General features: G+C 44.8%; 1 protein-coding gene and 16 long non-coding RNA genes across 17 annotated transcripts; 16 read left to right on the top strand and 1 right to left on the bottom strand.

Moving 5' to 3' along the window:
• Positions 1-54,409: 54,409 nt before the first annotated feature.
• KIF18B (kinesin family member 18B) lies at positions 54,410-113,859 on the bottom strand. The gene is made up of 16 exons (XM_066607908.1): positions 113,797-113,859; positions 111,354-111,705; positions 103,263-103,420; positions 101,669-101,773; positions 96,764-96,874; positions 95,420-95,617; positions 93,914-94,090; positions 92,586-92,660; positions 92,400-92,509; positions 75,134-75,245; positions 66,825-66,910; positions 65,128-65,357; positions 60,693-61,287; positions 58,661-58,759; positions 58,291-58,394; positions 54,410-57,317 (listed from the first exon to the last, which is right to left on the bottom strand). Exons 2-16 carry the CDS (start codon positions 111,673-111,675, stop codon positions 57,190-57,192), a joined length of 2,610 nt encoding a protein of 869 aa, XP_066464005.1. The 5' UTR covers positions 111,676-111,705; positions 113,797-113,859; the 3' UTR covers positions 54,410-57,189.
• A 230-nt stretch (positions 113,860-114,089) lies between these two features.
• Positions 114,090-131,396, top strand: LOC136631517 (uncharacterized). Its single transcript, XR_010793043.1, has 3 exons — positions 114,090-114,160; positions 115,118-115,356; positions 131,376-131,396. It is a non-coding gene; the product is annotated as an uncharacterized lncRNA (long non-coding RNA).
• A 252-nt stretch (positions 131,397-131,648) lies between these two features.
• LOC136631516 (uncharacterized) lies at positions 131,649-133,838 on the top strand. The gene is made up of 3 exons (XR_010793042.1): positions 131,649-131,819; positions 133,524-133,590; positions 133,671-133,838. It is a non-coding gene; the product is annotated as an uncharacterized lncRNA (long non-coding RNA).
• A 2,183-nt stretch (positions 133,839-136,021) lies between these two features.
• On the top strand, positions 136,022-138,188 carry LOC136631514 (uncharacterized). The gene is made up of 3 exons (XR_010793040.1): positions 136,022-136,141; positions 137,875-137,941; positions 138,022-138,188. It is a non-coding gene; the product is annotated as an uncharacterized lncRNA (long non-coding RNA).
• Positions 138,189-138,197: 9 nt separating this feature from the next.
• LOC136631515 (uncharacterized) lies at positions 138,198-146,963 on the top strand. The gene is made up of 3 exons (XR_010793041.1): positions 138,198-138,317; positions 146,751-146,817; positions 146,898-146,963. It is a non-coding gene; the product is annotated as an uncharacterized lncRNA (long non-coding RNA).
• A 123-nt stretch (positions 146,964-147,086) lies between these two features.
• LOC136631512 (uncharacterized) lies at positions 147,087-149,139 on the top strand. Its single transcript, XR_010793038.1, has 3 exons — positions 147,087-147,193; positions 148,926-148,992; positions 149,073-149,139. It is a non-coding gene; the product is annotated as an uncharacterized lncRNA (long non-coding RNA).
• A 179-nt stretch (positions 149,140-149,318) lies between these two features.
• On the top strand, positions 149,319-151,383 carry LOC136631513 (uncharacterized). The gene is made up of 3 exons (XR_010793039.1): positions 149,319-149,368; positions 151,096-151,162; positions 151,243-151,383. It is a non-coding gene; the product is annotated as an uncharacterized lncRNA (long non-coding RNA).
• Positions 151,384-153,593: 2,210 nt separating this feature from the next.
• LOC136631510 (uncharacterized) lies at positions 153,594-155,760 on the top strand. The gene is made up of 3 exons (XR_010793036.1): positions 153,594-153,713; positions 155,447-155,513; positions 155,594-155,760. It is a non-coding gene; the product is annotated as an uncharacterized lncRNA (long non-coding RNA).
• Positions 155,761-155,769: 9 nt separating this feature from the next.
• On the top strand, positions 155,770-164,535 carry LOC136631511 (uncharacterized). Its single transcript, XR_010793037.1, has 3 exons — positions 155,770-155,889; positions 164,323-164,389; positions 164,470-164,535. It is a non-coding gene; the product is annotated as an uncharacterized lncRNA (long non-coding RNA).
• Positions 164,536-164,658: 123 nt separating this feature from the next.
• Positions 164,659-166,711, top strand: LOC136631507 (uncharacterized). Its single transcript, XR_010793034.1, has 3 exons — positions 164,659-164,765; positions 166,498-166,564; positions 166,645-166,711. It is a non-coding gene; the product is annotated as an uncharacterized lncRNA (long non-coding RNA).
• Positions 166,712-166,890: 179 nt separating this feature from the next.
• LOC136631508 (uncharacterized) lies at positions 166,891-168,955 on the top strand. The gene is made up of 3 exons (XR_010793035.1): positions 166,891-166,940; positions 168,668-168,734; positions 168,815-168,955. It is a non-coding gene; the product is annotated as an uncharacterized lncRNA (long non-coding RNA).
• Positions 168,956-169,003: 48 nt separating this feature from the next.
• Positions 169,004-171,466, top strand: LOC136631506 (uncharacterized). Its single transcript, XR_010793033.1, has 3 exons — positions 169,004-169,110; positions 170,838-170,904; positions 171,300-171,466. It is a non-coding gene; the product is annotated as an uncharacterized lncRNA (long non-coding RNA).
• A 9-nt stretch (positions 171,467-171,475) lies between these two features.
• Positions 171,476-173,612, top strand: LOC136631505 (uncharacterized). The gene is made up of 3 exons (XR_010793032.1): positions 171,476-171,595; positions 173,322-173,388; positions 173,469-173,612. It is a non-coding gene; the product is annotated as an uncharacterized lncRNA (long non-coding RNA).
• A 10,865-nt stretch (positions 173,613-184,477) lies between these two features.
• On the top strand, positions 184,478-186,615 carry LOC136631504 (uncharacterized). The gene is made up of 3 exons (XR_010793031.1): positions 184,478-184,597; positions 186,325-186,391; positions 186,472-186,615. It is a non-coding gene; the product is annotated as an uncharacterized lncRNA (long non-coding RNA).
• A 56-nt stretch (positions 186,616-186,671) lies between these two features.
• LOC136631503 (uncharacterized) lies at positions 186,672-188,809 on the top strand. The gene is made up of 3 exons (XR_010793030.1): positions 186,672-186,767; positions 188,495-188,561; positions 188,642-188,809. It is a non-coding gene; the product is annotated as an uncharacterized lncRNA (long non-coding RNA).
• An 8-nt stretch (positions 188,810-188,817) lies between these two features.
• On the top strand, positions 188,818-190,873 carry LOC136631502 (uncharacterized). Its single transcript, XR_010793029.1, has 3 exons — positions 188,818-188,937; positions 190,665-190,731; positions 190,812-190,873. It is a non-coding gene; the product is annotated as an uncharacterized lncRNA (long non-coding RNA).
• Positions 190,874-193,098: 2,225 nt separating this feature from the next.
• Positions 193,099-195,877, top strand: LOC136631501 (uncharacterized). Its single transcript, XR_010793028.1, has 3 exons — positions 193,099-193,277; positions 195,517-195,583; positions 195,664-195,877. It is a non-coding gene; the product is annotated as an uncharacterized lncRNA (long non-coding RNA).
• Positions 195,878-288,358: the final 92,481 nt, after the last annotated feature.

The raw sequence follows: 288,358 nt of genomic DNA, 5'->3' as shown, positions 1-288,358 counted from the left end.
GTAACAACTGCATTAAAATTGGTTTTATTCTCCTTTGATACAACTTCATGCTTTGCTGTTCCAGCTGTAAAGGCTTTGATATTAATCTGTGTTTGGATTTCCATGTTATTGGCTTCTGTGGTAGGAATTACTGGCACATAACATATGTAGATGTGTTTTCTCTAACAGATTTACAAATCCCTTCTCATTATACTTGAGCTGTTACTTGAGCCCTGAATATAACTTGACAAACATATACGATGTCGCCACTGTGATTGTAACGCATCCACTTAATCATAATCTATATAGAAAAGAGATTCACATTTCAAACAACAGTCAGTCCTAACAAGCCATGAAGCCTCAGACTCCAAACACATATGATTCAGAGACACAGCCCCTGTAAACTCGGCTAATCATGCCTTTTATTGGGGTGACTTGGATGAATAGCATGCAATACATGAAGCTACATGTGAGGGCACTTGTTTTGCTAAAGGCAGGCACTATAGTCAGTTAGAGATCATTTTTCCCTGAAGCAAAATTCTTGAATTGTCCTTCAGTTATTAAAATTCTTTTTGGCTATTTTTAATTGTATTTGTTGTATTTGTTTCTGGGAGAGATGGGTACAAACCAATATGGTCACCAAGGATTATTAGTCTTCCTTTATAGACACTGCCTAGTTATGCAGTGATACATTCTTTACTCAAGCAGCTCTCCTGTCACATTGCATATGTCACATTGACCCGGAATATAAAATGCACCACGTCCAGGACGAACGGAGGGCTGTGTTCACACAGGTAGCAGACTGCGGAATGGAGTGAAATATCATACAATCAAAACAAAAGAAGGGAGAGATAACCTCACCCTGACTTCTAAGAAAGAACAGCTGTGCCTAAAAGGGAGGTTATTGCCTCGATAAAGGCGGCCCCACATCTCATGTCTCAGCCACTGACTCTAGCACCTAAAAGAAAGAAAACACAAATGGACAACAAAAGCACCACTTGGCTTTACATCAGAATTAAACAACAAAAACACTACTTAGTTTAGCAGCAGAACTCCATTGAACATGACCTCACTCCACCAAGACTGAGACAATATTCAGCAACAACCACACCCCAAAAGCAGCCTTATATAATGACTGAGTTAATACAATAGAACAGACAAAGTAACGCAAACAACAGCGTAAAATCAGGGTACAACAAAAGAGAACCAAATCAGTGACAAGGGAACCACTTTGGGAATATGGACAAACGATTCAAGTAACACCTAAAGAAGTGACAAACCACATCAACATAAGCATTAACCTGTAGGACGGACTGGAAGAGTGCAGCCAGCCTGTTAATGTGTCAATAGCCCCATGCTTTAACCCCGTCACAGACTACAGGACATGAATGACAGCCTTTTACCTACAGGATCACACTCATACCCACCATTAGTCATGGCAACATGTAAGTGGGGTTTGCAATTTTGGATGCCAAATCCAGGTGGAAATTCTAGTCTATTGAAATTCCCAAAGCAGTTGAGACATCTTGCTTGGACCCCCCAATCTATCAAAGTTTTATGGCATATCCTGCTACCCACCCAACTCACACATGGATATACAAAATGTACATTTCTAGAAATAATTAAATATATTAAATAATTATTTTTAATTACCAGTACAATTCTGTTATAAAGTATTATTCATGCTTTTCTATAGCCCAAAAAATTATACTTGTGCTTTTCTACATTTTTCTGTATGCAAATTAATTCTACCTATCAGAGCCTACCTAAAAACACAGAAATTATGCATTGTAGCCAACTAGACTACAACCTATAAATGTGGTCCTGACGACAAAAAAATAGCTACATGTTTAAAGGGGTTGTGTAGGATTAAAAAAAGGGCTACTTGTTTCTTCATAGAAACAGAACCACTTTGTTCATTGGTATTGTAGATTAACCCCTATTTATGCAACTGGAAATGAGCTCAAATAGCTTACCCAATGGACAAGATTGGTGGCATTTTTTATACCAAGGTCTTCAATGATTTGTCAATATCTCCTTCTCAAGACTAGTGTTGAGCGAACTGAAACAGTCTAACTCAGTTTCTGGGCAGTTTTGCTATAAATTCGGTTTGGCGTGAACGTGAACCTTGGAGAGTTCATTTTGGCCGAACACGCTAAATGTGACTCAGTGGTTAGCAACGTTGCCTTGCAGTGCTGGGATCCTAGTTTCAAATCTGACCAAGAACAACATGTGAATGAAGTTTGAATTTTATGTTTCTTCTTCTCCTCCTCCTCTTGAGTAGGAAGAGGAAAAAGAAAACAGGAAAAGCATAGTGACTTAGAGGTGAGCACTGTTGCCTTGTAATGCTGGGTTCTTAGGTTCAAATCTGACCAAGCACAAAATTTGCATGGAGTTTGTATTTTATGCCCCTTCTTCTTCTCCTTCTCCAGAGGAAGAAGCAGCATAGTGGTTCCATGGTTAACACTCTTGTCAAATCTGACCAAGTAGATGTTATACTTGGTTGGTTTTTAACCTAGGCGGCTAGGACCCCAACACTACGAGGTAATTGTGCTAACCACTGAGCCACATAAAGAAAATCATTTTAATGAACCAACCTAGGACCGGATACTCGCCGAACAGAATTTTTCATAAAGTTTGACCCAAAACAGGGTTCAGCTGTTTCGGCTTACTCAACACTAATCAAGACCTTCAACACTCACATGACAGAAAAATCTCTAACAAGTCTTGTCACACAATCTCTTGGCATTGCAGTTTTCTGCCTACACCCTTCACTTATTAAAACACACCCTGGGGGAATTATACATTGACATAGCTTATCTGATACCCTCGTAAAATCTGTGTTTCCTTGGAATTATTAATCCTTGCTAAACAATTTGTATACATTGTGATTCACTGTGGTCACGAGTTTCCCTCAGAATATGGGATCTGCAACTCTTCTGTTGGTGCACCGCTGAGACCTGTGATTGGCTGCAGCAGTCTGTGAGGGTCTGTATAGACACTGACTCCAGCCTGTAAACAGACTTCGCAGGCAGAACAAGAGATGTAGAACTGGAGCTGCGGACTTCCGGGACAGGTAAGTATCAGTTCTTTTATTGTTTTTACCTATCACCTGCTAGCTTATGCAGAAAACCTATCTGTAAGGCCAATTCTATACCTGTTTTGACTGTAACCATCAAGCTCTGTGCCTGCTGTGTGTCTGCCTCCTGCTTTATCATCTTTGAGTGGCGCTCTGAAATAAGGGTGCAGTCACTGCAGTGCCCAAAACTGACCTTCCTACAATTTGGTCTGTTTATGCAACTTTCAGCAAACTACTTCAATTTACTACATAGGCAATCAGCGCATTACAGCACACCACAATCTGCACTCACACCCTCTTCAGCAAGTTCTGTATTACATGTTGGCACTTCATGAATAAATTATGTCATTAGTAATTAGCTTGTGAATGACATGATAAGCAGTTGTTAAGTGATTTATAGTTAATTGTTTTTACCATTGGTTTTTTTCTACTGCATAACTCATTAATTTTGTTCTGTGCAAATTACATTTTAGCAGACAAAAATTTCATAAACTTTTCCCCCAGAAAGCTTTCCATGCTGTTTATTGTACACAATCTAGAGACATTCATGTACAATAAAATCTCAGCTTTATTGCCAGGAAAATGAATTCATAAAATGCAGTATTTACTTACAGCCACAGATCAATACTACTTACATCAATTAAAAAATATAAAGCATATGCCAAGAAGTCGGTAGAGAAGGACTTTGAGTGCTCAGAGGTTATATAAATCATGAAGTGATGTAATGTTAACTTTAAAGCAATACAGATGAATAATAGTAGCAACACGTAGCTATCTTGTGACAGTCCATCACCTAATGAGATCCCTTTATGCTTTGTCAGTCCATTAAGATCACTCATCAAATCATTAGCACACTTCTCTCCTTATAGTTGCTTAGAATATTGCAGTATAATTTTGTATGCAGCTTTCCACATTGTACTCTATAATAAAACAGTACGATGTAACCTCCCAAGCTCCATCTAGTGGTGGCTGCAGGCAGATAGAACTTTATCATTTAATTCTATGACTATGTAGGGGATTTGGGGTTCTGAATCAGAAAAAAAAGTGCTACCACCGACATACAGATATATTAAGACATTAATCAGCACAGAATAGTAAACCCAAAATCACCTAGTTTTAAATAATGGACCTTCCCAAGGTTAGCATGAATGGAGATAATGATGAACCATCCTAATAAATATACTGTGTTTTTGGTTTACAACAGTCTGGAGTCTGTGTCTCATCCATAAAGAGCCAATAAACAGGAGTCTGTAGTGTGCTGCCACACTCAATGAACTTTCACACATTTGACAAGATCAACATTAAAGGAAGCTTTCAGTTAAATTTAGCAATTATATGAGAACATGTGCAATAGCTGGATGAATATAACAGTACTGTTAATTTTTATACCAGATGCTCCAAAGCCTAAATATCATGGTTGCCTTGCTTTCTGCATGGTATACAAATCACGATTAAAACTATCCAATGGGCAGTTCACGTTCAACAGTTGTCTGGGCTCCCTCCTGTTTTTTGGTGCAAACTAGAGTTGAGCGAACGTACTCTTTCGTGCTTGATGCTCGTTCGAGTATTAGCGTACTAGATGGTGCTCGTTACTCGAACGAGCGTCAAGCCGTGTTCGACCCCGCCCCAGTTTTTGGCTCCTCCTCGCTGTGACATGCCTGTTTTGGCCCCTCCCCTCCGCAGCGCGCATCAATGGCAATTTTTTTGTCTGGCAGGAGAGAGAGAGAGAGAGACAAGAAAGAAAAAAAAGCTCGGGACCCAGCATCCCACATACAAAAATGCTCGAGTCTCCCATTGTAGCCAATGGGGTTCGTTACTCGAGTAGAGCTCTCGAATTTTACGAAAAGCTCGACTAGAATAACGCGGACCTGAGCATTTGGGTGCTCGCTCATCTCTAGTGCAAACACACACCTCCAAGTCTTGATTGATACCTCCACTTGATTGCACTGGAGATGCTATGCTCTTCAAACACTCTGCGCTTGTGCCATAAAGAAGACAGCACATGTATGTGATGCCAGTTATAATGTATACGGTCATGACAGTGTTATTTCACATGTGTTGGATCTTCTAGTGCAGCAAAGATGCAGAATGAAACGAACGGCAACTCTAGCACAAGCAGTTGGAAATGCCAATCTAGACTCAAAAGACAGTATTTACACCAGTGAATGGGGAAGAGAGCCTGACTACTGCTGAACGTAAACTTGCCCATAGGACAGCTTTAGCTGTCACTTGCATACTGTGCAAAAAATGTGTAGCAATCACAATATTTTGTCTTTGGAGCATGTATTATATTAAGAAAATGAAATAGCCGGTATGTTCATCTACCTGTCGCATGTGTTATCATACAATTAGCTTACTGTCCTGGCTTGTCAGTCGCGACAACGTCGTAGCATGGTGGTTTCAACACAGAAAGACTTGTTGCCTTGTTAGGCAGGTAAAGGGTTAATGCACCATGTGTAGAGTCTGCGGGTGTTATCTGCCTTTGCTGCATGGTTGCATGCTGAATTAGTCATGCCTCAGAGTAGGGTGAAGGTGTGGTTTTCTATTCACTCTGCCAGTGTTTCGGGTGCACAGTGGCTATATATTCTCATCCCTCCTGGTGATCAGTGCTGCTTATTTCGTTCCATAGTGGAGAAGTTGGAGTTTGGAGCTCTGCTGTGCTGGGTGCTTTTTCTACTTGCAGATAAGTTGCTGCAGGTTATTTTTCAGTTGTGTTATTGCTTTTCATTTCTGTTTTTGCTTTGTGTGTCGGTTCATCTCTCCAGGGGTTCCTATAGGGACAGCCAGGGCCCAGAAAGAAGACCGTGGGGCTGCCTTTTATCGACGCGATGATTCTGCTTTAGGCAGGGATCCATCACCTCCCTGCTAGCTTAGGGCCAGGCTTCCTTCCCACTCCCTGGAGTGGTGCTACCATCCCGCATAGCCTAATGGCGGCTTTTTCCAACTGTGAGTACGTTCCCTGTTGTCATGCTGAGTGTAGTACTATTGTGTCGCACGGTCTGTACATCTGGGCTATGTATTTCAGTTGTGGTGCACACTGCTTTTTGGTGCATAAGTCTATCTACTAAAGTAGTCGAGAACAACACCCTGTGTCCATGCGTGGTGCTTGTGAGCCGCACAGACATGACACACTGCTAAAATCATCCGCCAGACTTCCCTTAATGGTCAATTATAGAGATGAGCGAGCACACTCGTCTGAGCTTGATGCTCGTTCGAGGATTAGTGTACTCGAGATGTTTGTTACTGGAGATGAACACCACGCGGTACTCGAATTAATTTCAATTCCCTTCCCAGCATGTTTAGCGCCATTTTTTAGCCAATAAACATGCGGGGAAGGAATTACCACTTCCTGCTGTGACATGCCAGCCTTGTACGCGTCTACAGCAGTGAGTGGCTGGGCCGATCCGGTGACCGCCGAGTACTTAAGCTGGTGCCGCCCGCGTCTCGCCTCAGACGCATGCTGGCAGAGGTTAGGGAAAGTGCTGCTGCTGATATAGGGAAAGTGTTAGAATAGGGATCCTCTCTTCAAGAACTCCAACGGTCCTTCTTAGGGCTACTCCTCATTGTGTGCATTACTGTTGTGGCTGGCTGGCAGAGTTCTCATTGCTAAACAGTACGCTAATATTTCCTGGGCCACTTCAGAGTATTTCAGCTATACCATTCTCTGTGTGCAGTGCATTAGGCAGAGTTCTCGTCGCTAAACAGTACGCTAATTTTTCCTGGGCCACTGCAGAGCATTTCAGCTATACCGCTCTCTGTGTGCAGTGCGTTAGGCAGAGTACTCATCCCTAAACAGTACGCTAATATTTCCTGGGCCACTGCAGAGCATTTCAGCTATACCGCTCTTTGTGCGCAGTGTATTAGGCAGAGTTCTCAACGCTAAACAGTATGCTAATTTTTCCTAGGCCACTGCAGAGCATTTCACGATACCCTTATCTTGGTGGGGTTGAGGTAGCCGCAGTTATCAGCACTATCCACTGGCTTTATAGTTTTCTACCCCTGGGCAGAGTGTCTCACAATACCCTTTCCTTGGGTGCAGTGAAGTAGCCGCAGTTATTAGCACTATCCACTGGCTTTAGGGCTCATGTCCACGGGCAAAATGAGATTTAAAATCCGCAGCGGATCTCCCGCGCGCGGATCCGCACCCCATAGGGATGCATTGACCACCCGCGGGTAGATAAATACCCGCGGATCGTCAATAAAAGTGATTTTAAAAAAAATGGAGCATGAAAAAATCTGGACCATGCTCCATTTTCGTGCGGGTCTCCCGCGGGGTCGGCTCCCGCGGGCTTCTATTGAAGCCTATGGAAGCCGTCCGGATCCGCGGGAGACCTAAAATAGGAATTTAAAGCATTTACTCACCCGCAGCGGGCCGTGAAGCTCTGCTCTTCCTCACGGCCGCATCTCCCTTGCTTCGGCTCGGCGGATGTGCCCGGCGCATGCGCGCGGCACGTCGACGACGTGCCGCCGGCGTCAGGAATTCATCCGCCGGCCGAAAATGAAGATCCGGCCGTGAGGAACAGCAGAGCTTCGCCGCCCGCGCCGGATAGGTAAATGCTTTTAAATTCTTATTTTCAGCGCTCATGTCCGCGGGGCAGGAGGGACCCGCTGCAGATTCTACATGGAGAATCTGCAGCGGATCTTATTTTCCCCGTGGACATGAGGCCTTATAGTTTTCTGCCACTCCATACAGCCTCTCTTATCTACAAGTCTCTGTGAGTGGTAAATGACCCCTAGGTATCAGCGCAAGACAGTGGTTTAATTTTTTCCGGTCACAGCATTGAGCCTCTGGTATCTACAAGTTTCTGTGTGTAGTGAATTAGCCACAGTTCTGAGTGCTATACAGTGGGGTAATTTATTTGAGCCCTGCTCTATCTTTAATCCGACATGATGAGGAGTACGGGTAAGGGTCGAGGATGTGGACAGGGACGCGGGCGTCCAAGTAAGGGTGTGGGCACACGCCAAGGTCCTGGGTGGGTTGAATCACAGCCGGCTACTGAGGGATTAGGAGAGCGCCAAGTCTCTAAGCTCCCCAGCTTCATATCACAATTTGCGTAGACCTTTATTACAAGCAGAGCAGTGCGAGCAGGTCCTGTTGTGGATCGCAGATAACGCATCTAGCAATGGATCGAACACCTAGTCTTCTACACAGTCCACTACTGCCAGCCTAGGGACTGCACCTCTGAATTGTCTGGCTGCTCCTCCTTCCTCCCAGCCTCCTCACTCCATGAAAATGACATATTGTGACCAGGCAGACTCCCAGGAACTGTTCTTGGGTCCCTGCCCTGAGTGGGAAAAAACGGTTCCTTTCTCACCTGAGGAGTTTGTCGTGACCGATGCCAAACATTTGGAAAGTTCCCAGAGTCTGGGTGATGAGGTTGGGGACTTCCAGCAACTGTCTCAACAGCTTTTTGTAAATGAGAAAGAGTTGTTTCTCAGTGAGGTCGTTGTAAAGGCAGGAATTCCAAGGGAGGAGCGCACAGAGCATTCGTAGGAAGAGCTGCTGAACGATAAGGTGACTGACCCTACCTGGCTTGCTAAGCCTACTGAAAACAGGGCTTCAGAGGGGGAGGCAAGTGCAGCAGCAGGGCAGGTTGGAAGAGGCAGTGGTGTGGCCAGGGGAAGAGGCAGGGCTAGAGAAAAGAATCCCCCAACTGTTTCCCACAGCACCCCCTCACAGCAAGCCTCCGTGCAGAGGGCTAGGTGTTCAAAGGTGTGGATGTTTTTTAGTGAGAGCACAGAAGACCAACGAACAGTGCCGCACCAAGATCAGCCGGGGAGCCACCACTACCAGCCTCACCACCACCAGCATGCGCAGGCATATGATGGCCAAGCACCCCACAAGGTGGGACAAAAGCCATTCACCGCCTCCGGGTCACACCACTGCCTCTTCCCCTGTGCCCCAACCTGCCACACAGATCCAATCCCCCTCCCAGGACGCAGGCACGAGCACCTACACCCTCACCTCCACAGTCCTCCACTCTATACAGCAATGTCTCTAAGCGCAGCGTTCAGCTGTCGCTAATACAAACGTTGGAGCGAAAGCAAAAATACACCGCCACCCACCCGCATGCACAAGCTTTAAACGTGCACATTGCCAATTCAATCAGCCTGGAGATGCTGCCATAGAGGCTAGTGGAAACTGAGGCTTTCAAAAACATAATGGCGGCGGCGGTCCCGCGCTACTTGGTCCTCAGTTGGCACTATTTTTCCCGGTGTGCAGTCCCTGCCCTACACCAGCACGTCTCCCGCAACATAAACCGTGCCTTCACCAACGTGGTTACTGGGAATGTCCACTTAACGACAGAGACGTGGACAAGTACTGGTGGGCAAGGACACTATATCTCCCTGAGGGCACATTGGGTGAACTTGGTGGGCGCTGGGACCGTGTCAGAGCCTGGGACCGCTCACGTGCTACCCACACCGAGGATAGTGGGTCCTACCTCGGTGCTGGTTTCAGCAGCGTATTATGCCACTTCCTCCAAAGCCCCTCCCCCCTCCTCTTCCACCACCTCCACCTCTTAATTAAGAAGTTTGAGCACGTCGCCAGCAGTTGGTAGTGTGCGGCATGGCAGCACAGCTGTGGGCAAGTGTCAGCAAGCCATGCTGAAACACGGCCCCCGAGCTGTTACAGGGTCTGACGTAGCAGACCGACCTCTGGATTTCGCAGCTGAGCCTCCAACCGGGCATGGTCAAGTGTGTCAACAGCCGTAACCTGGTGGCTGCTCTGCAGCTTGGCAGCCTCACACACGCCGTGCCTGGCCCACGTCTTCAATCTGGTGGTTCAGCGGTTTCTGAAAAACTACCCTCACTTGTCTGACCTGCTTGGCAAGGTGCGCCGCTCTGGACACATTTCCGCAAGACCACCACGGATGCTGCCACCCTCAGGACACTGCAACGTCGGTTTCAGCTGCCAGAGTACAGACTGCTGTGCGATGTGCCCACGCGCTGGAATTCTACACTGCACATGTTGGCCAGGCTTTACAAGTAGCGTAGAGCAATTGTGGAATACCAGCTGCAACATGGACAGTGGAGTGGTAGTCAGCCTCCGCAGTTCTTTACAGAGGAGTGAGCATGGATAACAGACATCTGCCAGGTCCTCGAAAAGTTTGAGGAGTCTACCCAAATGTTAAGCGGCGATGCAGCCATCATTAGCGTTACCATCACACTGCTTTGCCTGCTGAGAAGTTCGCTGCTAAGCATAAAGGCTGACGCTTTGTGGTTAGAACAGGAGACAGGGGATGACAGTATGTCAATTGATAGCCAGACACCCTCACATCTATATCTCAGCGTGTTTTGGAGGAGGAGGAGGAGAAGGGTGAGGAGGAGGAAGAGACTGCTGGCCACAATGCAGAGGGTACCCATGCTGCTTGCCTCTCATCTGTTCATCGTGTATGGGATGAAGAGGAGCAGGAGGATCCTGAAAGTCATCCTCCTAGTGAGGACAGCGATGTGTTGCGTACTGGGACCCTTGCACACATAGCTGATTCATGTTAGGCTGCCTTTCCCGTGACCCTCGCATTAGACACATTCTGGCCAACACGGATTACTGGGTATACACCCTTCTCGACCCACAGTATAAAGAGAACCTTTCGACTCTCATTCCCGAAGAGGAAAGGGGCATGGGAGGGATGCAATACCACAGGGCCCTGGTGGAAAAAGGGATGCTAAAGTTCCCATCTGACAGTGCTAGTGACGCAGTTCAGAGGGCAAACTAGGAGGGGAGGTGCGGGGATCAGGCAGCATGTCCAGTGCAGGCAGGGGAACACTCTCCAAGGCCTTTGCCTGTTTTATGGCTCCCCAGAAAAACTGTGTCACCACACTCCAGTCAAGGCTGAGTCAGAGGGAGCACTGTAAAAAGATGGTGAGGGAGTACATAGCCGATCGTACCACTGTCCTCCACAATCCCTCTGCTCTATACAACTAGCTCCATGTCAAAGCTCAACACGTGGCGCGAACTTGCGCTGTGCTGGCCTGCCCTGCTGCTAGCATCTTGTCAGAGAGGGTGTTTAGTGCAGCTGGGGGGGTGCTTAACGGATAAGCGTACCCGCCTGTCAACTGCCAGCGCCGACATGGTTACACTCATAAAGATGGATTTCCCCAGACTTCTCCACCGGTGGAAAGCAGCAGATCCTAAATGTTCTTTTAGCTGCAACAGGAGAAATATGCATCCTCTATCATCAAAAAGGGGGAGAAGTAGCTTGGTTTATCCCTCTCGGATATTACTCTTCCTCCTCCTCCTCCTCAAACAGCATGTCATCATGCTGAACCGCCAATTTTTCTGCGGGCCAAAAGGCTCTGTTAAAACCAATGTTTTGGGAGGGCTGCCTCCAGGCTCTATTACAAATTAAGCAACAGCGAGCTGTATCTTTAAAAAATGTTTATGGGTTATACCTGCCCTCGGGGTTAAGCGATTTTTCAGGGGTACACTTGTACTCTTGGTACACAAATTTTTCAGGCACTCGCCTATACTCTTAGGCCTCCTTCCCACGAACGGATTTACGCCGCGTAAATTCGCGGCAAAAATCCGCTGCATTGCCCCCTGCTATTAGGTTCTATTGAACCTAATAGCTCAATGCTCACGATGCGGAATTCCACCGCGGAATTTCGCACCGTGAAATCTCCCGTCCTCACCCGCGGCATGCTCTATTTGCCGCGGGTGTACGCGCTGACGGCTTCCATTGCAGTCAATGGAAGCCGTCCGTTCACGCTATCTCCCGCTGTAACACAGCGGAAGATAGCGTGAAAACGCTTTCCCGCCTACCGCCGGCGCATCACGTGACACGGCCGGCCGCGTCATGTGACGCGGTGGGCGTGTCACATGACGCGACGGCGGTGGGCGGGGAAGTGTCTTCACGCTATCTTCCGCTGGTAAGTATGGGGTCTCGGGGGGGCGCCGTGACGGGCTTCACTGCGGAATATTCCGCTGCGGAGCCCGTCACGCTCGTGTGAAGCCGGCCTTAGGCAACTAATTTTTCCCTTCCTTTTCCACGTGAAAAAACAAATTTTTTCAGGGGTTCGCCTATACTCTTGCAACAGAAATGTTTGAGGGGTTTGGCTATACTCTTGCTACAGAAAAGTTTCAGGGGTCTGCCTATATACTTGCTACAGAAAAGTTTCAGGGGTCCGCCTATACACTTGCTACTGAAAGGTTTGAGGGGTTCACCTATACTCTTGCTACAGAAGTGTTTTAGGGGTCCACCTATACACTTACTACTGAAATGTTTGAGGGGTTCGCCTATACTCTTGATACAGAAATGTTTCAGGGGTCTGCCTATACACTTGCTACTGAAAGGTTTGAGGGGTCCGTCTATACTCCTGCTACAGAAATGTTTCAGGGGTCCCCCTATACTCTTGCTACAGAAAGGATTGAGGGGTTCACCTATACTCTTGCTACAGTAAAGTTTCAGGGGTCTGCCTATACTCTTTCTACAGAAATATTTGAGGGGTTCGCCTATACTGTGAGTGCACAAAGGTTTCCCATAGCGGTGTTCAGCTGTCTGGCACAAATACACTGAATGACTTGGGCAGAAGTGTGGGCCGAGGCCGAGGTCCTGGGCAGGGCAAAACTCTGCCATGTTTTAGTACTCTCATTTCTTCACGTGTAATGCTCTCTTTGGGTTTCATGGGTTCACCTATTCTGTGGGTGCACAAAGTTTCCCAGCATGGTGTTCAGCTATCTGACATATACACAGAATGAATTGTGTGGGGACACATGGATTTCCCATTGCTATGTAACTCACGGCACCTTGGTTCACACACGGTAGAGGCTGGGACCGAGCCTGACCCAGGGCCCGCTCACGTACTTCCCACACAGAGTATTGCGGTTCCTACCTCGGTCACGGTTTCTCAGGCTTATTATACCACCTCCTCCTGCTGCTTGGGGTCTGGGGATCAGCGCTGGTCAACATGTATTTGCTCTCGTGTTACCACAGTTATCTGAGACACTGGTTTGGACCAATCAAAAGAAATGTAACTGATTTAATGAGACGTTCACAGCTGTACTAGCATTTGAGTCCACTTTATGCCAGTGATTGCTGAGGGTATGGGCAGAGGCCGAGGTCCTGGGCGGGATGAAGCTCTGCCATGTTGGGGCACTGTAATTTCTTCATGTTTAATACTTTCCTTGGGTTTAAACGGCTTGCCTATGCTGTTGGTGCACAAAGGTTTCCCAGCGCGGTGTTCAGCTGTCTGGCACAAATACACTGAATGAGTTGGGTAGGGTGCAGACGGCTTTCCCATTGTTTTGTTCAGCTATCTGACACATACACAGAATGAATTGTGTGGGGACACATGGATTTCCCATTGCTATGTAACTCACGGCACCTTGGGTCAACCAGGTGGAGGCTGGGACCGAGCCTGACCCTGGGCCACTCACGTGCTTCCCACACAGAGTACTGCAGGTCCTACCTTGGTCACAGTTTCTCGGGCTTATTATGCCACCTCCTCCTCCTGGTTAGGGTCTGGAGATCAGCGCTGGTCGACATGTATTTGCTCTCGTGTTGCCACAGTTATCTGAGACACTGGTTTGGACCAATCAAAAGAAGTGTAACTGAATTAAGGAGACGTTCACAGCAGTACTAGCATCCAAGTCTGTTTTATGCCCACGATTGCTGAGGGTGTGGGCAGAGGCCGATGTCCTTGGGGGAAGGGTGAAACTCTGCCATGTGTGGGCACTCTGATTTCTTAATATTTAATACTGTCCCTGGGTTGCAGGGGTTCGCCTATGCTGTGGGTGCACAAAGATTTCCAATTGCGGTGTTTTAGCTATCTGGCACAAATACACTGAATGACTTGGGTAGGGTGCAGAATGCAGACGGCTTTCCCATTGCGTTGTTCAGCTATCTGACACATACACAGAATGAATCGTGTGGGGACACATGGATTTCCCATTGGGTCACACAAGGTGGAGGCTAGGACCGAGCCTGACCCTGGGCTCGCTCACGTGCTTCCCACACAGAGTCCTACCTGTGGGTCCTACCTCAGTCACGGTTTCTCAGGCTTATTATGCCACCTCCTCCTCCTCCTTGGGGTCTGGGGATCAGCGTTGGTCGGCATGTATTATCTCTCATGTTACAAATTACCACAGTTATCCGAGATACTGGATTGGAGCGTTCACAGGAAGCGTAACTGAGTTAATGAGACCTTCACAGGGTCACTGTATACCTGCGGTGGCTACTTTTGCGACACCTCCTCCTTCAAACCAATCTTTGGTGTTAGTAAGCGCTGCTGCATTGTGGGGATGTGTAGAAGTGCTGGCACCTGAGTCCCCTTTATGCCCATGTTTGCAGCTCCTGAAAATTTTGTGATGGACGTGGCACTGGATTGGAATTCTGATTGTACGTCAATTTATCATCAATTCTTATTAGCATTGTGGACTATCGCCTACTCTTTCAAAGAGGGCCGCTGCCTATCCCTGCCAACCCTCTGCAGTGTGTGTCTCCGGTTCCTCCTCACTGAAGACACACTTATAAATCGACATGAGGGTGGTGTGGCTATAAAGCGTGTGGCATGAGGGTAGCTGAACGCTGCGCAGGGAAAAATGTTGTGTGCGCTGTGGACGCAGGCTCATGCAGGGGGTTGGACAGCAATGCCAGCATGTAACCAAGGAGAAGAGGCAGCGGTGTCAACTGCAGGCGGTGATTGGTCTTGGTTGCACCTAGTGTGGTGTTTAGCTAAGATGTGCCAGCGCATGTGCCTTGTTGCTTATGGTCTGTCCCAAGTAAATTGTTAGGGGGGTGACCGCCAGGCTCTTGCCCCCAATTTGGCTTAATAGTGGGACCTGGGAGCCCCAGATGCACCCATGCATGCTGCCCCTGCCGTTCCTTATCCGTTTCTGTGGTGTTTCTGTGGTGTTTCCATGATTTTCGCACAACCTCCCCCATGCGGAATATCAATCAGCTTGAAAAATGCTCGAGTCCCCCATTGACTTCAATGGGGTTCGTTACTCGAAACGAACTCTCGAGCATTACGAAAAGTTCGACTTGAGTAACGAGCACCTAAGCATTTTGGCACTCGCTCATCTCTAGTCAATTATTTGTATAAAGCCTCTTTTCGTACTTACCTGGTCCCTTTTGTGAGGTGTCCTCCCACAAAGTCAGCGTATACATAAGAAGTGTGACTCTTTTCAGAAGGCTGTGCTTGCGCAGCGGACACCACCCGAACAGGGGACCAGGTGAGAATGAAAAATGGCTGCCCAAACTACACGCCAGCTAAACTCTAAGCACCATAACTTAGTTTATAGTGCTTATAGTTGGTGTCAGGTTCCTTTTAAGGCAATTTGGCCACTATGGGGCAGTTTTGCTGAATAACTGCAAATGTATAAGTGATTTTTATTTTAATATTATAGTATATTGAAAGTGCATTTAGATTGAGGGATTTTCTTGGTAAGGTGGTTAGAGGAAGATATGAGATATTTTTCTCTAAACAAAACACAAATGTTAGCATAATATATGGACAAGTGTGATATTATACAGAAAGGTTTACTGTATGAACCCAAAACTTAGTTTTGCGGTTTCTGCTGATTCCTGTGTTTTGCAAGGTGTCCATAGTTGGATGTATTGTCTTGAATACATGGCCCCGCAACACCTTTCATCAAGGTGAGGTGGGATCAGACAGATGGAGGTCGGGTTCATTTATCTTCACCGGTGTTAAATATCTGTCGGCCCAGGTATAATTTAACATATTACCTACTTTCATTGACGTATTCCTGCATCTATTGGGTTTCATTGGCCAGGGCTAAGGTGACAGCCAAATAGCACAGCCAAGGGCAATTTGAAAAAGCAGTGCTGGTAAAAATAAATTAATAATAATGATGATTTTTCCACTGCCCTAGAAAGGTAAGCCCTAAGAGACCTTGTGTGACCTGTTGTAGAAGTAGGTCTGTTAAAGAATAGACCTTGTGTGCAACAAACCAAGACCATTTCATTAGATAATGGAGCTAACCTTAATGAATGCCACGCCAGTGTGGAGGTGTGCCATCTACATAGTGCCGAGTGCTCAAGGTTATACATTTAACCTGTATGATGCGAATCACAATCCCATAGGATCAGACTGAATAAATCATAGCAATCAAATATTTTTCTTCTCTTAATAAATTCTGATAGGCTGCTATATGTTACACGGATCTGCAAACAGATCTGTAGAAAACTAGAACAGTCGTAAATTGAAGGTTAATCAGGAACAAGATAGCTTCTATAGCAGCCTATGATGATAACTGATGTTGGGCCTCTTTAGTTAAAGAGAAACTGTCAGAACCAGCAGCTCACGGGGTCTCCGTACCCGCACCGCCAGTCCTATCACCCAGGCTGCGGCGCAGGGGAGCCCCAGTCTTTGTGACCTCCCCTGGTCGCTGTAATCCTGGACGCTGGCTCCGGGCGCACGCTCCCATGCTCAAGGAGCCGGCGTCCTAGGTAGCCGGGTTGCTGGGGAAGCGGCAGGTGCCATTCCATGCCGCGTCTCCATTGCCAGGACACCCGGGCGCACTTGCTCTGCACTCGCTGCTTGATGCCTGGGTCTCTGCTCTGCATTTGCTGCTTGATGTCTGGGTCTCTGCACTCGCTGCTTGATGTCTGGGTCTCTGCTCTGGAATCGCTGCTTGATGTCTGGGTCTCTGCTCTGCATTTGCTGCTTGATGTCTGGGTCTCTGCTCTGGAGTTGCTGCTTGATGTCTGGGTATCTGCCTGTCTTTAGCAGGCACTGGGGGCTGTTTCTCCCAGTGCCCTGTGATTGGGTCATGCCGCTGCCACGCTTCCCACCCCAATCAGCTGCGGGGGCAGGAGTTCTGACATCATTTAAACTGCTCAGTTTGCTCCTGAGGTTGCCAGTGTATGTTTGGTCTCCAGCTACACCCCCATTACCTCCTTTTGATTCCCTGTTTTTGACTCGCTTACTTCAGACCTGACCCCTTGTACCGCGTTCTCTCCCGTTGCCGACGCAGATTGCCTGACCTGCCTTTGTGTTTGTGTGTTTACCTGTATTTGTCTGTGAGCCTGACTCCTGCCTCGCTTCCCTAGTGAGCCTAGGGACTGTCGCCTAGTTGTCGCTCTAGGGCCTAGCCTAGGGGGGCAAGTAGGTAGGGACAAGGATTGCGGGTAGTTTCAGGGACTTCCAGTTACCCGGAATCCAGCACCCTGACAGACACTATACCAATGTGAAATTACTGTAAAAGTGAAACAATTAAATTGTTTCCTGTTTCTTAGTCTGGGAAGATGTTAACTGTAGAGGTTAGATTTTAGAGATTTTTTAATAATCTTTATTCTTTTAAAGGGGTTGTCCCGCAAAAGCAAGTGGGGTTCAGCACTTCTGTATGGCCATATAAATGCACTTTGTAATATACATCGTGCATTAAATATTGGCCATACAGAAGTTATATACTTACCCCCTCCGGTGTTGGCGTCCCCGTCTCCATGGCGCCGACTGAAGCCTTCTTCTGCCTGGATTAGACGCGCTTGTGCAGTCTGCCCTCTTCTGTCCCGCTCTGGCGTGCTCGCGCCGCAGAGGTATTCTGCGCATGCGCAGAAGACCTGTGCGGCGCGAGCACGCCGGAGCGGCCCCTTCAGCGCAAGCGCGTCTATTCCAGGCAGAAGAAGGCTTCGGTCGGCGCCATGGAGACGGGGACGCCAACACCGGAGGGGGTAAGTATATAACTTCTGTATGGCCAATATTTAATGCACGATGTATATTACAAAGTGCATTTATATGGCCATACAGAAGTGCTTAACCCCACTTGCTTTCGTGGGACAACCACTTTAAGCTTCATAATTTAGGTTTGACCTGCCTTTATAGTGAATTTCCACCTTTTAACATGTTGTTTTTAAGTCCCAGATTTTCTGCTGATTCATTTCTTATATATCCTTATAGCAATCAGAGCTTTGTTTTGCTACAAATTACATCTATAGCCACAAAGTTTTGTGAGTTTATTGCATATTGTTATACATTAAACTCAATACTAAAACAGTATGCAGTAAACACCCACTAGTGGTGCCTGTAAGCTGTCAGAACGTAATCATTTAAGGGGTTTTCACATCAGTGTTAAAAAAAACTTTCAAAATGTGATGGCCTGCTTCTGGCACCCCCAGCAAACAGCTGATTTTACCAGGGAAGGCTGCAGCCATCCAGTTATTTCTGCCCGCGACCACTGCAGGGAAATTTACTACATGACATTATACAAGGATAGCTCAAGTCTGCCAGAACATGAGCTGATGTAGAGAGCCGCTCTCCATACTGACTCACAAAGAGGGGTCCCAAGTGGGAGATGCCCCTCAACAATCAGCATCCTCCTAGTCGGTACTTGTACATGGGCTGATAGTAACTGAGTGATTACTCAAAAGAGAAGTTATAGGTGACTGTCAGTGTGTAAACATGGGATCCGGCAGGGAAAGTGAGTGAGAAACGTTTGCTTGTCGGAATTGCTTGGTTTTCACCTCACCTAAAAACCAAGTAAATGTTGACCTATGTAAACAGGCAGTCGTTCATCGATGAACAACTGCCTGTTTATTCTGAATGGAGGGAGGTGGCCGAAAGAGATCTGTAATATACTCTGCCTTCATTCAGTAAATCATCATTGACTGAAAGCACAAGAGCAATAAACCTTGGGATGGCTGTCGGGTGCTTAAGCTCCCAACAATCGTCTTATGTAAAAGATGGCCGATAACAGGAAACAATAGTCCACAAGTTGAACAAAGGAACCCCTTTATGCAGCCCTGCTGACGTTTGGACAATTCCTACAAAATTTACCAGCATATGTGAGCCATCAGTAGTAGCTGTTTTACAGTACAGCGCAGTATTCATGTCCCACAAAAGTTGGATAGGGATTAGGGAACTACTCTTTAGGCCACATTCAGATAACTGTGTGCAAGTTGCGCCCAAGATTCTAAAGCGCAATTCACATTGGATAGTACATGACATCGACACCCCATCCATGTGCTGTCTGATTAGCGGAACAGTGCACATTTGCATGTCCTACTGTTGTCCATGAAACGGACCAGAATAGGATATGATGATTTTTTTTTTCACATTGTCGATCAGTCCTTGTGAAAGCTTGCCCACGTGAATACCCTAACAGGCTATAATGGGTCCATGTGCTGTCTTTCAAATACACGGGCAGCAAACGGATGAAAAAAATGGCCATGTGAGTGGGCCCTTAATCTCAAAATGAAGAAATCACTGTTTGTCATTGTATGTAACTTTATAGGCAGCAGCATCGAGACTGGAAATGCTAGGACTCCTAAATCTGTCATCTTGTGCAGTGGAGGGACTAAATTATAATTATTATTATTATGGTGACCTTTTGATCAGTTCTTTTCCCAGTTTATTGTGCTATATATAATGGTATGGAGAGAATTATTAAGTGAAATCCCTCTCTGGTTTCTGTTAATAACTCCACAAGTCATTGTAAAAAGTTGGGGATGAAATATGTAGGTTAAACTCCCAGGTCAGATGGAAGGTTCATAGCGTAGGTAGACTGGTACAGAACCAACAAGTGCTGCTAACACAGTGGAATGATTGTTTTACAGATTAAGGTTAGCTTCATGGTGCATAAATAGTCAATTAAAGGGATACTCAATAATACAAATAGGGGAAAAAACACAGAAGGAAAAAAAACAAATATCTGATACCGTAGATACTAGAGATGAGCGAGCACCAAAATGCTCGGGTGCTCGTTACTCGGGATGAAATTTTCGCGATGCTCGAGGGTTCGTTTCGAGTAACGAACCACATTGAAGTCAATGGGCGACCCGAGCATTTTTGTATATCGCCGATGCTCGCTAAGGTTTCCATTTGTGAAAATCTGGGCAATTCCAGAAAGTGATGGGAACGACACAGCAACGGATAGGGCAGGCAATGGGCTACATGTTGGGCTGCATCTCAAGTTCCCAGGTCCCACTATTAAGCCACAATAGCGGCAAGAGTAGGCCCCCCCCCCCAACAATTTTTACTTCTAAAAAGCCCAGATTAGCAATGCATACCTTAGCTAAGCACCACACTACCTCCAACAAAGCACAATCACTGCCTGCATGACACTCCGCTGCCACTTCTCCTGGGTTACATGCTGCCCCCCACCCCCACCCCGCGCACGACCCAGTGTCCACAGCGCACACCAAAGTGTCCCTGCGCAGCCTTCAGCTGCCCTCATGCCTCACCACCCTCATGTCTATTTATAAGTGCATCTGCCATGAGGAGGAACCGCAGGCACACACTGCAGAGGGTTGGCACAGCTAGGCAGCGACCCTCTTTAAAAGGGGTGGGGCGATAGCCCACAATGCTGTACAGAAGCAATGAGAAATATAATCCTGTGCCACCGCCATCAGGAGCTGCACACGTGGGCATAGCAATGGGGAACCTATGTGCCACACACTATTCATTCTGTCAAGGTGTCTGTATGCCCCAGTCAGACCGCTTTTTTTAATAAATAGTCACAGGCAGCTACAACTCCGCAATGGGAATTCCGTGTGCACCCACAGCATGGGTGGCTCCCTGGAACCCACCGGCTGTACATAAATGTATCCCATTGCAGTGCCCTGGACAGCAGAGCTAACGTCAGATTAAATGCAGGTGGGCTTCGGCACACACTGCATGCCCCAACCTGACCGGGGTTTTTAATTCATAGACACAGGCAGGTACAACTCCCTATTGTGAAGTCCCTGTGGACCGACAGCATGGGTGGGTGCCAGGAAGCCACCGGCGGTACATAAATATATCCCATTGCATTGCCCATCACAGATGAGGTAATGTTATGTTTAATGCAGGTGGGCTTCGGCCCACACTGCATGCCCCAGTCAGACTGTGGTTCTTTATAAGTAGACACAGGCAGGTACAACTCCCTATTGTGAAGTCCGTGTGGACCGACAGCATGGGAGGGTCCCAGGAAGCCACAGGCGGTACATAAATAAATCCCATTGCATTGCCCAGCACAGCTGAGGTAATGTCATGTTTAATGCAGGTGGGCTTCGGCCCACACTGCATGCCCCAGTCAGACTGGGGTTCTTTAGAAGTGGACACATGCAGTTACAACTCCGTGTGGACCGACAGCATGGGTGGCTCCCTGGAACCCACCGGCGGTACATAAATAAATCCCATTGCATTGCCCATCACAGCTGAGGTAATGTCATGTTTAATGCAGGTGGGCTTCGGCCCACACTGCATGCCCCAGACAGACTGGGGTTCTTTAGAAGTGGACACATGCAGTTACAACTCCGTGTGGACCGACAGCATGGGTGGCTCCCTGGAACCCACCGACGGTACATAAATATATCCCATTGCAGTGCCCAGCACAGCTGAGGTAATGTCATGTTTAATGCAGGTGGGCTTCGGCCCACACTGCATGCCCCAGTCAGACTGGGGTTCTTTAGAAGTGGACACATGCAGTTAGAACTCCGTGTGGACCGACAGCATGGGTGGCTCCCTGGAACCCACCGGCGGTACATAAATATATCCCATTGCATTGCCCATCACAGCTGAGGTAATGTCATGTTTAATGCAGGTGGGCTTCGGCCCACACTGCATGCCCCAGTCAGACTGGGGTTCTTTAGAAGTGGACACATGCAGTTATAACTCCGTGTGGACCGACAGCATGGGTGGGTGCCAGGAAGCCACCGGCGGTACATAAATATATCCCATTGCAGTGCCCAGCACAGCTGATGTAACGTCAGCTTTAATGCAGGTGGGCAAAAAAATAATTGGATTACACTGTAGGCGAGGGCCCCAAAAAATTGGTGTACCAACAGTACTAACGTACGTCAGAAAAATTGCCCATGCCCAACCAAGAGGGCAGGTGAAACCCATGAATCGCTTTGGTTAATGTGGCCTAATTTTTAACTAGGCCTGGAGGCAGCCCAGTTAAAATAAAAATTGGTTTAGGTGCAAGTTTCAACGCTTTAATGAGCATTGAAACGTATAAAAATTGTTTGCAAAAATTATATGACAGAGCCTTGTGGGCCTAAGAAAAATTGCCCGTTCGGCGTGATTACGTCAGGTTTCAGGAGGAGGAGCAGGAGGAGGAGGATGAATATTATACACAGATTGATGAAGCTAAAAGGTCCACGTTTTTGATGGTGATAGAGAACAATGCTTCCATCCGCGGGTGCAGCCTACGTATTGTTTAGGTATTGCGGCTGTCCGCTGGTGGAGAAGAGAAGTCTGGGGAAATCCAGGCTTTGTTCATCTTGATGAGTGTAAGCCTGTCGGCACTGTCGGTTGCCAGGCGGGTACGCTTATCTGTGATGATTCCCCCAGCTGCACTAAACACCCTCTCTGACAAGACGCTAGCCGCAGGACAAGCAAGCACCTCCACGGCATACAGCGCGAGTTCAGGCCCACGTGTCCAGCTTCGACACCCAGTAGTTGTAGGGGGCAGAGGCGTCACGGAGGACAGTCGTGCGATCGGCTACGTTCTCCCTCACCATCCTTTTACAGTGCTCCCGCTGACTCAGCCTTGACTGGGGAGCGGTGACACAGTCTTGCTGGGGAGCCAGAAAGCTGTCAAAGGCCTTAGAGAGTGTTCCCCTGCCTGTGCTGTACATGCTGCCTGATCTCCACGCCTTCCCTGCTACCTGGCCCTCGGAAATGCGCCTTTCGGCCACTAGCGCTGTCGTATGGGAATTTTACCATCAGTTTGTCCGCCAGGGTCCTGTGGTATAGCATCAATCTCGAACCCCTTTCCTCTTCGGGTATGAGAGTGGAAAGGTTCTCCTTATACCGTGGGTCGAGCAGTGTGTACACCCAGAAATCCGTAGTGGCCAGAATGCGTGTAACGCGAGGGTCACGAGAAAGGCATCCTAACATGAAGTCAGTCATGTGTGCCAGGGTACCTGTACGCAACACATGGCTGTCCTCACTAGGAAGATCACTTTCAGGATCCTCCTCCTCCTCAGGCCATACACGCTAAAAGGATGACAGGCAAGCAGTATGGGTACCCTCAGCAGTGGGCCAAGCTGTCTCTTCCCCCTCCTCCTCATCCTCCTCATGCTCCTCCTCCTCCTCCTCAACGCGCTGAGATATAGACAGGAGGGTGCTCTGACTATCCAGCGACATACTGTCTTCCCCCGCCTCTGTTTCCGAGCGCAAAGCGTCTGCCTTTATGCTTTGCAGGGAACTTCTCAAGAGGCATAGCAGAGGAATGGTGACGCTAATGATTGCAGCATCGCTGCTCACCATCTGGGTAGACTCCTCAAAGTTTCCAAGGACCTGGCAGATGTCTGCCAACCAGGCCCACTCTTCTGTAAAGAATTGAGGAGGCTGACTCCCACTGCGCCGCCCATGTTGGAGTTGGTATTCCACTATAGCTCTACGCTGCTCATAGAGCCTGGCCAACATGTGGAGCGTAGAGTTCCACCGTGTGGGCACGTCGCACAGCAGTCGGTGCACTGGCAGATGAAACCGATGTTGCAGGGTGCACAGGGTGGCAGCGTCCGTGTGGGACTTGCGGAAATGTGCGCAGAGCCGGCGCACCTTTCCGAGCAGGTCTGACAAGCGTGGGTAGCTTTTCAGAAAGTGCTGAACCACCAAATTAAAGACGTGGGCCAGGCATGGCACGTGCGTGAGGCTGCCGAGCTGCAGAGCCACCACCAGGTTACGGCCGTTGTCACACACGACCATGCCCGGTTGGAGGCTCAGCGGCGCAAGCCAGCGGTCGGTCTGCTCTGTCAGACCCTGCAGCAGTTCGTGGGCCGTGGGCCTCTTCTCTCCTAAGCTGAGAAATTTCAGCACGGCCTGCTGACGCTTGCTCACCGCTGTGCTGCCGTGCCGCGCGACACCGACTGCTGGCGACGTGCTGCTGCTGACACATCTTGATTGCGGGACAGAGGTTGCGTAGGAGGAGGAGGAGGAGGAGGGTGGTTTAGTGGAGGAAGCATACACCGCCGCAGATACCACCACCGAGCTGGGGCCCGCAATTCTGGGGGTGGGTAGGACGTGAGCGGTCCCAGGCTCTGACTCTGTCCCAGCCTCCACTAAATTCACCCAATGTGCCATCAGGGAGATATAGTGGCCCTGCCCACCTGTGCTTGTCCACGTGTCCATTGTTAAGTGGACCTTGGCAGTAACCGCGTTGGTGAGGGCACGTACAATGTTGCGGGAGACGTGGTCGTGCAGGGCTGAGATGGCACATCGGGAAAAGTAGTGGCGACTGGGAACTGAGTAGCGCGGGGCCGCCGCCGCCATCATACCTTTGAAAGCCTCCGTTTCCACAACCCTATACGGCAGCATCTCCAGGCTGATCAATTTGGCTATGTGCACGTTTAACGCTTGAGCGTGCGGGTGCGTGGCGGCGTACTTGCGCTTGCGCTCCAACACTTGCGCCAGCGATGGCTGGACGGTGCGCTGAGAGACATTGGTGGATGGGGCCGAGGACAGCGGAGGTGAGGGTGTGGGTGCAGGCCAGGAGACGGTAGTGCCTGTGTCCTGAGAGGGGGGTTGGATCTCAGTGGCAGGTTGGGGCACAGGGGGAGAGGCAGCGGTGCAAACCGGAGGCGGTGAACGGCCTTCGTCCCACCTTGTGGGGTGCTTAGCCATCATATGTCTGCGCATGCTGGTGGTGGTGGCTCCCCGGGTGATCTTGGCGCGACAAAGGTTGCACACCACTGTTCGTCGGTCGTCTGCACTCTCAGTGAAAAACTGCCAGACCTTTGAGCACCTCGGCCTCTGCAGGGTGGCATGGCGCGCGGGGGCGCTTTGGGAAACAGTTAGTGGATTATTCGGTCTGGCCCTGCCTCTACCCCTGGCCACCGCACTGCCTTTTCCAACCTGCCCTGCTGCTGCACTTGCCTCCCCCTCTGAAGACCTGTCCTCAGTAGGCGTAGCAAACCAGGTGGGGTCAGTCACCTCATCGTCCTGCTGCTCTTCCTCCGAATCCTCTGTGCGCTCCTCCCTCGGACTTACTCCAATTACTACTACCTGAGTGATAGACAACTGTGTCTCATCGTCATTGTCCTCCTCACCCACTGAAAGCTCTTGAGACAGTTGCCGGAAGTCCCCAGCCTCATCCCCCGGACCCCGGGAACTTTCCAAAGGTTGGGCATCGGTCACGACAAACTCCTCCAGTGGGAGAGGATTCGGAACCATTGCTGCCCATTCTGGGCAGGGGCCCGAGAATGGAGTGAGGAGGCTGGGAGGAAGGAGGAGCAGCAGCCAGAGGATTCAGAGTTGCAGCAGTGGACGGCGCAGAATTCTGGATGATCGATAGATTGCTGGATGCACTTTCTGCCATCCACGACAGGACCTCCTCACACTGCTCATTTTCTAATAAAGGTCTACCGCGTGGACCCATTAATTGTGAGATGAATGTGGGGACGCCAGAAACGTGCCTCTCTCCTAATCCCGCAGCAGTCGGCTGCGATACACCTGGATCAGGAGCTCGGCCTGTGCCCACACCCTGACTTGGGCCTCCGCGTCCTCGACCGCGTCCACGTCCTCTAGGCCTACCCCTACCCCTCAGCATGCTGTATTACCAGTAGTGCAGAAACAGAACGCTGTAATTAAATGTGCCGCTTATTGGCCTGTGGTTGGAGGCTGACTTCGCTTACGGAACGCACAGCAGAGGCAGGAAAGAATTTTGCGCAAGCCTGCTGTACCACTTAGCTGGCTGCATATGAATTAGGACAACTACCCCCAGCAGAGACGCAGTACAGTCAGGACGGTCACAGGCAGCCCAAATAGATTTTTTTTCCCAAATTTTTTGGGAAAAGCCCACTGCCTATATAGACTGGATATGTCTTTCACTGTCCCTGCCTCACCACCACTACTGGCCGTGGACTATGTAAAATTACTGCAGACTGTTTCACTCTGGACAGGATGACAGCGGTGATGTAAGAGGCAACGCAGAGCCAGGAAAGAATTTTGCGCAAGCCTGCTGTAACACTTAGCTGGCTGCGTATGAATTAGGACAACTACCCCCAGCAGAGACGCAGTACAGTCAGGACGGTCACAGGCAGCCCAAATAGATTTTTTTTCCCAAATTTTTTTGGAAAAGCCCACTGCCTATATAGACTGGATGTCTTTCACTGTCCCTGCCTCACCCCCACTACTGGCCGTAGACTATGTAAAATTACTGCAGGACGCAATGCTCTGGACGCAATGCTCTGCACAGCCGATATACAAAAAAAAAAAAAAAAATGTGCAACACTACAAAAAGCAGCCTCAACAGTACTGCACACGGTCAGATGTGGCCCTAAGAAGGACCGTTGGGGTTCTTGAAGCCTAAAATCAATCCTAACACTCTCCCTATAGCAGCTCCGGCATCAGCAGCACTTTCCCTGATCTCTGTCAGAATGCATCTGTGGCGAGCCGCGGGAGGGGCCGATTTATATACTCGGGTGACACCTGATCTCGCCAGCCACTCACTGCAGGGGGGTGGTATAGGGCTTGAACGTCGCAGGGGGAAGTTGTAATGCCTTCCCTGTCTTTCTATTGGCCAGAAAAGCGCGCTAACGTCTCAGAGATGAAAGTGAAAGTAACTCGAACATCTCGTGGTGCTCGCCTCTAGTAACGAGCATCTCGAACACGCTAATACTCGAACGAGTATCAAGCTCGGACGAGTACGTTCGCTCATCTCTAGTAGATACATTTACAAGAACCTGTGCAGTAGTATATGGAGTCACTACAGTTCTTTGCTTTGTTCCACAATATAGTTACTCCATACAGCAACATATTGCAGAGCTATTATTATTCCCCAAACTCAATGCTCTGGAATGCGGCTTGCTGCAATTTTTTTCTGTCAGATATACCGCAGGACCAATGGTATTCCTGGATCTGTGTATATCAGCTGATCCTGATTCAGGAAAAATGACCACCATTCACTGTACACAGGCGTAACTATAGAGGATGCGATTGCACCAAGGCCTAGGAGTTATAGGAGGCCCATAAGGCCTCTGTTCTCCATATTGGGAGCCCAGTACTATGTATAAAGCATTATAGTTGGGGGCCCTGTTACAGGTTTGGCATTGGGGCCCAGAAGCTTCAAGTTACGCCTCTGACTGTACACCCATAGCTTAGAATACACTACTTCATGCTATTCGATGCACTTCAAGAAAGCAATCCCATAGGAAAATTTATCAGAGACAAAAGAAATTGCTCTGACATGAGCGATAGAAGAAACTAGAATATGTACAGTAATAAATTAGCAGTAGAAGCAGCTAAAATCAATATAGCAACACAGAGTAGGAGTCTTATACTAAGGAATAGAACTTGTAATAAAACTCAGAAATGAATGTTACATTTCTCTACTCTATATAGTATAGAATTTAATGAGGTTAAGAACATCTTTTTGGAGGGTTTGGCTATGTTAGGACAAGATACAATTTTTATATCCTTATACTATAAAGCAGTAGAGAGCGTATATCCATCTAAAAAAAGCAGGTTTGGTCCATGTTCTGATAAATTAGTAAGAAACAGCCCAACACAACATGTGAGGTTCTGTAATGGGGTGTACCCATGTTTATGATAAGAATTGTAGCATTGTTTGCTTGTTCATTCCTGTATGTTTTAGACTGGGAGGGATCTAGGAACAGGAGCCAGAAATGGTAAGGCACTCTGTTGGATGGCGTCGTTGTGCTAAGAATCATCTTTGTAAAACAGCGCCTTAGGCCTCATGCCCATGACCAGGTCAGATTCCGACGGCGAAATTGACATTTTGGAATTGCCGCGGATCGAACGGCTTCCATTGACTGCAATTTCCTGCAACAAATAGAACATGCTGCGATTATTCCCCGCGAGCAGAAAATCGCAGCTCATTTCCACTCATGGGCATGAAAGAATCTGTTAACATAGCATGCTATGGAAGGACAATGCTGTGGAATTTGCAGCGGGCATCTGGCCACGAATTACGCAGCAAAGATCCATCCGTGTGCATTGGGCCATAGTAAGCTCCTGAGGGGGGGAGGGGGCATTTTGTGTGTTGTGCCAGAGAGGCTGGAACTTGCTTAGCCCTTTGTGTTACAAGTGGACTTTGAACAATACCGGTATCCAGACACTAGGCTGCTATCAGGACATTTTGCCTTAGCTTTAATTACCATCTTGTCACACCTCCTGGACCCAGAGACTCCTTCCACTGTAAGCAGTTTCACCACTTCTGGAAATTGTAAGTTGAGCACATTTTGCCTTTTGCACAAAGGATACACAAACTGTCTGTAAACTGTTGCACATCGTTTTAATAAAACCAATTCTGTTTAAACAATATGTGGAACCAGCAGAAGTTACTATTTACTATGGCTCTGGCCAAGGTGTATGACAGTGGACGGGGATTGGGAGTACCTATGCCTCTTCTTTGGCGTCGGTTGGTCTCAACCCTTTTGTCCCTGCTACCTTAGCAAAACCAACCCTTAGCCCGAGGCCCATATAATGTGACATATACAGGGGATGGACAAAAATATGGAAACACCATACGAAATGCATGTGATTTTAACCATTAGCACTGAGCTGCGCTTTTGACCCCTGCTTGGCTGAGAGCTTTCTTGCCAAATTTGTGTTTACTTCACCTCTTGCCCTGCTCAGAGTGCATTTGGGAGCTAGCTGGTAACAGCAGCTGAGTGGCTCAACCCCTTATCAATGGAAGCTTGTTGCTTGGGCAGATGTTCACTTCTGCCCAGCAGCATCTGTGTCATATTACTGCCACTTAAAATCTGTCTCTACGTGTCTTATTGAAATATGATTTATAATCCCATGTAAAGGCATGCATTTCGTATGGTGTTTTTATATTTTTGTCCACTCCCTGAACATTTGGTAGATCAGTCAGAAGTAGAGTACAGATAGAATTGAATATAGTTGAAAGATCAGAATACATAGGGTTTGTTGGAGTCTGTAACCATGGAGACATATAGATCTGCACAAGAGTTGTATATGCTAAACAATAGATTTTTAACTAAAAACTATTTTAAAAAGGTGCATCATTTTTATTTTAGACTCACTGGAAGCAAACTAGTTAGTTATACATGAGCCATATTATAGAACTTTCCGCAGTAATGGTTCCAGTACAAATACATGTAATAATTCAATGCTGGGATGTAAAATTCCCTCCTGACCATATCCTACCTGAATTTTACACCTACATTCACTGGTAAGGGAAACTTTTTAACACTAGAGAGAAGCAAATTTCCTTTACCTTCTGGCTAAATATGCTGCAATACCTGGGCAGTCATGATTCATTTCATGTCCAGACAACCAGTATAAAGTATGTATGCATTCCACAGAGCCGTTCAATTTATTTATTAGGCAGAGAGGGGCCAAAAAGGGTGCGTGAACAAGCTGAACTAAGTGCGCTGACAGGGTCACCAATATGAGAAATGTGGACAAGGTCTGGAACTGGTTGTTTGCTGAAATTGATTTAAAGTATTTGAATACTTCTATTGAATATAGTCCATTGTTCCCTGTTATCAGCCATTTAGAATTGTAGAAACGCTATTGTTACTCAAAAGAAAGGTCATAAAAATCCCTACCGCCCTGGTTATTATATTAGCTCACATACCGAGAATCTCCAGAGACATTTATATACATGTTTGTGAATGGTATTAGTAGCCGTCTTCTGTAAGATTTCATTTAATATGCTTCCATTAGGTTTCCTTAAAATCAAATCCATTCATTAAGAAAAACACTAAAAAAAAGTTGCAAAGAACGAGTAAAGGCCCATTTGCATGGGATGAACTGTTGGGCAAACGATGCCTGACAGTGGGTCCCAGTGAAGCTCGCTCTTTTGCTGTTACATAGGAGCAAGTATTGCTGCATGGCTCACAGTGTGGCCAGCATAGAGGCATGGCGGCTGGGGAGCGTTCTCCCCCCACCTGACTCTATTCACTGTAAGCAATTAGTCGTTCAGAACTTAACAACTGCTGTTTACATTGCATGGCTAGTCGTTCAGTCTCTGCATGCATTTACACAGGATGGCTATCGTTCAAATAAACTAATTGTAAAAATAAAAAATTTTTAAAAAAAATCAAGCACCTAGAAGTTATCTAAACCTGGATTTGTCGCTGGAGACAAACTGGTTCAACTCTGTAGCAGTCCAGTGTCATCATTCAGGGCACCACTGCAAACAGAGCTGATCGTGGGTGTCAAAGGCAATACATGTAATGGGCACTGTGAGACTAAATGTCCTTCAGTCAAGAGCCTGGAAATGGTTCTGACAGACATACAGGGGCCTCTAATGATGGTTGCACCTGTCTCTGGATGGTGGACAATGACAGTTGGAGCTGCTTGTGTTTGTCGGATGATCAGACGATCCTCTCTACTGGTGGTCTATCAAGAGCATCCTGAGCCCTGTCACGTTGTGTGCCCTCACACATCCACTGGTCCCAATAGCTCCTGACAGTCTGGTCAGAATGGCCCAGGTGGTGGGTAATTTTGTCGATACGACCATCCAGCTTCTCACATTTCAATAATGCATTGATTGCATTAAAGTGACATTTCTAGTGGTCAACAAGCTGTATACAAATGTACGTAAGTAGTCCTGAGAGCCTTTTTATAGGCCAAGGGTAGAGTCACTTTTAGGACCTCAGGTGGCAAGACCGTCCATCTAATCATTTGCATATCCGCCTGAGATGTAACTGCATGCCACATTCTGCAGCAAAATGACGTCTCCTTCTACATGTTTTTTCAACAACGAGTGTCATATGTAAAAATTCAGGGGTGCACTTAGTACCCCAAAACTGAGACATTCAGGATAAAACATTGGGAAGATTTATTAAGACTGGCATTTCAAATACTAGACTTACACTGTCTGCAAGTCTGTTGGGAGTAAAATGCATCAAATTTATTACACATTAGTGCACATCTCTTAACAAATTTGCCCTTTTGCACTGTTCTTTCAGAAAATGAAATTGATGCCGACTATACTATGTGCATGCATAGACTTGTGCTATTTTTTGCATAATTTCATGGCTCAAAATTTAATAAGTTTGTTGGACCATGGTTGGCCCTGCCCTTCGCACTAAACTCTACTTTCTTTTCTTTTTTGCCACTTTTCAATACATCTCTATATAGTGAGCTCAACCTAGTGGTACCTGCAGGGAGAAACGCTGGCCAATCAGAGCAGCATATAGTGTTTTAGACTATCAATGCACTACCAATGCACAGTCTGAATAAGGTAAAGAAATATGTAGGAATCCGGACACGTGAGTTGAATTTTCTTTGCTTTATTTTCGTTTAAGCTTGCATGATCAGGTACATGGTATCACAAGAACGCGTTTCGGCGTAATGCCTTATTTTCGTTTAAGCTTGCATGATCAGGTACATGGTATCACAAGAACACGTTTCGGCGTAATGCCTTGAGGTGAACAAGGCATTACGCCGAAACACGTTCTTGTGATACCATGTACCTGATCATGCAAGCTTAAACGAAAATAAAGCAAAGAAAATTCAACTCACGTGTCCGGATTCCTACATATTTCTTTGCCATTGAACAAGCCACAGGACCGGATGGCTAAACGGACCGGAGGTTGATTTTCTATGCGTGTACAGACCACAAGCTCTTCAGAAGGTGAGATAACTTTTTACTATTCTGAATAAGGTAGTCAGAGAAGCGATGTAACAACTTTAGTCTGTCCCAGGGCCAGAGGGTTGCTTAAAGGAGTTGAGCCAAGTTCTAAAGTTATTCCCCATCAACAGGATAAGGGATAGCTTTATGATCGGTAGGGGTCCAACCACTGGGACCCCCACTGATCCAGAGAATGGGATTCTTGTTTATCCTAGAGTAAGCGTGGCCCCAGTAATAATAGGGTCCCCCATAGTGGCCCCAGCAGTAATAGGGTCCCCCATAGTAGCCCCAGTAGTGACCCCAGTAATAACAGTGACCCCCATAATAAGAGTGGCCCCAGTAATGAGTGACCCCAGTAGTGATAATAACAGTGGCCCCCATAGTGACCGCAGTAGTGACTCTAGTAATTAGACTGACTCCCATAGTGGCCCCAGTAATACAATGACCCCCTTAGTGGACCCAGTAGTGATAGTGACTGCTATAGTGATCCCAGTAGTGATTCCAGTGATCAGAGTGGCTCCAATAATAAGAGTGACCCCCATAGTGATAGGGTCCTCTATTGTAGTCTCAGTAGTGATAGTGACCCCACTGGTAATAGTAACCTCCATAGTGGCCCCAGTAGTAACAGTGACCCCCATAGTGGCCCCCAGTAGTAACAGTGACCCCCACATCAGCTTCAGTAGTAATTGGCCTCTGTCTAGGCCAGCATTCCTACACACAGTCCATTCACCTAGCCTGTAGCTCCTGTCCGGCAGCAGCTGCTCCTGAGCCTGTAACCGCTGGCCTCTCCCCCTCGGCATCCATGCGGCGGGCCACATAAAACGAGGCGGTGGGCCGGGTGTTTAATTTGTGTGATTTGGATCATTTAAAAAGGATTCTGGTATCAGGTTCATACACCCTGAACCACAGGCAAAATTAAACCAGAAGAGGGGAGTCTGTTGCCCCTGTGGATGTTTTATTCTAAAATGCTCCAGAGTTTCAGAATAAATATACTCTGAAGTTTGACTTGGAGCTGAGCTCCGAGTCACAGTGGTAGGCCGTGCTAGCCTCACCCTGCCCGCTGCTTGAAGACTGAGCTCCTCAGAACATCCCATTACTGAAACCTAGCCACCTACTCAACTTTTCTACAAAGATAAGCTCTGAAAAACTACTCAGGCTGCTGCGATAAGATGGTGCCTCTTTAAAAGCAAACTTTTAGCCTCCCTATCCTCTCTGTGTACTCTGTATTACTGCATGGGTCCTATAACAGTTGGATTGTTGGCCTCTGTGGCCTCTACACTTCAGCTCTTATTCTGACAAATGTTTCCCGTTTTGCTCTGTAAAAGATGGACCGATTTTAATCCATATGTATGTCTATGTTGCATCCGTATGAGTTGCACGTGTCTGTTTTGTTTTTCTGTCCATGTGTCATCTGCCCAATTTTTCTTCTAGCATTGCATAGCAGTGATCAGTGAATAACATAGCACACACGGATATCATCCATGTGTGCTTCCTTAGTATTTTTTGTACATTCATTGACTTGAATAGGTAATTGAGATCCTAGAAATTGGACCAAAATGCTCTTTGCACTATTGTTCTTTATTTCATTTTTTCTGTATGTAATGAATCAATCATCCCTACTGGCCTGTGATGAAAATCCATTAAAATGTGCCCCACTTTTCAAACCTCTTGGTCCAAGCAATAACTGTAAGGGTCTCCAGAATGATGGTGTGTGAAAAAATTATCCGCTATAAGAGAGGATAAAATGGAGCAGTTTCTTAATATTTGGACATTCTTGTCAACACACCTGGAAATCCCAGGGTTATGGCCGGGGGCCGGCACACTCCTGATGGGAGGATTCTTTACCGCTATTTTTCCACATGCCTGTTCATCTTGTTAACATGATACAATGTTTCCCATGGAGATATGCTTGGATGTGGTCACCTTTGTCTATTGTACTTTTTTTGTTTTCTTTCTTGGTTTTCCATTGCACCCCATGTGTGGGGATTTCGCTTTTTTTGATAACCTGATGTTCTTGAAACTAAAATGTGCTCCATTTTCCATCTCTTCTCGAAAAGATAGGTGTGGAGGGAAAATCATTAATCACATAAGCCTACTGATCAACACTTAGGACGGGCGCGCACATGCCACATGTACAAGTTGCGCCTGAAACTTTCGGGCACAACTCCCATCAAACACCACATGGATCCTTGTCTGTGTGCGGTCCGATACCTGAATGAATTTACATGTCCTAATTAGAGATGAGCGAGCGTACTCTGAATGAATTTACATGTCCTAATTAGAGATGAGCGAGCGTACTCGGAAAAGCACTACTCGCTCGAGTAATTTGCTTTATCCGAGTATCGCTGTGCTCGGGTCTGAAGATTCGGGTGCTGCTGCGGCTGACAGGTGAGTCGCAGCGGGGAGCAGGGGAGAGCGGGCGGGAGAGAGGGAGAGAAAGATCTTACCTCCGTTCCTCCCCGCTCTCCCATGCAGCTCCCCGCTCCGTGCCGGCACCCGAATCTTCAGACCCGAGCACAGCGATACTCGGATAAGGCAAATTACTCGAGCGAGTAGTGCTTTTCCGAGTACGCTCGCTCATCTCTAGTCCTAATTCTTGTGTCTGTGATACGACAAGAATAGGATATCCAATTAGTTTTTTCACACGGACCATCGGACCGCTTAAAAGAACAGAAGTGTGAATAACCCCGTAGGCTCTAACGGGTCCGTATGCTGTCCGTGAATTAACCTGGATAGCACACGGACCCAAAAACACTAGTGTGCTAAAGGCCTTACTATCATATAATGGACTACATGGTCTCTAGCTGTTTAACATCTTGCTTAGGTATTGAAACAGACAAATGTAAATGCTGTTTGTCCCTCACCTCCAATGCATAAATCCACCCCAAGTACAGATGGTATAGAGATGTTTTAAGTGACTAAGCACCACATCTGGCATCATGTAGACAAGGAAAAGCAGATTTTATTAGAAGCGAAAATGAAACATGCTATTAATTATAGAGCAGGCTTGGCATGCCAGGCCAAAGTAGGTATGAAACTTCTCCTTTTCTGGCAAGTCATAGATGGAAACCAGAGACCCCATACCTGAGCACTCAGAGACATGAATAATACAAAAGCTTTTTAAATAATGAATTCTCTGCCCTGCTCATTAACCAGTGTCTGACTGGAGGAGGCTCAAGAAGTGAGCTATGATTAGCAGGACCCTACAGCCAACTGAGGTCTACAGGTCAACGATTCTCAGCAAGTCCATCACAGCTCTGCCACTCAAGCCTTATCAGGCCAAACACAAGTACGACTCGGTAGCTTCTTAACTACTGAGGAAATAAAGAAAACAAATATTACATGCAGGTGAACCTATTAACCTGTCAGCCTGTCTCTGCAGGTCGCTCGCCTCAAAGATCCGTATATTAAATATTTGTACATCCAGTATCTATTCATCAGTATACAAGCCTGCAGGTGAAGAAAGACAACATTGAGACAAAGTCTGACGCCATTAGAGGAAAGGCATTTTATAATAGGACTGCATGGTGCAAACGTTATACGAAGCTTGAGGGTTGTTAGGTTATCCTGGATAATCCTTTTCATCGTGTGACCTCAGTAGTTACATAACGAGGCTTTGTCGGTCAATGCGGATCAGGTGTATTACTGACGAGGGCGCTACACATGTTCAAGTTTTGTTCACTTTTTTAATGCAGTTTTGGAAAATAAAACCAAGAGTGGATGCAAAAAAAATTAGTATCTGTTAGGGCAGCTTCAGGCGCTTCAGCACAAAGTATTGGCACAGTGAACGAGGTTTGATGAGGTAGATTTGCGCACATATCAATGCATAGTACTGTACTTTTTGCGCACACAGGGCCTGTTCACATGCGTTCACTACTCCTTAGGGCTTATTTAGACGTGCGTATATCAGCTGGGTTTTCACGCCTGGCGATATACGCTGCCCCTGTCTGCAAGGAGAGGGGGCGGGAGCAGTACACTGAGCTCCTGCCCCCTCTCCGTCACTCGCCACTATTAGCAATGGGAGGGGGCGGGACTTAGCTCTGCCCCATCCCTCCTATTGCAAATAGGGTTGCCACCTTTGTCACGAAAAAATACCGGCCATGGTAAAAAGGGGTGTATCAGGGGAGTGGCTTATCACACGATTTTTCCCCTCCTTTATCTCCTGGATCCCGTCCAGCGGCTGTGCACATGTGTGGGATCCAGGCCAGTGGGTTCTCGGAGCAGATGACATTTAGTGCGATTCACACTACTCGCGAGAACACGCTGCAGTCTGCAAACGCTCGCATCACATACAATCTACACATATATAATTATATACATGAGATACCCAGCATGGTCCATATCACTATATACAAGAGATATACCTCCCCGGTATATAGTGATGCTGATGTAACCTGGATATGTCCTGTATGTAATATGTACAGCTGGTATAACATATACCACCTAAACATACAAGAATACATCCAGTACATGGTACATACCTCATACTGCTCCTCCGCTCTCCTCCTCGGGTCCAGACACTGTCACTGCAGCTCCGGCCAGCCATCTAGCCTGATGCCCCACACATCGCACACGCACAGCTCTGCTACATCCATCCTGATCCCCCACACATCGCACACGCACAGCTCTGCTACATCCATCCTGATCCCCCACACATCGCACATGCACAGCTCTGCTACATCCATCCTGATCCCCCACATATCGCACATGCACAGCTCTGCTACATTCATCCTGACCCCCACACATGCACAGCTCTGCTACATTCATCCTGACCCCCACACATCGCACACGCACAGCTCTGCTACATCCATCCTGACCCCCCACACATTGCACACGCACAGCTCTGCTACATTCATCCTAATCCCCACACACACACACAGCTCTGCTACATTCATCCTGACACACGACACACACACCGCTCTACTACACTCAGCCTGACCCCCACACACACACACCGCTCTACTACACTCAGCCTGACCCCCACACACACACACCGCTCTACTACACTCAGCCTGACCCCCACACACACACACCGCTCTACTACACTCAGCCTGACCCCCCCCACACACACACCGCTCTACTACACTCAGCCTGACCCCCCCCCCCCACACACACACCGCTCTACTACACTCAGCCTGACCCCCCCCCACACACACACACCGCTCTACTACACTCAGCCTGACCCCCCCACACACACACCGCTCTACTACACTCAGCCTGACCCCCCCCCCACACACCGCTCTACCACACTCAGCCTGACCCCCCCCCCCCACACACACACACCGCTCTACTACACTCAGCCTGACCCCCCCCCCCTCCCCACACACACACACACACACACACACACACACACAGCTCTACTACACTCAGCCCACCCCCCACACACACACACACACAGCTCTACTACACTCAGCCTGACCCCCACACACACACCGCTCTACTACACTCAGCCTGACCCCCACACACACACCGCTCTACTACACTCAGCCTGACCCCCACACACACACCGCTCTACTACACTCAGCCTGACCCCCACACACACACCGCTCTACTACACTCCGCCTGACCCCCACACACACACCGCTCTACTACACTCCACCTGACCCCCACACACACACCGCTCTACTACACTCCACCTGACCTCCCCCACCCACACACCGCTCTACTACACTCAGCCTGACCCCCCCACACACACACACACACACACACACCGCTCTACTACACTCCACCTGACCTCCCCCACACACACACCGCTCTACTACACTCCGCCTGACCCCCCCCCCCCCACACACACACACCGCTCTACTACACTCAGCCTGACCCCCACACACACACCGCTCTACTACACTCAGCCTGACCCCCCCCCCCCCCCACACACACACACACACCGCTCTACTACACTCAGCCTGACCCCGACACACACACCGCTCTACTACACTCAGCCTGACCCCCACACACACACCGCTCTACTACACTCAGCCTGACCCCCACACACACACCGCTCTACTACACTCAGCCTGACCCCCACACACACACCGCTCTACTACACTCAGCCTGACCCCCACACACACACCGCTCTACTACACTCAGCCTGACCCCCACACACACACCGCTCTACTACACTCAGCCTGACCCCCACACACACACCGCTCTACTACACTCAGCCTGACCCCCACACACACACCGCTCTACTACACTCAGCCTGACCCCCACACACACACCGCTCTACTACACTCAGCCTGACCCCCACACACACACCGCTCTACTACACTCAGCCTGACCCCCACACACACACCGCTCTACTATACTCAGCCTGACCCCCACACACACCGCTCTACTACATTCATCCTGACACACACACACACACACACACACACACACACACACACACACACACACACACACCTCCACTCACTCCATCCATCCCAACACCCACAGCTTCAACACACACACAGAAAACCCTGCAGAGTCTTACATTTACTGAGCCCCCTCCGTGGTCATGTGATCCCTGGCTGCAGGAGATTTCTCACTTCGCGCTCACTGCCCCTCTTCATTGACTTAACATAGCGGACGTTCAGTACTGAACGGCTGCTATTTACACTGAGCGATCAGCTCATTGTCCATCATTTATGCAGCATATACAATGGACGATGAGCTGAATGCTGATCGCTCAGTGTAAATAGCAGCTGTTCAGTACTGAACGGCTGCTGTGTTAAGTCGATGGAGAGGGGCGGGGGAGCGCGAGGGGAGAAATCTCCTACAGCCTCCCCGCCCACCTGCTAACCGCTCTGTGAGTGAGCCAGCACTAGCAGCTCCCATGCAGAAGTATGGGAGCGAGGACACACAGGGACGAATGTCGGGCATTGTTTGCCCAACACTCGCCCCGTCTAAATGGCCCTTTAGGGTGCTATTATACTAGCACTGATACTCGTAACTTACTGGTAATTGCCATGCTGCACCAGGACTTGCCAGCTTACGATGTGGCCAAGAACCATGTAGAAAAAACTGTATACACCATTACCATAAATTACTGCAGTTTCACAGTTTTAATGCGTTACACATATGAAGCAATTAGCAGTAACACAATGTACATTTTCTGTGCGCAGATCTTGGCCACTCTGCAAGAACTGTAACACGACCTAGACATGTAAATATACCCTTTCCCTGTTCTGGGTCTTTGTCTAGGAGCTCTGCAGGACCGACCTGTCTATGTTTTACACATGATGTGGAATGATTTCAATGGGCACAGTGTAATGCCCAATTTCCCCTCTGGTGGCGCTGCAGGAAAATTTACCAGGTTTTCCCATAATGGACATTTATCACCTATCCACAGAATTGGAGATAAATATCTGTTAACTGGTGGCCCCACAGCTGGGACCCTCACTGACTACTAGAATTAGGGAAGTCAGACCCCTGTTTCGCCTCACAGTATGACCATGGAGAGGATGAGTTTAAATGGAGTGGTGGTCTAACATCCACAATGTAGCTCCACTCACTGACTATGGAGCCATCCGAAATAGCTGAGAGTTTCCCTTCTAGACAATACTTAAAAGGGTTATCCAAGCAACGCCCCCTGGGATACACTGCGGTCTGCGTGGAAGCATTGCTCCGTCCCCTAACCTCCCCGGGAGGTTATCATGATATGGAATTACCATGGTGACTCAAGTAACCCTTCCGTATTGTGACTCTATAGGTTAATTTCTATCACTCTGTCAACTAATCAGAGTATTAGATCCATGTTAGTACTCTGCAGGCCCCTGGACTTGTAGTTGGCTTTCCTTAAATTTATTCTTTGAATATGCCAGGTCTCGAGACAGAAATTACTAATTTAAATAAATTCTCCTGCAGTTTCTATAGATGACGTATCCTCAGCAAAAGTCATGAACAGTTGATCTGCTGATCCATCTCTTAGGACCCTAGCTGATCAGTTTGGGCACCCGCTGTCAGAGTCACAACATAGTGTACAGAGCAGAAGGAGATAGTTTTGACCCCAGTCTAGTGGACGGCGCTTGTAATTGCGGGCACAGCTCTCATTAAAATCAATGATCGCTGTTACTGCAATTACCAGTGTCGGGCCGTACAAAGGGGTTGGAGCGATCGGCTTTGTTCCAATGAAATAGGTCATCAACAAAAATTGCCCGGTAAACTCCTATAGATATGGAATCGAGTGAGTGGTCCCTGACTCAGAAGAAGGTGCCATTGAACTGTTGAACTCACTTGACCAATTAGCTGACAGAATATGTTGCTTTATATAAAGTGCACACTTCCTTGTCTCCAACTGATTGGAAGTAGATAGTGTCCAAACTATTAGGCCAGTTTCACAGATGGAAGTATGGGATGTGTGTCCAAGCTTGACCGTGAGATTTACTGACCTGAACTCTCACCATCATAGGAATCTATGAATGCGCTCATAATACACTTTTGTGAAACTAGTCTTACAGCCATTATTGTACCATGCACTTGTCTTACATGCGTAAACATTTTTTCTTGGTAGTGCATGATAAATACTACAATCATAAAATTTACTTCACTATCATTCTACCTCTCAAATCTGATGGACTCTGAGGTAGACACTCTGAACAGAACCTCCAATGCAGATGTGAACACAACCCTTACATGGCATCTCAATGAACATCCCAACAGCAAAAAAAAGTTACATGAGCATGCTAAACCTACTATGGCAAGAGCATTTAGTAGTCAGTGACTTTCCAATCTTTTTCACAGAAAGGGTTTAGTCTATCCCTCTTAAAACATAACTTTTATTGCTAAAAAATATATATAAAAAGAATTTTTTGGATCCTAAAACAGACACAGATATACACAAAAAGATTCAATAGAGCGTGACCTCCGTAATGTCCCGGAAAATGTGAATCAAATCCGGTATCTGGGAAGAGGGTTTTGCGAGTAAAAGCCCCCTTAACGGGTAAGTAGGCCCTATAACCCAGTATCCATACAGTCTTATTGGCTCGGAAACCTTCAGGGGTCACTTTGGAAAGGTCAAGTTCCTAGCCTGTATATACTTATTTATGAGAGACAGCTAACATATGCATAGGTTGCACCTCTGAACCATAGAACTTCTCAGAACCTGATTGAAATTGGTCAGGATCTTTTCCGTTTTTCTTTCTTGCTGATTTTACCACAAGGAACATAGGGACTTGCGTGGCAGTGACCACGGCATCTCCACCATTCCTTTTTTTCTTGGCACATGCATCGATATCTGGGAATTAACCCTTTCCAATCCACTGTCTGATGCCTGAAGACACTATAATTTAAGGCTGTACAGCTCCGATGTTGGAAGATGGCCGTTGGGGTTCTCTTACTGTATATTGCCAGCCTCTCTGCTGTTGGCGCCTATCCAACATGTCATCTCATGCAGTACTGGCTTTAGCCAGCATATAGCGCCGTTGTATAACGGCAGAAAAAGAGTAAGCCCCCTAAGAAAACCAGGATACAAATTGGATTGGAAAGGGTTAATGGTCCCTTCTGTGGTGATACATGTCCAAGATAAGTGGATAATTAGACAGCAACATATATAAGCGGAAACTGTGCACTGTTTTTTGCAGCACAACCTCTTCCCTTGATTAGCTTGTTAGCTGTCTCTCTATAAATAAGTATATACAAGCTAGGAACTTGACCTTTCCAAAGTGACCCCAGAAGGTTTCCCAGCCAATAGAAGACTGTATGGATACTGGGTTATAGGGCCTACTTACCCGTTAAGGGGGCTTTTTCTCGCAAAACCCTCTTCACAGATACCGGATTTGATTCACATTTTCCGGGACATTACGGGGGTCGCGCTCTATTGAATCTTTTTGTGTATATCTGCGTCTGTTTTAGGATCCAAAAAATTCTTTTTAGATATTTTTTAGCAATAAAAGTTATGTTTTAAGAGGGATAGACTAAACCCTTTCTGTGAAAAATATTATTGACAGCTAGGTGTTTACCCTGCTACTGTGAAACCCGTGACTTTCCAATCTGGCTCATAAAGGGGGGCCCTGACTGGTAGATCTCTCTATAACATCCACAACTTCCTTACTTTCTCTTTGTTTTTTTGGTATCTTGGGTCACTGCAATTATTGCACATTATCCATCCCTTACATTAGGGGTCACCAACTGGCATCATAGGGGCTGCAAATTTGCAATATCTGAAGCCACGGTTTTAGACCACTGATTTACATAAGACAAGTAGGCCATTTGCACAAATACTGCCACCACAGGACCCATTCATGGGAGGCATAAGCATTTTGTAGTCCAGGATTTGCAATGTAGGAGGTGTAGTTATGGGACATAGACTGCAAGGTTCTGCTCAATGATAATCTTAGAAACAGCAGGTCCTAATAGGGACGACTAGAAAGGGTATGATGGGTTAATATGAACGTAGAAAAAGAAAAATAGGAATGACATCTTTGATCCAAGTATCCATGGCCTATGTCACCTTGAATATTTGTTCACATATAGTCCATATACAAAAGAGATCACATTTGTGTAGAGATACTGAGAAGTATGCAAGTTATGTGCTATTCGTTTGACACAAAAAATGTTCTTGCTGGTAAAAAAAAATAAAAAAATAAAGCCTTAGGACTAATACCTGTCGTTATGACAAGACGGCAATACATCACTACTACGCAATGAATCAGACGCTCAATAAAAGTGTAGTCATCACTAGGACTCACGCATTCCTAACACCATACTGCATGTGGTATGAAATATTCAGATTTGTTCTGAGGAAGAATTGAATCCCCAGAATAAGATTACAAGGAAAGGGTTTTGTGCAGTCCTGCTGATCCTTTATGGGGATCCTCTGATGATAAAGCTGATGACAGGGTGTCCTGCTGCTGGGATTGCCAGTAACAAGGAGTAAAGTGGGAATCTGGAGCAATTGCACACTTTTATTGCAGAATTGCCACAGGAGAAATGAAGCATTACATAGTTCTTATCAAAATCAGTTAACTTTCCATGTAATGCGTTAACTTGCTGGGTCCTCCAGTGCTAGGGGCGCTATATGCAACCATTCTCCTATCTGGGTAATATTTATGAATCCTGAATGGGGATCCACCTACAAAACATATATTTAGGATGGGGTGGGGGGGCAAGGAGGACTCCCCAGCCATTCTTTTGTTCCACTTGCAAAACGTACAGTATCTTCCTGGTACAGACACACTCATATAGGAGACAGGACCTGATGTCCAGTCTGACGATGCATGTGCTGCCACTTAACAGCATAACCTCGCTTCTTCCCCCTAGCTCTGTCACTCAGCGGACAGTGAACGCTGGAGCCGAGGGAAGGAGGAGCACGGTTATGCTGTAAGAGGCAGCGTCGGACCGGATGTCAAGTCCTGTTTCCTAGGTGAGTGTGTTTGCGTCAGGAAGATGGTATAAGCTCTGAAGTGTGGCCCTATTACTACTGGGGCCACTATGTGAGACACAAATACTATTGGAGGCATTATTACTACTGGAGCCACTGTGGGGATCACTATTACTACTAGTGCCACTATGGGGGTTACAATTACTACTTCAGCCACTAACAGGCTCACTATAACCACTGGGGCCATTAAGGGGAACACTAATACTAATGGGGCCTTTGAAGGGTTCACTATTACTATTGGAGCCACAGTGTGGGATCTATTAGTAATTGTGGCCACACAAGTAGTCCTATTACTAAGTGGGACCACAGAGATATTACTTAGTGTGACCACAGCAGGGGCACTATTACATAGTGGCACCACAGCAGGTATATTCTTACTATAAGGACATGCTGAGAAGTTCATTAGGGGTTGGGGAAGCAGGCTGGTGAGAGTGTGTAGAAGCGAGTTATGGCTGGAAAAAAATCTCAATGGGAGTTTAGACCTCTAGAGAAGAAAACTGAGTATCGACAACTCCAGACAGACACGTCACCTCTGATCACTGGAGCAACTACACTATAATCACTATCCACTGTATAGAGCTGATATTCGAGTGTATTATATGATAACTGTAAATCAGCAATCGGGCTGAGAAACTTGTCTGAAATTGTCCATATAGAGAAAAAAAAAAAAGAGTTACTGGTTTTGGTGCTGTGTTTATGTGCGAGTTTGGCTCTGGTGCTGTATTTATGTTATGAGCTTGGTTCTGTTGCTGTTTTTATTTTAGGAGCTTATATAAATACAGCACAAGATTTAACCTTAGCACATGAATAGGGCACCAGCACCAAGCTCCTAACATACAGTCCCAGAACTAAGTTTATATCATAAATATAGACCCATAACAAAGCTCATAACATAAATACAGCACCAAAACCAATATCATAACAAATACAGCAGCAGAACCAAGCTCATAACATAAATACAGCACCAAAGCTAAACTCACACATAAATACAGCACCAAAACCACTAACTATATTTCTTCTCTATATGGACAGTTTCAGACCCTCCACCAGAGGGCTCTGAAGTGTACAACTTCAGAAGAAAGGCAGCAGTGTCTGCACGGAGCCTAGAATAGGACTTTCTGAATAACAAGAGTTCGAATGTTTTCTGATCCTCTGGTGCTGCAAATAGAAAAACATCTACATTTTTGACAGGTTGAGTTAGGAAGATACCTTATTTCAGTTTCTGGATGATTGTCAGATTGCTTCAAGCAACATTCATTCCTCCCTCATTCTTACTTTGATTATTAACATTCAGAACTGGCACAAGGCCCAGTGCAGTTCCCATTTATGTTCCAGGGATGGAAATCTGTATATTGATGGGAAATGTTGTTACATATTGACATAGTTAGCATGGCTGGAAAAAAAAAAAAAGATACATGTCCGTCACATAAGGTTAAAGTGAAATGAGAGAGAAAAAAAAAAAAAAAGTTTTGCCAGAGCAAGGCAGAAGATCTCATAAAACACGGGTCTATCTGCCCCTAAATGGGTAAAAATCTTACTGAACCCCAAGTGGCGATGAGACTAGTGTTCTGTTGTACAAAATAGGCTTATATGATTTTAAAGTCATAAACTGTTGTTGCTAAAACCAGTTACTGAGGTGACGGGGGCTTCATCTCCAAAGTTCTTAGCCCGCTATAACAAACACTGATCGACATGAATGTCGATCAGTGCTCATTTAGTTTTCTTTCACATGGTCCAAGAATCAGCTTATGGGGATGAACGATCACTACCACGATTGTTCATGCCCGTAGGCCAGCTGTATACACCTCCATCTTCACACGGGGAGATGCACTGCCAATCAGCAAGCAAAAATGCTCACTGAAACTGAACCATCAGCTGATTATTGGTCCTTTTTACATGGCCTGTCAGGTGAAGAAGCATTCAGAGAAACATTCTGGGAGCGATTCATACAAGAATAAAGCAATTAGGAGTAAAACAATGTGGCTCAATAGAGATGTAAAGGAGTTAATAAAACCACTAAAAGAATGGGTTTAAACTACTAAAACAAGAAGGATGCGAAGAAGCACTAACAACCTATAAAAAGGTAAAAAAAATTAAATTATGCAAAAAGCAGATAAAAGATGAAGACAGAGAGACGTATTGCAAAAGGAGAGTAAAACTAACCCTAAACTGCTCTTCAATTATATAAAATAGTAAAAAGATTAAACTGAAAGTGTTGGCCCTTTAATAAATAATGTAGAAGAAATTGTAGAGGGTGATAAAGAGAAAGCAAATTATTAGTTTTCTTCTCCAGTGTATTCACAGAGGAAAATGAAATGTCAGATGAGATGCAAACTGATAAAGTAAACTCTCCACTAAAAGGTCACCAGTGTAACCCAGGACAAAGTGCAGAGCTACCTTAAAAAAAATTTAAAATAGACAAATCACTGTGTCCCAGGGCATACACCCCTGGGTTCCAAGGGAATTAAAAGTTTCATATTAGAAGTCCTATGATTAAACCTTGGGGTACCCCACTTACAGGAAGAGACTGACCCAACTGATAATGAAGGCAATATCACATGTTTTTCTCTGATTCCCCATCGCATCCATGTTATGACTTTTCAGCAGAAGATGGAAAATCGGCTTACACAAACCTCAGCAGTTGTTTGCTATTTAACTGTTGGTCGATTATTTTCCTATTTCAGCTCTCTGTACATTCTGGTAATCCTCTTGCTGCTAGAGGGGTTTACAACACATCGCTTAGCAAGTATAAGCAAATTTGTCCTTACGAGAGTGTAAGGTCTGCAGGGCAATAATTTAGTTCAATTATTGTAGTAGTCCTCACCTTTAAGAAAAGCACACCCAGTGTTCAGGAACTCTAACATTTAGGATGTCTACACCTCGGGGCTTAAGTATGAGATCTGACAGTGGCAGGAAGTATTAGAATTCAGTTTATAAAAACAGCTCAATTTGTAAGTTTGTATGTTACCCTGACACTTACACGGATTGTTTGAAAATGTTGCAAAGTGACCAATATCCCTTAAACACAGTACAGAAACATGCAGTTGCCAGGAATCTCAACATCCAGACCACCACCTATATTACTATATGTTGGACTCACAAAAAAATACTGATTAAAAAAAAAAAAAAAAAAGTAGTAAAAGCAACCTCAAAAACATGTAGCTTCCTCAGCACATGCTTTCCACAGATAAAAAAATGCAGCCAGGTTAACATTTGTTTGGATAAAAAGCAATTATGATTGGGTGTATTCTTCTTTTATGGCGCACATGATGATATACCAGTGGTGGGCAACCTACCACATAATGAGGGCCAGAGTGAGTGGTTTCTGTTTCTTCAGTTCACTATAATAAATAGCGACCAAGCATGTGTGCCTACCACCTAGAACAGAGGAGGCCCCACAGTAAAGATTGAGATACTCCCTCCCATTATAGTACCGGGTTTGAAATCCAAGACAGAGGGGCTTGATATTTATTTCCCCCTTTACACCCAGTCCATGACGGTTGGGTTACGCTTTTGCTGACAATACAGCTTCTCTATGGAGAGGAGTCCTGCACAATTTCTCACCACCCAATGGAACCAACCAAGGTTAGGCCCCCTGTCTCCAAGCGCAACATAGGAGCCCCATGGCCTGTCACAGTTATGTCCACTGCAAACGGTATATGTTGTACACTACGCAGATGAAAGAACAGAGCAAGGGACCCCAGGGGAGCATCAAAGCATCACATGCACTCCCTGGGTTGCAAATTGCCTACCACTGCCCTATATAGTAATGCTTTTTTAATACTGGCAGAGATCTCAGCCTACTGTAGTGAGTGACAATTGACCCACGTGTTGATTGGCACGTTTAATTTATTTTTTTTAATATGGGCCAAGCATTGGTTTATGAGAATGAACAATTGCTAATGTGATCGTTTGTCCCCATAGGCCCGCTGTATATCTCCCTGTTCACATGGGAAGATGTATAACTAAGCAGCAAGCATTTTTATGCTCACATGAACGAGCTGATCAGCCAACGAACAAGCTTTTGCACATTCGTCAGCAGTTTAACCCTTTACATGGCCCAATTCTTTGGCGAACAACTGTTATGAGGAATGCTTGGGCCCAATCAGCCCATATAAAAGTACCATAAGTCATATCTGACCTACCTTGTGGCAAATATTTATTCCAACCAGAATTGTTAAATTCCTTTAGTTTTGTAAAGAGACTACAATACTAACAGTCGCCAGCAGAGGTGAAGCTAAAAGCCCGTGGGCCCTCCCACAACTATCATCTCCATCGATGGGTCTTTTAAGAAGCCCATTGATGCAACACTAGCATGCCAGATTATTGCTACAACCTTAGAAAATTAGGCAGAGGCTAAATATAGGGGGTCCTAATGTAAAATCTGTAACATGGCCCCCCAACAATTCATGTGCTATTTATAATACTGCCCTTTTCTCTTATGATAGAGGGGCCTTTAGGCCTCCTAAGGCTCCAGGGCCCAGTAGCAACTGCTACCTCTGCACCCCTGATCACCAGTCTTAGCAAGGAACATAAAAAAAATAATATATGACTTGCTCATTGAATATTGCTTATTGACTATTCTGCCCCATTGATTATTCTATCTCCTCCATCAATCTTAGCCTTGAAAGAAAAGCTATAAAATAAAAAATCCAGTACAGTAATTGTTGATAGGTGTTATTTAGGAAAACTCCAAACCTCAAGCAAGAGTAATATAATATAATTCTTGTGGTAACGCTACATGTGCAAGATTCCGAGATATTAACTCAGGCAGAACATCCCCCAATAAAGCAATAAGCGAGGGCTGGGAACAAAGACACCGTAAAAACGAGGCCCACGAAACCTCCAAACAATTTGATTTTGTTTTAAAACTTTTTATAGTAAAAAATCACTCACATCTGTTTTGCGTTAAGGAGGAAGGGGCTCGATTTACGGAAAAAGTATAGCAACATGCACCGTCATTTAACAACCCCACACATACCAAGCCTTTTCAGCATGGCTTTGATAAAGCAGAAATCACACTTGTGTTATGAATATGTGGCGGTTCATGAGATAGACAGGTGGTAAGCCAAGAACCCAGATGGCATTATTTTACGTTCATCGTCATCGCCGCAGCATAGGAGGCTATAGCCGAACCAAACCACATGTGGGTCTCTTATGCTCCAGAACAGTTTGATACCTGCAGTCATAAAATCAATTTTCCAACCAGAACATTAGCATTAAATAAAGGGAAATAAGTTACACATTGTTCTGTGACATCTGAAAGGATTTCCATTCCATTTTTTCCATTACCCATGCTTCAGATGAATATCCGTGCAGTCTATAATTAGTGCTGTGTAATAAAACAAAACACATACAAATTGCATATGCGAGAGAAAATACGATACAAATATCTCAATGTTCTTTCTTTATGGTATAACTTGTGCCCATAGGGCCTCATGTATCAAAACCATATTTACCATGCAATAAATGATTGCAGGGTGAAAATAAAACGTACCACAAGTCCCGCACCCTTTAATACTCTCACAATACAGTGTGTTTAGTTTAGAAAGCAAGGGTAGGGAGATGTCATCCATGACCTTCAGGACTCAAAAAGTCATTTATCCAGCAGCAGCCATCTATACCGGACTGCTCCAGACCTTTTAAAGAATCAACCAATCAGAGCTTAGCTTTTATTCACTTAAAGGGCTTTCCAGTTGTAAACTATTGGTGGCCTAATGTGTAGGATAGGCCAATAATAGTAGATCAAGGGGTTTCTTCCGCCAGGACCTCTGCTGATCATGTCCATGTACCAAGCTGATTTTTGCAGAAAGCTCAGCTGAGCCCTGTGTGGCACAGAGTGTTAGGGCAGCAGGAACGCTCTCACTCATGACATGCAGGTTCAATCCCCACATGGTTCAAGTAGCTGGCTCAAGGGTGATTCAGCCTTCCATCTTTCTGAGATTGGTACCCCCAGTTGCTGGGGGGGAAGGCAATGACAACCCCCACAAAAACAGTCTGCCAAAAAAAATGTCATGATGTGCCATCCCCCAAGGAGTCAGGCATGACTTGGTGCTTGCACCAAGGGGGCTTAACCTGGACTGCAGTACCAAGCTTGGTAGGTGAACATTCACTTGGTATTATTAGACTACCTGATGCATATAGTATATTAGTAAGTAGTCCGATTAGTGATTCAGCCATCTTCGTCCAGGACCAGAGGGTTGCTTTAATACGGACACAAAAATGCACCCATATGGTATCATAAAAAAACAAAATGATAACAATAGAACAGATCTAGCTCTTTTGATCTTGATGCTATCCCCTCCATGACTGCTGCATCATGAAAATACCAATTAGCATGCTGTGAGCCACCAAACTTTAGCAAAACAAAAAACGGATGGTTTTCATATTCATATATAAAAATGTTCAAAAAATAATTATGTATCATAGGACCCATACAGGTTTTCTGGTCAGCAGTGTTAAACTAATGGTCTTGATTAGAGATGAGCGAGCATATTCGCTAAGGGCAATTGCTCGATCAAGCATTGCCCTTAGCGAGTACCTGCCCGCTCGGGAGCAAAGATTCGGCTGCTGGCAGGGAGCGGCGGGGGAGGGAGCGGGGAGATCTCTCTCTCTCTCTCTTCCCCCCCGCAACTCACCTGTCACCCGCGCCGGCAGCCGAACCTTTTCTTCCGAGCGGGGAGATACTCGCTAAGGGCAATGCTCGATTGAGCAATTGTCCTTAGCGAGTATGCTCGCTCATCTCTAGTCTTGATGCCTATATGGCTCTCAGACCCCCCTGGATGTAGTGTAGCTCCCGGGATGGTGGTAGCTGTAGATACGGATCAGCACTACAAAATAAAATATGCACTCTGGTGTGTTTTTGTAGGTTATATATCTGTATGTATAGACATTTTCCTCTAAAACGATTGCATATGGTTAAAAGGAGCCCAAGGCAGAGAGGTTTACAGCATTAGCCCTTGGTTCCAAGAACGTGGCTTTCACAATGGGCATGTTGGACACTGCCACACAGATTTTCCACCTTTACCTTAGCAACATACCACACACAGGGTGGTATTTGCAATCAGCACTTCCCATTTATTGAGTTGTCTCCACACTTTTGGACCACCCTGTATAACTGCATGAAAAAAAGGCAGATAATGACTCTACATAGTGATAGTGATTACAGTGCAGTTACCTCCACTGTTCACAGGTGGTGTCTTCTGATTTGTCACACTCTCCCTTTTCCTCTCTAACCAGACTGAGACCGTTACACTGACTTTTCCCAGCCATATCTTGTCTCTGCAGAATCTGACACACTGAAATCCTTGACTCCTTGCTATTCCATCACCCTCTCTTTGTTCTACACATTCCATAGTGCCCCAGATGGAGCTTCCTGTGTGGAGCCCAATTACTTCTTTTATGGGCAAAAACTGTGTGTGGTGCACTATCAGTTATGCTGCCTCCATAATTAATAATGCCCCTTTTTTCTGTCCCCAGAAATAATGACCGCTTTCTGCCCCAATAACTAATTATACCACCCTTACTGCCACCATAAAAAGAAATAATGCCCATTCTCTGGTTCTATCACTGTACTAGTGCCTTGCGTTGCCCCCCATGACAGTAAGGCCTCATGTCCACAGGTGGATCGGATTCCTCAGCGGAATCCGACCCTGCCCACGGCTTAGGACACTGCGGATTCTCTACTTACCTGTCCGGGTCTTCATTTTCTCCCTTGCGGATACGCCGCCGCACATGTGCAGAGGAGATTATATATTTTAATCTGCTTTCCCACGGAATGGAAGCTGTCCATGCAGGATCCTCAGCAAAATAGAGCACGCTGCGATTTGTTTTCTGGAAGGTCCGCAAAACAAATCCGCATGCTTTAATTAAGCAGTGTTGTGGGCCCCCCTTAGCATCAAGTACTGGAGCCAAGTGATAACCCAGTCATGGCTGTAATGGGTGCAGGAATAGCAGGCAGGACCTGGACCTTGGTGTCTGATGATGGCAAGTCCCATCTGGTATCTGAGAACACATCAGTATTATGAGGGCCCATTCACATGGGTGTAAATATACAGCGTATTTGTACAGATGTAACAGTGAATAAAAGCCATTGATTTCTATGGGTATATTCACATGCATATTTACACCGTACTTTAAAGCCAATTAACCATTGAAATCAATGAGGGCATTCTTGTATTACTTTTTTTAAAACGTAAATACGCATGCACAAAAAACTCCAAGCAATACACAGGGAATATGCATATTTCAGTCACATTATTATGCTGCTTATTTACGCAACTGAAATGCGCTTACCCCTGTGTGAATAAGCCCTAAATGATACATGGTGGGTGCAGGGTCCTGTTACATACTTGGCATTGGAACCCAGGGGCTTCTAATTATTATTTCTCTCCTTATATGCAACCTGGCATGAATAGTGGAAGTTAGCTGTGCATACGCAGGAACATTAATGTATCTGAAGATTGCAATCCCCATAAATTCTCCATAATGACACAGGAACAGACAAATATCAGGAAAGGACAGGTTTTCATCTTAGTGGCTTTTGGCCTGCAACTTCATTTATGTTTTGGTACAGAAGATATTAAAATACTTTAATCTACATAAAAAATGTAAACTATGCACAGCGACAGATCACCACGATTCATCTTAGCACCTTGCGTGGTCTGCAGGGAATAGAATGGACAGAAATTGCACTAAATATTGTAAAATACGAACAGCATGTATCCAATCACGCAAGTCACAGGTAAAACACAGCACTCAGGTATACATTGAAGGAACATTTGTAAAAACTATGGCATCTACAAATTCTATTACATATTTACAGGTACAACATAGCACAGGACCAATTAAAGTCCTAGGACATTACACAAAAGGATTTGGAGCAAGTGTAGCATGAGACAATGGTGAACCAATGGTGGGAAGAAGACAATCTAATATACACACATCTCTCGTCAGTCATGTAGACACCAAAACAAACGTCTGTCAGAGTAGTTACACAGGTAAACAATTAGGTTTTTATTTGGTCAGGTCATTGGAGAGAAATGGTTATGACAGCTGCTTACAAGACTCAGAATCGCCTCTAGTTAGCGGCCTGAAGCTATGGCTATTATGGCCTATGGTGGACTAGTAACAGTGGAAAGAACTGCTGCAAGCTGTAACTTTCTAGAAAGAGTAGATTGTCTGTACAGTTTATATGCCAGAACTATATGAATTAGTAATGAGGATACAGCTATACCTCTTGGAAATACAAAAATAAAAAATAAAATTAGCAGGAATTCTAGTATTTTAAGCATTTCTGTTCTTTATAAGGAGGTTCTCTACCCAAATACATTTTTAGTAAAGTGATGAATCCAGTCTGAGGGAAAGATGTGTTGGCTGTCAAGCTGCCACTCTGGTATGGATTTATTGCTAGTCTTTACAATGTTGTTAGCAGCACTTCAGGTTGTTGTTGTCAGAGCGTAAACCACTTACTATTAGTTGCAGCAACATGCCTGCACGTCTCTCTGCTTCTTTCTCACTTGGCTCCAGTCCCCATAGATGAAATTATATACTGCCCATAGAAGTCTATCAGTGAGCTTTTAATCCATTTTATCTATCAAGATGGACCTTATAAAAGGTTTTTCAAAGTGAGTGAACACATTAGGAGGGAGAAAGGGGAGGCGGAAAGAAGCCTCATAAGCAGTGAAAAAACTTTCTCTGATGAGATATATTAAAAACTTTCTCATATTTATCTGCACTATTGATTTATGGAAGGTTTACCAAAAGCACAGCGGTCATTTAGGTCCCCTTGGCTGCAGGCAACCAGAATGTTGTTTTATATGTCTATATAAGTCATTTGGAGCCTGGCATCAGGCACATTGGGCTCCAATCTCTAACAGCCTTTGTGTGTATCAGCAACCTTGTAGTATACTTGCATATTTGTTTTTACCACTAAAGATCAAGGCTGAAGTGGCTGACACCACTTTTGCAATTCATTGCCTATTAGACATTTAGCTTCTCTGGTAACAGGAACATGATTGAATAGCTAGTTATTACATGCAACAGAGGGGCAGGCATTCAGATGTTGCCTTGCAGCTTTTCGGAGAAGGGCTATGCAAGGCAGCATGGAAAGTGTGGGAGAGGAAGTCACAGCTATTTTTTTTTTGCTAAGTCGAATCACCCAATCTGATTTTCGGCTTAAATCACCAAATATTGGCTTTTTGCCTTGAGCAGGAAGGACAGGTGGGTTAGCTTAGCACTGCTTCCTTATAGTACTGCAGTTATAGGTTTGAACCTGGGACCCCACCACTGCAAGGCAGCAATACTAACCACTGGGCCAACATCACCATCTCCACTATTGTTCAAGGAGGCCAAATTAGAGAACCCGATTTTTACTTCTATAGAAGTTGGAATCGGGAGTCCCGATTCACAATTATTATTATTTTTTTTTTTTTAATCGGGTCGGTCACTCCCAACAGGCCAGTACAGTACTGGAAGAATAACTGGGTTAGGACGCAGTCCCCTCCCCACCTGTAAGTGGATTGCAGGTAGTAGAAAAACAGGAATGTCTACTTGGAAAACTGAATTGATAGAGCGCAAACTGGGTACAGATAGCAGCGGCAATGAAGACCTGGGCTACTTTTGAAAATTTTATAAAAACTCAAGTACGCCTTTACGTTGTCCCCTAGCCACAAAACAGGCACAATTATGTTTGATGAGTTGTTTGTTGGAGTTAGCCCTCTGTACAGGAGGGGGGATAAATATCTGATTGGTGGTCACAACCCCACTTATCCCAAGAACAGGGATAACCGATGCTTCATGAAAAAAAAACAAAAAAAAAACGTTTCGGCGCGGGACAACCCCTTTAAACTTGTGTGAGTAGTGCGACTGCTGCATTAATTGTGGGACACTCCATATCCCCGTTCTCGGAATTGGTGGGGATCATAGTCGTCAGGCCACCAGCTACTTAATTTCATGGGACAACCCCTTTAAGGAATTAATCAGCAAAGAATTTTGGACAGAATATACAATATAAAAAAAAAAAAAAATGTACAAAATTATGTTCAAGGATGGATAGTTACTTAAGGATATGGAAAAAAAAGAGAAAGCCCATTATTTAAAAATTATCCTAATAAATAGGTTGACGACTTCTTTAAAAACTTTGTATCAGGTGAACTAGTATTCTCATTTAAAATGGGTTTAAAATGCAAGAATAGATATATAGAGAGTTTATCCTTATTCACTGGGTAGTGCCAACAGTTATCAACAGTAAAAATGCCCGCTATGGAATAAGGTTATTTCTAGAGATGAGCGAGCATACTCGCTAAAGGCAATTACTCGATCGAGCATTGTCCTTACCGAGTACCTGCCCGCTCGAAAGAAAAGGTTCGGCTGCTGGCGGCGGGGAGGAACGGAGGGGAGATCTCTCTACCTCTCTCCCCCCTGCGCACTGCCGCAACTCACCTCTCACCCGCGCCGGCAGCCGAATCTTTTCTTCCGAGCGGGCAGGTACTTGCTAAGGACAATGCTCGATCGAGTAATTGTCCTTAGCGAGTATGCTCGCTCATCTCTAGTTGTCTCCCCACCTTAATAAAATTCATTCGGAATAAAAGTATAAAATTGTAAATAAATAATCGAAATGTAAATCGTTCTATTAAAATACACCAGGTTCATGTTTGAAATCATATGCAAAAATGTAAAAGCCTGCATTTATGAAGAGCTGCTACAGGTAACACCTTTCCTTTTTTGGGCACTAGTTTTCTCTAAGTTACTACTAGGCCGAGCACTTCTAGCACATTGAAGCCCCCAACCACGTTCTGATGTAAAGGATTTTGACACCTTAGTATTAGAGATGAGCGAGCACCCAAATGCTAGAGTCTGCGTTATTCGAGTTGAGCTTTTCGTAAAATTCGAGAGCTTCACTTGAGTAATGAACCCCATTGACTACAATGGGAGACTTGAGCACTTTTGTATGTGGGACGCCGGGTGCCGAGCTTTTTTTCCCTCCCACCCTGCCAGACAAAAAATTTTCCATTGACGCGCGGGGAGGAGCCAAACACTGGGTGGGGTCGAACACGGCTTGATGCTCATTCAAGTAACGAGCACCATCGAGTACGCTAATACTCGAAGGAGCATCAAGCTTGCCAGAGTATGTTCGCTCAACTCTACTTAGTATAACAGGATTGAGTAATGCTTTCCAATAAGGCTTTCTCAGAACTTGGTCCAGGCTTCTCAGAACACTGTGGTAGGCAGGACAGTCACCTTTGCAGCAGTAAAAGACTTATTTTAGCCTGCTTGTCAAGGCAGGCAACCAAATCTGTGCCAGACTGTAGTACTGGGCAAGGACCACACAATAGCTTGCCTCCAACAACTGTCTTTCAGATGGTGTTTTAGGGAGAAATGACCATTTATCTTTAGATTACATATCATAATCATGAACATTTTCTATAAATTAAACCAGAATCATGTGATCAGAGCAGAATGTGTGGTTCAAACATTAGGCTAACACATAGGCGAGTGAGCTATGGGGGCGGGATTAGCCGGACTAAGGTTCACATCCTGTTTTAGGAAGACGACCCCTAGAATCACATTGGTGATTGTCAGGCTATTTTTTGGTCTAGTATTTATAAGCTCTGGTTTACCACATTGGGTGGCTACATGCAGATTTATCCCATTTAGTGGTGCTAAATCCACCTGCACATTTTGTGGCTTTTTAAAAAATCCAAATCTATGGCAGAGATCAGAGGATGAGCCTCAGATCTTTGACTTCTGCCATAGATTATGTAGCAAATTCATGTCCGATTTTGCCTAGTAAATGCTGTGGAATTTCCACATGAAGAATTAGCAGGAATCAAAGCAGCAGCAAAGTGGATGAGATTTATCATCCGCTTGCTGTGGTAAAGGTCTGACACAAAACTAACCTGCAGGGGAGATTTTAAATCTGCAATACATCAATTTACTGTGCAGATTTTCAGCAGAGATTTCATCCCTTGTGAGTGAAATCAACATTTCAGTCCAAAATCTGTGACAAAACACGCACTACTTTGGGGATTTACTGTGGTTTTGTGCCACTGTGTGGCATATCCCTGATGTGATTAAACCACTATACGCCACAACATTTAAAGAGACTCTCCAGGCCCGGACAAACATGACTGCGCCAGCTTCTCTGTATATGGGCCCAGGCTGCTATGAAAATTTCTTCCAGCATTTTTTAGTTAGTATCTACACACAGACTAATTATTCTGATACCTTTGTATTTCTCAGTGACCCCCCCTTACAGTAATAGTTTCCTTATTGCATCCACAAACTAATACCCTCTTTATTTCCACATAGTAAAATTCCACAATCTAATATGTCCCCATAATACTTAGAAGCTATAGTGAACCTCCATTAATAATGTTCCCTTAATGCCCTCCACAAAGCAACAATGTCCTCCCAGTGCCCCACAGTTATAGTGCCCTTTTTTGCACGCCTCACAAAGTAATAGTGCTGCCTTAGTGCTTCTCACAAAGTAATATAGTCCTCATGGAGGATGTGAGCCAAGTGAAAAAGTAAAAACACAGCAGTCACATTTACTAGTGTGGCAAGGGGGGCCTAAAGGCCCCCCTGGCTTCAAGGCCCATACGTAACGGCACTCCCTATAGCTAGATCACTGAAGGCAAGTATGACTTTTTGATCACCAAGCTGGTATATGGTAATCTTCAAACAAAACCTGCTATACTTGGTGGCGGTTGTACTGGCTTTGTGCTGAACTGTAACCTGGCAATACGGCTCTGACCAACTATCCCACTAATGTTGCATACTATTGCACTGTGTGTAAGACACTACAGCTGCTTTGATTAACTAGTGCTGTCCATGTGAGCAATGCTGGCCAATCACATCAGCATGTAGCATCTTAGACTACTGATACATACTAATGTAGTGTGTATCAGGTAGTTAAAGGAGCCGTGTGGCCATCTCTGTTTGTCCAGACCCGGAGGGTCGCTTTAATATCACTTTCTAAATCCAGTTTACACCAAATAAAAATGTTAAAACTCTTCCACAAGTGGTCTGCAATGAACCCATTCCCACTTACAATAGGATTCAGGTTTGGCTGGAAGGTTTACCCATTCAGGAATGTATTGATAGCTCAGCCAACATATGGTGATGAACACCTTCTCTAAGCAATATATGTTGGCGGAATATTTAACAAGAGACACTCCTCTAACCTATGTAAAGTTTCCAAGTGCTTGAAAGTCTGTTCTGCAGAATAAAAGTTCTTACTAGAAGGCAGAGATTAATGGATCATATGAGGTAAGCAATCTTGTGAGCATATGAACAACAAAGTCTTCATGTTCTGGTTGCTGAGAGCTGCATTAATCGAGTCGTTGGCATGCCTCCTAATGACCGTCCAAACGCCACAGTCCCTTTTCCTGTCTTCTTAGGATTTTGTCCCCTTGGGCTGACGGATCTTCTTTCTGTGGGAAGAACTTGGAATTAGAATAGTTGCATATGTAACTAAATAGCGCAGAAGTGAGATCAAATGAGGCAAGGGCCTGAGTGGCAAATTTAGGGTACATTTAGATATACTAATAGTAGTGAGGGAGGTAAAAAAACAAAACACCTTATAATAAATAATATTTTTCTTAAAAATCTACAATAGGTTCAAAATTGTGTGTTTAAAAAGATACATGAGGAAATTATTTCAAGAGTGGCTCACGTGGCCAAATTCGCGGTGTGCCGCCCACGGGAGACACAGGCAGAGCACGCAGCAAGTATGCAATGGTACTAAATAATGTAGTTACCATATAATTGTTAGATAGCAGCTTTACACAGTGATAGTGATTACAGTGCAGGTACCTCCAGTGATAACAGGCGATGTCTCACATTGGTGTTGTACACTTTTTTTGCAGTATGCGAGTCCAGACTTCTATTAAAATATCTTCCAGACATTCTTTTAGTTAGTCTCTGCACACAAACTCATTATTCTGCTACCTGTGGCCTTCTCAGTACCAATGTCCTTATTGCACCCACAAAATAATGCCTCGTTATACTTCTACGTAGTAAAAATTCCCCATTTCGTCCCCTGCAAAGTAATAGGCCCCCTTAGTGCCTAAACGTTATAGTGCCAACCCCCCCCCCCCCCCCCCGACACACACAATGTTCCCTTTCTGCCTTCGTGATAGTGCCCTTTGTGCCCCTCACAAAGTAATAGTGCTGCCCTATTGCCTCTCACTAAGTAATAAAGCCCCCATGAAGGATGTGAGGCAAGTGAAAAAGTAAAAACACAGCAGTCACATTTACTAGTGTGGCAAGGGGGGCCTAAGGCCCCCCTTATGGCTTTGAGGCCCATTTGCAACTGTGCTCCCCCTATAGCTATATCACTGAAGGCAAGCATGACCTTTTGATCACCAAGCTGATATACGATAGTCTTCAAATCAGAAAACAAACCTGCTATAGTTGGCGGCTGTTGTACTGGCCTTCTTGTGCTGAACTGTAACCTGCCAATACGGCTTTGACTGACTGTTCCACTGCCCACACGTGAGGAAGATGTACTGGTGGAGAAAAGACATTGAGGTCAGTGTAAAGTTGAAGACAAGGATGACACAAGTTACTGACACATCCGATAGCATTTGAGGTTTCTGAATTCCCAGTCGAGATAAAAATCACTGTCTATTTACAGGTTGTATTTCTCTACTACAAGAATACTGTACTACTATCCATGGTCATGTATATACGAGAGCCATCATTAATCACCGTTTCAGGCCACCCAAGAATATTGCCAGTGAGCAGATGTAAATGGTTAGCAGACAGTACTCACCTCATCGACCGCCTTCTCCTCTTTTTACTTGAAGCACATGAAGTAGACTTGGGACCCTTTACTGAAAGTCCATTTGTGGTGAACACAGGAATATCGGAGCTGCGGGTGAAAGAGACCCACATTTTTAAACTTTTTTTTTTTTTACAGCGTAAAGTATCAGTTAACCCCTACGTACTGGAGACCTCCAAAATGTGCAGCCCTTGTGAGCACGCAAGAATGTCCAGAGGGCCACAGATCTACAGCACACAACACATAAGGTGGAAGTCAAGTCACAATCTGGTAAACGTCTGATAATCAGGTATCCTCTGGACTGAACAGTTTTTTTTTTGAAAATCCATTGAAATCCATGGGGGGAAAAAAAACGGGAAACATTTAATTCCATTTTAACGCCTTCAAGACCAAACATGTTTATCTGGTACAGGTCACTTTAAGAGAGAACTCTGTAAAAGTTTTACACATCCAAGTAATCCTGACATTGTTTGTTGCCACATATTGTACTTTAGTTAGATGGTAAAAGTAGACTGATACAATTTGCGTATATTTACTAAAAAACACTAGAATTGAGGAAAATTCTTAACAATTGTCTTTTTTTTTTGTTTTCTCAACTGCGCCATGTCAAGAATGTACATATATGTTGTACTAATTTAGCAGATTAGCATTTTGCTGCTTTATCCCGGGAATTGCCGTGCAGAAAGTCCACCCAGTGGGAACCCAGCCTTACAGGCTTCCCCAGTCTGTTTATGGGACGTCACAGGTGCTGCAGCCAATGACAGAGCTCAGTGATTGAGCGCCCGAGACATTACGTACACCAGGTGGGCCTGCAGCCTGTATACAAACAATGGGAGCAGGAACGAGCGGCAGCGTGGGACACGGGGAGCAGATGCCCTTTTGGTATTGTATGGCAGAGGGAGCTGTATTTTTATGTAAAACAAATATCTTGGAAAGCTCCTTTATTTTATAATTTTTTTAATTTATATACATGGCATTGATAATTACATTAGTTGATGTAATAAATTAAAGCAAGATGCGGAAAATCTGCACCAAAGGGGAGTCAAATTCTGCACCAGTGGTGTATGCCGATGTGGATCCGCAGCAGACATCACATTTGAAATGGTGAAATCAGCAGCAAAATTGCATCAAAAATGGTAAACTTAACATTTATATCGGTGCTGCATAGAGCCCAGGCAGCAGCGACGTAAATTTACAGGGGGTAGTCACAAAGTGGTTAATTCTATCAATTTGCTCCAAAAACAGAACAGAGAAGCGAAAGCCTTGACAGAACCCTAATGCAGGTATGAACATGCCCTAATCTAAAGGCACCTTTACACATCCACAGAAGAAAATCACCAAAATAGCTTAGATATTGAAATATTAAAAGGGCCGCTCTTTTATTATCTAGCTACCCCCCAGTACATATGGGCTAGTGTAATTTACTTAGTTATTTCTGTCTGAATCCCCCAGCCTTTTTCCCCTCAGATGGTCATGTGATCCCAGTTCTGATTAGCTCAGATTTACTTGGGGTTATGTATTCACTTTCTAGTCAATGTTTCACTCTGTGTGAGATTTAAAAAAAGTATACAACTGCAACTGCCTGCAGGGGACTGTCATTCTTGTCAGTTACTCATGATGATCACACAGTTATAATAACGGAGATCACAGCTCATCCTCGTGACAGTATACTTATGACTGTAGCTTATTTAGGGCATTATAGTAGGTAACGATAATTAAACTGCAGGCAAAATGGTATAGCCTTAACTAAGGCTGGGCTGATGCATCATGGGATTGATTGAAAGTATAAGAAAAAAAAAATCACTCAGGATGGTGCCTGACAAGCATCAGACAAGTAGGGAAGTGGCTAGAATACACAGAGGAGATTTCCAGAGTGTGACAGGCAATCAGGTGAGGGGGGCAGGCATGAAAAAAAAAAATGTGTTTCCGCTTGAGCGGGCTTTTAATAGTCACAACAACATTAAATGAGATATCCAACCTCTGACCATTACCCAAATATTTTATTTGGTCACCAGTTACCAACCTTTTCACAAAATTGCAGTCAATCACCGGCACACCAACATTTTCAAAGCCAAGAAAATCAGAGGGTCCAAAAACCACGGTTTTGTCCACTTCAGACATGATCCAACCTTCTTCAGATATGTCAAATGTGGTGTTCATGTCTCTGACATTAAGGGATCGTGCACTGGCACTGTTCTGGAGGGCAGACGTTCTCAGAGGTACCCGGGCTTTGGTGACGGTCTGAGAGAGTATGCTTGGCATGGTTTGTGTAATGTGCTTTGGTATAGAGAGAGACTGTTTAGGCTGACTGGCACCAGGGAGGTCAGTGGCTTTCTGAGGAAACCTATTTGCACTTGATCGTAGGTTTGGTCGGCTGGGGATGGAGGATTTTCTTGGTCTTTTGACCTGAACTTCTGGGGTGCTGGGAAGGACTTGGCTGGATTTAGAAGGGGTATCCGCCAGTTGGCTGGATTTAGAAGGGGTATCCGCTAGTCGTCTTCTTTTCAAAGGCACCATTGGGCTATGGAGGGATGGGCTGGTATCTGGAAGAAGCACCCAGCGGTTGCGCTTCACTGGCTGCCTTTTCTTGGGAGGAGATGCCTGGACAAGTGGCTCATCTGAAATATATAAAACACAACATGAAACAAAAAAAAAAAGAAAAAAAAGGAAATATCCAGAATTAAAAAATGGCTACTTTCTTCCAAAAATAGTGCAATACTTTACTTATCCATGGATTGTGTTTGGTAAATTAACTCGGCGCCGCTGAAGTTGATAGAGTTGAACTACAATATCACATAACTGGTGGACAGGTGTGGCACTGTTCTTGGAAGGAAGCAGCAAATGCTTTTCAAATATTAGATAACCCCTTTAACCCCTTAAATGGGCTCTGTCAAAAAAAATAAAATCAATACCTACTTATTCCTTCCTAGGTAAACTCCTTATTGCATCTTTTCCCGGCTGATCTTCTCCAGTCTCCCCCCAGGTCACTTCACCTCCAGCCGGCTGGATCTTCTTAATGTTATGATGTGTCCATTCCTCGCATTCCTTTTCCTGCCGGGCAGTGTACTCAGTCACTAGTTACATAGCGTACACTGCCTAGGAAGAATGCTGATCTACTGCAGCGAGACAGCGCGCATGCATAATCTCTGCAATAGCTCGGTACTCCCTGCTAGGCTGTGAACGTTACGTCACTAGTGACTGCGTACATTGCCCGTCAGGAAGAAGAATGCGAGGAATGGACACTTCGCCACCGGAGGAAGAGGATCTGGCCAGCTTGAGGTGACCTGGGGGACTGCAGGAGTCAGGAGAAGATGCGGTAAGAAGACTGCCTGGAAGTATAGAATTTTTTTTTTTGTAATGACAAAACCCCTTTACACCCGCCCCATATTTGTTTTTTCTCCTCACTTTCAAAAAAATAAATCATAAATTTTTTATTTTTACGTTTATATAAGGACTTGTTTTTTGTGGCACATGTTGTATTTTACAATGGTACAAATTTATTGTACCACAATTTGCCGGAGAACTGAAGAAAACCAAAAACACAATACCGGCATCTTGGGGCCCGCCCGGGTCTTTTTTTCAATGGTATACACGTTGCAGCAAAAATATGATAACTTTATTCTGTGGGATAGTAAGATTATGATGCTATCAGATTTTTAGAGTTTTACTACTTTTAATTTTTTTTCCCCAAAAGATATTTTCTGCTGCCATCTCCCAACAGCCATAATCTTTTATTTTTCAGTCGATATACTTGTGTAGGCTTGTTTTATGCGGGACGTCCTGTAATTTCTACTGGTAGCATTTTGGAGTTCGTGTGAATTTTTTGATTGCCTCTTAATAAAATTTCTTCTTAGAACTGTTGTGACTAGCAATGCACTATTCTGTCATTAGTCTTATTATTTTTCCTGACGACATTCACTGTGTGGATGAATAATACGTTACTTTGAGTTTTATGGAGGCAGCAATACCAAACATGCTTTTTTTTTTATTGTTTTTATCTTTAAAAAAAAAAACAAAAAAAACAAAAAAACCAAACAAACAAACAAAAATATATATAATTTTTTTTCTCCTTTGTTTTCCAATTGCAAAAAAAAAAAAACTAAAAAGAAAAACTTTACTTTTACTCAGTTTTTGAAAAATACGGAAAAGAAGATACCTCACTCTTTAAAAAGTACAAATCAAGGTGACTTCAAGGTGCAGATTCCAATCACTTACTTGTATGAGGGTCCCCTCCAAGTAGACCCCCCAAAAGGATTGCGTAGCCTTGATGTTCGTAGAACCAGGATGTCATCCAGGATTTCAAAGAATTTCCAAATCCAAATTGGAAGGTACAGTATGTTGGAGGGGACTCCAGATCAGGTGGTGAAGTATGTAAATTTATTGGATTAAAAAAAAAAAAAAAAAAAACTTGTACAAAGCAGGAATATAGTACAAGTGTGTTGGGCAACGCGTTTCAGGGTCCTGTCAGCCATTTATTAAGCTTACCGGTAGTATAGAATAACTTTTTTCTTATGTAATCCCCGGACAAGAGTGCAGTACCTTCTTTTCTGTATTTTTCTATTGTTCATCCCGGGAACCAATCTGGTCTTTGGTGATTGGTTCTGCGGCTCTCCACTACGTGGATTTAGAAAGTTTTAGGCCTCATGTCCACGGGGAAAATCGGGCCCGCTACGGATTCTACATGTAGAATCCGTAGCGGGTCCCTCCTGCCCCACGGACATGAGCGCTGAAAATAAGAATAAATGACAATAAACTCACCTCCCATCCGCTCCGTTTCTTCTCTGCGTCGCGGCCGGATCTTCTTTCTTCGGCCGGCGGATGAATTCGTCACGCCGGCGGCACGTCGACGTGCCACGCGCATGCGCCGGGCACATCCGCCGAGCCGAAGCAAGGGAGATGCGGCCGTGAGGAAGAGAAGACCTTTCCGGCCCGCTGCGGGTGAGTAAATGCTTTTAAATTCCTATTTTAGGTCTCCCGCGGATCCGGACGGCTTCCATAGGCTTCAATGGAAGCCCGCGGGAGCCGTCCCCGCGGGAGACCCGCATGAAAATGGAGCATGGTCCAGATTTTTTCATGCTCCATTTTTTTTTAAATCACTTTTATTGACGATCCGCGGGTATTTATCTACCCGCAGGTGGTCAATGCATCCCTATGGGGTGCGGATCCGCGCGCGGGAGAAGAGTTAAAATCCGCTGCGGATTTTAATTCTTATTTTCCCCGTGGACATGAAGCCTTACAAAGGATTGTTTTCACAAGCATTAGAGAATGCCATTTGGATGTAGCGGTTGCCCAGGGGTGATTTATACCATTTGGGGTACACATCTTCAGCGGTTGTTTTTTTTTCGTTTCTCCTACTGTAAAACTGTGCTCAACATTGAACTTCGATAGACTGGTCTTCCGAGCACTGTTCTTACAAAAGATATTTACTTATTTTTACACTTTTTCTTTCTTTTTTTTTTTTTAAAAGTCCCCATAGGGGACCTGAACTTTAATGTAAAATTAGTGGAAATTATTAGTAAATACATAAAAAGCCTGGAGAGCAGCGTCTCAATCCAGTTCCTCAGCTGCAGCTTCTGGCATTTTAGTCTGCTGTAATAAATACAGATGAAGAATTATTTCAAAATACCTTATTGCAAATGTCTGAGTTCATCCCGACCTAAACCTATACGGGCCATAGAGCTTGGTTATGTTCCAGGGGAGGCACAGTGATGGGTTTACAGCTCTCCAGCCATCACTGCAAATGGAGCGCTAAACCTAAAGTCAAACTTTAAATGGGATGAAATGACTGTGAAGAGTGAAGCTGTGGAGTTAACAGTCCTACACCATTCAGCACACACTACTGGAAATCTATGGATACCCTGGGAATAGTTGCAGTTACTTCCCTACATATATCAATCATCTAGAAACTCATTGTATGGATAACCATACATATATATCCATCCATCTCCCTGGTATCCCAACTCCACTTTTCCTCCACACAGAAGCGTAACCTGAAGATTTGGGGCCCCAATGCAAAACCTGTAACAGGGCCCCCCAACTATAATGCTTTATTCATAGTACTGGGCTCCATATATGGAGAAGAGAGGCCCTTATGGGCCCCCTAAGGCCTCATGTCCACGGGAAAAACAAGAATTAAAATCCGCAGCGTTTTTCCCGCACGCGGATCCGCGCCCCATAGGAATGCATTGACCACCCGCGGGTACATAAATACCCGCGGATGGTAATTAAAAAATTTCTGGACCATGAAAAAAAATGGACATGCTCCATTTTAGTGCGGATCACGCTCAATTGATCTCCCGCATGAAAAATAAAAGACAATTACAGTGCATCCGCAGCCCAAATCAGTGTTACAAATCCGCAGCGGATCTGATTTTCCCCGTGGACATGAGGCCTAAGGCTCCTGGGCCCGGGTGCAACCGCATCTCCTATAGTCATGCCCCTGCCTTTACCCAACTCACCCTTCACTGTTGGCAGCTGACAGTCATCTTCTCGGAGGCCCTTACTGCTTTCTTCATCTAAATTGACTTTTTGCTCCTCATCAGTCTGCAGTGTGCCAGCGACTTCCGGATCGCCATGGGTCAACACCTTGAGTGCTTGTAGCTCAGCATCCATTTCTGGGGTCTGCAGGTTGGCTTGTTTCAGCATGGCATACTGCTTGTGCACAACATTCAAGAGGGCAGCGACAAACCTGGAAACACATATGAACTCTGTAAGGCTGCGTTTACATGTTGCATTTCTCAACCAGATTTCCAAAAATACACTGCAGTCAATTAACACAATTGAAAAAAAATGCATGTGGTTTCTATGGTTTTCAGCTGTGTTCTGTTCAATTTTGAAAATAAATAAATTAAAAAAAAAAAGCAAATTAACGCAACTGTATTAACCTCACGCAGCTTTACGATGTGTTTTTTTTCTAATGTGATGCAAGCATCTTAACTGCAATGTGCTAATGTGCAGCCTAAGGCCTTATTCACAAGAACATAAATACGTCCCTATTTAACGGAGTCAAGGGGAAAAAAAACAACAAAAAACTGCGCAACCGTTTCCGGTTGTAGATTTTATACACCACGTTACAAAAGATATACTGGAAGTTCCAGACTTCTATGGAAGCAGAAAAAAAGGGAGTGGGAGGGAAAATACAACAACTGGCTCTATTCCAAGGACTTCTGCCAATCGAGGGACTTTCGTGCTGCAGCGTATTTTTTTACATATACACAGCAGCCGCTCGTGTAAACGGCAAAAAATACGTGACTAGAGATCGGGACTCGACCGTATCAATTCTTCATTCATGCGATTTTACGACGCATATGGCAACCGTAAAAAAAGCATACAGTCATGTGAAAGAGGCCTATAGGTTCTTCGAGACGAGTCTATTCTTGTTTGAATGAGCGAATCACATCACCGCTAGCTCGTTCGCTCTCGTGCAGCCCGTTTACACAGGCAGTCACATTGTTGACTCATTTAAACTAGAACCGTTCAGTCTTTCACATTCGCTGTTTAAGAGAGTGAGAAGAACTAAGCGAGCGCGGTTTACCAAATAAGTGAACGAGCCAACCAGGATTTTTATGCTGCATAAAATGGACCAGTGATAAGTGAACGATCATCGTTGTCCATGTTTAGACCGAACCGTTATCGTTTAACATTTGTTCGGTTTTTTTGAACGATAAATTTAGTTCACAGAGGGGAAAATGGACTAGTCTAGATACAATAGTATCTCTCAGCTGTAGGTTTCCAGACTATTGATGTAAAAATGAAGGTTTCTATTCACTGACAGCAAGCCGATCAAAGGTCGTGAAATGAAACAGCATATATTATACAGTTGCAGTACTCTACATTATACGATGATTAAGCCTTTTACAGCAGTAAATAGAGCATTAGTCTAGATAAATTCATAACTTACTTCTTACAACATAGAAAACCACCGAGTAGTGGCTCAAATTCTGAAGCATTTAATGGTTTGTTAGGGACACCCAAGTTTATACACCTCCCGGTTTACTTGTGTTTTTGCATTTTCATGAATTCCACTGTGCCTATCAAAATAGTGCTAGCGACTTCTGAATAGGATTTTACAAGAATAGCCAAACAAAGTGATCGGGCTGCAGAAAGCATTACTGCTGCATCAAAAAATCTGAAATAATTTTGCCATGCCACTTACTTTCCTGTGCCACGATTGTGGGGGGATAGCAGGATACTACGATTGGTCTCCCCTCTTCCACTTTCAAAGCTGTCAAATCCAGAATCCTGAAAGGACAAAACATGGAAGAGTCATTTATTTTCCTGTTGCTTTTATATAGCGCCAACATACTGCACAGCCCTGTACAGCGATTATCAGCATTCACACCTGTCTCTATCCCCATTTAAAGAGTAACTGCAATTTTTACAACCTTGACATGTCAAAAGTTTTGATTAGTGGGGGCGGGGGATAGGGGTGAGGGTGTGTCTTGCTTCTGAGATCTTCACTAATCGATGAAATAAGGAGACTGTTCTCCATCAACTGTTTCTTGCTGGCTACACTCAACAGCTGAAGATGGAGGCATTGAGGTCTACAGGCATTTTCTATTTGTCCGTCTTCGGCTGACAAGGGGAGCTGACAGGCAGCGAAGACAGCCAAGGGGGCACAGTGCTGCAACCACCCTCCCTCAGTTTCGGAGGTCAGCGGGGGTCTCAGCACTAGGTATTCTAATACTTCTAATGTGTCAAGTTTGGAAAAAGTGCAATTACTCTTTAAACACACACTAAGAAACTGGGGGTACCGGGAAGAAACCCATGCAGACACAGGCAGAGCATAAAAACTGCAGTTGTTGTCCTTGGTGAGATTCAAACTCCAGACCTCCATGCTGCAAGACAATAAGATGCTACCCACTGAATCACTGTACCGGATCATCTTAGTTCCAGCAGTATCAAAATATCTCACGTTTCACACAGTATGCATATTACAGTAGCAAAACAGAACCCAGCACGATTCTACTGAACTGAATGTAGGACAGGTCTGCATGGGAGCTGCATACACACATCTGCCAAGCTACATATCTGCTTGTGAAAATAGACAGTCTCTAATTCAAACTACAAAATGGGCAATTACCAAGGCTGGGGAGTCAGAGTCGGGGAGTCAGAGTCGGGGAGTCAGAGTCGGGGAGTCAGAGTCGGGGAGTCAGAGTCGGGGAGTCAGAGTCGGGGAGTCAGAGTCGGGGAGTCAGAGTCGGGGAGTCAGAGTCGGGGAGTCAGAGTCCCATTTCGGTGAAGTTGGTAGAAATGTACAAGCTCCACTTATAACAATACATATATTTTATAAATAATTTACTGCAGAATTTGTTACATATTTTCTTTCTTAGCAATTTAGGAAGTTCTGAAATGTCCTATACATATATGTTCTAGTCATCTAAGCCCCTACTTACTGAAAGCATTATTAACTAGAATGTAGCTTGATAATTTTATCATAATTGTGATGAAAAGCCGAATGTTACCATTTTAATACAGTAAAAGCACTAACAAATATGAGTCATATATGAAGAAGGCTGGAAAAATTGAGTCGTCAGAGGTTTGGCTTACCATTTCCACAGCCCTGGCAATTACATTGTATATAGGCAACATACACCATGAATTACCAACGGAGAGGGCTTTAAATATAATCAGCAGGTGATGCCCCCCAAAATTTCTACCATAGAGCAAAACCCCTACCAGATTCCTGCTTACTGTCAGATGCCTTAATGTTAGGTAGAGTTCACATATTTATCCACTAATATGGATGAGTGATTTGTAAAATAACTATGAGGCCTGTACATAGCAGCAAGAAGTGAGCGCACACTGAAGGGTTCAATGCATTCCTATGATAAATGTCCTCAGAGAACTGGAGTAATAGGAAACATATTGGTAATGATGCTGGTCGCTGGTACTCTGCATCAGAGAGCGGATACCCAATTAGTCCCAGCTGCATCACAGCTCCAACCATCAAAACATGGAAAGTGCCAAACAACTCTGCTGTGTGTCAGGCGGATTAAATAACACGCAAATCCGAGGTCGTCTGAACATACGCCAATTAACAATTTTATGAGTTATTAATTGCATTCTGTCTTACTTAAAAAGAAGAATTTACATAAGTTTGGGAAATAAAATTGGTGAACATTTTCTTAATAAAAATCCCAGACGCGCCTAATGCATGAGATCAATGTTTACCGCTTTACAGGCGCTATTTAAAGGGATAGTAGAGCAAGGTAATTTGGGGAATAAGGGGCGGGGTGGATTTCTCTTCCTTACGCTTCATTATGGCTCTGCAACAGCTGAGCCCACTCTGGCAGACCTGGCATTACACGGTTGGCCATTCACTTTAATGTTACAGCTGGTGTATATTTAGCAAGACGTACCAACCATTCAAAATCAATTCTCTGACAATGCTTCCTCTAAAAGGGGTGGGATATAATAGGCAAAAGTGAACAGTCAGTTCTGGAAGTTAGTGTTCAAAGCAGAAAAATGGGCAAGTGTAAGGACCTGAGCAATTTTAACAAGGGCCAAATTGTGATGGCAAGATAACTGGGTCAGAGCATCTCCGAAATGGTAGGTCTTGTGGGGAGTTTCCAGTATGCAGTGGTTAGTACCTACCTAAAGTGGTATAAGGAAGGACAAGTGTGAACCAGCAAAGGCGTTATGGGTGCCCAAGGCTCATTGATGCACATGGGAGCAAGGGCTGGTCTGTCTGGTTTAATCCCACAGAAGACCTACTGCAGCTCAAATATCACTGAAAAAGTCAATGCTGGGACTCTTCCAGAGTCTTGGAGAGTCCATGCCTCAAGAGGTCATTAGAGGTTCATTAGACTGTTGTGGATCAGAGAAGTCATCTTCTACCTAAGCAATGCTGGATGACGATATGGCTGCCATTACAGAACCTACATGGGTTGTCACCAAGGTTCCCAGCTACTGAAAGGCTAAACTACCAAATTTCACCCTATAATGCCATCCAATTTCATTTTTTTCAAGGTGTACTGTCAAGCCTCGGGCCTAGATGAAGAATAATTAAATTATTATATTTTTAGGGAAAAAAAGAAAAGGTAGCGCTACACAACAATGCAGACTTACCTACTATTAGTCATTGGAAAGGTGAGTGCTGCCTTTATCCCCCTTGTAATGGCTGCCATTGGGGTTGTACCATTATCTAATTCCACTGCAAGTTACTATAATGCAGAGGACGGTCGACAAGAATATTGACAGGCTTCACACAAGAGGATGACTCAGGAACTCATCTGTATTTTGCATAAGTACAGTATGGCTCCCTCAGCTGAGGATATTCCTGCAGTTAAAAGGAAAGAAATCCTTTCCCAGACTCAACACTTGCAAAGAATCCAGGCATCAGGAACCCAGAGAGTGACCTTGTTCAACCCAGGAAAAAAAAGCCACATATGGTACATATGAGAGGAGGCCTCAAGAACCCGAATTCCTTGAGGAGCTAAAAGCAATCCACAGATGCTAAAGACATCAGGAGAATGTAAACAAATGGCTAAGAGCGTACCTATGATCCCCGACCTGCTGAATTACTTCGACAGCACTCCAAGTTTCATGCAGAGCTATCAAGAGTTTTTTTCTCAAATAGTTTTTGCATCGAGATGCATGATGGTCAGGTAGACATCTACTTCTATTGAGGACTACTAAATATTTTGTCCCTCAACAAAAAGTTTGAGGCCCCCTGTGAATGGATTTAATTTAGATTTCCTTTCTTTTAGGTGGTCACACTGGTAACACCTGTTAACATACAGAAGTCCTGTGAGCTGGTATTAAGAATAGATATGTCCTGTATAAGCAAGAACGTACTTGTTAGACTCCCGTTTGGTTATTTTTGAATTGAGTGTTTCTTGAAGTCCATAGTTCATCACTTAAACCCTTAAAAGGGGTATTCCCATCTCAGAAATACTTTTTCATTGTCTTCAAAATGTCAAAAACAATGCATTCACCTACAAGTTTTCCCATTTCATAAATGCCCTGTTCTCTACACATCCCTTTTTGTCCAGCCTGCTTGTTACAACTCCTTTCCAGAAGCGGCTAGCGCTCGGAAACTTGCTACTTCACCTTTAATCTAATTTCAGGTGGCCATGTTCTCAGGAGCGCATGCTTCTATAGTTAGTTCAACAGGCTGGTAACTATGAAAGCGGCCGAGCGCTTCAGCATAGTGCTCTTCCCATTGATGCCAATACTCGTAGCTTGGGGAATTGTGGAACCAGTGTAGCGTGCTCTGCTACGCCGTTTCCGTAGCTCTTAGGCCTGCTTCATACGGGCGACACAGCATTGCCGTGAGAAAAACACAGCGATATCACAGCGCTGGTCCGTGCGATATCATTGCGTCTTCTCGTGGCAATACCACGACTTTGTAGCATTAGTCACAGCCATTCATCGAGCACTGACTGGGATTGGCTAAGAGTCAGCCAATCACAGCCAGCGCTTCCAGAAGGCTGGGATTTTTCAATCTCCGGCCAGAAGCTGAAGAACAGAAGCAGTGCGGGGACCCGGGGAGAAGCTGCGGCGGCGAGCACTCCTAAGGTGATGTATGTGTTTTTTTTTAAATTTTTTCCCTGCAGCTAGGGCTTCGATTTGGCTTTGACAGTAGGATTTCCTACTGTCAAAGTTGCATCGCACCGTATGAAAATCCTGTGTTCGTGTGATGCAACAGAGAGGAAGGCTCCATTGGGAAACATGGGCTACAAAAACCTTGAGTCGTGGGCATATCGCCGGACCCACAAGGTTTTTGTTTCGGGTTGTTGCATGCTACAAAACATCGTATGTGTGAAGGAACCCATAGGAAAGCATGGACTTCACATACATGCGATTTGTAGCATTGTAGCAACGTGACAAAAATCACGTGACTGTTGCCCGTGTGAAGTAGGTCGTATTCACTTCAATAGGAACTACACAAACAGCACTGCGCTGAAGCCCTTGGCTCTTGCTGACAGGTGATTGGAAACAGAAGGCCAAATTTCCTATCCTGGTCATGAAAAGCCAAGACGAGAACACCCCTTTAAATTTTAATACCGTGTTTCCCCGAAAATAAGACAGTGTCTTATATTAATTTTTGTTCAAAAAGGTTTAACTTTTTTTTTTTTTTTTTTAACACGTATAGCTGCCTGGACACTATTTAAATTGACTTTTTAAATTAACTGTTAGCAGGGCTTAATTTTGGAGAAGGGCTTATATTTCAAGCATCCTCAAAAAGCCTGAAAAATCATTTTGCATCCTCAAAAATTCTGGAAAATCATGTTATGTCTTATTTTCAGGGAAACAGGGTATTATACACATACATACACACAGTGATACAATAACCACACGTCAGTTAGGTTAGGAAGGACTTAAAAGGGAACCTCAACAACTATAATCACTATAAAAGTTAGGGTACTTTAGGGTACTACATCAACTAGTTTAGTTGATGTGGAGTCCGGTGATCCTCTTAATACTCACCCGGTCTCCCGTTCCTGCAGTGTCCCCCGGCAAAGTAAGCATGCGCACAGCCAGTGTGACTTTTCAGAAGACCTGTGAGCGCATTCTCATTCATCTCTATGAGCGTGCGTGAGCAAAGCCTTCTGAAAAGTCATACTCATTGAGCCCACTCTGACTATGCCAGGTGACCCCACAGGTACGGGGACTGGACAAGTATGAAAGAAAAAAAAAAAAAAGAAAAAATTGTTGCCTGGACTCCACATAACTATAAGCACAATACCTTCGCTTATGGTGCTTATACATGGTGACCGGTTCCCTTTAACGATAAAATGCAGTCAAAAAATGACCTTCTGATACAAGCAAGTAGATCACAAATGGTGAAATCTGAATTCAGGTTTTCATTTTAAGTGATAAGCTATGTTTTTTTTCTTTTAGTGTGACAGTGCCAGGAATAAGCAATGAGTTATATCACAATTCTGTAACCTGTCTTACGGAAATATTTAAGCCCCACCGGAGGCCAAGAAGAATCCAGGGAGATTTGGCCAGTCCAAGACAAGCTGCATTACTTTCTGCAGTAGATATTCCAACTGTCATTTAATATGCAGACAGTCTATAACCATTTGTAATACAGCAATTGTTTTTTTAATGTCCGATTATATGAAAAACATTACTTTCTGTCTGAAGCGGTTACTGTGCAGCCGTAGACAGGCGATACGTGGACTGGCACACACCACAAACCAGTGGGATTGTAGTGCCCTATAAATCAGGGAGCCGAGCAGCCCGACAACTCCCACACTCTACATAAATGTATCCACACGTTCACCAGAATTCCTACGTGTCTCACGGCGCTCGCACTGTAATTTGTGTGCAGAGCAAGACTAAAGCCGACATACACAAATAGCACTGACAAGGAGCGGACGCAGCAGCCAAGTCCTTAGCCGGGTCATCGATCTTGTACCTGTACTTCCTATCCTGCCCCATGCCAGAAATAACAGATGAAACAGCAGCGGGGATATTGCTAAACCAGACTTTAGGTAGAGGGTCTGCAAGGTGCAGAAATTAGTTCAAAACTTTCTTCTGTAGGCCAGGGGAAAATAGAACACATGAATTAATTCTGTCGCCACCAATTTACCAGGGGCCTCACAGCATTGCCAGCTTTCTCTGGAGTCTGAAAAAGAACAGTTATGTCCATGAAGGGTTAATGCAGAGCGGCCGCTCTCAGCTCTCCTGCAGGGTCCCCAACGCTTCTTTTTCAGAAGAACAGCGGAAATTTGTAATACACTTCAGAACACTGGTTTGGGGGGCTGCATTGTGGGTGCCAACTTCTTAAACCATTATAGATGGCATTTCACAAGACATCTGTGTAAGGTGTGCTGCATAAAACCTTCATATCATTGTGGTAACTGCAATAGGTGGTATGTTAAAAAGAAAAAAAATATATATATACAAATTTTTGTTTATTGCACCCTGGTGGCCAATCTAGTGAACTACACCAACTGCAATATGTCAACAGACCAATGAGAAGCCGTCAAATTCCCTCTTTCTATAGGACAAATCAAGATGATGGGGGCAAAATGGGAATCTTTTTTTGTCTCTTCTGTAATGTTTGATTGATTTGACATGCAACCCAACCTATTGCAGTTACTACAACGATATACTTTTTAAAGTTTAAAAATGTGTTCTATTATTTACATTTTTAAAACATTTACAAGAGATCACACAGGTTTATGCTGCTTATTGTTTCCAGTATCAAACACTAAATGGATCATCTGATGCAATTTTTTTTGCACATCTCTGTATATGTGCCAATTGCATGGTAACCAACTGCTTGGACTCCTAACAATCCGCTGTAATCTGTACATAAACCCAGCAGCAAGTGCTCTATTCCCTTGCAGCGCCTTCACAGCAAAAATGAAGAATTACATAGTTCTCATTAAATGTATAGCCTGTTTGTGTAATACACGGATATACTGGGTCCTCCAGAGCGCCATTTGTAGCGGTTCTCCATTCTGGAGTCCTGGATTGAGACTTTGAAAAGGAGCTCTCTAAAATCAGATAGGCCCTTTAAGGGCGCAGTGTTTTTCAACACTTGCAAAAAAAATGCCATAAATTTAAAGCACCTTTTGTGTTTTTTCTCTCTAATTTTGTTATATTTGCAGCATGCATTTTATGGCATTTTTCAAGTCCAATTGAGAAGCCTATGGAAAAAAATATCCAGAAAAAAAGGCACCATACTGAGAGCATGTTGCATTTAACCCATACACAGACAGCTGTTGCGAGGTTTTGCGCATCATCAGTGTGCAGTAGGTTTTTGGCTTATCTGGTGAGAGGCCTGTGACGTGGGTCAGAAGGGGTGTCGTGTCTTCTTAAGGAGAGCACCCAAAAAGTGTGTGGAGACACCTAGGGAATGCTGCCATCCAATAGGTGGCACTGAAGAGGTAGTAATTCTATCTTCCTTATTTGCATAAATTACCCAGAGGAGCTTGCATGGCCTTATAAATCTCCTCACTGACCTTTTAGGTGTCCCCACACTCCTTTTGGGTGCTCTCTTTCGGGAGAGACTATGCCATCCCCCTACCCACTCACACCCTATGTGCCTCCACACACTTTTTGGGTGCTCTCCTTTAAGGAGTCACAATACCACTCCTGACCTAAGAGCTGTAGTAACATATCCAATGCATATGGCATGATTTTGGACAACATTTTTATACACAAAGCAACTGGGACACCCAAAATCAACACTTGGAGGCCAAAATTTTCATGGAGTTTAAACAAAATTAAGGCTTGTCTAGTGCTGTATATATTGTAGTCATATTCACCAAGATACTCAGTATATTCCTTATTGATAATATAGCAACCTCATGTTATACAGTTTTATGAACTAAAAATGTAAGTGTGGGTCAGCTGCTAAGCGTAATCATCATCCATCCCCTAAAAGGTCCATGACTATGGTCCCACTGGTCTGGTCAGCATCAGCTGAAGGCACAGATCGTCATCTGCTCACACAACACCCACCTCTACATAATGCAGATACACGGGAAGCCATTTTACCTGATAATCCTTCTTCTTGGAATGTCGCTTGTAATGTAAACGCTGTAAAGACAACTCACTCGAGGATTGCAGTGGCTTCTTAAGACCTTGCTCTGAACTTGATGTATGTAAACTGGGAATTGAAAAAAAAACGACAATAGAAAGTCACAAAATAGATAAAATATGCATCCCAAAGTAAGTCATCTAAAAAAATAAAGCCAAGCACATCTTGAAAACATATGTTTAGAGAGAATAAAATCCATGTACAATACATATACTGATAGGACTGCACTACCATCTACGAGAGCAGTGCATTGGGGGAGATAGCCTTTAATATAAAGAATTGATAACCTACGTACACTTTTACAGCCAAGAAAGGCATCCAGGCCCCTCTTGAACTCATTTAGCCAGTTCGCCATCACCACATTCTCAGGCAGAGAATTTCATAGTCCCACTGCTCTTACAGTAAAGAACCCCCCTTCTATGTCAGTGTAGAAACTTTCTTTCCTCTAGACCAGATGTGCAAAACCTGTGGTCCGTGGCCCATGATACCATTCTGTGCAGTCCGTAGCTACCTCTGTGCCTGCTGACTGCTCACATACTATATATTTTTCATGTCAGAAAGAAGAGGAATGGTTTGTAAATTGTGAGTCTGCCATGTTCTGGCAGAATGGGAATCTCCTGACCCATGTGTGTCATTCCAGAAAGGTGGTCTTGCATGTGTGTGGCCACTTTTACTGTAGTTTATGGGAGTAATGAAACACTTGGTTAGCGCAGCAACTCCTAATCTACAACGGAGAGAGATGCCCAATTGTGAGCAAAAGAGAAGGAGATTCCCACTCTCCCGATAGGCGAGACCCCAGGAAGTGGAGACGGCACCTATCAGATATTTATGGAATATTATTTTGATATGTCCAGGAAATAGATACATGACAGGAGGGATCTCTGTATTAACCCCCGATAGTTTATCTATAGTTCTCTTACTGTGCCCCTCAGCGGTAATTTTTTTACCCAAATAACGTATTTTGATAACCTTTCTGGGTTTTGTAGTTCGCCAGCTCATTTATTACTTTAGTGGCTTTTGAACCCGCTCAAGTTTCAATATGTCCAAAACTGTACACAATATTCCATGTGTGGTTGGACAAGTGGCTCGTAAAAGAGGAAGAACAAAGTTCTCATCTTGTGCACATTTGTCCCATTTGATGCATACCACAATATTATTTACCATGGCAGCAGCTGCCGCCTGACACTGGCTGCTCCAATTAAGTTTATTGTCAATTGAAAATCTCAGTCTTTTACCATGTCACCCAGTTTTACCCCACATCTTTCCATTTAGTGAGTAATCCTGACATGCATTTTCCCTCCCCATATGCAGATGCCCAAATCTATGGTTACAGACTACAAACAAACTACTTGTACCTATTCTACAGTCATATGTTACTCCCTTCCTAGTGTCTTCTCCTCTTGACTCTGACCTCTCCTTTACCCCTCATATCCAATCTCTGGCCCAAACATGCACCTTAGAAATATTGCTAAAATACGTCCGTTCCTCACCACGGACATGCTAAAGACACTCGTGGTCGCCCTCATCCACTCCCGGCTTGACTACTGCAACTCGCTACTCATCAGCCTCCCCCGCATTAGACTCGCTCCACTCCAATCCATACTAAATGCAGCATCAAGGCTCATTTTTCTATCCAGTCGTTACTCCGACTCCTCTGCATTATGCCAGTCGCTGCATTGGCTGCCCATCCACTGCAGAACTAAATTTAAACTCCTCTACCTCACTCACAAAGCTCTGCATGGCGCTGCGCCAGCATACATGGCCTCCCTCCTGTCAGTACGCCACCCAGCCCGCTCACTCCGATCCGCTAACACACTCAGACTAAACACCCCTCTAATACGAACCTCATATGCTCGCCTCCAGGACTTCACCAGAGCAGCACCGATCCTCTGGAACGCTCTACCCCAAGGCATCCGGACAATTCCCAATGCACAAAATTTCAGACGGGCCTTAAAAACGCACCTCTTCAGGGAAGCATACCAAATCTCCTGACCTAGTCCCTCGCCCCTCCCTATGGTGCCCCACCCTGTTTGCCTTCTAATAATTGATCTGCACATGAAATTTCCTATTGCCTGTGTTCCCCAACCCCTGCACCTCCTGTACCACCCCCAACCCATTTGTGTCTAACCCAATGTATCTCACATTGTAATTGTTGTATTGTTTTGCATTTTTCCCATGCCTGAAAGCGCTGCGGAATAAGTTGGTGCTATACAAATAAAGATTATTATTAGATTATTGTTCACTTGCACACAGCTGGAAGTGAATATATAAGTACAGTAAAGCGGCCTTAAGGTACCTTTACACGGGACTGTTGGGTGCAAAAGGGCCCGACAGTCAACCCATCGACTATCACTCGTGCTCACCATATTTCCATAAAGTCTGTCCTCTGTTCAGGACCCCAGTATGAATGCTGACCCATTGGAAACAGCGAGGTTGGGGTAAGACTGCACTGGTGAAAAATTTTACTGTTGCTACGGGTGAAACATGAAGATGCAACTCTATAGCGTTCTGAGTATTTTCTCCTATAAAAGGTGAGGGGAGACATGTCGCCACCTATCAATAACATCCAGGGATGATAAAGAAAAAACTAAGCATCTGTGAAGCGAGATAAGCCCTCTAGGACTTCTCAAAATGTCCATTAAATGGATATAAAGAGATAGACAGGCTAGATGACCCACACGGACTGCTCCTAAACAGGTCACCCCATGTTCTGTCCAGAATTGCGAATCCCGCAAATTCAGTAACTGATGTCATGGAGGCTTATTCCACAGTGAAGTTTCAGCTATGTTAACTTTAAACTGTGGCAGAGTTTTAGCATATTGCCAGACCTATAGATGCAACACCAGCCACAAGGGCATTTGGGGCTTTTCTAGCACAGGCCAAAGGGTATGTCAACTCAGAACCTGGAGTAAATGATGCTCAGCATTAGTTCCTCATTCACCATTCATGATTGCCTATTGGATGGCAGCATTCCTTCAAATCAATGTACGACTTTTTAACAAGTCTGTAAAACAATAATTGGCAATAGGAAGCCAAGCCAGAAAACCATACACAGACAGTCGTTTTGGAGTTTTGCCCATCATCAGTGTGCAGTAGGTTTCTGACTTGGCTGGTGAGAAGCCTGAGACGTGAGTACGGAGAAGTGTGGTCTCTCCTTAAGGAAAGCACCCAGTGTGTGGAGACACCTAGGGAATGAGCGAGTCGGGGGAATTGTTCCATCTTCCTTATTTGTATAAATTACCTAGAGGAGGATGCACGGCCATATAAGTCTCCTTACTTAGCTTTTAGGTGTCTCAACACCCCTTCTGGGTGCTCTCCTTGGGGAGAGACTATGCCATCTCTTGACACACTCACCCCCCATAGGGGTCTCCACACTTTTTGGGTGCTTTCCTCAAGGAGAGACGACACCCCTCTTGACCCATATCCATGAGCGAACATATCTTAGCTGTGTGGACAAACAGGACTGTAAAATATCCGATAGGAAGGCTCCTGCCTGGTCTTTTGGACGCTGTAAAATATATAGTTTAAGCTTGGATCAAGCATTTCCCCAAATAAAGGGGAGTATTAATGAATTGAGTAAATTAAAGAAAGATTTGGGAACTGGTAAACCCTCATGCTGCAAGGGATATAAACACTTTTGCAGGCAGAATTAATAAAATGTAAAAGACAGCGACAGCAATTTAGTTTACATATTTCAGTCATAGAGACCCAGAGGAAGTCCTTGGGATTATGATGCCTGAGTATTTAACCCCTTAATGTCCCACGGCCCAGTGTAAAAGGCAAGGATAGCTGAATGATAGCAAATATTCAGGTAATAATTGCCCCATGTAAAAGGTACCTTGAAGGCCCATCTACACCTAACGATTGTAGCTCGAAATTCGCTCTAACAAACAAATGTGCACGATAAGCGTTACAAACCGCAATTGGTTTCCGATCCTGTGCATGAAAGATCCTTTTTTCCATAGCATGCAATGGAGGGACACCAACTTCGGATTCCGCAGCAAAAATCCGCCTGTGTGCAAGAGGCCTTAAGCAGATATTTTAAGCAATTATTTTTTTTCTTACCAGAACATCCCTTTAAATCTAATTAAAAAATAAATAAATAATATATATATATAAAAAAAATTTTTTTTTTTTCTGTGAACTTCCTTAAAAGTGGAAATTTTTAAAAGTAGAAGGGCCTCTGGTAAATATATATATAAAAAATTTTTATTTATTAATCTCCTCCACAGATGTTTCTAGCCAGTGAAGAGTACACTAGTACTAGTACACTACATAAGAAACGTATGTGAGGGGAACAGGCGAACACCTGAAAAAAAGGTCAGTATTCCCACTCCATGAACTAATTCCAAGAGTAAAAACATCTGGACCCATCTGAAGCATGTACCAATCATTTCATGCTGATACCAAAATCAACAGCTGCACTTTACACTACTACTACTACTACTAGCAGAAAAGCAAAAAAAAAAAAAACACAAAAAACACAAACAGGAATACGAACCACACAGCACTAATATAAAATATAAATTCTTTATTAGGGGTATATTAAAAAACATAAATGGGCTAACACACAAACAGAAAAAAAAATATATAAACCAAAAAAGTCAGTTATTTTTTGGTATATCACTGGCCTCCACTCAAAGACCGGATATGTGTGTGGGGCCAGATAGCAGATCAGTGCTACAGGTAAGTGATAGAAAGAACTTAGTCACTTCCAAAACTGGTAAAGATCATGCAGCATCAAGATTTGGAGGTAAGATGCTCCTCCAACTTGATATTGAGATGCTGCAGTGATCCACCAGAGTGATTGCTGTCTTAGACAGTATCCAACATAGGGACGTGTCAGTATCTCAAACTCTTTGGCATCAATCACTGGCAAAGAGAAAGAGTTTTCCCTATAATAAGGATTTTTCACAGTCGGACACTCATAGTCAGAGTGTTAGAATGAATTGTGCTCGACGCGTTTCCCCACAATGGAAAATTGTGGTTCATCAGGAGCTCAGATGGATTCGACAGGCATTCGTATAGCACTGTTTGTAGTAATGAATTAGCAAACAATTTTTTAAAATGAAGTCAGATGGTACAGATAGTGCAGTGACTTAGAGGCAATCTGTACGATTGCTCAGTATCTCAGATGCATAGAAGCAAAATTGCGTATTCAGGCATCAACTAAAGAAATACACGTGCACTCCCAGCATTAGTATGCAGAGTATGGTCTCTATGCTTGATCTTAGTTGATGGGAGCTTATCAGTAGGAGGTCTGAGAGATATTGGCTCAATATATTATGAAAACTGCAGCCAAAGTATAGGCTCCCTGGGTAACAGAGCTATAAAGCTGAAAATCTGGATGCAGCATCAGCTTGGCAGTTTAAATAATAGCCCAGTGTCATCAGGACTGTCTCGTCTAGATGATATAACGGAGATAAGGGGAGGATGTTAGGTATATAGGAGGTGGTCACCATATGAGTGTGGCCGCCTCTATAACCAAAATAGACTTCAGACCCAGGCTGAAACTATAGGCTTAATTTTAAATAGTATAAAGAGTCTCCCTGCATGCTACCAGATATAGAGCAGCAGCAGGTTTCTCTGATCTACTCCTTCCTACAGAAGATAGCTGTTATGCCTATGCATCAAAAAGTCAAAAAGCACCAAAAATAAATAAATAAATAAAGAGGTAAAGCCTGTGGCTCTGATGGTGAGCCACAGGGGTAATGCAGGAGTGTATGTGTCAGCCTCTCATATACTGATTACTGGACCGCCTTGATGGGAGGAGAGTAATAGGTGAGCCAATCAGCGGCTCACAAAAATAAAGGGGACCCAACTATGCAAATATCCATGCTGCAGCTCTAATCAGAGTGTTTAAGATGAGAATCCACAGTTGCAACATGCTTATCAGCATATTGCCGGCAAGGGGGTTAGATAGACCAGTGCATAGCGGTGTCTGATTGCTCACCGCTATGCCAGATTATTCAGAAATTATGCTAGTAGCTCCTACCAGCATAGGAGGCTACTGCACATGTGTGTGATGTCATCACATGGTCACGTGATCGCCAGAATGGTCACGTGATCGCCAGGAAGGTCCTGGTGGCAACAGAGATGGAATGCAAGCCCTATATGAACCGGAGGGCAACCACAGCGACCTGAGCCAGGATTAAAAATTTAGAGCTGCTGAATAAAGGTGTATTTGCAATGTCTGTACTTTCCTTTATATATTATTGTTTGTAAAGGACAATTATAGATGGTACCCATTATGAAGATGTTCTTTCAGGTAAATATACACATCCAGTAGTATATAATGGTACTCAAATGCAGAATAAATATGATGCCACACAAATAAATGTTTAGATGATCTAATATCAAATATGTACACCATAATAGGAAATACAGGCTGAAGGAGAACATGGAACGGTCTATTCGGAGGAGAACATATTAATAGATCTTATCCGGGGAAAAAAAAAAGCACAAATGCTGTTCGAATTAATCCAGGAAACAATTAAAGCATAGACTTTCATTGAGGCCAAGTGGATTCAGACTGTTCATACGAAAAATCCATGCCGCTTCTTTTTGTAACAGCCGCTGGTCCACATTTCCCCTTCTCCCATGTGTGCGTAACAATTCTATGCCTTGAAATTTTAGCGTATTTGCATCACCATTATGCGTTGACCAAATATGGTCCGCTAAAGGTGTAGATTCTCGTCTTTCTATGTTTCCTATGTGGCCAAGTATCCTGCGCCGGAACTGCTGTATCGTCTTCCCTATGTAGTTTTTTGGGCAGGGGCAGGTGGCCATGTAAATGATATTACGAGTCTTGCAGTTAATAAAGTCTTGGCACTGGAAAGTCTGGTTGGAAACAGCACACGTGAAAGAATTAGCTTTTAGAATGAAGGGGCAAGCGGCACAGGTATGGCATGGAAAAGTGCCCACTGGTCTGTTTTGACCTAACCAGGTCAGTCTGGATTCGTCAGGATGTAAATGACTTTTGACCAGATGATCTTTTAAATTGTGGCCTCGTCTGTAAGTGATGCATGGTTTCATAGGTATGTGATCTCTGATATCCGGATCATTTTTGAGAATGTCCCAATAATGAGATACAATCTCTCGTATCTGCACCGAAGCTGTATCAAAGGTGCCTATCACTCGTGGAGAATGTTCAACAGCCCGTACTCGTGGTGTTAGTAATGGAGTGCGAGGCTGTTGAGATGCATATTGATAGGCTTTCATGACTACGTCCTCAGGGTACCCCCTTGTTGTAAAGCGTTTCATTAGTTTTTTACTTTCTTGGAAGAAGGAAGCTTCATCTGAACAATTGCGGCGTAGACGAAGGAACTGGCCCTTAGGAATACCGCGTTTCAAGGGTGTAGGATGGTAACTCTGCCAGCCCAATAGACTATTGGTAGCAGTCTGCTTCCGGTGCAAAGTTGACGAGATGGTGCCATCCTCGTTCTTAGAGATCCGAAGATCAAGGAAGGGTAATGATGTCGGGTGGATGTCACTAGTGACACGTAGGTTTAAAGTGTTCACATTTAGTGCATCCACGAAGGTCTCCAAGGATGAGGGAGTCCCCTTCCATAGAACGAGGATGTCGTCTATATAGCGTAACCAGAGGATGATATTGTCGGACCAGAGTGGATTATTGTAAATGACCCTTTCCTCCCACCAGCCCAGGTACAGATTAGCATAAGATGGGGCACATGGCGTCCCCATCGCTGTACCCCTGAGCTGGTGGAAGTACTCGGAGTCAAACACAAAATAATTGTGCTTCAAGATGAATTCCAGTAGGTCAACGACACACTGGTTGTGGCTATTGTAATGTGCACCCCTTTGTTGGAGAAAGGAAGACACTGCTGTCAAACCGCCGTCATGAGGGATGGAGCTGTACAATGCTTCGATGTCTAGTGATGCTAAGATGACATCGGGTTCGATTGTAATGCCATCAAGAATACGCAGGACGTCCATCGTATCTCTAACATACGATCTCAATGAGAGAACGTATGGGCGCAAGATCTTATCAATGTAAATGCTAACATTCTGGGTGAGATTGTTTACCCCCGATACGATAGGACGTCCCTTGATAGGGTTAGTACCCTTATGCACCTTTGGCAGTGCATAAAACGTAGCGATGGTTGGAGTTGGAGGGTACATAAAGCAGTATTCATTGGTATCAATATTCCCAGCAGCCAGTTCCCGTTGTAAAAGATCACGCAGTAGGACCAAAAATGAATTTGTTGGGTCATATGAGAGAGTACCATAGGTGGAGGGATCATTCAAAAGTCGGCGGCACATGTCAATATATTGTGATCTATTAAGAATCACAATATTGCCGCCTTTATCAGCTGGCTTTATAATAATCGCAGAATTTTTTTCGAGATTTTTGAGTGCCTTAGTTTCCCCTTGTGTCAGATTGGAATGTGGACCTAAAGAGGTTTTCAAGGTTTTAAGATCGTTTTTTACCAATCTCTCGAAGATGTCTATTTCCGGACTATGCAGTGCCGGGGGATTGTATCTACAGGAAGGTTTAAGGTCCGTAAAAGGACCCATGCCTTCAATTCTCATATTCTCATTCTCGAGATCCTGCAGAATCTGAAGGCCCTGAAGATCTGCCAAATCCAGGCCCATTGCTCTGAGTCGTTCTTTATCTTTGATGGCAAAAAATTTTTTCCATCTTAGTTTGCGGGTGAAGAGGGAGATGTCCTTCGTCCACACGAACGGGTTAAAACGGGTCGTGGGGACGAAGGACAGCCCCCTCTCCAACAGGCCCAGCTCCTGTGATGTAAGATTATAATCAGACAAGTTGACAACTTGCAACTTGTCTTCAATGGGAATTAGGTCCGTCTCAGATATGGGTAACATGTTCGAGTCCGTTCCTGTGCAGTCTCTATGGTCCGGATGAGAGGTTGGGGGAAGAAGCAGAGTAGAGGATGTCAGGGGGGGGGGGGCGGCCCTTCGCGTCTCCCCCTCAAAAAATATTGGGAGATGGGAGGCTCTGCGAAAACCGTTTCCTGCGGTTTTCGACCGCGACCTTTATTGCGAGGTTGGAAACGTGTTTTGAAACTACGTGATGTTGAACGACTAGAAGGAAGTGACTCGCTCTCTGAGAAATCTGAAGAGCTAAATTCAGTTTCAGATCTGCCTACGATGTTGGTATAGGCTCGATTATCCTTGAAGTCAAGGAGATCTCGACTGAACTGTGTATGTTTACGATCTTTAATTTGGATCGTAAATTTTTCAATATTCAGATGTAAAGTTTTTTCTTTTGTTAAATACTCAGGATCTGCGCTAAAAGTTTTCGCTCTTTCTATATGTTCTTCTAGTTTTTTCTGGTTTGTTTCAAGTGTAGATTTTTCTTCATCTAATAAAAGATTGATAAGCCTTAGAGATGTTAGAGTAGATTCATCTTCCCATTTTTTGAGGAATGTAGGATTTTGGAGACGTTTGGGTGGTAAAATCGGGTTTCGTAGGCCCCTGGGGACAATACGATGCTCAATATATTTCTGTAGACCCTGTACCTCCCACCAATTTCTTATATATTCGCGATATGAAAATGTGAGATCTTTGAAACACTTTTCAATGGAATGATTCTGGTATGTGGACCTAAATTCACCCTCCGAAAAGATGCAACTCTATAGCGTTCTGAGTATTTTCTCCTATAAAAGGTGAGGGGAGACATGTCGCCACCTATCAATAACATCCAGGGATGATAAAGAAAAAACTAAGCATCTGTGAAGCGAGATAAGCCCTCTAGGACTTCTCAAAATGTCCATTAAATGGATATAAAGAGATAGACAGGCTAGATGACCCACACGGACTGCTCCTAAACAGGTCACCCCATGTTCTGTCCAGAATTGCGAATCCCGCAAATTCAGTAACTGATGTCATGGAGGCTTATTCCACAGTGAAGTTTCAGCTATGTTAACTTTAAACTGTGGCAGAGTTTTAGCATATTGCCAGACCTATAGATGCAACACCAGCCACAAGGGCATTTGGGGCTTTTCTAGCACAGGCCAAAGGGTATGTCAACTCAGAACCTGGAGTAAATGATGCTCAGCATTAGTTCCTCATTCACCATTCATGATTGCCTATTGGATGGCAGCATTCCTTCAAATCAATGTACGACTTTTTAACAAGTCTGTAAAACAATAATTGGCAATAGGAAGCCAAGCCAGAAAACCATACACAGACAGTCGTTTTGGAGTTTTGCCCATCATCAGTGTGCAGTAGGTTTCTGACTTGGCTGGTGAGAAGCCTGAGACGTGAGTACGGAGAAGTGTGGTCTCTCCTTAAGGAAAGCACCCAGTGTGTGGAGACACCTAGGGAATGAGCGAGTCGGGGGAATTGTTCCATCTTCCTTATTTGTATAAATTACCTAGAGGAGGATGCACGGCCATATAAGTCTCCTTACTTAGCTTTTAGGTGTCTCAACACCCCTTCTGGGTGCTCTCCTTGGGGAGAGACTATGCCATCTCTTGACACACTCACCCCCCATAGGGGTCTCCACACTTTTTGGGTGCTTTCCTCAAGGAGAGACGACACCCCTCTTGACCCATATCCATGAGCGAACATATCTTAGCTGTGTGGACAAACAGGACTGTAAAATATCCGATAGGAAGGCTCCTGCCTGGTCTTTTGGACGCTGTAAAATATATAGTTTAAGCTTGGATCAAGCATTTCCCCAAATAAAGGGGAGTATTAATGAATTGAGTAAATTAAAGAAAGATTTGGGAACTGGTAAACCCTCATGCTGCAAGGGATATAAACACTTTTGCAGGCAGAATTAATAAAATGTAAAAGACAGCGACAGCAATTTAGTTTACATATTTCAGTCATAGAGACCCAGAGGAAGTCCTTGGGATTATGATGCCTGAGTATTTAACCCCTTAATGTCCCACGGCCCAGTGTAAAAGGCAAGGATAGCTGAATGATAGCAAATATTCAGGTAATAATTGCCCCATGTAAAAGGTACCTTGAAGGCCCATCTACACCTAACGATTGTAGCTCGAAATTCGCTCTAACAAACAAATGTGCACGATAAGCGTTACAAACCGCAATTGGTTTCCGATCCTGTGCATGAAAGATCCTTTTTTCCATAGCATGCAATGGAGGGACACCAACTTCGGATTCCGCAGCAAAAATCCGCCTGTGTGCAAGAGGCCTTAAGCAGATATTTTAAGCAATTAAATTTTTTCTTACCAGAACATCCCTTTAAATCTAATTAAAAAATAAATAAATAATATATATATATAAAAAAAATTTTTTTTTTTTCTGTGAACTTCCTTAAAAGTGGAAATTTTTAAAAGTAGAAGGGCCTCTGGTAAATATATATATAAAAAATTTTTATTTATTAATCTCCTCCACAGATGTTTCTAGCCAGTGAAGAGTACACTAGTACTAGTACACTACATAAGAAACGTATGTGAGGGGAACAAGCGAACACCTGAAAAAAAGGTCAGTATTCCCACTCCATGAACTAATTCCAAGAGTAAAAACATCTGGACCCATCTGAAGCATGTACCAATCATTTCATGCTGATACCAAAATCAACAGCTGCACTTTACACTACTACTACTACTACTAGCAGAAAAGCAAAAAAAAAAAAACACAAAAAACACAAACAGGAATACGAACCACACAGCACTAATATATATCAAGTAAAGTTAGTAATCATACACCGTCCATCTCAACAATACAAATAGCAAAAGGTTGACCGACAAACAGCGGAGGGGGCAAGTGATGATATGTTCATCTTGCTACATTATTAGGTAGCTTAACAACTTCCAAATAACAGCATAAACAACTCAATGTGCAGCCTCAGTTATGAAAGAAACTTCAAAAAACCATTACCCCCAGCCAGACACATTTTAAGATGGGCATGAAAGGGGGAGAGCCATATTAGCCAGCTGGGAATCTACTTTCCATGAAATAACTGAAATTAAAAAAGCCAATCTAAAATGATTTTTTATAAAAAGAACAAAGCAAATTGCTAAGCACCCCCTGCTTACACTGATTTTTATTTTATACATTTTTCTCTTTTTTTGTTGTTTTACTTGTTCCAGATTCTATGTTAATGGCCAGAAATAAAAGGGAGAGAACATAACTTAAAGGAGAAATGTTTCCGAAGCCCTGCAGCTGATGCATATGTAACACATTTCAGCTAAATGGTCCCAGATCCCATGAGCAGAACGTTACTGTCATTAACAGGAACAATGGATTGGATAGGAGCGTGGTGTTGAGTACAAACATGTGAGCGGCGGACAAGATAACTAATACTGACAACGCAACTACTGTGGACAGCAGGACATGATGGACTCGGCCGAGAGATATACCTGATGCTGCAACTTCCATAAAGGAGTGTCAGTCATTGTATCTGTGTATTGTTGGATACGCTTTGCTGCGCGCCACACAGACAGGGCCACTTTATGCATGGGTATAAGTCTTGATGATTTTGTAAACTCTGGATGATCCAAAAACCCAATTAGATTCCGACCCTCTACCCCATCAGCTAGGTAATGATCTGTGATTGGCATCTCTTCCCCAGTGAACCAATCCCTGAGATTACGTAACTGTCCCGCTATGTAATACACTTTAAAGATGGAGAACGCCATTCCGGCTTGGTTTTTAGGTCGTTGTAGTGTAGTGAGTTTAAGTTTGGAGCGAGACGGGCCCCAAACAAATCTAATACCAAGAGAGATTAGAGTTTGGAAGAAACTTTCTGGAACTTTAACAAACATATGTTGTAACGAATATAAACATTTAGGTTGGATTACCATCTTAATAAGGTTTACACGACCTGCCACGGATATAGGTAATTTCGACCAGGCCTTTAGTTTCGTTTTTATTAGGTTTTGCAGCGGACGTATAGTTTCAGCTATAGTATTTTTATGGTCTTGCACTATATTAATTCCTAAATACTTGAATTTGGTTACTTCCAATAGACCACAGGCTGACACATCAGAAATTGTGGTCAAGTTTTAGGCTGCATACATTATTGCCGATTTGGACCAGTTTATATAGAGTCCAGAAAAAGAGTTTATTATCTCAAGGGCTTGTGAGAAGGAAGGATCTGGGTTACGGAGGAAAAGAAACATATCATCTGCATATATACCAACTTTGCTCTCTCTACCCCTCCAACTCACTCCCGTAACCGCAGGGGTATTGCGCAAACGGATGGCCAGTGCCTCTATTGCTATTGCAAAGGGCGGGTGACAAAGGACATCCCTGACACGTCCCCCGTGACAATGGAAAGTTTGCCGAAGGTATACTGTTTACTATAACGTTAGCTGTGGGGGACTATATATTTTTATTTTATGCTATAATTTATTGTTACTTTTTTTTTTTTTAAACATCTATGTGCCCCATAACGTCATATAAGAAACATTTTTTTTTTCATCTCTGCATCCATTGGAGCCCAAATTACAAGGGAAAACATCCCTCTAGCATGATAGTAGTCACTTTCAGGGCTGGTCAGGGTCTGCTAGGACCCTGCAGCTCTGACATGCTGGTGATAGCCGGGTCCCATGCAGGAAACGACAGTGCACTGAGCGCTATGTAGTCTGTAAAAGAAGGCAGAAACAGTTAAAAACAGGTTTTTTTTCCAACTGAGAACCCCAGCTCCTCATGCTAGATTGCAGGAGCTTTAATCCCACACTATAAATTTACTATCGGCTGGGATTAAAGCTCAGGACCAAGCATCTTATATTTAGGGCACTTGGCCCTTAATAGGTTGAAGGGGGTTATACTAAGATACACTTATCACAACTGAGACCCCCACAGATCCTGAGTCTAGAGGTCCCATGTTCCCCTTTTCTAGTTACTGTACTGATCTTCTCCCACCCACAGTGACATCAGCTGTTGCTCGATTCATTTCAATGCAGCTAATGGAAATAGCCAAGCGCTTGTATTCTGCCATCTCCTATTGAAAATACATGGAGCGGCCATAGCTTTATTCAAATTCCTTGTCATTGTGAGGGTGCAGTGAGAAGGACAGGGGGGGGGGGGGGGACCCCCATTCTTGGGATTGGTGGAGGTCTCAGCGGTGACTTTAAGTGTATCTTGATACAACCCCTTTAATGGCCATAATTAACACTAACTGCTAGAACAGGTTAAAGGGGCTTTCTGTAGTTATAACTGGTTGAAAAGTTCTGCAACTTTCTAAAACACTTTATGTATCAAATCTTCAGTAACTTGTAGGCCACTAAATGGACAATTCTTGTTCACATCCAGAGGCTGAAGACCTGCAAATGTCATGTGCAGCTAACACAGGGAAAATGCATGTTATAACAGGGCTGACACACAAGCCATGCACCACGCTATACTAGGCTATCCCCCACAGGTACTATTGAACCAAACTAAGATCACTATAGGGTTTTATGATATCCGACCAAACTAAAGGGATAGAGAAATTGTGGTTGTAATATGGAAACTACAATAAGACAGTATTACAACCATCTAAACCTGCCTATAAAGTCAATGGGCCAGACACCGTTACAAGCTACAAACCCTGTGTCCAGTTCAATCCCACAGTCATGAGCCTATATGCCCTTGCATCTACAGATACTAGAAAAGGAGACAGATGGAAGTAGGCAATATAGGATTATGCATAATTATGCACAGCCTTTGCAGTCTGTAAACACGGAGACACATGTTCGCATAGGAATTGCATGCTCTTTTTCTTAGATGCACTTAGCAATAATGAATGCTTGCTCAAGTGTGCCTTTTAATTTTATTTGCTCCATTTTCATATAAAACATTCCATTTTATAAAAAGAACTAGCGTACCCGTCGCACGTTGCTGCGAAGACAGACATACATACATACTTCGTTTTTATATATCTAGATGACGGCAGCAGCGACCACTGAGGTTTTGTAGGCCGCTGCTTCCCCCTTCCAGGCTGAATAAAATAGCCGTTGTGTGAGAATCGCTGGGGGGGGGGGGGGGAGACATTCTTACTGCTGGGAGAATTGCTGGGGGGGGATGGGAGACATTCTGACTGCTGGGATAATCGCTGGGGGGGGGGATGGGAGACATTCTGACTGCTGGGAGAATCGCTGGGGGGGGGGATGGGAGACATTCTGACTGCTGGGAGAATCGCTGGCGGGGGAGCGGAGGCATGACTGCTGGGAGAATCGTTGGGGGGAGGGGGGCATGGTGACTGCCAAGAAAATCTCTGTGGGGGAAGGGGGGCATGATGACTGCCAGGAGAACCGCTGGGGGGGGAGCCATTATGACTGCTGGGGGAACCACTTGGGGGGAGGGGGGCATTATTATTGCTGGCGGACAGCTGGGGGTGGCATTGTGACTGCTGGTGGACCACTGGGGGGGGGGTATTATGACTGCTGGGGGACCGCTGGGGTATGTCACTCTTATTACTAATGGGGGGAGTGTCACTATTATTACTGCTGTGGGATGTCACTATTATCGCTGGGGTGAAGGTGTCACTATTACCGCTTGGGTATGTGTACATGTGGCAGAAATGGGCAGGGCTCTTTCAGAATAGACCGGGTGCAGATTTTGACTGCTTTTTAGATGCGGAAATGCTGCAGAATTTTCCACAGAAATCTCCGCTGAGGACATTCTGCAGTATTTCCGCGTCCAAAAAGCAGTCAGAATCTGCACCCGGTCTATTCTGAAACAGCCTTGTCCTTTTTAGAACGACGGGGGTAAAATCATACGTTGTGATAAGCCCCGCCCCCTGACGTGTTGGCACTTTGCGATACATAAGTGGGTTTTGGGTTGTAGTTTGGGCACTCGGTCCCTAAAAGGTTCGCCATCACTGGCCGAGTACATGTTTGCCCACTTCCAACTCCAATGGAGACTGACTGTAAATGGCTGGCATGCTCTAGTATTTATGGTTTCAAGCTGTACGTGTCATTGCATGCAGTCTATCTATCTATCTATCTATCAGGGTTATTGCATACAGTCTATCTATCTATCTATCTATGACATCAGGAAATGAGAGAATTAGATTTTGTAGGCCGCTGCTTCCCCCTTGCGGGCTGAATAAAATAGCCGTTGGGTGGAACATACAATTTATCCGGCTGCTGTGGCTTCTTAGGAAGATATCCTAGTACTTGTTTACCCACTTCCAACTCCAATGGTAATTGGCTGGCGTGCTCTAGTGGTTCCAAGCTGTACGTGTCATAATAGAGCCTTAATGACATCACAATGCAGCTTTATAGAACATGTTGGGGCATGTTCAAGGGCGTCCGATGTTGATGACATCAGTGATGACATCACAATAGCAGGTGGCTTACTTATTCGATCTACGTGGGGGGGGGGCGTAACTTTCGACGACGCTCGCGCGCCATTTATCGTAGGATATTTGTACTATGCCTATAATCTTCCCAGGAGTGTACTTAACAACTTCCCAAAGTTTCATGGCGATCGGATGAATGGTGTAGTAGCGCATAAAGGACAAACAGACACGCACGCACGCAGACACGCACGCACGCAGACAGACATACATTCAATTTTATATATATAGATTCTATATGACTATATTAAAAAGGGAACCTGTCAGCAACAATAAAGCCATAATCTAAGTTATGGTGCTTGTAGTTTAAGCGATGGGAGCTGTTTCTCATACTCGCCCGGTTCCCTATTCCTGTGGTGGTCCCCTGGCAAAGTCAGCTCACCTGCAGCTTGACTATCTGTCATAGAGATGACTAGGACATGCACACACAGAAAAAGTCAAGCCGCTGGCATGTGCCGACTTTGCCGTGTGACAATGCTGGAATGAGGGACTGGGTGAGTATGAGACACAGTTCCCCAGATTCCCCATTCCCTCACCTTTCAGCCCCGTAAACAGGTTAAAGGCATTCTGTCATCACCTTTGAGTCCCACAAAAATCACAGAGCCAAATGTTCCATTACTGAGCTTTGCAGTGGGCTGCAGCAAACTGTACACAGGCTGCTGCAGCAGCCTGTAAACATTAGGTCTAAGCGGATACCAAGAGCTGTCAGCAGATGACATACGGAGAGAGATTAGCATTAGCTGCTTTATTATTTTTACAATTGCGGAAAACATTTTTTAAAAAAAGCATAATAATTTAACTGACAATTAATTCTAAGTTGTACCTGCAGTTAAAAAACCATGGGACAAATATGTCCATTTGTCTTCAAAAGGGTTCTAAAACCCTATATTGGAAAGTACCTTTTGGAAGAAAAAAAAAAAAAAAAGTACCTATATAGACCCGAGAATGACTCCCAGGCATGTATATAGGTATATTACCTGGGGGATTTCCTCAGCACAGGGCTGTGGCACAGAGATGAGGTTTCTGTGGTGTCTTGGTTGGATCCCTTTACTTCATAGTAGTGCAGTTTAGCCTTTAGTTCAGCCACCTATTCAATGCAAAGACAACACTTCAGGACTGGCTGCTGGCGGGGTATCTGGAGTTTAGCCATGTATGACACTCACCTCAGCTTTCAATTCCTCACACACGGCAGCGTATTTGCTGATATGACAGTCCAAATTGATCACATTGCTCTTCAGCTATATAACAATAAGAGAAAGTCAAATAATTTAAGGCCAAGAAAAGAAGAACGGATTGTCTGACACTATTCCTTTCCATTTTTACAAGGCAAATATTATATACACACACAAGGCAATTTAACCCCTTCACTAGGCAAGCATGGCCCTGCTGAAGGCACTTGTGTGTTATGTGCCATACATAGGACCACTAGATCTCATACAGTGTACTGGATACATGGTTACATGACCACTGCTCGGAGTATTCTCTCCAAGGTCAGTGTTTAGAGCATTTGCTCAGGAGTGTAGGGCCCTTTAATGGAAACTTGTCATTTTCCCTCTTGTTACAAGCATCAATGAGCAGAAAATGTATGAAGGCAGCTTTTCATATCGGCTTGTGAGCTTATCTACTGTTCTCTGCCAAAAGATACTCTTTGCAATGTAAATGGCCATGACCACACAGTGAAGAGCAACTGGAGCGGTCCATGAGCAGGCCTGCAGCAGTGGTTGTCAGTGTCACAGCGCCCCCTCTTTCAGCTACTGGTTCTGGTAAAAGGGGTTGATTAAGATCAGAACAACACAACTGCTTTCTTGCAAAAGCAGCGTTACACTTGTCCATACGTTGTATCTAGTACTGCTCATCCACTGATGTGAATGGGGCTGAGCTGCAATAAAGCAGGCATTTTGGCAAGGAAACACACATGCTTTTCTGAACTTTAATGCTATGTAGTGACTAATAGTAATATTTATAATGCTGGTATTAAATGGCTATTAAAAGTCTGCATTTTAATGTCCATATAACCACCGCAAGACTCAGACTGTGCTGCGGTTATACCGAACCTGAAGGGCGCACTATAGAACAGTGTTCCCCCAACTCCAGTCCTCAGGGACCCCCAACAGGTCAGGTTTTCTGGATTTTCTCAGTATTGCACAGGTGATGTAATTATTGTCAGTGCCTCAGACATTGCCACAGGTCTTCTTACTATAGGAGATTCTGAAAATGTGACCTGTTAGGGGGGTCTTGAGGACTGGAGTTGGGGGAAATACTGCTATAGAATCTCATGATGATCCGTTCCTGCGCCGCTCTCTTTTATCGGCTTCCTTTTGCCTGTAGAGCTGTCATCAGGGTTTTTCTAGGAGTCACACATGCCCAGGGCTTTTTCAGGTAGTTCATAATCTATCCCACAATTATATGGCAGCACAGGTTTTCAAACACTGCACGACTTCGTTCTGTATACGGAAACTGGAAGCACTTAATAGGTAGAATGGGTACTCACCGCCAGTTTTATATCTTTGGCCCGATTGGCATATTTAAGCGTGTTGTAAGTGTCATCATACGTTAGACATGAGGGGCTGACTGCTGCAATCATCACGGTCCTACAGTTGCCTCCAATGGAGTCTTTCAGAAGCCGGGTGAGTTTACTGTCTCTATAGGGGATGTGAGTCTTCTTGTTCTACAATAAAAAGAATGTAAATTAGATATACTGGGGAGACCAAGATGAGCGGAAAGAAAAAGTAAACAACCACATTCACTTTAATGAGATCATAGGGTTACACGACTTAATGACCAGACAATTTTTAGCAAGTTTTATACATGTGGTGGTTTAACAATTTCTAATTTGTTGAGCTACCAAAATAATGTTTGCGGGGTTTTCTGTGATCACACAGTTTTTTTTTTAAATACCTTTTTTTAGTTTTATAATAAGTGATATATTTTTAAACAGATTTTAGTGTTTAAAAAAAAAAAAAAAAAAAAAAAGTAAATTCTATGCATGTATTTTTCTAACGCCTCACCGCTACAGCCAGTTTGGACCTTTATGATGCAGTGTGGGTTTTTTTCTGTTGATGTTGCTATTTGAGGAGTGTTTTTCTTAATGGAATGATATTTATGTAAGGACAGCATTTTGGGGTTTTGTTTACATATATTATACATAAACGTAAAGCTCAAACCTTTGCATGAGCTGGATGTTTCTGCAGTATTAGGGCTTATTCAGACAGGCGTATGTCGGTCAGGTTTTCACGCCTGGCCGATATACGCTGTCCCTCTCTGCAAGGACCTGGCCAGGAGCTAGTGCATGGAGCTCCCGCCCCCTCTGCCTACTCATCGCCACTATTTGCAATGGGGGCAGAACAGGTCGGGGCTCAGTTCAGCTCTGTCTTGCCAACTCCCATTGCTGGCTATGGACAAGGGGCAGGCAGGGGGGGCTTAGCTCCACCCCACCCACTCCCATTGCAAACTACTTGGACGTCCTAGCGGTGTGATGCCACTGATCAGTAAGTGGTAGCATATCCTAGTGACAGAACATCTTTAAAGACTAAAATGAATGACCTACCTATGTATGCCAGCCAAAAACAGATTGTGAAGTCTAAATAGCAATTTATCTACATTGGAGGAAGAAGAAAGTAGGAAATATTTAGAGAGTAATCGTTTGTATGGGAGATCTCCAAACATAATTCTTGGGAGTTCTAACTCCTGAAGGAAATAAGTAATGACAAACAAGAACCATGTGTTACAAATGATGTTATGTTGTCCCTTTAGTTGTGGAACATCCCAACGTAAACACAAAGAATCTGTGCGAAGTGTCCGAGTGGTCTACGCAAGGAAAAGATTACTTCTTGTTTGTTCTGTGCCCAGGAAATGCAGATTAAATTAATACACAACAGACAATGAGGGCTTTTCATGAGGCTCAAAACATAACAAGATACTAATCAGTCATTGTGCTCACATGAAAAGAATCCGAGTGCAGCACCAAAGGCATGTAAATTCAAAGGACAGTGGGTACCTTGGCATCAGCTAGTGCATTAATGACATTTATAAGTGCCAACAGGGAACGATTGATGTTGGCGCCCTCTCGAAGGCGCTCGCCTTTGGCGTTTGTGGATGATGCCCGCTCTGACCCAGCTAAATCAATAAGGCTCATTTTAGCCATGCGAATGTCCTGGATAATACTGGCCATACGATCTTGCTGCTTGACATAAATCTACAAGAGAAAATGATGACAAGGTTTCCTTATTGTTGACTTGAATTCCACACCATGTTTATGGTGCAACATCTGTATTCTGGTTATAAACTAAAAACATACCCCAAGTAGTCTGATCCTGCAGTCACACTGCCATCTATATGTCCGCTACGTCTTACTTACATTTGGTAGGTTAGAAAGAAGTAGGAGATGGAAGGGAGTATGACAGCAGGATCAGACTACACAGGAGATCGTTTGTAGTCTGTTACCATGGAGATCTGCACGGGAACTGTAGACACAAAACAGTTTTCATTTCATTTTTTTTTTTAGTCACTTGTATTGCCTTATTGAAGCAAAAGTAGACCATCATATTCGGATATTGTTACTTTGTAGTAGTGAAAAGCACACACAAGACTGCCACACTCCTGGATACCATGAAAAGGTATAAGTTAAGAATTGTATACAGCTGAATCTTTTTGTATATTGTATGTGGGGAGGGAGGAGAAATGAAAAAAATTAAAAATAAAAAGTCCAACAATCAATATCTTCAATTGTATGCCCTAAACATGTTCATACTGGTATTGTGTGTCACTACAAACTGCCAGACTGAGTGCTGCTATATCCCTAGCAACTGAGGCCACCGGGTTTTTTGGGGGAAGGGGGGATGTAGTCTGCCCATAATCCATCATATAGCTTTGAGACCATGTGACTGATCACATGACGACGACATCACCACATGTCCTGGCAGCACACCAGCTAGGTTTGTGTAAATTTGTGAGGTGTCGTTTATTGGAGTCTCCACACAGGTGTACAGATGTCTGGCAGAAATGTATTGGCTACTTTGAAGTGAACAGTGGATCACTATGCAGAGACCTGGCTGTGGGGAGAGTCACTGAGCATGTGTGTCCACCAGCACTTACCTCAGTGGACATGCACATTGCTATACACTTTGAATGCCAGGTGGGGCTATGCTGTTAAGTAAATATCACAAATTCACTAGATCATTGTTATTGTTTTTCCTGTTGATATAAATGGAAAATATTCTTCATTTTGTTCTGCAATAATATATTATTGGAGAACATAATATACAATAATTAATCTATATACAATAATAGGACGATGAATGCTTGAACAAACGCTTTAAAAAAAATAAAAATAAAAATTTACCTGGAAAACAGCATGTGATCGGGATGACGTTGCATTAGCGTCTGTTGGATGCTGTGTCCGGTTCAGGTTACCATTAGCCAACATTTGCAGTAACTGCTTAGCAGAGTTGGGCTTAGGATGTAATGGACACAATTTATTAGCATATAATTCAGTTTCTTGTCGATTGATTTTTGTGACATAACAATGCTTTCATATAATAGACATTAAAGGGGTTGTCCCGCGCCGAAACGGGTTTTTTTTTTTTTTTTCAACCCCCCCCCCCCCCCCCCCCGTTCGGCGCGAGACAACCCCGATGCAGGGACTTTAAAAAAAAACAGCACAGCGCTTACCTGAATCCCCGCGCTCCGGTGACTTCTTACTTACCGGTTGAAGATGGCCGCCGGGATCTTCTCCCTCCGTGGACCGCAGCTCTTCTGTGCGGTCCATTGCCGATTCCAGCCTCCTGATTGGCTGGAATCGGCACGTGACGGGGCGGAGCTACACGGAGCCCCATTGAGAAGACAAGAAGACCCGGACTGCGCAAGTGCGTCTAATTTGGCCATTAGACGGCGAAAATTAGACGGCAACCATGGAGACGAGGACGCTAGCAACGGAGCAGGTAAGTGAATAACTTTTTATAACTTCTGTATGGCTCATAATTAATGCACAATGTACATTACAAAGTGCATTATTATGGCCATACAGAAGTGTATAGACCCACTTGCTGCCGCGGGACAACCCCTTTAAGCCTATGGAAATCTTCTAGTAGAGAAAATAAATAAACACATATTTTACCAAGTCCCTGCATAAAAAAAGATGATGCACTAATCTGTTTTTTTCCCCACTGAGATTTCCATCTCATGCATTTAGAAAGCCTCATACTTGTCTTGCGGGCATTTCCTGTCTAAGTTTCAGGGGCATTCCCAGCACTGAAAAGCTATCTCTCTCATGAAAGTGCACAAGCTCAGCAGTCCCTCTCTTCTCCTCTTTCAGAGGCTGTGTAACATAACCACGCCCACTAAATACTACACAGCTATTTCTACATCCTCTGAGTAGCTGCTGGTCCGTTAACCCTTCACTGCTGATAAAAGAGGAAAAGTCAATAGGGGTAAATTACAGCACTTTGTAATGGTAGTTTTCTCCGCTCTGCACTGCTCCACCATCCCCTAGGATTGTTATACACCCTTCCGTAATAGCTCGGTGGAAAGGTAGTGAATGCACATTCACAACAGGGGAGGAGTCAGTTTACTCTGACTGACAGAATTTGCTATGTTTTCAGTCCTCCAGTCTACATTGCCTTGGAAAACAATGCAGGTACAGAAATCAAACAATCAGTATTTTTTAATGAAAACGTTACAAAAGTCTTCATTTTCACATTCAAAAAAAAAAAGGGGGAGGTCTACATAGCCTTTAAGAGGTTTTCGCCCCTTTTTTCAACTTATGACCTTAGGTCATCAATAGTTTATGAATTGGGATCTACCACTTGGGATCCCCATCCATCAGCTGATCATCCAACCTGCTATCCAGTACAGCAGGCCGTATATGGTCATTGAAATCGAAATCAATAGGTGCGCCGCACTGCTATTCCACTTCGTGCTCCTATTACAGATATCCTGTCCTTGGCAGGAAGCAGAACAGCAGTGCTACCATTGATTTCAATGGGAGTGAAGCCGGCGCTCCCACTTCCTCTGCTAACCGCTAATGACGACGTCCGGCCTTCCTTCTGGACAACGGGTTGGACGATCAGCTGATCGACGAGGATCCTGAGCGGCAGACTCCAATCCATCAGCTACTGATGGCCTATCCAGAGGATAGGTAATCAGTTGAAAGATTAAAAAAAAACAAAACAAAAAAAAAAAACGCAGAAACTCCCATTAAAGCAATAGTAACCATTTGAATGCGAAACATACAGACTTGGGACGGATCTTAGGTCTGTATGGGGATATTTGACCAAGGGTTCATGGTAACTAAAAACATGATGACCAGCGGCAAAACGCAGGCTTTCATAAGTACCCTTTTTCCAAGCATCTTGTATAGATGTATATCTGCCCAAAACCAATGCAGTCAGGCAGATAAGAGAAGTGTAACGTATTGATGTAATGCTGCGGAGAAATGGCCAGCAAGTATGTAAGCTTTTGCAGATGGTTTATAAATAAAAGACAGAACCACATTTGCTTGTTACAGAAACGCCCTGTGACCAATATTGTTTCCCATGAAAGAAAGTATAGTGCAAGAATGGGGAGTCGAATTGTTAATGAGGTGCATCACAAGGACTTCTCTGAAGGGTGTTAATTGCTGCATTGCATACTACTGTCAATATAAACAAATGGGGGGACATTATCTAGTGGACTCAATATAACCTTGTGTGTGAAGAGGAACTATATTAATGACACATCTTCCCCAATAGGCTGTCTGCAGCTTTCCAAAGTGAGTCTGCGAGAAATCGCAAAGTTATGAAGCCAATGGCTTACTTCACACTTGCGATGTTTTGACGCTTGCGATGCAGCATGAAAACAAAATTGAAGCATGCCATTTTTGCGATTTTTCCCATTGCTTTCAATGAGGCAGGTGCTGCTGTTGCCGGCCCTATTGGAAACAATGGGTGATTATTGTGATCCCCTGCTAGAGATGTGACAGCTGCAGCAGGAGATTCCTTCAACTCCCCAGGAATGCGAGGTGGTCACATCCAGGGGTTTAAAGGGGTTGTCTCGCGCCAAAACGTTTTTTGTTTTTTTTTCCCATAGGCCCCCCGTTCGGCGCAGGACAACCCCAAAGGATGTGTTAAAAAAAAAAAAAAAAAAAAATTTTATTACTTACCCGAATCCCCGCTCTGCGATGTCTTCCTTCTTCCTTCACCAAGATTGCCGCCGGGATCTTCACCCACGATGCACCGCGGGTCTTCTCCCATGGTGCACCGTGGGCTCTGTGCGGTCCATTGCCGATTCCCGCCTCCTGATTGGCTGGAATCGGCACACGTGATGGGGCGGAGCTACGAGGACCAGCTCTCCGGCACGAGCGGCGGCATTCACCAGGAAGAAGACCGCACAGCGCAAGCGCGTCTAAAAGAGCAAGAAGACATCAGAATTAGACGGATCCATGGCGATGGGGACGCTAGCAACGGAGCAGGTAAGTGAATAACTTCTGTATGGCTCATATTTAATGCACGATGTACATTACAAAGTGCATTAATATGGCCATACAGAAGTGTATAACCCCACTTGCTGCCGCGAGACAACCCCTTTAACTTGTCCTTAACGGAGCCAGCGGCGGCAGCAGCACCAGTCCCATTGATATACATAGGAAGATCATCGCATTCTCCTGTGACAGCAGCGGTAGGGGGATTCCCTCACCCCAGTGGGGAGTTCCATCATCACTGACAGCAGCAGAAGGCTGTTCAGTGATGAGAGGTCTTCCGCGGGAGTGAAGAAATTCAGGAGATCTCTCTGTTTTCAATGGGGGTGGCCCTGCTGCTGCTGACCCCATTGAGACGATATTAAACCCCTCGATGTGACAGCATTGAGGGGTTTCACATCCAAGGAACCCCCTGCTGCAGTTGTCACAGCTGTTTCCTTGTGAAAACACCTTCTGAAGGTTTGCAAGAGCAATATCGGGACGTGAATCACAGCCCAATATCGCTTTCGCCAGTGTGCAGGAGCCATAAATGCGTGCTGCGGAAGAACGATCAGTGATAAATCATTAGATTCTTGCTGATCGCATCTTTCACGTGGACCTAAAAATCATGGTTTGTCTGCAGTAATTTTTTTGATATTAACATATAGCGTAACGATTTCTGACTAGAAAGAAGTGGCAGAAGGAGTGACTGGAGCCGCGGTTATGATCCAGTGAATGATTAAATCTACCCAACCATTGTTCAGTGTAACTGCATATCAAGCAAACGATATACGCTTACTACTTCACCGCTGGTCGTATGTTCGTTCCAATTTATCTTGCCATGCAAAATGGCTCCAAGAAAAGATGCATCAGAATTGTTATTTCATGGGAACTACAAGTATTTACTTAAACATATGTCAAGAGGGGTGAGGAGGTTCTCCTTAAACCACCATTAGGTCATGGGCCTTATTAAAGCATACCTGCATGTTCAGATGACGTTTCAGAATAAGCTGCTGAGTGTACATAAGGAATAACACTATATCTATTCACTATATGACTTGTATCTGGCATATAATCACCAGTTTTCCCCCTATACTGGCTGTATATCTAGTTCTCAATTGTACCTGAACTGATGGGTGGAGACTGCTGCTATGCTGTCTTCTGTACATCACACAGAGAAAATGGCAGATTCTGCTCATGGTAGCGCACACAGAAAACTAACCACAGTATTGATGACATTATACAACAGTATTGAGCAGCATAGATGCAATGTCAGTAGTTGTGAGATTGTAAATAACTTGCTAGAAGCTGTAGTCACTTCTCTCTGCTTCTATCTTCCTCCTCACCTCTCCATAGATCTATATGGGCAGCCTGAGACAACAGCACAGGCATCCCTCTTCCTCCTTTTGTGTTTTGTCTTGGTGTCGGTTACTAGAGACAGACTTCACACGACAACAGGCAGTGGACAACAAGTTAAGAGGAAGTGAGCCCCCTAGTGGCTAACACTTTAGAGGAGGTTTTCAGCACAAAAACATTTCAGTTAAGTAAAAAGAGGTATCACCCAAGCACAAGCCTATTTAAAGTGCAATGTCGGTTTATTTAAAGGGTATATTTACTTACAGAAAGGTGAGATTGTGGTATAATCTAGTGAAACATACATACTGCACCCCTGATTTGTCAGTCACATGACATATGCCCATGTCGTCAGGAGTGTATGTGCTAGCTGTTTAACTCAACCTACAAACCCACTTTCAGCAGTGTTTCTACATGAACACCTCGGGCTTGTACTTTGAAGATGGAGGCATACACACTAACCTGATGAAAGGAGAGGCCCTGAACTACAACTCCTTTCACAGGATCTTCTCGGATTGCCAAAAAGCCTTTTGGTTCAAGCAGGTCTTGGATCTGTTCATTGTACACCTAAAAAAACAAAAAACAAAAAAAAAAACAAACTTTTTTTAAAGACACTAAAATGCTCTCCCAATGCTATAGAAACAAAATCCTAAGATCGGAATAGAACCAAGAGGTTCAGGCTGTGTGAACTTTTATAAGTTTTATGCTTTCCATTTTTATTAGTGTTAAATTTAGATCAATTCTATGCTTAAAAGGGTTTTCCTATTACTCCACAGGCACTCCGTACTTCCTGGTTGCTGCTAACCAGAACATGTGACTGCTGCAGCCAATCACCGACCACAGTAGTGGCCTTCTATAGCAAGTGATTGGCTGCAGCAGTCACATGTCCTGGTCAGCAGCAAACAGGAAATACAGATTGGCTGTGGAGCAATTTTTGGTAATGCAGATGATTGATTCACTACATTATATATTTAAAGAAGTATTTTAATACAAGACTGTTACAGCACATCACAACAGCATACAGGACCTCTATCATCACTAAAACAATTGGACAGATCTAGTTCTCCTGCACAGAGCTGTAGTTCCCCGGAAGCTGGAGAGTGACGGGGTGCAGACAACTTCCTGCCCTACCACTTTCTTGTGGTTTAGCAGTTGCCTCAAATACTAAGAAAAGCCTCTATAGAGAATTCTGGACATGCCAGGAACATGGGAATGTATCACCTATATATTCTTTTACTTATCAAAGCCAGATAGATTTGAAACAAATAATGTGCCTTGCTGTTTTTCTTTTTCTGAGGATAGGATTTAAAATTTTTTTTTCTGTACATAATCGTGGGGGGGAAGGGGTATCCTAGCCAAGCTGCTGGTAACAGCGGTCAGAGACACACGTTACAGTAGCAATGAGCCTGTAGTTTGGAAAGAACTCACTGACTTCAATGGGAGAATGTTGTGGGCATGCTCTGTGACATGTGCATAGGTCATCATACAGGGGAAGGGGGAAGACGTGTGCTATGAACATCACCAATAGTGCATGGTAGATCCTCTCATTTACATATAGGTCTTACTACTCATTGTAACCCTGCTTTTGAGGACAACAAGATGATTGCTGTAAACTTTTCTCTACAGAACAGGAAGTGTCAAATTATTATTATTAGGCTTAATGGTCAGAGTGAGAACTGCAGGGTTTCAGGATTCTTTTAACTCCAGCTGGGGAAAATGGAAAACACCAAAAGTTCTTAAAAATAGGTTTAAAATAAAATAAAAAAAAAAAAAAGAAGAAGGGTAAGGGCTCCTACACACTTGCGTTTTTTAACGCTGCGTTTTTTTGTTAACGCGATTGTCAATGGGACTTTCTAATGTTAAAAACGCAATGCAACAAAAACGCAAGTTGAGTTGCGTTTTTAACATTAGAAAGTCCCATTGGCAATCGCGTTAACAAAAAACGCAAGTGTGTGGGAGCCCTTAATAGTTGATTTTCAGATGACACATTCCCCTTCACTGCTTCTATAAATGAGTTACAACAGGTCATTTACTTTGATGAGGACACAGTCCATACCTCCAAGTAGGAGATGAGCACCTCACAGGACTTCTCCTCCTTGATTGCTTCTATTCTCTGATATAGTTCGACCATAGTGAGAAACATTACTCCAGGGTCAGCTTCACTTCCCAACATTGTATGCGTCTTCCCTGCTCCAGTAGCTCCATAAGCAAAAACTAGAGGATAATAAAAAAAAGATAAGTGTTAACTCATACAGCAGATACTTCATGTTTTTTTCCCCAGGTTTTCACCACCCAACCGCTGGGACCTGCACCAATTCCGAGACCAGTTGGGTATCCAGTTTCCCCGTCCCTCCTCACTTCCAGGTGGCTTCTCCCACCCACAGTGAGGTCATTGAATGGACCGCAGGTCGCACTAACGCAGCCATCGCTCCATTCATTGCAACGCTGCTGACAAAAATAGCCAAGTGGTTTCTACTCAACTGTGTTCTGCAGTCCTGTTGAAAATTAATGGAGAGGTGATGATGCAGCGCTGTGCCGCCCCATTCAATCTCCTCCACACTGCAGGGGCTGCAGTGAGCAGGACGGGGAAGGGGAAACAGGACCCCACTGATCAGCTACTTATCCCCTATCCCATAGATAGGGCATAATTTGTCACAACCGTAATACCCCTTTAAAAAGGGTTAATAACTCCACTCATCTCCATGTCTTAACCCCAAAAAGGGTTTAACAAGAGCAGTAAAGAGAAAAAAAAAAAGGGTGCAGAACCCCCTCCCTTTCTGGCGTCACCCAATAGTTTAAAAAAAAAAAAGTTTCTGACAAATAATGTATTAGGATTAGAGATGAACGAACCTACTCGTTTCGAGTAATTACTTGATCGAGCACCGCGATTTTCGAGTACTTCCGTACTCGGGTGAAAAGATTCGGGGGGGGCGGGGGGAGGCATGGCGGAGCGGGGGGGGGGGGGGGGGGGGGGGGGGGGGGGGGGGTAGCAGCGGGGAGCTCTCTCCCTCTCCCACCCCCCCACCGCCCCCCTGCAACCCCCACACTCACCCACGGCGCCCCCCGAATCTTTTCACCCGAGTACAGTAGTACTCGAAAATCGCAGCGCTCGGACGAAAAAGGGGCGTGTCCGAGTAGGTTCGCTCATCTCTAATTAGGATCTGTTCACCCGTTCGGTATACAATGCATATGCCACTCCCTCAAGAGCCGAAGTGACACCATAATCAGTAGACGTCTTCATTCAACCGATCTGTAAAGACTCCATACTAAGACCTAAACTGATCACAGCATGGTAAAATAAGGTAACTGAAGTTGTGCTAAATAAGTGATCTTTTAGGGTGCCTTCACACTTGTGAGAAAATTGCACGTTTGAGCGATGCGAGAGAGTGAAAACGCGAAATTACGAAACCCATGCTTTTCAGTGGTTTTATTCTCATCTGTGATGTTCACTCATGCGATGTTGTGAGAAAAAAAAAAAAAAATGTAAAAAAAAATTGTGGCATGTCCTGTCTGCGTTTTGCTTTTTTTTTTTTGTTCAAATCTCCCAAATGTCACTATGAAGCCTCCTATCGCATCGCAAAGCAAGAACTTGTGATTTCCGTGTGATGTGTTTTAAACATTAGAGAGTCCTAATCACTCAAAATTAGCGGGCTTATTGCCTAATATGCATTATATCTAAATGCCCAGCGGGCAGACGATAGCTTGTGGTTGCATCCCTAACTACATTAAATCAGTGTCCAAATAAAGTAAGCTTTATCCTTCCCATCAGACTCCTGTCCACATCGCTGGGAATCATACGGGGGTCCCCACTAAGGACTCCGCATCATACTTTATCTCAGTGATCGTCTTGGTATAAAGTATCGCTAGAAAGCCACCCTAGTCCCCCGACATGTTTCACCAACTTCGTGGCATCATCAGGGGAATGGGGTTGCCAAGAGCGCCCCTTGCAGTTTGACAACTCCTATATAAGCCAGGGGAGGACATATATTTGGACAGTGATTTAATCTTCCAAACCCTCCAGTGTTCTCTGTATTAAACATTTTGCCTTCTCCATTTTAGTGCTCCTATAGGGCGTATGCTGACCAACGTATGGCACGCACGTAATACGTTGTACCAGTCTGCCATAGGCTCTCATGTAGCCGCTCACACATATATGCACACTAGAAAAATTGCAGCACAGTCTTATCTTGGTACGTATTAGGCGCGCATACATGCCAAGTAGTGCATGGCGATTGGCGGCACAGCAAGTGCGGTGAAATACAGCTGTATGACGCTGGTCTTAATAGAATGAATAGAAGTTGAATTTTAATTGGGAATGCCACCAGAAGCTATCGTCTGCCCACTGGGCATTTTGATATAGACTACTTTTATGTGGCCCACACTGTATTTCGGGCACATGCTCATTCGGACCACCTATAGATTCCCTCTCTGAACACAGACGTTCAAACAGACACGCTGGTTTGCTGTTGGATTAAACTGCTTATAGGGATTGGTTTCCAGTAATTATTTCCAATAACGACAATTACAGCAAGAACATTTCATGCAGATCAGATCAGGATTGGATTCAGTAAGGCTTCTTTCAGACTCTGGTTTTGTCTCAGATTTCTGGCTACTGTGAGACGGTGACCGGCAAGGTGCTGGAGGGCAGGTATATTTCGCCTAGGATGCTCTCCTATGCTGCCTTGGGGAGCGCTTGGGCAGATGCGTGCCACCGAGCAGCCTGGGCTCGGTGGAGGAAGCCGGCAGTATAGTGTTAGTAGCATTAAGCCACTAACATGTTGTAGTATGTAAGTGGCTCCAAGCCACATAATCCGGGCCGGCTTTTCCTGGAGTGACCAAAGTGAAGGGTGGGATGGTCACTCCCACGTACCAGGTGGGGCTGGTACCAGGCCTTATAAAGCCTGGGCCTACAGGGCCAGGAGGAGAGCTGAGACCTCTGCAGGTCTGAGAGTCCTGGCTAGCTGTGTGCAGGAGCCATTTTGGGTTACCAGTGTGTAGACAGGAACGCTACATGTTTAGTAAGTGCTCAGACGAGCAGGATTTACTTTATGTTTGCCTGATGTAAAGGCCTGTATTTTGCTTTGTTTGCTTGGAAATAAACCCAGGCAAAGCCTGGACTAAAGACTTTATCCCATGTATCACTGTCTCTGACTGCTTATGCCCAGGTTGCTACCGATCCTAAACGCTAATCCCTCACACTACACAGTGATGGAAAGCAGAACGGAGCTGGAGAGCTCAGTATGTGAGACGTCTTAGATCTCCGTTTCACATAGTATCCGTCCATGTCACTCCGCAAGGACGGCGCTTTTCTATCCAGTTTAAAAGACTAAGGCCTCATGTCCACGGGGAAAATCAGATCCGCTGCAGATTCTACATGTAGAATCTGCAGCGGGTCCCTCCTGCCCCGCGGACATGAGCGCCGAAAATAAGAATTTAAAAGCATTTACCTATCCGGCGCGGGCGGAGAAGATCAGCTGTTCCTCACGGCCGGATCTTCATTTTCGGCCGGCGGATGAATTCCTGACGCCGGCGGCACGTCGCCGGCACGTCGCCGACGTGCCGCGCGCATGCGCCGGGCACATCCGCCGAGCCGAAGCAAGGAAGATGCGGCCGTGAGGAACAGCTGACCTTCCCCGCCCGCGCCGGATGGTAAATACTTTAAATGCCTATTTTAGGTCTCCCGCGGATCCGGACGGCTTCCATAGGCTTCAATAGAAGCCCGCGGGAGCCGTCCCCGCGGGAGACCCGCACGAAAATGGAGCATGGTCCGGATTTTTCCATGCTCCATTTTTTTTTAAATCCCTTTTATTGACGATCCGCGGGTATTTATCTACCCGCGGGTGGTCAATGCATCCCTATGGGATGCGGATCCGCATGCGGGAGATCCGCTGCGGATCTTAAATCATATTTTGCCCGTGGACATGAGCCCTAACAGGAGTGGAACCCATGTGAAACGGAGACCATAGAGGTCTCGCACTTATTAACCCCCTACGGTTCCTTCTTGCCTTCTATTTGTCATTAAAGAGATAATGTCTCTTTAAACAAATTTACAGGCAATTTTTCACATTCAAGAAGTTACAGACAATTGAAGTCCATTTGCGGACTTCCGACTTTTCCTACATGTGACTACAAAGCATCTTGTGTGCAGCAACTGCCACAATGTACCAATAGACTCAATGCAATGAAGAACAGACGGCAGGGATTATTTACTAATGTGGTAATGGAGCATGGCTGAGAAGAAGCAGACGGATTCTTTATATGTCCGATGGCTCAAAAGAAAATCCATTCTAGTTAACTATTGCTTACATGAATTCAATACCAGGCTCTGGCTGCAGGACCGTTGGGGTAAATGAGCCCAATAACACGGACAAGGCCACTGATGTTCACTAAGACTTAAAATATTAAGTGATTTGCAGAATTATAATGTCACAGTGAGAACTGCTCAGAAGTGGAGAAATCGATGCATGTGATAGTGGGAAGCTGGGTGGGGCTGGCAGGCATAAGGTGGCAGGAAGAGGATGTTGCAGGCACCAACAAGCCACCATGTCTTGGCCAGGATATGGTTAATAAATAGAGATGAGCGAACGTACTCGGATAAGCACTACTCGTCCGAGTAATGTGCTTTATCCGAGTACCGCTGTACTCGTCTTGAAAGATTCGGGAGCTGCCGCTGCTGACAGGTGAGTCGCAGCGGGGAGCGGGGCAGAGCGGGCGGGAGAGAAGGAGAGAAAGATCTCCCCTCCGTTCCTTCCCGCTCTCCCCTGCAGCTCCCCGCTCCGCAGCGCGTCCCGAATCTTTCAGGACGAGTACAGCGGTACTCGGATAAGGCACATTACTCGGACGAGTAGTGCTTATCCGAGTACGTTCGCTCATCTCTATTAATAAACTGAAGGTTTACCCTAGGTGAAGGAAGATATAGCTATACATGCAGGAGTTTGTATCTGCGCATTCCAAGTCACAACTTTTAACTTTTCCATTTTTTGTAGCCATAGTTCTTGGTTTTCTGCTAAATGAGTTACAGTTTTCATCAGTACCATTTTGGGGTACGAACACTCTCCTACCCAAAGTAACTGGACACCTGAGCAAGAATCAATAGCAGTATTTATTTTCATACATTAATACTTAGCGGGCTCCTTTGGTCCTATTAACATGAGATACTCTTTGTGGCATACTTTCTACTAATATCTGATACATTTCAGCTAGTATTTCCCTCCATTCATCCTGCAAATCTCTGGCAAGATCTCTGAAAGATGGATGCTGTTCATATTTACTGACCCAATGTTCCAGTTTGTCCCAAAGATATTCAGTAGGGTGCAGCCAGTCCAATCGTGGAACATCCATATTCTCATACCAACCTACAACAGCGTTGGATTTGTGACAAGGCGTGTTGTCTTGTTAGAAGTATTGCTGACCATTACCAGAGTATTCCCACATGATCGTCAGCACATTATCGTCTAGGATGTCAGAGTTCACCTCCGTGTTGATGGTTCTTACCACTACAACCAATGGACTAAAGACCATACCACGTAGAGCATCCCCAACCATAACGGAACCTTCGCTGTACTTAACTGTTGGCACAACACACTTCGGTAAAAGGCTTCCCCAGGATCTTCCACACACGGGTACATCCATCTGATTTGAAGTAGTAGGATGACTCATACTACTCATGGGAGTAGTATGAGTCACCACTCCATAAAACATTCTAACATTGCTCAACTATCCAATAACGTGTTTGACAGTAGGAATGACGCAGCATTGCTCCTTGCACCATTGTGGATAGGCTAATGAATCCATCTTCTTTGAGAGACGCCCCCAGATATTGCAGGATGAATGGAGGGTAAGACCAGCTGAAGTGTATTGGACGTTAGTAGAAAGTATGCCACAGGAGCCCCACTAACTATTAACCCCTTGAGTGGCACGCCCGGAAATTTTCCGGGACGAGCTCCACTGCTCATAGCAACATAGCCCGGAAGATTTCCGGACTATGTATCACTATGGGAGCTGCAGAGCACAATGCCACAAGCTGTGACATTGTGCTCTGCCTGTACAGTCCCACAGAGAACAAAGCAAGGGCTTTGAAAAACCAGCAGAAGATATTGCCGATATGTCGGCAACCTCCTGCTTTGTTTACAGGTTGCCATAGAGACCATCGGCTTGTCAGAAGCAAGCCGATGGTCTCCGTGGCAGGGAGAGCTGGTTGTTAGCTGTCAGAGGACAGCTAGGTACTAGCTCTTACAGCAGAGATCAGAGAAAACCTCCGATCTCTGCTGTGTTAACCCTTTACATGCTGCAGTCTATGTGACTGCAGCATGTAAAGGGCTGTCACTGCAGCATGTAAAGGGCTCTCACCATCGGACCCCTGGAATGTGATCAGGGGGTCCTGATGGGTCCCTGTGGAAGTCCCCTAAAGGGACAAAAAAAAAAATTAAAAAAAAAAAAAAAAAAAAAAAAAAAAAAAAAGGTAAAAAATTATAAAAAAAAATAATAAAAACACTTGTCTCCCTTTACTTTGTAAAAAATCAAAAATACAATCACACATGTGGTATCCATGCGTCGTAATGACCCAGAGAAGGAAGTTAATACATTATTTAACCCCTTAATGACATGGCCCCTTTTTTTCTTTTTTCCCCCCATTTCTTTTTTTCCTCCCCCCTGTTTAAAAAAAAATCACAACTTGTCCCGCAAAAAACAAGCCCTTATATGGCCATGTCAATGGAAAAATGAAAAAGTTATGGCTCTTGAGACGCAACTGCAAAATTAGTTGAAATTCAATGATTAGACCATTTTAAAAAACCTGCCCTGGTGGGCACGACAGGGTGGTAGGAAACCCGCCACTCAAGGGGTTAAAGAAAACCTGTCATTTGCTATGAGTACCATAAACTAAGTTATGGTGTACAGACAACAGATTCCTAGGAAGATGTATATTATTTATACCCCCAAACAGAATGCAATGAAACCATCTACTGTCAGTCAGATGGACACCACTTTGGTTAATTTCATTTATATTTAGAGTACAGAATAACGCAGTTGAAACAAAGTTGCATCCGTTTCACGACTGACGGCGAATGGTTCCATCACAATGATGTTTTCGCCACCTGTGATGGAATCCCATGGAGTAGTGACAAACACTGTGAGAACAGTTCCTTACACTCAACCTAGGTCCTAATAACCTCTCCCACATGACAGACCTGGAAGTGAAACACTGGCTGCCATGGCAACTTATTGTTACTCAGTTCATCAACTTTCATTTGGACTGTATTGGAGCTTAGAGAATTGTTCGGGAGATTGAACCGTCAGCTGGCAGCCTGTCTGGCCGATTTAACAGTGAAAGGGATTCTGCAGCCCGCTATGTACTGCACTGGAATACATGCAGGGTGAAGAATGAAAATGGTTCAAGATTTTAGGGAAAAAAAAAAAATAAAAATAATGATTTTTAACCCAATGTTAAAAAAAAAATAAAAATAATAAATTATGATATGCCCTTAGGCCGTTGCACAAACTGATTTGCATTGCAGATTCCTAGATCACTGACCACGCGATCCACTGTTGAACACGGGCATTGAAAGGCATGTATTTTCGTTCACACTCTGATATGAACTGCATATTCCACTAGCGGAAGAAAATCGCACCATGCTCTATTTTGCCGTGGAATCCACGCAAATCGCCTCTATTGAGGTCATCTGACCCGCAGCTCATACGCAAAGCCACCGAGCGGAAAATACAAATATGCCAAAAAGAAAACAAGAAAAAAAAAAACAAACTATACTGCGCATGACCACCTGCAAGCCTTTGCGGTCATGCGCAGCACAGTTATAGAAGGCACACAGGGTGACCAGCCGGGCTCACAGCTGGAATGTGCATGCGGAATCCAACCAACTCATGTGAGCCCAGCCTTAAAGAGATCTTTTTGCACCCACCAGTGATGTGGATCTGCTGTGTGGATCTGTGCAGTAGTTTTGGAGAAACTTTCCTTTTACCAGTAGCAGAACATGCGAGTTTCTCTAAAACTACTGCACAGATCCACACAGCAGACATATGGCTGCAATCAGTGTGACAGGCACTACCTCATGGTGCCCTCGGTGAGGACTACAAAAAGATGGCGACAAGGTCTCTTTAAGGTATCCATAGTCTTTACTTGATTTCTTACCTGAACAGTTGTAGCCATTTAATACTCCATCGAGGATCGGCTTAGTTGTATGCTCAAACACATCTTGTTGGCTGCTTGGTTCACCAAAAACACGGTCAAATATGAATTTTAGATCCTTTCCTTTGCGTTTTGTTCCATCGTGACCCTTAAAGTTGGAGAAGATGCCTGAGGTCTCGGGCTCATCAGGGTCAAATACCAGAATGTTCTGATCCACTACTTGCACCACCGAGTACTGGTTCCCTTCTTGCTCCCTGGAGTTAGTGGGACGGACACGGACCACCACAGAAACGTTCCCTTCTTCAGCCGCCACAGGAGCAGCCATGTTGAAGTGACAAGACAACCGGTGTCAGTCCTGTGAGGATTAAGGATCAGGTCACTGGTTATTGTCAGTTCTTTCACTGCCTCCTACGGACACCTATGGAGGTGCTTATCCCTCGTCCATGGACTCACTCATCAGCTGGAATGGATTGTCCAGGATTTTAGGAACTCTTAAAACAACTTCAATTACCAGGAAAAAATAAAGTCCACTAATAAGGATGTTAGTATATGGTTGTCCGGAGTCTGCCGGGCAGAAAATACTCATCCTAGCGGCTCACTACGCTGGGTTATAGATGGGGGTCTGTGTCATGTGACAGGACCACCATCACTGCCAAAAAGTAGAAACTTAAGGCTGCCTGCACACGGGCGGGTTGGACCCTACATGCGGGATCTAACCCAGTGCCCAGGGGGCGACCCCAGCCTACCTCTCCGGCATCTTCTCTTCTCTGCTGCGGATGTGCCGGCGCACATGCACAGTACAGATGACGTGGCTTCCGCAATGATGATTGCAGAATGGCCGTGGGAGCGGACAACTTCCATTGACTTCAATGGAAGCCGGCCGTGTGTAGCCCACACAAAATCGTGGCATGCCATGATTTCTTCCCCACGAGCAGACCATCGCAATCGATTTCCACTCATGGACATGAAATCATGTATTGCCATAACAGCCTATGGGTGGTATTTGCTGCAGAACCCAGAGGTGGACGCCCACTCCGGATTCTGCAATGCAAATCTGCCCGTGTGCAGCCGGCCTAAAACATAACTTTTATTGAACCATTTAAAAACTTCAAGTGGCAAAATACACAAATATGTAATAAATAATACATTCCAATGGAAGGACCAGTGGATAACCAGTCAGTCAGATGGACCACAGGGACTGGTAACCATCATAGCAATCAGCCAATAATCCATATATCATCCCTGGGACTAGATGGGGCACAGATCTTTATTTTAGGGGGATCCTGACCGATTGTCATGAAGGAGTAGTTTTTGGATTATACCTATCCTGTGTGTTGTATCAGACCATATGGGGCAGGTACCAGCATGAGGCCGCTCGCTTTATAGCTTATACCCTACTATACGGGCACACAAGTGTCGGAGTGTGTAAACAGGGAGTTGTTTATCTAAGGACAACGGCACACGAACGGGTCAGATACCGCATGTGGGAGCCCGCAGCGGAATTCAACTCTGACTGCGACTGTCAACCCTGCATACCTGTTGAATTCTGTATTGCAGATGGTCGCGGCGAGTTGCCGGTCATGCGCAGTACAGATTTTTTTTTATGTCTTTGTTGCTCCCACGCAGTCGCTAGACGATTATGCAGGTACCCCTGACCTATATGCAATGTCAATTGTGGATGGTCCGCGGGTCAGACAGATTACTTCAATGGAAGCCGTCCGTGCGGAGCTCACACGAAAATAGAACATGCTGCGATTTTTCCTCCGCTCACAGAAATCGCAATTTGTTTCCAAGAATGCGTAGGAAAATTAGATTTGTTCTGCATGGCATTTGCTGCGGACACTGAAAACAGATTCCGCAGCAGAAATCCGTCCGTGTGCAGCCAGCCTAAGACTGCCTGTTAGCTGTGGATGGGGACGGGTGGCCGGATGAGATCTCCAGCCTCTCCGCCTCCATTCCTTGAGCGATCCTTGCTTCCGGGTGGAAGCACAGGAGCGGCCATTGCTGGGACGACTGTCAGACGTTTCTGTTCCCGACAATCATCCCGCGTAAAAGAACCCTGAGACGTTCCAGGCTACTCTGATTGGCTGATGCTGGCCCTGTGAACAGCACTGGCCAGGAGAAGCATGTAGTGTCTTAGGACCCTCTGGCGGGCACAGATTCCCATGATGATCGCGCCACTGCTTCTACGGAGGAACCACCATCACCAGTGAATGGAGGCGGCGCAGGGATAGTGAATTGTGCATAGCTGTGGACATCAGTGTTTGTCCAGGACCAGAGAGTCACTCTAAGGAGCAGAGAGGGACTGATACAGTCCCTCCAAGGGACAGAAGTCAGTAGCAGCGGCTGCCGTAACACGGCCTCACATTCACTTGTATGGAGGTGTGAGATCTGCAGGACTCAGGGACCCCGCATCATGTGACAGCCAGCCCACGTGACCACTCACCTACGGTAGTAGAACTAGAGTTGATAATCACGTCTCCACTTATCTTCTGTATTATTTAGGGTTGTTTCCCCCTAGAAGCCGCCCCGCCCCCATCGCCCCAAACTTCCGCCACTCGGAGTTCAAATCAAGCGGGCTCTTCTGGCCGCGGCTGTTGATTGGACAGTCAGTCCTCTACTCTGATTGGTGAGGATGTGACGTCATGAAGCTGCGCGGGGAATGTCGGGAGTTGTAGTCTTGTGCTGAGGCGTAGGTCAGCATTGCTGTGGAAGTGGGTTGGTTAGGAGGAATGTGCCCTTCTGCTGTAGAAACATCACGTCTCACTGCTGTGCTTGGAGGGATGTTCGCGGGTCGGAAGAGCTAATCGGTGAATAATAGTTTTGTTGCAGTTTGAATAGAAGGAAAAAGTTGCAGGATTAAGAATATGTTTACAAAGTTTTAGTAGGAAAAAAAAAGTTCTGTCTCCCCAAATCCAAATCTGGAACTAATTAGCTATTTCAGTCGGTGCGTCTGTTTGCCGCGTGCGAATGAATGTCTTGTGGGCACAAAAAGTACAGTAAAATACACCCATGCGCACGCAAAAAAGCAATCTTCATTCGCTCAGGTGTGCGCAAATACACATACGCTCATATGAAGGGGGTCTTACTAATCTATAATGGGTTTCTATGGAAACAATCAAGGAGAAATTCTTATTTAAAGGGGTTGTCTCGCGAAAGCAAGTGGGGTTAAGCACTTCTGTATGGCCATATTAATGCACTTTGTAACATACATCGTGCATTAAATATGAGCCATACAGAAGTTATTCACTTACCTTCCCTGCGCTGGCGTCCCCGTCTCCATGGCTCCATCTAACTTCAGCGTCTAATCGCCCGATTAGACGCGCTTGCGCAGAAGGGTCTTCTGCCTTCGGGTCTCTCTTCTGCCTTCGGGCCAATCAGGAGGCTGGAATCGGCACACGTGACGGGGCGGAGCTACGCGATGACGCGTAGAAGGGGCGGAGCCAGAACGCCGCTGCTGCCGGACCGAGCCGAAGGGAAAAGACCCTTCTGCGCAAGCGCGTCTAATCGGGAGATTAGACGCTGGAATTAGACGGAGCCATGGAGACGGGGACGCCAGCGCAGGGAAGGTAAGTGAATAACTTCTGTATGGCTCATATTTAATGCACGATGTATATTACAAAGTGCATTAATATGGCCATACAGAAGTGCGTAACCCCACTTGCTTTCGCGAGACAACCCCTTTAAAGCGCAAACAGGCTTGGTCACTAAGGGGTTAACGCTGCCCATCTGCAGTAACACAATGTACCATATTTTTCATTTTATAGGACGCACCAGACGATAAGACGCAACCTCCTTTTAAGGGGTGGAAAATTGGGAAAAAAATGTTTTGAACTCACCCAGGGACAGCGCAAGGGATTAGTACAGGGCAACGGTGTGGCAGAGATCTAAAACACTGAGCTTCGTGTCACAGTGGCGCTTATGTGCGGCAGAAGGGAGGGAAGAAGCCTATTGGTGGAAGCGGGAAGCAGCAGCAGTTCCTGCCGGCACTCACCACCAATCAGCGGTATGTATGCGCGGCAGTTGGGAGGAGAGAGAGCTTCTAACTGATAGCAGATTTGTTTGTTTGCGCGACTGTGATTTAGTTTGCGTGATTGTGTGTTAAACTCGCGATCACGCAAACAAATGCCAATTGCGACAGATTACGGCACGTTCACTTTATAAGACGCACTGTTTTTTTCCCCCCAGAAAAGTGCGTCTTATAAAGTGAAAAATGCCGTAAATTCCACTGTAGACTTTTCGTAGCTCAGACGTGTACGAAGGTAGCCTGTAGAGCAGAAGGTAGCCCAAGGGCTTTTACTCACTAGCGGTTTTTTTTCGCTGCATTTTTTTTTCAAAATTTCAATGGGACTTTCTAATGTTAAAATCGCATCACACAAAAACTGCAAGTTTGCGTTTCTGCAATTTTTGTGCAATGCGATCTTAACATTAGAAAGTCTTAGGGCTCATGTCCACGGGCAAAATAAGAATTAAAATCCGCAGCAGATTTTAACTCTTCTCCTGCCCGCGGATCCGCACCCCATAGGGATGCATTGACCACCCGCGGGGTAGATAAATACCCGCGGATGGTCAATAAAAGGGATTTTTAAAAAAATGGAGCATGAAAAAATCTGGACCATGCTCCATTTTCATGCGGGTCTCCCGCGGGGACGGCTCCCGTGGGCTTCTATTGAAGCCTATGGAAGCCGTCCGGATTCGCGGGAGACCTAAAATAGGAATTTAAAAGAATTTACCCATCCGGAGCGGGCCGGGAAGGTCTTCTCTTCCTCACGGCCGCATCTTTCTTGCTTCGGCTCGGCGGATGTGCCCGGCGCATGCGCGCAGCACGTCGGCGACGTGCCGGCGACGTGCCGCAGCCATGACGAGTTCATCCGCCGGCCGAAAAAGAAGATCCGGCCGTGAGGAAGAGAAGACTTTCCCCGCCCGCTACGGATGGGTAAATTCTTTTAAATTCCTATTTTCAGCGCTCATGTCCGCGGGGCAGGAGGGACCTGCTGCAGATTCTACATGGAGAATCCGTAGCGGGCCTGATTTTCCCCGTGGACATGAGGCCTTATTGACATTTGGGGGGAAAAAACACAGCGGAAAAAAAACGCTGGTGGGTAAAAGCCCTATGGCTGCATGTCCACGAGTGATGATCCGCTGGTGATAAATCGCTGGCGGATCATGCTGTGTGAAGCTTTGCATATCACTAGCGATATTCTGCCTCGGCTGTGGACAGGAGGCCTTGAACATCTGAGTGGGGTTGCTTCTGTGCCTGGGTTTCCGCAAGCCTTCTCAGATGATTAGGACTGGCACAGAAACTTCTGCAACAAATCTCCAAATCTCTTTCATCGCCTGCTTCTAGGTTCACCGCCGGCCCACGTGACCTCGCTGTCCAATCACAGCCATTCATTGATTCGCTCAGCCAATCAAAGTTGGCGAGCTCTATTTGGCTGAGCCAGTCAATGAATGGCTGTGATTGGGCATCGAGCCAGCACCGAGAACCAATCACAGCAATCCATTACTGAAGGTGGGGTTCTCAAACCTCGCTCACAGCAATAGATGATCTGTCAGTGCAGGGGAAGCCTAGATCAGCGGCCAGGACCCGGACAGCACCTGCAAGGTGCGTATTGCTTTTTTTCTTTTCCATCTACTGTAGCTAGGGCTAATCTTCAGGGTAGGGCTTATATTTCAAGCCCACCCCCCTGAAAATCTGTGTGCGGTTAATGCTGCCAAAAAGTCGCACATTCATTTCAATGGGCAACGCAGGACCGAAAACGCTTGTGTGAACAGCCCCATTAAAATGAATAGGAGAGTTGTACAACGTTTAGCGCAGCGCTAAACGCTGTACAAAAATGGGGTTTGGTGTGTTTTTTGGAATGCCTAGAACAAATTCATTGGATTTACATTGATTCCTATGGAAATAATTGCTTCGGGTTTCATTGGTTTCAAGTTTGGCCGATTGCTTTCGGACGGATTACCAACGAAACTAGAGGTTTGACTGTATTTATGACATTGCCTAAATGCATCTTTAGCTCTGGAAGCGCTTCAAAAACACACTGACTCACGGAGCATATGGCAAATTAAGGATTTGTTATTAATACAATTATGTTAAACACCTGTATTTGTTCAGATACATACCACATTTAATGGAGCAAATGATGGCAGCATTCATTAAGTCATATTTTGTATCACTTATACTAGAGCCATTTACTGCTCAGGACTCATGTTCTGCCAGCCGGATGGGGATGAGTGCCAAATTATTAGGTGGAGTTCAGCTTTGATGTAAGCCTGTGCTCTCATAGACGGAGGAAGATATTGGCATGTCCGGTCTAGATCTGTGAATGTTTATAATGCTTCATCAACTGAGCTAATGAAAACTGTGATATCAGTTAGTGTTTCCGATTTGGCTCGACCACTTTATGTTAATTACATTAGACTGTATGTACAGTACCAGTGAAAAGGTTGGACTTTTTTATTCCATGTTTTTGGTTTATTTTCTACATTGTAGGTTCGTATTGAAGACATGAAAACTATAAAGAACACATATAGAGTTAAGTAGTAAACAAAAAAGTGTTAAGCAAACCAGAATAAGGCCCCCTGTCCACGGGTGTCGCGATATCCTGAGCCTATCTCACCGCAGAGAATTGTGGCAATTTGCAACATGCTGTGATTTGCCGGCCGCGGGCGGAGGATCACTATGATTCTCTGCTCATGGACACGGGGCCGGCGCTTTTCAAATCCGGCCGCGGGGAACGCACTGAAAATTCGCCCGTGGACAGGAGCCCTAAGGGTGCATTCTTTGGGGGCGACTCGCACAGCACACAAACGCCCCGTCCTTGTGACTTGTGGGAGACCGCACAGCTGCATGTTCTATTCTCATACGAGACTCGCATGAAAATAGAACATACTTGCGTCGTTGCAAGAGAAAAAGGTGTATTTATGTAAATACACCCATTACAAATAATGGGTTGTATTTTCATGCGAGGGTCTCACAACATACACAACTCAGACAATTTTCTCACCCACGTGAATGCACAATCAAGCTCTATATTTTAGATTCTTCAAAGTAGCCCCTTTTGCTTTGATGACAGTTTTGCACACTCTGGGCATTCTCACAATCTGCTTCGTAAGTTAGTCACCTGGAATGGTTTTCAATTAAGAGTTAATTTGTGGAATTTCTTGCCGCCTTAATGTGTTTGAGACCATTAGTTATGTTGTTCATTGGTAGAGTTGGTCAACTACTGTTCTATTCTACATTATGGCAGGATCCACTCAACTAAGTAAAGAGAAACAATAGTCTATCATTACTTGAAGACATGAAGATCAGTCAATTTTGTAAAATTTCAAGTACTTTGAAGGCATGACTCAAGTGCAATGATGAAAACCAGCAAGCGCTATGAAGAAACTGACTCTCCTGAAGACCAGGAAGAAAGACCAAGAATTACCTCTGCTGCAGAGATAAGTTCATTTGGCTGGGTTCACACAGGGCGGATTTGCCGCGCGGAATTTTGCCGCGGCAAATCCGCCCGCTAATCTCGGGATTAGCCAGCCATGTGGACGTGATTTCTCAGAAATCTCATCCACACGGGACGGCCAATCCGCTGCGGTAAGTCCGGCTGAAATGCCACGGAGAAGCGAGCGGCCGGGCCGCTTCAAAGCCGCCGTGGCTTTTTCCGCGGCGCTTCTCCCAGCGGAAATCTCGCGGTTTTTGCTGCGGCCAAACCGCGGGATTTCCGGCGGGAATACGCCCCGTGTGAACCCAGCCTTAGAGTTACTAAATGTAATGCACATTAACAGCACCACAAATTAAGGTGCATTAACACACACACATATGATCGCTCAAAATTCGTCAGAAAATTAAAGTTTTGAGCAATCATTTTGCATAGGGATTAATAGGCTAAATCAGCCCATTAGTACTTCATTGCATGTATTTAGAGAACAGCATGTGGTCTGTTCTCTAAATACTTTGCTATTGTTCTCCAGTGGGACAGCAGCTGTTAAAGAATGTTATCAGCGCTGCCCGCGGAGAACACAGCATGCGGTCCGTCTTAGCTTATCATCCTGAGGGACGAGGAGTTCATGCGGACCTGAAGGCAGCAATAGATGAAAAGTGCACAATAAGTGCCCAATGGGCGCATATTTACACACGATTATCACTCAAAAGCCATCTTTTGTTGTGTGTAAAAGGGCCTTTAGAGCCCATATAAATGCTTTGTAGAGATCGAGTACCAGACACATCTCAACATCGGCTGTTCAGAGGAGACTGAGAGAATCAGGCCTTTATGGTTGAATAGCTGCAAAGAAGCCACTACTGAGGAGTATTAACAGCAAGAAGAAAATTGCTTGGGCCAAGAAACACAAAAAATGGACATTAGACCTGTGGAAATCTGTATTTTAGTCTGATGAGTCAAAATTTGAGAAGAGTGATGGAGTGTTGCGGCAGATGACATGATCTCCACAATCACCTGATCTAAACCCAATTGAGATGGTTTGGGATGAGTTCCACTGCAGAGTGAAGGAAATGTAGCCAATAAGTGCTTAGCATTCTGGGAAGTCGGTCACAACTGTTGGAAAACCCTTCCAGGTGACTACCTCATGAAGCTCATTGAGAGGATGCCAAGAGTGTACAAAACTGTTACCTCACTTACAGGGATTGTGTATATACTCAAGGTTATTCAGGGCACAACTGGTTGACATAAAACCTTTTAACATTTAAAAAATGGAAATAAAATACTATCGCAATAAGGGAATGGTATTCATGGAATATGTCTAGGTATAAAGATAAAGAAAAGGGCAGGATAAATTAAAAAGGGGGGGGGAGTGGAGGGGGTCAGCATCCACCAGGCGCCTGTCTGTCACACCCAACACTCTGGAGCCTCTCTGTTGATCTTGCCGTTAAACCACCAGTATTCCTCTCAACTGATTACCTAATTACATCCCAGGATATCCTGATAATCTTTTGTACATTGGAAACTTACCCAAGGGGCCCAAGTATGATACCAGGAGTCATATTTATCGTACAGTGAGGCAGTGAGCTCCTCCACCCACTGAATTTCTTCTACTTTATGTGTCCATAGGGCCAGAAAGGGCAGTGAGGGGGACTCCCAAAGGGCTGAGATGCATGAGCGGGTCGCGCTGACAGGGTGTTTAAATATAGCTTTAAGATAAAAGTACGCAGGGAGATCTGAGTGATGAAGTAGGAATAGGGCCAGAGACATAGGGATCTGTGGGTGTAAGATCTTACAAGCTACAGATTGGACAGCCCTCCAGTATCCACGTAGCACAGTGCAATCCCAAAAAACGTGCATGAGGGTACCCATCCCTGTACCACAACGACAGCATATCGGGGATGAGGAAGGGAAACTTTTATGCAGTCTAGAGAGCACCATGTACAACCGTGAAAGGAGCTTGAAGTCCGCCTCCTGATATCTGCTTGAGATTGAGGATCTATGCGCGAACTCGAAGAACCTGTCCACCTAGGTCGAGAAGAACGACACTCCAAGCTCCTGCTCCAGTTTGTTTAGATAAAGAGGTTTAAAGTCTTTTGGCCGGGAAATCAAAAGGGAGTAGATTGCTGACAGAGAATGGAGGATGGGGTTTGACCCCAGGCAGGCCTTCTCAAATGTTTTGAGTGGTGTGCAGAAGTCTTGCCGGTGGAAGGGAACTCAAGATGTGTGCCAGCTGTATAGCTCTCCAAAAGCCCAGGGGGACAGGATCCAGGGTAGACTGTAGCTCCGTTCTAGATATCCAGTCGGAGCCGGAAAGAAAGTGTGTACCACAGTAATTACCAGCAGGGCGCCAAGTTTGAAATGGTCCCGTGGAGAGGCTTGCAGGGAAATGTGGGTTTCCCAAGATAGGATAGATTGGGGAGGGAGAGGGTGATCTATTTCTGCCAGGAAACAGGCCTCTGCATATTGAGAGTGTGGGCCCAATCGTTGGGTGCAACTGAAGAGTGGTCAGGGGATGATTAGGTACCCAGGGGAGTGAATGTAGGGGAGTGGGAGCAAAAGTGTGCTGCATGGAGACCCATTGTGGGATCATGTTTACACCAATCCACCACTCAAAAGGGGCAGTACTTTAAAAAAGAAGGCAAGTTATGGAGGCAGTGTGATGCTTGGAGTATGCAGAACCTACATGAACTAATTAAGAGTAAAGACAACGTTTTTAGTCAAGGTGGCAAGATAAGATGCCAGAGGAGGATAAAAGAGCGGAGTCCAAAGATGCTAACCTGACATGTTCAAATTTAAAGGTGTCTCATCACTTGAAGATAGGCTCCATGTGGCAAAAAGCTGATTTTCTTGGGGAAGCTGTAGCCAGGAAGGCATTTGCCTATGAAAGACTTGAGTACTCTAGAGCAGCTTATATAAGTGGGCCCTGACATAGACGACACCTTTAAAAAAAAAAAAAAAAGAGAACCACAAATCTAGGAAACAGAAGGCATCAAAGACCATCTAAAAGTCAGAGATTGAGGAATCAACTGCAAGATAGGGACCAAGAAGGAAACCAGAGTCTTAATGTAAACAGAATATGATATGATGAGAGGCTAGGACCATGCGATGATCTGTCTGCAGGTATTGGACAAGAGTGTTTAAGGCACAAAATGTATTAGCAAGTTCATCTATAAAATGAAGCAAGTTACTGTAATCCAGGATAGCTAGCTTGTTGATCAGTGTCAAAATACTCAAAAGCAGGAAAGTGCAGTGCCTGATCCGAAAGCCCATAGACTATTGATGCCTCTGCACTAAATCATAAAGATTGCATAATTAAGGGAGACTTGATGCACAACGCCCATTTAATTAATTGGGAGCTATGCCTGCTATACCAAACCAGGCCGGGTGATCTTCCTCCCTGCAACACGGGCACCGGCTGTTTCTTACAGCCGACCCCCAGCGACAATGGCTCTGATAAGCTGCACGGCTCATCGGACCTATTAACCCTTTAAATGTTGCTGTCAATTTTGATAGTGGCATTTAAATTCCCCGAACGATGTTCGGGGGTCCCGTGCGCCCCCCAACGGTGAGATCGCAGGGAGCCATGCGAGTGTCATGGCAGACGGGGGCCTTCTGACTTTCCCAGAATGCCTATCAAGCCATCCCTGTGGGGTGGCTTGATAGACTGCCTGCCCGATTGTAGTATGATGTAATGCTATGGCATTACATCATACTGCAGGAGCGATTAAAGCATGTTGCAGTCCCCTCTGGGGACAAAAAAAAAAGGAAAGATAAAATCAATAAAGTTTTACTAATTAAAAAAAAAAAGTAATAAAAGTAAAAAAAAAACTTTTGCCATATTTATAATAAAAGAATCTAAATAATAAAACAAAAATACATATTTGGCATTGCTGCGTCCGTAAAAGTCTGAGCTGTCAAAGTAACACATGATTTACCCTACACGATGAAAACCCCCCGCCAGAAATGCACTTTTTTTGTCACCCTGTCTCCAAGAAAAAATGCAACAAAAAGCGATAAAAACTCGTATGAATTCGAAAATGGCACCAACGCAAACTGAAAAATGAGCCCATGCACAACTATGTCGACAGAAAAATAAAAAAGCTATTGCAGCAGAAAATAATTTAAAAAAAATAAATATCTTTGAAAAAAATACAAGTAGTACAGCAAAAAAAACCTATATGTTTGGTATCATAGTAATCGTACTGACTAGAGTTGAGCGAACGTACTCGTTTCGAGTATTTACTCGATCGAGCATCGCTATTTTCGAGTACCTGGCTACTCGGGTGCAAAGATTCGGGGGGAGCGGGGGATGGCGTGATGGAGCGGGGGTAGCAGTGGGGAACAGGGGGGAGCTCTCTCTCTCTAACTCTCCCCCCCCCCCACTCCCCTCTGCAACCCCCCGATCACCCACGGCGCCCCCCGAATCTTTTCACCCGAGTAGTGAAGTACTAGAAAATCGCGGTGCTCGAGTGAAAAAGAGACGTGGCCAAGTACGTTCGCTCATCTCTAGTACTGACCCATAGAATAAAGTTATCAGGTCATTTTTGTTGCAGTTTGTGCGCCGTAGAAACAATACGCACCAAAATATTGCGGAATTTCATTTTTTTCTATTTCTCCCCACTTAAAATTTTGTAAAAGTTTCTCAGTACATTATATGGTACATTAAATAACACCATTGAAAAATATAACTCGGCCCACAAAAAAGAAGCCCTCATACAGCGACGTCGATGGATAAATAAAGGAGTTATGATTTTTTTAAAAGGGGGAGGAAATAACGAAAAGGGAAAAACGAAAAAAAACTTCATCACTAAGGGGTTAATGTGCATTTCGGAACCAGATGAGCATATGTCACAACATTAATTTTCAAATATAGGGAATGTTTCACCAAAGCAGGAACTCTTAGCAGGTATCATGATGAAATAAATGGAGACGTCCTTGATGAACCCTTGATTTTTGCCAAGTATTCATAATTGCTATAGAGAATCTGGTGGAAGACTCCCAAGCAGACGAGTAGAAAATGGTCTCCTCATGTTAATTTTTGGCTTGTACACATTTACATCCTTTAGACAGAGCTTCACACATTCAAACCTGCTTAATATATTGCACAACTGTCTCAGAACATGGTTTTAGACACATATAAATCTCATTTTATTAATAAGATAATCTTTTAAAGCTGCCATCATCCTACATAGTACAGCAGATCCCATAATGAGTTCCAGGACTTTCGGGAAATACAAGCCTCCATCTCTGAATCTTCCTTACTATTTCTATGCCCTTGAGTGCTTAGAAAAAAACATCATATTTTAGAAAAGATGTTCCTTGTGGTCTCCTAACCCGCTGCCGCAAAGATGTCAGATGACTTCATATATTCCAGGTTAGAGGCATTATTTTAATTGTTTGTCCTTCTTCTGTAGCATTGATACAGTTATGTACAAGATTCCGCATGCAAGAGCCCACAGCGGAATCCGACCCTGACAGCACATACCTGTATTTTCGCCTTTTAATCTGTGCTCTCCTCAAGCAAAAATGTTAACTCCTCAACCCACATTAAAGACCTCCTACCCTGCCAACCAGTACCCTGCTTTGCACTGACAAGGGACAAACACCCCAAAACAACCTTTCTGCAGATGAATGACTTTTCCTTCTAGAGAAGACTGGGTTGCCTTATATCCTTACTCATGTTGCCAAAGCCTGTTGAAAGGGCGAACGCTGACTTATAGGAAAATCCCCTTCCAATAGGTGGTGCTGTGGAGTTACTTTTCCATCCACTATTCTCATTTCAATAGTATTCAAAGAGAACTGGATAAACACCACTCTTATGAACTACATAATCACAACTACCTACAATCCAGTGAAATTAAGTATGTGTGATCTACCTAGGTATATGAGATTTGATACATGCAAATTATGTATTACTCATTTGTGGACTCTGTTACAAGTGTCCCCAAGCAGGCCTAGTTGAGTCATAAATTCTGCAGATTTTTAACTGTATCCGGATTGTTCACACATCTCACATTAAAGTACAGCAACTTGATGTGGGATAGATTCCACAAGTGGACAGAAGACATTTGGAGGGAAGTTGAGCCATGCTATCTGAATAAATAAGCGGAAGGCAGCATTACTTCAAGTTAGACTCTTTATACAAGCCTTGTAACAATGACCGGGAATTGAAAGCAAAGCCAGACTCCATGCACAGACAGCTGTTTCAGGGTATTTGCCTTTTATCAGTGTAAAGCAGGATTCTGGCTTTGCTTGAGAGGGGCCTGTGATGGGGGTCAGAAATGCTATCTTTTCTCCTTTGGGAGAGCACCTAGACGGTGAGTGAGGAGACTCAAAAGGCCATTTATGATCCTCTGGGTAATATGCAAATAAGGGAATCTGAATAAGTAAACATAGCTACATGGTATTTGTAAATGCAGTAATTGGATGTGAAAGGACCTCACCACCAAATCTCATAAATGCTTGAATAGGTTCATGTCAGGTGAACATGCAGGCCGCACCATTCGTGGAAACTTTCCAGAATGCCCTTCAAACCAATTCTGGAAAATTTGGTCCCAATGACACAGTGCATTATCCTGCTGGAATGTCCCATCATTGTGGGTGTACATAAAGTCTACGAAGGGCAGCAAATGGTCACCAAGAAATGAAAATTGTTTAGGCAGACCAGTGAACGCAACTCATGCCATGAGAACACACCCCACACCAGTATAGAACCACAAACAGCCTGCACAGTTAACAACTGGGGTCAATGACTTCATAGGGTCTGTGCCACACATGAACCCTACCGACATCCTAAAACAATTGGTACTGTGACTCACTGGACCATGCCAGATATTGCTAGTCTCTAGACTTCAGTTAGTAACATCAGGAGCCGAGATGAGGTACTGTATCCAGTGTAATGGTGTCAAAAAAGGCACTTTTTTGGGAATGGACATTGGTCCAAACTAAAAGATCCCCACCTTTTGTATAACGGAAGTTGATTTTAGGTTGCCCGTGTTTTTCCTATACATATTTTATCAAAATCTCTAGTCTACATTTGGAACAGTTTCACTTTTCCCAAACCTGGTAGCAAAAAGATCTAACAACAAATTGTCTGCTGGTGATACCACTGAGCGTTGAATGATGTCTGATTGCATTCCTGGCCACAATATTTGATTTCAATCTTGGTCTGGAGGTTTGTAGAGAGCAGAAGATAAGATGCCGTCTCTGTTACCTGGGAATTTGCTCATTAATGTTAATGGCCGCGCTGCTGATGACAATTTGTATCTCCAGCGCCAGGATTTAGTTTACCCTTAAGTAGCTGTGATGAGAGCTATGATTATCTCGATAAGGAGTCTCCTCTCATAGACCGTAACACAGAAAAAGGACAGACATAAAAGAGATGAATACAACGGAAAGGGCAGCTCTCCTCGTTAGAGTACACAGAAAGGAGTTTTTAGTCTCCCTGTGAAAATCTGGAGCATCAACTGGCATCAGTTACATCAAGGTTATATCTGGTTAAAGTCAATGTGACCAATTGCTTAATCAACTTTTTATGTTAAACGTATTTACAAGAATATTTGAGGATGCCTTTAATTACATTTTTTTTCTTCATTTTAATAGCATTTTAATCCATATAATCATAAAAGTCCTGAAATCCACTCTACCCCACTGAGTCTTATAACAGACTGCCACTGTTTGTTCTTTATAAATCACTTTTCAGTAGTCCTTTCATTATCACATGCTGCATTACAATGAAATTAACATCTATACATTGCAGTGATTTCCAACCAGGGTGCTGCGGCACCCTGGTGTGTTGCAAGAACCCGCTAAGGGTGCTGCAGCTCCCAGGCTGGCAATCACTTAGCTGACATTAACCCTTTCCAATCCACTGTCTGACGTCTGAACACATTCTGATTGAAGGCCGTACAGCTCCGATTTCGGAAGACGTCCGGCAGGGTATTTTTACTGCATATTAGTGGCCGCTCTGTTATTGGGGGCCTCTCCAGCATGTCCAATACTGCAGTACTGGCTCTAGCCAGCAGATGGCGCCATTGTATAATGGCAAAAGAGGAATTCTCCTAGGAAACCCAGAATCCAAAATTGGTTGGCAAAGGGTTAAATATGTTTTCTAAGAAAGTGCTTTGCGAGATCTGAAATCTCACATCTTCTTTAGAATAGGGTCATATACATGAGCGTTTTTTGTCCCTGCATCACGGTGTGGGAAAAAATTACAGCATGTCGTATCTTTGGGCGTTCCCTCGGAACTCATCGTCCATTGTTTTCAATGGGGCCGAAAAACACATCGCATGGCATCGCGAGTGCGATGCCAGGTTTCCTATTGAAAATAATGGGAAACACTTGACGATCCTCCAGTGTGGCTGAAAGCTACTTTGCAAGATTGCAACCACACCAAAGTGATGGGAGGCATTTTTACAGAAAGACATCTTGCGTCTGCCGATACATTGCATGATATCGGGTCAAGTTTCACAGCCTGATATCGCGTTCGGCCGTGTGGAACTGGCCTTAGGATGAGGTTTTGCTTTTTGTGTTATGTGTTCTTTTTCCTCCAAACAGCGTTATGCATTTGTGCTACAAAGTTCCACTTTTGCTTCATCTCTCCATACAACCTTTTTCTGAAGCATTGTGAAACATATAGGTTGTCTTGGGTAAACTTAAAGGGGTTGTCTCGCGGCAGCAAGTGGGGTTATACACTTCTGTATGGCCATATTAATGCACTTTGTAATATACATCGTGCATTAAATATGAGCCATACAGAAGTTATTCACTTACCCACTCCGTTGCTGGCGTCCCCGTCTCCATGCAGCCGTCTAATTCCGGTGTCTTCTTGCTTCTTTAGACGCGCTTGCGCAGTCCGGTCTTCTGCTGTGTGCTCGCGCCGGAGAGCTGGTCTGCGCGTCGTCATCGTAGCTCCGCCCCGTCACGTGGTGCCGATCAGCCAATTAGGTGGCTGTAATCGGCAGTGGAACGCAAGACATCCACGGTGCACCATGGGAGAAGACCCGCGGTGCACCATGGGAGAAAACCGCGGTGCATCCCTGGGAAAGGACCGGCGGCCATCTTTAAAGAAGAACTTTTATAAGTTCATGAAACGCTGGAATGGTGAGTATAAAGCATCTTTAAAAACGCTTTAAACGTGTAAATTGTAATGTTTGCTTTAGAAGGGGGACTGGGCAAAAAAAAATGTTTCACTTTTGCCTCGGGACAACCCCTTTAAGATGGGCCAAAAAGTTTGGGATTTTTCTATACAGCAGAAGCTTTTACTCAATGTGCTCAATAAAAGTTATGCATGATACAAATGTTTGTGTGTTTTTTAGTTTAGTTAGATTGTGTTTGTCTATAATTGTGACTCGGATAGCAGTTGGACAACATTTTATTAGTAATCAATGCAAAAATTCAGATGATTCAAAAGAGTTCACTTACTTTTTATTGCAACTGATACATTCCCTCTAAGGCCTCCTGCACACGACAGGGTCGGATCCAGCATGCAGGATCCCGCAGCAGGATCCGACCCTGTGCCCGGCCGGTGACCCCTCTCACCTGTCCAGATTCTTCTTTTTCTGTACTGGGAGAGCACCGGTTCACGTGCGCAGTACAGATAAAGCTGCGCCGTTGCTGAGCAATGACGCAGATCCTGTAACCCTTCTGCAATGCTTACAGTGGAAGGGCCGCGAGACGGATGGCTTCTATTGACTTCAATGCAAACCGTGCGGAAAACCCTACAAAATGAAGCATGCTGCAATTTTTTTGCAACGAGTGGAGATTTCCACTTGTGTGCAGGAAGCAGCGGCTCTCCATGAGGGCTATGGGGGGGTATTTGCTATTGAATCTGGGGGCAAGCGCCGGCCCCAGATTCTGCACATCAAATCCGCCCGTGTGCAGTAGCTCTAAGTCAGGAGCCATAATGCCGTTCTTCCACTATTTCCAAATGGTGTATGGGGATTGGTGGCACCCACAAGTACGTTTGTCATTCCGGCAAACGCAGTCGCATGAGCCCGGCCTTTTTGTACATATGCAGTATATCTCTGGTACATATTAGCAAGTGGTGCACACTTTATCATGTATTACGTAAAATGTATCCAACAGATATTCTATACATAGAAACTCTTGCATCAATACCACATGTCACCAGTTAAAAGAAAGCGCCGCGCATTCTCTACTCTTTTTCCTTTTCTTATCTAGTGTATCGCCACATTATTTACACATCATAATGGAGAAAAAAATACTCCTCCCCTATTCTATCACTTTTTCTTCTTCCTAAAAAGCCTTTTATCTGTTCAAAGTTTAGTCATTAAAGCTATAGTGCTCTTGTATAAACTTTTCCACCTCCTCTTTTGAGCCGATAGAGACAAAAGGTCCATCCTTCTTAGCTGGTTTTAACGCGACAGGATACTGACATGTAAACCTAAAATATTTATGGACTAAATAAAACATATATGGAAAAGCTCATTTTTGTGTCTGTGTTCTGTTCTCAATTGTTTTGTTTAATTTTGCCCTGGAAAAGCTCGCCCATAATATCCGTTAAAGAAGTAAGTAACTCCTCAATTCGTTAATGAACCGTAAAAAAACTGGTTCTACTGAAGATCCTTTTGGAAATGGTAGTACTGGTTAGTAAGGGCAGCACTAAACATCAGGGTGAGGGGTCCACTTGACTGGCAGCATCTTTCTCCAAACTCCATCTTTATCTTTCGTTAATAGACACACCGAACCTTCTCAAACCTTTGACTCCAGTTCAGGGTTGTTCCACCCACATTTTCTTAGTACTAGTAACTCCTTCATAACTGCCTTAGCCAAGGCTGCATTATCAAATGATGGATTAATTGAATGCTGATTCTTACAATTGAAATATATGGATAGATTCCCCTCTTTAAGGGTTTATAGACTATAATTATTCTACTTATTTCTTGGTCAGTTGACTCTGTACTCTTGCTGCATTGTGAACTACATAGCATTGTGGAAAATAATAATGGATAAATCTAGTTCAAAACTTTTTATTTTCCCTTTCAAGGGGTCTGCAAAAATATTTTACTCCCTACTCAAAGGGTAGTGGATAAGTATGCTCACTGAGATTATACTATTGTGATCCCCACCAATCACAAAAATGGGGGTCCCGAATGCCCCCGAACTAATCACTTCATTAACTTCAATGCTGGATATAGCTGAGAACTTCTACTAGGCTATCTCTAACAGTCCCATAAAAATTAATGGAGCAGTAACGTAGTACAGCTAGGGCAGTCTGAGCGGTGATGTGGCCACTTACCCTTGCAATTAGAATTGTATAATCTAGTTCCTTTTTAGGACCTAAAGAATGTTTGTGCCAAATTTAAACGCTTGTACGACACCGGGAAGTTACATAACATAGGGGGTCACTTACTTTTGCAGTTAGGATTGAATAATCAAGTTGTGGCCCTTTTACTTTTCCTATTTACGACCTAAAGGATACTTGTGCCAAAGTTCACGCTTGTACGACATCGGGAAGTAAGAAAAATAAATTAGGTACGTTACATAGGGGTGCATTTACCTTTGCACTTAGCATTGAATAATTAAGTTGTGACCCCTTTACTTTTCCCATGTAGGACCTAAAGAATTCTCATGTCACATTTCACGCTTGTACGATACCGGGAAGTTACATAACATAATAACATAGGAGGTCACTTACTTTTGCAGTTAGCATTGAATAATCAAGTTTTGACCCCTATACTTTTCCTATTTATGACCAATAGAATACTTGTGCCAAATTTCACACTTGTGCGCCTTACGACAAGCTACATAACATATGGGGTTCACTTACTTTTGCATGCAGCATTGAATAATAAGGTTCTGACCCCTTTACTTTTCCTATTTTGGAACCAAAGAATACCCGTGTCAAATTTCACACTTTTATGACAGCGGGAAGCTACATAAAGTAGGGAGTCACTTACTTTTGCACTTAGCATTAAAGGGGTTGTCTCGCGAAAGCAAGTGGGGTTAAGTACTTCTGTATGGCCATATTAATGCACTTTGTAATATACATCGTGCATTAAATATGAGCCATACAGAAGTTATTCACTTACCTTCTCCCGATTAGACGCGCTTGCGCAGAAGGGTCTTCTCCCATCTGTTCGAGCCAATCAGGAGGCTGGAATCGGCACATGTGACGGGGGCGGAGCTACGAGATGACGCGTAGAAGGGGGCGGAGCCAGAATGCCGCTCGTGCCGGACCGAACAGATGAGAGAAGACCCTTCTGCGCAAGCGCGTCTAATCGGGAGATTAGACGCTGAAATTACACGGCACCATGGAGACGGGGACGCCAGCAACGGAGCAGGTAAGTGAATAACTTCTGTATTGCTCATATTTAATGCACGATGTATATTACAAAGTGCATTAATATGGCCATACAGAAGTACTTAACCCCACTTGCTTTCGCGAGACAACCCCTTTAAATAATCAAGCTGTAACTCCTTTAGTTTTCCTATTTAGGACCTAAAGTATGATTGCACCAAATTTAACGATTGTATGAAACCGGGAAGTTGCATAACATAGGGAGTACTTGCTTTTGCACTTAGCATTGAATAATCAAGTTGTGACCCCTTTACTTTTCTTATATAGGACCCAAAGAATGCTCCTGCCAAATGTCGTTTGTACAACATTGGGAAGTTAGAGAATTACATTAGGTACATTACATAGGGTTGCCAATACTTTTGCACTTAGCATTGAATAATTGAGTTGTGACCCTTTTACTTTTCTTTTTTAGGATTAAAGAATTTTCATGACGAAGTTCAAGTTTATACGACACCGGGAAGTTGGAGAAATAGTGGGAAGTCAGTGAGTGAATGAATGAATGAATGAGTAGTCGCGTTCAATCAAGTCTCAATGGATTTTATTAAGAAACTAAAGAACAAACAGCATTGATTGTGACTGGTTACATCACCTCCTATTGGACACTTGTGGTATAATGTCCGAAAGGTATCATATTCCACAACGGCCAAGAGGTGAAGACTCAGTCTAAGTTGAAGGTCTCTCTACCGGGAATGTGATCTTCTCATCTCCAATGTAGGTCCTCCTCCAGTGAATTGGCTGTTGGGCGATCTCCTTCTAGCTGTTGGGTGATCTCCTTCTGGCTTTTGGGTGATTTGGTTGTTGGGCGACCTCCTTCTAGCTTTTGGGTGATCACCTTCTGGCTATTGGGCGATCTCCTTCTGGCTGTTGGGCGATCTTCCTTTGAATTAGCTGCTCTGCAATGTTCTTCTGGCTCCTTCTCTGCTGTTTGAACTGCTCTTCACTGTGTCATGGAATATATTGGTTAGTTTTCCATTATGATGTCACAATTCCTTTTTGACATCATCATTTCAATGCATTGTTACAAAGTTAGTGTAGAATGCGTGTGGGCTAAAAAGGGGAGGAGCTTACTGGCTTACATCAAACAATGTCAGAGTTCTCGTGCAGCCTGTTTATACAGGCAGATGCATCGTTGGCTCGTTTAAATGAGGAATCGTTCAGTCGTTCACATTCGCTATACAGGTGACTGAGAACGACTGAATGATTGATATTTAAACTGAACGATTAATGAACGAGTCAATGATGATTTTTATGCCTGCATAAAATGAATGATGAATGAAAATAAATGATCGCCGTTTAGACATTGACTGCGTTTTTCACTCATTTGGATGATTGTTCCGTGTAAAAAGGGCCTTAAGTGGTAGAGGCCAGAAGAGTTAGCAGCATCACCTGACATTAATATTAGCCTCATGCCAAATTTCAAGTTAGAGACTTAGATTAGGTACATTACATAGGGGTGCACTTACTTTTGCACTTGGCGTCACAAATTGATTATTTAATGCTAAGTGCAAAAGTAACTGACCCGCCCACCCCCTATGTTTTGTAACTTACCAGTGTAGTACAAGCGTTTAAATTTGGCACAAGCATTCTTTAGGTCCTTAAAAGGAACTTGATTATACAATTCTAAGGTCAAGGGTAAGTGATCCCCTATGTCATATAACTTCCTGGTGTCGTATAAGTGTTAAATTTGACACGAACATTCTTTAGGTCCTACATAGGAAAAGTAAGGGGGTCACAAATTGAATATTCAATGCTCTTTACTTTTCCTATGTGGTACTTAAAGAATGCTTCTGTCAAATTTCATGCTTGTATGGCACCAGGAAATTATATAACATCGGGGGTCACTTACTCTTGCAATTAGAATTGTATAATCTAGTTCCTTTTTTAGGACCTAAAGAATGTTTGTCCTAAATTTAAACGCTTGTACGACACCGGGAAGTTACATAACATAATAACATAGGGGGTCACTTACTTTTGCAGTTAGCATTGAATAATCAAGTTTTGACCCCTTTACTTTTCCTATTTATGACCAATAGAATACTTGTGCCAAATTTCACGCTTGTGCGCCTTACGACAAGCTACATAACATATGGGGTGCACTTACTTTTGCATGCAGCATTGAATAATAAAGTTCTGACCCCTTTACTTTTCCTATTTTGGAACCAAAGAATACCCGTGTCAAATTTCACACTTTTATGACAGCGGGAAGCTACATAACGTAGGGAGTCACTTACTTTTGCATTTAGCATTAAATAATCAAGCTGTAACTCCTTTAGTTTTCCTATTTAGGACCTAAAGTATTATTGTGTCAAATTTAACGCTTGTTTGAAACCGGGAAGTTGCATAACATAGGGGGTACTTGCTTTTGCACTTAGCATTGAATAATCAAGTTGTGACCCCTTTACTTTTCTTATATAGGACCCAAAGAATGCTCCTGCCAAATGTCAAGTTTGTAGAACATCTGGAAGTTAGAGAATTACATTAGGTACATTACATAGGGTTGCCAATACTTTTGCACTTAGCATTGAATAATTGAGTTGTGACCCTTTTACTTTTCTTTTTTAGGATTAAAGAATTTTCATGCCGAATTTCAAGTTTATACGACACCGGGAAGTTGGAGAAATAGTGGCGAGACAGTGAGTGAATGAATGAATGAGTGAGTCGCGTTCAATCAAGTCTCAATGGATTTTATTAAGAAACTAAAGAACAAACAGCATTGATTGTAACTGGTTACATCACCTCCTATTGGACACTTGTGGTATAATGTCCGAAAGGTATCATATTCCACAACGGCCAAGAGGTGAAGACTCAGTCTAAGTTGAAGGTCTCTCTACCGGGAATGTGATCTTCTCATCTCCAATGTAGGTCCTCCTCCAGTGAATTGGCTGTTGGGCGATCTCCTTCTAGCTGTTGGGCGATCTCCTTCTAGCTGTTGGGTGATCTCTTTCTGGCTTTTGGGTGATCTCCTTCTGGTTGTTGGGCGACCTCCTTCTGGCTTTTGGGTGATCACCTTCTGGCTATTGGGCGATCTCCTTCTGGCTGTTGGGCGATCTTCCTTTGAATTAGCTGCTCTGCAATGTTCCTATGGCTCCTTCTCTGCTGTTTGAACTGCTCTTCACTGTGTCATGGAATATATTGGTTAGTATTCCATTATGATGTCACAATTCCCTTGTGACATCATCATTTCAATGCATTGTTACAAAGTTAGTGTAGAATGCGTGTGGGCTAAAAAGGGGAGGAGCTTACTGGCTTACATCAAACAATGTCAGAGTTCTCGTGCAGCCTGTTTATACAGGCAGATGCATCGTTGACTCGTTTAAATGAGGAATCGTTCAGTCGTTCACATTCCCTATACAGGTGACTGAGAACGACTGAATGATTGATATTTAAACTGAACGATTAATGAACGAGTCAATGATGATTTTTATGCCTGCATAAAATGAATGATGAATGAAAATAAATGATCGCCGTTTAGACATTGACTGCGTTTTTCACTCATTTGGATGATTGTTCCGTGTAAAAAGGGCCTTAAGTGGTAAAGGCCAGAAGAGTTAGCAGCATCACCTGACATTAATATTAGCCTCATGCCAAATTTCAAGTTAGAGACTTAGATTAGGTACATTACATAGGGATGCACTTACTTTTGCACTTGGCGTCACAAATTGATTATTTAATGCTAAGTGCAAAGGTAAGTGAGCCCCCCCACCCTCTATGTTTTGTAACTTACCAGTATAGTACAAGCGTTTAAATTTGGCACAAGCATTCTTTAGGTCCTTAAAAGAAACTTGATTATACAATTCTAAGGTCAAGGGTAAGTGATCCCCTATGTCATATAACTTCCTGGTGTCGTATAAGTGTTAAATTTGACACGAACATTCTTTAGGTCCTACATAGGAAAAGTAAAGAGGTCACAAATTGAATATTCAATGCTCTTTACTTTTCCTATGTGGGACTTAAAGAATGCTTCTGTCAAATTTCATGCTTGTACGGCACCAGGAAATTATATAACATCGGGGGTCACTAACCCTTGCAATTAGAATTGTATAATCTAGTTCCTTTTTAGGACCTAAAGAATGTTTGTGCCAAATTTAAACGCTTGTACGACACCGGGAAGTTACATAACATAATAACATAGGGGGTCACTTACTTTTGCAGTTAGCATTGAATAATCAAGTTTTGACCCCTTTACTTTTCCTATTTATGACCAATAGAATACTTGTGCCAAATTTCACGCTTGTGCGCCTTACGACAAGCTACATAACATATGGGGTGCACTTACTTTTGCATGCAGCATTGAATAATAAAGTTCTGACCCCTTTACTTTTCCTATTTTGGAACCAAAGAATACCCATGTCAAATTTCACACTTTTATGACAGCGGGAAGCTACATAACGTAGGGAGTCACTTACTTTTGCATTTAGCATTAAATAATCAAGCTGTAACTCCTTTAGTTTTCCTATTTAGGACCTAAAGTATGATTGTGTCAAATGTAACGCTTGTTTGAAACCGGGAAGTTGCATAACATAGGGGGTACTTGCTTTTGCACTTAGCATTGAATAATCAAGTTGTGACCCCTTTACTTTTCTTATATAGGACCCAAAGAATGCTCCTGCCAAATGTCAAGTTTGTACAACATCGGTAAGTTAGAGAATTACATTAGGTACATTACATAGGGTTGCCAATACTTTTGCACTTCGCATTGAATAATTGAGTTGTGACCCTTTTACTTTTCTTTTTTAGGATTAAAGAATTTTCATGCCGAATTTCAAGTTTATACGACACCGGGAAGTTGGAGAAATAGTGGCGAGACAGTGAGTGAATGAATGAATGAGTGAGTCGCGTTCAATCAAGTCTCAATGGATTTTATTAAGAAACTAAAGAACAAACAGCATTGATTGTAACTGGTTACATCACCTCCTATTGGACACTTGTGGTATAATGTCCGAAAGGTATCATATTCCACAACGGCCAAGAGGTGAAGACTCAGTCTAAGTTGAAGGTCTCTCTACCGGGAATGTGATCTTCTCATCTCCAATGTAGGTCCTCCTCCAGTGAATTGGCTGTTGGGCGATCTCCTTCTAGCTGTTGGGCGATCTCCTTCTAGCTGTTGGGTGATCTCTTTCTGGCTTTTGGGTGATCTCCTTCTGGTTGTTGGGCGACCTCCTTCTGGCTTTTGGGTGATCACCTTCTGGCTAATGGGCGATCTCCTTCTGGCTGTTGGGCGATCTTCCTTTGAATTAGCTGCTCTGCAATGTTCCTATGGCTCCTTCTCTGCTGTTTGAACTGCTCTTCACTGTGTCATGGAATATATTGGTTAGCATTCCATTATGATGTCACAATTCCCTTGTGACATCATCATTTCAATGCATTGTTACAAAGTTAGTGTAGAATGCGTGTGGGCTAAAAAGGGGAGGAGCTTACTGGCTTACATCAAACAATGTCAGAGTTCTCGTGCAGCCTGTTTATACAGGCAGATGCATCGTTTGCCCGTTTAAATGAGGAATCGTTCAATCGTTCACATTCGCTATACAGGTGACTGAGAACGACTGAATGATTGATATTTAAACTGAACGATTAATGAACGAGTCAATGATGATTTTTATGCCTGCATAAAATGAATGATGAATGAAAATAAATGATCGCCGTTTAGACATTGACTGCGTTTTTCATTTATTTGGATGATTGTTCCGTGTAAAAAGGGCCTTAAGTGGTAAAGGCCAGAAGAGTTAGCAGCATCACCTGACATTAATATTAGCCTCATGCCAAATTTCAAGTTAGAGACTTAGATTAGGTACGTTACATAGGGGTGCACTTACTTTTGCACTTGGCGTCACAAATTGATTATTTAATGCTAAGTGCAAAAGTAAGTGAGCCCCCCCCACCCTCTATGTTTTGTAACTTACCAGTATAGTACAAGCGTTTAAATTTGGCACAAGCATTCTTTAGGTCCTTAAAAGGAACTTGATTATACAATTCTAAGGTCAAGGGTAAGTGATCCCCTATATCATATAACTTCCTGGTGTCGTATAAGTGTTAAATTTGACACGAACATTCTTTAGGTCCTACATAGGAAAAGTAAAGGGGTCACAAATTGAATATTCAATGCTCTTTACTTTTCCTATGTGGGACTTAAAGAATGCTTCTGTCAAATTTCATGCTTGTACGGCACTAGGAAATTATATAACATCGGGGGTCACTTACCCTTGCAATTAGAATTGTATAATCTAGTTCCTTTTTAGGACCTAAAGAATGTTTGTCCTAAATTTAAACGCTTGTACGACACCGGGAAGTTACATAACATAATAACATAGGGGGTCACTTACTTTTGCAGTTAGCATTGAATAATCAAGTTTTGACCCCTTTACTTTTCCTATTTATGACCAATAGAATACTTGTGCCAAATTTCACGCTTGTGCGCCTTACGACAAGCTACATAACATATGGGGTGCACTTACTTTTGCATGCAGCATTGAATAATAAAGTTCTGACCCCTTTACTTTTCCTATTTTGGAACCAAAGAATACCCGTGTCAAATTTCACACTTTTATGACAACAGGAAGCTACATAACGTAGGGAGTCACTTACTTTTGCATTTAGCATTAAATAATCAAGCTGTAACTCCTTTAGTTTTCCTATTTAGGACCTAAAGTATGATTGTGTCAAATTTAACGCTTGTTTGAAACCGGGAAGTTGCATAACATAGGGGGTACTTGCTTTTGCACTTAGCATTGAATAATCAAGTTGTGACCCCTTTACTTTTCTTATATAGGACCCAAAGAATGCTCCTGCCAAATGTCAAGTTTGTACAACATCTGGAAGTTAGAGAATTACATTAGGTACATTACATAGGGTTGCCAATACTTTTGCACTTAGCATTGAATAATTGAGTTGTGACCCTTTTACTTTTCTTTTTTAGGATTAAAGAATTTTCATGCCGAATTTCAAGTTTATACGACACCGGGAAGTTGGAGAAATAGTGGCGAGACAGTGAGTGAATGAATGAATGAGTGAGTCGCGTTCAATCAAGTCTCAATGGATTTTATTAAGAAACTAAAGAACAAACAGCATTGATTGTAACTGGTTACATCACCTCCTATTGGACACTTGTGGTATAATGTCCGAAAGGTATCATATTCCACAACGGCCAAGAGGTGAAGACTCAGTCTAAGTTGAAGGTCTCTCTACCGGGAATGTGATCTTCTCATCTCCAATGTAGGTCCTCCTCCAGTGAATTGGCTGTTGGGCGATCTCCTTCTAGCTGTTGGGCGATCTCCTTCTAGCTGTTGGGTGATCTCTTTCTGGCTTTTGGGTGATCTCCTTCTGGTTGTTGGGCGACCTCCTTCTGGCTTTTGGGTGATCACCTTCTGGCTATTGGGCGATCTCCTTCTGGCTGTTGGGCGATCTTCCTTTGAATTAGCTGCTCTGCAATGTTCCTATGGCTCCTTCTCTGCTGTTTGAACTGCTCTTCACTGTGTCATGGAATATATTGGTTAGCATTCCATTATGATGTCACAATTCCCTTGTGACATCATCATTTCTCGCTCGTGTCATTGGGGTACACAGCAAAGACCGTGGGATATAGCTTCTGCCACTAGGAGGCGACACTAAGCACAAAAAGTTAGCCCCGCCCTCTGGCTATATCCCTCCTGCTGACAGCAGGCTAATTAGTTTTTAGCTTAGTGTCTCGTAGGAGGACGGTCGTGCCCGTTAGGGCTGCTTTAAGGGCCAGGGTTAGATGGAGAGGCAGGACGCTCCCCATCAAACCCGAACGGAGAGGAGGGCGAACAACCTCGGGTTTGTCCAGGTTGCTTCTTGCCCGGCCCGCCTCAGAAGGAAAGGTGGCACATCCGGGTCGTATATATCCGCATGTGGCCCGCCAGCGTGAGCCCCCCTATGTTTGGTGCAGAGGTCCGCATCCCCTTCCCATGGGCAGGCGATGTTACAGGGGTAGGCTGCTGGAACTGGGGAGCCGCCTTATCTTCCAGCAAGAACGCAGGAGGTAAGTATGCGCTGGCGACCCCCCTCCCCTCCCCTCCCCTCCCCTCTCCTCTCCCCTCCCTGGCTCTCCCAGTATGTCGCTTTTGCATGCGTACCTTGTGGGCTGCAGCGAGGCGCAGGGATAGGCGCAGGCGGACAGGCTCCTTTTCGCGGGGGTTGTATCCGCTATGTATGGCTGCGGATATTCAGGGCACTGGTTTCAGGCACAAGCCGGCGGGGGGGCGTGGCCTCGTAGGCATGGCACCTCAGGCGGCGGCAGCAACAACTTCAGGATGCCCTGGTCTTCCGGCTCCCTGCATGGGCTCCCGGCAGGAGTTCCTGCGAGGCAGCCCCGGGCGAGGCAATGCCGGGAGCGGAGGGGGCGTGGCCACGCCCACATGACGTGTGGGGGCGTGGTTTCACGGTGATTCCTCCGTGGGGGCGTGGCCACGCCCATGTGACGCTGGGGGCGTGGCCTCGTGGCGTGGGTGCGGCAGAATGCTGCCTTCATTGACTCCATGTAGGGGGCGTGGCCTTATCGGCAATGCACGCCGCCCTGCCCCTCCCCCTTCCTCCCTCAGCACAGGTGAAGGGGGATGACATCAAAGAAGCAGCCTATTGGGGACAGCGCGCGCCAGGACTTAAAAACCTCCCTGCTGCTCCACTCCTTGCTGCCTTTTCTGCTCAGCTTATACGCTGCACAGCTCAAGCTTCAGGAAAGAAAGCCCTTCAGCACCTGCAGTCTCCCAACCCAGCGGCTCCCCGGACCTCTTCGGACCTCGGCAAGGACCTGGGTAAGCTCTGCCTGGCGGCTAGCTCCCCTCTTTCGCTGCGTATCCCTCCTGCTGGCGGTTGGCATAGCAGAGGATAGCTCGCAGTTTTCTTTGCCCGGTGAAACCCCAGCACCATGTCTGACCCCAGAGCCCTGGAAGCTGGACCAGGGACAGCAAGAGTAACGCACTTTGCTTGCTCACGCTGTAACCTAAAGTTCGCATGCGGACAGGCTGAGCCCTTTTGTAGAGATTGTTCCCCTGCGAAACAGGCGGCTGGGCAGGGCATCCCCCCCGCAGTTCAGCCCCCAGCTGTGGCCGAGCCGGAATGGGCCCGCTCCTTGTCAATGGCGGTGTCTGACCTCACTCGGGCATCTGGCGCAATTTTGGAAAGGTTAGCGCAGGACGCCTCCGGTTCATGTGAGGAGTGTGGCCGTAGACGTAAACGGGTCAGGCCTTCGGACTCACGGCGGCCCTCCCGATCACCATCCTCCTCGTCGCTTTTGCGCTCTTCTGGCACTAGGTCGCGGCGCTCGTCGGCAGAAGAGGATGTTTCGGACGAGGAATGGTCTGAATCTTCCTCAGACTCTGTTGTGGAGGAGGATCAGGTCCCAAAATTTTCTGCGATGGTGGAGAGCTTAGTGGTTGCGGTGCGTGACACTTTTCAGCTCACTGAACAGGAACCATAGGCATCTGGAATATCGTTTTCTTTCAGGCAGCCTAGACGCTCTCCAAAAACCTTTCCTCCTCATGAGGACTTTGACAAGGTCCTATCTAAGGAGTGGAAGGCACCGAATAAGCGTTTTTCCAAGATAGGTTACTTGGACGGGAAATATCCCTTCCCGCAGGACTTAGTGGAGAAGTGGTCGGTCCCACCGCTAGTGGATCCACCCATTTCGCGCCTGGCTAAGCACACGGTGCTACCCACGGCAGAGTCCTCCTCCCTCAGGGATCCCAAGGATCGAGGAGTCGAGGCCTTAGCAAAGACCGTTTTTGAGGCGGCAGGGTCAGCTCTTAGGCCTGTGTTTGCCTCGTCCTGGGTCAGTAAGGCTGTTACTGACTGGGCAAAGCGGTTACGAGAAGGAATCCTCGAAGGGGCAGCGTCCGAGGATCTGGTGGGCATTACACACCAGATTGAACAAGCGGGCATGTTTCTCTGTGAGGCCTCTATGGATACAGCCAGGCTGGCGGCCCGAGCCTCCGCGGCATCGGTGGCGACTCGCCGGACCCTATGGTTAAAATCGTGGGATGCGGACGCTTCCTCCAAGGGGTCGTTAATCAGTATGCCCTTTGTAGGATCTCGTCTGTTCGGCACCAAGCTAGACGAGCTAATCTCAGAGGCTACGGGGGGAAAGAGCTCGCTTTTGCCGCAGAACCGTCCAAAACGGTCATCTCCGCAGCACAGACGTTTTCGTTCCTATCGCCGGACGAGTCCTCGTAGGGTGGAGAGGAAGGGTCTACAGGAGCGGGAACAAAGGAAGGTTCCTTCCTTTAAACCAAAGTCCTCTTGGCGGGGGCCCCAGCCCGCAAAGGGTACCAAAAGCAAGCCCTCCGCATGAGGGACTGCCCCCACCTGTTTCGGACAAGGTGGGGGGACGGCTTCTCCAATTCAGCCAGGTCTGGTCGTCTCAGATCTCAGACACTTGGGTACAGGAAGTCGTGTCCAAGGGCTATGCGATAGAGTTCCTTTCACAACCGCACGACCGCTTCTTTCGGTCCAGAACCCCGGGGGACCCATGGAAGGCAGCAGCTTTTCTCGGAGCGGTCCGCTCTCTCTATTTACAGGGGGTGGTGGTGCGAGTGCCCCCCGAACAATACTTCACGGGGTTCTACTCAAATCTTTTTGTGGTCCCCAAAAAGGACGGCTCCGTCCGTCCGGTTCTGGACCTAAAGAAGCTGAACAGGTTCGTAGCGGTCCGTCATTTCCGCATGGAGTCGGTACGAGCGGTCATCGCATCCTTGGAGGCAGGGGAATTCCTGTCTTCGATAGACATCCAGGATGCATATTTACATATCCCCATTTGTCAGGCGCACCAGCGCTTCCTCCGGTTCGCAGTACAGGAAGAGCACTTCCAATTTGCGGCATTGCCATTCGGGCTGGCGACAGCTCCCAGGGTGTTTACAAGAGTCTTAGCGGCAGTGATGGCAATCTTGCATTCCAGGGGGGTTGTTGCCATGCCGTATCTAGACGACATTCTGGTGAAAGCCCCGACCCAGCGGGACAACCTGGAGAGCCTGCAGATTGCCCTGGACACGCTTACCAGGTTCGGTTGGCTGATCAATTTCAAGAAATCGTCTCTTGTGCCAGCTCAACGCATGCAGTACCTGGGGATGTGCTTCGACACGGCACGAGGTCGAGTGATTCTCCCGGAAGCAAAATGTCAGCTGCTTCAGAGGCAGGTGCGGTCCCTTCTATCGCAGCGACCGGTGGCGATCCACCATGCGATGAGGGTTTTGGGACTGATGGTATCGTCTTTCGAGGCGATTCCATTTTCCCAGTTCCACTCCCGCCCCCTGCAGTGGGCGATACTGTCAAGGTGGGACAGGTTAGCACGATCCCTCGAGCGGAAGATAAGGATTCCGCCAGGTGTTCAGCAGTCGCTCCAGTGGTGGTTGGACTCGCCACGTATCCAGCAGGGCAGGTCGTTCCTGCCCCTGCAGTGGCAGGTGCTGGCTACAGATGCCAGCATGACAGGCTGGGGGTGCACGCTGGGGGATCTGGTAGCACAGGGAACCTGGTCCACGCAGGAGTCCTGTCTCCAGATAAACGTCCTGGAGCTGCGAGCAATACTCCGGGCCTTGCAGCATTTCGTGCACCGGCTGGAGGGAACTCCAGTGCGAATCCAGTCAGACAATGCGACCGCGGTGGCTTACATAAACCATCAAGGCGGGACCCGCAGCAGGGGAGCCATGAAAGAAGTAGAGGGAATTCTGTCATGGGCCGAGAAACATCTTCCAGCGATATCGGCAGTCTTCATTCCCGGGGTCGAAAATTGGGCGGCCGACTTCCTCAGCAGGGAGGAGGTCGACCCAGGAGAATGGGGGCTACATCCCGAGGTATTTCAGGAAGTATGCCTAAGATGGGGTCAGCCAGATGTGGACCTGATGGCGTCTCGCTTCAATCAGAAGCTTCCAGCCTATCTGGCCAGGTCAAGGGACCCCAGAGCTCTAGCAGCAGATGCGCTAACGGCTCAATGGACGGGGTTTCATTACCCCTATGTCTTCCCACCAATTCCTCTCATTCCACGGTTGCTCAGGAGAATCAGGAAGGAAGGGCTACCTGTGATTCTCATAGCCCCAGATTGGCCGCGAAGAACGTGGTACGCGGAGCTCATGGACATGGTAGCAGACGCGCCCTGGCGATTACCCCTGCGAAAGGATCTTCTCTCTCAGGGTCTCCTCTACCACCAGAATTTAGCTACACTGCGTTTGACGGCGTGGCAGTTGAGACCGCGGTACTGAGAGCAAGGGGCTTCTCAGACCCAGTTATCCAGACTATGATTAAGGCTAGGAAGCCGTCGTCATTGAAGGTATATCACCGGGTGTGGAGAACATTCTTTCGCTGGTGCGAGCAGAAAGGGGCGCACCCGATGCATTTTTCGTTGGCCCGTCTCCTGTCGTTTCTCCAAGACGGGTTGGGCTTGGGCCTGAGCCTCAGCTCCCTTAAGGGACAGGTTTCGGCTTTGTCAGTTTTGTTTCAGCGACCTTTGGCTTCAAGGTCGGCGGTGCGCACCTTTTTACAGGGAGTTCCTCATACGGCACCCCCTTTCCGGTCTCCGGTGCCACCTTGGGACCTTAACCTGGTTCTGGATGCCTTGCAGGCCCATCCGTTTGAACCATTAGCGGAGGTACCGTGGCGCTTGCTATCCTGGAAGGTCGCTTTCCTTGTGGCAGTTACCTCCCTTCGTAGGGTTTCGGAGATTGCGGCACTATCGGCAAAGCCACCCTTTACGGTTTTTCACCAGGATAAAGGGGTTGTCCCGCGGCAGCAAGTGGGTCTATACACTTCTGTATGGCCATAATAATGCACTTTGTAATATACATTGTGCATTAATTATGAGCCATACAGAAGTTATAAAAAGTTTTTTACTTACCTGCTCCGTTGCTGGCGTCCTCGTCTCCATGGAGCCGACTAATTTTCGCCCTCCGATGGCCAAATTAGCCGCGCTTGCGCAGTCCGGGTCTTCTGCAGTCTTCTATGGAGCCGCTCGTGCAGAATGCAGGCTCCGTGTAGCTCCGCCCCGTCACGTGCCGATTCCAGCCAATCAGGAGGCTGGAATCGGCAATGGACCGCACAGAAGAGCTGCGGTCCACGGAGACAGAGGATCCCGGCGGCCATCTTCAGCGGTAAGTATTGAAGTCACCGGAGCGCGGGGATTAAGGTAAGCGCTCCGGTAAGCTTTCTTTACCTCCCTGCATCGGGGTTGTCTCGCGCCGACCGGGTGGGGGGTTGAAAAAAAAAAAAACCCGTTTCGGCGCGGGACAACCCCTTAAGGTGGTGTTGCGACCGGTGCAATCTTTTCTCCCAAAGGTGGTGTCTACCTTTCACATTAATGAGGACATTGTACTGCCATCATTTTGTCCAAAGGCGGTTCACCCTAGGGAACGGGCTCTGCACACCTTAGACCTAGTCCGCGCTCTAAGGACATATTTGGACCAGACAGCGTCCTTCCGGCGCTCGGATTCCCTGTTCGTGATACCGGATGGTCCGAGACGGGGCCTTGCGGCATCAAAGGTGACTATTGCTCGCTGGATCCGTTCAGCAGTGGTGGAAGCCTACCGGGCCAGGGCTGAGGCACCGCCATTCCAGGTGACGGCACATTCCGCCACAGCAGTGGGGGCGTCATGGGCGGTAAATCACGGTGCCTCAGTATCACAGGTGTGTAAGGCAGCTACCTGGGCATCCCTGCACACCTTTTCTAAGTTTTATCAGTTACATACGTTTGCGTCAGCCGACGCTTCGCTGGGTCGAAAGGTTTTACAGACGGCTGTAAACTGACCGCATGCGCTTATGATATATTTGTACCCACCCTTGGGGACGGCTGTGGGACGTCCCACGGTCTTTGCTGTGTACCCCAATGACACGAGCGACAAAAGAGGATTTTTTACTCACCGTAAAATCTCTTTCTCGTCTCGTCATTGGGGGACACAGCACCCGCCCCTCTTTCTTTATATGACACAGTGGTGGTCCTGGACGGACTCCGGATTCTGTAAGTCGCACATGGTGCTGCGTGTTTTTCATTACAGTTAAATTTTTTGTTGATGTGTCATATGACTAACTATTGTTGTCTCTCTGTTCCTGCATGGCTATTCCAACTGCTGGCATGACAAACTAATTAGCCTGCTGTCGGCAGGAGGGATATAGCCAGAGGGCGGGGCTAACTTTTTGTGCTTAGTGTCGCCTCCTAGTGGCAGAAGCTATATCCCACGGTCTTTGCTGTGTCCCCCAATGACGAGACGAGAAAGAGATTTTACGGTGAGTAAAAAATCCTACTTTCAATGCATTGTTACAAAGTTAGTGTAGAATGCGTGTGGGCTAAAAAGGGGAGGAGCTTACTGGCTTACATCAAACAATGTCAGAGTTCTCGTGCAGCCTGTTTATACAGGCAGATGCATCGTTTGCCCGTTTAAATGAGGAATCGTTCAATCGTTCACATTCGCTATACAGGTGACTGAGAACGACTGAATGATTGATATTTAAACTGAACGATTAATGAACGAGTCAATGATGATTTTTATGCCTGCATAAAATGAATGATGAATGAAAATAAATGATCGCCGTTTAGACATTGACTGCGTTTTTCACTCATTTGGATGATTGTTCCGTGTAAAAAGGGCCTTAAGTGGTAAAGGCCAGAAGAGTTAGCAGCATCACCTGACATTAATATTAGCCTCATGCCAAATTTCAAGTTAGAGACTTAGATTAGGTACGTTACATAGGGGTGCACTTACTTTTGCACTTGGCGTCACAAATTGATTATTTAATGCTAAGTGCAAAAGTAAGTGAGCCCCCCCACCCTCTATGTTTTGTAACTTACCAGTATAGTACAAGCGTTTAAATTTGGCACAAGCATTCTTTAGGTCCTTAAAAGGAACTTGATTATACAATTCTAAGGTCAAGGGTAAGTGATCCCCTATATCATATAACTTCCTGGTGTCGTATAAGTGTTAAATTTGACATGAATATTCTTTGGTCCTACATAGGAAAAGTAAAGGGGTCACAAATTGAATATTCAATGCTCTTTACTTTTCCTATGTGGGACTTAAAGAATGCTTCTGTCAAATTTCATGCTTGTACGGCACTAGGAAATTATATAACATCGGGGGTCACTTACCCTTGCAATTAGAATTGTATAATCTAGTTCCTTTTTAGGACCTAAAGAATGTTTGTCCTAAATTTAAACGCTTGTACGACACCGGGAAGTTACATAACATAATAACATAGGGGGTCACTTACTTTTGCAGTTAGCATTGAATAATCAAGTTTTGACCCCTTTACTTTTCCTATTTATGACCAATAGAATACTTGTGCCAAATTTCACGCTTGTGCGCCTTACGACAAGCTACATAACATATGGGGTGCACTTACTTTTGCATGCAGCATAGAATAATAAAGTTCTGACCCCTTTACTTTTCCTATTTTGGAAGAATACCCGTGTCAAATTTCACACTTTTATGACAGCGGGAAGCTACATAACGTAGGGAGTCACTTACTTTTGCATTTAGCATTAAATAATCAAGCTGTAACTCCTTTAGTTTTCCTATTTAGGACCTAAAGTATGATTGTGTCAAATTTAACGCTTGTTTGAAACCGGGAAGTTGCATAACATAGGGGGTACTTGCTTTTGCACTTAGCATTGAATAATCAAGTTGTGACCCCTTTACTTTTCTTATATAGGACCCAAAGAATGCTCCTGCCAAATGTCAAGTTTGTACAACATCTGGAAGTTAGAGAATTACATTAGGTACATTACATAGGGTTGCCAATACTTTTGCACTTCGCATTGAATAATTGAGTTGTGACCCTTTTACTTTTCTTTTTTAGGATTAAAGAATTTTCATGCCGAATTTCAAGTTTATACGACACCGGGAAGTTGGAGAAATAGTGGCGAGACAGTGAGTCAATGAATGAATGAGTGAGTTGCGTTCAATCAAGTCTCAGTGGATTTTATTAAGAAACTAAAGAACAAACAGCATTGATTGTAACTGGTTACATCACCTCCTATTGGACACTTGTGGTATAATGTCCGAAAGGTATCATATTCCACAACGGCCAAGAGGTGAAGACTCAGTCTAAGTTGAAGGTCTCTCTACCGGGAATGTGATCTTCTCATCTCCAATGTAGGTCCTCCTCCAGTGAATTGGCTGTTGGGCGATCTCCTTCTAGCTGTTGGGCGATCTCCTTCTAGCTGTTGGGTGATCTCTTTCTGGCTTTTGGGTGATCTCCTTCTGGTTGTTGGGCGACCTCCTTCTGGCTTTTGGGTGATCACCTTCTGGCTATTGGGCGATCTCCTACTGGCTGTTGGGCGATCTTCCTTTGAATTAGCTGCTCTGCAATGTTCCTATGGCTCCTTCTCTGCTGTTTGAACTGCTCTTCACTGTGTCATGGAATATATTGGTTAGTATTCCATTATGATGTCACAATTCCCTTGTGACATCATCATTTCAATGCATTGTTACAAAGTTAGTGTAGAATGCGTGTGGGCTAAAAAGGGGAGGAGCTTACTGGCTTACATCAAACAATGTCAGAGTTCTCGTGCAGCCTGTTTATACAGGCAGATGCATCGTTTGCCCGTTTAAATGAGGAATCGTTCAATCGTTCACATTCGCTATACAGGTGACTGAGAACGACTGAATGATTGATATTTAAACTGAACGATTAATGAACGAGTCAATGATGATTTTTATGCCTGCATAAAATGAATGATGAATGAAAATAAATGATCGCCGTTTAGACATTGCCTGCGTTTTTCACTCATTTGGATGATTGTTCCGTGTAAAAAGGGCTTTAAGTGGTAAAGGCCAGAAGAGTTAGCAGCATCACCTGACATTAATATTAGCCTCATGCCAAATTTCAAGTTAGAGACTTAGATTAGGTACGTTACATAGGGGTGCACTTACTTTTGCACTTGGCGTCACAAATTGATTATTTAATGCTAAGTGCAAAAGTAAGTGAGCCCCCCCACCCTCTATGTTTTGTAACTTACCAGTATAGTACAAGCGTTTAAATTTGGCACAAGCATTCTTTAGGTCCTTAAAAGGAACTTGATTATACAATTCTAAGGTCAAGGGTAAGTGATCCCCTATATCATATAACTTCCTGGTGTCGTATAAGTGTTAAATTTGACACGAACATTCTTTAGGTCCTACATAGGAAAAGTAAAGGGGTCACAAATTGAATATTCAATGCTCTTTACTTTTCCTATGTGGGACTTAAAGAATGCTTCTGTCAAATTTCATGCTTGTACGGCACTAGGAAATTATATAACATCAGGGGTCACTTACCCTTGCAATTAGAATTGTATAATCTAGTTCCTTTTTAGGACCTAAAGAATGTTTGTCCTAAATTTAAACGCTTGTACGACACCGGGAAGTTACATAACATAATAACATAGGGGGTCACTTACTTTTGCAGATAGCATTGAATAATCAAGTTTTGACCCCTTTACTTTTCCTATTTATGACCAATAGAATACTTGTGCCAAATTTCACGCTTGTGCGCCTTACGACAAGCTACATAACATATGGGGTGCAGTTACTTTTGCATGCAGCATTGAATAATAAAGTTCTGACCCCTTTACTTTTCCTATTTTGGAACCAAAGAATACCCGTGTCAAATTTCACACTTTTATGACAGCGGGAAGCTACATAACGTAGGGAGTCACTTACTTTTGCATTTAGCATTAAATAATCAAGCTGTAACTCCTTTAGTTTTCCTATTTAGGACCTAAAGTATGATTGTGTCAAATGTAACGCTTGTTTGAAACCGGGAAGTTGCATAACATAGGGGGTACTTGCTTTTGCACTTAGCATTGAATAATCAAGTTGTGACCCCTTTACTTTTCTTATATAGGACCCAAAGAATGCTCCTGCCAAATGTCAAGTTTGTACAACATCTGGAAGTTAGAGAATTACATTAGGTACATTACATAGGGTTGCCAATACTTTTGCACTTAGCATTGAATAATTGAGTTGTGACCCTTTTACTTTTCTTTTTTAGGATTAAAGAATTTTCATGCCGAATTTCAAGTTTATACGACACCGGGAAGTTGGAGAAATAGTGGCGAGACAGTGAGTGAATGAATGAATGAGTGAGTCGCGTTCAATCAAGTCTCAATGGATTTTATTAAGAAACTAAAGAACAAACAGCATTGATTGTAACTGGTTACATCACCTCCTATTGGACACTTGTGGTATAATGTCCGAAAGGTATCATATTCCACAACGGCCAAGAGGTGAAGACTCGGTCTAAGTTGAAGGTCTCTCTACCGGGAATGTGATCTTCTCATCTCCAATGTAGGTCCTCCTCCAGTGAATTGGCTGTTGGGCGATCTCCTTCTAGCTGTTGGGCGATCTCCTTCTAGCTGTTGGGTGATCTCTTTCTGGCTTTTGGGTGATCTCCTTCTGGTTGTTGGGCGACCTCCTTCTGGCTTTTGGGTGATCACCTTCTGGCTATTGGGCGATCTCCTTCTGGCTGTTGGGCGATCTTCCTTTGAATTAGCTGCTCTGCAATGTTCCTATGGCTCCTTCTCTGCTGTTTGAACTGCTCTTCACTGTGTCATGGAATATATTGGTTAGCATTCCATTATGATGTCACAATTCCCTTGTGACATCATCATTTCAATGCATTGTTACAAAGTTAGTGTAGAATGCGTGTGGGCTAAAAAGGGGAGGAGCTTACTGGCTTACATCACATAATGTCAGAGTTCTCGTGCAGCCTGTTTATACAGGCAGATGCATCGTTTGCCCGTTTAAATGAGGAATCGTTCAATCGTTCACATTCGCTATACAGGTGACTGAGAACGACTGAATGATTGATATTTAAACTGAACGATTAATGAACGAGTCAATGATGATTTTTATGCCTGCATAAAATGAATGATGAATGAAAATAAATGATCGCCGTTTAGACATTGACTGCGTTTTTCACTCATTTGGATGATTGTTCCGTGTAAAAAGGGCTTTAAGTGGTAAAGGCCAGAAGAGTTAGCAGCATCACCTGACATTAATATTAGCCTCATGCCAAATTTCAAGTTAGAGACTTAGATTAGGTACGTTACATAGGGGTGCACTTACTTTTGCACTTGGCGTCACAAATTGATTATTTAATGCTAAGTGCAAAAGTAAGTGAGCCCCCCCACCCTCTATGTTTTGTAACTTACCAGTATAAAACAAGCGTTTAAATTTGGCACAAGCATTCTTTAGGTCCTTAAAAGGAACTTGATTATACAATTCTAAGGTCAAGGGTAAGTGATCCCCTATATCATATAACTTCCTGGTGTCGTATAAGTGTTAAATTTGACACGAACATTCTTTAGGTCCTACATAGGAAAAGTAAAGGGGTCACAAATTGAATATTCAATGCTCTTTACTTTTCCTATGTGGGACTTAAAGAATGCTTCTGTCAAATTTCATGCTTGTACGGCACTAGGAAATTATATAACATCGGGGGTCACTTACCCTTGCAATTAGAATTGTATAATCTAGTTCCTTTTTAGGACCTAAAGAATGTTTGTCCAAAATTTAAACGCTTGTACGACACCGGGAAGTTACATAACATAATAACATAGGGGGTCACTTACTTTTGCAGATAGCATTGAATAATCAAGTTTTGACCCCTTTACTTTTCCTATTTATGACCAATAGAATACTTGTGCCAAATTTCACGCTTGTGCGCCTTACGACAAGCTACATAACATATGGGGTGCACTTACTTTTGCATGCAGCATAGAATAATAAAGTTCTGACCCCTTTACTTTTCCTATTTTGGAAGAATACCCGTGTCAAATTTCACACTTTTATGACAGCGGGAAGCTACATAACGTAGGGAGTCACTTACTTTTGCATTTAGCATTAAATAATCAAGCTGTAACTCCTTTAGTTTTCCTATTTAGGACCTAAAGTATGATTGTGTCAAATTTAACGCTTGTTTGAAACCGGGAAGTTGCATAACAAAGGGGGTACTTGCTTTTGCACTTAGCATTGAATAATCAAGTTGTGACCCCTTTACTTTTCTTATATAGGACCCAAAGAATGCTCCTGCCAAATGTCAAGTTTGTACAACATCTGGAAGTTAGAGAATTACATTAGGTACATTACATAGGGTTGCCAATACTTTTGCACTTAGCATTGAATAATTGAGTTGTGACCCTTTTACTTTTCTTTTTTAGGATTAAAGAATTTTCATGCCGAATTTCAAGTTTATACGACACCGGGAAGTTGGAGAAATAGTGGCGAGACAGTGAGTGAATGAATGAATGAGTGAGTCGCGTTCAATCAAGTCTCAATGGATTTTATTAAGAAACTAAAGAACAAACAGCATTGATTGTAACTGGTTACATCACCTCCTATTGGACACTTGTGGTATAATGTCCGAAAGGTATCATATTCCACAACGGCCAAGAGGTGAAGACTCAGTCTAAGTTGAAGGTCTCTCTACCGGGAATGTGATCTTCTCATCTCCAATGTAGGTCCTCCTCCAGTGAATTGGCTGTTGGGCGATCTCCTTCTAGCTGTTGGGCGATCTCCTTCTAGCTGTTGGGTGATCTCTTTCTGGCTTTTGGGTGATCTCCTTCTGGTTGTTGGGCGACCTCCTTCTGGCTTTTGGGTGATCACCTTCTGGCTATTGGGCGATCTCCTTCTGGCTGTTGGGCAATCTTCCTTTGAATTAGCTGCTCTGCAATGTTCCTATGGCTCCTTCTCTGCTGTTTGAACTGCTCTTCACTGTGTCATGGAATATATTGGTTAGCATTCCATTATGATGTCACAATTCCCTTGTGACATCATCATTTCAATGCATTGTTACAAAGTTAGTGTAGAATGCGTGTGGGCTAAAAAGGGGAGGAGCTTACTGGCTTACATCAAACAATGTCAGAGTTCTCGTGCAGCCTGTTTATACAGGCAGATGCATCATTGGCTCGTTTAAATGAGGAATCGTTCAGTCGTTCACATTCCCTATACAGGTGACTGAGAACGACTGAATGATTGATATTTAAACTGAACGATTAATGAACGAGACAATGATGATTTTTATGCCTGCATAAAATGAATGATGAATGAAAATAAATGATCGCCGTTTAGACATTGACTGCGTTTTTCATTTATTTGGATGATTGTTCCGTGTAAAAAGGGCCTTAAGTGGTAAAGGCCAGAAGAGTTAGCAGCATCACCTGACATTAATATTAGCCTCATGCCAAATTTCAAGTTAGAGACTTAGATTAGGTACGTTACATAGGGGTGCACTTACTTTTGCACTTGGCGTCACAAATTGATTATTTAATGCTAAGTGCAAAAGTAAGTGAGCCCCCCCACCCTCTATGTTTTGTAACTTACCAGTATAGTACAAGCGTTTAAATTTGGCACAAGCATTCTTTAGGTCCTTAAAAGGAACTTGATTATACAATTCTAAGGTCAAGGGTAAGTGATCCCCTATATCATATAACTTCCTGGTGTCGTATAAGTGTTAAATTTGACACGAACATTCTTTAGGTCCTACATAGGAAAAGTAAAGGGGTCACAAATTGAATATTCAATGCTCTTTACTTTTCCTATGTGGGACTTAAAGAATGCTTCTGTCAAATTTCATGCTTGTACGGCACCAGGAAATTATATAACATCGGGGGTCACTAACCCTTGCAATTAGAATTGTATAATCTAGTTCCTTTTTAGGACCTAAAGAATGTTTGTGCCAAATTTAAACGCTTGTACGACACCGGGAAGTTACATAACATAATAACATAGGGGGTCACTTACTTTTGCAGTTAGCATTGAATAATCAAGTTTTGACCCCTTTACTTTTCCTATTTATGACCAATAGAATACTTGTGCCAAATTTCACGCTTGTGCGCCTTACGACAAGCTACATAACATATGGGGTGCACTTACTTTTGCATGCAGCATTGAATAATAAAGTTCTGACCCCTTTACTTTTCCTATTTTGGAACCAAAGAATACCCATGTCAAATTTCACACTTTTATGACAGCGGGAAGCTACATAACGTAGGGAGTCACTTACTTTTGCATTTAGCATTAAATAATCAAGCTGTAACTCCTTTAGTTTTCCTATTTAGGACCTAAAGTATGATTGTGTCAAATGTAACGCTTGTTTGAAACCGGGAAGTTGCATAACATAGGGGGTACTTGCTTTTGCACTTAGCATTGAATAATCAAGTTGTGACCCCTTTACTTTTCTTATATAGGACCCAAAGAATGCTCCTGCCAAATGTCAAGTTTGTACAACATCGGTAAGTTAGAGAATTACATTAGGTACATTACATAGGGTTGCCAATACTTTTGCACTTCGCATTGAATAATTGAGTTGTGACCCTTTTACTTTTCTTTTTTAGGATTAAAGAATTTTCATGCCGAATTTCAAGTTTATACGACACCGGGAAGTTGGAGAAATAGTGGCGAGACAGTGAGTGAATGAATGAATGAGTGAGTCGCGTTCAATCAAGTCTCAATGGATTTTATTAAGAAACTAAAGAACAAACAGCATTGATTGTAACTGGTTACATCACCTCCTATTGGACACTTGTGGTATAATGTCCGAAAGGTATCATATTCCACAACGGCCAAGAGGTGAAGACTCAGTCTAAGTTGAAGGTCTCTCTACCGGGAATGTGATCTTCTCATCTCCAATGTAGGTCCTCCTCCAGTGAATTGGCTGTTGGGCGATCTCCTTCTAGCTGTTGGGCGATCTCCTTCTAGCTGTTGGGTGATCTCTTTCTGGCTTTTGGGTGATCTCCTTCTGGTTGTTGGGCGACCTCCTTCTGGCTTTTGGGTGATCACCTTCTGGCTAATGGGCGATCTCCTTCTGGCTGTTGGGCGATCTTCCTTTGAATTAGCTGCTCTGCAATGTTCCTATGGCTCCTTCTCTGCTGTTTGAACTGCTCTTCACTGTGTCATGGAATATATTGGTTAGCATTCCATTATGATGTCACAATTCCCTTGTGACATCATCATTTCAATGCATTGTTACAAAGTTAGTGTAGAATGCGTGTGGGCTAAAAAGGGGAGGAGCTTACTGGCTTACATCAAACAATGTCAGAGTTCTCGTGCAGCCTGTTTATACAGGCAGATGCATCGTTTGCCCGTTTAAATGAGGAATCGTTCAATCGTTCACATTCGCTATACAGGTGACTGAGAACGACTGAATGATTGATATTTAAACTGAACGATTAATGAACGAGTCAATGATGATTTTTATGCCTGCATAAAATGAATGATGAATGAAAATAAATGATCGCCGTTTAGACATTGACTGCGTTTTTCATTTATTTGGATGATTGTTCCGTGTAAAAAGGGCCTTAAGTGGTAAAGGCCAGAAGAGTTAGCAGCATCACCTGACATTAATATTAGCCTCATGCCAAATTTCAAGTTAGAGACTTAGATTAGGTACGTTACATAGGGGTGCACTTACTTTTGCACTTGGCGTCACAAATTGATTATTTAATGCTAAGTGCAAAAGTAAGTGAGCCCCCCCCACCCTCTATGTTTTGTAACTTACCAGTATAGTACAAGCGTTTAAATTTGGCACAAGCATTCTTTAGGTCCTTAAAAGGAACTTGATTATACAATTCTAAGGTCAAGGGTAAGTGATCCCCTATATCATATAACTTCCTGGTGTCGTATAAGTGTTAAATTTGACACGAACATTCTTTAGGTCCTACATAGGAAAAGTAAAGGGGTCACAAATTGAATATTCAATGCTCTTTACTTTTCCTATGTGGGACTTAAAGAATGCTTCTGTCAAATTTCATGCTTGTACGGCACTAGGAAATTATATAACATCGGGGGTCACTTACCCTTGCAATTAGAATTGTATAATCTAGTTCCTTTTTAGGACCTAAAGAATGTTTGTCCTAAATTTAAACGCTTGTACGACACCGGGAAGTTACATAACATAATAACATAGGGGGTCACTTACTTTTGCAGTTAGCATTGAATAATCAAGTTTTGACCCCTTTACTTTTCCTATTTATGACCAATAGAATACTTGTGCCAAATTTCACGCTTGTGCGCCTTACGACAAGCTACATAACATATGGGGTGCACTTACTTTTGCATGCAGCATTGAATAATAAAGTTCTGACCCCTTTACTTTTCCTATTTTGGAACCAAAGAATACCCGTGTCAAATTTCACACTTTTATGACAACAGGAAGCTACATAACGTAGGGAGTCACTTACTTTTGCATTTAGCATTAAATAATCAAGCTGTAACTCCTTTAGTTTTCCTATTTAGGACCTAAAGTATGATTGTGTCAAATTTAACGCTTGTTTGAAACCGGGAAGTTGCATAACATAGGGGGTACTTGCTTTTGCACTTAGCATTGAATAATCAAGTTGTGACCCCTTTACTTTTCTTATATAGGACCCAAAGAATGCTCCTGCCAAATGTCAAGTTTGTACAACATCTGGAAGTTAGAGAATTACATTAGGTACATTACATAGGGTTGCCAATACTTTTGCACTTAGCATTGAATAATTGAGTTGTGACCCTTTTACTTTTCTTTTTTAGGATTAAAGAATTTTCATGCCGAATTTCAAGTTTATACGACACCGGGAAGTTGGAGAAATAGTGGCGAGACAGTGAGTGAATGAATGAATGAGTGAGTCGCGTTCAATCAAGTCTCAATGGATTTTATTAAGAAACTAAAGAACAAACAGCATTGATTGTAACTGGTTACATCACCTCCTATTGGACACTTGTGGTATAATGTCCGAAAGGTATCATATTCCACAACGGCCAAGAGGTGAAGACTCAGTCTAAGTTGAAGGTCTCTCTACCGGGAATGTGATCTTCTCATCTCCAATGTAGGTCCTCCTCCAGTGAATTGGCTGTTGGGCGATCTCCTTCTAGCTGTTGGGCGATCTCCTTCTAGCTGTTGGGTGATCTCTTTCTGGCTTTTGGGTGATCTCCTTCTGGTTGTTGGGCGACCTCCTTCTGGCTTTTGGGTGATCACCTTCTGGCTATTGGGCGATCTCCTTCTGGCTGTTGGGCGATCTTCCTTTGAATTAGCTGCTCTGCAATGTTCCTATGGCTCCTTCTCTGCTGTTTGAACTGCTCTTCACTGTGTCATGGAATATATTGGTTAGCATTCCATTATGATGTCACAATTCCCTTGTGACATCATCATTTCTCGCTCGTGTCATTGGGGTACACAGCAAAGACCGTGGGATATAGCTTCTGCCACTAGGAGGCGACACTAAGCACAAAAAGTTAGCCCCGCCCTCTGGCTATATCCCTCCTGCTGACAGCAGGCTAATTAGTTTTTAGCTTAGTGTCTCGTAGGAGGACGGTCGTGCCCGTTAGGGCTGCTTTAAGGGCCAGGGTTAGATGGAGAGGCAGGACGCTCCCCATCAAACCCGAACGGAGAGGAGGGCGAACAACCTCGGGTTTGTCCAGGTTGCTTCTTGCCCGGCCCGCCTCAGAAGGAAAGGTGGCACATCCGGGTCGTATATATCCGCATGTGGCCCGCCAGCGTGAGCCCCCCTATGTTTGGTGCAGAGGTCCGCATCCCCTTCCCATGGGCAGGCGATGTTACAGGGGTAGGCTGCTGGAACTGGGGAGCCGCCTTATCTTCCAGCAAGAACGCAGGAGGTAAGTATGCGCTGGCGACCCCCCTCCCCTCCCCTCCCCTCCCCTCTCCTCTCCCCTCCCTGGCTCTCCCAGTATGTCGCTTTTGCATGCGTACCTTGTGGGCTGCAGCGAGGCGCAGGGATAGGCGCAGGCGGACAGGCTCCTTTTCGCGGGGGTTGTATCCGCTATGTATGGCTGCGGATATTCAGGGCACTGGTTTCAGGCACAAGCCGGCGGGGGGGCGTGGCCTCGTAGGCATGGCACCTCAGGCGGCGGCAGCAACAACTTCAGGATGCCCTGGTCTTCCGGCTCCCTGCATGGGCTCCCGGCAGGAGTTCCTGCGAGGCAGCCCCGGGCGAGGCAATGCCGGGAGCGGAGGGGGCGTGGCCACGCCCACATGACGTGTGGGGGCGTGGTTTCACGGTGATTCCTCCGTGGGGGCGTGGCCACGCCCATGTGACGCTGGGGGCGTGGCCTCGTGGCGTGGGTGCGGCAGAATGCTGCCTTCATTGACTCCATGTAGGGGGCGTGGCCTTATCGGCAATGCACGCCGCCCTGCCCCTCCCCCTTCCTCCCTCAGCACAGGTGAAGGGGGATGACATCAAAGAAGCAGCCTATTGGGGACAGCGCGCGCCAGGACTTAAAAACCTCCCTGCTGCTCCACTCCTTGCTGCCTTTTCTGCTCAGCTTATACGCTGCACAGCTCAAGCTTCAGGAAAGAAAGCCCTTCAGCACCTGCAGTCTCCCAACCCAGCGGCTCCCCGGACCTCTTCGGACCTCGGCAAGGACCTGGGTAAGCTCTGCCTGGCGGCTAGCTCCCCTCTTTCGCTGCGTATCCCTCCTGCTGGCGGTTGGCATAGCAGAGGATAGCTCGCAGTTTTCTTTGCCCGGTGAAACCCCAGCACCATGTCTGACCCCAGAGCCCTGGAAGCTGGACCAGGGACAGCAAGAGTAACGCACTTTGCTTGCTCACGCTGTAACCTAAAGTTCGCATGCGGACAGGCTGAGCCCTTTTGTAGAGATTGTTCCCCTGCGAAACAGGCGGCTGGGCAGGGCATCCCCCCCGCAGTTCAGCCCCCAGCTGTGGCCGAGCCGGAATGGGCCCGCTCCTTGTCAATGGCGGTGTCTGACCTCACTCGGGCATCTGGCGCAATTTTGGAAAGGTTAGCGCAGGACGCCTCCGGTTCATGTGAGGAGTGTGGCCGTAGACGTAAACGGGTCAGGCCTTCGGACTCACGGCGGCCCTCCCGATCACCATCCTCCTCGTCGCTTTTGCGCTCTTCTGGCACTAGGTCGCGGCGCTCGTCGGCAGAAGAGGATGTTTCGGACGAGGAATGGTCTGAATCTTCCTCAGACTCTGTTGTGGAGGAGGATCAGGTCCCAAAATTTTCTGCGATGGTGGAGAGCTTAGTGGTTGCGGTGCGTGACACTTTTCAGCTCACTGAACAGGAACCATAGGCATCTGGAATATCGTTTTCTTTCAGGCAGCCTAGACGCTCTCCAAAAACCTTTCCTCCTCATGAGGACTTTGACAAGGTCCTATCTAAGGAGTGGAAGGCACCGAATAAGCGTTTTTCCAAGATAGGTTACTTGGACGGGAAATATCCCTTCCCGCAGGACTTAGTGGAGAAGTGGTCGGTCCCACCGCTAGTGGATCCACCCATTTCGCGCCTGGCTAAGCACACGGTGCTACCCACGGCAGAGTCCTCCTCCCTCAGGGATCCCAAGGATCGAGGAGTCGAGGCCTTAGCAAAGACCGTTTTTGAGGCGGCAGGGTCAGCTCTTAGGCCTGTGTTTGCCTCGTCCTGGGTCAGTAAGGCTGTTACTGACTGGGCAAAGCGGTTACGAGAAGGAATCCTCGAAGGGGCAGCGTCCGAGGATCTGGTGGGCATTACACACCAGATTGAACAAGCGGGCATGTTTCTCTGTGAGGCCTCTATGGATACAGCCAGGCTGGCGGCCCGAGCCTCCGCGGCATCGGTGGCGACTCGCCGGACCCTATGGTTAAAATCGTGGGATGCGGACGCTTCCTCCAAGGGGTCGTTAATCAGTATGCCCTTTGTAGGATCTCGTCTGTTCGGCACCAAGCTAGACGAGCTAATCTCAGAGGCTACGGGGGGAAAGAGCTCGCTTTTGCCGCAGAACCGTCCAAAACGGTCATCTCCGCAGCACAGACGTTTTCGTTCCTATCGCCGGACGAGTCCTCGTAGGGTGGAGAGGAAGGGTCTACAGGAGCGGGAACAAAGGAAGGTTCCTTCCTTTAAACCAAAGTCCTCTTGGCGGGGGCCCCAGCCCGCAAAGGGTACCAAAAGCAAGCCCTCCGCATGAGGGACTGCCCCCACCTGTTTCGGACAAGGTGGGGGGACGGCTTCTCCAATTCAGCCAGGTCTGGTCGTCTCAGATCTCAGACACTTGGGTACAGGAAGTCGTGTCCAAGGGCTATGCGATAGAGTTCCTTTCACAACCGCACGACCGCTTCTTTCGGTCCAGAACCCCGGGGGACCCATGGAAGGCAGCAGCTTTTCTCGGAGCGGTCCGCTCTCTCTATTTACAGGGGGTGGTGGTGCGAGTGCCCCCCGAACAATACTTCACGGGGTTCTACTCAAATCTTTTTGTGGTCCCCAAAAAGGACGGCTCCGTCCGTCCGGTTCTGGACCTAAAGAAGCTGAACAGGTTCGTAGCGGTCCGTCATTTCCGCATGGAGTCGGTACGAGCGGTCATCGCATCCTTGGAGGCAGGGGAATTCCTGTCTTCGATAGACATCCAGGATGCATATTTACATATCCCCATTTGTCAGGCGCACCAGCGCTTCCTCCGGTTCGCAGTACAGGAAGAGCACTTCCAATTTGCGGCATTGCCATTCGGGCTGGCGACAGCTCCCAGGGTGTTTACAAGAGTCTTAGCGGCAGTGATGGCAATCTTGCATTCCAGGGGGGTTGTTGCCATGCCGTATCTAGACGACATTCTGGTGAAAGCCCCGACCCAGCGGGACAACCTGGAGAGCCTGCAGATTGCCCTGGACACGCTTACCAGGTTCGGTTGGCTGATCAATTTCAAGAAATCGTCTCTTGTGCCAGCTCAACGCATGCAGTACCTGGGGATGTGCTTCGACACGGCACGAGGTCGAGTGATTCTCCCGGAAGCAAAATGTCAGCTGCTTCAGAGGCAGGTGCGGTCCCTTCTATCGCAGCGACCGGTGGCGATCCACCATGCGATGAGGGTTTTGGGACTGATGGTATCGTCTTTCGAGGCGATTCCATTTTCCCAGTTCCACTCCCGCCCCCTGCAGTGGGCGATACTGTCAAGGTGGGACAGGTTAGCACGATCCCTCGAGCGGAAGATAAGGATTCCGCCAGGTGTTCAGCAGTCGCTCCAGTGGTGGTTGGACTCGCCACGTATCCAGCAGGGCAGGTCGTTCCTGCCCCTGCAGTGGCAGGTGCTGGCTACAGATGCCAGCATGACAGGCTGGGGGTGCACGCTGGGGGATCTGGTAGCACAGGGAACCTGGTCCACGCAGGAGTCCTGTCTCCAGATAAACGTCCTGGAGCTGCGAGCAATACTCCGGGCCTTGCAGCATTTCGTGCACCGGCTGGAGGGAACTCCAGTGCGAATCCAGTCAGACAATGCGACCGCGGTGGCTTACATAAACCATCAAGGCGGGACCCGCAGCAGGGGAGCCATGAAAGAAGTAGAGGGAATTCTGTCATGGGCCGAGAAACATCTTCCAGCGATATCGGCAGTCTTCATTCCCGGGGTCGAAAATTGGGCGGCCGACTTCCTCAGCAGGGAGGAGGTCGACCCAGGAGAATGGGGGCTACATCCCGAGGTATTTCAGGAAGTATGCCTAAGATGGGGTCAGCCAGATGTGGACCTGATGGCGTCTCGCTTCAATCAGAAGCTTCCAGCCTATCTGGCCAGGTCAAGGGACCCCAGAGCTCTAGCAGCAGATGCGCTAACGGCTCAATGGACGGGGTTTCATTACCCCTATGTCTTCCCACCAATTCCTCTCATTCCACGGTTGCTCAGGAGAATCAGGAAGGAAGGGCTACCTGTGATTCTCATAGCCCCAGATTGGCCGCGAAGAACGTGGTACGCGGAGCTCATGGACATGGTAGCAGACGCGCCCTGGCGATTACCCCTGCGAAAGGATCTTCTCTCTCAGGGTCTCCTCTACCACCAGAATTTAGCTACACTGCGTTTGACGGCGTGGCAGTTGAGACCGCGGTACTGAGAGCAAGGGGCTTCTCAGACCCAGTTATCCAGACTATGATTAAGGCTAGGAAGCCGTCGTCATTGAAGGTATATCACCGGGTGTGGAGAACATTCTTTCGCTGGTGCGAGCAGAAAGGGGCGCACCCGATGCATTTTTCGTTGGCCCGTCTCCTGTCGTTTCTCCAAGACGGGTTGGGCTTGGGCCTGAGCCTCAGCTCCCTTAAGGGACAGGTTTCGGCTTTGTCAGTTTTGTTTCAGCGACCTTTGGCTTCAAGGTCGGCGGTGCGCACCTTTTTACAGGGAGTTCCTCATACGGCACCCCCTTTCCGGTCTCCGGTGCCACCTTGGGACCTTAACCTGGTTCTGGATGCCTTGCAGGCCCATCCGTTTGAACCATTAGCGGAGGTACCGTGGCGCTTGCTATCCTGGAAGGTCGCTTTCCTTGTGGCAGTTACCTCCCTTCGTAGGGTTTCGGAGATTGCGGCACTATCGGCAAAGCCACCCTTTACGGTTTTTCACCAGGATAAAGGGGTTGTCCCGCGGCAGCAAGTGGGTCTATACACTTCTGTATGGCCATAATAATGCACTTTGTAATATACATTGTGCATTAATTATGAGCCATACAGAAGTTATAAAAAGTTTTTTACTTACCTGCTCCGTTGCTGGCGTCCTCGTCTCCATGGAGCCGACTAATTTTCGCCCTCCGATGGCCAAATTAGCCGCGCTTGCGCAGTCCGGGTCTTCTGCAGTCTTCTATGGAGCCGCTCGTGCAGAATGCAGGCTCCGTGTAGCTCCGCCCCGTCACGTGCCGATTCCAGCCAATCAGGAGGCTGGAATCGGCAATGGACCGCACAGAAGAGCTGCGGTCCACGGAGACAGAGGATCCCGGCGGCCATCTTCAGCGGTAAGTATTGAAGTCACCGGAGCGCGGGGATTAAGGTAAGCGCTCCGGTAAGCTTTCTTTACCTCCCTGCATCGGGGTTGTCTCGCGCCGACCGGGTGGGGGGTTGAAAAAAAAAAAAACCCGTTTCGGCGCGGGACAACCCCTTAAGGTGGTGTTGCGACCGGTGCAATCTTTTCTCCCAAAGGTGGTGTCTACCTTTCACATTAATGAGGACATTGTACTGCCATCATTTTGTCCAAAGGCGGTTCACCCTAGGGAACGGGCTCTGCACACCTTAGACCTAGTCCGCGCTCTAAGGACATATTTGGACCAGACAGCGTCCTTCCGGCGCTCGGATTCCCTGTTCGTGATACCGGATGGTCCGAGACGGGGCCTTGCGGCATCAAAGGTGACTATTGCTCGCTGGATCCGTTCAGCAGTGGTGGAAGCCTACCGGGCCAGGGCTGAGGCACCGCCATTCCAGGTGACGGCACATTCCGCCACAGCAGTGGGGGCGTCATGGGCGGTAAATCACGGTGCCTCAGTATCACAGGTGTGTAAGGCAGCTACCTGGGCATCCCTGCACACCTTTTCTAAGTTTTATCAGTTACATACGTTTGCGTCAGCCGACGCTTCGCTGGGTCGAAAGGTTTTACAGACGGCTGTAAACTGACCGCATGCGCTTATGATATATTTGTACCCACCCTTGGGGACGGCTGTGGGACGTCCCACGGTCTTTGCTGTGTACCCCAATGACACGAGCGACAAAAGAGGATTTTTTACTCACCGTAAAATCTCTTTCTCGTCTCGTCATTGGGGGACACAGCACCCGCCCCTCTTTCTTTATATGACACAGTGGTGGTCCTGGACGGACTCCGGATTCTGTAAGTCGCACATGGTGCTGCGTGTTTTTCATTACAGTTAAATTTTTTGTTGATGTGTCATATGACTAACTATTGTTGTCTCTCTGTTCCTGCATGGCTATTCCAACTGCTGGCATGACAAACTAATTAGCCTGCTGTCGGCAGGAGGGATATAGCCAGAGGGCGGGGCTAACTTTTTGTGCTTAGTGTCGCCTCCTAGTGGCAGAAGCTATATCCCACGGTCTTTGCTGTGTCCCCCAATGACGAGACGAGAAAGAGATTTTACGGTGAGTAAAAAATCCTACTTTCAATGCATTGTTACAAAGTTAGTGTAGAATGCGTGTGGGCTAAAAAGGGGAGGAGCTTACTGGCTTACATCAAACAATGTCAGAGTTCTCGTGCAGCCTGTTTATACAGGCAGATGCATCGTTTGCCCGTTTAAATGAGGAATCGTTCAATCGTTCACATTCGCTATACAGGTGACTGAGAACGACTGAATGATTGATATTTAAACTGAACGATTAATGAACGAGTCAATGATGATTTTTATGCCTGCATAAAATGAATGATGAATGAAAATAAATGATCGCCGTTTAGACATTGACTGCGTTTTTCACTCATTTGGATGATTGTTCCGTGTAAAAAGGGCCTTAAGTGGTAAAGGCCAGAAGAGTTAGCAGCATCACCTGACATTAATATTAGCCTCATGCCAAATTTCAAGTTAGAGACTTAGATTAGGTACGTTACATAGGGGTGCACTTACTTTTGCACTTGGCGTCACAAATTGATTATTTAATGCTAAGTGCAAAAGTAAGTGAGCCCCCCCACCCTCTATGTTTTGTAACTTACCAGTATAGTACAAGCGTTTAAATTTGGCACAAGCATTCTTTAGGTCCTTAAAAGGAACTTGATTATACAATTCTAAGGTCAAGGGTAAGTGATCCCCTATATCATATAACTTCCTGGTGTCGTATAAGTGTTAAATTTGACATGAATATTCTTTGGTCCTACATAGGAAAAGTAAAGGGGTCACAAATTGAATATTCAATGCTCTTTACTTTTCCTATGTGGGACTTAAAGAATGCTTCTGTCAAATTTCATGCTTGTACGGCACTAGGAAATTATATAACATCGGGGGTCACTTACCCTTGCAATTAGAATTGTATAATCTAGTTCCTTTTTAGGACCTAAAGAATGTTTGTCCTAAATTTAAACGCTTGTACGACACCGGGAAGTTACATAACATAATAACATAGGGGGTCACTTACTTTTGCAGTTAGCATTGAATAATCAAGTTTTGACCCCTTTACTTTTCCTATTTATGACCAATAGAATACTTGTGCCAAATTTCACGCTTGTGCGCCTTACGACAAGCTACATAACATATGGGGTGCACTTACTTTTGCATGCAGCATAGAATAATAAAGTTCTGACCCCTTTACTTTTCCTATTTTGGAAGAATACCCGTGTCAAATTTCACACTTTTATGACAGCGGGAAGCTACATAACGTAGGGAGTCACTTACTTTTGCATTTAGCATTAAATAATCAAGCTGTAACTCCTTTAGTTTTCCTATTTAGGACCTAAAGTATGATTGTGTCAAATTTAACGCTTGTTTGAAACCGGGAAGTTGCATAACATAGGGGGTACTTGCTTTTGCACTTAGCATTGAATAATCAAGTTGTGACCCCTTTACTTTTCTTATATAGGACCCAAAGAATGCTCCTGCCAAATGTCAAGTTTGTACAACATCTGGAAGTTAGAGAATTACATTAGGTACATTACATAGGGTTGCCAATACTTTTGCACTTCGCATTGAATAATTGAGTTGTGACCCTTTTACTTTTCTTTTTTAGGATTAAAGAATTTTCATGCCGAATTTCAAGTTTATACGACACCGGGAAGTTGGAGAAATAGTGGCGAGACAGTGAGTCAATGAATGAATGAGTGAGTTGCGTTCAATCAAGTCTCAGTGGATTTTATTAAGAAACTAAAGAACAAACAGCATTGATTGTAACTGGTTACATCACCTCCTATTGGACACTTGTGGTATAATGTCCGAAAGGTATCATATTCCACAACGGCCAAGAGGTGAAGACTCAGTCTAAGTTGAAGGTCTCTCTACCGGGAATGTGATCTTCTCATCTCCAATGTAGGTCCTCCTCCAGTGAATTGGCTGTTGGGCGATCTCCTTCTAGCTGTTGGGCGATCTCCTTCTAGCTGTTGGGTGATCTCTTTCTGGCTTTTGGGTGATCTCCTTCTGGTTGTTGGGCGACCTCCTTCTGGCTTTTGGGTGATCACCTTCTGGCTATTGGGCGATCTCCTACTGGCTGTTGGGCGATCTTCCTTTGAATTAGCTGCTCTGCAATGTTCCTATGGCTCCTTCTCTGCTGTTTGAACTGCTCTTCACTGTGTCATGGAATATATTGGTTAGTATTCCATTATGATGTCACAATTCCCTTGTGACATCATCATTTCAATGCATTGTTACAAAGTTAGTGTAGAATGCGTGTGGGCTAAAAAGGGGAGGAGCTTACTGGCTTACATCAAACAATGTCAGAGTTCTCGTGCAGCCTGTTTATACAGGCAGATGCATCGTTTGCCCGTTTAAATGAGGAATCGTTCAATCGTTCACATTCGCTATACAGGTGACTGAGAACGACTGAATGATTGATATTTAAACTGAACGATTAATGAACGAGTCAATGATGATTTTTATGCCTGCATAAAATGAATGATGAATGAAAATAAATGATCGCCGTTTAGACATTGCCTGCGTTTTTCACTCATTTGGATGATTGTTCCGTGTAAAAAGGGCTTTAAGTGGTAAAGGCCAGAAGAGTTAGCAGCATCACCTGACATTAATATTAGCCTCATGCCAAATTTCAAGTTAGAGACTTAGATTAGGTACGTTACATAGGGGTGCACTTACTTTTGCACTTGGCGTCACAAATTGATTATTTAATGCTAAGTGCAAAAGTAAGTGAGCCCCCCCACCCTCTATGTTTTGTAACTTACCAGTATAGTACAAGCGTTTAAATTTGGCACAAGCATTCTTTAGGTCCTTAAAAGGAACTTGATTATACAATTCTAAGGTCAAGGGTAAGTGATCCCCTATATCATATAACTTCCTGGTGTCGTATAAGTGTTAAATTTGACACGAACATTCTTTAGGTCCTACATAGGAAAAGTAAAGGGGTCACAAATTGAATATTCAATGCTCTTTACTTTTCCTATGTGGGACTTAAAGAATGCTTCTGTCAAATTTCATGCTTGTACGGCACTAGGAAATTATATAACATCAGGGGTCACTTACCCTTGCAATTAGAATTGTATAATCTAGTTCCTTTTTAGGACCTAAAGAATGTTTGTCCTAAATTTAAACGCTTGTACGACACCGGGAAGTTACATAACATAATAACATAGGGGGTCACTTACTTTTGCAGATAGCATTGAATAATCAAGTTTTGACCCCTTTACTTTTCCTATTTATGACCAATAGAATACTTGTGCCAAATTTCACGCTTGTGCGCCTTACGACAAGCTACATAACATATGGGGTGCAGTTACTTTTGCATGCAGCATTGAATAATAAAGTTCTGACCCCTTTACTTTTCCTATTTTGGAACCAAAGAATACCCGTGTCAAATTTCACACTTTTATGACAGCGGGAAGCTACATAACGTAGGGAGTCACTTACTTTTGCATTTAGCATTAAATAATCAAGCTGTAACTCCTTTAGTTTTCCTATTTAGGACCTAAAGTATGATTGTGTCAAATGTAACGCTTGTTTGAAACCGGGAAGTTGCATAACATAGGGGGTACTTGCTTTTGCACTTAGCATTGAATAATCAAGTTGTGACCCCTTTACTTTTCTTATATAGGACCCAAAGAATGCTCCTGCCAAATGTCAAGTTTGTACAACATCTGGAAGTTAGAGAATTACATTAGGTACATTACATAGGGTTGCCAATACTTTTGCACTTAGCATTGAATAATTGAGTTGTGACCCTTTTACTTTTCTTTTTTAGGATTAAAGAATTTTCATGCCGAATTTCAAGTTTATACGACACCGGGAAGTTGGAGAAATAGTGGCGAGACAGTGAGTGAATGAATGAATGAGTGAGTCGCGTTCAATCAAGTCTCAATGGATTTTATTAAGAAACTAAAGAACAAACAGCATTGATTGTAACTGGTTACATCACCTCCTATTGGACACTTGTGGTATAATGTCCGAAAGGTATCATATTCCACAACGGCCAAGAGGTGAAGACTCGGTCTAAGTTGAAGGTCTCTCTACCGGGAATGTGATCTTCTCATCTCCAATGTAGGTCCTCCTCCAGTGAATTGGCTGTTGGGCGATCTCCTTCTAGCTGTTGGGCGATCTCCTTCTAGCTGTTGGGTGATCTCTTTCTGGCTTTTGGGTGATCTCCTTCTGGTTGTTGGGCGACCTCCTTCTGGCTTTTGGGTGATCACCTTCTGGCTATTGGGCGATCTCCTTCTGGCTGTTGGGCGATCTTCCTTTGAATTAGCTGCTCTGCAATGTTCCTATGGCTCCTTCTCTGCTGTTTGAACTGCTCTTCACTGTGTCATGGAATATATTGGTTAGCATTCCATTATGATGTCACAATTCCCTTGTGACATCATCATTTCAATGCATTGTTACAAAGTTAGTGTAGAATGCGTGTGGGCTAAAAAGGGGAGGAGCTTACTGGCTTACATCACATAATGTCAGAGTTCTCGTGCAGCCTGTTTATACAGGCAGATGCATCGTTTGCCCGTTTAAATGAGGAATCGTTCAATCGTTCACATTCGCTATACAGGTGACTGAGAACGACTGAATGATTGATATTTAAACTGAACGATTAATGAACGAGTCAATGATGATTTTTATGCCTGCATAAAATGAATGATGAATGAAAATAAATGATCGCCGTTTAGACATTGACTGCGTTTTTCACTCATTTGGATGATTGTTCCGTGTAAAAAGGGCTTTAAGTGGTAAAGGCCAGAAGAGTTAGCAGCATCACCTGACATTAATATTAGCCTCATGCCAAATTTCAAGTTAGAGACTTAGATTAGGTACGTTACATAGGGGTGCACTTACTTTTGCACTTGGCGTCACAAATTGATTATTTAATGCTAAGTGCAAAAGTAAGTGAGCCCCCCCACCCTCTATGTTTTGTAACTTACCAGTATAAAACAAGCGTTTAAATTTGGCACAAGCATTCTTTAGGTCCTTAAAAGGAACTTGATTATACAATTCTAAGGTCAAGGGTAAGTGATCCCCTATATCATATAACTTCCTGGTGTCGTATAAGTGTTAAATTTGACACGAACATTCTTTAGGTCCTACATAGGAAAAGTAAAGGGGTCACAAATTGAATATTCAATGCTCTTTACTTTTCCTATGTGGGACTTAAAGAATGCTTCTGTCAAATTTCATGCTTGTACGGCACTAGGAAATTATATAACATCGGGGGTCACTTACCCTTGCAATTAGAATTGTATAATCTAGTTCCTTTTTAGGACCTAAAGAATGTTTGTCCAAAATTTAAACGCTTGTACGACACCGGGAAGTTACATAACATAATAACATAGGGGGTCACTTACTTTTGCAGATAGCATTGAATAATCAAGTTTTGACCCCTTTACTTTTCCTATTTATGACCAATAGAATACTTGTGCCAAATTTCACGCTTGTGCGCCTTACGACAAGCTACATAACATATGGGGTGCACTTACTTTTGCATGCAGCATAGAATAATAAAGTTCTGACCCCTTTACTTTTCCTATTTTGGAAGAATACCCGTGTCAAATTTCACACTTTTATGACAGCGGGAAGCTACATAACGTAGGGAGTCACTTACTTTTGCATTTAGCATTAAATAATCAAGCTGTAACTCCTTTAGTTTTCCTATTTAGGACCTAAAGTATGATTGTGTCAAATTTAACGCTTGTTTGAAACCGGGAAGTTGCATAACAAAGGGGGTACTTGCTTTTGCACTTAGCATTGAATAATCAAGTTGTGACCCCTTTACTTTTCTTATATAGGACCCAAAGAATGCTCCTGCCAAATGTCAAGTTTGTACAACATCTGGAAGTTAGAGAATTACATTAGGTACATTACATAGGGTTGCCAATACTTTTGCACTTAGCATTGAATAATTGAGTTGTGACCCTTTTACTTTTCTTTTTTAGGATTAAAGAATTTTCATGCCGAATTTCAAGTTTATACGACACCGGGAAGTTGGAGAAATAGTGGCGAGACAGTGAGTGAATGAATGAATGAGTGAGTCGCGTTCAATCAAGTCTCAATGGATTTTATTAAGAAACTAAAGAACAAACAGCATTGATTGTAACTGGTTACATCACCTCCTATTGGACACTTGTGGTATAATGTCCGAAAGGTATCATATTCCACAACGGCCAAGAGGTGAAGACTCAGTCTAAGTTGAAGGTCTCTCTACCGGGAATGTGATCTTCTCATCTCCAATGTAGGTCCTCCTCCAGTGAATTGGCTGTTGGGCGATCTCCTTCTAGCTGTTGGGCGATCTCCTTCTAGCTGTTGGGTGATCTCTTTCTGGCTTTTGGGTGATCTCCTTCTGGTTGTTGGGCGACCTCCTTCTGGCTTTTGGGTGATCACCTTCTGGCTATTGGGCGATCTCCTTCTGGCTGTTGGGCAATCTTCCTTTGAATTAGCTGCTCTGCAATGTTCCTATGGCTCCTTCTCTGCTGTTTGAACTGCTCTTCACTGTGTCATGGAATATATTGGTTAGCATTCCATTATGATGTCACAATTCCCTTGTGACATCATCATTTCAATGCATTGTTACAAAGTTAGTGTAGAATGCGTGTGGGCTAAAAAGGGGAGGAGCTTACTGGCTTACATCAAACAATGTCAGAGTTCTCGTGCAGCCTGTTTATACAGGCAGATGCATCATTGGCTCGTTTAAATGAGGAATCGTTCAGTCGTTCACATTCCCTATACAGGTGACTGAGAACGACTGAATGATTGATATTTAAACTGAACGATTAATGAACGAGACAATGATGATTTTTATGCCTGCATAAAATGAATGATGAATGAAAATAAATGATCGCCGTTTAGACATTGACTGCGTTTTTCATTTATTTGGATGATTGTTCCGTGTAAAAAGGGCCTTAAGTGGTAAAGGCCAGAAGAGTTAGCAGCATCACCTGACATTAATATTAGCCTCATGCCAAATTTCAAGTTAGAGACTTAGATTAGGTACGTTACATAGGGGTGCACTTACTTTTGCACTTGGCGTCACAAATTGATTATTTAATGCTAAGTGCAAAAGTAAGTGAGCCCCCCCACCCTCTATGTTTTGTAACTTACCAGTATAGTACAAGCGTTTAAATTTGGCACAAGCATTCTTTAGGTCCTTAAAAGGAACTTGATTATACAATTCTAAGGTCAAGGGTAAGTGATCCCCTATATCATATAACTTCCTGGTGTCGTATAAGTGTTAAATTTGACACGAACATTCTTTAGGTCCTACATAGGAAAAGTAAAGGGGTCACAAATTGAATATTCAATGCTCTTTACTTTTCCTATGTGGGACTTAAAGAATGCTTCTGTCAAATTTCATGCTTGTACGGCACTAGGAAATTATATAACATCGGGGGTCACTTACCCTTGCAATTAGAATTGTATAATCTAGTTCCTTTTTAGGACCTAAAGAATGTTTGTCCTAAATTTAAACGCTTGTACGACACCGGGAAGTTACATAACATAATAACATAGGGGGTCACTTACTTTTGCAGTTAGCATTGAATAATCAAGTTTTGACCCCTTTACTTTTCCTATTTATGACCAATAGAATACTTGTGCCAAATTTCACGCTTGTGCGCCTTACGACAAGCTACATGACATATGGGGTGCACTTACCTTTGCATGCAGCATAGAATAATAAAGTTCTGACCCCTTTACTTTTCCTATTTTGGAAGAATACCCGTGTCAAATTTCACACTTTTATGACAGCGGGAAGCTACATAACGTAGGGAGTCACTTACTTTTGCATTTAGCATTAAATAATCAAGCTGTAACTCCTTTAGTTTTCCTATTTAGGACCTAAAGTATGATTGTGTCAAATTTAACGCTTGTTTGAAACCGGGAGGTTGCATAACATAGGGGGTACTTGCTTTTGCACTTAGCATTGAATAATCAAGTTGTGACCCCTTTACTTTTCTTATATAGGACCCAAAGAATGCTCCTGCCAAATGTCAAGTTTGTACAACATCTGGAAGTTAGAGAATTACATTAGGTACATTACATAGGGTTGCCAATACTTTTGCACTTAGCATTGAATAATTGAGTTGTGACTAGAGATGAGCGAACGTACTCGGATAGGCACTACTCGTCCGAGTAATGTGCCTTATCCGAGTACCGCTCTACTCGTGCTGAAAGATTCGGGACGCGCTGCGGAGCGGGGAGCTGCAGGGGAGAGCGGGGAGGAACGGAGGGGAGATCTTTCTCTCCTTCTCTCCCGCCCGCTCTGCCCCGCTCCCCGCCGCAACTCACCTGTCAGCAGCGGAGCGCCCCGAATCTTTCAGCACGAGTAGAGCGGTACTCGGATAAGGCACATTACTCGGACGAGTAGTGCCTATCCGAGTACGTTCGCTCATCTCTAGTTGTGACCCTTTTACTTTTCTTTTTTAGGATTAAAGAATTTTCATGCCGAATTTCAAGTTTATACGACACCGGGAAGTTGGAGAAATAGTGGCGAGACAGTGAGTGAATGAATGAATGAGTGAGTCGCGTTCAATCAAGTCTCAATGGATTTTATTAAGAAACTAAAGAACAAACAGCATTGATTGTAACTGGTTACATCACCTCCTATTGGACACTTGTGGTATAATGTCCGAAAGGTATCATATTCCACAACGGCCAAGAGGTGAAGACTCAGTCTAAGTTGAAGGTCTCTCTACCGGGAATGTGATCTTCTCATCTCCAATGTAGGTCCTCCTCCAGTGAATTGGCTGTTGGGCGATCTCCTTCTAGCTGTTGGGCGATCTCCTTCTAGCTGTTGGGTGATCTCTTTCTGGCTTTTGGGTGATCTCCTTCTGGTTGTTGGGCGACCTCCTTCTGGCTTTTGGGTGATCACCTTCTGGCTATTGGGCGATCTCCTTCTGGCTGTTGGGCAATCTTCTTTTGAATTAGCTGCTCTGCAATGTTCCTATGGCTCCTTCTCTGCTGTTTGAACTGCTCTTCACTGTGTCATGAATATATTGGTTAGCATTCCATTATGATGTCACAATTCCCTTGTGACATCATCATTTCAATGCATTGTTACAAAGTTAGTGTAGAATGCGTGTGGACTAAAAAGGGGAGGAGCTTACTGGCTTACATCAAACAATGTCAGAATTCTCGTGCAGCCTGTTTATACAGGCAGATGCATCGTTGGCTCGTTTAAATGAGGAATCGTTCAGTCGTTCACATTCCCTATACAGGTGACTGAGAACGACTGAATGATTGATATTTAAACTGAACGATTAATGAACGAGACAATGATGATTTTTATGCCTGCATAAAATGAATGATGAATGAAAATAAATGATCGCCGTTTAGACATTGACTGCGTTTTTCATTTATTTGGATGATTGTTCCGTGTAAAAAGGGCCTTAAGTGGTAAAGGCCAGAAGAGTTAGCAGCATCACCTGACATTAATATTAGCCTCATGCCAAATTTCAAGTTAGAGACTTAGATTAGGTACGTTACATAGGGGTGCACTTACTTTTGCACTTGGCGTCACAAATTGATTATTTAATGCTAAGTGCAAAAGTAAGTGAGCCCCCCCACCCTCTATGTTTTGTAACTTACCAGTATAGTACAAGCGTTTAAATTTGGCACAAGCATTCTTTAGGTCCTTAAAAGGAACTTGATTATACAATTCTAAGGTCAAGGGTAAGTGATCCCCTATATCATATAACTTCCTGGTGTCGTATAAGTGTTAAATTTGACACGAACATTCTTTAGGTCCTACATAGGAAAAGTAAAGGGGTCACAAATTGAATATTCAATGCTCTTTACTTTTCCTATGTGGGACTTAAAGAATGCTTCTGTCAAATTTCATGCTTGTACGGCACTAGGAAATTATATAACATCGGGGGTCACTTACCCTTGCAATTAGAATTGTATAATCTAGTTCCTTTTTAGGACCTAAAGAATGTTTGTCCTAAATTTAAACGCTTGTACGACACCGGGAAGTTACATAACATAATAACATAGGGGGTCACTTACTTTTGCAGTTAGCATTGAATAATCAAGTTTTGACCCCTTTACTTTTCCTATTTATGACCAATAGAATACTTGTGCCAAATTTCACGCTTGTGCGCCTTACGACAAGCTACATGACATATGGGGTGCACTTACCTTTGCATGCAGCATAGAATAATAAAGTTCTGACCCCTTTACTTTTCCTATTTTGGAAGAATACCCGTGTCAAATTTCACACTTTTATGACAGCGGGAAGCTACATAACGTAGGGAGTCACTTACTTTTGCATTTAGCATTAAATAATCAAGCTGTAACTCCTTTAGTTTTCCTATTTAGGACCTAAAGTATGATTGTGTCAAATTTAACGCTTGTTTGAAACCGGGAGGTTGCATAACATAGGGGGTACTTGCTTTTGCACTTAGCATTGAATAATCAAGTTGTGACCCCTTTACTTTTCTTATATAGGACCCAAAGAATGCTCCTGCCAAATGTCAAGTTTGTACAACATCTGGAAGTTAGAGAATTACATTAGGTACATTACATAGGGTTGCCAATACTTTTGCACTTAGCATTGAATAATTGAGTTGTGACCCTTTTACTTTTCTTTTTTAGGATTAAAGAATTTTCATGCCGAATTTCAAGTTTATACGACACCGGGAAGTTGGAGAAATAGTGGCGAGACAGTGAGTGAATGAATGAATGAGTGAGTCGCGTTCAATCAAGTCTCAATGGATTTTATTAAGAAACTAAAGAACAAACAGCATTGATTGTAACTGGTTACATCACCTCCTATTGGACACTTGTGGTATTATGTCCGAAAGGTATCATATTCCACAACGGCCAAGAGGTGAAGACTCAGTCTAAGTTGAAGGTCTCTCTACCGGGAATGTGATCTTTTCATCTCCAATGTAGGTCCTCCTCCAGTGAATTGGCTGTTGGGCGATCTCCTTCTAGCTGTTGGGCAATCTCCTTCTAGCTGTTGGGTGATCTCTTTCTGGCTTTTGGGTGATCTCCTTCTGGTTGTTGGGCGACCTCCTTCTGGCTTTTGGGTGATCACCTTCTGGCTATTGGGCGATCTCCTTCTGGCTGTTGGGCAATCTTCCTTTGAATTAGCTGCTCTGCAATGTTCCTATGGCTCCTTCTCTGCTGTTTGAACTGCTCTTCACTGTGTCATGGAATATATTGGTTAGCATTCCATTATGATGTCACAATTCCCTTGTGACATCATCATTTCAATGCATTGTTACAAAGTTAGTGTAGAATGCGTGTGGGCTAAAAAGGGGAGGAGCTTACTGGCTTACATCAAACAATGTCAGAGTTCTCGTGCAGCCTGTTTATACAGGCAGATGCATCGTTGGCTCGTTTAAATGAGGAATCGTTCAGTCGTTCACATTCCCTATACAGGTGACTGAGAACGACTGAATGATTGATATTTAAACTGAACGATTAATGAACGAGACAATGATGATTTTTATGCCTGCATAAAATGAATGATGAATGAAAATAAATGATCGCCGTTTAGACATTGACTGCGTTTTTCATTTATTTGGATGATTGTTCCGTGTAAAAAGGGCCTTAAGTGGTAAAGGCCAGAAGAGTTAGCAGCATCACCTGACATTAATATTAGCCTCATGCCAAATTTCAAGTTAGAGACTTAGATTAGGTACGTTACATAGGGGTGCACTTACTTTTGCACTTGGCGTCACAAATTGATTATTTAATGCTAAGTGCAAAAGTAAGTGAGCCCCCCCACCCTCTATGTTTTGTAACTTACCAGTATAGTACAAGCGTTTAAATTTGGCACAAGCATTCTTTAGGTCCTTAAAAGGAACTTGATTATACAATTCTAAGGTCAAGGGTAAGTGATCCCCTATATCATATAACTTCCTGGTGTCGTATAAGTGTTAAATTTGACACGAACATTCTTTAGGTCCTACATAGGAAAAGTAAAGGGGTCACAAATTGAATATTCAATGCTCTTTACTTTTCCTATGTGGGACTTAAAGAATGCTTCTGTCAAATTTCATGCTTGTACGGCACTAGGAAATTATATAACATCGGGGGTCACTTACCCTTGCAATTAGAATTGTATAATCTAGTTCCTTTTTAGGACCTAAAGAATGTTTGTCCTAAATTTAAACGCTTGTGCGACACCGGGAAGTTACATAACATAATAACATAGGGGGTCACTTACTTTTGCAGTTAGCATTGAATAATCAAGTTTTGACCCCTTTACTTTTCCTATTTATGACCAATAGAATACTTGTGCCAAATTTCACGCTTGTGCACCTTACGACAAGCTACATGACATATGGGGTGCACTTACCTTTGCATGCAGCATAGAATAATAAAGTTCTGACCCCTTTACTTTTCCTATTTTGGAAGAATACCCGTGTCAAATTTCACACTTTTATGACAGCGGGAAGCTACATAACGTAGGGAGTCACTTACTTTTGCATTTAGCATTAAATAATCAAGCTGTAACTCCTTTAGTTTTCCTATTTAGGACCTAAAGTATGATTGTGTCAAATGTAACGCTTGTTTGAAACCGGGAAGTTGCATAACATAGGGGGTACTTGCTTTTGCACTTAGCATTGAATAATCAAGTTGTGACCCCTTTACTTTTCTTATATAGGACCCAAAGAATGCTGCTGCCAAATGTCAAGTTTGTACAACATCGGGAAGTTAGAGAATTACATTAGGTACATTACATAGGGTTGCCAATACTTTTGCACTTAGCATTGAATAATTGAGTTGTGACCCTTTTACTTTTCTTTTTTAGGATTAAAGAATTTTCATGCCGAATTTCAAGTTTATACGACACCGGGAAGTTGGAGAAATAGTGGCGAGACAGTGAATGAATGAATGAGTGAGTCGCGTTCAATCAAGTCTCAATGGATTTTATTAAGAAACTAAAGAACAAACAGCATTGATTGTAACTGGTTACATCACCTCCTATTGGACACTTGTGGTATAATGTCCGAAAGGTATCATATTCCACAACGGCCAAGAGGTGAAGACTCAGTCTAAGTTGAAGGTCTCTCTACCGGGAATGTGATCTTTTCATCTCCAATGTAGGTCCTCCTCCAGTGAATTGGCTGTTGGGCGATCTCCTTCTAGCTGTTGGGCGATCTCCTTCTAGCTGTTGGGTGATCTCTTTCTGGCTTTTGGGTGATCTCCTTCTGGTTGTTGGGCGACCTCCTTCTGGCTTTTGGGTGATCACCTTCTGGCTATTGGGCGATCTCCTTCTGGCTGTTGGGCAATCTTCCTTTGAATTAGCTGCTCTGCAATGTTCCTATGGCTCCTTCTCTGCTGTTTGAACTGCTCTTCACTGTGTCATGGAATATATTGGTTAGCATTCCATTATGATGTCACAATTCCCTTGTGACATCATCATTTCAATGCATTGTTACAAAGTTAGTGTAGAATGCGTGTGGGCTAAAAAGGGGAGGAGCTTACTGGCTTACATCAAACAATGTCAGAGTTCTCGTGCAGCCTGTTTATACAGGCAGATGCATCGTTGGCTCGTTTAAATGAGGAATCGTTCAGTCGTTCACATTCCCTATACAGGTGACTGAGAACGACTGAATGATTGATATTTAAACTGAACGATTAATGAACGAGACAATGATGATTTTTATGCCTGCATAAAATGAATGATGAATGAAAATAAATGATCGCCGTTTAGACATTGACTGCGTTTTTCATTTATTTGGATGATTGTTCCGTGTAAAAAGGGCCTTAAGTGGTAAAGGCCAGAAGAGTTAGCAGCATCACCTGACATTAATATTAGCCTCATGCCAAATTTCAAGTTAGAGACTTAGATTAGGTACGTTACATAGGGGTGCACTTACTTTTGCACTTGGCGTCACAAATTGATTATTTAATGCTAAGTGCAAAAGTAAGTGAGCCCCCCCACCCTCTATGTTTTGTAACTTACCAGTATAGTACAAGCGTTTAAATTTGGCACAAGCATTCTTTAGGTCCTTAAAAGGAACTTGATTATACAATTCTAAGGTCAAGGGTAAGTGATCCCCTATATCATATAACTTCCTGGTGTCGTATAAGTGTTAAATTTGACACGAACATTCTTTAGGTCCTACATAGGAAAAGTAAAGGGGTCACAAATTGAATATTCAATGCTCTTTACTTTTCCTATGTGGGACTTAAAGAATGCTTCTGTCAAATTTCATGCTTGTACGGCACTAGGAAATTATATAACATCGGGGGTCACTTACCCTTGCAATTAGAATTGTATAATCTAGTTCCTTTTTAGGACCTAAAGAATGTTTGTCCTAAATTTAAACGCTTGTGCGACACCGGGAAGTTACATAACATAATAACATAGGGGGTCACTTACTTTTGCAGTTAGCATTGAATAATCAAGTTTTGACCCCTTTACTTTTCCTATTTATGACCAATAGAATACTTGTGCCAAATTTCACGCTTGTGCGCCTTACGACAAGCTACATGACATATGGGGTGCACTTACCTTTGCATGCAGCATAGAATAATAAAGTTCTGACCCCTTTACTTTTCCTATTTTGGAAGAATACCCGTGTCAAATTTCACACTTTTATGACAGCGGGAAGCTACATAACGTAGGGAGTCACTTACTTTTGCATTTAGCATTAAATAATCAAGCTGTAACTCCTTTAGTTTTCCTATTTAGGACCTAAAGTATGATTGTGTCAAATGTAACGCTTGTTTGAAACCGGGAAGTTGCATAACATAGGGGGTACTTGCTTTTGCACTTAGCATTGAATAATCAAGTTGTGACCCCTTTACTTTTCTTATATAGGACCCAAAGAATGCTGCTGCCAAATGTCAAGTTTGTACAACATCGGGAAGTTAGAGAATTACATTAGGTACATTACATAGGGTTGCCAATACTTTTGCACTTAGCATTGAATAATTGAGTTGTGACCCTTTTACTTTTCTTTTTTAGGATTAAAGAATTTTCATGCCGAATTTCAAGTTTATACGACACCGGGAAGTTGGAGAAATAGTGGCGAGACAGTGAATGAATGAATGAGTGAGTCGCGTTCAATCAAGTCTCAATGGATTTTATTAAGAAACTAAAGAACAAACAGCATTGATTGTAACTGGTTACATCACCTCCTATTGGACACTTGTGGTATAATGTCCGAAAGGTATCATATTCCACAACGGCCAAGAGGTGAAGACTCAGTCTAAGTTGAAGGTCTCTCTACCGGGAATGTGATCTTTTCATCTCCAATGTAGGTCCTCCTCCAGTGAATTGGCTGTTGGGCGATCTCCTTCTAGCTGTTGGGCGATCTCCTTCTAGCTGTTGGGTGATCTCTTTCTGGCTTTTGGGTGATCTCCTTCTGGTTGTTGGGCGACCTCCTTCTGGCTTTTGGGTGATCACCTTCTGGCTATTGGGCGATCTCCTTCTGGCTGTTGGGCAATCTTCCTTTGAATTAGCTGCTCTGCAATGTTCCTATGGCTCCTTCTCTGCTGTTTGAACTGCTCTTCACTGTGTCATGGAATATATTGGTTAGCATTCCATTATGATGTCACAATTCCCTTGTGACATCATCATTTCAATGCATTGTTACAAAGTTAGTGTAGAATGCGTGTGGGCTAAAAAGGGGAGGAGCTTACTGGCTTACATCAAACAATGTCAGAGTTCTCGTGCAGCCTGTTTATACAGGCAGATGCATCGTTGGCTCGTTTAAATGAGGAATCGTTCAGTCGTTCACATTCCCTATACAGGTGACTGAGAACGACTGAATGATTGATATTTAAACTGAACGATTAATGAACGAGACAATGATGATTTTTATGCCTGCATAAAATGAATGATGAATGAAAATAAATGATCGCCGTTTAGACATTGACTGCGTTTTTCATTTATTTGGATGATTGTTCCGTGTAAAAAGGGCCTTAAGTGGTAAAGGCCAGAAGAGTTAGCAGCATCACCTGACATTAATATTAGCCTCATGCCAAATTTCAAGTTAGAGACTTAGATTAGGTACGTTACATAGGGGTGCACTTACTTTTGCACTTGGCGTCACAAATTGATTATTTAATGCTAAGTGCAAAAGTAAGTGAGCCCCCCCACCCTCTATGTTTTGTAACTTACCAGTATAGTACAAGCGTTTAAATTTGGCACAAGCATTCTTTAGGTCCTTAAAAGGAACTTGATTATACAATTCTAAGGTCAAGGGTAAGTGATCCCCTATATCATATAACTTCCTGGTGTCGTATAAGTGTTAAATTTGACACGAACATTCTTTAGGTCCTACATAGGAAAAGTAAAGGGGTCACAAATTGAATATTCAATGCTCTTTACTTTTCCTATGTGGGACTTAAAGAATGCTTCTGTCAAATTTCATGCTTGTACGGCACCAGGAAATTATATAACATCGGGGGTCACTTACCCTTGCAATTAGAATTGTATAATCTAGTTCCTTTTTAGGACCTAAAGAATGTTTGTGCCAAATTTAAACGCTTGAACGACACCGGGAAGTTACATAACATAATAACATAGGGGGTCACTTACTTTTGCAGTTAGCATTGAATAATCAAGTTTTGACCCCTTTACTTTTCCTATTTATGACCAATAGAATACTTGTGCCAAATTTCACGCTTGTGCACCTTACGACAAGCTACATGACATATGGGGTGCACTTACCTTTGCATGCAGCATAGAATAATAAAGTTCTGACCCCTTTACTTTTCCTATTTTGGAAGAATACCCGTGTCAAATTTCACACTTTTATGACAGCGGGAAGCTACATAACGTAGGGAGTCACTTACTTTTGCATTTAGCATTAAATAATCAAGCTGTAACTCCTTTAGTTTTCCTATTTAGGACCTAAAGTATGATTGTGTCAAATGTAACGCTTGTTTGAAACCGGGAAGTTGCATAACATAGGGGGTACTTGCTTTTGCACTTAGCATTGAATAATCAAGTTGTGACCCCTTTACTTTTCTTATATAGGACCCAAAGAATGCTGCTGCCAAATGTCAAGTTTGTACAACATCGGGAAGTTAGAGAATTACATTAGGTACATTACATAGGGTTGCCAATACTTTTGCACTTAGCATTGAATAATTGAGTTGTGACCCTTTTACTTTTCTTTTTTAGGATTAAAGAATTTCATGCCGAATTTCAAGTTTATACGACACCGGGAAGTTGGAGAAATAGTGGCGAGACAGTGAATGAATGAATGAGTGAGTCGCGTTCAATCAAGTCTCAATGGATTTTATTAAGAAACTAAAGAACAAACAGCATTGATTGTAACTGGTTACATCACCTCCTATTGGACACTTGTGGTATAATGTCCGAAAGGTATCATATTCCACAACGGCCAAGAGGTGAAGACTCAGTCTAAGTTGAAGGTCTCTCTACCGGGAATGTGATCTTTTCATCTCCAATGTAGGTCCTCCTCCAGTGAATTGGCTGTTGGGCGATCTCCTTCTAGCTGTTGGGCGATCTCCTTTTAGCTGTTGGGTGATCTCTTTCTGGCTTTTGGGTGATCTCCTTCTGGTTGTTGGGCGACCTCCTTCTGGCTTTTGGGTGATCACCTTCTGGCTATTGGGCGATCTCCTTCTGGCTGTTGGGCAATCTTCCTTTGAATTAGCTGCTCTGCAATGTTCCTATGGCTCCTTCTCTGCTGTTTGAACTGCTCTTCACTGTGTCATGGAATATATTGGTTAGCATTCCATTATGATGTCACAATTCCCTTGTGACATCATCATTTCAATGCATTGTTACAAAGTTAGTGTAGAATGCGTGTGGGCTAAAAAGGGGAGGAGCTTACTGGCTTACATCAAACAATGTCAGAGTTCTCGTGCAGCCTGTTTATACAGGCAGATGCATCGTTGGCTCGTTTAAATGAGGAATCGTTCAGTCGTTCACATTCCCTATACAGGTGACTGAGAACGACTGAATGATTGATATTTAAACTGAACGATTAATGAACGAGACAATGATGATTTTTATGCCTGCATAAAATGAATGATGAATGAAAATAAATGATCGCCGTTTAGACATTGACTGCGTTTTTCATTTATTTGGATGATTGTTCCGTGTAAAAAGGGCCTTAAGTGGTAAAGGCCAGAAGAGTTAGCAGCATCACCTGACATTAATATTAGCCTCATGCCAAATTTCAAGTTAGAGACTTAGATTAGGTACGTTACATAGGGGTGCACTTACTTTTGCACTTGGCGTCACAAATTGATTATTTAATGCTAAGTGCAAAAGTAAGTGAGCCCCCCCACCCTCTATGTTTTGTAACTTACCAGTATAGTACAAGCGTTTAAATTTGGCACAAGCATTCTTTAGGTCCTTAAAAGGAACTTGATTATACAATTCTAAGGTCAAGGGTAAGTGATCCCCTATATCATATAACTTCCTGGTGTCGTATAAGTGTTAAATTTGGCACGAACATTCTTTAGGTCCTACATAGGAAAAGTAAAGGGGTCACAAATTGAATATTCAATGCTCTTTACTTTTCCTATGTGGGACTTAAAGAATGCTTCTGTCAAATTTCATGCTTGTACGGCACTAGGAAATTATATAACATCGGGGGTCACTTACCCTTGCAATTAGAATTGTATAATCTAGTTCCTTTTTAGGACCTAAAGAATGTTTGTCCTAAATTTAAACGCTTGTGCGACACCGGGAAGTTACATAACATAATAACATAGGGGGTCACTTACTTTTGCAGTTAGCATTGAATAATCAAGTTTTGACCCCTTTACTTTTCCTATTTATGACCAATAGAATACTTGTGCCAAATTTCACGCTTGTGCGCCTTACGACAAGCTACATGACATATGGGGTGCACTTACCTTTGCATGCAGCATAGAATAATAAAGTTCTGACCCCTTTACTTTTCCTATTTTGGAAGAATACCCGTGTCAAATTTCACACTTTTATGACAGCGGGAAGCTACATAACGTAGGGAGTCACTTACTTTTGCATTTAGCATTAAATAATCAAGCTGTAACTCCTTTAGTTTTCCTATTTAGGACCTAAAGTATGATTGTGTCAAATGTAACGCTTGTTTGAAACCGGGAAGTTGCATAACATAGGGGGTACTTGCTTTTGCACTTAGCATTGAATAATCAAGTTGTGACCCCTTTACTTTTCTTATATAGGACCCAAAGAATGCTGCTGCCAAATGTCAAGTTTGTACAACATCGGGAAGTTAGAGAATTACATTAGGTACATTACATAGGGTTGCCAATACTTTTGCACTTAGCATTGAATAATTGAGTTGTGACCCTTTTACTTTTCTTTTTTAGGATTAAAGAATTTTCATGCCGAATTTCAAGTTTATACGACACCGGGAAGTTGGAGAAATAGTGGCGAGACAGTGAATGAATGAATGAGTGAGTCGCGTTCAATCAAGTCTCAATGGATTTTATTAAGAAACTAAAGAACAAACAGCATTGATTGTAACTGGTTACATCACCTCCTATTGGACACTTGTGGTATAATGTCCGAAAGGTATCATATTCCACAACGGCCAAGAGGTGAAGACTCAGTCTAAGTTGAAGGTCTCTCTACCGGGAATGTGATCTTTTCATCTCCAATGTAGGTCCTCCTCCAGTGAATTGGCTGTTGGGCGATCTCCTTCTAGCTGTTGGGCGATCTCCTTCTAGCTGTTGGGTGATCTCTTTCTGGCTTTTGGGTGATCTCCTTCTGGTTGTTGGGCGACCTCCTTCTGGCTTTTGGGTGATCACCTTCTGGCTATTGGGCGATCTCCTTCTGGCTGTTGGGCAATCTTCCTTTGAATTAGCTGCTCTGCAATGTTCCTATGGCTCCTTCTCTGCTGTTTGAACTGCTCTTCACTGTGTCATGGAATATATTGGTTAGCATTCCATTATGATGTCACAATTCCCTTGTGACATCATCATTTCAATGCATTGTTACAAAGTTAGTGTAGAATGCGTGTGGGCTAAAAAGGGGAGGAGCTTACTGGCTTACATCAAACAATGTCAGAGTTCTCGTGCAGCCTGTTTATACAGGCAGATGCATCGTTGGCTCGTTTAAATGAGGAATCGTTCAGTCGTTCACATTCCCTATACAGGTGACTGAGAACGACTGAATGATTGATATTTAAACTGAACGATTAATGAACGAGACAATGATGATTTTTATGCCTGCATAAAATGAATGATGAATGAAAATAAATGATCGCCGTTTAGACATTGACTGCGTTTTTCATTTATTTGGATGATTGTTCCGTGTAAAAAGGGCCTTAAGTGGTAAAGGCCAGAAGAGTTAGCAGCATCACCTGACATTAATATTAGCCTCATGCCAAATTTCAAGTTAGAGACTTAGATTAGGTACGTTACATAGGGGTGCACTTACTTTTGCACTTGGCGTCACAAATTGATTATTTAATGCTAAGTGCAAAAGTAAGTGAGCCCCCCCACCCTCTATGTTTTGTAACTTACCAGTATAGTACAAGCGTTTAAATTTGGCACAAGCATTCTTTAGGTCCTTAAAAGGAACTTGATTATACAATTCTAAGGTCAAGGGTAAGTGATCCCCTATATCATATAACTTCCTGGTGTCGTATAAGTGTTAAATTTGACACGAACATTCTTTAGGTCCTACATAGGAAAAGTAAAGGGGTCACAAATTGAATATTCAATGCTCTTTACTTTTCCTATGTGGGACTTAAAGAATGCTTCTGTCAAATTTCATGCTTGTACGGCACTAGGAAATTATATAACATCGGGGGTCACTTACCCTTGCAATTAGAATTGTATAATCTAGTTCCTTTTTAGGACCTAAAGAATGTTTGTCCTAAATTTAAACGCTTGTGCGACACCGGGAAGTTACATAACATAATAACATAGGGGGTCACTTACTTTTGCAGTTAGCATTGAATAATCAAGTTTTGACCCCTTTACTTTTCCTATTTATGACCAATAGAATACTTGTGCCAAATTTCACGCTTGTGCGCCTTACGACAAGCTACATGACATATGGGGTGCACTTACCTTTGCATGCAGCATAGAATAATAAAGTTCTGACCCCTTTACTTTTCCTATTTTGGAAGAATACCCGTGTCAAATTTCACACTTTTATGACAGCGGGAAGCTACATAACGTAGGGAGTCACTTACTTTTGCATTTAGCATTAAATAATCAAGCTGTAACTCCTTTAGTTTTCCTATTTAGGACCTAAAGTATGATTGTGTCAAATGTAACGCTTGTTTGAAACCGGGAAGTTGCATAACATAGGGGGTACTTGCTTTTGCACTTAGCATTGAATAATCAAGTTGTGACCCCTTTACTTTTCTTATATACGACCCAAAGAATGCTGCTGCCAAATGTCAAGTTTGTACAACATCGGGAAGTTAGAGAATTACATTAGGTACATTACATAGGGTTGCCAATACTTTTGCACTTAGCATTGAATAATTGAGTTGTGACCCTTTTACTTTTCTTTTTTAGGATTAAAGAATTTTCATGCCGAATTTCAAGTTTATACGACACTGGGAAATTGGAGAAATAGTGGCGAGTGATTGAGTGAATGAATGAATGAGTGACTCGCGTTCAATCAAGTCTCAATGGATTTTATTAGGAAACTAAAGAACAAACAGCATTGATTGTAACTGGTTACATCACCTCCTATTGGACACTTGTGGTATAATGTCCGAAAGGTATCATATTCCACAACGGCCAAGAGGTGAAGACTCAGTCTAAGTTGAAGGTCTCTCTACCGGGAATGTGATCTTCTCATCTCCAATGTAGGTCCTCCTCCAGTGAATTGGCTGTTGGGCGATCTCCTTCTAGCTGTTGGGCGATCTCCTTCTAGCTGTTGGGTGATCTCTTTCTGGCTTTTGGGTGATCTCCTTCTGGTTGTTGGGCGACCTCCTTCTGGCTTTTGGGTGATCACCTTCTGGCTATTGGGCGATCTCCTTCTGGCTGTTGGGCAATCTTCCTTTGAATTAGCTGCTCTGCAATGTTCCTATGGCTCCTTCTCTGCTGTTTGAACTGCTCTTCACTGTGTCATGGAATATATTGGTTAGCATTCCATTATAATGTCACAATTCCCTTGTGACATCATCATTTCAATGCATTGTTACAAAGTTAGTGTAGAATGCGTGTGGGCTAAAAAGGGGAGGAGCTTACTGGCTTACATCAAACAATGTCAGAGTTCTCGTGCAGCCTGTTTATACAGGCAGATGCATCATTGGCTCGTTTAAATGAGGAATCGTTCAGTCGTTCACATTCCCTATACAGGTGACTGAGAACGACTGAATGATTGATATTTAAACTGAACGATTAATGAATGAGTCAATGATGATTTTTATGCCTGCATAAAATGAATGATGAATGAAAATAAATGATCGCCGTTTAGACATTGACTGCGGTTTTCATTTATTTGGATGATTGTTCCGTGTAAAAAGGGCCTTAAGTGGTAAAGGCCAGAAGAGTTAGCAGCATCACCTGACATTAATATTAGCCTCATGCCAAATTTCAAGTTAGAGACTTAGATTAGGTACGTTACATAGGGGTGCACTTACTTTTGCACTTGGCGTCACAAATTGATTATTTAATGCTAAGTGCAAAAGTAAGTGAGCCCCCCCACCCTCTATGTTTTGTAACTTACCAGTATAGTACAAGCGTTTAAATTTGGCACAAGCATTCTTTAGGTCCTTAAAAGGAACTTGATTATACAATTCTAAGGTCAAGGGTAAGTGATCCCCTATATCATATAACTTCCTGGTGTCGTATAAGTGTTAAATTTGACACGAACATTCTTTAGGTCCTACATAGGAAAAGTAAAGGGGTCACAAATTGAATATTCAATGCTCTTTACTTTTCCTATGTGGGACTTAAAGAATGCTTCTGTCAAATTTCATGCTTGTACGGCACTAGGAAATTATATAACATCGGGGGTCACTTACCCTTGCAATTAGAATTGTATAATCTAGTTCCTTTTTAGGACCTAAAGAATGTTTGTCCTAAATTTAAACGCTTGTACGACACCGGGAAGTTACATAACATAATAACATAGGGGGTCACTTACTTTTGCAGTTAGCATTGAATAATCAAGTTTTGACCCCTTTACTTTTCCTATTTATGACCAATAGAATACTTGTGCCAAATTTCACGCTTGTGCGCCTTACGACAAGCTACATGACATATGGGGTGCACTTACCTTTGCATGCAGCATAGAATAATAAAGTTCTGACCCCTTTACTTTTCCTATTTTGGAAGAATACCCGTGTCAAATTTCACACTTTTATGACAGCGGGAAGCTACATAACGTAGGGAGTCACTTACTTTTGCATTTAGCATTAAATAATCAAGCTGTAACTCCTTTAGTTTTCCTATTTAGGACCTAAAGTATGATTGTGTCAAATTTAACGCTTGTTTGAAACCGGGAAGTTGCATAACATAGGGGGTACTTGCTTGTGCACTTAGCATTGAATAATCAAGTTGTGACCCCTTTAATTTTCTTATATAGGACCCAAAGAATGCTCCTGCCAAATGTCAAGTTTGTACAACATCTGGAAGTTAGAGAATTACATTAGGTACATTACATAGGGTTGCCAATACTTTTGCACTTAGCATTGAATAATTGAGTTGTGACCCTTTTACTTTTCTTTTTTAGGATTAAAGAATTTTCATGCCGAATTTCAAGTTTATACGACAACGGGAAGTTGGAGAAATAGTGGCGAGACAGTGAGTGAATGAATGAATGAGTGAGTCGCGTTCAATCAAGTCTCAATGGATTTTATTAAGAAACTAAAGAACAAACAGCATTGATTGTAACTGGTTACATCACCTCCTATTGGACACTTCTGGTATAATGTCCGAAAGGTATCATATTCCACAACGGCCAAGAGGTGAAGACTCAGTCTAAGTTGAAGGTCTCTCTACCGGGAATGTGATCTTCTCATCTCCAATGTAGGTCCTCCTCCAGTGAATTGGCTGTTGGGCGATCTCCTTCTAGCTGTTGGGCGATCTCCTTCTAGCTGTTGGGTGATCTCTTTCTGGCTTTTGGGTGATCTCCTTCTGGTTGTTGGGCGACCTCCTTCTGGCTTTTGGGTGATAACCTTCTGGCTATTGGGCGATCTCCTTCTGGCTGTTGGGCGATCTTCCTTTGAATTAGCTGCTCTGCAATGTTCCTATGGCTCCTTCTCTGCTGTTTGAACTGCTCTTCACTGTGTCATGGAATATATTGGTTAGCATTCCATTATGATGTCACAATTCCCTTGTGACATCATCATTTCAATGCATTGTTACAAAGTTAGTGTAGAATGCGTGTGGGCTAAAAAGGGGAGGAGCTTACTGGCTTACATCAAACAATGTCAGAGTTCTCCTGCAGCCTGTTTATACAGGCAGATGCATCGTTGGCTCGTTTAAATGAGGAATCGTTCAATCGTTCACATTCGCTATACAGGTGACTGAGAACGACTGAATGATTGATATTTAAACTGAACGATTAATGAACGAGTCAATGATGATTTTTATGCCTGCATAAAATGAATGATGAATGAAAATAAATGATCGCCGTTTAGACATTGACTGCGGTTTTCACTCATTTGGATGATTGTTCCGTGTAAAAAGGGCCTTAAGTGGTAGAGGCCAGAAGAGTTAGCAGCATCACCTGACATTAATATTAGCCTCATGCCAAATTTCAAGTTAGAGACTTAGATTAGGTACGTTACATAGGGGTGCACTTACTTTTGCACTTGGCGTCACAAATTGATTATTTAATGCTAAGTGCAAAAGTAAGTGAGCCCCCCCACCCTCTATGTTTTGTAACTTACCAGTATAGTACAAGCGTTTAAATTTGGCACAAGCATTCTTTAGGTCCTTAAAAGGAACTTGATTATACAATTCTAAGGTCAAGGGTAAGTGATCCCCTATATCATATAACTTCCTGGTGTCGTATAAGTGTTAAATTTGACACGAACATTCTTTAGGTCCTACATAGGAAAAGTAAAGGGGTCACAAATTGAATATTCAATGCTCTTTACTTTTCCTATGTGGGACTTAAAGAATGCTTCTGTCAAATTTCATGCTTGTACGGCACTAGGAAATTATATAACATCGGGGGTCACTTACCCTTGCAATTAGAATTGTATAATCTAGTTCCTTTTTAGGACCTAAAGAATGTTTGTCCTAAATTTAAACGCTTGTACGACACCGGGAAGTTACATAACATAATAACATAGGGGGTCACTTACTTTTGCAGTTAGCATTGAATAATCAAGTTTTGACCCCTTTACTTTTCCTATTTATGACCAATAGAATACTTGTGCCAAATTTCACGCTTGTGCGCCTTACGACAAGCTACATGACATATGGGGTGCACTTACCTTTGCATGCAGCATAGAATAATAAAGTTCTGACCCCTTTACTTTTCCTATTTTGGAAGAATACCCGTGTCAAATTTCACACTTTTATGACAGCGGGAAGCTACATAACGTAGGGAGTCACTTACTTTTGCATTTAGCATTAAATAATCAAGCTGTAACTCCTTTAGTTTTCCTATTTAGGACCTAAAGTATGATTGTGTCAAATTTAACGCTTGTTTGAAACCGGGAAGTTGCATAACATAGGGGGTACTTGCTTTTGCACTTAGCATTGAATAATCAAGTTGTGACCCCTTTAATTTTCTTATATAGGACCCAAAGAATGCTCCTGCCAAATGTCAAGTTTGTACAACATCTGGAAGTTAGAGAATTACATTAGGTACATTACATAGGGTTGCCAATACTTTTGCACTTAGCATTGAATAATTGAGTTGTGACCCTTTTACTTTTCTTTTTTAGGATTAAAGAATTTTCATGCCGAATTTCAAGTTTATACGACAACGGGAAGTTGGAGAAATAGTGGCGAGACAGTGAGTGAATGAATGAATGAGTGAGTCGCGTTCAATCAAGTCTCAATGGATTTTATTAAGAAACTAAAGAACAAACAGCATTGATTGTAACTGGTTACATCACCTCCTATTGGACACTTGTGGTATAATGTCCGAAAGGTATCATATTCCACAACGGCCAAGAGGTGAAGACTCAGTCTAAGTTGAAGGTCTCTCTACCGGGAATGTGATCTTCTCATCTCCAATGTAGGTCCTCCTCCAGTGAATTGGCTGTTGGGCGATCTCCTTCTAGCTGTTGGGCGATCTCCTTCTAGCTGTTGGGTGATCTCTTTCTGGCTTTTGGGTGATCTCCTTCTGGTTGTTGGGCGACCTCCTTCTGGCTTTTGGGTGATCACCTTCTGGCTATTGGGCGATCTCCTTCTGGCTGTTGGGCAATCTTCTTTTGAATTAGCTGCTCTGCAATGTTCCTATGGCTCCTTCTCTGCTGTTTGAACTGCTCTTCACTGTGTCATGGAATATATTGGTTAGCATTCCATTATGATGTCACAATTCCCTTGTGACATCATCATTTCAATGCATTGTTACAAAGTTAGTGTAGAATGCGTGTGGGCTAAAAAGGGGAGGAGCTTACTGGCTTACATCAAACAATGTCAGAGTTCTCGTGCAGCCTGTTTATACAGGCAGATGCATCGCTTGCCCGTTTAAATGAGGAATCGTTCAATCATTCACATTCGCTATACAGGTGACTGAGAACGACTGAATGATTGATATTTAAACGGAACGATTAATGAACGAGTCAATGATGATTTTTATGCCTGCATAAAATGAATGATGAATGAAAATAAATGATCGCCGTTTAGACATTGACTGCGTTTTTCATTTATTTGGATGATTGTTCCGTGTAAAAAGGGCCTTAAGTGGTAAAGGCCAGAAGAGTTAGCAGCATCACCTGACATTAATATTAGCCTCATGCCAAATTTCAAGTTAGAGACTTAGATTAGGTACGTTACATAGGGGTGCACTTACTTTTGCACTTGGCGTCACAAATTGATTATTTAATGCTAAGTGCACAAGTAAGTGAGCCCCCCCACCCTCTATGTTTTGTAACTTACCAGTATAGTACAAGCGTTTAAATTTGGCACAAGCATTCTTTAGGTCCTTAAAAGGAACTTGATTATACAATTCTAAGGTCAAGGGTAAGTGATCCCCTATATCATATAACTTCCTGGTGTCGTATAAGTGTTACATTTGACACGAACATTCTTTAGGTCCTACATAGGAAAAGTAAAGGGGTCACAAATTGAATATTCAATGCTCTTTACTTTTCCTATGTGGGACTTAAAGAATGCTTCTGTCAAATTTCATGCTTGTACGGCACCAGGAAATTATATAACATCGGGGGTCACTTACCCTTGCAATTAGAATTGTATAATCTAGTTCCTTTTTAGGACCTAAAGAATGTTTGTGCCAAATTTAAACGCTTGAACGACACCGGGAAGTTACATAACATAATAACATAGGGGGTCACTTACTTTTGCAGTTAGCATTGAATAATCAAGTTTTGACCCCTTTACTTTTCCTATTTATGACCAATAGAATACTTGTGCCAAATTTCACGCTTGTGCGCCTTACGACAAGCTACATGACATATGGGGTGCACTTACCTTTGCATGCAGCATAGAATAATAAAGTTCTGACCCCTTTACTTTTCCTATTTTTGAAAAATACCCGTGTCAAATTTCACACTTTTATGACAGTGGGAAGCTACATAACGTAGGGAGTCACTTACTTTTGCATTTAGCATTAAATAATCAAGCTGTAACTCCTTTAGTTTTCCTATTTAGGACCTAAAGTATGATTGTGTCAAATTTAACGCTTGTTTGAAACCGGGAAGTTGCATAACATAGGGGGTACTTGCTTTTGCACTTAGCATTGAATAATCAAGTTGTGACCCCTTTACTTTTCTTATATAGGACCCAAAGAATGCTCCTGCCAAATGTCAAGTTTGTACAACATCTGGAAGTTAGAGAATTACATTAGGTACATTACATAGGGTTGCCAATACTTTTGCACTTAGCATTGAATAATTGAGTTGTGACCCTTTTACTTTTCTTTTTTAGGATTAAAGAATTTTCATGCCGAATTTCAAGTTTATACGACACCGGGAAGTTGGAGAAATAGTGGCGAGTGATTGAGTGAATGAATGAATGAGTGACTCGCGTTCAATCAAGTCTCAATGGATTTTATTAAGAAACTAAAGAACAAACAGCATTGATTGTGACTGGTTACATCACCTCCTATTGGACACTTGTGGTATAATGTCCGAAAGGTATCATATTCCACAACGGCCAAGAGGTGAAGACTCAGTCTAAGTTGAAGGTCTCTCTACCGGGAATGTGATCTTCTCATCTCCAATGTAGGTCCTCCTCCAGTGAATTGGCTGTTGGGCGATCTCCTTCTAGCTGTTGGGCGATCTCCTTCTAGCTGTTGGGTGATCTCTTTCTGGCTTTTGGGTGATCTCCTTCTGGTTGTTGGGCGACCTCCTTCTGGCTTTTGGGTGATAACCTTCTGGCTATTGGGCGATCTCCTTCTGGCTGTTGGGCGATCTTCCTTTGAATTAGCTGCTCTGCAATGTTCCTATGGCTCCTTCTCTGCTGTTTGAACTGCTCTTCACTGTGTCATGGAATATATTGGTTAGCATTCCATTATGATGTCACAATTCCCTTGTGACATCATCATTTCAATGCATTGTTACAAAGTTAGTGTAGAATGCGTGTGGGCTAAAAAGGGGAGGAGCTTACTGGCTTACATCAAACAATGTCAGAGTTCTCCTGCAGCCTGTTTATACAGGCAGATGCATCGTTTGCCCGTTTAAATGAGGAATCGTTCAATCGTTCACATTCGCTATACAGGTGACTGAGAACGACTGAATGATTGATATTTAAACTGAACGATTAATGAACGAGTCAATGATGATTTTTATGCCTGCATAAAATGAATGATGAATGAAAATAAATGATCGCCGTTTAGACATTGACTGCGTTTTTCACTCATTTGGATGATTGTTCCGTGTAAAAAGGGCCTTAAGTGGTAGAGGCCAGAAGAGTTAGCAGCATCACCTGACATTAATATTAGCCTCATGCCAAATTTCAAGTTAGAGACTTAGATTAGGTACGTTACATAGGGGTGCACTTACTTTTGCACTTGGCGTCACAAATTGATTATTTAATGCTAAGTGCAAAAGTAAGTGAGCCCCCCCACCCTCTATGTTTTGTAACTTACCAGTATAGTACAAGCGTTTAAATTTGGCACAAGCATTCTTTAGGTCCTTAAAAGGAACTTGATTATACAATTCTAAGGTCAAGGGTAAGTGATCCCCTATATCATATAACTTCCTGGTGTCGTATAAGTGTTAAATTTGACACGAACATTCTTTAGGTCCTACATAGGAAAAGTAAAGGGGTCACAAATTGAATATTCAATGCTCTTTACTTTTCCTATGTGGGACTTAAAGAATGCTTCTGTCAAATTTCATGCTTGTACGGCACTAGGAAATTATATAACATCGGGGGTCACTTACCCTTGCAATTAGAATTGTATAATCTAGTTCCTTTTTAGGACCTAAAGAATGTTTGTCCTAAATTTAAACGCTTGTACGACACCGGGAAGTTACATAACATAATAACATAGGGGGTCACTTACTTTTGCAGTTAGCATTGAATAATCAAGTTTTGACCCCTTTACTTTTCCTATTTATGACCAATAGAATACTTGTGCCAAATTTCACGCTTGTGCGCCTTACGACAAGCTACATGACATATGGGGTGCACTTACCTTTGCATGCAGCATAGAATAATAAAGTTCTGACCCCTTTACTTTTCCTATTTTGGAAGAATACCCGTGTCAAATTTCACACTTTTATGACAGCGAGAAGCTACATAACGTAGGGAGTCACTTACTTTTGCATTTAGCATTAAATAATCAAGCTGTAACTCCTTTAGTTTTCCTATTTAGGACCTAAAGTATGATTGTGTCAAATTTAACGCTTGTTTGAAACCGGGAAGTTGCATAACATAGGGGGTACTTGCTTTTGCACTTAGCATTGAATAATCAAGTTGTGACCCCTTTACTTTTCTTATATAGGACCCAAAGAATGCTTCTGCCAAATGTCAAGTTTGTACAACATCTGGAAGTTAGAGAATTACATTAGGTACATTACATAGGGTTGCCAATACTTTTGCACTTAGCATTGAATAATTGAGTTGTGACCCTTTTACTTTTCTTTTTTAGGATTAAAGAATTTTCATGCCGAATTTCAAGTTTATACGACACTGGGAAATTGGAGAAATAGTGGCGAGTGATTGAGTGAATGAATGAATGAGTGACTCGCGTTCAATCAAGTCTCAATGGATTTTATTAAGAAACTAAAGAACAAACAGCATTGATTGTGACTGGTTACATCACCTCCTATTGGACACTTGTGGTATAATGTCCGAAAGGTATCATATTCCACAACGGCCAAGAGGTGAAGACTCAGTCTAAGTTGAAGGTCTCTCTACCGGGAATGTGATCTTCTCATCTCCAATGTAGGTCCTCCTCCAGTGAATTGGCTGTTGGGCGATCTCCTTCTAGCTGTTGGGCGATCTCTTTCTGGCTTTTGGGTGATCTCCTTCTGTTTGTTGGGCGACCTCCTTCTGGCTTTTGGGTGATCACCTTCTGGCTATTGGGCGATCTCCTTCTGGCTATTGGGCGATCTCCTTCTGGCTGTTGGGCGATCTTCCTTGAATTAGCTGCTCTGCAATGTTCCTATGGCTCCTTCTCTGCTGTTTGAACTGCTCTTCACTCTGTCATGGAATATATTGGTTAGTATTCCATTATGATGTCACAATTCCCTTGTGACATCATCATTTCAATGCATTGTTACAAAGTTAGTGTAGAATGCGTGTGGGCTAAAAAGGGGAGGAGCTTACTGGCTTACATCAAACAATGTCAGAGTACTCGTGCAGCCTGTTTATACAGGCAGATGCATCGTTGGCTCGTTTAAATGAGGAATCGTTCAGTCGTTCACATTCCCTATACAGGTGACTGAGAACGACTGAATGATTGATATTTAAACTGAACGATTAATGAACGAGTCAATGATGATTTTTATGCCTGCATAAAATGAATGATGAATGAAAATAAATGATCGCCGTTTAGACATTGACTGCGTTTTTCATTTATTTGGATGATTGTTCCGTGTAAAAAGGGCCTTAAAGGGGTTGTCCCGAGGCAGCAAGTGGGTCTATACACTTCTGTATGGCCATATTAATGCACTTTGTAATGTACATTGTGCATTAATTATGAGCCATACAGAAGTTATAAAAAGTTTTTCACTTACCTGCTCCGTTGCTAGCGTCCTCGTTCCCATGGAGCCGACTAATTTTCGCCGTCTGATGGCCAAATTAGCCGCGCTTGCGCAGTCCGGGTCTTCTGCTTTCTTCAATGGGGCTCCGTGTAGCTCCGCCCCGTCACGTGCCGATTCCAGCCAATCAGGAGGCTGGAATCGGCAATGGACCGCACAGAAGCCCTGCGGTCCACCGAGGGGAGAAGATGCCGGCGGCCATCTTCAGCCGGTAAGTAAGAAGTCACCGGAGCGCGGGGATTCAGGTAAGCGCTGTCCGGTTTTTTCTTTAGGTCCCTGCATCGGGGTTGTCTCGCGCCGAACGGGGGGGGGGGGTTGAAAAAAAAAAAAACCCGTTTCGGCGCGGGACAACCCCTTTAAGTGGTAAAGGCCAGAAGAGTTAGCAGCATCACCTGACATTAATATTAGCCTCATGCCAAATTTCAAGTTAGAGACTTAGATTGGGTACATTACATAGGGATGCACTTACTTTTGCACTTGGCGTCACAAATTGATTATTTAATGCTAAGTGCAAAAGTAAGTGAGCCCCCCCACCCTCTATGTTATGTAACTTACCAGTGTAGTACAAGCGTTTAAATTTGGCACAAGCATTCTTTAGGTCCTTAAAAGGAACCTGATTATACAATTCTAAGGTCAAGGGTAAGTGATCCCCTATATCATATAACTTCCTGGTGTCGTATAAGTGTTAAATTTGACACGAACATTCTTTAGGTCCTACATAGGAAAAGTAAAGGGGTCACAAATTGAATATTCAATGCTCTTTACTTTTCCTATGTGGGACTTAAAGAATGCTTCTGTCAAATTTCATGCTTGTACGGCACCAGGAAATTATATAACATCGGGGGTCACTTACCCTTGCAATTAGAATTGTATAATCTAGTTCCTTTTTAGGACCTAAAGAATGTTTGTGCCAAATTTAAACGCTTGTACGACACCGGGAAGTTACATAACATAATAACATAGGGGGTCACTTACTTTTGCAGTTAGCATTGAATAATCAAGTTTTGACCCCTTTACTTTTCCTATTTATGACCAATAGAATGCTTGTGCCAAATTTCACGCTTGTGCGCCTTACGACAAGCTACATAACATATGGGGTGCACTTACTTTTGCATGCAGCATTGAATAATAAAGTTCTGACCCCTTTACTTTTCCTATTTTGGAACCCAAGAATACCCGTGTCAAATTTCACACTTTTATGACAGCGGGAAGCTACATAACATAGGGAGTCACTTACTTTTGCACTTAGCATTAAATAATCAAGCTGTAACTCCCTTAGTTTTCCTATTTAGGACCTAAAGTATGATTGCGCCAAATTTAACGCTTGTATGAAACCGGGAAGTTGCATAACATAGGGGGTACTTGCTTTTGCACTTAGCATTGAATAATCAAGTTGTGACCCCTTTACTTTTCTTATATAGGACCCAAAGAATGCTCCTGCCAAATGTCAAGTTTGTACAACATCTGGAAGTTAGAGAATTACATTAGGTACATTACATAGGGTTGCCAATACTTTTGCACTTAGCATTGAATAATTGAGTTGTGACCCTTTTACTTTTCTTTTTTAGGATTAAAGAATTTTCATGCCGAATTTCAAGTTTATACGACACCGGGAAGTTGGAGAAATAGTGGCGAGTCAGTGAGTGAATGAATGAATGAGTGAGTCGCGTTCAATCAAGTCTCAATGAATTTTATTAAGAAACTAAAGAACAAACAGCATTGATTGTGACTGGTTACATCACCTCCTATTGGACACTTGTGGTATTATGTCCAAAGGTATCATATTCCACAACGTGGTTTTTCACTGTCGTTCTTGTTATTTGGTCACCTTCAGTTATGGTGTAAGTTAATTTACATTTCTTAATTTTTTGACTATTCAAGGAAGCCTGATATATTGTAAGCAGCCTAGTACCATTGCTGCTCATAGTATTGTGGGACTGATACAAAATCATTGCTCCAAATGTATCCTAATATATTTCTATATTGATCACCAGTAAGTATCAGAAAAACCTCAGGCTATCCTATCGGAGGTCATACATTCCATAATCGGCGCTTTCAACCCAACTTTGAAACAGACCCCTTAGCTGGTTGGATTCATTGTATGCGGTTCGATGAATCAAGGATTGAGCTCCTCATACATCTCAAGATGCATACTGTAGTTTACCTTAACTAGGGCATCTGTCTCCTGTCAAGTGACCACCATAGAATCGCTCAATAGTATTATTGAGTAAAAGTTCTCAACTGTTGTGTCACTACCAAGTGCATGTATTCATGGAATATGGATTTAACCTCATTTATTACAAGTCTGTCATTGATGTAAAGGAAACATATGTCAGTGATTACTCTTCATCTCCATGGTCTCAATATGTTTTCTGTCCAGTATTACAGAATTGTAAGGCTATCTCCATGAATCATTTCCTTCAATATCTCATCAGTAATCAAATGCAAGTTTGATTATTCAGTTAGAAAACTACATTGTCTTGTTCAACTCAACTTCATCTGGATACCCCTAAATGCTGCAGAGAAAATGTGCTAGTATTTTGTTTCCAGAAATCTAAGCAGACTAGTTTGAATATTATCCAGGGGAATCGGTAATGCTAGGAAAATGGACTTAACACATTTATTGACCCAATTAAAAAAACAGCAACATTACCGTGACCTGACGCAATGATCATCCATATGATGTTGCATTAGAGTACATGGCAACTACACTTTATTACACTTACCATAAAGTCCAAAAGACCCCAAAATATTTTGTTCTTTAGGGCAAAGACAAGATGCTCCAAAACATGTTTAAAAAGAATATCATGGTACATGGGCCACAGAGTGAAGATCGAGTCCAGGGTGATGTTACACTGTCAGCATGCTCACTGTCATTTCAGCAGTGAAAGCCGACAGCGACACATCTCTAGCTCTTTATGGACATATTGGTTGGCTGGTAGGTGGGACTTCTCAGCCAGCCAATCGCCATTAGTCTGTGTATACTTATTCTAGCTCCTCCTCACAGATTGGTCTGATCTCACTAGCTGTCTAATCTCATTATTGAGGTTCTGTCTTTAGTCTGACAACTGACTGTCTACTGTCTGACTCCTGTTTCATTTCTACCTGAAGTGGTTTCTGGTCCAGTTAATAAACCCCAACCCCATAATATTTACATCTGTGTAGGCCACATGGGATAAGCCTCTATGGACATAAAAAAGAACCAATGTTTTAATCTCTTTTTTATGAAGAGGGGTGAGGGGCAATTGAATGCAGTAGACAATTGAATAGAAACAATTCACCAACTAGTATTACTTTTTTAGTAATTTCAGTCTTAATTTTAGCTGGGGCACTCATATTTTGTTGATGATCCAACAGGGTATTATGTTGTGTTCACTCCCTGGTGGGCAACATATGAAGTACTTTTTTACAGGTAGTTTATGATGCTCAGTGGTATATAGTGAATATGCGTCTTATGGTGACTATTTCTCGTCCGTATCATTGAGGGACACAGCCAGACCATGGGATATAGCCACTGCCACTAGGAGGCGACACTAAGCAAAAGTGTTAGCTCCTCCCACCAGGCTATATACCCCTGCAGGCACTCAGCTAATTAGTTTTTAGCTTAGTGTCTGCAAGGAGGCAGACATGTCAGGTCCAGGAGGACTTTATGGCGGGAATACGGGGAGTCGGGGCTTTTCCCTGGCTTTCCTGTCCTCCCGGGGAGGGCGCATGCAGGTGTTGTCTCCGCCACTCTGCGGCGCCCTACCCAGCGAAGAAAAGGCAGCACGACCTTGCCTGTGTGCATTGGCGTCGTCGCCCGCCAGCAATAGGGTTCCCCCCTCTGGAGCAACGCCCTTCTCAGACGGCGAGCGCAGGGGGGAACACTGCTGGAGCACGGAAGGGGAGAAGGAGTGTACCTGGGTGGAACGGAGCGGCACCTCAAACCCCCTCTAAGTCTGCGGTTGGCTGCCAAGAACCCCTTCAGAGGACCCCCACCATATTGGACAGGTTTTTTTGTTCCTTTCACTCCTTCTCTCCCCCACCTCTACCTCACCCAGGCATGTGTATATGCCCCCCTCCCTCCTTTCCCTCTCCCCCCTACCCCTTCTGTACATTAGGGGATTGGGGGCTGGGTTCTTACCGGCAGGGCTGGGAAGGGGAGGATGCTGCTGCTAGCCATTGGAGTCCGGCTGCGGGCGGCCGCGGGAGGTGGCGGTACGCACGCTCCCGCGGCTGGTCTGCACACTACAGTCTGTACAGTGAGCTGCGGGGGGCGGGGCGCCGGCCGCTGGGATGCATTTGTGTGATGCACACGGCACTCCCGGTGACGCGGCGGGACTTCCGGGGCAGGCCACGCCCACCTTGGCCGCGCGGGACATTAAGGGAGGCGGCCAGCAGGGAAGATGGCCGCTCACAGTAACAGGACAGCAGTTCCCCAGCTCTTGCAGGAACTGCTCCCCAGTGAGTCGCCCACTGTTTGCCTTTGGCATTTACTACAGCCCAGCATTGCTTTAAAGCCGCAAGCACCTCCTGGCAGTGCGTTTTTTTTCTGCAGCAGCATCAGTCGGCAGCACGTGTCGTCCACATCAGCAGCGATAGTCTCCTGCAGCGACAGTCTCCAGCGGCGCCAGCTTCCAGCGTCTGTACCACTGAGAAGGCCGCCGGGACCCAGAAGCTCCAGCTGGGCCAGGACAGCCGCAGGTCGGGGTAAGCCCTGCCAAGGCAGCTCTCCCCTGTGTTGTTTCCCCCCTGCGGGTACTCGCTTGCAGCAGTACACGGAAACACCCTACCCTATTCCCACCTCCCCTTGCGGTTATCTATAGGTGTGGATTGCGTTATGTCTGACCCCAGACCAGAAGGTTCCAGTCAGGCTATGGGGAGGGCAAAGTATTATGCGTGCACGTTGTGCAGAGCTAAGTTCCCCAGCGGTCAGGCGGAATCCCGCTGTGTAGCCTGTAATCCAGTGCGATCGGCTCCAGGGACCCCGGTGCCCCGCGCCGCCCCTGTAGAGCAGGTAACCGAGCCTGAATGGGCTAGATCCCTGGCCGCAGCAGTGTCAGGACTAGCCAGCTCGTCGGCAGCAATATTGCGCCGTTTGGGATGCGATTCGGAGGTGTCCTCCCCGCAGCGTTCGCGGGGAAGGTCACACAAGAGGCAGAGATCCCGCAGCTCTGAAAGGGTTTCCCACAGGTCTCGTCGGTCCAGAAGGTCGTCCAGATCCTCTAGGTCGCGCCACTCTAGAGAGTCGTTTCTCGCTCCTCATGGTTCCAGGGAAGCATCCCGGACGTATCATAGGTCCGGGGAAGCTTCTAAGCAGTCTCGGCATACAGGGGGGCCGGTTAGGTCTCAGCCGGACCCCTCACGTGCCTCATACTCCTCAGCCTCTCAAGCTGCAGACCAAGATCAGCCCCCGCACGATTTTTTAGGGGGTAGTACTGATCTGGAGGAGGAGGAAGGGTCCGCTGTGTCATCACTGTCAGACCTAGATGATGAACAGGTGTCCAGGCTGACCACTTTAATGGACAGCTTGGTGGTAGCAGTTAAGGACACACTGCAGGTAGCCGAGACCCCAGTCGAGGTACCACAAGCTACCGTATCATTCAAACGGCAGAAACGCATTCGCCAAACATTCCCTTTCCATCAGGATTTTGAAGAAGTCCTGGGGAAGGAATGGGAGAGTCCGGACAAACGTTTCAGGCAGCCAGGTAAATCCTGGGGCATTGCGTATCCTTTTTCAGAGGATCTAGTCAGAAACTGGTCGGTGCCTCCGGTGGTGGACCCGACAGTATCACGCTTATCAAAGAGCACGGCGTTACCTGCAGCCGAGGTTGCGGTTCTAACCAACGCGCAGGACAGGAAACTTGATGCATTGGCGAAGACAACTTTTCAGGTGGCAGGCACCGCCTTGCGACCCACTTTCGCTTCGGCCTGGGTGAGCAAGGCGTCGGTGGCATGGGCAAAACAGCTGCGCAAAGATATTTTGGCAGGCGCCCCGCCCAGTGAACTGTTGGATGCCACTGAAAATATCATTCAGGCAGGAAAATTCATCTGCGCGGCGAGTTTGGATACAGCCAAATTTGTTGCACGCGCATCTGCAGCGTCCGTGGCTACACGAAGGACGCTATGGCTGAAAAACTGGTCAGCAGATGCATCATCTAAAGCGGTTCTTACGAAACTGCCCTTTGAGGGCAAGAGATTGTTCGGCCCAAAGCTCGACGATCTAATTAAGGACGCTACGGGCGGGAAGAGTACGTCACTCCCGCAGGGAGCTGGAAGATCAAGAAGGGCGCCATCTAGGAAGAAATCCTTTTTTCGTTCCTTTCGGCAGGTTACATCCCGGCCCACAACAGGACAGTGGACACAGTCAAAGAGGCCCACAGCGGAGCAGAGGAAGAATCCTTCCTTTAAGACCAGGCCAGCCTGGCAAGCTCGCTCCAAGGCACCTAGGGGCGCAAGGACAGGAGTATCAGCATGAGGGGCTGCCCCCACCCGCTATTCACAGGGTGGGGGGCAGGCTCTTCCGGTTCCAGGAGGTATGGTTAGACCGCGTGACCGATGCCTGGGTACAGGAGGTCGTCTCACGAGGGTACGCCATTGAATTCGCAATATGTCCACGGGAGCATTTTATCAGGTCCAGGATACCGAAAGACCCAGGGAAGGCAACGCAGCTGCACCAGGCAATAGGACAACTATTGGTGCAGGGTGTGGTGGTGCCGGTGCCATTTTGTCAGCGCGGAAGGGGTTTTTATTCGAATCTCTTCATAGTCCCCAAGAAAGATGGCAAGGTCAGACCAGTCCTCGACCTACGAAGGCTTAATCGTTACGTCAAAGCAAGACATTTCAGGATGGAGTCCCTCAAGTCGGTAATAGCGTTTATGGAACCGGGGGAGTTCCTGGCGTCAGTGGATATCAGGGATGCGTACCTGCATATTCCAATTCGCGAATCTCACCAGCAGTTTTTACGTTTCGAGGTCCAGGGGAGCCATTACCAATTTGTGGCGCTGCCGTTCGGGCTCTTGACATCCCCGAGAGTCTTTACAAAGGTGTTGGCAGCGGTAATGGCACTACTCCATGCGAGGGGGGTGATAGCCATCCCTTACCTGGACGACATACTGGTGAAGGCTCCAGACCAGGAAGGCAATCTAGAGAGTCTGAGAATCACGCTTCAGACTTTCGAGGAATTCGGTTGGGTCATAAACCATGAGAAATCCTGTCTAGTACCATCTCAACAGTTGGAATTCCTGGGGATGGTGTGCAACACCAAGAACCAACAGATTCGCCTGCCACAAGCGAAAGCAGTAACACTGGTCAACAAGGTGCGTCCGCTACTTCAGGGGAGGCAAACGACCATCAGGTATTGCATGAGAGTACTGGGCATGATGGTAGCCTCCTTCGAAGCCATACCATTCGCACAGTTTCATTCCAGGGAGTTCCAGCATTTCATCCTGGCGCACTGGAACAAGTCGCAGTGGACATTAGACCAGCGAGTCTCCATAACACCAAAGATTCGCCTTGCCCTGAGATGGTGGACAAGTCTCAGGAGAATCCAGGGGGGTCGGTCACTGTTTCCGGGACAGTGGAGGATACGGACCACGGATGCCAGTTGTTACGGCTGGGGCGGAACCTTGGAGGGACACTCCACCCAGGGAAGGTGGTCACAAGACGAGGCAAGGCTACCAATAAACGTCGTGGAGCTGCGAGCTATCCGGCAAGCACTGCAGTACTTCCAGCCACAACTCAACAGGAAGGATGTGAAAGTCCAGACAGACAATGCCACGGCAGTGGCTTACGTCAACCGGCAGGGGGGCACAAGAAGTGTGAGAGGAATGACGGAAGTATCCGGCATACTCAGCTAGGCGGAGAAACATCTGCAGTCCATATCGGCAGTTCACATCCCAGGCGTAGAAAACTGGGTAGCAGATTTTCTCAGTCGAAAGACAGTGGACCCCGGCGAGTGGCAGCTGCATCCGGAGGTCTTTCAAGCGATATGTCAGCGCTGGGGTACTCTGGATGTGGATATGATGGCTTCCAGACTAAATTATCGTGGCACGTTCAAGAGATCCTCAGGCGGTAGCAGTGGACGCCCTACTGATCTCGTGGGCAGGGTTCAAACTACCATACCTGTTTCCTCCTCTTCCACTCATTCCGAGGATACTAAAGAAGATCAAGAGGGAAGGAGGACCAGCAATTCTGGTGGCTCCGGATTGGCCGAGGCGAGCATGGTATCCAGACATAATCGAGATGTTGGCCGACGCTCCGTGGCCACTCCCAGAACGGGAGGACTTACTATCACAAGGACCAATCTTCCACCTGAATTCAAGGTCGCTTCGTTTGACGGCCTGGCCGTTGAAACGGCGATATTAAAAAAACGGGGATTCTCGGAAGTAGTTATCCAAACTATGGTCCAAGCCAGGAAGCCGACATCATCAAAAATGTATTAGCGCGTATGGAGACGCTTCTTCAGCTGGTGTGAAGACCGCCATATACACCCCATGCGTTTTTCACTAGCAAACATTCTAGCGTTTTTACAAGCTGGACTAGAATTAGGGCTGAAGCTAGGTTCATTAAGAGGACAAGTATCGGCTCTTTCAGTGCTCTTCCAGAGACCAATCGCTAGTAGGTTGGCGGTGCGGACGTTTCTGCAAGGGGTCGCACATACTTCACCCCCGTTCAGGTCACCTACTCCGGCATGGGACCTGAATTTGGTGCTGGATGCTTTGCTATCACACCCTTTTGAGCCACTCAGGGAGGTACCCCTGAGACTGCTATGCTGGAAAGTGGTCTTTTTGGTGGCGATCACATCAATACGGAGGGTATCTGAATTAGCGGCACTATCGGTCGAACCCTTCTTCCTGACTTTCCACAAAGACAAGGTGGTGCTGAGACCAGTGCCGGGTTTCCTACCAAAGGTAGTACCAGCATTTCACCTTAACGAAGATATTGTACTTCCATCTTTTTGCCCGGCACCGGGACATGCGAGGGAGAGAGCGCTGCATCGACTGGATGTAGTGAGGGCCTTGCAAATTTATGTGACAAGGACCAAAGACTTCCGGAAGACAGAGACGCTGTTCGTAATCCCGGAGGGGCCGCGTAAGGGTTCTGCGGCCTCGAAGGTGACCATCTCGAGGTGGATTCGGTCACTAGTGTCAGAGGCTTATCAAGCTAAGGGGAGGTCACCACCATTCCGGATAATGGCCCACTCTACAAGGGCGGTGGGGGCTTCCTGGGCGGTTCAACATGGAGCTTCAGCATTGCAGGTATGCAAGGCAGCCACTTGGACATCCCTGCATACATTTGCTAAATTTTATAGGGTCCATACATATGCATCAGCAGACGCTGCCCTGTGTAGAAAGGTTCTACAGGCGGCCGTCCCCTGACTGCTGGGGACCTTTTTTTCTGGGAATTTCCCACCGTTTTATTTCTGGGACTGCTTTTGTACGTCCCATGGTCTGGCTGGGTCCCCCAATGAAACGGACGAGAAACGGATATTTTTGGTATAACTTACCGTAAAATCTCTTTCTCGTCACGTTCATTGGGGGACACAGCACCCTCCCAAGGATTAATTTCTTTATAGCAGGGCGGAGCCCTTTGGTCTCGGGTCACAGATGACGAGATATGTATCCAGAAGACTGGTATGTCTTTCCTTGGTTTACGTTAAAATGTAAATAATTTTTTGTGTACTCCCACTGGCTGTTCCTACTGTTTGCATACAAACTAATTAGCTGAGTGCCTGCAGGGGGTATATTGCCTTGTAGGAGGAGCAAACACTTTTGCTTAGTGTCGCCTCCTAGTGGCAGTGGCTATATACCATGGTCTGGCTGTGTCCCCCAATGAACGTGACGAGAAAGAGATTTTACGGTAAGTTATACCAAAAATATCTGTTTTTTGCATGTTCATTTTGGTCATTGGTACTAATAATGCCCCATGGTCGAGTGGTATATGAACTTGGTCGCTGGTGATCCTTTAGTTTATGCAGTGTACTACAAGCGCTATATCACTGTACTCTTGCCCACATCATCACTATGATGTAAGCCATGAGACCAACAAAACAATCCCATGAATATCGCTAGAACAGTAAAATAATCCCCTCTGATGTGACCTGGATTCTCTACAAGCCCTCATGGCATGCTAATTCCCAAATTTATGACACTGAACCCTAAAAATATTATTGCATGTAACAGGGAACTTAAAGGAAACCTGTCATGTCCCCACGGCCTTAAGTTGTGCCATTAGGGGACGTGACTCCTGGCCTGGATGTAGTTTACTGGTGTGAGACCATCCATCTGGTGGTAGAAAGATGGCGATCTGATGAGCTAATCACCCCCCAAGATGTCACATCTCGTTACACTTTACTCTTTGGAATCTATGCAGGATTTTGTTGAATAAAGATAATACACGAATTACATGGTAGAAAGACGTATGACGAAGTTTAACTTTTTATGGGATTATGATTTAAGAGAAATTCTATCAGGACTTGATGCATTAAACGATTCTTTATCTGTTGGGATTTTACCGTGAATGGAAGAAAACCCAGAAGATAACAGTGAAAACTGCTATCTGGATATTCTATGAAATAAGGGACCTTTCTAATACATGACAGACCTTGGGACTATAGGATGGAAGTGATCGGTTATCAGTGTGACGTCAGGAGCAATGCAAGGTTACTTAGGGATAATAAGAGCCTCGAAAATTTCTACCTTAAACGTCTCCAAATCTCAGCAGGTGCGTGTATTACAAGCCTTCCGAGATAAATAGGTTAATGGACTTGGCGAGTAAAAGAAGCCAATATCCTTGATGGAGCTTCTTGTTTACAAGTAATCACATTAGAGCATATCACCTATTTATACCTGATGAATTATCAGCACTGCAGTGACGCAATTCCCAGCCTTCCAGAAAACAAGACTACAGATATATTGGCTCCTTCCTTGATTGAATGAACTTAATAATTATTTGTTGATAATTTATCACGCAACAACAAATCATAGGATCTTCCAAGGATACCATCATTTTGACAGCAAGTATAGTTGTGCCTGCTTTGGTATTCTTGCCCTCAATGTAAGGCCTTATTCACACGACTGCATATACACTGCTAATTTAGCCATGTTAAAAAATTGCAACCATCTGAAGCATTGGATTCCAATGTATTCATTCAGATGAGCGATTTTTAGCCGCGTTAAAAAATTGCACTGGTAAAGCTAGCACATCGGCGGCCGAAAACAGCGACCGATTTTATACGCAGCATCAAATGATAGGTCTTGCTCTATGTTTTGACCAGATACACTGGAGGTTTCCATAGGTTTCTATGGGAGTTTAAAAAAAAAAGAGAGGGGGAGGGAGTATAGCCTCATCCAACGCTGGGAAACGAAGATTGCTGCGTCTATTTAAGCATTAAAAGTCATTCTGAGGATTTCCACGCTGCAGCGTTTTTTAACGCTTTAGCCGCCCGTGTGAATGGACGAGAAAACGCGGCTTAAACTTGAGACCAGATTGCAGCTATTCTTCATTAATGTGATTTTTAGCCATGATCGGCCAACCGTAAAAACACAGAGTCATGTGAAGGAGGCCTAACCCATACCGGAAAGACTCTAAGTAATTTGTTTTATTTTTGCTAAATTGCATTTTTCTTTTTTTTTTAAATCTTTTAGGTGAGGCATTCTGATTTTAGGACATTATTTATCTTATTTTTTTATTATACTCATTGTAAAAAAAAAATTAAGCACCTAAAAGACTTGTCGGAATCGAATAAAACTTTATATGTGTGATTATAATGTTGATATAAGTAAGCAATTACAATATCAGAGAAAAAGGATAATTTATTGCAGAAAACCGAACACTTCAAGGCAGGATTGAGGTGTTCACGTCTTTGTTTTTAAACATGAACACGGCCATCATCAGCACACAAACAACCTGGATTCGTTGCTGAAGACAACTCGGTTCCACACTGTAGCAGTCCAGTTTCGTCGTTCACGACACCACTGCGAGTGGAGGCAGTGGTGGGCGGTTATCAAAGGCAGTACACGTAATCTATGTAGTGAGACCAAATGTTCTTCCACCAAGTACCTGAAAATGGTTCCAACAGACACAGAGGCTGTAATGATGGTGCCACCTGTCTCTGGATGGTGGACAACGAAATAAAGCTGCTCATGCTTGTCAGATGATCACATAATCCTCTCTACTCATGGTCTGTTGAGGGCGTCCTGAGCCCGGTTGCCTTGTGTACATGGCCTCATGCATCCATTGGGCCCAACACCCCCTAACAGTCCGTCCAGAACAGCCCAGATGGTGGGCAATTCGTCAATATAGCCAGCTTCACGCATTCCAATTCCAATTACGCCCTCTCTCAAACTTTAATTGAGTAAATCTCATCGATTGCGTCGTAGAGCCATATCTAGTGTTCAACAAGGTCTACAGAAAGGGAAAAAGAAGTACACTATACACAAGGAGCCTCAGAGCCTTTCTATAGGCCAAGGATGGAACCACTTTTAGGGCCTCAGGTGGCAACACCATTCACAGGAAATCACAGGATTGATAGACATGTTAATGATAATCACATGATAAAAAATAGAAGTTAAATATTCTAAACATCTCGATTTATTCAGTATCGAGTATGAGTGCTGCACACAGAAGTACACACTTTTACACGCCTTGGCATGCTATCATTGAGGTTATTAATGGTTTTCTGAGGAATGTTCTGCCATGTGAATGCACTTGAGCACGCACAGCATCAAGATGCGCTGCTGGCAGCTACACAGAAGTACACACTTTTACACGCCTTGGCATGCTATCATTGAGGTTATTAATGGTTGTCTGAGGAATGTTCTGCCATGTGAATGCACTTGAGCACGCACAGCATCAAGATGCGCTGCTGGCAGCTACCAATAACATCCCAGACGTGCTGATGGGAGGCAAGTCTGGAGACACTGCAGGCCATGGTAGAATCTTTAGGCCAGGAAGACTGCTCACAGTTGCAGCAGCAACATGCGGCCTAGTGTTGTGTTGAAAACGGCTCCTGGGACACTTTAGAGAAATATCCATACCATTGGTTCCGCAACTACGTCAATGTAATGCTGATCTGTCATTGTACATGGAATGAAGACTAGAGTGGTTGAGTTACTGTACATTATGCCACCCCTCATCATAATCCCGGACATAGGACAGGTGTGATGTTCCTTCTTAAAGGCCTCTTCATGGTGTTGCCCACGTGGCCTACAAGCCAATCTCTGGCTATTATTGTTTCTGAGACAAAAGCGGAGCTCATGACTGAAAAGGATAGACCTCCGCTCCAGAGCCTGGGGGCATTGCCGTCTTGGTCTCTACCATAATAGCCTTTCAATGAAACAACTGTCACTGGACATGTGGCTTGTAAGCCAGTGTTGTGCAAGTGCCTCCTGATGGTTTCTTTAAATAACCTAGGCTTGGGATATGACATCCAATTTTACTCGCAGTACAGAATGAATCACTACGCGCCATTCTTCTTACCCTTATCATCTATCCATTCAGAGGTCCGCCTCTGTGCACCTCTTGCTGTCATTCAAGTTTGTTGTTGTTCTCCCAACCACTAGGATACACAACATTGAACAGCGCTGACATCTCTGCCTACATGTGTAGCGATCTACCGGAGTGATAAACAAAGGCCACTCCGTTCAAGGATTCTTTTCCGTCTCAGTTTGCAAAAAGTAGTGATAACTGGAAAATCAATGAACAGGAGGCATTGCACAATCATACCACAAGACTTGCACCATTGAAAATTTGATCACTTGCATATCTTAGTGACACCTTCTACTTCCTCAATTTGCATAACATTATGGCATGTCCTTCCTAGTGTTGCAATTTTAATGTTGAGGAGTGTAGGTACACCTTAAGTACCTTGAATATTTTCTTGCACAAAAATAGCGCATTCTTATAGGATCATATTTGCTCCCACATGCTGCTCTAGTTTTACAGCGTATGAAAAGATCAGTTCCTTAACGAATCAATTAGCACAGTGGATTGCACAAACAACCAGGACATGACTATCTAATCCCTTAAATAAAGGAAGAAGATAAGAAAAGAAATCGGAGGAGGTATGGAAGATAATAACCGTATAAATTAAAGTGTTCATGGAGAAATCGAGATGAGAAGACGCACATGCTTGGCTTAAGTGAGGTTCTGCTCACTTATGTAGGATCCCATGATGAACTGAATGTGAAGCAACAGATATGAACAGCTGATGAGGTGAAAGGTCACACAGTGCATTTAAAGAGAACCTGTCTATGCTGCTCTCACTGAGGGCAGCATAAAATAGTGATTTCAGTGGTCTCTCCCTTTTGGGGTGATGTGAAGCTCTTTTTCTTCCCTATAGTGTAGATATACCTCTATCGGTAGGCCATCTGTACCCGGGGTTTTGTTTTTTGCCATGTCCTTCATTGCTTCCTCTATTTCTTCTGTTGTAATAGGGCAGTCTAGTAGAGATCTGTGTGTTTCTTGCAGTACTGGGAATGTTATATTGGTTAGATAGGTCTCTAGCTCTGCGGGGAAATAGTTTGGGATTGATATAGGTCTTGGTAGAATTGTTGGAATCTATCTAGTATATCTTTGGGGTCCGTGATTATTGTGTCCTCAGTTGATTTGATCCTGAGTATAGACGGAGAGGCAGTCTCTTGTCGGGCCATAAAAGCTAGTTTACTGGACTGGTTGCCCAGTTCGAAGAAGGACTGACGTGTAAAGAACAGTTTTCTCTGGGCCTTCTCTTTTAGGTGCAATAGATACTCTCTGCCTGCTTGTAGCCATTTGTCTCTTCTGGTATCTGAGGGATCTAAGATAAATTCTTTTTCTAGGCGTTGACATTGCTCCGCTATTTGTTCCCCTTCTTTTGCTGTGGTTTTTTTAATGAAGGAGATTGAGGATTTGAAGCAGCCTCTAAGATATGGTTGAAAGGCTTCCCATACTAGCATCATGTCGGAATGTGCTTCGTGCGCTTCGTAGTACATTTGGATTTGGTCTGTTATACGATCATTTGGGCCAAACAGTGAAAGCCAGAATGGGTGTATTTGCTCTCTCTTCGTGGCAGGAGGGCCTGGATTTTTGAGGGTCATGCGGATTGGCGAGTGGTCTGAGACTCCTCTTGGGAGGAATTCTATGGATTCAACTCTTGGAAATAGTGAGGGGGATCCGAATATATAATCTATTCGGCTCAGCGCATGGTTGTGGGCTGCATGGCAGGAGAACTCTTGCTGGTGAGGATGAAATACTCGCCATAAATCTAGCCACTCTGTTACTGAAATCATGGAGGCTAGGCGGGTCAGGCTCGTGTCCCCCGTCCCCCGAGCACCACCTGCAAACCTATCCATGAGCGGGTCCATAACCATATTCATGTCCCCCATGCAAATGATTGTTGCGTCTGGCGAGAATGAAGCAAATTGTATACCTTCTGCAAGGAGAGCTGTTGATGTTGATGGTGGGTTATAGTAACATAGAAGGACGTATGGGTCGTTATTTATTTTGGATCTTACGAAAATATATCTGCTCTCTGGGTCTTTTTTCAGTTGTTCCACTTCCCATCTAAGTGATCTTTCTATCAGTAGGGATACCCCTCTAGAATATGATGTGTGATATGAGTGTGCTGACCATTGAATCCATGGCTTTGACAATATTTTGGAGGTTTCAGGCATTAGGTGGGTCTCCTGCAGGCACAATACATGTGGTCTCCAGGAGCGTATTAAGGAATTTATTGTAGTTCGCTTTCTGGGAGATCACAAAAGTAACAAAAGATAACAAAAGTTATCTCAGCCATTGGCAGAGTCGGTTTAATTGAGTCTGGATATAATTTCCTATAATATTCTGACTATTCTGACTCAATAACATGGCTGTAAGCGTATCGGCTGAAGTAACTTCTCTTGTAGTTATGAACCAGTACTCACACCAAATATATGTTGTCAGACAGCATCCAACTCGACTGCAGAGGCATGGGAGAAGATTCCGGGGTTTATTCAGGTAGAAATCTTGTAGAATGCACATTCAGCAGTAGGTAAAAAGAGTGATGGTTAGCCAGAGCACAGAGTAGAGACCTAAGACGTAGGCTATAGACAGGAAACTCCCTAGCAGGAGGAAAGGGAGGGGTTATGCAACACAGGGGGGTACAGAGAACCAGGAGGGGCAAACTAAAGAAGGCAAGCACTTACAGATACAGTACAGGTTATACATGTCAATGAATAGAGTCAGGTAGATGAGACATGACACTCCCCGTCTGAAATCTTTAGATTTCACTGAATACTGTTTTGACATAATGTCCTTCAAAGTCCAGAAATTCTTGTTTAACCTAAAAAACAAGTAAACGAATGCAACAGCAATAATAAATGAACAAATCAACTGTTGTGGCAAAGGTAATCCACAGGTGGACTTCTTCAGTTTCTCTCGGTTGCAGTCTGCGGTGATATGCTCCCCGCCATGAGCTGTGTAGGATAATCAAGCTTCCTTAGCTGACTACCTTCCTTGGAAGAAGAAGTACTAGTTCACTGATTGGACGGAAGAAAACTCTTACAGTGCCTCCTTTTGTCACTTTGACTTCCACTTTTCGAATTTTCCCATCGTCGTTAGGGATGACCTTGGTGACGAGACCCATGGGCCATTAGTTCCGGTGAACCTCTTTGTCTTTCAGAAGAACAAGATCACCAACCTGGAGATTGGGTTTTGGAGTCTGCCACTTCTGACGACTTTGAAGGGTGTGTAGATACTCCATCTTCCAACGGTGCCAGAACACATTGGAGAGATGTTGAACTTGTTTCCACTGACGTCTGAAAATGTCACTACAGTCAAAGTTGCCTGGAGGAATAGTAGCAGTCCCAATTTTCTGGGTGAGGAGCGTGGCTGGAGTAAGAATAAATGGAGAATCAGGGTCCGAAGATACCGGGACTAGTGGTCTTGCGTTGATGATAGCAGAAACCTCAGCAAAAAGGGTGACCAATGTTTCATGAGTGAGTATCGACGACTTGTGATCCATTAACATTGAATCAAGTATTCTTCTTGTAACGCCAATCATGCGCTCCCAAGCTCCTCCCATATGAGATGAATGCGGAGGGTTAAATACCAAGGTACATCCATTGTTGAGCAAGAAGTTGCCTAGTTGTATATCCTTGCAGGCTCCTACGAAGTTAGTCCCACAGTCGGACCTCAGCTGTTTGACTGGTCCACGAATGGAGAAGAATCTTCTAAGAGCATTGATGAAACAGGAAGAATCCATAGACTCAATCACTTCAATATGTACTGCACGAATGCTAAGACAGGCGAACAGCACAGCCCATCTTTTGCTATTTGCGGCGCCACCACGCGTCCTTCGTGTGACTACAGACCATGGACCAAAGACATCCACACCAACGTAAGTAAAAGGGGGATCGGTACTCAACCGATCTGCTGGTAGGTTCGCCATTTGCTGTTGTTGTTGTCTTCCCCTTAGCTTGTGACACTTGACACATTTATGGAGTACGGAGGAAATGCTTCTCTTCATTCCTACGATCCATAAACCGGCTGACCTGATGGCACCTTCAGTGAACTGTCTGCCTTGGTGATGCACTTGATCATGGTGGTGTCGGATTAGCAAGGTAGCGATATAATGTCCACCTGGTATGATGATGGGGTTCTGTTCTTTATTGCATAGATCGGATTTCTCTATCCGACCACCCACTCTGAGCAATTTGTGGTGGTCAACTACTGGGTTGAGTTTATAGAGTGCGCTGCTCTTGGGCGGACTGATGCCCTTCGAGATATTGTCTATCTCTGAGTGATACACCTCTTGCTGTGTACACTGGATGATGATTTGTTCAGCAAGTTCAAATTCTGTGACTGTAGGGTGTGCTTTACACATATGCCAACCACTACACTTTGACAATGCGTTCTTTGCAAAACACTGAGCAATGTGAATTAGTCTGCCAATAGCTTGCACGAGAGATCTCCATGTCGAGAAACGTTCAAAGCGATGTGACTTCAGCTTCACCTTAGAAGTTACAGAAGTGTAAAGTGTAGAACTTAGGGCTCTGATTTCCTTGTCAGACGCAGGGTCCACCCGATCATAGATGGCATTGGTAGGTAACAAACAAGGATCTTCGTATAGAAAACTTGGAGGTGAAGACCATATGTGGTCTAGCAGATCTGATGTTGGTGCGGCTCTTGTTCCCCGGTCGGCTGGATTAAGTTCTGTAGGGATGTAATGCCACTGGTTAGGGGTGGAGAAACTTCTGATCCTTTCTACTCGGTGTCCTACATACACGTAGAATTGTTTTGTTTGGTTGTGTGTATATAACCGAGAACAACCTTACTGTCTGTGTAAAAGGTGAATGAATCAAATGCGACGTCCATTTCATCCCTTATCACTTCGGCGATCTCTACTGCTAGCACGGCTGCACAGAGTTCAAGTCTTGGTATGGAATGCGCAGGTTTTGGGGTTAGTTTGGCCTTACCTAGTACGAATCCACAGTGCAGCTCATTGTTGGCTCCTGAGATCTTCAGATAGGCCACTGCGGCTATGGCTTCCATTGATGCATCAGAGAAGATGTGTATTTCCCTTTTGACAGCAGCTGAAAGAGAACTGGGAGCATAACAACGCGGTACTTGGAGTTGTTCTAATACTTTCAAGGACCTTTTCCATTTTTCCCACCTTTGTTGTTTCTCAACAGGTAAGGGAGCATCCCAATCTATATTCTCAGTAGTAAGCTGTCTCAGAAGTATCTTGCCCTGAATAGTGATGGGGGCTATGAATCCGAGAGGATCATAAAAACTGTTCACGACCTATAACACTCCACGCTTGGTGAAAGGTTTGTTGCAAGCTAATACTTGAAATATAAATGTATCTTGTTCGATATTCCAGAGCAATCCTAGGCTGCGTTGTATAGGAAGAACCTCAGAGCTGAGGTCCAGGTCCCGCAAGTTGATTGCATGATCGTCAGATGGAAAGGCCTTCATTACTTCCTTGCTGTTGGAGGTAATCTTGTGAAGCCTAAGGTTTGCGGCAGACAGCATTTCCTTGGTTCTGGTGAGGAGATCAATCACCTCTGCGCTTGTGGGTAAGGATTTAAGTCCGTCATCTACGTAGAAGTTCTTCTCGACGAATTGCCGAGCATCCGATCCGTGCTCCTTCTCACCTTCTTGGGCTGTCCTCCTCAGTCCATAGATTGCTACAGCAGGTGATGGACTGTTGCCAAAGACATGTACCTTCATCCGGTAATCTATGACCTCTTTGCTGACATCATTGTCCTTGTGCCATAGGAACCTGAGATAGTTTCTGTCATCTTCCTTAACGATGAAGCAATGGAACATCTGCTGGATGTCAGCCATAACCGCAACGGGTTCTTGTCTGAAGCGAATTAGAACGCCCATGAGGCTGTTGTTTAGGTTAGGGCCTGTGAGGAGAAGGTTGTTGAGAGAGACACCTTCATGCTGAGCACTGGAATCGAACACAACTCTGATTTGTTCAGGCTTGCGGGGGTGATACACGCCAAAGGACGGAAGTACCAGCATTCTTCTCCTTCCCTTACCGGTGGCGCAGGTTCTGCATGGTCTCTATCGAATACCTTCTGCATGAAGTCTACGAAATGTTTTTTCATTACTGGTTTTCTCTCAAGAGTGCGTTTCAGAGAGGAGAATCTAGTGGTAGCTTGCTGCCTATTGTTAGGTAGCTTTACTCTTGGAGAACGGAAGGGTAAGGGAGCTACCCAGCTATTGGAGTCATCTTGGGTGAATTCCCTTTCCATGACCTTGAGAAATTCAATGTCTTCTCTAGCAGGTGCCAACTTGTTATCGTCACTTGTTGTATTGAACACTGTTGATCCAAGACTGTCATCCCAGAGGAAAGTGTTTGTACTGTCTTGTTGGTCGTGGTGCCACTTACTGTTAGTCAGTTTCTCCTTCACCCGATAATGGTGTGGGCATGGATGAAAATAAGTACCGCGACCATTTGGCAAGATGTGTGTTTTAAATGAGGAAATCTTGGTTGGCTTTTTCATCTTGTCTATACAGACATTGCCTATGATGACCCATCCTAAGTCAAGGCGCTGGGCAAATGGTGCATCATGAGGTCCATTAATTTGCTGACGTATTTTGTGCACCCTAAGAATGTCTCTACCCAGCAGAAGTAGGATCTCTGCGCTCTTGTCAAGGGCTGGTATTTCGTTAGCTATAGCCCTTAGGTGGGGATGATGGAAAGCGGCCTCTGGTGTAGGGATCTCTCCCCTATTGGATGGTATCTGATTACATTCAACAAGTGTGGGCAAGGGTATCTCAAGGTTGCCCTTAAGAGAGGCTACTACAAGTCCGCTGGCTCTTCTCCCCGAGACCTCTGTCACTCCACTACATGTACCCAAGGTGTATGGGTAAACATCTCCCTTTATGTTAAACAAATCAAAGAGTTCTGACCTTGCAAGTGATCGGTTGCTCTGGTCATCGAGGATGGTGTACACCTTCATTGTCCTTTCTGGTTGACCCTGGGGGTACACGTTGACTAGGCATATCCTTGCACAGGACTGGTCACAAATGCCTTCTCCACAGACTTCTGTGCATGAAGAAGATACAGTGGTAGGACTTTCTGCTTGATCTGTGTTCTCCCCGCCGTACGTTGGTGGGGTAGGGAAACTTGTAGCTGGTGCGGTTCTAGGTTGAGATGGGTGAAGAGCTTGTACATGATCTTCACGACCACACTCAATGCATTTGATGGCATTTTTACAGTCTTTAGCGATGTGTTCAGTAGAAGCGCAACATCTGAAACATACCCCAAACTTCTTTAGAAGCTCCTTGCGTTCCTGGAGTGGTTTCTTCCTGAAGCCGATGCACTTCTTGAGGGGATGAGGCTTCTTATGTAAGGGACACAGACGATTAGGGTTTTCAACCTTTTCATCTTGATTGCTCTTGTAACTGACTCCCTGTGAAGCTGACAAAGTAGAGGGAAAAATATCAGTCTTTTTTACTGACACTGGACCTCTGCGGCCTTTGTAGTCGATGCGTGGGTTGTCAGACTTGAATGGATGTGGACCGGGATTGGATTCCTCATAGGAGAAGCTTGGATCGTTCTTGGATTCTGCAATGTTTTTGATGAACTCACAGAAGTAGGAAAATGGAGGAAAGGAGACTTGATTTTCTCTCTTATATCTTGACCCCAGAGCGGTCCACTTCTCTTGAAGGTTGTATGGCAGCTTTGACACGATTGGGTTTACTCCACGAGCAGTGTCCAGGTAACTGAGGCCAGGTAGGTGAGTGTCTCCCTTGGCCAGCTGTAGCTCTAGCAGTAAGTCACAGAGCTCTTGGAATTTCTGATTGTCTTTACCAGATATCCTTGGAAAGGCTTGCAGACGTTTGAACAGAGCGTTTTCTATTGCTTCAGGACTACCATAGGTTCTCTCCAGTCTCTCCCAAGCGGCTGCAAGGCCTGCTGCTGGATTTTCAATGTGGACAGATCTGAGTCTCTTTACTCGTTCTGTAGACTGTGGGCCAAGCCACCGGATCAGTAGATCTAGTTCTTCCGAAGCAGTAATGCCGAGATCGTGAGTTGCAGTTCTGAAGGCACATTTCCAGCCTCTGTAATTCTCAGGCTGGTCGTCGAACCTTATCAGTCCTGTCTTGGTGAGCTCACGACGTACCATGTATTTTGCAAACTCTGACATGTCGGTTTTCTCTGACTTCAGGTGTGAAATTGGTTGAGTGGTGCTGATCACATCGTTTGTGGTGTTTTGCATGAGAGACGTAGGTACATATGGGGCTGCCAGGGTATTCAGCCTGGGAGCTGGTTTGAAGTCCATAGGTTTGGTGACATGTGGATATGGAACCATGTAATTGCTAGAGGTTTGGAGAACCGCTGGTATTTTGAATTGTCCATGAATACCGGTATATTGAGCTTGCTGGGGTGCAGAGCCTTGGTGCTCCATATAGGATGGAAGGTTGGTGTGAGGAACGAGCGGAGTTCTGTGCTGACTTTGCATGCCTGGTGCTGTGGAAGGATGTGCGGCCTGCCGCTCTGGAGAGACGTCTGTTTTGTCTGGAATGTTTGCGGCAGGTGGGGAATTGAAGCATTGGCTTAGTACATAGTCTCTTGTACGCTTGAGAGGTTCCTCTGCATCCATTCTGCTGAAGTCAATGCTGTCTCTTTCGCTCTGACTCGTGGCTTGTTCTAAAACTCTTAACCTTGCTACGGCTGTAGCATGTTCGCATTGTTTCTCCAGAGCCTCTATTTCCGCCTTTCTATGTGCAGCTTCCACTTCTGCTTTTCTATGTGCAGCTTCCACTTCCGCTTCTGCTTTCTTATGTGCAGCTTCCACTTCTGCTTCCTTATGCGCAGCTTCCACTTCCGCTCTCTTCTGCGCAAAGACGGCCTGTATCTTAGTCGCTTCCGCTTCTACGCGTGCTTTTAGAAGCTGCTCACTGAGGGTGGATGCTTTGAAGATCGTGACCTAGATGTACGCTTGGAGTGCCTGGTAGAGTCAGAAATGTGAGATGACACCTTCTGAAGTTGCGCAATTCTCACTTCTGTCTTAGACTTAATGTCGCGTACTAAGCTGTCTCTTCCTACACTGAGATGTTGGAAGCTTTGCAATTCCTCTATGGAATCCTCTGTGTTTAATTTTCTCAAAGCATTTTCGTACTCCTGGACCTTTATATTATAATGTTCATACGTTGCACGAAGCTGTTGCAGGGCTCCCTCTAGTGGTGACACATGGAGTGAAGACAGACTCTGCTGAATGTTGGAGACATGACTTAGTAATGTTTCCCACAGTTTTAAAATGTCAGAGGAAAGTTCCTGCTTGAGACTTTCAAGGTTCTCTCTAACCTTCCAGGTTGGCTTATTAGAGCGCCTGTCTCTCTCACTAGACTGCAGACTAGGGTCCATGCTAGCTTGTGCCTCAGAGTGTCCTTCAGCCATGATGCAGCACACTGGATGGAGGTAACACTGAGGAGAGTTATAGCTTGGTGGGAGATTATGAGCTGCAGCTGTGGTTGTATGTGGAGCTGCTGGAGGAGTCTTTACAGCGGTGTCTGGCTGGATTTATACACTCTTTTTACTATTCTGACTCAATAACATGGCTGTAAGCGTATCGGCTGAAGTAACTTCTCTTGTAGTTATGAACCAGTACTCACACCAAATATATGTTGTCAGACAGCATCCAACTCGACTGCAGAGGCATGGGAGAAGATTCCGGGGTTTATTCAAGTAGAAATCTTGTAGAATGCACATTCAGCAGTAGGTAAAAAGAGTGATGGTTAGCCAGAGCACAGAGTAGAGACCTAAGACGTAGGCTATAGACAGGAAACTCCCTAGCAGGAGGAAAGGGAGGGGTTATGCAACACAGGGGGGTACAGAGAACCAGGAGGGACAAACTAAAGAAGGCAAGCACTTACAGATACAGTACAGGTTATACATGTCAATGAATAGAGTCAGGTAGATGAGACATGACACTGACTACTGGAGAACCCTCCATCACGCCTGGCTGCATTTTTATCACATAGTATGTAATCGCATTTTAGTACATTTACCAAGGAAACATTAAGCATCCGATGCATACAGTTTAGAAACATTGCGGTAGTGTACTACCAACTTATAACTTTTACAACTTATATTCAAACAGGCTTAGAATACTTTCTTGCTGTATTATTATTCGTGGCAATTTCTTACCCGGGGAAACCTAACTAGCATAGCTTTAACTTTCGCTATACTCGAGGTTTTGTTGGGTTATTGAAACAATAGTATGGACCGACTGTGTCCTATTGTATGTTGGCTAGGTGGACTCCCTTTTTTTGGGGGGGGGGGGGGAGAATGGGAGGAGAAAGGGGGGGAAGGGGGAGGGGAGGGGGGGTTGGGGTTTTGCCGAGGGCGATTCATCTTTGGTACAATAGTTTACAGTACAGTTTGAATAGTTTTAGTGACATGTATATGCATGATATGGGAGTCCTCACACCTAAAGGGAGAAAGGAAATGGTTAAGCTATGTATACGTTACAGTCTTTCTGGTCGTCGTCTGGTGGTTAACCATTCTTCCTCTTCGGATGGTGAAGTGAAGAAGTGGGTGCGTTCTCCGTCGATCACTCGCAGTCGTGCTGGGTACACCATGGAGTACGGGAGCTCTTTGCTTTTGGAGATCCGCCGAGAAATCTGGGAAGATGGATATTGTGGCGTTGTCGTGGCGTAGAGGTCCTCCTTTTCTGGCTGCTTGCAGAATGATGTCTCTGTCACAGGAGTTGGGTAGGTTTGCTAGTAGGGGTCTAGGTGGGGCCCCGGGTATGGGCGGCTTCATTGGTACACGGTGGGCCCGTTCGATAACGAAAACCTGTGATAGTCCTGCATTGGGGAGGAGTTCGCGAAGCCACTTTTCCAAGAATTCTTCGGGTCTTTGTCCCTCAGTTCATTCTGGCAGGCCCACTATGCGCAGGTTATTTCGTCGTGAGCGATTTTCAAGGTCGTCTGCTTTTTGTCTCCAGTATTCAGCTTTTTGCGTAAGGTCTCGAATTGCGGCCGACATTGGGGAGACGGTGTCATCTAGTGTGGATATTCTGCCTTCCGTGCTTGTAACTCTCTCTCTCAGGTTTTGGAGGTCTTGTCTGAGGAGGCTCACATCCATTTTAACTTCGTCAATTTTGCTGGTGAGGGTGGCTGTGGATGTCTGGATTGCAGTTAATAACTGCTCGGATAATTGTTGCAGGGTTTGGACTGTACCCTCCGGTGAGTTTGAATTGGTGTCCTTTTTTTGGGGGGCGGGGGGATGAACCCGCCGGGGCTGATGAAGTGGATTCAAGGCTTGGGTCTTTGCGGGTTTAGTTTCTGGCGAACGCTTTTAATTTATCGACTGATGCATTTTGTCTGGTAGGTCCCATGTCAGACTGCTTTGTATTGCCCTCTTTGGAGAGATTTTGCGGTGTGTCAAGTTTCTTGTTTCTGGCTTATGATGCGGGCTATTTCACGTGTCCTTTGTGTGATCAGACTATCAGATGTATGCAGCGCGGTGTTTAAATACGTGATTGTCACACTAGCAGTTAAAGTGCTTCGCCCCCGTCTTGTCTGGTTACTGCGGTTTGCAGTTTCTTTACCAGGAGTAAGCGTTATGTCGGTGATAGTCGCTTACTTTTGTTTGTGGGGGTCTTTCTTCAGGGTTCGTGTTTGGCTCGGTGTCTCCTCCGCTAGACATGGCGGGAAGAAAAAAAGGGGGGGGGGGTTCGCGCCCTTTCTCTGGTTTGTGCAGGTTTTAATGGCTGCTATTTTCCCTCTCCCCACTCACTTAGTTCTCTGTTTCTTCCCCCCGTGCTGTCTCTCTCGTTCAGGAGGGGATCTTTTCACGTGCTGTCTGCTCACCTTCTCTTCATGCGACCCATCAGCGCTGTCTGCAAGCCGGCGGTGATGTCAATCGCGGCGCCGCGGGAGTACCGCTAGTCCCGCTGTTGCTGCTGGCGCTGTGGGGATATCGCCGGGTGTCCGGTCTCTTCTCTCCCTGTGTCAGCGGAGATGCACTGGGTCTGGGCGGCTTCCTGCCGGCTGATGCGCTCGCCTGCAAGATGGCGGCGGCGGCCGTGGCTCCACGTGACCGCCACCGGGCGCTTCTACCGTGGGCGCTGCGCTCTTGTCCCCGGTGCTCTGAGGCGCCGCTGGTGGTCTGGTGGTCTCTCTCCTGCTTCTCTGCTACGTGCGGCGACGGGTCTGATGTCCTACCGGCTGGCTGCTGTCCCGTGCGGTGTAGCGGTGTCAGCCGTGGCTTCTCGGGTCCTCTTTTTGCGGTGGGTTTTCCGGGGGTGACTTTAGTGGTCTCTCTTCCTCCCCTCCCGCTCCGGTGACGTTTTATCGGGGTTGGGATTCCTCAGGATGGATGTAGGATTATTAGGTGGTCGGTTAGAGCAGGAGCCCTTCTTACATGCGGCCGGTCAGCTCGGCTGCTTGGCCACGCCCCCCTGTGAAGCTCTTTTTAAGGACTTGCAGGTTGCTCTTGTAGCTCCCAGCAAGAGATGAATCCAATTTTTTAATGAGGTGCTGCTAGCTCCGTCCTCCCTCCCGTGGTTGGCAGTTTTCCTTGTATGCTAGAAAACCACCAATCACAGAGGATGGGAGGGACTAGCAGCACCTCATGAATAAAACGGACTCGGCGCTTGTTGGGAGTTACAAAATGTGTATGTGTGCAAATCCATGTTTCACCTCCTCTTCCCCACACAGATATGGGGAGACCGTGTATGCCGGTAGTGTCCCTGTCGGGATTAGAACAAGGGACCTCAGTGTTGCAGTGTGCCACTGCTTGCTGTAGAGCCACTGTGCCATTCTTCACTATTTTCAAGTATAACACAAACTATTGGGCGATGAGATGTGTAATGATATGGTTGTCTTCACTGAGAGGATTGGTTTTTACTACTTTCGATCATAGTATAGATCTGTCAGGATTGGTTACAAGGATCATGCAGTTACCACCCTTTTATGTTATAAGAGTTGTCAGTTTGTGGTGGTTTCATCTATAACCCCATTGTTACCCCTGAGGATGCCGGTCTGTCTGGCAAAACATGTCAAGGGGTTCTTTATCTTTTAAACTCATATCCATCACTGCAGTTCAGCTTAGCACAGCGCCTCATTCAACTGCTTAATTACTATGTGAGGGGCGAACACATATCTCCCATTGAGCGACTGAAATTGTAGACACTTGGCTACTTTCATAAGTCCATAATAGAAACTTATTGGTGACCTGGTCAGTATAAACTAAGTAGGGAGTGCTGGCATCCCGCTTGATCCGCAACTGACCATAGAGGTTTTACCAATGGGCCTAACTAATTATATACAGCCCTGTACTTTATAGGGACAGCAGTTTTGACTCCTTGTCTTAATTGCCCTGTGGGCATATGCAGGCAAATGTTTGTCGCACCCTGTCCATACTATCAACAGTGGTTGATATTGTTGCTGCAGTGCTGGGATTGTTGCCTTGCTGTCAAGTCTGCTGCTAGTTTTGAAGATGGTTCTACATCTTCTGGCTCAGTGGGTGTTGTATTAGGTGTAACATGCTCAGTTGCACCTGTGGGTAATTAGTCTGGCTATTTAACCTGGCTGTTTACGAAGCTAAACTGCTGTTGATTGTCAGTCTCTCCCTGGCTGAGCTTGCAGTCAGAGCTTGTTCCTAGATTGCTCAGTTACCTGCCGCATCTCAAGCCATGTACTGCATTTGTTTTTTTTTCAAGTTTTGGTATTCTTGTGTTCTTTCCCTTTTCCACATTGGGTCAACCAATGGGCCAAGGCACGCAGTCAGGGTCGTCCTTATCGGGACGATCGCCCTGATTTCAGGTAGGGTCCTTCCCTGAGTTTGGTTATATAGGGAAAGTGTTTCTCATATTTCCGTTCTATTGCTTGTTTTGCCATTTATTCTTTTGCATTTGTGGGAGATTTGCGGGTCGCAATTCCAGCGTGTCCAGGTTGGCCGTGACATAATCAACAGCCATACCTACTTGGTGGGATATTCTTGCTAGTTAGATATGAATCCCATTGAGGTATTGTCAAACCAGCAACCAACCCTGGGGGCATCAGGTAAGGAGCCCTAACTCGAGCTACCTGAGACTGACAGAAATTTGTGTGCTTTAGAGAATCTTGCAGACTATATTTCAGGTTATGCCCTGTGTCCTCTGGTGACGAGCTACAGAGGGTTAGCATCGTCATGTCCAGGTTGCAGGGGGCCCCCCCAGGTGTGGGCTTTTTCCTTGTCTCTCTCCTCTGAAGCTTTATCCTCTGTGGATCGGTTCTTCAATACCCTATGTCTAATCTAGGACTACTCCGAAAGGGTCTCGCTAGGAGAGGGAAAGTTCAGAGGCTTACAGGGATATTCTTCTATTGAGGAGTTCTGCACCGAGTTTTGCCTTTGGGCAACAGAGACTCAATGGAACGACCCTGCTTTTCGAAGCCAGTTTTATTGTGGTCTAGAGTATAAAATTAAAGACTTATTGGTGGTATATCCAGTTCCTCAAAGTCTTGATGAGGCAAAGTCTTTAGACATCAGAGTAGGTATACGGGTTAGAGAACAGCATAATGAGTTTTCATCTATCTCTACTTTCATGGGGAGGAACCCATGCAACTGGGTTCATTGGCTGTCAATGCCTGTAGAGGGAAGAGGGGTCAAGGCAGAGGACAGTGTTTTCTGCAATCATACTGGACATTTTGTGCAGATTTGTCCTCGCCGCAGGTTGCAGTCGGAAAACTAGGTCCACAGATCTCTTGGATGTCATCCTCCAGGCTAGTTCTTTCCTCTGAGATACTCGTTGGGGGTGGTAATGGTCTGATCACAGTCTTTTTGGATTGTGGAGCTGGTGTCAATCTAATCCATCAAGAAACGGTCAAACGTTTAAGGCATCCTGTCTCTGCCATCGATGCCTTTCCATTATCCCTGGAGTGTTTTGAGGTCCTGTGTTCTGAATCTTTGTCTAAAGATTGGATTATTTTATACTGGAATTATCACCCTTTATGTCATGGATTCCTTTCCTATGCAAGTAGTCTTTATAGAATCCTAAAATGGTAGAGTTGGAAGGGACCTCCAGGGTCATCTTGTCCAACCCCTGCTCAGTGCAGGATTCACTAAATCATCCCAGACAGATATTTGTTCAGCTTTTGTTTGACCACTTCCATTGAAGGAGAACTCACCACCTCTCATGGTAACCTGTTCCACTCATTGATCCCCCTCACTGTCTAATATCTAATCGGTGTCTCCTCACTTTCAGTTTCATCCCATTGCTTCTAGTCTTTCCTTGTGCAAATGAGAATAGGGCTGATCCCTCTGCACTGTAACAGCCTTCCAGATATTTGTGGACAGCTATTAAGTCTTCTCTCAGCCTTCTTTTTTGCAAGGTAAACATTCCCAGATCCTTTAACTGTTCCTCATGGGACTTGATTTGCAGACTGCTCACCATCTTGGTTACTCTTCTCTGAACTTGCTCCAGTTTGTCGATGTCTTTTTTTAAAGTGGGGTGCCCAGAACTAGACACAGTATTCCAGATGAGGTCTCACTAAGGAAGAGTAGAGGGGGATAATTACCTCACGTGATCTAGACTCTATGCTTCTCTTAATACATCCCAGAATTGTGTTTGCCTTTTTGGCTGCTGCATCACATTGTTGACTCATGTTCAGTCTATGATCTATTAGTATACTCAAGTCTTTTTCACATGTGCTGTTGCTTAGCCCAATTTCTCCTATTCTGTATGTGCTTTTTTCATTTTTCCTGCCCAGATGTAGGATTTTGCATTTCTCCTTGTTAAATACCATTGTGTTAGTCGCCACCCACTGTTCAAGCTTGTCTAGATCTTTTTGAATACTCTCTCTCTCTCTCTCTCTCTCATTTCTAGTGTTAGCTATCCCTCCTAGCTGTATATCTTTAGAGGTATTTTCCGTGCAAGTGGATAATTTATCTGAATATTTATCTGATTTCACTGATGTCATTTCGCAAGAAGGGGCAGACAAATTACCGCCTCACAGAAAGGGGGATTGTTCTATTGAACTCATCCCAGACTGTAAACTGCCAAAAAGCCTTCATTAAACTCTCCCCTCTCGAATCTATCCTGAATGCAGCAACCAAGCTCATCTTTTTGTCTAACCGCTACACCCATGCCTCTACCCTGTGACAATCTCTATACTCTGTATATCTCCTCCCTCATCTTTGTCTATCACCAGTGATCTCCATTCTTCTAAAATTCTTCTTAATTTGAACTTCCCATTCCCACCTCCGAGGGTTTTGCCAAGCTGCACCAGCTTGGTAAACACAGGACCCGACGGGGCAAGTGGACGAGAATTGTTAGCTTGTCAGAGTCGCTTGGTTTATAGCTCACCTAAAAACCAAGCAACTATAGGACGGCTTAAACATGCAGTCATTCAACTATGAAAGGCTGCCTTTTTACTCTGAATGGAGGCGGTGCACCCTCAAAGTTGTGCATAGCTTTTAAGACATCTTTATTACTCAAGTACGAGAAGGGAAAACACATGTTCAGTATGGAGGTCGTATGAAACAAAACCTTTTAGATGTTAAACTATTTTGCAATGGTCATACAAGATTTACCTTTAGTGGACATTAAAACATATTCTAATATATTGTTCCTATACTCTGATATAAACGAATTAAATTACAAGCCCAAAGCCTAAGGCTGCACTACTGAAAGATTTCAATGTTCTGTTCTGATTCTTGCCAGGTATGTTGTTACATCGCCATACACCTTGATATCCCCCATACACATAGAGACATGCACTCATTCACAACTTCCACTGTACATGCCAAGGAGGGAGTTGTACTTGATTTGGATCCACACAATGTTTCCAAAAAAACCTTGATAAAAAACAGCAGATAACATGTTGACATCAGAATCTCTCAGGAATACGGAATATGGTCCAGTAACCTAAAACAACTACTATAAATCTCTGTAGAGAAGTAAAACATTTCCATTTTTCACATTTTTAATGTCCGTTGAAGGGAGTTTTTTTCTGTTAGGACCAAGCTCATCATCAATGACACAATGTTATTTGTGGTTGTCGCCTTATGAACATTCATGGGCAACTTCCTACCTAGCATGCCTTAACTTAAACCTTCAGTGAAGTTTTCATACTTAGTAAAATAGCGCTACTAGGGTCATGTAACATACCAGTGCTGTTAATTCTTTCATGCTGCTTCCTCAAATTCAAATTTCCGAGTGTTCTGTTCACTGTTGATCCTTGACACCCCAGGAAATAACGAAATAGCTGCATATTACTGAACTGCATAGTATTCTCCGCTAGGAATATGGAGTCTAGGGGAGAATATAGAGCTTCATGGAGGCATTATATGGTAATGTGGAGTCTCTGAGGGTGCTTAATACAAATCCATAGGGTGTCAGTCTACCTCTATGGAAGCTTTACTGTGTGTATAGACCATATGTTTTGGGATCAAGATGATAATTAGGATCTCAAAGAACCTTCAGTCCACAATGATACCACTTGTGTGGGAAGCCAGACATACCACTGCCTTGCAAAAGAAGTCCTAGGATGGAGAAGGAATAGATCAAGCCGAAATTGTTCCATTCTTACTAAACAATTTTTTTTTTTACTGCGGAAACTTGGGATCCAAACAGACACTTCTTAACCGTTTTAATCATTTTCATTGAAGGAATTTTACAATAAATTGAACCAAGTTATTTGAAGACTGCAAAAAATGCAACTGTAATGAAGAACAAACCTAACAGACAGTACAATGTGAACACATTTATCACCACAGATGTGATGTACATGATTTGCAAACTTTCTCTTTTCTCATGTGATAAACCTCCCATTATATTGCTTACATATAGAATTCATTTTCAATAAAAAGTTGTTACTTAGTATAATAAAACCTGTACTGCAGATCTGCATTCACAATTCTATGGGCTTCAGAGCTGAGAGGTCCCAGTATTCCATGTTGATTCAATGAGTGCACAGGACTTGCCTGTGCTAGCTGATTTCGATCTTGGGAAGTGTAGTCTTTAGACTAAGCACACCTGCTTTACTGTAGGCGCTCAGCCAAGCTGTTAAGGGGTATGTCTGTCACCAAACTTGTTGACTGCTTCCAGTTAACAACCATCAGAATTGTGAGTGCAGCTTAGGATTAGAATATAGCCCATGACTCATGATTCGAAGATTAGTAATATCCTGCAGTAAGGGACCAGCAAGGCAGTAAGAACATTAGACCTTTTTTTTCGGCATGTTGGCGAGTATTTTCTAATATAGGGAAATTTTTAGAAGGCACTTTATATGAAAATTGAATATGGAAATAAAGTAATGATGGAAGTAAGGGGTACACGACACTTATTACCTAGGAGCCCAGACAACTGTCAGTCCACCCACAGTCTGCAGCTTATGACCAATAAGTATTGCTGTGGGCATGCTCTAGAACACAAAACCATCAGTATGATGGAAGTAGAAACTGCCGCAGCACTCACTTCAGAAACGCAGAATACCTGTAAACACTTATTAACCAAACTCTGCAACATTCGATCTTAAGGCCTCATGCCCACGGCTGGGTCAGATTCCGCCTGTGAAATCTCGCACCGGAATCAGACCTGGCGCCCCCCCAGAGACCCTATACTCGCCTCTCCAGATCCGTGGCGAGAGTCTCTGCCGGCGCTCATGAGCAGTGCAGCACATGACTCGCCGGCGCTGGGCGGTGACGCGATTTTTTCTGCGATACTACCGTTATGCTCACAGTGCGGAGTATGGTGGGACGGACAGCTTCCATTTACTGCATTCCGCGGTGAATGGAACATGCTGCGATTCTCCCCTGCGAGTGGAAAATTGCAGTTGATTTCGGCTCATGGGCAGGGGAGAATCTGTTAACATAGCATGTCTATGGATGGACATTGCTGCGGGATTCACAGCAGGTGTCTGGCTGCAAATCCTGCACTGATTATCTGTCCGTGGGCACTCGGCCTTAAGGAGTTTTCTGAAACTAAAATTACAATTCACAATAGGTCATAAATATCAAAACTGTTAGGGAACCAACTCTCGGCACCCCAACCAATCAGCTGTTGAAGGGCCAACAACATTTGAGCAAGTGATATGGACTGTGATGTCATGTTCAACAGTCACATGGTCTATGTGCAGTTCACTCCCATTCAAGCAATTAAGCTACAATTCCAGCCACCACCGTGACACAATGTACATCCCTGTGCCTGGTATACAATGTATAGGTTGCACGCTCACTAGAACAGCACAGCCCCTTCAAACAGCTGATTGGTAGGGGGTGCTAGGAATTGTTCCCCCACAATCTAATATTGGTGACCCAACCTGAGGATAGGTCAATAGTTTAGCTGTGGAAAACCCCTTTAACACAGTTTTTATCCACATACCATGTTATGGTTGAAATGTCACGCTATTTGGTGAAAAACTGCAGTACTTTCCTATTTTGCCTGATAATGTGGGACTCGTGATGGCTGGAGACCGATACTGTGTGTACGACTGATCTGAGGACAAGTCTTTGTTCCATGTGTTTGGATTATGGTTGTGCTGTTGATCTCTGTATCTTTGTGGTGGATGTGGGCTACATACCACAAACTCAGCTTAAGAGTACTCGCTAGTTGCTCTTTGTGACAGGTGCCCTTTAACTAATTGTACTGATCCCCATTTTCATTAGGACACTGGGAACACAGGAACATACTGAAAACTTTAGATCAAACCCTTCCAAGCATTACTAAGATAACAAAAACACCCACCCACAAAACTCTTCTAAATGCATTTCCTTGGTCCTAATGTACATGACCTTGAAGCTTTTTGGCAGGACTTTGTGTTCCAACTTCTCCCTATTATGAGACATCGGCTGCAATAAAGAAGTGGAGCCCACATGATAGCACTTTCAGTGAATACTCCTGCTATTTGGCACTTGGCGCCGGAGTGCCTCTCTCCTATCACTGCAGATGTTCCCCCAGGAGTTGCCCATCAGGAATCCCTTGGTGTTTCCTGTCACTGCAAAAGTTTCTTTAGGTGTTGTTTGTCAGGAATCCCTCAGTGTTTAATGTTTCCTGTTCTCTTCCCTGCTACAATTTTCCCTGTGGTGTATAATGGACTGATTAATGGGGAGGTTTTTCTGTGAGCCTGGAAATGTATTTATTCTAGGTCTGCCTCTGTATGGTTATTTGTTATTTTCCTGACTAAGGCCGCCTGCACACGGGCGGAAATCCCGCGGCGGGATTTCCGCCGCTCAAAGCCTGCATAGGAGTGCGTTACAATACGCACTCCTATGCAGACGGCCGCGGTTTGGCCACGCGAAATCTCACGCGGCAAACAAACCGCGGCATGTCCTATTTTTGTGCGGGGCTCGCAGAGCCTCGCACAGATACGTCACTCACCCGGCCGCCGGCTCCGGTCTGCGCATGCGCCGGCACATGAAAGAGCCGGAGCCGCCGGGCGTGGGTGAGTACGCGCTCGTCTCTGCAGGCACTCAGGTCGGGTCTTGCGGCGAGAATTCTCGCCGCCGGATCCGACCCGCTCGTCTGCAGGCGGCCTATGGTGTCTGGTGTGGCAGCGGTTGTTTGCAACTAAGTACCAGTGGTGATACTTTTACCATGAGGTTTATTCACATTTACTTAGCTCTGTTTTATAGAAAGATATCTTTTCTATCTACTGTGTATCCTTATAGCTTTCCTTATCCTCCAACTAGGGACAAGCTAGGTCCCCTAGATTCAAGACCATACTTATCGGGATGATCACCCTGCTTTTAGACAGGGACCGCCAAACTTAAGTTAGTTAGGGAGAAAGTTCCCATTTCTATATTGGTGTTTCCCACATGTCGGTGTCTTAATTCATGTATGCGTTGGTCCATTGCGGACATTATTCGTGTCAAGCTTTGACGTGTTTGTGGCCTTCGTGATTGTCGCTATACGTACGCCCTGCAGAAACGTAACACTTCCCTGGAAAGATTAACCGCAATTGTTAGAAGTGCATTAAGCAACGTGAGCCTGTAGTTCATATGACGGCACACAGAGTCACTACAGTTACCTATTACATTCATAGGCACTCATACTGCCATGAAGTACCCCTATACAGCAACTCTTAACAGCAATGCAATAGAATATGCCACGATTTTGTAACACTGATTATGTATGAAACTATGTTGAAAAAAACCTCTGTCAATACAGTATAAGTCCACAGATTTCCATTACTGCGATCTCATACATTATATAACTGTACAACACAGATCCGCCATATAGCTCTGTGCATGAGGGCTAAATTTTGCAATCCACCACCCGAAATCATGGGTGTTACTCTATAGGAGGGGTAGGCAGTTATTTGTCAGTCCCCTGGCTCCTGTCAATCATTCTACTGAAACAAAATCTCATAGCATCATATTAATAAAGCCTGCTTTCTCCTATCTCTTAATTTGTTGTTAATTGAGTTAATTATCCTGTAATTATCAAAAATCCAGCAGTGGTTCAGCTTTTGTAATGATTCCAAATAGCACAAATTATCCGAGTATTGTGTAAGACAAGCATTTGGGTGAAAATGACTTTCTGCGATGATTGTGTGATGATTTGATTAATGTTCACAGTGCATTGCAGCAATTATTCACACTTTAGTAAAATAATCCTTTAAATAAAGGATGAATATAAGATGTGAAAGAGGAGACAGTGTGAAAAATAAATCCTAAATTAATAAGAATGCTAGGAAGACAGAAAAGATTTACTTACACAGAATATTACATAATTTGACTGGCAGAGAGTTACACAACGGCAATACTAACCCCTACTGGTGGATGGTGGTGCTAATAAACACAATCATGGTTATGACACACAGAGACATTGATACTGCATCTAATTCCTGTGCGCCTGTTTGGACAACAGAGGGTGTCAGATCCTTTGTCAGAAGGGCTGGTAATGGAAATTCGCCCCAGGCCCTTTTACATGGGATGATCATTGTTCAGATTCCCACACTTTCACTGGAATTTGAATCATTCCGTGTAAACGCATGCAGAAAATTGAACGACGTGTCATTCAGTGTAAACAGCAGTCATTCACTTTAAACGACTGTCTGCTTACTGTGAATGGAGGTGGGTAGGGGGAGAACGCTCCCCGGCCCACCCACCTCCATTCCGGCAGCGCTGTGAGCGATGCCGCTACTTGCTCCTATGTAACAGCACAGAAGCGAGCATCACTGGGACAAGTGTTGGCATCGTTTGCCCGACAGCTCGTCCCGTGTAAAAGGACCTTAAGTGAATGTGCAGCATTGTTGTAGTCAGTGCATGTGAGGTTAAAATTGTTCTAGAGGTGGTTCATGTGGGATGTGTGCAGAGAAGCTACTGTATACATTCTGTGAAGCAGAAAAACTATGTATTGGGAAGTTGTGTTCAAAGAAGTTGTGTAGAGGGAGGCTGTTTGCGGAGAACCTTCGTACAGGAAAGCTGTGAGTGGAGAAGCTGTCAGCAGAGTTTATCTGTGCATAGATTCTATCTGTAGGGAAGCTGTCAGCAGGTAAGCTGTGTGCAGAGAAAAGTGTAGAGGTGTTAGTAGAGAATCTGCGCACAGAGACGTTGTGTGAAGAAGCAGGTCAGTGAGTACCCAGAGCTTAGGAGAGAAGGCAGGCAGACACTAGGAACAAATGTGTTGGCTAGCCCCAGAGTAAGGTCTTAAAAGGGTTTTTCCCATATTTTACTATTGATGACCTATTCTGAGGTTTGGCAGGACTCCTGCACTCGCGCCTGATCCTCAAGCTAATTTCTGTTGGTAATCCCATTCGGCGGACCGCTGCCGAGCTGCCATTGATGACTTATCCTTAGGATAGGTCAAAGATTGAAAAAAAACTCTTCTCATAGATATATATGTTGTATGAACAGTTAACTGTATTTCTAGTCAAGGCCAATTTGTTGGACGCAACATAAAGCTAGATCCAGCACTAGTCTTAAAAGTAAGTTAAACCAATGACTTATTCCATAGTATTAAAATCTAAAGCACAAAACATCTATAGATACTTCTTTAGCAAAGTCGGTATTTGTGCTTACCCTTCGGTGAATTTTCTTGAGTGTTCTGGAGCTGCGAAGCGTATAATATTTATATAGACAGATGCTTTTTTACTATTTACAGCAATTCCCAATAAAGGTAAAAAAGTGGGGAAAAATTCAGGCCATATTAGTGAAGATACAGTGGATATAAAAATCACATACCTGTTAAAATGCCATGTTTTTGTCATGTCAAGAAATCTGCCAAAGATGAATCATTTCAGATTTATTTCCACTTTCATCGTGACTAGAGATGAGCGAACATGCTCGTTTAGGACAATTACTCGATCGAGCATCGCTTTTTTCGAGTAACTGCCTACTCAGGTGAAAAGATTCGGAGGGCGCCGGGGGGCAGGGTGGAGCGGGGGGGAACAGGGGGGAGCTCTCTCTCTCTCTCTTCCCCCCCCCCCCCACTCCCACCCGCAAGCCCCCGCTCACCCCCGGCGCCCCCTGAATCTTTTCGCCCGATTAGGCAGTTACTCAAAAAAAGCGATGCTCGATCGAGTAATTGCTCTAAATGAGCACGTTCACTCATCTCGAATCGTGACCCGTTACCTGTACAAATCCATTGAAAAACAAACTGAAATCTTTTAGTGTGGAAAAACAAAAAAAACCTTTTATGCTTTATACCACTTTGAAACTTCCTATTGTCTCTTCTGAAAAGTTGGTGAGTGTGGTCGTACAACTGTGAACCTTGCACAATATAGATTAGTAAAAGCTGCATAATGACCTCTTCTGCTTTGCATTGGAGTAAGGGCTCACTCACACGGTCGTATTTGGCTTAAGTATTACGCACATATTTTAGACCTGTATAATACTTACAATATTACACTCCATAGACTTGCATTAGGGTACTCAAACATGCATTTCTCACATGCGTATTTTTTGCGCCTGAAAAAAATAGCAGCCTATCCTATTTTGGTCCTTATTACGGACCAAAATTGCCCATGCAAGTCTGTGGGAGCGTTAAAAAAAACCTAGTGAATATTGCTCCTCTATTGACATCACTACAGTATAAGCTCAAACCCTGGAGTGTTTTGCCGTTATCTGTGGCCGGTAGAATAAACCTTATTAAAATGATTGTACTCCCTTAGTATTTATACTGCTTAAAGCACGCAGACACAATCATACCACAGAAAGTTTTCAATAAAACCTCGTGAATTTACCAGATAAACAGTACTGGGTAAACCTGGGAATTACCACCCTGGAACATTTATATATTGATGGGTACTGGCCTCCTTTGAACAGTTACAGCAACTCTACTAGGTCCCAAGGACTGGTTTCTATAGATGCCTACAGCTCCGGCATGCCCTTAAGGCACGATTTCCAGAACCCAGGCAACCTCTTTCTCCCTACCCCTTGATAGGCATATTGTGTACTCAAGGTCCTAGGGGTCTGATATCAGTGTTATATACCCATCTACTGCATTCTAAAATTTCTTGTTCGCCAATGGCGGTAATAGATAGATGGAAGGAACTCATCTCCTCCCTCACCGAGGAGCTGTGGGATGTGGCAATGTCCTCATATACCATGGTATCACCAGCTGCAAAAAACAAGTTAATACAATTGTATATACTGCATCAGTGCTATTTAACACCGACTAGACAAAATGAACAAGGTGGCAGAACATTGGTTGTTCCACCTTGACATACGAAAAGATAGTCTACAAAATTAGAAAATGCCGAAATTTAATGGGGTATGGGAGAGATGGTGTGGCATATCAGATGCAAACCTTACACAGGATTTGTTTCAAGGCATGTTGAGTAGGACTGTACCTTGGTCTGCCCAATAAAATGGGTATCAACTGTTTAAATTCCAATGTTATGGAAACTTAATGTACCAGTGTGCTGTATTTATATATTTTATATGGATATTGTATCTGTGTAACTCTCCCTTAATGTGAAGTTACTTAAGTTTAAACTGTATGGTATATTTCTTGTTCTTGTTTGGCCCTTACACGCAACAAGCAGTTTCAGTCTGTGAATGCAATGAGTATTTCACAGACTGAACCTGCTTGCTCCCGTGTAAGTGAGCCTTAACACTTTAAAGCTGGGTTCACACAGGGCGGAGTTGCCGCGGAATGTCCGTGCGGACTTTCTGCACAGAAACTCCGCCCTCATTTTTAATCTAGGGATTAGCCAGCAAAGTGGACGAGATTTGCAAAAATCTTGTCCACGCACTGCGGCCAATCTGTTGCAGCGAAGCCGCACTGAAATTGACATGCGACCCAGAAATCAAAGACGCGGCATGTCAATTCTTTCTGTTTCTGCAGTGGCCTCTCTCCTCTCTATGGGGAGAGATGGCCATAGCGGAATGCAGGGGGCGAAGCCGCTCAAAAATCTGCGGCTGAAGGCCGCGGGTTTTGAAGTTGCACTTATCCCGTCGTTTTTACGTACAGTCATTCCACGAGATTTCCACAGGATTTCTGTCCTGTGTGAACCCAGCCTAACACTTTTTTAAACTCTGTTTCGCCTGTGGAATCCTGCAGGGAGGTGGAGGCACCTTGGCCAATACCCTTATTACCCTCCCCTATACCGCAGCCCTGATATGCATTGAAGACATATTGATTACAGTTGGGTCTGACAGCTTTGATCTCCTTCTGGTGAAGCCATTCTTTTGGGGATTTAGCTGTCTGCTTTGGGTCTTTGTTCTGCTGAAAGGTGAAATTCATTTTCAGCTTTGTAGCCGAAGCCAGAAGGTTTTGTGCCAAAATGGACTGATATTCGGAAGTGCTCATAGTTCCCTGCACCTTGACTAAAGCCCCAATTTCAACAGCAGAAAAATAATCTGAAAGCATAATGCTGCCTCCACCATCTTCACTGCGGGTCTGGTGGTATTTTGGTGATGCGTAAAGTTGGCTTTCCATCAAACACACCTTCTGGAATTATGGCCAAGAAGTTCCCCCTAGGTCTCATCAGACTATAACATGTTCTCCCACATACTTCTGGCAGACTTGATGGAGGTTTTAGCAAAACATAACCAGGCTTGGGTGTTTTTCTTTACTATAAAAGTCTTCTGTCTTGCCCCCTCATACCTCACAGTCCAGACATATGAAGAACATGGGAGATGGTTGTCACATGCACTACACAACCAGTACTTGCCAGAAACTCCTGCAGCTCCTTTAATGTTGCTATAGGCCACATGGCCTCCCGGACCAATTTTCTTCTGGTCTTTTCATCAATTTTTGAGGAACGCCCAGTTCTTAGTAATGTCACTGTTGTGCCAAATGTAATCCACTTGCAGGTGTCTTCACTGTGTCCCATGGTATATGTAATGTCTTGGACACATTTTGTTCCCCTTCTCCTGACTGATACCTTTTAACAATCAGATCCCGTTAATATGTTGTAAGATCTTTACGGACCAACTGAGATAATGGCAGGAAAATCCTCCTAGAAGAGCTGATTATATGCGGTAAATCAGAATCACCTTACATAATGGCATAATTAATATGAGTTTAAATGTGATTTGCTAATTCGGAATACAACCACATATTGTTGATGGACATACTCTTTTGGGAATTCAGAGAGCACTGTATCAGATGTGGAAGTTGATTACGGCCCATTGGTAGCTGCCTGCCCCTCAGCAGTAAGAGATTTTGTTGCAAAAATAAGAAAGGCTGATTCTTTGGAAAGGGAGATATATCAAAAAAGATGCAGCTTGACTAAGTTTGAGGAAATTTGGGGCAGATGGCCTGATATATAGTTCACATCAAGTGCTGGTTCCATTGAGGTATTGTACAAAAGCTGATGGAGAAGAGCTAGGTTTTTTTTTCTTCCCATTTTGGTATGTGCCTACATATTTTTGGGGGGGTGGGGTGATTATAATTTGCTTAAATGTAGTTATGATTGTATTGTTTGGGTGGGGTAATGATATGTCTTATGTATATTATACTTTTACATCTAGAAATGTCATGAAATTAAGGGGTAATTGAATTAAAAAATAAAAAAGGTGTTAAAGGGGTTGTCCCACATTTTACTATGGATGATATTGATGACCTATCCTCTCAGCCCAAAATAGTACAAAGAAAGACTACAGGTTCTCCCACATAAAATAAGTCTTTATAAGGCTCTTTCCATCTATATATATAAAATTGAATGTATGTCTGTCTGCGTGCGTGCGTGCGTGTTTGTCCTTTATGCGCTACTACACCATTCATCCGATCGCCATGAAACTTTGGGAAGTTGTTGAGTACACTCCTGGGAAGATTATAGGCATAGTACAAATATCCTACGATAAATGGCGCGCGAGCGTCGTCGAAAGTTACGCCCCCCCCCACGTAGATCGAATAAGTAAGCCACCTGCTATTGTGATGTCATCACTGATGTCATCAACATCGGACGCCCTTGAACATGCCCCAACATGTTCTATAAAGCTGCATTGTGATGTCATTAAGGCTCTATTATGACACGTACAGCTTGGAACCACTAGAGCACGCCAGCCAATTACCATTGGAGTTGGAAGTGGGTAAACAAGTACTAGGATATCTTCCTAAGAAGCCACAGCAGCCGGATAAATTGTATGTTCCACCCAACGGCTATTTTATTCAGCCCGCAAGGGGGAAGCAGCGGCCTACAAAATCTAATTCTCTCATTTCCTGATGTCATAGATAGATAGATAGATAGATAGATAGATAGATAGACTGTATGCAATGACACGTACAGCTTGAAACCATAAATACTAGAGCACGCCAGCCATTTACAGTCAGTCTCCATTGAAGTTGGAAGTGGGCAAACATGTACTAGGCCAGTGATGGCGAACCTTTTAGGGACCGAGTGCCCAAACTACAACCCAAAACCCACTTATGTATCGCAAAGTGCCAACACGTCAGGGGGCGGGGCTTATCACAACGTATGATTTTACCCCCGTCGTTCTAAAAAGGACAAGGCTGTTTCAGAATAGACCGGGTGCAGATTCTGACTGCTTTTTGGACGCGGAAATACTGCAGAATGTGCTCAGCGGAGATTTCTGTGGAAAATTCTGCAGCATTTCCGCATCTAAAAAGCAGTCAAAATCTGCACCCGGTCTATTCTGAAAGAGCCCTGCCCATTTCTGCCACATGTACACATACCCCAGCGGTAATAGTGACACCTTCACCCCAGCGATAATAGTGACATCCCACAGCAGTAATAATAGTGACACTCCCCCCATTAGTAATAAGAGTGACATACCCCAGCGGTAAACCTCAGTGGTCGCTGCTGCCGTCATCTAGATATATAAAAACGTAGTATGTATGTATGTCTGTCTTCGCAGCAACGCGCGAACATGCCCCAACATGTTCTCATAAGCTGCATTGTGATGTCATTAAGGCTCTATTATGACACGTACAGCTTGGAACCACTAGAGCACGCCAGCCAATTACCATTGGAGTTGGAAGTGGGTAAACAAGTACTAGGATATCTTCCTAAGAAGCCACAGCAGCCGGATAAATTGTATGTTCCACCCAACGGCTATTTTATTCAGCCCGCAAGGGGGAAGCAGCGGCCTACAAAATCTCATTCAGGTAGGTAGGTTCAGTTCTTGGAGGTTGGGGAATGCTTATGGGCAAGGCCTTATGTCTCATCCCAACTCGATTATTCAATTCTAAGCGCAAAATAATTAGCGTCCAAATTTTATGTACGGAATTTAATTCTCTCATTTCCCAATGTCATAGAAACTTGAAATTTGGCTCGAGCATTGATTATGTCATAAATAGGAAAAGTTAATGGGTCCCAACTCGATTATTCAATTCAAAGCGCCAAAGAATTAGCGTTCAAATTTTACGTACGGAATCTAATTCTCTCATTTCCTGATGTCATAGATAGATAGATAGATAGATAGATAGACTGTATGCAATAACCCAGATAGATAGAGATAGATAGATAGATAGATAGATAGATAGATAGACAGACTGTATGCAATGACACGTACAGCTTGGAACCATAAATACTAGAGCACGCCAGCCATTTACAGTCAGTCTCCATTGGAGTTGGAAGTGGGCAAACATGTACTAGGCTATCTTCCCAAGAAGCCACAGCAGCCGGATAAATTGGATGTTCCACACAACGGCTATTTTATTCAGCCTGCAAGGGGGAAGCAGCGGCCTACAAAACCTCAGTGGTCGCTGCTGCCGTCATCTAGATATATAAAAACGAATGTATGTATGTCTGTCTGTCTTCGCAGCAACGCGCGACGGGTACGCTAGTGAAAAAATAAAAATGCTCTGGGTTTTGTAATACAGAAACAGAGAAACAATTTTATTTTATACGTGTTTTTAGTGTTCATTAGGAGTAACATAAAAAAACTATATAAATTTGGCATCAACATTATAGTGCCCAATATGAATTGATGGAATTTCTCTATTTTTTTCTTACATCCCCCACCCAAAAAGTTTAACACCACATTATAGGTACCCTAAAGTGGTGACATTTAAAAAATTTTTAAAAATCTTGTCCCGCAAGAAAAAAAACTCCTAATATAACTATATGGAGAAAACTATAAAAGTTATGGAACTTTCAAAATACCAACAAAAAATAATAAAATAGCTTTGTCATTAAGGTACAAAAAAAGTCACTAAGGGGTTTAAAAAGATTTACAACAGTTTGTGCTGCTTACTTATTGTTTTCAGCATCAAACACTGAATGGAGCATGTGATGCAATTTTTTTTGCGCACCTCTGCATCCAGTCAATGGTTATTTGCTGCCATCATGTGGTGAATTTCAGAATTATTTCCTCTTTTTTGCCTTGAAGTGTATCAGCACTGGATTAAAGTTGGAGGAGGACTATGGGCAAAAAATGTAGCCCCCTCCTGAGTAATGGTGTGATATGGTGGAATGCCTAGGTATCCCGGATAAAGGGCAGGGTCAGGTTGTTGTCTGTTAAGGCTCCCTAGTGCGTGGAGAAGCACAGAATTAAGTAGACATGAGTATCTGAACATCTGAGGTCTAATCTCCTTGTATGCAGACCCCAGACCAGACCTTCACATAGAACCCAAATTGGGGTCTGCAAACAGGAGTGTTACGGTATCCTACCCGATGATACGCCAGCCTGGCTTGCCCTAGAACTTACCCGCAACCCCTGTCCCTGCCTACTGGCCTCCACTCCTGGCTAACCCCAGGCGGGCAACTGGGCGGCGGTCCCTACACTCGCTAGGGACCGAGGAGGGACGCTGGTGTACCAAGATGGAACAGGGTAGGATACTGACAGGAATGGCAGGTGAAAAAAACCAACAGGAAATATAAGCAGACCGAGGCAGATGGATAACCTGGCAGATAACGCAGACAAGCTGAACGCAGGAGACTGACAGTGGCAGGAAGCTAGCACACTGTACAGAAACCAATAACTGGCAGTGAATAGACCTCACTGCCAGCCTTCTAAGCAGAAGCCTCCGCCCAGGGGCGGATAGGGGGAGGCGACGCCTCCTAGCAGAATCTCATAAGAGGGATTCGTGCATAGAGCTGCACTCACAGACGCACGCGCCGCCGCCCGGACCCACGAGCACGCTCACCGCGCCGACCAACCACCCGTGGCCCCGGCAGCCGCCGCACGGTAACATTACCCCCCCTCTGACGGGGGACCTCCGGGCCACCGCCACCATATGCAGGCCTATCTGGAAACAGACGGTGGAAACAGCACACCAAAACTGGAGCATGTGCGGCCACCCAGGAATGATCTTCTGGTCCAAAGCCCTTCCAGGCAACCAAATATTGTAAGGTTCCCCGACACAGATGAGAATCCAGGATCTCCTGGACCTCGTATTCAACTTCATCCCGGACCAGGGTGGGCGGAGGGGGACCGGAGGTGGGCATCACAGAAGGGACAAAAAGTTTCAATGAAGACTTATGGAACACCCTGTGAACCCTCCATGTAGCTGGCAAACCCAGTTCATAGGTGAGCGGGTTCACCACACGTGTGATGACAAAGGGACCCACGTAACGCGGCGCCAGCTTCAAAGATGTGACCCTTAATTTGAGATTTTTAGAAGACAGGTATACCTTCTGTCCCACCCTGTAAGGTTCAGATACAGACAGACTCTTCCCACTACGCAACTGCATACGAGCCCCCGTTGCTTCCAAGTTTTTCTGTACCTCTTTCCATACTCCCTGCAGCGAATCTGTGGCGACATCAGCTGCAGGACAGACAGATGGAGTAGGGATCGCTGTAAGGAAGCGAGGATGCTGACCGTATACACAAAAGAATGGAGATACCCCAGTGGAAGAACAAGTGCGGTTCTTTAGTGCAAACTCTGCCAACGGAAGGAACTCTGCCCACTGATGAGCCTTTTCGCCAGCAAACAACCGCAAATATTGCACTAAATCCTGGTTCTTCAGCTCAGTCTGACCATTAGTTTGTGGGTGGAATGCTGAGGAGAAGGAAAGCGACGTTCCCAGGTTTCTGCAGAAGGCATGCCAAAACTGCGACACAAACTGAATCCCGATCAGATACAATGTTTTGGGGAACCCCATGTAGGCGAATTATTTCTTTTACAAAAATCTTGGCAAACTCTTTTGCCGACGGTAGCTTCTTTAACGCCACAAAATGTGCCATCTTTGAGAACCGGTCGACCACCACAAAGATAGTGGTGCACTTCTGGGATTCTGGTAGATCAGTGATAAAATCTACCGATAACTGCGACCACGGACTAGAAGGTACTGGTAACGGTCTCAGAGGGCCCTCTGGAGGACGCCGCTGACTCTTATTGCGTGCACAGACAGAGCATCCCTTAACAAAGTGGCGGATCTCCTGAGACATGCCTGGCCACCAGAAGTGTCTAGAGCAAAGATCCAGGGTTCCCTGAAACCCTGGATGACCTGCAAGAACTGACGAGTGAGATTCATCCATGACTCGAAGACGTAAGGTCTCTGGCACAAACCATCTGCCCACCGGCACCCGCGAAGGAGCGTCCTGCTGAGCATTTTGTAGTTGAGGGACGAAGTTAGATTCTACAGCTGCCACCACCACGCCAGGTGCCAAGATATTCTCGGGGGTCATAGTCTCACTTTCCGGCACCCCGAAACTCCGTGACAGGGCGTCCGCTTTCACGTTCTTCTCTCCTGGGATATATGTCACGACGAAATTAAACCTAGCGAAGAACAACGCCCACCTGGCTTGACAAGCTGTGAGTCTTAGCATTGGCGAGATATACCAAATTCTTGTGATCAGTATATACACTCTTCTAAAGCCCATTTGATTGCCAGTAACTCCCGGTTACCCATGTTGTAGTTGCGTTCTGCTGAACTAAACTTCCGCGAAAAGAACGCACATGGGCTACACCCAGATCTCCCACTGACTTCCTGCGACAATACTGCCGCTGTCCCCACCTCAGATGCATCTACCTCAATGAAAAAGGGTAGATGCGCATCCGCCTGTATTAACACCAGGGCAGTCGTAAATGCCCTTTTTAGATGACTAAAGGCCTCTAGGGCTGCAGGCGACCATTTTACCAAGTCGGCCCCCTTCTTAGTCAGATCGGTCAAGGGTTGAGCAATAACCGAGTAATTCTTAATGAATTTCCGGTAAAAATTTGCAAAACCCAAGAACCACTGGGGAGCTTTAAGGTTGTCTGGTCTGACCCATTGGGAGATTGCTGCTACTTTGTCAGACTCCATCTGAATCTCCGTGGGTGAAATCACATAACCAAGGAAAGATACTTGTTTAGAACCAAAAGTACATTTCTCCAACTTGACAAAAAGTTGATACTCATGCAAACGGGTCAGAACCAACCTCAGGTGCTGCACATGTGAATCCCAGTCAGGAGAATACACCAGGATGTCATCAAGATATATGACCAGAAATACCCCCAGGAAGTCGTGAAAAACCACGTTCATAAAACCCTGAAACACAGCGGGGGTGTTACAGAGTTCGAAGGGCATGACCAGACATTCAAAATGCCCTAACGGGGTGTTGAACGCCATCTTCCATTCATCTCCCTCTCGAATGCGAATTAAGTTGTAAGCCCCCCCTTAAGTCCAGTTTGGAGAACCAGTGGGCCCCTACCACCTGATTCAACAAGTCAGGAATTAGGGGCAAGGAGCACTGGTTCTTCACTGTGATTTTATTCAAGGCCCGATAATCCACACAAGGCCTCAATGTCCCATCCTTCTTCTCAACAAAGAGGCCTGCCCCAGCAGGGGACCTGGACAGCCGGATATGTCGTTTGACCAGAGACTTCGAGATATAGGACTTAAGGGCTTCGTGCTCACGCCCTGACAAATTGAAAATGGCTCCCTAAGGGATGGGACTGTCGGGGATCAGATCAATACCACAGTCCCACTCCCTATGGGGAGGCAAGGCCTCAGACAGTCTTTTGGAGAATACGTCCTGAAAATCCGATAAATATTCTGGAATAAGCACAGTATCTGCGGACCACATGGCTATAGTAGTTAGGTGATTATGACAGGATGACCCCCAATGAGTCAATTCCCGGGTGGACCAATCAAATTGGGGATTGTGCAGTGCCAACCAGGGCATACCAAGCACCACATCAACAGACATATTTTCCATAACTAGGAAAGACAGATTCTCAGAATGGAGAATACCCACAGTGAACTGCATGGGGGGCTTCAGCATGGAAAATTCGGTTATTAGAGGTCTGACAATATTTAAATTAATCAAATTGACTGCAGCACCCGAATCAATATAGACTTGACCGGACCGAATAAAATTCTGGAAGCCAATCTGACAAGGCACCAACATCCTAGGGAGTACCTGTGACCCTAGGCGACCCTTCCGAGAATCGCTTAGGATCTGTAGTTCTTCTGCCGCTTCAGACTGATGTTGCCGTTGCTTCTGTGGACAGGTTGCTACTCGATGTCCGTCTTCTCCAGAGTAGAGGCAAAGATGGTGAGTCATCCGGAACCGTCGCCGTTCCCCAGGACTTAGCTGGTCCACTTCCATAGGCTTGGCCCCTGGAGCTGGCATGGGTGAAATGGGAACGGATCTACAGGACTCCCTAGTTTTACAGGCCTGACGTTCCTTTTCTCTAGATCTCAGTCTCCTGCCAGCCTTTACTGCCAATACTATCGCCTCATTAAGTGTTATGGGAGCGGGATGGGAAATAATTAGATCCTTGACAGCATCAGAAAGGCCCAACAGAAACACATCTTTGAGGGCGCCATCATTCCAGGAGGTTTCACCGGCATACTGTCTAAACGTAGAGCAGTAGTCTTCAGCACACTGCTGCCCCTGACGCAAAGCCATGAGGTGAGATACAGCTAACCCCGCCCGGTCCGGCTCATCAAAAATACCTCCTAGTTCCTGAAAAAAATGCATCAACAGACTGCAGGCAAGCAGAACTCTCAGGTAAGGAGTAGGCCCATGTCTGGGGGGGACCCCGCAGCAAGGACAGAATCAATCCCACCTTCTGGGACTCAGAGCCAGAGGATCCGGGCCGCATCCGGAAATATAGTTTACATGCCTGCTGAAAAACAAAAAACTTGCTTCTCTCCCCAGAAAACACCTCAGGGAGAGGAAATTTGGGTTCAGGAATAGATGGGGCGGCAGGGACCTGCGCCAACATCCGCTGCTCCTGGGCCACCACACGACCGGACAGGTCTTGGATCACGCCCACTAGCTCCTGCAACTGGTTAGCAAGGACGCTCATAGTCTCCATTGGAGACTAAACAAAAACCCGTAGGGAATTTTTAAGGGCCAGTTATTATGTTACGGTATCCTACCCGATGATACGCCAGCCTGGGTTGCCCTAGAACTTACCCACAACCCCTGTCCCTGCCTACTTGCCTCCACTCCTGGCTAACCCCAGGCGGGCAACTGGGCGGCGGTCCCTACACTCGCTAGGGACCGAGGAGGGACGCTGGCTTACCAAGATGGAACAGGGTATGATACTGACAGGAATGGCAGGTGAAGAAAACCAACAGGAAATATAAGCAGACCGAGGCAGATGGATAACCTGGCAGATAACACAGACAAGCTGAACGCAGGAGACTGACAGAGGCAGGAAGCAAACACACTGAACAGAAACCAATAACTGGCAGTGAATGGACCTCACTGCCAGCCTTATAAACAGAAGCCTCCACCCAGGGGCGGAGAGGGGGAGGCAACGCCTCCTAGCAGAATCTCATAAGAGGGATTCGTGCATAGAGCTGCACTCACAGACGCCCGCGCACACGCCGCCGCCCGGACCCATGAGCGTGCACACCGCGCCGACCAACCATCTGCGGCCCTGGCAGCCGCCGCATGGTAACAAGGAGTGTCTGGTCTGAGATCTGTAAGTGGGGGGCGGCTGGTTTAGGGTCTGTAAAAGAGGGGCTATAGTCTTTAGGGGATCAGATCTGATTTATTTAGGAGGTCTATATTCAGGGCTCTGGCCTGGGGTATCTAATTAGTTTATGGGGTCTTGAAGAAATTTTTTTTTATGGGTCTGCATTTATTTGGGATTTCTGATCAAAAGCCTGTTGTGGTCAATTTTCACTTTGAGATGTGTTGAAGGGGGTCATATGTACTACTAATGTCCTATGTTGGGGTGTGTCCTGTATAAACAGGTGGGACATCATGCCACTTTGAAACTTCTCATTGTCTCTTCTGAAAAGTTGGTAAGTGTGGTCACACAACTGTGAACCTTGCACAATATGGATTAGTAAAAGCTGCATGATGACCTCTTCTGCCTTGTATTGGAGTAAGGGCTCACTCACACGGTCGTATTTGGTTTAAGTATTACGCACATATTTTAGACCCGTATAATACGGACAATATTACACTCCATAGACTTGCATTAGGGTACTCAAACATGCATTTCTCACATGCGTATTTCATGTTCCTGAAAAAAATAGCAGTCTGTCCTATTTTGGTCCCTATTACGGACCAAAATCGCTCATGCAAGTCTGTGGGAGCGTTAAAAATATGTAGTGAATACACACAATACATGCGTATGCACTAGAGATGAGCGAGCGTACTCGGATAAGCACTACTCGCTCGAGTAATTGGCTTTATCCGAGTATCGCTGTGCTCGGGTCTAAAGATTCGGGTGCCGGCACGGAGCGGGGAGCTGCAGGGGAGAGCGGGGAGGAACGGAGGTAAGATCTTTCTCTCCTTCTCTCCCGCCCGCTCTCCCCTGCTCCCCGCTGCGACTCACCTGTCAGCCGCAGCGGCACCCGAATCTTTAGACCCGAGCACAGCGATACTCGGATAAAGCCAATTACTCGAGCGAGTAGTGCTTATCCGAGTACGCTCACTCATCTCTAGTATGCACTGCATATTTACACAATAAATATTTGGCCTTTACTGCTTTTTTTTTTTCATGTGTGAGACACGCAACAAGATGTTAACATACTCCCTGATACGTAACATGCTCCCTGTCCTACCAACTGCAGTTCCTGCTAGCCGTAATCAACCGGCATCTGCAGTCATACTGATTCAGCCACTATACGGCCTAGCCATTGTCTATGTGTATGGCTTCTCACTCTCCACCTCATAATACCATGCACATCTCCAGCCCTTTTACCTTCGTACCACTCTATTATTTGTAGTATGTAAGCTCGTTAGAGAAAATCCAACCCGCAGAAAAAATCTATCATGTCATTTATACTGGACTAGCGTACCCGTCGCGCGTTGCTGCGAAGACAGACAGACATACATACATTCGTTTTTATATATCTAGATGACGGCAGCAGCGACCATTGAGGTTTTGTAGGCCGCTGCTTCCCCCTTGCAGGCTGAATAAAATAGCCATTGTGTGGAACATCCAATTTATCCGGCTGCTGTGGCTTCTTGGGAAGATAGCCTAGTACATGTTTGCCCACTTCCAACTCCAATGGAGACTGACTGTAAATGGCTGGCGTGCTCTAGTATTTATGGTTCCAAGCTGTACGTGTCATTGCATACAGTCTGTCTATCTATCTATCTATCTATCTATCTATCTATCTATCTATCTATCTATCTATCTATCTATCTGGGTTATTGCATACAGTCTATCTATCTATCTATCTATCTATCTATGACATCAGGAAATGAGAGAATTAGATTCCGTACGTAAAATTTGAACGCTAATTCTTTGGCGCTTTGAATTGAATAATCGAGTTGGGACCCATTAACTTTTCCTATTTATGACATAATCAATGCTCGAGCCAAATTTCAAGTTTCTATGACATTGGGAAATGAGAGAATTAAATTCCGTACATAAAATTTGGACGCTAATTCTTTTGCGCTTAGAATTGAATAATCGAGTTGGGATGAGACATAAGGCCTTGCCCATAAGCATTCCCTAACCTCCAAGAACTGAACCTACCTACCTGAATGAGATTTTGTAGGCCGCTGCTTCCCCCTTGCGGGCTGAATAAAATAGCCGTTGGGTGGAACATACAATTTAACCGGCTGCTGTGGCTTCTTAGGAAGATATCCTAGTACTTGTTTACCCACTTCCAACTCCAATGGTAATTGGCTGGCGTGCTCTAGTGGTTCCAAGCTGTACGTGTCATAATAGAGCCTTAATGACATCACAATGCAGCTTATGAGAACATGTTGGGGCATGTTCGCGCGTTGCTGCGAAGACAGACATACATACATACTACGTTTTTATATATCTAGATGACGGCAGCAGCGACCACTGAGGTTTACCGCTGGGGTATGTCACTCTTATTACTAATGGGGGGAGTGTCACTATTATTACTGCTGTGGGATGTCACTATTATCGCTGGGGTGAAGGTGTCACTATTACCGCTGGGGTATGTGTACATGTGGCAGAAATGGGCAGGGCTCTTTCAGAATAGACCGGGTGCAGATTTTGACTGCTTTTTAGATGCGGAAATGCTGCAGAATTTTCCACAGAAATCTCCGCTGAGCACATTCTGCAGTATTTCCGCGTCCAAAAAGCAGTCAGAATCTGCACCCGGTCTATTCTGAAACAGCCTTGTCCTTTTTAGAACGACGGGGGTAAAATCATACGTTGTGATAAGCCCCGCCCCCTGACGTGTTGGCACTTTGCGATACATAAGTGGGTTTTGGGTTGTAGTTTGGGCACTCGGTCCCTAAAAGGTTCGCCATCACTGGCCTAGTACATGTTTGCCCACTTCCAACTTCAATGGAGACTGACTGTAAATGGCTGGCGTGCTCTAGTATTTATGGTTTCAAGCTGTACGTGTCATTGCATACAGTCTATCTATCTATCTATCTATCTATCTATCTATCTATCTATGACATCAGGAAATGAGAGAATTAGATTTTGTAGGCCGCTGCTTCCCCCTTGCGGGCTGAATAAAATAGCCGTTGGGTGGAACATACAATTTATCCGGCTGCTGTGGCTTCTTAGGAAGATATCCTAGTACTTGTTTACCCACTTCCAACTCCAATGGTAATTGGCTGGCGTGCTCTAGTGGTTCCAAGCTGTACGTGTCATAATAGAGCCTTAATGACATCACAATGCAGCTTTATAGAACATGTTGGGGCATGTTCAAGGGCGTCCGATGTTGATGACATCAGTGATGACATCACAATAGCAGGTGGCTTACTTATTCGATCTACGTGGGGGGGGGCGTAACTTTCGACGACGCTCGCGCGCCATTTATCGTAGGATATTTGTACTATGCCTATAATCTTCCCAGGAGTGTACTCAACAACTTCCCAAAGTTTCATGGCGATCGGATGAATGGTGTAGTAGCGCATAAAGGACAAACACGCACGCACGCAGACAGACATACATTCAATTTTATATATATAGATTATTAACATATACTGTAAAAATAAAAAAGGCAAACATTTTTTTTGCTCCCTGCTCACCAAATAAAATTCATAAAAGTTATACAATACATTATATGTACCAACAAAATAGTACAAATAAAAACTATGACTCCACTTTTGAAAAGTGGTGATGAAAATCCCTCAAAAATCATTGTGTCCTTAGGTCCAAAATAGGCTGTCTCACTAAAAGGTTAAAAGCACATGGGGCTGTAGGATGCTTTTTGGGTGCACTTTAGCTCACTCCATTAAAGACCCAACCATCACATGTTGTACGCCTCATTACTGTGGGGGGCCACATGGGTATACTACAGTATAGTAATATAAGTAATTTCTGGGGGTATGGCATGTAGTATAACATTACTCGGGGCATAGGCTGGTATAATTTATTATGGGGGGCACAATGTGTCGTATATTTTATTATGGGGGGCACAGTGTGTGGTATACTTTATTATGGGGAGCACAGTGTGTGGTATAATTTATTGCAGGGGGCACAGTGAAGTATACGTTATTTCTGGGGCATACTAAGTGGTGCTATTGTCAGGTGATACATTGTCTGATGCTATTATTTTAAAAGGAATGAAAGAGGTTTCGACCATAAACTTCACAGAGGCAACAATTACCTGGAGCTGCCATTGTTACTGTGCTTGCAGCTGAGGGTACTATATTTGGACAATCTGGAAAGGTTGTGTAGAAGCCAAGAGAACCTGCGGAAGTGCAGGACTACATCTATAGTCTGTGACTGGTGCAACCCCGTGAGCTGTGAATAGCAGGCTGTGGTAGAGAGTAGCCTCTCACAGACCCACAGCCGTACATTGGGAGTGGTGGAAGCTGACAGTCACTTTAGGGCAACCTGACTTACGGTAGTAGAATCTTTGACATATTTGTTTTGAAACAGTTATCTGGTCAACTGCAGAGGTCTTACATGGGGTATCATCGGTAATATTGGTGTTTGTACAGCATGTTTTGTTCATTAACACTATGGAGGTAATATTCAACCATTGTGTGGTTGTAATATTTTACTACTAGTCTAGTGATATTTTTTGCTAACTATCTACTATATATACATCTTAAGGCCCATTTACATGAAGCAATGATCGCTCAAAAATCACTAAAAAGCACTTGTTTGAGCGATCATCGTTGCGCCCAAACGTGCGGCCATTGTGCACTTTTCGTGCACTGCTAGCTGATCGTTAAATTCAGTCCAACCTAAAAATCATTGGTCAGCCTTATCAGCAGTTCTCCGTGGGTAGTGCTGATAGCATTATTTCCCCCTGGAGAACAGAAGAACTGAAAGCAGATAAGAGCCCTCGGGCTATTAACTGCTTTCAGCTAAGGCTTCATTTGCATACTTAATTGGTGATCATTTTAGCGATAATCGATGCGTGTAAATGTGCGCCCATCGTCTGATCGTTAAATTCAGTCCAACATAAAAATCGTCACTCATTTTTATCAGTAGTTATGGGTAGTGCTGATAGCATTGTTTCCCCATGGAAAACAAAGGATCTGAGCACAGATAATCGCCTCTGGCTACTAGCTGTGTTCAGTGAAGGCTTCATTTGCAAACGGAATTGGTATTTAAGTAGCTGAGTAGCTACTTAAATGCCAATGAATTTTTATGCGAAATGATTGCTCAAAGTTGTTGCTCAAACTGTCGTTTGAGTGATCATCGGCTGGTGTAAATGGGCCTATAGCCTGATGTGGTGCGGTTTGTTATCAAAACAACTCTGTCCTCGTATGTATAGGGACATAGGTGCCACCACTCAACTATGTCATACAGAAATAATAGCACTGACACATATGGCTGAAAGTTCATTTATTAAAGGTTACATAAGACACTTTAGTATACAGTATAATTAGCATTAAACCCATACAAATTGAAACACCTGCCTAGTAAAACTGGGCAACATTGTCCCTCTAATAGAAAATTGTGACAAAAGAAATGAAACAAAACAAGGGGGAAGGAAGGGACGCTGAACACTCTTGACTGAACTCTGAAGAGGATGACCTAATTCTTGTCCTTCACAAAGGATCAGCTTCCCACCTGCCTGAAGAGAGCCAATCAGCGACCAGCATAACAACACCTAGAATCAGCACAAGAATAACGCCACTGACCTTCCAATGAATGCAATGAGTATATAGAATGAGAAAAAAGACAAAGGCATTAACCAAATGGTACCAATAAAATGTGTGGCTTCATGTTCCCATATCATACATACAATATACATTCTTGTGTTACGTTCATTATGTAACTACACGCTATGTCTCACACTCGCTCATCATCACCATAGCGTCTACAAGGTGGCCACACAAAAGTAGCCGGCCCCACACTCTTCTGAAAGCTGTCTAAGCTTTCAGAAGAGTGTGGTGCCAGCTTACAGCTGTTTACACATGGCAGAAAAGCTGCGGAAATTACGCAGCAAAGTCCGTAGCATTTCCACATCTTCCGCTGGGGTCACACGGGACGGAATTCTCATGGAATGGCCGCACTGAAAAAACGCGAGTTTTGCAGCGGTTTCACCTTTTGGCACTGCGCTGCGGCCCTCTCTCTCCATAGAAAGGAGAGGGACCGCTGCATAAATGAAAAAAGAATGGGAAATTCCGCTCTGTGTGAACCCAGCCTTAAGCATGGCAAATGGGCTGCAAAGAGTACCCCCATATGCGATCATATGCAGGGAAAATTGAACAAAACGCATTTTAAACGCTGCAATGTTTTATGGGCCCTAATTCATAGCATATAGTCTGTGCAAGGAGCAAGTAATAAAAGGTAACAAGATATGATATAACAGAATATAATATTTCAGAATTTGGGGCCACACTTTTAATTTTGCCCAGGGCCACGCTTTATCTAAAACCTGTGCAGGCTGCACTACTTAATCCTGATTTCTGACTTGTGTGGTTCCAAATCACCGAATATATACCAGTTACAATGTTACAGAATGTTATTTAATCCAGCCGTGTATATATATATATATATATATATATATATATATATATATATATATATACACACACTTGATACATTTTATAAGGAGTGTTTGATTTAATATGTTGGCAAATAAATATTCTTGCCTTACATAAACAATTTTCCCTTCCCATTACAAATAAAATCCTAGTAATGCGTTTGAGAGATGGTTTGGTGACACACAGCAGAAGGGCTTATATACACTTAATGCTATTTATAACAAGTATGTATGTATTACATCATGTTGTCATCTGCACCCCTGTCAGTAGCAGTAAAGCCTGTAGTGTGCAGACGTGGTCATATTTCAAACAGTTTAACATACGCTACATCAGTTAGTATAGATGTCTTACGTAACCCACCATGAAAAGCATAGGATTACCTAAACAAATCCTGATATGATTGCCAAAAAAATAGCCCACAGAAGTCACGTAAGGAGCAGTAAGTATGGTAGAGATTATATGCTGAAGAACAGTATTCACTAACATATGAAATCCAATGAAGATCAATGTAGAATACGCTGACATCTAGGGAATATAGCTGTGACATTAGAGTGTATATCACTATACATAATCAATAAAGCACTGTGATACAATAATACTACTCAAAAGTAAGACCTACACTGAAAATAAGCCCTGATTTTCGGGGAGGCTTGACATATAAGCCCTATTTAAAAAATAAGCCCTAGCTACACAACATAAGCGTTAAAAAAATTATTACTTAGTAGGCGCCGTCTAGGTCCCTCACGCCGCTCTGTGGAGCTCCGACAGCTTGCTTGCAGTCCTCAGCAGCCGACAGAACATCGCTTTCTGCTAACGGATTTCGTAAAAACCCTGCCTCCAAAATGTGATGGCGCTGATTGTTTTCAAGCACCGGAGCTGAGTTAATCAATGCAGCGCTTGATGAACCAATCAGCCATTCAATGCGATGGCTGTGATTGGTTCTTCAAGCGCTGCATTGATTGGTACTTGAGCGCCGCAGCTCAGCCCAACAAAGCCATTGCTTGCTGGAGGCGGGGTTTATAAACACCTTTAGCAGCAAGTGATCTTCTGTTGGTGGCTGAGGACAGAAGCAAGAGCGCTGGAGCTCTGTGGAGCAGCGAGAGGGGCCCGGGCGATGCCTGTTAGATACGTATAAGACAATCCCCCCAAAATAAGACCCTGTGACTCTTTTGGGGCAAAAATTAATATAAGACAGTGTCTTATTTTCAGGGAAACACGGTATATGTAATCCAATATATATCCACTTTGGATTATATGCATCTGTTATAATCATGTTTTAGGGTATGTTCTCTGAAAATCCATATTTGTTACATGCAGATTTTAATGCCTACTTCATCCCTCCATTTGAAGAGGTGAAATGCGTGGAGAAAGTCCACAGCATAAATGGACATGCTGTGCATGTAAATTATGTCCTGCCAGTTATATGTTGCAATTTGATTTTTTTTTCTGCAGTGTGTGTGGATAAGAATTCCTGAAATCTCATCTACTTTAACACTACTGTATGTACTACGCTGCATACTTTCTGCACACAAGTCCACAGCAGAAAATATTCAGCATATGTGCTATGTATGGACATACCCTTGTAGTTCTGATGCCTGCAATAATTTCCCAGCTCAGAGTCCCAAGACCTAATGGCTTCTACAGTTTGATCCGCCAAGAGCCTTTTTTGATGGTTAGAAATGTTAAAGAAGAAAGTCGTCACTCAGTGCACAATCTTCTCAGTGATCTTGTATTAAAGGGGTTGTCCCGCGAAAGCAAGTGGGGTTATACACTTCTGTATGGCCATATTAATGCACTTTGTAATGTACATCGTGCATTAAATATGAGCCATACAGAAGTTATTCACTTACCTGTTCTGTTGCTGGCGTCCCCGTCTCCATGGTGCCGTCTAATTTCAGCGTCTAATCTCCCGATTAGACGCGCTTGCGCAGTCCGGTCTTCTCCCTTCTGAATGGGGCCGCTCGTGCCGGAGAACTGCTCCTCGTAGCTCCGCCCCGTCACGTGTGCCGATTCCAGCCAATCAGGAGGCTGGAATCGGCAATGGAACGCACAAAGCCCACGGTGCACCATGGGAGAAGACCTGCGGTCCACCGTGGGTGAAGATCCCGGCGGCCATCTTAGCAAGGTAAGTAAGAAGTCACCGCAGCGCGGGGATTCGGGTAAGTACTATCCGTGTTTTTTTTTTTACCCCTGCATCGGGTTTGTCTCACACCGAACGGGGGGGCTATTGAAAAAAAAAAAAAAACCCGTTTCGGCGCGGGACAACCCCTTTAAGATAGTACCTGAGTAAATGGAGCTGCAGTGCAAAGCATGGTGCAGAGACAGGGAAGCAGCCTGAACTTTTGGTGAGAGTGGAAGAGTGGAACTGGATTTTAGTCTCCTATGAGACAACATAGCTAAATTGAAACCACTGAACAGAACACAACTAAAATCACTGCAGTAGATAAATGGCAGTCATGTCCTTCATACTGTGTAATATCTCAGAATCTGAATCTTTAATCTGTCCATACGTGGTTAGTCAAAATAATAGAAAACTTGTAGATATTAAAAACTATGAGCAAGCCATTCTGACAATGACAACTTGCAGTATTAGTCAGTGCAAATCATGGAGAACAGTCAACAGGACATGTCACTTATGTGTTAAAGGGGCTGTCGGCTTTCAGGAAACCTACTGACATGTATCCCATAACGCTAAATTTACACGCAGTGGAAATATCCACTGAGGAGACCTTAATTGTCTCTGACAGTAAGCTTCTCCATCTCTTATAAGACGGCAAGCCTCAATGATCTGTGATAGTTGGGGAGCCCTGTTATAGATTTTGCATTGGAGCCAAGGCTGCTATGGCTTTGGGTAGCAGAATGGAAATAGTGATGTGAAAAAGTATTCGAGACTAAAGATTCCAAGTGCCCAGTGACCTATTACTGCACAACCAGACACTTGGGAGTCTTGGAAGGTTGGTTGATGACCCCTGTTAGAGTTATTATTAGGGTAACCATACTGGATCCCATTAAGCTTTTTAGGGAAGTGATTTTCAAACACCCCGTATATACATGATACATCTTGCATTGTGTAAGGGAGGTAGACCTGCTCACCGCCTTTCTCCACTTTCAGGCTCACTTTCCCTGCCTCTTTTGGGTCTGAACCAAGGGTGAGAATTTACCATGCTGTTATATTTAGAAGGGGCTGAGCCTAGAGACAAGACTTGTTTACGATGGGGATGGTAACCTAGCCCGTGGTTACAAAGCACACACCTGTCACTCCTTCTACTGGAGCCCTGGCAGAGAGGTGGGAGGCAGGGGGCAATTCAGTACTCACTATTTCTCTGGGTCGGAGCAAGTCAGAAGCAAAATATCACAAGCATTCTGTCTCCTCTGTAACATTGCTTTAATTGACTACAGGCTTCGAATGTTTCAAGGTCTTACCCCTGTTTTCACATAGCAAAGTGTCATGCAGTAAAGTTATACTAGTGCTGAATCAATAGGCAGAGACCACATGGTGGCACATTGTAAGAGCCCCAGCCTAGAGATATTGCCATGGCAGCGTTGACTTGTAATGCAGCAAACAGCAATAGTAGCCATTGGTTGTCAAAGCTTCTAAGGTCATAAGAAGCAAAATGTGCAACATTTAGGCTCTTCCCATCAATGACAACCTCAACTTGTCAAGTGATCATCTGCATACAGAGCTGCTTTATGTATATATAAGTACTAGTTTACCTACCTTGCGTTGCCAAGATATTCTTTCATGTTCTGTCTCTTTCCTTCTCATTTTGAAATCAGGCCTCATGCTGTGCCGGGGTCTCCGCAGCCTTTGATGTAGTTGCTCTTTCCCACAATACTTCAACGCTGCGCTTTGACAGCGATGCATGTTCTATCTTTGGTCGTTTCAGCCCTGCATCACCCACTAAAATGAATGAGCAGAAGATTCAGTGCTGCTGAAAACGTGGCACAACTTGGTACCACATTTTTGTCAGTGCTAAGCGCAAGTGCTAGCTACACTACCTCAAAAAGAAAAAAATGAATACTCACCTAGCTTCTGCCATCGGGGTTTCCGCCGCTGTTCTCCGGAGCTCCGGACTGGCTGCTGGCCACTTGTCAAGCCGGCAAAGCATCTATTGCTTCTGATAGCTTATTGTCAGCAAGAGATTGCTGTGATTGGTTCAGGAGCACCAGCTCTGCCAATCAGCCAGCGCTCGATGCACCAATCACTGCCATTCAATAAATGGCTGTGATTGGTGCATCCAGCGCTGGCTGTGATTGGCTGAGCCTGCTAATACTGAGCAGGCTCAGCCAATCAGAGCAATCTCTTGCAGGAGGCAGGGTCTTCAAACCCCCATCACTAGGAAAAGATCCTCTGTCAACGATGACAAGTGACGGGAGCTCTGGAGAACAGCGGGAGGGACCCGGACAGCGCCAGCTAGGTGAGTATTGATTTTTATTTAATTTTTTTCAGCCAAAACATTGTCAAAAATGCATGACAACGCTGCTGAAGCCACAGTAAACGCAGCGTTGAAAAACATGCGATTTTGCAAACGCCTGTGTGTGGCAGGCGTCATGCTGGTTTCTTATGCCCTTGATAGACTGTCTCTTCCTCTCTGCTGTACTGGGGTTTCTACAGTCTTAATGTCCTGGCTCTGTCTATATCTCCTTTTGAGAACAGGCCTCATACTGTTTTGGGGTCTCTGCAGCCGTTGATGTCCTGGCTCTTTCCTGCTGATTCTTAAGTCATTGGTCACGCTGCTCACTCGTCTCACTCACTCACAGTAATTTTACTTTCAGCTGTACTTGTTCGATGGATTTCCGTTTTTTCACAGGCATTCCAGATCCACCGCATGTCTGAATTATCCACCACCCAAAATCACAAAACATCTAATTTTACTGAATTTATTGAAATTTATTGAAACGATGTAAAAACTATTTATTGCAGATAGCAACCAATCATCATTCCTTGGAGGGATTGTACCAAAATTGCAAGTTATCTCCTATCCATAGGATAGAGGATAGCTTGCCGATGGGTGGGGGTATCACTGCTGAGATCCCTGCTGATTTCGAGAATGGATGTCCTGTATCATGTTTCCTTCTGATTTTGGGGTTATTGCACCCCCTGCAGTGAGGAAAAGACTGATTGGAGCACTGGTCGGGCAGCGATGAGATCCGCACCAATCAGCAAGTTATCCCCCACACTGTGGTTAGGGAATAAACTGTAATTTTGGTGCAACCCCTTTTAAGCTGCTTTAGTAAGATGAAAGCTGTGTTGTGAGCCGGTTTCTATGAGCAACAAAAAGTTGAAAGCCCTTCCTTCCCTAGTATTTTAAGCTGGATCGTGAAAAGTCTGGGTACCATGTTTGGTTGAAATCCACCAAGGCATGTAGGAGCCATGAAGAACAAACAAACTAATATACACACAATGCTTACACTAGGCCGTCAATGGCTGAATCTAGCAGGAGGTGGTACCTATGAGTTCTTGCACTCTGCAGGAGGCTGATTGAGCCACATTATCACTTTTTCCAGCCCAAGTACTGCAGAAGACAGTCACAGAGGGAAGGCATTGAGGCAGCTGAGCTTTGCAACTTACTGTTGCTCACTGCAGGTGAAGTGAGGAGAGGTCCGGGTTGACACTGTGTGTGATGGACTATGTCTGTCTTCCATACTGGTCTATGACCACAGTGCCTACATCCAAGCCTGGACAGGTCTCTGCCTGTGTCTGGGCGTGCATGCTGGTGCTGTGGTTTTGAGTCTGAACTATCTAAGTATCAAACTCAAGGCCCTAAAGGACATTATCAGGAACTTAGAAAAAAGGTACATAGAGTGCCTCTAGGGACTATTTGGTGCATAATACATCTTGCGGAACTTTTATCCGTTTACATTCTGTGTCTCAGTTTTTGTATGCAATCCAGAGGAACCCCATCGTAGTGCATAGTGCTCCATAGCCATGTTAAGCAGTAGTTACATTTAGGGGTCATTCACACGGGGTTATGCTATTTCGGTCCATGAAATACGCATGTTTTCACAAACCATAACTTCTCCCGGGCAAGCGTGATATGGGGTCGTGAATCACACCCCATATCGCGCTCCTCACCGTTGGAATTGCCCGAGCATGCGAGGCGTTTTCATGTCAAAACAGCCTCGCATCAATTCGGGGATGAAGAAAATCCTGACACCAGTGGCGGAGGATTGCAGAGTTTCTCGAATTGTTTTTAATGGGAGACCTCGCATGGCGTGCACCTAGCACGTGGTATGATGCTGTCGCCGGACCCATTGAAAACAATGGGCGATGTGAAAGCACGCACAAAGATGGGACCTGTCGCAATTTGTTTCCGGCATCACATTGCGGTGCCGTGCAGGAAAACATGGCTCATGTGTATGACCCAATTAAAAGGAATATTTGTGCGAGATTTGTGTGTCTCGCGACGGACAAATCTTGTGTGCTTTTATTGCCCATGTGAAGCTGGCCTCACTATGTATTTGGATCTTCTTCCGTTTTTTTTTTTTGCATTCATATTTACTGCACTTTTCACACCTGCAAAAAAAAAACACAACAAGATTTCTCCTGCCTTCATGTGTAAATACACAGTGAATATGCATGTATCATTTGTTTTCACTGCGTATTTACGCAATCTCATTGACGTAAAATACATACATGAAAAATGCATGTCTGATACCTTAATGGAAATCAAAGGGGTTTCAGCTCTCTGCATTATGTATAAAATACATGCATAATACGAATGAGCCCTTTGAACGCAAGCATAATGCTATTGCAATCCTCTGTAAAAATGAGATTGACATCCTTGTTCTATTGGTACGAAGTACGGGGATCCAGCAGGGCCACGGGGCAGGCTGAGTGTGACTAACTGGCTGCAGTGTAACTGCTAAAAGTTCACATTGGAGGATGATGGGGTCCAGCCGAAGATCGATATAAATTATATGAGATTATAGCTTTTGGTGTACTGGGGCGGGGTCCTGTGTAGAGTTTGCTCTGGGGCCCATAAGACTCTATAGACACATAAGGCACCCCAGTGTGACACTAACTACAATTATATAATCAAGGACTTGTTTACATCCCTGTCCACATGTCCAGTTAGCACATATAGATGTTATAGGAAGATCTGCCACTCAGCACTCTTCTATGTGCTTCCCACGTTGCCAGACCCTGTGTGTCCATATATTACATAGCCATTTATTTGAATGGCTGGCAAGTAATACATTTCCACTGCAGTGGCCTTAAAAGAGAGGTGTATTCCAAGACATCAGGACTTAGAAATTACCTCTCTCATCTTCATCAGACAACCCCTTTTAAAAATTAATATAAGACAGTGTCTTATTTTCTGAGAAACACGGTATTACTGCTGACAGCCTAGATATGCAAAACTGGGCATTTGGGAATCCATGGTCATGCACTGGGCTATCCTAAAAGGTTAAAATGTTGCCATTTTACTATGTTTGTGATGGACAGTAAAATACACCAAAATTCCCATGTGCACTGGAGCTGAGCATGCTAATTAGGAACTTTCTGGAGGAAGGATGCCCTGATATGAAAGGGGAGGATTTCTGCTGCACCAGTAAGAGAGCACAGGGACAATATGAGTGAGCTAGAGGTGCTGCTGGAGCACTGCAGATTATGGGAGCAATGTTCTGCAGAGAGCATAGAGACTGAGTTTGAGGGAGAGAGGGGGCTGCTTAGAGAGAACAGTGGGTTGTGGATTGAGAAAACTGGAGCCGGTAAGAGAGCATTTGCACTATGACCTCAACCTAGTGGAAGCATCCGAGTTGCTACCAGGATTTAAGGAAACTGTGGTAGAGTTGTCTTCTCAACCTTAGACTAGCCTGGGTCGGAGGTAGCGTTGATTTCCATGTGATGAACTGTTATTGAGGCCAGCTTTAACTTAAAGGGGTTGTCCCGCGAAAGCAAGTGGGGTTCAGCACTTCTGTATGGCCATATTAAAGGGGTTGTCCCGCGCCGAAACTGGTTTTTTTTTTTTTCAACCCCCCCCCCCGTTCGGCGCGAGACAACCCCGATGCAGGGAAGTAAAGAAAGTTTACCGGAGCGCTTACCTTAATCCCCGCGCTCCGGTGACTTCAATACTTACCGCTGAAGATGGCCGCCGGGATCCTCTGTCTCCGTGGACCGCAGCTCTTCTGTGCGGTCCATTGCCGATTCCAGCCTCCTGATTGGCTGGAATCGGCACGTGACGGGGCGGAGCTACACGGAGCCGCTCTCTGGCACGAGCGGCTCCATAGAAGACTGCAGAAGACCCCGACTGCGCAAGCGCGGCTAATTTGGCCATCGGAGGGCGAAAATTAGTCGGCTCCATGGGAACGAGGACGCTAGCAACGGAGCAGGTAAGTAAAAAACTTTTTATAACTTCTGTATGGCTCATAATTAATGCACAATGTATATTACAAAGTGCATTATTATGGCCATACAGAAGTGTATAGACCCACTTGCTGCCGCGGGACAACCCCTTTAATGCACTTTGTAATGTACATCGTGCATTAATTATGAGCCATACAGAAGTTATTCACTTACCTGTTCCGTTGCTAGCGTCCTCGTCTCCATGGTGCCGTCTAATTTCAGCGTCTAATCGCCCGATTAGACGCGCTTGCGCAGTCCGGTCTTCTCCCTGGTGAATGGGGCCGCTCGTGCCGGAGAGCTGCTCCTCGTAGCTCCGCCCCGTCACGTGTGCCGATTCCAGCCAATCAGGAGGCTGGAATCGGCAATGGACCGCACAGAGACCACGGTGCACCATGGGAGAAGACCCGCGGTGCATCGTGGGTGAAGATCCCGGCGGCCATCTTAGTAAGGTAAGGAAGAAGTCGCCGCAGCGCGGGGATTCGGGTAAGTACTAAACGTTTTTTTTTTTAACACATGCATTGGGTTTGTCTCGCGCCGAACGGGGGGCCTATTGAAAAAAAAAAACCCGTTTCGGCGCGGGACAACCCCTTTAAACAATAGTGTGCAGACTGCTAGGGGCGTGACTAGTCATGCTACAGGCCTGTTATATAGTGAGGACCACTTTAAGGGACTTGGGCTATTTAATAAATTGCCACTGCTCGTGGTTACAAACTGTAACAGTGCTACAGGGCTACAAGCCTACGTAGTAGACTGGCGTTTGAACCCTGTGTTTGCAAGTAGAACACATTGATTAGGATAGAGTGTTAACCCTTGTAAGACGAACTATGTATTATAGAATGTATATTTCTGTTCAACAGGACTGATCTTTGTACGATATTATTGACATTGTTCCTAAAGTATTGCTATTAGTTTATATTGGAAACAAAGTATTACACCTAAGAGCTAGTTATCCATAGCCAGTGCCAGGCTATTTACAGGTGACCGCTTGATTGCTTTATTGTTCTCATAACCTTGTTGACTTTCATCCCTTTGTTCCAAAGGATAGGCAATCAGCATTTATAGGGAACCTGTCAGTAGATTCATACTGCCCTAGACAAATCTGTATGAAATATCGACAGGCTTGTAAGATACTGAATCCGCCATACACCGCACCCTTTACCAAAAGTGTGAACTGAACTGTGTTCCCATTCTATTATTATGTAGTGGACTGTCAAGGTCCTAGTGACCATAACTAGGACTGTCAAGTTAGCACTGTCATATTATTGTTGCACTGTTTTACCATGTTTTCTGTTGACCCTATTTATTTGCAGGAAATGTGAAGTCTAAGCTGTTAGCTGACCTATGTTATAATGTATGTGATTGTCATGGGTGCAGACACTGAATGTAACGTTACATAGGCTCCGTCGGAAGCGGAATCCGAGAATATAATTGGGGCTGCTTGGCGCGGCTCATAATCTGTTGTTATGACGTAGTGACAGTGAGTGCAGTAGTGCCAGATCCTAAGACTGACTAGAGTACAAGAGTCATATGCACTTTCCTATGAGATTGGAGTTGGGTCCAATGAGCATACAGTCATAGAACCTGAGATTCTGGGGGTGGTGATCTACCCCCCTGGCCTCTTGAACTGTGGCATTGTATTGTGTTGTGCCTTGAGGAGAGTCCCATTCAGGAAGGATTCATAGTAAAGTGGGTCAGTTCTGTATTACTACCGGAACGTCTGCACTGTGGGCTAGATGAGCTGCTAAGAATTTGAGTGTAAGCTACTTCCCTGTGTTTTGCTCTGTACATGTGAGTGCCCTGTGAAATAATAGAGACTTTAAATGTTAAAGGTGTTCTGACATGAAAAAAAAAAAAAATTATTTACCTTGCCTGGCCAGGACCGATCGTTAGGCATGTCCCCTCCATCGGGCATCTTCTTCTTTTGCTTCTTGATGCAGAGCTGGAGCAGTCAAAATGACCGCTTCCTGTTCTGCTCCATCAGTCAGCCACTTCCGAGGTGAACGGACAGGCACCACCTCACAAGCAGTGCTTGGGCGGCCCGCCCGCCCCGGCTGAACTCCCAAGTTCTGCGCATGCGCAGTGGAGAGGCGGCTCGTCCTGACTCCTGTCAGAGGGCACCTGTCTTCTGCGCCTACGCCCAATCCCGGAGGGGGGCAACCCGTCCTGGCTCGTGGGAGGAAGCTAAAAGCCTGCTGGGAGATGACCCCCGCTGCACAACAACAACATAGCAAAAAGGTAAGCATTAGGTTTTTATGCTTTAGCACGCCAAAAATCGTGGGTTCTTTGCGTCCATTAGGTAGACCAGGGAAAAATGGCTATTAAAGCCTAAAAACCTTATTCATGTCAGAACTCCTTTAAAGGGGTTGTCCCGCGAAAGCAAGTGGGGTTATACACTTCTGTATGGCCATATTAATGCACTTTGTAATATACATCCTGCATTAAATATGAGCCATACAGAAGTTATTCACTTACCTGTTCCGTTGCTAGCGTCCTCGTCTCCATGGTGCCGTCTAATTTCAGCGTCTAATCGCCCGATTAGACGCGCTTGCGCAGTCCGGTCTTCTTCTTTTCTGAATGGGGCCGCTCGTGCCGGAGAGCTGGTCCTCGTAGCTCCGCCCCGTCACGTGTGCCGATTCCAGCCAATCAGGAGGCTGGAATCGGCAATGAACCGCACAGAGCCCACGGTGCACCATGGGAGAAGACCCGCGGTGCATCGTGGGTGAAGATCCCGGCGGCCATCTTGCTAAGGTAAGGAAGAAGTCGCCGCAGCGCGGGGATTCGGGTAAGTACTAAACGTTTTTTTTTTTAACACATGCATTGGGTTTGTCTCGCGCTGAACGGGGGGGCCTATTGAAAAAAAAAAACCCGTTTCGGCGCTGGACAACCCCTTTAAGCTACGTGCCCTGCAAAGAGACCATGACAATTAAAGGGTTGTGCTGTGATTGCAGGTTATCCCCTATGGACAGGATCCCAAGAATGGAGCCCCGGCACATCACAAAGTGTGGACTGCAGCGGTGGCATATGTACACTTGCTTTCTATTAGCTTAGAGAAACTTTATAGAGACTGTAACCTCCAAGCCTCCTACCATTACTTTGAGCTCCAAGCTCTGTGTCTTGTATTGACTCATATGTATTCATTGCCCACACTGACTATAACCACTACGGTGTCAGCCTCAGTTACTGTGCAATCCTTGAGTGGGGCCACATATAAAACTAACCCTCTTATAACTTTAGTTAGAACTATGTTTTACTCTGTTATGGTGTTTCAGAGAAAACACAGCTTTAACAAAAGCTGTGCATGGAGAGAAGTTTCTGCTGAGCAGCTCTCCTCCAACTTCTCACCTGGCTAGGCTTGATTGATAGGTCTTTCCCCAGGAGAGCTGTTTTATACTCACCAGGTGCCTTGTTTCTGCATTGTGGTCCCCCAAAGTCCACGCATGGCAGCAGCATGACGCTCTGTGCACGTTCTCTGCCATACAGATGAAAGGGAGAGCACTTGCACAGAGCGGACTTAAACGAGTCACGCTGCTGGCATGCACAGATTTCGGGGGCCACAGTGCTAGAATGGGGCACCCAGTGAGTAAAAAAGAAATCTACCTGTATTCCCTGTTCCCTGACCTTTGAGCCGCTTAACTTAGTTTATGGAGCTCAAAGGTCATGGCGGGTTCCCTTTAATACAGTGGGGCCAGGGAAGTGTCACTGTATAGCTTGACAGATTTGCCTTCAGTTTCCTGAGAAAGCTTAGTAGACTACCAAGCTTGCAGTGCTTGTGGGGGTTCAAAGAAAGGCAACTAAATTAATAAACGGAATGAGAGGACTGGAATACCCAGAGAGGCTATCAAAATTAGGATTATTCACCCTGGAAAAAAGACGGCTATGGGGCAATCAAATAACTGTGTATAAATACATTAGAGGACAATACAAGGATCTCTCCCAGGATCTGTTTATACCCAGGACTGCAACGGTAACAATAGGGTATCCGCTACGTCTAGAGGAAAGCAGGTTTCATCACCAATATAGAAGGGGATTCTTTACTGTAAGAGCAGTAAGACTGTGGAACTCTCTGCCTGAGGACGTGGTGATGGCAAAATCAATAGAGGAGTTTAAGAAGGAACTAGATGCCCCTCTAGAGCACTATGGCATTACAGGATATAGGCACTAAATAACCAGCGGGGTTGTTGATCTGGATCTTGGAGTCGGGTAGGAACTTGGATTGATCCAGGGATTATTCTGACTGCCACTATGGAGTCAAAAAGGATTTTTTTTCCACCAAAAGGGCTAATTGCCTTCTGCCTCATTGGTTTTTTTTTTGCCTTCCTCTGGATCAACAAGAGGGGTGGAAACAGGCTGAACTGTCTCCCTTCAGCCTAATACACTATGTTTTCTTGTGGGTGATACACTATATAGCTTAAAGCATGGCATAGACTTCACGTACTGTATGTGATATAACGTGGCTATTATAACATGTTTTGATACTTCACTATGCATTGTGTTAAGGAATTCAATGTTCCGTCAATATGCTGTGAGGCTCCAAATAAGAGGTGGTTATGGCGGCCGCCGTGAGAAAGCAATGAAACACAGAGATCAGGCCTGTGTCTAGAAGCAATCTGTGTTTATTCTGTACGTTGTCATTTCTTATACAAAAAATAGGAGTATCAGTAGGCGTATCAGTAGGCGTATCAGTGCAAAGGCTAGTGTTACAAAGTTCAATCTGTTATACTGAGGTCAAAGTACTAAGGTGGTGAATAATTGCGTTTTCTCAATAAACATGGCTTCTTTTGTTGGAATGTAGACTGACTGTCTAGTACCTTGATTCTTTATCACAATCTACATTTTAATCACATGCCCTAGACAGCAGTTAATGATCGAAGCATTCCATTATCCTTTGATCATTGTAACGAGATTAACAAGATCTTGGAGACATGATGGACATTTAAGATTACACCTCTACTTAATGTAATTAAGTACTAACCTAAATGTATTTATCAGAGCTTTTCATAGGACACAGAATAGAGTGTACAATTTAGGCCTAAAGCCTCCGGAAACGTATATCAAAGATACATACATATATAAATTAATATGTTCATAACCCTCACAATCCCCCATTTGAAACAGTCTATCTTGAAAAGAGCCTTTGTTGTGGTACTATCAAGGGTGCTAAGCCACCCCTGCCGGTCTTTCTATCCTCTTCGCCGGATCCCCACTGTTGTTGCTCTTTTACTCTTTTGACTGTTTTAACGATATCGTAGAGGGAGCGATTCCAGATAGTTTGCTTGTCTCCGTATCCCACAGAATGTCCATAAGTTGCAAACACTCAAAAGAATGAACAAAAGAAACAGTATTAGTAATGGGTGAAACATAAAATCCATCATCTTTCCTGCTGTAGGTGACCATCCAGTAAAAATATCATACCAGTTATATTCTGTGTCTATCTGGATCTTATTACCTATGCTGACCAACTTATCTCCTACCCATATAGTTTGTTTTTCTAATTCCATAAGGGAGAGGTTAGTAACATCCAAATGCTTTTGAAGGTGTTCAGTGTCTTTCATTAGTCTTACAATTCTACCCAAGGATATAGTCAGATTTGACATAGGGATAGCATCTGGGTGCCAGTAATACTTTATTGCAGCTTCAGCATCTGGCAAAAAGGTGTAAGTTTCTGTAAACCAATGTATCACCGATATGTTCTGTAAACATCCAGAAAATGGAGTGGTGAGATTATACATACTGGTGGTTTTAGTTTGGTTGGTAACAAAGCATATATATTGGGGGCCAACTTCTATCAGCATATGGAAAGACGCAGGTAGCACCGTCCAATCACATATGCTGACTGAAGGCTGCAGGAAACATGGCTCATATGCGGCTGTACTCCGTCCGCATACTAGGCCATCCAGTGTTTCTTCACAGTTCTCTATGCCATGGGTTTTATTTTCACTATCAATCATAGTACCTGTGAACTTGGGCAACCAATATTGGAAAGCATATAGAGGCGGTCCGAACACCACAGGTAGTACTACAAACTTACACATCAGGCTTGTGTCCTTTACATCATAAAAAGTCATTTCTCCAGTGCAATATTCATCAGAGCATTCTACACTATCAGCCCGGGGCCGTATCGAGGATGCTACTGGAATTACATTCTTGAAAATATTTCTCCACAATTTTTCATTATTTGTCATCAAATCTGACTGTGCTTTATCCTTCTCGTGAATCATATATACATATTGCAGGCTACATTGTGTATAGTTTATGAATTTACTCATATTTACAAACAAATCATTTTGAACCCCAAAACTCAGATTAAAAAGCGTTAATACATCCTTATTATATCCTAATGCAAGATGTTGGGGGAGAAATATGGAGGGCATCCATTGTGCCTGAATATTGACCAGATTAGACACATCTCTTCCTTCCCCTGCCATCTTATTTTTCATTACTTCTAAATCTATTGAATTTAAAACCCCTGTGCCTGCTCCTATTCCTCCAAGAAGAGTATCGTACCATTCTCTCTTCATTCTAGAGCATGATTTCATTACAGGGAAAGATATATTAAACTGCACTACGGTCCTCTGTTGTTTGGTTGAGACATTTTTACATGTATGGGGGAGCCTAACTAAATTGTCAGTGTGTACCACAGGGGTTGTTTCCAGGACGGTCAAAAGGTTTAACCACATTAGAGAGTTAGCTATAGGAGTACCATTAATGCACAGGAGAGTATATGTATCTTTTAAAGATATTGTCTGGTTTGTGCCTCCTCTTCTAACTTGGTCACCCTTACACATTAACGTTTTTGAAAGATGCTCATATGTGAACTGCTTATCTATATGAGCCACACATCCTTGGGTTAGTTTATAGCATGAGATATTTACTCTACTGATAATGTTTATCCAAGAATGCTCTCCTTCCTGTATGACATATGAACGACCTTTAGATTTATTGGAGGGGACATATAAGCCACTGGTCTCTCCTAGTGTAAAATTGGCTATTATGCACCTATGATTGCCTTCACATATGAACTCGTCTTGCTGTCTGGCTTTAGTTTTATTTGCCCAACCCCAGTAGCTTCTAACAACACCTCCTTCCTTAGTTTGTGCCAATTTCAACTTTCCCGCTGGCGTCAGGGTCCAGGCCCTGACGATAAGCAGGAGAGTTCCAAGCACCAGGAATAGTCTCATTTCTCTCATATTGTGGTTTCTTAACCTTTTTGCAATGTGAGGCATGTACCCAATTGGTTTTACCCTCTAGTTTGACGGCAGTACTGGTTGTGAGCAGCACTTGATACGGGCCGTCAAACCTTGGTTCCAATGTCCTCCTCACGTGTCTCTTTGTCACTACCCAATCTCCGGGCTGCAGATCATGCGTTCCTTCAAGAGAATTTGGATCTGGAATTGAAGAAAACACTTGATTGTGTGTTGCCTTTAGGCGTGCATTTAAGGACATAACATAGTCAGTTAGAGTACCATACTGGGCCTGCAGTACCTGTGGAAAGTACAGACCCAACCTGGGTGCACACCCAAACAAGATTTCATATGGTGATAATCCTGTTTTTCTGTTAGGCACATATCTGACTGAGAAAAGGGCCAATGGGAGGCACTCAGTCCATGGTTTGCCTGTTTCTTTCATTGCTTTCTGTATTTTTAGTTTTAGTTTTAGGGTACCATTCATCCTTTCTACCTTCCCACTACTTTGTGGATGATAAGGGGTGTGAAATGCTTGGGAAATACCCAGGGCAGACATGATGTGTTGCATTATTTCACCTGTGAAATGTGTACCCCTGTCTGACTCGATTACCTCTGGTACCCCATACCTGCAGACTACCTCATTCATGAGCTTCTTTGCTGTTGCCTGAGCAGTTGCCTTGGTGATGGTGTAGGCCTTGGTACCGTGAACCATCTACAAAAAGCTCAAAATGTGCATTGTCAATAGGCGTTTCAGTAACTGATTCAAAACCTGCAGTTTCTTGCTGCATCAATTCTAGACAATCATGCTGGTGTTTTGAATCAAATAAATCAGAATCATGCTGTACAGAATTTAAAAATAACTGATCTGCAGTACCCAAATCCCCCACCCCCCCATTTGAATCAGGATACTCGATTGGAAGAAGAGTAGCCGGGTTCAAGGTAGTGCACCGTTGGAAGGAGATGTTAGGAGGCATGAGCAAGGCACATTGTAACCTTATTTGACGAGCTAGAGACAGGTGTTTAGGTTGTACCTGAGTGAGTATACTCTGGATGTCATGAGGGGTGAGAACCACTAGGGGGTAGTCCAGGACCAACTCAGAAGATTTGTCAACCATTGCTTGTACTGCTGCTACCGCACGGACACAGGAGGGGGCTCCTCGGGCCACCGGATCCAATCTCATGGAGTAATACCCAAGTGGCCGTGGACGTCCTCCATGTTTTTGTGTCAACACTGCCGTCGCATGACCAGAAAGTTCAGTGCAGAAGAGAGTGAAAGGTAGAGTGTAATTAGGAATTCCCAGTGCTGGAGAACTGAGAATAGAGAGTTTTAGTGTATGGAAATTGTCAGTTGCTTCAGGAGTGAGAGAGAAAGGAACACTTGGAAGACAATCAGAGTGGTTGCATCAGGGATGAGGCAGAACGGATCCAAGGACGGCAGTATGAGACAAGACCCAAAAAGGTGCGGAGTTTGGCAGCAGAAGAAGGTACAGAAATGGCTTGAACTGCAGCTTTTCGTTCTTCTGTGAGATGTTTGGTTCCTTGAGCTAGGCAATGGCCTAGAAACACAACCTTTTGTTTACAAAGCTGTAATTTTTCCTTTGAAGCCTTGCAGCCATTTTCTGCTAAAAATTTTAGAAGAGAAATGGATGCAGATTGACATGTTTTCAGATCCTCAGCACAAAGCAGAAGGTCATCAACATATTGCAACAGCACAGTTCCATCAGGCGGAGTCCAGGCCTGCAAAACAGACTGGAGTGCCTGGGTGTACATGTTTGGAGAATTCTGCGCACCTTGTGGCAGGACGGTCCAAGCGTATTGTTTACCCTTGAAGGTAAAAGCAAAAAGGTACTGGCAATCCGGATGGATCGGTACACTGAAAAACGCATTTGCAAGATTTATCACTGTAAAAAATGTCGCAGTGGGCGGGACTTGTGCTAAAAGCGTATGTGGATTTGGCACTACTGGGGTGTCGAGTACAGTTACTTTATTAATTTCCCGAAGATCATGTACCATGCGATAAACATCTGGTTGTCCCTTTTGTGTTTTCTTTTTAACTGGGAAGAGGGGAGTATTGGCTGGTGATGTTATTTCCCGTAGTGCCCCCATTTGAATTAAGTCTGTAATTTGTGGGCCTATAGAATCCTCTTGGGCCCTACCCAATGGATATTGTTTTACTTGGGGGGCTACGCATCCTGGTTTTAGTGTGACTACCATGGGTGTCACATTCATATGACCAATATCTGTTTTGGACTTGGCCCAGAGTTCCTGTGGAACTTCCTGTAATATTATTTCCTCTTCTGTAGTTAAGAGGAAAATTGGCTGTGGATCATCTAGAGAAGCCACCATCTGGCAAAATTGTTCTGCGTTTGTTTTTGCAAAATCAATCTGCACTGTTCCTTCTTCAGTAAACTGAATGGAAGCTGACAGGGCAGAGAGTATGTCTGTGCCCATAACTGACAGTGGAATATCATCACTCACCAATAGTTTTGTTAAAACTGTCTGGTCTCTGAATTTTATGGGGAGAGGGTCTGTTTCCTGAAGTTTCTTAGGAACTCCTTCAAGACCTACAACAGTTTGAGCTGTATTTTGCCGGTATGCTGGAGGAATTAGGTGGCTTTGGATGATTGAGGTTGCTGCCCCTGTATCAACAAGGAAAGGAATTTCCTTATTGAGTACTTCCCCTTTAAGAAAAATGGCCACACCCTCTTTTACATTGCTCATGGGGAAGAAGGGCAGAGGGTCGCCGACTATTCAATCTTGGTTTTCTATTTCTCCCTTGGCGACTCATGCTTTTGTGGGTTGTTCACTACCCCTCTGCTGGAGGAATTTTCTACACTCCCGTTTAAAGTGCCCAGGCTTACCACAGAAATGGCACTTAAGGTTATGTTTGGGATGGGTGCCCCGTTTTATTTTGTTCTCTCCTGTGCTGTATTGTGCTATCATAACAGAGCTATGTCCTTTTTTGATTTTTAAATTTAGTTCAATGCCCTTGGCTGCTTGCACCAGGCCTGCTGCTTCATATTGTCTCCACTCAGGCTTGTTATCCATGAGTTTAGACCTCAAGGGTTCTCGCAACCCCTCTACAAAGGCCATGCTAAGTACATGGTCACCCAATTCTTGTATGCCCCTATACCCCAGATCTGACCAACGTTGTTGAAGGCGGGCATAAAATTGCTCTACACTTTCATCCTTCTCTTGTGTGACATTAGAAAGAGACAGGGAGGATTCTTTTAATTTTTCTTTTGCCCAACGTTCTAGACCAATTAAAAATATCTTACCACTTTTTAATTCTCTATGTTTAATTTTATCCCAATCTGTGCCACAATAGTCTTTCACATAATTTAAAATTATAGTTCCCACTGCCTCCCCTGTTTTTAACATAATCAAAGGACCCAGATCAGCTGATGTTGCAGAGTATGTGTCTTGTATTTGTGCTATCTGTCTAAAGAAAGGCATAGGTCTGGTCATGGGGTCTGGTAATTGCTGTATAAGTGACATATGCTCTTGAGGTGTCCATGGTCTATATTTAACTTTTTGTGAGGTCATATCATATTGGCTCCTTCTGCCTTCCCCCTGTGTTACATCAGCTCCTATACCACTCTCCGCTCCCTGCATCTCCTCCTTGTCCTCTTCTCCATGCTTCCACTCACTAGCCTTGGATCTAGTGAGCATAGGCATAACCGGTTTGTGTCGAGGAGCTCCGCAAGCAGGGCAGCTCTCTCTCCAATCCGGGTTTTGTTGTCCACAATGCCAGCAGGTCCATCCCTCCTGTCCAGTGTTTGACCTTGGAGTGGATGGCTTGGCATAGGGTGGGGGAGACTGTTGGAATTGAGATGAAGAAGGGGGTGGAGGTGGAAGAGGGAACTGACCTGGCAATGGGGGAGCATAATATATCTGTCCTTTGAATTCTTTTCTCTGATATCCTGCATCTTCTATATCTCTACTTGCCTTTTTCCAACTATTCAACATTTCCTGTAATCCATTATCTTTTGCCCACCCAGCATGACTGTCTGAAAACCTTTCCCACTGCTGGAGATCTAATACTCCTGTCCCTTTATATCCTATGTGCTTAAACAATTTATCACATCCTCTACCAACTGCAGCTCTGCCTTCTCTTTCTTGTACAATTTCTTTAGCTGTCTTCCATACCTTATCCTCTTTACCAGCAGTATTGCCCATGGCTGGCGGTTTATGTACACCAAGAGGCTTATTATTTTATCCTTTCACACACATAAAACAATCCCCTGACCGTTGAAATATACAAACGGAACTGCAGGGGGCCCTGTCCAGAATCGTGGCCTTGTTAAGGACTCCTTTCAGCGTCACTGATCAGGTTCCTGTTAACACGGGACACAGAGATTTATATTTGCACCGCGGAGGTCAGGTTCCGTCGATCAGGTCAACTCATCAATCACTCACTCGTGCATAAACAGGCACACATAAAGACAAAAACATTTGAATGTCAGTTACTACTTTTTAAGTGTCAGTACTTCCTCACTTGTCTGTAAGTGTCGGTACCTCCCAACCCTGCTTATTTTTCCCCCGTCTCAACTACTTCTCTTATACCTATAAGAGGCTCCCATCAGGGATTTTATCCCCTGAAAATTTTAGGCTTCCCTGGTACAATTTATACCATGCCTTCCAGAGATCGGCAAGAGGGTTTCATATTCTGTACACTGACCATGCAAAGTAACAAATAAAGACAATAACAAATAAAGACAATAACAGTTAAAGAACACCTGCACAGCATATTCAGCCCACCATATGAATTCTTAAAAAGCTTGAAGATTTATAAGAGGCATGCACTTCTTACCCCTCGGACAGGAAAGGAGCAGCCAAGAAGCACGGATAGATTGTGGCAAGATAAAGCCTTACCTTACTGCGCAGTTTTTGTAAATCCGTGGTTCCGAGTGGCTCCTTATCCCATCTGGGTCCGGGGGGGTTTGAGGTGCAGGTGGTCCTCTTGTTCCTTCAAGCCCCACGTTGGGCGCCAATTACTGTTAAGGAATTCAATGTTCCGTCAATATGCTGTGAGGCTCCAAATCAGAGGTGGTTATGGCGGCCGCCGTGAGAAAGCAATGAAACACAGAGATCAGGCCTGTGTCTAGAAGCAATCTGTGTTTATTCTGTACGTTGTCATTTCTTATACAAAAAATAGAAGGAGTATCAGTAGGCGTATCAGTAGGCGTATCAGTGCAAAGGCTAGTGTTACAAAGTTCAATCTGTTATACTGAGGTCAAAGTACTAAGGTGGTGAATAATTGCGTTTTCTTAATAAACATGGCTTCTTTTGTTGGAATGTAGACTGACTGTCTAGTACCTTGATTCTTTATCACAATCTACATTTTAATCACATGCCCTAGACAGCAGTTAGTGATCGAAGCATTCCATTATCCTTTGATCATTGTAACGAGATTAACAAGATCTTGGAGACATGATGGACATTTAAGATTACACCTCTACTTAATGTAATTAAGTACTAACCTAAATGTACAAGCATTTATCAGAGCTTTTCATAGGACACAGAATAGAGTGTACAATTTAGGCCTAAAGCCTCCGGAAACGTATATCAAAGATACATACATATATAAATTAATATGTTCATAACCCTCACAATTGTATATAGTCCAAACCTGTCTCTTTAGCTTCACTTAAGGGATTCCCTCAATTAATTTACTTCTGTTGCTTCCAAAGTGAAGTTTGGCATCTATGAAATGAAGACTCTACAGAGAAGTTCACTCAAGCACCTACAACAGCTGTTCTCTTTCGTCTTGGGGACAAGATGTGATGCATGGTGAATATTACTGATACAAACAGGTGCCCAGCAAGATGAAGTACTGTGTATGTAACTGAAGAGCCAGAGTCGTGTGTGCAATCATATGCCGAGTATCAAGTGATCACCATCGCTGTCATGTCACTGCCATAAAGCCTGAACTCCTCTGTAAGGTAAGAGGGGGATTCATCTTCAGTGATTTGTAATTTAATATAGGGATTCCCTTGCACAGTTCTCAAAAAACATTTGTACCGTAGAAAATACGCTTTCTTGGAAAAGCCTTTGCTTATCTTCTTACAAGCAATCAGTGGAATTACTATGAATGACTTTGCTACAGAAATAGAAATCTCAGACTTTTAATAGAACTTAAAGGGGTTATACATGGTTAGAGAAACTTTCTTCCAGAAACAGTGCCACACCTGTCCATGGTTGTGTACGGTATTGCGGTAACATGGGAGATTGGCTGGGGAAGGGGGTTTTCTCATAGTGCCTGTGTAATGCTGATTGCACTCCGTCCTGCAGGCTTACGTTTTATTCTCCTAAACTGGGCACTAAAGGGTGTTGGGAATAAAGATCTCTATCTCCGCAGAATGTCAGCCTGCAGGAGGGAATGCAGTCAGCATTACACAGGCACCCAAAGGAGGAGAGGAATGAATTAGGGCTGCCATCTCTCCCTCTACAGCAGGAGTGTCAAACTCATTCTCACCGAGAGCCACATCCAGTCGTGGACATTTATTTTTGGGTTTGTTATATCGGTTGCTGTGTGGGACTGACATTTTTGGTGGGAGTATAGTTTCTTCCTATAGCAGTGGTTCCCAAACTGTGCTCCACGGAGCCCTTGGGTGACAGTCAGGGGCTCTGACCGAGGGTCTCCGTGGTGGCGAACCTTTTGCATGAGTGCCGACGGCTGCTCACGACTGTAGAATCATAGAATGGTAGAGTTGGAAGGGATCTCCAGGGTCATCTGGTCCAACACGCTGCTCAGTGCAGGATTCACTAAATCATCCCAGACAGATATTTGTCCAGCCTTTGTTTGAACACTTCCCTTGCAGGAGAACTCACCGCAGCTTCCCGCCCAAAAATCGCGCAGTGTGCACCCTGGATCCTCCTCTCGGGGGTCCTCTCCTCCTTGTTCTGCAGGAGAGGACAAAGTAGGAAACGTTCCAGGGCTCACACAATGACGTCAGTGTGCACCCAGAATCAGCGCTGAGCAAAGGAAGAGTGGCGCTGACTACAAGGAGAAAGTAACTTTATGGTTTGGGGAGCTATTAGGAGCTAATGTGGGGTTAATATTACTGAGGGGGATAATATTACTGTTTCTACTGGGGTTAATATTACTGAGGGCGTTAATATTATTGTGGGGCTATTATTACTAAGGGGGTTAATATTATTACTGTGGCTACTGTGGGGTTAATATTACTATTGCTACTGTGGAGTTAATATTACTACTGGGGCTTATGTGGGGTTACTATTATTACTGGGGCCACTGTGGGGTCACTATTACTACTGGGGCCACTGTGGGGGTCACTATTACTACTCGGGTCACTGTGGGGGTCACTATTTTTACTGGGGCCACTGTGGGGGTAACTTTTACTACTGGGCCCTCTGTGGAAGTTGCTATTATTACTGGGGCCACTGTGGGTGGTCAATTTTATTAGTGGGGCCTCTGTGGGGGTCGCTATTACTACTGGGGCCACTGTGGGGTTCGCAATTACTACTGACTCAACGTTGGGGGTCACTATTACTACGAAGGCCACTGTTGGGAACACTATTACTACTAAGGCCACTGTGAGGGACACTAATTCCTCTAAGACCACTGTGGGGGACGCCAATGCCACTGAGACCACTGTGGTGGTCACTATTACTACTGAGGCCACTGTGGGGATCGCTATTACTACTGGGGCCACTGTGGGGGATGCTGTTACTACTGAGGCTATGGTTGGGGGGACGCTATTACTACTTAGGCCACTGTGGGGGTCGCTATTGCTACTGAGGCCACTGTGGGGGTCGCTATTGCTACTGAGGCCACTGTGGTGGTCACTATTACTACTGAGGTCACTGTTGGGGTCGATATTACTACTGGAGCCACTGTGAGGGATGCTATTACTACTAAGGGTACTGCAGGGGACGCTATTACTATTGAGGCCACTACAGGGGATGCTATTACTACTTAGGCCACTGTGGGGATTGCTGTTACTACTGAGGCCACTGTGGGCGTCACTATTACTACTAAAGCCACTGTAGGGGAAGCTAATTCTACTGAGGCCACTGTAGGGGTAAATATTGCTACTGAGGCCACTGTGGAGGTTTCTATTACTACTGGGGCCACTGTGGGTGATGCTATTTCTACCTAGGCTACTGTACAAGCAGCATCAGAGGTGTATTTATATATGCAAAGGAGGGTAGCAAAAAGCAGTTTGTTTAAAAAATGAAAAAATACCTTTATTTCCATGGTCATGTAACAGCAACGTTTCGACCCAATTGTTAGAGTCTTTCTCAAGCTGATCATGATCATTTGTTTTGGAATAATGCTAATTTGGATCTTGGAGGGACGTGGGTCCAGTCCCATTTAAAAGCCTGCGTCTCCTCACCCTACCAGAAATGGTTCTCTGTGAGTGCCGCTGTCTACAATTGACTTTGTAGGCTACTGTGGGGGACGCTATTACTACTGAGGCCACTGTGGGGGTCACTATTACTACTGAGGGCACTGTGGGGGACACTAATTCTACTGAGGCCACTGTGGGGGTCGCTGCTGCTACTGAGGCCACTGTGGTTATCACTATTACTACTGAGGCTACTGTGGTGGTCGTTATTACTACTGGGGCCACTGTGGGGGATGCTATTACTACTGAGGCTACTGCGGGGGACGCTAATACTACTGAGGCCACTGCGGGGGACGCTATTACTATTGAGGCCACTGTGTACGTCGCTATTACTTCTGAGGGCACTGTGGGGGTCACTATTACTACCGGGGCCACTGTGGGGGTCACTATTTTTACTGGGGCCACTGTGGGGGTAACTTTTACTCCTGGGCCCTCTGTGGAGGTTGCTATTATTACTGGGGGCCACTGTGGGCATAATTTTTATTACTGGGGCCTCTTTGGGGGTCGCTATTAATACTGGACCACTGTGGGGGGGTCGCTATTGCTACTGAGGCCACTGTGGTGGTCACTATTACTACTGAGGCCACTGTGGGGGTCGCTATTACTGCTGGGGCCACTATGGGGGATGCGATTACTACTGAGGCCACTGTGGGGAACGCTATTACTACTGAGGCCACTGCAGGGGATGCTATTACTACTGAGGCCACTGTGGGGGTCGCTATTACTATTGAGGCCACTGTAGGGGTCACTATTACTGCTGAGACTACTGTGGGGGTCACTATTACTAATAGGGCCACTGTGGGGGTCACTATTTTTACTGGGGCCACTGTGGGGGTAACTTTTACTACTGGGCCTAATTTTTTTTACTATTGAGGCCACTGTGGGGGTCGCTATTACTATTGAGGCCACTGTAGGGGTCACTGTTACTGCTGAGACTACTGTGGGGGTCACTATTACTAATAGGGCCACTGTGGGGGTCACTATTTTTACTGGGGCCACTGTGGGGGTAACTTTTACTATTGGGACTAATTTTTTTATTACTGGGGCCTCTTTGGGGGTCGCTATTAATACTGGACCACTGTGGGGGGGTCGCTATTGCTACTGAGGCCACTGTGGTGGTCACTATTACTACTGAGGCCACTGTGGGGGTCGCTATTACTGCTGGGGCCACTATGGGGGATGCGATTACTACTGAGGCCACTGTGGGGAACACTATTACTACTGAGGCCACTGCAGGGGATGCTATTACTACTGAGGCCACTGTGGGGGTCGCTATTACTATTGAGGCCACTGTGGGGGTCGCTATTACTATTGAGGCCACTGTAGGGGTCACTATTACTGCTGAGACTACTGTGGGGGTCACTATTACTAATAGGGCCACTGTGGGGGTCACTATTTTTACTGGGGCCACTGTGGGGGTAACTTTTACTACTGGGCCCACTGTGGAGATTGCTATTATTACTGGGGCCACTGTGGGGGTAACTTTTATTACTGAGGCCTCTGTGGGGGACACTATTACTACTAAGGCCACTGTGGGGGACACTATTACTACTAAGGCCACTGTGGGGGATGCTAATTCTACTAAGGCCACTGTGGGGGTTGCTATTGCTACTGAGGCCATTGTGGTGGTCACTATTACTGCTGAGGCCACTGTGGTGGTCACTGTTACTACTAAGACCACTGTGGGGGTAGCTATTTCTGCTAGGGCCACTGTGGGTGATGCTATTACTACTGAACCTACTGTGGGGGACGCTATTACTACTGAGGCCACTGTGGGGGTCCCTATTACTACTAAGGTCACTGTGGGGTTCACTATTACTACTGAGGCCACTGTGGAGGTCACCATTACTACTGAACCAACTGTGGGGGACGCTATTACTACTGAGGCCACTGTGAGGGTCGCTATTACTACTAAGGCCATTGTGGGGAACACTATTACTACTGAGGCCACTGCAGGGGATGCTATTACTACTGAGGCCACTGTGGGGGTCGCTATTACTATTGAGGCCACTGTGGGGGTCGCTATTACTATTGAGGCCACTGTAGGGGGTCACTATTACTGCTGAGACTACTGTGGGGGTCATTATTACTAATAGGGCCACTGTGGGGGTCACTATTTTTACTGGGGCCACTGTGGGGGTAACTTTTACTACTGGGCCCACTGTGGAGATTGCTATTATTACTGGGGCCACTGTGGGGGTAAATTTTATTACTGAGGCCTCTGTGGGGGACACTATTACTACTAAGGCCACTGTGGGGGACACTATTACTACTAAGGCCACTGTGGGGGACACTATTACTACTAAGGCCACTGTGGGGGATGCTAATTCTACTAAGGCCACTGTGGGGGTTGCTATTGCTACTGAGGCCATTGTGGTGGTCACTGTTACTACTAAGACCACTGTGGGGGTAGCTATTTCTGCTAGGGCCACTGTGGGTGATGCTATTACTACTGAGCCTACTGTGGGGGACACTATTACTACTGAGGCCACTGTGGGGGTCCCTATTACTACTAAGGCCACTGTGGGGTTCGCTATTACTACTGAGGCCACTGTGGAGGTCACCATTACTACTGAGGCCACTGTGGGGGACACTATTACTACTGGGGCCACTGTGGGTGATACTATTACTACTGAATAGAGATGAGCGAGCACCAAAATGCTCGGGTGCTCGTTACTCGGGACGAAATTATCGCGATGCTCGAGGGTTCGTTTCGAATAACGAACCCCATTGAAGTCAATGGGCGACCCGAGCATTTTTGTATTTCGCCGATGCTCGCTAAGGTTTTCATGTGTGAAAATCTGGGCAATTCAAGAAAGTGATGGGAACGACACAGCAACGGATAGGGCAGGCGAGGGGCTACATGTTGGGCTGCATCTCAAGTTCCCAGGTCCCACTATTAAGCCACAATAGCGGCAAGAGTGGGCCACCCCCCCTCCCAACAATTTTTACTTCTGAAAAGCCCTCATTAGCAAAGCATACCTTAGCTAAGCACCACACTACCTCCAACAAAGCACAATCACTGCCTGCATGACACTCCGCTGCCACTTCTCCTGGGTTACATGCTGCCCAACCCCCCCTGCACGACCCAGTGTCCACAGCGCACACCAAAGTGTCCCTGCGCAGCCTTCAGCTGCCCTCATGCCACGCCACACTCATGTCTATTTATAAGTGCGTCTGCCACAGGAACCGCAGGCACACACTGCAGAGGGTTGGCATGGCTAGGCAGCGACCCCCCCCCATAAAAGGGGCGGGGCGATAGTCCACAATGCTGTACAGAAGCAATGAGAAATCCAATCCTGTGCCACCTCCATCTGGAGCTGCACACGTGGGCATAGCAATGGGGAACCTATGTGCCACACACTATTCATTCTGTCAAGGTGTCTGCATGCCCCAATCAGACCGGGCTTTTTAATTCATAGACACAGGCAGGTACAACTCCCTATTGTGAAGTCCCTGTGGACCGACAGCATGGGTGGCTCCCTGGAACCCACCGGCGGTACATAAAAATATCCCATTGCAGTGCCCATCACAGCTGAGGTAGTAATGTCATGTTTAATGCAGGTGGACTTCGGCCCACACTGCATGCCCCAGTCAGACTGGGGTTCTTTAGAAGTGGAAACAGATGCATTTATAATTCCCTGTGGACCCACAGCATGAGTGGGTGCCAGGAAGCCACCGGCGGTACATAAAAATATCCCATTGCATTGCCCAACACAGCTGAGGTAGTAATGTCGTGCTTAATGCAGGTGAGCTTCGGCCCACACTGCATGCCCCAGTCAGACTGGGGTTCTTTAGAAGTGGAAACAGATGCATTTATAATTCCCTGTGGACCCACAGCATGGGTGGGTGCCAGGAAGCCACCGGCGGTACATAAAAATATCCCATTGCATTGCCCAACACAGCTGAGGTAGTAATGTCGTGCTTAATACAGGTGGGCTTCGGCCCACACTGCATGCCCCAGTCAGACTGGGGTTCTTTAGAAGTGGACACATGCAGTTACAACTCCCTGTGGACCCACAGCATGGGTGGCTCCCTGGAACCCACCGGCGGTACATAAAAATATCCCATTGCATTGCCCAACACAGCTGAGGTAGTAATGTCGTGCTTAATGCAGGTGGGCTTCGGCCCACACTGCATGCCCCAGTCAGACTGGGGTTCTTTAGAAGTGGAAACAGATGCATTTATAATTCCCTGTGGACCCACAGCATGGGTGGCTCCCTGGAACCCACCGGCGGTACATAAAAATATCCCATTGCATTGCCCAACACAGCTGAGGTAGTAATGTCGTGCTTAATGCAGGTGGGCTTCGGCCCACACTGCATGCCCCAGTCAGACTGGGGTTCTTTAGAAGTGGAAACAGATGCATTTATAATTCCCTGTGGACCCACAGCATGGGTGGCTCCCTGGAACCCACCGGCGGTACATAAAAATATCCCATTGCATTGCCCAACACAGCTGAGGTAGTAATGTCGTGCTTAATGCAGGTGGGCTTCGGCCCACACTGCATGCCCCAGTCAGACTGGGGTTCTTTAGAAGTGGAAACAGATGCATTTATAATTCCCTGTGGACCCACAGCATGGGTGGGTGCCAGGAAGCCACCGGCGGTACATAAAAATATCCCATTGCATTGCCCAACACAGCTGAGGTAGTAATGTCGTGCTTAATACAGGTGGGCTTCGGCCCACACTGCATGCCCCAGTCTGACTGGTAATATGTACCTTAACAGTAACCTCGTTGGTGGTAATATGGTGGTGACTGCGGACCTGGTAGCGCGGTTTAATGTAGTTGGTTTTCGGAATGTGGCCAGGATTAAGTGGGCCGTGGCGGGGGGGTGGTGGTGGTGCTCTCTTGTTGTGTCGTTAAAGGTGAAATTCTTGGACTGCCACCAGACGGACCATTGCAAAGGTATTTGCCAAGAATGTTTTCATTGTTGGAGGAGGAGGGGGATGTTTTGGAGGCACTATGTGTCCTCTACACGTGTCCGTTGTTATATGCACCTTAACAGTAACAGCGTTGGTGGGAAATGGCCTCGCCGCCATCATGTCTTTGTGAAGCCTCTGTTTCCACACCCCAGTGACATACCATTAGCAGCGGTATAGGCAGAGCCCAGAATTATTAACATTTCAGCGGTAGCATTAGGGACAGGCCCCACTAACATATCACTAGCAGCAGTATAGGGGGAGCGCAGTCTTAGTTCCATTTCAGTAATAGTAGCACTCAAGACAGGCCCCAGTAACATTCCCATTGCAGCAGTTTAGGGAGATAACAGTCTTTCACATTTCAGAAACTGCAGTATAGACAAGGCCCCAGTTACATTTATGTAGCTAAAGTGTAGGCCAACCCCACACACCTTTCTGTACCATGAGTGCAGGCGAAGAACATAGAAATTACTATGATTACACTGTAGGTGAGGGCCCCAAAAAATTGGTGTACCAACAGTACTAATGTACCTCAGAAAAAATTGGCCATGCCCAACCAAGATGGCAGGTGAAACCCATTAATCGCTTTGGTTAATGTGGCTTAAGTGGTAACTAGGCCTGGAGGCAGCCCAGTTTAACGAAAAATTGGTTCAAGTTAAAGTTTCAACGCTTTTAAGAGCATTGAAACGTATAAAAATTTTTAAGAAAAATTATATGAGTGAGCCTTGTGGCCCTAAGAAAAATTGCCCGTTCGGCGTGATTACGTGAGGTTTCAGGAGGAGGAGCAGGAGGAGGAGGAGGAGGAATATTATACACAGATTGATGAAGCAGAAATGTCCCCGTTTTGGATGGTGAGAGAGAACGATGCTTCCATCCGCGGGTGCAGCCTACGTATTGTTTAGGTATCGCTGCTGTCTGCTGGTGGAGAAGAAAAGTCTGGGGAAATCCAGGCTTTGTTCATCTTTATGAGTGTAAGCCTGTCGGCACTGTCGGTTGACAGGCGGGTACGCTTATCTGTGATGATTCCCCCAGCCGCACTAAACACCCTCTCTGACAAGACGCTAGCCACAGGGCAAGCAAGCACCTCCAGGGCATACAGCGCGAGTTCAGGCCACGTGTCCAGCTTCGACACCCAGTAGTCGTAGGGGGCAGAGGCGTCACGGAGGACGGTCGTGCGATCGGCTACGTACTCCCTCACCATCCTTTTACAGTGCTCCCGCCGACTCAGCCTTGACTGGGGAGCGGTGACACAGTCTTGCTGGGGAGCCATAAAGCTGTCCAGGGCCTTAAAGACTGTTGTACTGCCTGTGCTGTACATGCTGCTCGATCTCCGCACCTCCCCTGCTACCTGGCCCTCGGAACTGCGCCTTCTGCCACTAGCGCTGTCGGATGGGAATTTTACCATCAGCTTGTCCGCCAGGGTCCTGTGGTATAACAACACTCTCGAACCCCTTTCCTCTTCGGGAATGAGAGTGGAAAGGTTCTCCTTATACTGTGGGTCGAGCAGTGTGTACACCCAGTAATCCGTAGTGGCCAGAATGCGTGTAACGCGAGAAAGGCATCCTAACATGAAGTCAGCCATGTGTGCCAGGGTACCTGTACGCAACACATGGCTGTCTTCACTAGGAAGATCACTTTCAGGATCCTCCTCCTCCTCCTCCTCCTCCTCCTCAGGCCATACACGCTGAAAGGATGACAGGCAAGCAGCATGGGTACCGTCAGCAGTGGGCCAAGCTGTCTCTTCCCCCTCCTCCTCATCCTCCTCATGCTCCTCCTCCTCCTCCTGAACGCGCTGAGATATAGACAGGAGGGTGCTCTGACTATCCAGCGACATACTGTCTTCCCCCGGCTCTGTTTTCAAGCGCAAAGCGTCTGCCTTTATGCTTTGCAGGGAACGTCTCAAGATGCATAGCAGAGGAATGGTGACGCTAATGATTGCAGCATCGCCGCTCACCACCTGGGTAGACTGCTCAAAGTTTCGAAGGACCTGGCAGATGTCTGCCAACCAGGCCCACTCTTCTGAAAATAATTGAGGAGGCTGACTCCCACTGCGCCGCCCATGTTGGAGTTGGTATTCCACTATAGCTCTACGCTGCTCATAGAGCCTGGCCAACATGTGGAGCGTAGAGTTCCACCGTGTGGGCACGTCGCACAGCAGTCGGTGCACTGGCAGAGTAAACCGATGTTGCAGGGTCCGCAGGGTGGCAGCGTCCGTGTGGGACTTGCGGAAATGTGCGCAGAGCCGGCGCACCTTTACGAGCAGGTCTGACAAGCGTGGGTAGCTTTTCAGAAAGTGCTGAACCACCAAATTAAAGACGTGGGCCAGGCATGGCACGTGCGTGAGGCTGCCGAGCTGCAGAGCCGCCACCAGGTTACGGCCGTTGTCACACACGACCATGCCCGGTTGGAGGCTCAGCGGCGCAAGCCAGCGGTCGGTCTGCTCTGTCAGACCCTGCAGCAGTTCGTGGGCCATGTGCCTCTTATCTCCTAAGCTGAGTAGTTTCAGCACGGCCTGCTGACGCTTGCCCACCGCTGTGCTGCCACGACGCGCGACACCGACTGCTGGCGACGCGCTGCTGCTGACACATCTTGATTGCGAGACAGAGGTTGCGTTGGAGGAGGAGGAGGAGGAGGGTGCTTTAGTGGAAGAAGCATACACCGCCGCAGATACCACCACCGAGCTGGGGCCCGCAATTCTGGGGGTGGGTAGGACGTGAGCGGTCCCAGGCTCTGACTCTGTCCCAGCCTCCACTAAATTCACCCAATGTGCCGTCAGGGAGATGTAGTGGCCATGCCCGTCTGTGCTTGTCCACGTGTCCGTTGTTAAGTGGACCTTGGCAGTAACCGCGTTGGTGAGGGCGCGTACAATGTTGCGGGAGACGTGGTCATGCAGGGCTGGGACGGCACATCGGGAAAAGTAGTGGCGACTGGGAACTGAGTAGCGCGGGGCCGCCGCCGCCATCATACTTTTGAAGGACTCCGTTTCCACAACCCTATACGGCAGCATCTCAAGGCTGATAAATTTGGCTATGTGGACGGTTAACGCTTGAGCGTGCGGGTGCGTGGCGGCGTACTTGCGCTTGCGCTCAAACATTTGCGCTAGTGACGGCTGGACGGTGCGGTGCGAGACATTGCTGGATTGGGCCGAGGACAGTGGAGGTGAGGGTGTGGGTGCAGGCCAGGAGACGGTAGTGCCTGTGTCCTCAGAGCGGGGTTGGATCTCAGTGGCAGGTTGGGGCACAGGGGGAGAGGCAGCGGTGCAAACCGGAGGCAGTGAACGGCCTTCGTCCCACCTTGTGGGGTGCTTGGCCATCATATGTCTGCGCATGCTGGTGGTGGTGAGGCTGTTGGTGGTGGCTCCCCGACTGATCTTGGCGCGACAAAGGTTGCACACCACTGTTCGTCGGTCGTCAGGCGTCTCTGTGAAAAACTGCCAGACCTTAGAGCACCTTGGCCTCTGCAGGGTGGCATGGCGCGAGGGTGCGCTTTGGGAAACAGTTGGTGGATTATTCGGTCTGGCCCTGCCTCTACCCCTGGCCACCGCACTGCCTCTTGCAACCTGCCCTGCTGCTGCCCTTGCCTCCCCCTCTGAAGACCTGTCCTGAGTAGGCGTTGCAAACCAGGTGGGGTCAGTCACCTCATCGTCCTGCTGCTCTTCCTCCGAATCCTCTGTGCGCTCCTCCCTCGGACTTACTGCCCTTACTACTACCTCACCGATAGACAACTGTGTCTCATCGTCATCGTCCTCCTCACCCACTGAAAGCTCTTGAGACAGTTGCCGGAAGTCCCCAGCCTCATCCCCCGGACCCCGGGAACTTTCCAATGGTTGGGCATCAGTGACGATAAACTCCTCTGGTGGGAGAGGAACCACTGCTGCCCAATCTGAGCAGGGGCCCGAGAACAGTTCCTGGGAGTGTTCCCGCTCCTGAGCATGTGTCATTGTAGTGGAGTGAAGAGGCTGGGAGGAAGGAGGAGCAGCAGACAGAGGATTTGGATTTGCAGCAGTGGACGGCGCAGAACTGTGGGTGGACGATAGGTTGCTCGAAGCACTTTCTGCCATCCACGACAGGACCTGCTCACACTGCTCATTTTCTAATAAAGGTCTCCCGCGTGGACCCATTAATTGTGCGATGAATGTGGGGACGCCAGAAACCTGCTTCTCTCGTAATCGCGCAGCAGTCGGCTGCGATACACCTGGATCAGGAGTTCGGCCTGTGCCCACACCCTCACTTGGCCCTCCGCGTCCTCGGCCGCGTCCACGTCCTCTAGGCCTACCCCTACCCCTTAGCATGCTGTATTACCAGTGATTTGATTTCCCAGGCAGGAAATAAATTGGCGCAAGCCTGCTGTTAAACGTAGCTGGCTGCGTATGATTTATTTACGTTCTGCACCCACCACACACGTACCCAGAACGCTGAGGACTGTCAGAGGCAGGCCAAATAGAATGTTTCCCTTTTTTTTTTAAAGGGAAGGCCCACTAACTATATTCAATCAGATAAGAAATGTGTTCCACAGAACTGCAGTGTTATATAAAGTGCAGCAGAGCGGTGATTTTTCCCAGGCAGGAAATAAATTGGCGCAAGCCTGCTGTTAAACGTAGCTGGCTGCGTATGATTTATTTACGTTCTCCACCCACCACACACGTACCCAGAACGCTGAGGACTGTCAGAGGCAGGCCAAATAGAATGTTTCCCTTTTATTTTTTAAAGGGAAGGCCCACTGACTATATTCAATCAGATAAGAAATGTGTTCCACAGAACTGCAGTGTTATATAAAGTGCAGCAGAGCGGTGATTTTTCCCAGGCAGGAAATAAATTGGCGCAAGCCTGCTGTTAAACGTAGCTGGCTGCGTATGATTTATTTACGTTCTCCACCCACCACACACGTACCCAGAACGCTGAGGACTGTCAGAGGCAGGCCAAATAGAATGTTTCCCTTTTTTTTTTTAAAGGGAAGGCCCACTGACTATATTCAATCAGATAAGAAATGTGTTCCACAGAACTGCAGTGTTATATAAAGTGCAGCAGAGCGGTGATTTTTCCCAGGCAGGAAATAAATTGGCGCAAGCCTGCTGTTAAACGTAGCTGGCTGCGTATGATTTATTTACGTTCTGCACCCACCACACACGTACCCAGAACGCTGAGGACTGTCAGAGGCAGGCCAAATAGAATGTTTCCCTTTTTTTTAAAGAAAAGGCCCACTGACTATATTCAATCAATAATATATGTCTTCTGGCCCTGCCTACACAATTCTGTCCCTGTAGTATTACTGCAGGGCGCAATGCTCTGCACAGCCGATTTTGAAAAAAAAAAAATATTCAACACTGCTAACAGCAGCCTGCACAGTACTGCACACGGTAAAATGTGGCCCTAAGAAGGACCGTTGGGGTTCTTGAAGCCTACACTCACTCCTAACACTCTCCCTGCCTAACCACCACTTCTGTCCCTGTATAATTACTGCAGGGCGCAATGCTCTGCACGGCCGATATACAAAAAAAAAAAAAATGTGCACCACTGCAAAAGGCAGCCTCCACAGTACTGCACACTGATAGGCCGCCTGCAGACGAGCGGGTCGGATCCGGCAGCGAGAAATCTCGCCGCGCGATCCGACCCCAGAGCCTGCAGGGACGAGCGCGTACTCACCCGCGCCTGGCGGCCCCGGCTCTTTGATGTGCCGGCTGCCGCGCAGCCGGCGCATGCGCAGACCGGAGCCGGCGGCCAGGTGAGTGCGTGCCCCGCAGAAAATTAGAACATGCTGCGGTTTGTTTGCCGCGCGAGATTTCGCGCGGCCAAACCGCGGCCGTCTGCATAGGAGTGCGTATTGTAATGCACTCCTATGCAGACTTTCAGCGGCGGAAATCCCGCGGGAAATCCCGCGGCGGGATTTCCGCTCGTCTGCAGGCGGCCTTAGATGTGGCCCTAAGAAGGACCGTTGGGGTTCTTGAAACCTACACTAACTCCTAACGCTCTCCCTACAGCAGCTCCGGCACCAGCAGCACTGTCCCTCAGCTATCTCACAAGGCATCTGTGGCGAGCCGCGGGAGGGGCCGACTTTTATACTCGGGTGACATCTGATCTCCCCAGCCACTCACAGCAGGGGGGTGGTATAGGGCTGGAACATCACAGGGGGAAGTTGTAATGCCTTCCCTGTCTTTCAATTGGCCAGAAAAGCGTGCTAACGTCTCAGACAGGAAACTGAAAGTAACCCGAACATCGCGTGGTACTCGTTAAGAGTAACGAGCATCCCGAACACGCTAATATTCGCCCGAGCATCAAGCTCGGACGAGTACGTTCGCTCATCTCTACTACTGAACCAACTGTGGGGGACGCTATTACTACTGAGGCCACTGTGAGGGTCGCTATTACTACTAAGGCCACTGTGGGGGTCACTATTACTACTGAGGCCACTGTGGGAGTCACTATTACTACTGGCACTACTATAGGGGATGCTATTACTACCAGGGTTAATATAGGAGACGCTATTACTACCGAGGCCAATTAGGGGATGCTATTACTACTGAGGCCAATATAGGGGACGCTATTACTACTGGGGCAAATATAGGAGATGCTATCACTACTGGGGCCAATATGGAGGATGCTATTACTGCTGGGACCAATATAGGGGATGCTATTACTACTGGGGCGGCAATGGGTGACCTTAATACTACTTGGGGTGACAAAGGGGGACCCTAATACTACTAGGCAGCAATGAGGGACCCTATTACTACTGGGGCCGCAATAGGGGACATTATTACTACTGAGGTCGCGATAGGGGTCACTATTACTACTGGAGCCTATATAGGAGATGCTATTACTATTGGGGCCAATATAGGGGACACTATTACTACTGGGGTGGCAATGGGGGATGCTAATACTACTGGGACCACTATAGGGGATGCTATTTCTACCAGGGCCAATATAGAATAAGCTATTACTACTGGGACCAGTATAGGGAATGCTATTATTACCGAGGCCAATTTGGGGACGCTATTACTACTGGGGCCAATATAGGAGACGCTATTACTACTGGCGCCAATATAAGGGAAGCTATTACTACTGAGGTCAATATAGGGGACACTATTACTACTCGGACCAATATAGGGGATGATATTACTACTAGGGCAGCAATGGGGGACCCTAATACTACTGGGTAGCAATGAGGGACCCTACTGGGACCACAATAGGGGAGACTGTTACTACTGAGGCAGCAAAAGGGGTCACTATTACTACTGAGGCCAATATAGGGGACACTATTACTACTGGGGCCACAATAGGGCTTACTATTACTACTGGGGCTAATCTAGGGGTCATTATTACTATTGGGGCCACCAATATAGGGGGCCACTATTACTACAACGGGCGGATCTGCTGCAGAATTTACAGTAGCTGTAGCAGCAAAGTGGATAAGTTTCATCCACATGCTGTGAAAACAAGCTTCACAGAACCCGTGTGGATATTGACATGTGGTGCAGGATTTAATTCCGCAGCATGTACATTTTAAATATAATGTATATATATAGTTCATCCAGTGCTCCAGCGTTCCTCCCTGTTTTGTTTTTTTAAAACCTTTTTATAACGACAGAGGTAAAAATGATATGTCGTGGTAAGCCACCGCCCCTAACCCCTCTCCTGACTACACCTTAGGGCTCCAAGAGAAACTTGTGCTTCAAAAAGAGCTTCATGGCTGAAAAAGTTTGGTATACACTCTCCTATAGGAGTCACATTCTTAAAATACACCAGATTTATCACAGTACTTCTGCTGAATGATAAATCTGTCAAATTTTAACACTGTTTAAATTTAGATCACCTTTTAGTTGCCTTAGTTTACTCCAAAAATTGAGCCAAAATTTTGATGCAATTTGGCTCAATCTTTGACACAATGTAGGCCACGCCTCCTTTTCCAAAGGAACCACCCCTTTGTCAGACACAGTAAAAAAGTGAGTGAAAGTGTCTAAAACATATAATAAATGTGGTGCAAAGCATGCTTAACAGCCTTCTAGCACACTAAGTTAATCATCATATGCAATGCTGTTGTTGCGGGAGGTGGTAGAGCAACGCAGGATCAAGGATATGATATAGCAGATGGAGTAACAATATTTATTTAAAAACACAGGAATAGAAATGAATGATAGTACAACAATAATGGTTATGCAATTAAACTTTTACCTTCGTATACCATGTCACTAACTAGATCCTAGATTTAATACTTTGTGCACAATATGAGTTAACAATAATACCTTAAAGAACAATATCAATAACAGTCCTTCTTTAGACGTTAGCACTCTCCTGCTATCAACACGGTCAATCCAAACTACAGTGTGCAAGATCCACTCACGTCTCTGCTACCTACAGTTCATGCCCTTGTATCACTATCTCAGTCCAAGTCCTTTTGGCGTAGCATCTTCCTATGCAACAGGCCTGTTGGATACTAACTGCGTCTCTAACACTGTGCACACCTGAGATGTGGTTTAGGCCGGCCTCACTTACAGTTCCATTGGGCGTTAGTCATCCTTACTATAAGCCTAAGCTTGTGCAGGCCAGGAATGTGACTTTTAAGCTGCTCTCTGAGAACTTTGTTGCAGTACAGTTACTTTCTCCAGGTGGGGCTGTAGCACAGGCTCCCTCTTTCTTTCCGGGTTCAGGCAGTAGGCAGTCTCTGGTTCCTGCACACAGTTCTCTGCACGCTCTAAGCAACCCTTTCACATACAGGCTCTGTGTTCCCACTGCTGTTCCTCTCTCTCACAGGAAGCAGCTCCTCTCCTCTATCTTTTCTCAGCAGCACCTTCAGCTCCCCGTGTAACACCCCGAGCTCTTGTTAGAGGATGCTGCTCATTATCCATTTCTCATCATTCTCTGTCAGAACGCTGGTGATTGGAGTAATTTATGCTGTCTTGTTGTTTGAGTCGAGCATAGTTTGAGTTGTTCTCCTACACTCTCCCTGAAGAGGGTCTGGACACTCGATTTCCCTGTTTGCATGGTTTGTGGGCCCCGGCTCCCTTCCCTTTTATCAGGTGTAGTTTCAGACATCAGATGTCCTTTACGCTGTCAGATGGGTGATGTTTGACACTCTGCCTTGTATGTTTGTGGGCATTTTTTTTTAATGCTTGTGTAAATTGTTCAATCAATAGAAATATGAGGCCTTTTACACTGACAATTACAGTGTGTGCAGAAACAGTATATACTTTCCATTCTGCCCTTTTATTTTTTTCTGTATAGTGTTTCTAAAATAACCAGCGAACCATGTAGGAAAAATGCATTAATTTAAAATATTTTATATTTTCAAGCCTTTTCTTCTTTTTTTTAATGTTTTTGTTAAACTTTTCCAAGACATACATCAATATATAACATAGGAAATTAAAATAATTGCCTCTACAAGATTATGGTAATAAATTAGATCCGTTCATCCGTACTTATTGGATTTGTGCTGTTGGTTGGATCAAGAATAATATAATAAAGATGCTTGTAGTTGTTTCAGTAATATAGTTAAAGGAGTTGTCCAGCCACACAGGGTAAAAATTTTTATAATGCTGCTGCTTCCCTTTCAGTAAGGATAGTAACAGACAGCATACAGGGGCTCAAACCGGCCGGCAGATCAGCTGCAATGTCAGTTTATTACCTTAGACTGATCTTCTCTGCAGTTTTCAAAGATGGCGCCTCTGTGCTGCCTTCTCACATGCCCTGCGCCCCCCCCTCTTCTGTGTGCGCGCTCCCGATGGTAGTAAGACATGAAAAGGCAGGATTTCCCTCAGCTCACGTCCTAGCCCCGCCCACGACACGCCCACCTCTATTGAACTGCTCTACAGTCTCTCCCCTGCTAAAGTAAAGTAAAACATTTCCCCACACACACATGCCCTCATAGTGCCCCTCTCACAATGACCCCCCCCCCCCACACACTTCTGTCAGCCGGGTCAATGCACATACACATCACTGCACCCCCCCCCTGCACACATCCATCCATCCATCGATCTTTCCCACTCCACACCCCCCCCTTCCCCCGGGACTTCTGTCAGCCGGTCCGTGCACATACACACACATCACTGCACCCCCCCCCCCTTCCCCTGCACACATCCATCCATCCATCCATCGATCTTTCCCATTCCACCCCCCCCCCCTTCCCCCGGGACTTCTGACAGCCGGTCCGTGCACACCACACACACACATCACTGCACCCCCCCCCCCCCCCCCGTGCACACATCCATCCATCCATCTCTCCAACATTTCTCCCCTTCTCCCCTTCTCCCCTACTCCCCTTCTCCCCTTTCACATACTTTTAAAGTCCCGACGGTGTCTTCTTGGCTCTTGTCCAAGCAGCAGCGGCAGGCAGTCACTCACTCCGCTCTGGTATATGAAACCAGGAAGTGAGTGTACTGCGCATGCGCCGAACGGCGGTGCGC

This window comes from Eleutherodactylus coqui, chromosome 6 (genome assembly GCF_035609145.1).
Source record: "Eleutherodactylus coqui strain aEleCoq1 chromosome 6, aEleCoq1.hap1, whole genome shotgun sequence".
In the NCBI taxonomy this organism is placed as follows: Eukaryota; Metazoa; Chordata; class Amphibia; order Anura; family Eleutherodactylidae; genus Eleutherodactylus; species Eleutherodactylus coqui.
Note: the sequence above shows the minus strand (reverse complement) of the source record. Positions and strands in the feature narration are given on the sequence as shown.

Coding starts and splice junctions, on each gene's coding strand:
- KIF18B (XM_066607908.1), bottom strand. CDS start 111,675: ATGGCTGCTCCTGTGGCGGCTGAAGAAGGGAACGTTTCTGTGGTGGTC. Junction 94,091..95,419: donor ATGCACTAGCTGATGCCAAG/GTACCCACTGTC, acceptor TTTTTATTGTAG/AACAAGAAGACTCACATCCC. Junction 92,510..92,585: donor GTGAGGAATTGAAAGCTGAG/GTGAGTGTCATA, acceptor TGCATTGAATAG/GTGGCTGAACTAAAGGCTAA.